This window comes from Panthera onca, chromosome B1 (genome assembly GCF_046562875.1).
Source record: "Panthera onca isolate mPanOnc1 chromosome B1, mPanOnc1 haplotype 2, whole genome shotgun sequence".
NCBI lineage: Eukaryota > Metazoa > Chordata > Mammalia > Carnivora > Felidae > Panthera > Panthera onca.
In genome coordinates, this window is record NC_138342.1 from 19,938,689 (window position 1) to 20,227,046 (window position 288,358).

A 288,358-nucleotide genomic window follows, 5' to 3' on the forward strand; every position below is an offset into this window, starting at 1 on the left:
CTGGACGTCCAAGATGGCTCATTCATACGGTGAGGAGTTGACACTCGTGTCAGCTGCGAGCACATCAGGGTCATCAACCAGTTTGTACACATGGCCTCTCCAGCATGGCTGTCTCAGGATACTTGGCCTTCTTATGTGGTGCTAGTTTCCCCTAGAACCAACATCCCCAAAGAACCAGGCAACAGCTGAACCCCCCCCCCTCCCCCGCCGAAAGAACCATGGCCCCATCTGAGCCAGTTCTGGATGTTACAGCATCACTCCTGCTGCCCTCTAATGGCTACAAGGAGGTCGCTAAAGTCACCCCAGATACGAGGGGAGGAAACACAGTGCCACCTCTCAACAGAGGAATGACAAAGAATTTGCAGGTATGTTTCAAAAACTGCCACACAACACATTAAATTCTCTAAGATCAAATACAAAAGGCAGAATCTAGGATTGTGTGCATATTGCGATTGAAGTGAGACACAAGGAATAGGCACGTGGAAAACACTGGAAATATGTGCAAAAATTATTCCATATTATTCTGTTGTTAAGGATGATTTTCTCCATCTATTTTATAGTAAGAAGGAAAGACAAGAAAACAACATATGCGACCTATTTCTAAGTGATTTTATATTTTTGCTTTCTAGCCTCTCCCATTTTTCTCATAGTTTACACTTGGGGTCACCATGAACAGTGAGGGTGAGAGGGGGCACTGACAGGGTGACTGGTCGGACAGGGAGGCAGCACTGACTGTGGTGGGAACTGACTGAGCAGTGGTTGACTTGCCTTTATATGACACTTCCAGAACTACCCAATTTAGGGCCAGGAAGGAGTGCACCCACAGCTGTTATCTTCTTGGACACAGGCTCAAGAGCTCCCAAGGTAGGTTAATGCGTTCCATTACAATGAAATTCTGTCTCCCTCACGAAATAACTAACAGGAGAAATAAATCAAATAATGAAACTGAAAAATGGTACAAACCTGTGCTTGCTTTCCGTCACCCAACCAGTGCAGAGTCAAAGGCCACCTGTATGTTATACACCACAGCACATCTTGCTCCCCACATTCTGATATCCAGAGAGCTTTCTTGATCTGTTTTTGCTCACACAGCAGGGCCTAAACCACAGTATAGGTGAACTGAACTGTGTACTCCAAAAATTTGTATGTTGAAGCCATAACTCCCAGTGTGACAGTATTCAGAGACAGGGCCTATAATGAAATAATTAAGGTTCGATGAGGTCATCAGGGTGGGGCCCTAGTCCCACAGGACTGATGTCCTTATAAGAAGAGAAGACACAAGACAGCTCACTCTTTCAGTGCACACACAGAGGGAAGGCCATTTGAAGACACAGAGGGAAGGTGGCCATTTGCAAGCCAGGAAGAGGGGCCTCAGGAGTAATCCAACCTTCCCCTTGATCTTGGGACTTTCCAGCCCCCAGAACTATGTGACAATAAAATATCTGTTGTTTAGATCACCCAGTCTGTAGTGCTTTGTTATGGCGGCCAGAGCAGACGAATACTAGGCCCTTCAAGTTGGCTTCTGGAGTCCTTTTGATATGTCCCCATCATTAATTGAGTACTTTCTGGTACAACGTGATGTTTTAGGTCATCTAATGTCCTCAGTGCCTGTGGAAGGCAGAATAATGCCACCTGTCCCAAAGATGTCCATATCTTAATTCTCCAAACCATGGATATCTTACCTTGAAGGCAATAAGCCCAATATGTATGCCACCATATACAATTGCTTTCCAGGAGAACGAAGAACGAATTTTGAAGCACACACATTTGTAATTTTTCCTGATGAGAGAAATACTGAAGATGAACTCAACTGAAACTTAAGAAAATGAGGAGCTCTTTCAAGGATAAGGGTGGTGCAGTTCTTGCCCCCTCTGCACAGGACAGGTAAGTGGAAATGGTCCAGGATGGACTTGGGTGGGTAGTAAGGAGAAATGGAGGCCTACACAATTGGAACAAGCCGGGCATGCACTGAAAACTATTCTTTGAGGGAAAACCGAGAACACATAAACCAATTCCCAGCAGTTCCAATGTGTCTGCCACAAAAGGCACAGATCTAGGAGCTCAGGGGAAGACGAAAATGCTTGAGACACAGTTCCTGTCCTCAAGGAACTGATAATCTAGGGATAGATTCTCATCTCCATGTGCAACCAGAGACATCACCTAGTATATACAAGGACATTATTCTGGTATTGGCGAGTAAACCAGGTGACTCATTTAGTAATCCAAGTGATGCACCGATTTAAAAGATAGAAAGCAGAAAGACACGGCAGTGAGAAACAGGATCGGAAAAGATCACCCCACATGGAGCTTTATTTATCACAGCAGAAAGAAGGCTGGTACAAAAGAAACTACAGAATATGACAGATCGAGGTCTTGTGAAACCACTTGGCTTTTGTGATCATCCCACCTATGTTTGCTGACCTTATAGTGTTCGCAGGAGCGTGGCAACTGAAGAACTCAAGAACACGAATGCCTGAAGCCACGTGGCAAGAACTCAAGCCACGAATGCGTGGCTGAAGCTGCTGTCTTGACATTACCATAAGATAGTGAAGAAATTACCTGGACAATTTCACAAGGATTCTGCTAGTGTGTCCTCTTCTAAGCTTCTTGTTGTTGACTTATTCCATATGAAACCCACCAGAGGTCTTCATGCTCAATGTCCTCTTTAAGTCATGAGTGCCATATGCCTTTTGCACCTTTGTAACTTATTGATAATTGAAATTTTTAAGAACTCTTAGGTCCACATAAGAAATGTGTTTGTGTAGTGGCTAAAGCTCAGGTTTTAGAGCGATCGTCCCCGTACAAGGCCTTAGAAGCTTTACAGGCTATGTGAGCTTCATTGAGTTACTAAACTTTTCTGGACCTCAGTTTCTTTTCTGTAAAATGGGAATGACAGTATAACAAACACACTCATGGTAAGTGGGGTCTGTACCTGGCTGACTCCGGGTCAGATTCCTTTGCAGGATGCTCAGGCCCTTACAGAGAGACTGACTGAATCCAGTGAAGATTCACCTTGACTAAGCTATCAGTCTTTTGGCAGGCCCTAGAGCTGGGTGAGAAAATCCTTTCTTCCTTGTAGTGGAGCGAGGCAGAGTCAGCCTTGCCTAAACTCTAACACGTGGTAACATCTGGGGCCTTTCTAATGGCAGCTGAGTGAAGCTCATCCAAGCCACAAGGCAGCCAAAAGAGTACATGTCCGGGAAACTGACCTGCTGGGACTCCAAGATGGGTCTGGGGCCCATCAGAGCTATAAACTTTTGTTTGTACTTTGCTTTCCTGTCATTATTGCCTCACCTACACTAGGCCTCATTAAAAGTGACATCCTGATTTCTGATCCCCTGTGGAAACCGAATGGAAGTGGCTGCCTACTTTGGGGATTTGGTGGACACAAGAAGGGGAGCCCTCGCTTCCTTAAGGTCAGCTGGCAGCGGCAGTGGTGTCACCAGCAGAGGGTCACGGGGGGGTAAAGGCACTGAATGGTGGCATGATGAAGAGGTCTGAATGGCAAAATCCGAGAGTCTGTGCCCAAGCACATGGGAGAAGGCAGCCCAAGGACTGAAATAGGCGGAAAATGCTGTGATGAAATGGAGGAACATTTTCTGCAACTAAGTAGGCAGGGTCATGGAAATAGTCCCTTGGGTCACCAGCCCAACACCTCCCTTTGATAGAATACACACATACCTCTACCCAGTCAGTGGTGATGCTCACTGTATTTAACCACTGTGCTACTGTATTGACAAGGACCAGTTCAAAAGGATGTAGCTGGCCCTGGTGCTGAAGCTTCCAACTGTAGAAGAAAGTCGCCGGTGACTTGGAAAGGCTATAGAACACTTTTACAAAAGAGACAAGGGGGTAATTGGGTTGTCCATGATTTTCCCAACAAACCACAGATTCATTCCTGAGGCCAGTAGAATTTTCAACACCAATGCTTCTGAATTCTGAATTTTGATACTGCCGGTCTTTCTAGAGAAAGAGGGAATCAGATTTTCTGGATGTCCTGCTGTGTCAGGAATTAACCCTCTAGTTGCAGGGCACCAGGGAAGTCGGTGAAGCCCCAGAGAGGGAATGGGTAGCTGCCGGTAATAAGAGGAAAATAGAGGACTTAGGTCAATGTCTATTTACCAAGTAGCATGAAAATACTCCAAAGTTTTGAAAACCAGGGCAGCTGGGTACTGATGCACACCAGTCTTACACACACGAAATCCATATACAACGGACGTGTCCCCACCCTGATGTCGTTTCGTGACAGCATTTAGATAGCAAGCTGAGGCTCTGCCCCCCACCCCCCCCGACTTTAGCTGGGGATGGGATAGGTGAGCAACCATGCTTCAATTTAGGCCGCTTCCCGTGCTCGGACATGGGAGGGACATACCTTGCTGCACAGGCAGGGAAGCTACATGAGCGAGACCCTGGGCTACTGCCCCTTCCCCTTGAGTTTCCAAAGAGAAGCAGGTCCACATGCCCCAATTCCCATTTTAGGGCTGTACTCTGCCTTGCCTAAAAATAAAAGGTTGACTTATTTTTAACTTTAGCTCTTCTGCTTCTGGGCCTGCATGAATGCGAGTTGATTCGTAGCTGGCAAAATGAAACTATTTCCATGACCACAGAAACCCACTCAAGGTCCCGACAAATCCAACCCACACCCTCCTGCTCCCAATCAATAAGGCTGACTCAGTTTCCTGCTGACTCACAGCAGCCCTGGCCCTATCAGTCAGCTGGTTCCACAGGTTACAAGTGGCACGAAGCAGAACACAAGGTCCCTGGGAATCAGAACATCACACAGGGCCACTACGAGAGACTCAGAAGGAGTCCTCGGGCTGCCTGCACTGTCCTCATGGCTTAGACCTCCTTGCTAGGTCGAGCATTTCCAGGGTGCACCCTGGAATGAGAGCTTGAACAAGAGTGGCAAGTGCCAGGCCAGCTGGAAGCACAGGGCTGAGATTGCTGCTGAGCCAAAGGCCTCCCAACTCCTCATCCGTTACTCGAAATCAAATACCTTGGGATTTTCATGCAACCTAATGGTCAGCTATTTAGAAAAACTGGATTCTAGATGAAATCCCCAGTCACTCTGGAAGAACATCAACTCTATTGCTGGTGATGTGGAAGGGCTCTAACGTGCTTTACATAAAGGGGAAAAGGGATAATTAGGTTGTCCATGATTTTCCCAATAAACCACGGATTCCTTACTGCGGTGACTGATAGAATTCTCAACACTAATCTCTTTTAATTCTGGGTTTTGATGCTGGGGTTCTTTCGAGAGAGCAGAAAGAATCAGATCTTCTTAAAGGAATATATTCCTGGCTTAAGATCAACCTTTTTACATCCACTCTAGTGAATCTCCTTGCACAATTAACGACACTCATTCCTGCTGACAAAAAGGGTTGATAATCTTCTAATAAAAACATCCAATGGCAAGATGATGGAACAAAATACTTTATCTTCTCATAATTCTTAATTTTAGTAAAATCCGCGGGCTCTGGGAGGAAGACTTACAAATGACAAGTAAATGGTTAGTTCCTCTTGGAGGCAGCAGCCAAGGAATTTCGGCGACAATCTGTAACCATATGAGAGAAACACACCTTCAAAGGCACACTAAACTCCTGTCTCTCCATCCTCAAGATGACGTTTTTGAGTAACCCCAAACAACTGTGAAACTGATGGTTAATTATATGTGTCAGCTTGGCGGGACCAGAGTGGCCAAATACGTGGTCCCAACATTATTCTGGATGTTTCTGTGACAGTGTTTGTGGATGGGACTAACATTGAAACCAGTGGACCTTGAGTAAAGCAGGTCACCTTCCCTAAAGTAGGTGGGCCTCATCCACCAAAGACACCCCTCCAAGCAAGAGGGACTTCATCAGCAGGTGGTATTTAGACTTGGACCACAGCATTGGCTCTTCCCTGGTCTCCAGCCTGCAGTCCCATCCCACAAATTTTGTCACCCCTGTAATCACATGAGCCAATTACTTAAAATAAATTTCCTTCTATGTGTATACATATCCCATTGGTTCTTGTCTGGGGAATCCTAACTAATACCAATGTGTTTTCCTATTTCCCTAATTTGATTCCCTTCTTCTAGTCTTTTCACGATCATGGCTGAACAGTGGAATCACCAAGGGAGTTTTGAGAGACTCAGATGCCCGTGTCCCCTGACCACAGAGCCTGATTTGATTGGCAAGGGCTGTAGCCTGGGCACCAAGGTTTTAAAAGCCACCCAGATGATTCAAAAGTGCAACCATGGTTGAAAAACATTTTTCTATAGTCCGTTGGTCAAAAAATCTAAGTACGAACTGGGCTAAAGTCTTCAACTATCCTATTCTTAACCAGCTGAATGGATCCTTTTGCTACAAATCACATGTGTATCTGGCTGTAGAGCAGGGTCACAATGTCCGGGGAATGGATGTTTTTCTCATCAACCTACTTGTGAGAGCTCTTTAGGTCGCCAAGTGTGAACCACGTTACTCTGTGTTAACACAAATTCCTGCCTCCAAGAAGAAAAAAGTGCTTTAAAATTTCATCTCAAAGTTTGACATTAATTTTTTAATGCTGGCAAGTGGAGGGTTAATTTGCATCCATTTTATTCACAAGGAAACTGGGGCAAAACCAGACAGTTTCTTTGCACAGAATTCTTCCTAACACCATAACTGTCCAATGAAGGAATAAATTGCCTTTTGAGAATTTCTTCCCACAGTGAATCTCATGAAGTCATGGAACCATGTCTACGGCTATATTTGCACATGAGCAAAAATGACACACACACAAGGTTATCCATTAAAACCAGGTTTATGAAAGTAAAAGACTGGAAACAACCTAAATGTCTACCACGAGGGACTGGTTAAAAAATTATGGTGCATCCTAAAATGACATGCTATGCAGTCATAAAAGGGAATGAGGCAGTTCTTCATGCTCTGATATGGAACGATCCAGTTGTGTGTTGGAGGTAGCTTGGACCAGTTCGTAAGGGCGGATTATTAGCCTGTGTTCCTAATTCTGCAGTCAGTGACCTCACACAGCTTGACATTGGCTATGGCGGCAGTTATGTCATGGGAATCTGTACATGCTACCCCATCAAAGCCCTCTTTACCCCATAAGCACTGGTGCTAAACATTTATTAGCATATCACTGAAAAGATCTCCACCACCTACTGTCAAGTAAATAAAGCAAGCGGGAGCACAATGTGCCTCGTGTGCTAGCAACTGTATAACAACGGGGGACACTACACGTTAAAAACCTCTGATTCTTCAATATGTAAGTACAGAATTACCATATGACCCAGCAATTCTACTCCCAGGTATATACCCAAGAGGAATGAAGACATACGTCCATACAGAAACTTGTACACAAGTATTTGTAGCAGCACTAATCATAATAGCCAGTAGATAAAAACAACCCAGGGGCGCCCGGGTGGCTCAGTCAGTTAAGCGTCTGACTTCGGCTCAGGTCATGATCTCACAGCTTGTGGGTTCGAGCCCCTCGTCGGACTCTGTACCGACAGCCCAGAGCCCGGAGCCTGCTTTGGATTCTGTGTCTCCCTCTCTCTCTGCCCCTCCCCCAGCTCACACTCTGTCTCTCTCTCTCAAAAAAAATAAATAAACATTTAAAAAAAAATTAAAAAAAAAAACCAACCCAAATGTCCATCAACGGATGAATGAATAAATAACTGTGGTATGTGTGTACAATAGAATGCTATTTAGCCGTAAAAAGGAATAAAGAACAGATACATGCCAAAACCTCGAAAACATTATGCTAAGTGAAAAAAAGCCCAAAAGAAAAGGTCATATATTCTGTGTGTGATTCCTTGTATATGATGTATCACACACGGAGGCAAATCCATAGCGATGGAAAGCACTTTAGTGGTTACCAAGGAATGCAGGTAGGGGAAAATGGGGACTAATTGTTACTTAACGGTGATTTTTTGTGGTCTTTTTTTCTGGGTTGATGAAAAAGTTTGGAAACTAGAGAGAGGTGGTGGCTGTACAACATTATGAATACGCTAGATGCCAGTGAATTGTGCACTTTAAAATAGCTATATGTGAACTTCAATTTTTGAAGAAACCAAAAAGACCTCTGGGAGACTGCACATAGAAACAGGTAAACTCATCGTCTCTGGGGAGGAGAACTGGGTATCTGGGAAACAGGGCGCAAGGGTGAGTTTGCCTTGTATGCCTTTTTGTACTTTATTCATTTATTTTTTTAATTTTTTTTAACATTTATTTATTTTTGAGACAGAGAGAGACAGGGCATGAACGGGGGAGGGTCAGAGAGAGAGAGAGTCACAGAATCTGAAACAGGCTCCAGGCTCTGAGCTGTCAGCACAGAGCCCGACGCAGGGCTCGAACTCACGGACCGTGAGATCATGACCTGAGCCGAAGTCGGACGCTTAACCGACTGAGCCACCCAGGCGCCCCATGCCTTTTTGTACTTTAAAATGTCGAAGCCTGCGGCCAAGAGAGGCTATGAAGATGCAGCGGATATATGCACACCCTCTACAAAGTGCAAGATAAATAAGTAAAGCATAAGTTAGTGGCAGATCACAGTTAGCTCAGAATCTACAAACTAAGGTCCTATCTCAGTTCTCCAAACACTAGCTTCCCAGGCGCCCGTTGGTTGGGTTAAATCTCCCATATTCCAGCAGGTGGGAGTATCTTTTCCGGAGGGCAACTGGACCTCTGGATTTACTCTGCCCTGTGAATGGAGGACGCAGCAGAATGCTCGGGAGGCCTCGTAATGGGGTAGGTGAGGTGGATCTGGGAAACGGCCATATGTCCTTGGGTCAGGCACATGATGTCTGTGAGCCTCAGTTTTCTCCTCTGTAGAATGGGGATGATCAGACCTGCCTTTCAGAATTGATATGGCAGTGGTATAACTACGATAAAATATGGGCATGTCTAGTATGTGACAGGCACTCGACGCCATCAATATTCTTTCCCAGGAAGAGGGCAGTGCTGCAGGATTCTGCCTGCTCAGGAGAATCTACCTGGGGGCTTATCACGAAAATTTGCTCCGCCTTCTTTGGGCAACGAGTCCAGCTGCTAGCACGACCTTTCTCCAGTATCTGTGAGCCCTCCATTTCTTTTGCCTTTACAAATCAAGACTATCGTTGAAGTAGAGAGTGAATAAAAAAGCGAAAGAAGTAGGCTCCACAGAGCAAACTAGAGCTGAGATTTATTGAGTGCTTACCTTGGGCCTCGTATTTTACGTGTATTATTTGTAACACTTACAACAGCCCTAGAAGCGATATATTTCAATTTTCATTTTACAGGGCACAGAGAGTTAAGTCACCTGCTCATGGTCACCTAGTGCTAACAAAGTTCCGAGCAGAGACTGGAGCCCAGGCGTGCCTGATTTTCTGCTTTATCACACCCCGCTATGGAACCCAACTTTCAAATTCCCAAAGTCAACACTCCTGCTCTGTGTGTGGGCTTAGAACAATCAGAGAATGCAGACGAAAGCTGGAAGGGGCGCAAAAGAGTATGGAGCCTAACCCCCACTTGACAAGGGCCTCTGCTTAGACATCCCTGCTTTGGTGATGGGGAGCTCACCACCTCATGTGACAGCCCCTTCCATTTTTAGACAACCCTAATTACTAGGAAGACTCATAATGTACTATTTGCCTCTCAGGTTCGCCTGCTATTTTCATTACAACTTCACACACCCTGATGAGGCCATCATTAAGACGCCCTCAACTGAAATCCGGAACCCCATTACCTCCTGGACTCACAATAAGGCCCCTAACACCATTGCCAAATAAAGCTTCTCCAGAACATCAGCATTGCAGACAAAGTCATGAAAGGGATGTTGATTGCTGCTTCAAATGAGTCTGGGATAGGTGATTATCTCTTCCTGAGAAAAGATTATTCTGGGTGGGATGTATTGTCACTCGGGACAGAGGTATACTGTATATTGCAGGAGTTTAAAATAATCAGAGTCGTGTGTATGCGACGCAATTCCTTGGTTAATTAAAATGCCGGGAAAAGCAACGAAAGCTGATTTTTGTGTTTCTCCTTTTCCTGGTTTTCAGCTTCTCTGGCAGTTTTCTGTGAGTTGAAGGGCAGTCAATTTTAGATGATCAAAAATGAGCTAATGTCGCTCGCTTCCTGCACCATGAGCTTACTGTAAGATCGAACAACCAGCAATGGAGATGAAAAACGGACAGGGATTAGAACGGGGGTATCCGAGGTCTTCCGGGTGTGTGAGCCGCGCTCGTCGGATTCTCCGCGGGGGGAACACAATATGTTTACGTGATTGTGTGAACCGCAGGAAGCGAAAAGATGCCAGGGTCAGAAGAGTGATGGGGCCCCTCTGGGATTTCAGGTGGCAAACAGGATTGAGAATCTTAACTTTAATGAAGACAACGAAAATCACATAATTAACACACACTGTTAGCACCTCATTAGTCTCCCGGGGATTAAGTTATGCTAAAAATAATCAACACGTTTTGCTTGGATAAGGTGCTCTTGCACGTGGCCACGAAGTCAGCCTTGGCCAGAGCAGAGTGAGACCATCCCTCTAGCTTTTCTCCAAATGCTCAAGAGCAGGCTTTGCCTTCATTCCGCAGGATGGATGATTACAAACACATGTGGAGCTACGGAGTGGGAATAAGTGTATTATTGAGTCTCTCTGACTCTGAGCCAGACTCCAAAATTGCACGCAACCCTATTTCGCCACACGGCCTGCCTCCTGCGTCAAGGCTGTCTCCTAAATAAACGTGACGGGGGTGGGGGTGGGGGTGAGGGCCGGGCGCTGGTGCTGGCTAGGAGGCAAGTCATGAGACAGGCAAGGTTTGTTCAGCCCCTTCCCTTCCCCTCCTCATGGAATTCAAAGCCATTAACAGCTCCCCTCGTATGTTTACACACACCCTTCCACCTAATCTGAGTTTGACCACCCGAATGCTTTGACCAATGGCATTTGGTGCTGCTCCAGGAATTCTGAGCTCAGGGAAGCTGTGGCCATGCCCTGAGCACCTGAGGCTCAGACATCCAGCTTCGTGGCAGCCCCAGCTGCCCAGTGACGGCAACTGCGAGAAGGAACCCAAGTTTCTAGTGGGCAGCCTCTATTCACGCTCAAGGTAACCAGCAGCAGTGAATTCCACGGACCGAGACGAACCCTTCTCATCTGACCTTCTCGCTGTCTTTAGAAAAATCCTACATTACAGAACTTCCTTAGTGCCGTAAAGAACTAAAGATAAATACCTGGACCCGTGTGGCAGACAGGGCTAGCTGCCTACCTAGTACGCATCCTCCCTTCCTTCTTAATAAGGAAAACTCAATTTTGTTAGGGTAGCAACACGTTCGGCTAAGAGCACGTGCTCTGCCAAATTCTGAAGCGTCGAGGGATGCCCCGGGGCCACGAGACAAAAGCCAAAGAAGCCTGGGAAGTAGGAGGCTGCTACTCCTCCCCTTTCTTCTTCCTGCCTGAAATCAGAGTCAACATCCAGATGTGCAAAAGCCACGGCGCAGCCACGCGGCAACAGGCGTGAGGTCAGAAGTCTACACGCGGGAAAGCCCTGCGCCCTGACGGCATAACGGAGCCACCCTGCCGGCTCTAGACTTTGTGTTCTATGTGACAAACATCTAAGTGTTTCAACAACTTTTTATCATATTTTCCGTTAGTTGCAGCCAAAAGCCCTCCTTGGCAGTCACTCTTGGGTTGAGCTAATTGCAAATTGCAGTCTGAGTTCTGGTGCCCAGAGGAGATAAGGGAAAAAACATTTTTTGCTGAACACCGCCTGCATAAAAGGCCACTTCCTTGCAGGGTACGGCTGTGCTAGTTTGGGCTCCAAATAAAAGGAACCCCTGGCTTGCGCTAATTTACGTAACAAATCACACAGAGTGGGAAATCCAGAGGTAAAAAAGACACAGGTGCAGAACCATCATAGCCTCAGGGACCCAGATTATTCCATCCCTCCGCTTGGCCTTCCTTGGGGAACCCTGTGTGCCAGTTAAACTAGACTAATCAGAAACCTTCCCTGCTGAGCCCCTGCATCTTGTGGGGTAGAGCTGGATACCTGAACAAAAGGAAAGGAAACGCAGGGATCGATCAGCCCAGGGAACCAAAGTGGGCTCTACACACATGTTGCATCATCTGTGAATGCAGAAAACCCCAAAGTACAAAATGACGACGATGATTCTACCAGCTTACTGCCAACGTTGGTTTCAACACTGTCTGGCTGCTACTTAAAAAAGGAGGGCTTGTTTTCTTGTCCATTCAGCTAACATTTATGGTTCCAACTGAATGGTCTAATTCATTCATCCTATTTGACTGGTCTCATAACAGGAAGCAATTAAAGTTTCCCAAGGGACCAAACAGTCTACTTGTAAAAACGGAATATTTGAAGAAAAAAAAAAACACAATTCCTCCCTTCTTTTCCTCTCAACTGAGTCACCTTCACTCTACTAGAGCGTGCTAAAGTCAACCCAAACTCTGTTTAAGTGGAAAGAAAAAGATTCCAAAGTCTGTTTAATAACAAAGCAAAATCGTGGTTGCTTATTGGAAATAGTCTTTTTTTTTTTTTTTTTTTTTTTTTTTTTTTAATTTTTTTCAGTGTGGAGCTAATGTTCTTAGGAATTTCAAGAACCGGTGCCTCACTGGGAATGGATGTGAAAAGTGATGACAGGATCACATGATGTATAGGCAGCTTCGCAAGAGTTAATTCCTCCCCAGAATGCTAATCTGCTAACGCATAAAGCCCCATGGTATTCAGCGGAGAACCAGGGGAGAACAAGTTGTACCAGGAACCGCCTGCCAGACGGACAGAGCCAGGACAGGACAGAGAGGCACCTGTGTTTTCCTTTGGGGAACCCTGTCTTTCCCTCTCTCCCCGTGTGGTTCTGGTGTGCTGGCCCAACTCCTGGCTAGAGGGATGGGTCTATGACACAATCTCGTATTCCGTCCTCAGTAGTTGGTCCTGATGGGCAAACATGACCCAAATAGGTTCTGTGAGACTCAACCTGGGACTCTGTTGGAATTATCAGGGGTTGCAGAGCTACTGGAATGCAAGCTCTTGGGGTTTTTAGTTACATGAACAAATAAAACCCCAATTACTGAATTTGACATGAGTTGCATTTGTGCAATGTAAGGAGATCCAGTTAATACAAGAAACACATAGTGCCGGTCTCTTGAGTCTTAAAGAGGAGACAGTCACCCATGACTATATAAAAAAATTAATTTTAGGGGCGCCTGGGTGGCGCAGTCGGTTAAGCGTCCGACTTCAGCCAGGTCACGATCTCGCGGTCCGTGAGTTCGAGCCCTGCGTCAGGCTCTGGGCTGATGGCTCGGAGCCTGGAGCCTGTTTCCGATTCTGTGCCTCCCTCTCTCTCTGCCCCTCCCCCGTTCATGCTCTGTCTCTCTCTGTCCCAAAAATAAATAAAAAACATTGAAAAAAAATTAAAAAAAAAATTAATTTTATATTCACAACCGTCTCCTAACTCCACCCTAATATCTTCGTCTATTCCCTAGCTCAGTGCAGAAAATGAGACGTCCTCAAAAACAAGTGATAAAATTACATAATGTGGTTACCATATGCCACACACTCTCTTATTACTTTTACATCCATATCTCCTTTAATCCTCACACAATTCCTGTCTCTGTTCTTACGTGTGAGAACCCCAGGGTTCAGAGTGGGCAGATGCTGGGAGGGGTGCCAACTCAGTCAGCATGAGGTCAAGAGCAGTGCTCTCACCTCTCCTAAGGTCTCAGGGAGAGCGGGTCCAGCTAGCCTCAGTTGTTTTTATGCCTCAACAAGACACCCAGCCCCGCAATGAAGTCTTCTCTTTTTACTCTAGAATGCCGGCTCATTAGAGGTCTGATCTCAAACGCTGCAAGACTGAATTTTAAGGACCAACAACGTATCATACAAAGTTCCATTTGAATGACTCTGCCTGGAAAGACTTTGAACTTGAGGCGATCCTTACACCAATGAGGTCAGCCCAACAGCTGCCAAGCTTGTTATCAGGCCATTTGCAAACGTTTCTGCTTTCCAAATTTATTAAAGTATAACTTACAAGCAATAAAATGCATGATCTTTGGCAAATGTAAACCCTCACGTAAGCATCCCATATTCAATATTCTGTATATAGAACACCTCATCACCCTAGAGAAACTTCTCAAGTCCCTCTGCAGCCAAGGCTAACACACTCATATCCAATGCCCCTGTACCCTAACCCCTTCACGATTCTGACTTTTACGATAATAGATTAGTTGAGCTGTTCCAGGACTTCATGTGAACAGAATCATACAGTATGCACTATTTTGTGTCTGGCTTCTGTCACTCAGGGTTAAATAGTGTTGAGGTCCACCCACATTGTTGTATGTGCCGACAGCTTCTTATTTCTGAACAACATTCAACTGTGGAAATATAACACAAATGATCTATTCACCTGCTGATGAACATTTGTGATGTTTCCAGTAGAACTTACAATTAAAGCTCTTACATATACTCTTGTGTCTTTGTATAGGCATCCATTTTTGTTTCCCTTGAGTAAATATCTAGGGGAAAAAATCAGATCACATGTTAAATATGTATTTAACCCTATATGAAACTTGCAGTTTTCCAAAGTGGTTGTACTGTTTTATACTCCCACCAAAATGTAAGTTTTAGTTAATCTACGTCCTCACTAACGTTTACATTGTCAGTCTTTTTATTTTTAGCAGGCACACTGATCAAGGGGCATTCGATCGTGATTTTGTTTTGCATTTTCATGATGACCAATAAAGACACTTATATTTATATATCTTCTTTTGTGAAGCCACTGGTTAAATTCTTTGATCTGTTTTTAAAATTGGGTCATCTTTCTTCTTCTTCTTATGTTCTGAGAGTTCTTTATATATTCTGGATACAAATCCTTTGGTAGATCTAGGTATTAGGAATATTTTCTCCCAGGCTGTGATTTGTTTTTTCAGTTTCACAGGGGTGTCATTTTTACTTAAGATGAAGTCCGTTTGTCCATTTCTTCTCTTATGGCTTCTGCTTGTCGTCCTTCTATTAAGCAATCGTTACCCTCTTGAGGGTCACAAAGATTTACCTCCTATTCTAAAGTCTTACAATAGTCAGGTAGTATTAGTCTGTGAACTTTTTTTTTCAGAATTATTTTAGCAATTCTAGATCCTTTGCTTTTCTTTTTTTTTTTTTCTTTTTTTTTTTTTTTAACGTTTATTGATTTTTGAGACAGAGAGAGACAGAGCATGAACAGGGATGGGTCAGAGAGAGAGAGGGAGACACAGAATATGAAACAGGCTCCAGGTTCTGAGCTGTCAGCACAGAGCCCGATGCGGGGCTCGAACCCACAGACTGTGAGATCATGACCTGAGCCGAAGTCGGACGCTTAACTGACTGAGCCACCCAGGCGCCCCATAGATCCTTTGCTTTTCTACGTACGATGTGAAGCCACTTCTTCAATTTCTACAAATAAGTCTGCTGAGATTTTGACTAGAATTACAGTCAGATAATGGACATCTTGACAATACTGAATCTTATCATTCGTGAATATGGAATACCCGCTTTTACATCTACGTTAATATCTCTCAGAAACATTTTGCATTTGTGTGCATTTTGTACATGTTAAGTACAGAGGTCTTAAATTCTTTCCCAAATTTATCGCTAAGTATTTTCTTCTTTGGTGCTGTTATAAATAGTATCTATTCTATTTTCAATTGTTTGTTGCTAGTATATAAAGTTCCAACTGATTTTTATTTTCTGACTTTGTATTATATGACCTTAAGTTCTCTTGTTATTCATAGTAGTGTTTTTTTTTTTTTTTTTTTTTTTCAACGTTTTTTATTTATTTTTGGGACAGAGAGAGACAGAGCATGAACGGGGGAGGGGCAGAGAGAGAGGGAGACACAGAATCGGAAACAGGCTCCAGGCTCCGAGCCATCAGCCCAGAGCCTGACGCGGGGCTCGAACTCACGGACCGCGAGATCGTGACCTGGCTGAAGTCGGACGCTTAACCGACTGCGCCACCCAGGCGCCCCAGTAGTGTTTTTTTTAATAGCCCTTCGACTTTCCTATGTAGATAGTCGTGACGTTTGTATGTTTACTTTCTTCTCTCTCAATATCCATGCTTTTTATTATGTTTTTTTCTTGTCATATTGCCCTGGCTAGACTTCTACTACAATGTTGAATGGAGGTGGAGAAAGCAAATATCCTTGCCTTGTTCCCTATCTAAGTGGAAAGCGGTCAAGATTTCTCCAGTAAGTATGCTAGTACCTGTAAGTTTTTCATAGCTGCCTTTAATAAAATCGAGGAAGGTCCCCTCTATTTCTAGTTTGCTAACAGTTTTTTATCACGAAAATAAAATATTTTTCTTTATTCTGTTAATGTGGTGAATTGCATCCGTGAGTCTTCAAATGTTAAACCAATCTTGCATTTCTGAGATAAATTGTACTTGGCCATGATATATTTTCCACATATATTTTCTGGATTTCTTTTGCTATTATTTTTCTCAGGCCCATGAGGGATATTGGTCTATCAAGATTTTGGTTTCAGGGTTATGCGAGCCTCATAAAATGAAGTGAGAAGAATTTTCTCCTTTCTTCTCTGCAAGAGTTTGTGTAAGTTTGGTGTAACTTCTCAAATATTTGATAAGCGTTTGGTAGAATTCACCAGTGAATCCATGTGGACTATACTTTTCTTTGTGGGAAAAAAATTTTTAATTAGGAAATAGACTTTAAATATATGGGGCTATATTGCATTTATAACCATAAATTTGTTCAAAATATTTCCTTATCCTTTTGTAGGCTATAGGACATGAAGTGATATGCCTTTTTTATTTCTTGCAATGGTAATTCAGATTTCTCTCTCTTTTAATTAGTCTTGCTAGAGCTTTATCAATTGTATAATCTTCAAAGAAGCTACCTTTGGCTTTTTTAACTTTCTGTAATGTTTATCTGTTCTGAATTCCATTGATTTACGTTCCTATTTCTTTCCTTCTATATACATTGGGTTTAATTTGCTGCTACTTTTATAGCTTCATAACATTTAAACCTTTGTATTTTTCTAGGCATTTAAAATTATACATTTTCCTCTCAAAACTGCTTTGGCTACATCCCACAAATTTTGGTATGTTCCTTTCATTATGACTCACTCAGAAATATTTTCTAATTTCTCTTATGGGTTCTTTGACTCACAGATTATTTAGTGTGCATGATTTAATTTCCATGCATTTGGGGATTTTCTAGATCTCTCAGTGTTACTGATTTCCATTTCTTACTTCATTGCAACCAGATAACATAGTCTGTAAAGCTTTAACCTTTTCAAATTTAATGAAACAAGACAGACTAGGACACGGTCTATCTTGGTGAACATTTCGTGTAAACTTGAAAAGAACACTTATTCTGAATTCTTGGGAAAATATCATTTCAGTCATGTTGGTTGATAATGTTCAGATAATCTAAATACTATTTCTTCTATCAACTAGTAAGAGAGTATGTTAAAAATATACAACTATGATTGTGGATTTATTTCTCTCTTTAGCTTTGTAAGTTTTTGCCTAATGTATTTCAAGGCTTTGCTATTAGAGAGATAAACACTGAGGATTATTGTCTTTCTGATAAATGTGCCTTTATCATCATGAGCTGTTCAATTTCTGTGACCATGGCAACAGTCTTTGCCTTGACATCTACGTATCTGCTATTAAGACAACCATGCTCATTTTATGCTTACTGTTCACATGGTATATCTTTTTTCCATCCTTTTACTGCCAACCTATCTGTGTCTTTATATTTCATATGTAACTCTTGTAGGCAGCAAATAATCCTAATGAACTACTTCTTAATTTTTTTTAATTAAAAAAATTTTAATGTTTATTTGTTTTAGAGAGAGAGGGGGCCACAGAGTGTGAGGGGGGCGGTGGGGTAGAGAGAGAGAGGGAGACACAGAATCTGAAGCACGCTCCAGGCTATGAGCTGTCAGCACAGAGCCTGATGTGGGGCTCAAACTCACGAACGGTGAGATCATGACCCGAGTCGAAGTCAGATGCTTAAGCGACTGAGTCACCCAGGTGCCCCTTAACTACTTTCTAAAAAATGAGAGGTATCACGTGGAAATCTGAATCTCTGGCGTCTCTTGAGGAGTGGAAGATCTGGCGGTAATGGGCTGCATTCCAATATGGCAGCACATGGCTGGGCTGCCCCTGCCCCCAACAGACTTGGCATCTTGCGTTCTGCCCACGCACCGGGGGCTGGATTGCTATTTTTCAACGAGCTGCAAATATTTCTTCAGATAAAGATCTCCACTACAATATGAAGACACGAGGTAAATAAGAAGGCTGTGTGTTTAAAGGCAAAAAGGAAAGGGCATGCACTTGGCCTATTTTATTCATTGTATAACCTGTCTGGCCCCCACAGGAATTTTCAATTCCTGTTACAGTAAATATTCAAGTTCCGTTTGAGATGATCTAACTTTGAGGGTTAGAATTAAGAAAAGGGAGGCTGGTTTCAGGCTATGCATAGCCATTTTCTTTTACAAATAGCTGCTCTCAGCTGCAAAAGCAATTTCAAGTCTATACTAGTGATTATATAATGAATATATGCTCACAAATGAAAAGACAACTTTATTTGGATAGATAAAACCCAACTAGAACAATGCTCTGATTATTAAGCATGTCTCCATAAGTAAAATAAAATAGCTGAACCAATAGTTAGATCCCATCTCTTTTGCCTTGGCTTTTGGGGGAAATAGGCCAATGAGAGATAAACTCCTATATTTGATGTACGTTTTGTGGAGAAAGACCAACGTGAAAACCTTCTTACACCATGATGGACAAAAGTTGAGGGAAACACTCAAAAAGTTCCATGTCTTGGTCCCTGGTTGGAGCCACCAGTAGATCCTCTCACCTCTCCATTGTGAGCAGAATGTCATTAAGACCCGACTTTATCTTTCCTGTTCTTTCCAGAGAGGGCAAGGTGGTGCCCTGTACATCTGGGCCAGGGCCCAGAAGCACTATGAGGAGGTTCATGACTTTATTAGATTGCTCCAAAATTAATTCAATTTATTAACTACTCTAACTGTCTCAATCTTCCAGATGCTGCTGCCCCCATCAGTGGGCCTGGTGGGCGACAGTGATTTGGAAGCTCTGATGGGGGTTCCAACCCACTCCCTTTGGAACCATCACTTAAGAAGGGCCAGAACCATATTGGATTTGTTTTCTGAATGAATCACATGGCTGCTTCCCTATTTTCGTTCCCGGGCCTTGATTCTAAGGCTTTTTGAATCCTGTTAGCATGTAGATTTTCTAATTTCTCTTCTAGGACAGAAGCTGAGTCAGAGGACCTCTCTTTTCTCTATAGCTGCTTCCAGCAACAATTTTCCATAACCCTAGCAGTAGAGAATATTCTATCGCCTTTGTCTCTAGATTTCACTCTCTACATGTCGCGACGTTTGTGCTTTTTGCATAAGTTCCTGAGGAGTTTTTCTGCCCATCTTTTCTGTTAGTTTGGTCATTCTAGGGTCTTGAGTGAGGACAGTATTGCTTCTTCAGGGTGAGGTTGCAGGGTGTGTGTGTGTGTGTGTGTGTGTGTGTGTGTGTGTGTGTGTGACAGCATGGGAAAAGTGAAGAGATGGTGAATGGAGCCTCAAAACTGGTGAGGTACAAGGTCAAGAGCCTGACAGCTCAGCCACCCGGTCATAAGTCCCTCCTCTGTACCTATAGGTATGACACTGGACAAGTCAGTTAACTCCTGTGAGTCTATTTCCTTATCTGTAAAATATGTGAGTGACCATATCCTCCCTATAGGAGTATGCTTTGGTCTCTCATATATAGGTCTCTCCGAATAGACTACAGGATGCTTGAAGGAAGGCTCTGATTTCTAAAAGTTCCTAGTCATGATGCCCACCGAAGGGTCTGGCATCTAACCGTATCAGTTGGGCATGAATTTGGCTGCAAATAACAGAATCTCACTAACAGGAGAACGTATTTGAGGTTTCTTTTCTCCTAGAACAAGAAGACTAGAGTTGCACGGGTATTGGTTAAGGTGCTCAGTGGGGCACTGGGTTTCATTTAGTTTTTTTCTTTTTTTCACCACGTTTTCAATGAGGTTTCTGAGGACCTAGATTCTTTCCATCTTTCCCCTCTGTTGGCTTCTGTTCTCACTCTTGCCGACACGCAGTCCCAACGTGGCTGCCGCGTCGTTAGACGTCGCACCCACGTTCAAGGCAAGAGCAAGAGGAAAGAGGCGGCACCAACCATTTCTGCCCCTTTTAAAATTCTGCCTTCCCCAAAGCGACATCAGGTTCTGGATCTCACTGCCGGATTACTGGGTCCCATGAGTGCCCCTGGGTGAAAGCAAGTGTCTGACTTTCCAGCTTCTACAGTGGGGGGGGTGGGGGGAGGAAGCAAGAAGAGGGAGGGGCAGGTGTGGCCGTTGCGCTTGGCAAGTTTTTTTTTAAAGTATGACGAGAAAGTAAGCTGAAAATGCTTCCCTTTTCCCAAGAGGAATACACTGTGCGATTATTTTGAGGAAGGAGGCACCACGCCCGAAGAGCTTTTTGGTTATTCACGCAGCTATCTTGTTTTCAGACGGTAGGTAAAGCAGGAATGACCTGTTTCCTCTCGCAGATACGGGCAGGAAGGGGAACCGGAGGCAGGGTCAGGGCGAGTGCAGAGCTTCCCCTGGAAGGGTCTCACTCTGGTGCTTTCCTGAGAGTAACTTCCTTCGCACACCCTAGCCTTCTGGTCGGAAAAGGCACCGCTGTCGTGTCCTGTCATTGGTCATTCTTGTCACATGGCCAGCCAAGTGTAATTAGTTGAGAAGGTCCTGGTTCTGACTGGCTTTCATTACCTTCTGATTCGCACACATTGTCCTGACCTGTGAGCGGAAGGGTGAACAGGAAGGGTGACGCGTTCACAGGGAAGAGGAAACTTGCCAGAATGCTCCACGGACCCAGGATGCAATCTCCCTTCTTCACTGAGGAGCGGGGCTATTTGTTATGCCCAGAATTCGTGATCCCCAAAGACCACCAGGGAGCCAAGTCCGATGCAAAAGCAAAAGAGCCCTTATTCGAGCTAGCTCGAGCTCAATCCCCTACCTGCACCGACGCAGCGGTGAGATACCGGGGAGAGAGAGCAAGTTTCAAAAGCACAAAGGTTTTATAGGAGTCTAGGGGCAGTTGGTGAGGTAATGGCTGTGGCCTCAGCTGATTGGCTGGGGAAGGGTCGTGGCCTCGGCCGATTGGCTGGGGAAGGGTCGGAGTCCTGTTACGCAGGTCGCTGGGCTGTTTTGATCAGGAAGGTTGAACAGGTGAGCGGGAGGTTACTCAAGGGGAGGAGGCGTGGTCTAGGTGAAGGACACAGAACAAGATGGAGTCGGCCGGTGGCGTAGGCCCGCCCTTTCACTATTCACGGGGACGCAAAGGTGCACACAAATTGTTTAACAAGTGCCCGGCACACAAGAGCCACTTTAATAAATGCTAGATGCTATTAGTTTATTGCTATCACTAAGAATGATGCTTCTTTGCCCAACCTTACTAACAAGGACCTCCTTGCCCCTGTATTACCCTGATGTGTTTGGACAAAATGACCCAGATCCAAACTTAGACCCTGTCGTTCCCTGACTCCGTTTCCCTCCCTCTGGGGTGTCTGGGCCAACCTGAGGCGGCAAGACACAGTTGGGAGTCTTCTCAGGCGTGTCTAAAGTACTCGGGTTGGGTTAAACTATCATCACACAGAATCTGGCCTTTTAGGGACGCCACCTGGAGACCCTAATCACTGCTTCGAAAAGTTTTCTCCTCGTGGGAACCGCTTTATTTCCTGGTGGAATTTTGTTCTATGCGTTTTCTGAACACAATGAAAAGGAAACTATAATCGGTGTCCCTGCACAAAAGAAGTTCAAAGTTCTCTAGCAGAGATCTCTTCTACACAGACAGGAGTACCTCGGACTGCATTTTCTAATACTGCTGCTTTTACAACACTCCCTTGATTTTTTCAGTTGTTGTATTAGACATTAACCGACGTGAAAAGAAAGAGAGGTCAGCAGTTCAGCGTCTGGCTGCAAGGCAGTCACTGATGCGAGGAGACAGCCATGGGGGGCCGGCTCACCTGTTGTCTCTTTCTTTCATCTCTCAGCCTGCGAGGTAGTAAAGTGTAACGATTAAGGAGGCAGGCTTTAGGGATCAGAGTCTTGAGTTGAGCTCTCGACTTTGCCAGTTTCTAGGCTCTGCAACCTCAGGCCCCTTCCGGATTCTTTCCGCACCTCATTTTCCTTATCTACCAAGTGGGCAAGCTAACGCCCATCCCACACCACGAATACAAACGTTACATAAAATACCGTATGAGAAAGTGTTCCGCAAAGTGTTCAGTTGCCAGTTCGGAAAACCCAACCCAGACAACTTGAGCAAAATGAGAACGTATTGACTGACGTAAAAAAAACAGAGCTTCAGGTACGGCTAGATCCAGGGGTGCAAACTCTGCCCCTGAGTCACGATTTCACTCACCTTTTATTCCACTTCCCTCCACATTGGCCCAGTCTTCAGCTGGGTTCTCCCCCAGTGGGGGCCAGGGGGTGGCTAGAACTCCAGTCTTTCTAAAAGTCCCGGCAGAAGTGGCATTACATTTCACTGGCTCTGCATGAATTATCCTGGAACCAATGCAATGTTTTGATGAGTCACAAACCCACCTCTGGAGTGAGGGATGAAGTCAATTCCACCTGCATGGAATGAAAATGCAGAAAACTGAGGTGCTGTTGCCAAAGGAAGGATGCGGGCGAACAGAAAATCCCAGAGCTGGCTGCCCGCCAGAATGACCACCTTGAAAAAACAAGCAAACAAACAGTTCTAGGAAGCTGGCAATTGATTCACTCAGCCTCGGGTGGGGCCCAGAATCTAAGATTTTGAACAAGCTTTCCGGCTGCCAGGACTAGTATTTGGGTCTCTAGGGGCCCTGCCCGTCCCTTCGCAGCCTCACTCCTCACTCTGTACTGGATGGATCTGTCGACACCACTGTTCCCTCCCAGACTACAAACCCCCAGAGGGCAGGGGCTCCTGCAGGTTTGGGCACCCAGCATGGAGTGAGCACCCACAGAACATTTGTTGAAGGAAAGAAGGCTGGAGGGCGGACAAGCAGGCAGACAGGACTGCCTTCTCCCATGTGGGCTTTTCTGGGAGAGAAAAGCTGCTATTTCAGGAAAGTGCTGCTGTGATTGAGAAAAGATGATGGCAGCAAAGGAAGGAAGGCCACTGGGGGAGGGGGGGATGTGGAAAAGGCTCGTGGTGCCCTGGGCCGCATACTCTCCAAAGACTCCTCGAGAACTTTAATAATAAAGCGACAACAGTGATGATGATTGCTGAGGAGTTTGATTGTGTGCCAGCCGCCGGGTTGACATCATATCCCCATTTTACAGATGATGAAAGGGAGGCCCCGGGGGAGCTGGTCCCGGAGCAAAGTCAGGATGTGACACAGCGGGGCCTGGGCAGCCGGAGTGCACGCCCCTCCCCCCCCCCCCCTCCTGCCTCTCACCTCTCAAAGGCTCTGGGACGAAAACACCACGTGTATCTGCAAGGGGCCCATTCCCTTCTTGGTAGCATCCAGCAAAAATAAGTCAACAGCTGAGGAAATCAGGGAAGAGCTAAAGGCCGCTCAAGAAAGAGACCATTGTACATCTCTCCAAACAGGCTGCTTTCTGTCTACTTCTTATCCCCCTGCTGCCAGCTGAAGGTCACTGGCTCCGTCTGGGCGCCACTCAGTGGAGTCACAGGAAGGAACAACAGGCCAGGGAGCCCGGGGGCTGGGGAGGGCGGAGGTGGAGACGGAGGCGGGTGGAGTCAGAGGAGGAGGTGAGGCAATCGGACGACGGGGGACCTGGCCTACATTCCGTCGCGAAGTCAGTCCAATGGCCTTCTTTCCTTCCCCGCCGTGACCACTCCCCTGGGCCGGCTTCCCCTCGCTGCCCGCAAACAGCCCGGCCTCAGGAGCCAGCCTGCATTCCTGCGAACGCTGGGTGCAGCTCCCCGCTTCTCAGGAGGAAAGCTCTCTTGGAAGAGCGGGAAAGGTGGGTGCCAAGTTGGAGTTCGTTTCCTTCTTCCCAGAGCGCGTTTGTTTAAGAGTCTGAAACTGGGGCGGGGCATGGGGGGGGCGCTTCTTGGGAAAGCGACTGATCATCTAATGACAGAACCTGGCTGCTGGGGAGGGGACGAGCGGGGAGGTGGGGAAGGGGTGAGGGAGGCCTCCGGGGAGAAAGGAGCTGTTGTCCTTTGCACCGCGGAGGCCAGTCCCAGTGGACTTTAGGGTCAGGAGTGATCCCGAGTGAGGAAGGCCGCCTCTCCCAGGACCTCCTCCTGCAGAACCACCTGCTAGGTTGGCGGAGGCACAGAGGGGGGGCTCCTGGCCGGTTCAGGCTCACGTCCAGGGCTCCTTCTGAGAGTGGGCCGAGGGACGGGAACACGGGGAAGAGGTCAGAAGGGCCACCGTCTTCCCAGATCCAGACCCAGGAAGGAGGCACAGGCCTGGTGGCTTCCTTTGACCTCTTTCTCCAATGACCTGTCTTCCCTTCCAGACCAGGCACATAGCAGGGCCCCCCGAAACCACTTGGTCCTTCACAGCTCGATCTCAGGGGGACACGGTGTGTGTGTAAGAAAGGGGAGCCTCCCAGGGACCGGCCTCAGGACGTAGAAGTCCAGGTTGAGAACCAAGGAGTCCCGGCTCACCTGAGGTGGAGGAAGATATGTTTTTTCTCTCAAGAGAAAAGAATCTCCTTAAAATGTTAATTATTACCCAGCCAATTCTGAAAAAAAGCTTCATCGACACACCCCGCGCCCATCTGTTTTTGTTCTGTTTTTAAGGAAGAGTTTTCCAACTGGCAGAGCCGTCCTGGGGGGCAGGACGGCCAGCGGGGCTGGGGGAGCCCCATCATTGCTGATGGTGGACAGCTTGAGGCTGAGGCCTGGGACGGTCCCCCACTTCCGCTCCTGCTCCCTGGGGCTCCAGGGCGGTAACCCCTTACCAGGCCGTGTCTGAGGTGGTGGTTCCCTGGACCTCACTTTCTGGGTTTCTCCTACCTTCCTGCCACTCCTCCTGGGAGCGCTTCCCGGGCATCATGTCCTCCTGTCACGGCTTCAATAGCATCTCTCACCTGATTGTCCTGAAACTTCTTCTTCTTTTTTTTTTTTAATGTTTACTTATTTTTGAGAGAGGGAGGGAGAGAGAGAGAGAGAGAGAGAGAGCGAGCATGATGAGCAGGGGAGGGAGAGAGAGAGGAAGAGAGAGAATCCCAAGCAGGCTCCACGCTGTCAGTACAGATCCCGACAAGGAACTCGGTGCCACAAACTGTGAGATCATGACCTGAGTTGAAACTGAGAGCTGGATGCCGAACCTAGTGAGCCACCCAGGTGCCCCTGTCCCGAAACTTCTATCAGCAGCTTCCCTCTGGTCGCTACGAGTCGCCATATACTAGGAACTTTCTACCAACCAGGCTCTATGCTAAGTGCCTTCGACTTGAGAGCCATTCGGTGTAGTGGCTAAACCTTGGCTTGGACCACACACTTTTAAATCTTGCCCTCAGCTATTCATTGTGTAACTTCGGGCGAGACACTTGCTTCTCTGTGCCTCAGTTTCCTGCCCTTTGGAATGGGGATAACAGTGACACCTACCCCATAGGGTTCCTGGAAGACTTATACGAATTAACATATCCAAAGTGCTTTTTAACAGCGCTTCTGCGTGTTCGATAAATGTTAACGATTCGAACTGTCTCCCTGAAGTCTCAGCCAGCCCCTGAGGTATGTATTATTATCCCCATTTGCAGATAAAAACAAAAAACAAAAAACAAAAAACACACTGAGGCTCAGGAAAGAGCTGGAGCCCCACCAGTTTTCAGTCCGGCAGTTACTCTTCCTAACTCTGCAATAAAAATAACTAAACCCTCAGAGAGTAAGTGGCAGAGGCAGGCTTCACCATACTAGATTGCCTTTCTGTAACGGTTACGGGAAGAAAAAAATCCTCAACCCCAGAGTTTGCTTTTAAAATGGTACCTGCTGTGGGGTGGGAGAAGACCCTTGAAAGTGCCACTGACCTGATCCCTGAGGATGCGCTTAAAAACATGAAACTGGCCTGCCGTATAATACCTCATTTAATCCTCGCCGTGATCCGTGGTGACATCACCCTATTTTACAGGTAGCTAAGACAGAGCCAGTAACTCCCCCACAATATCGCCATGAGCAAACGTTAGAACTGGGATTTGAACCTGTGTTTGACTCTCAAGCTCTGGCTGGGTCCCAGAATCTCTGATGGAGCTTTACAAAAATAATAATCCATGCCCGCTGAATCAGAAGCTCTCGGGCAAGGCCTGGGCACGTGACTTTTATGAACCGGAATGTGACGTGCAGTCGACACGGAAAACCCCTCCCAGTGACGCTGCCTTTTCCAAGTGCCAGACCCGTGTTTCCAAATGTCTACCAAACACCCCACGTGCGTCACCGACCAGACTCTCACCCCCCGGGGGCTCCGCTGAACTCACCCTCCCTGCTGTCCTCTCGGGGCCTCTGTCCATGGGCCCAGCCCAGTCTCCCCTGCTGGCTACTCAGTCATCGCGCCGGCTCGTGCCCCCCTCTCCCCCCCCACTGTCCGTGCTATCCAAGATGTCTCTCAAGTCCATACCCCTCCAGCATTGCTGCCTCCACCTTGGTGAAGGCCTTCACTGGTTCCCATCGGGGTTGCTGCAACTGGGCAACTCCTCTCCCTCCATCTGTCTCTACTTCTCCCACACAAAATCTCCCCCCGTCCCTTAGACATGCCGTGTCCCTTCACAGGCTGTGAACAGGTCAGGGTGTGCCTCCTGCCTGAAAGGAGTCTCCAGTCTGGTTCAGCTCAAAAACGGCTTGTCTTGGGAGACCAAGCTCAAATGTCATCTCCTCTGGGGAAGCGTTCCTGGCGTTCCCCTGGCAGGATGGGTACTACTTTCTCTGTCCTTCCCCAGCCCAGAGCTCATCCATCTCCAATCACAGGATGGTGTTAGAATGACTTGATGACATGCCTGTCCCTCGGTGAAGTCCTCATTCAACAATCACATATTAAATGTCTCCTACAGCCAGGTGTGGGCCCAGGTGCTGGGGCTGATGAGGAGGAAAACCGAGTTTCTGTCTTCAAGTCTGCTGTGCCCGGCAGAGAAGAGGGGGCAGGACACTTCGGAGAGGGCACGGCTAGTCTAAGGGCCGAGAATGAGGGGTAGCAAGTCTTAACTGGTCTGTACAGGAGGATGCTCAGCCAGGGTGGCAGGGGGTGGGGTGGCGTGATGGGGGGGGGGGGGGAGGTCGGGAAGGGTCATCCTTATGTGCCCTGAGACTCTCCCCCCATTGCCCCATGACTTCCTCCAAGTGATGCAGACAGGACTTGAGAGGGCCATGATCACCCCGGCGGCTCGAAAAGATCCCCATGAGTTGCTTGAGACTGTGTCAAAGCCATCTTTACAAGCACAGCACCTGACCCAGGTCCCGGAGCATAGCAGGCCCAGAAAGGCACGGGGCCAAGGCAGGAATGCGCGCTGGGCGAGGAAGCCCCTGGGGTCGGGGGTCCTCACGTTGCCAGGGACTAAGGCTCGCTCTGCTCCACCCCTGGGGGCGCCCGCAGGTGCCCGACTCCGGCCATGCTGGCGCCGGCGCTGCTGTGTGCCTACCTGCTGCTGGCGGCCCGCGCCTCGCGCGCCTGGTCCGACCCGGACCCGGAGGAGCCCGGCTCCAGCACGGCGGCGCAGATCCGCGACATGCACGAGAAAGTGACGGCGATCTGGCAGGAGATGACGCAGCGGCAGGCGGCGGGCGACCGCCCGGACGCCGCGCTCCACGCCGCCTGCCGGGTGCAGCCGTCGGCCACGCTGGACGCGGCGCAGCCCCGGGTGAGCGGCCTCGTGCTCTTCCGGCAGCAGGTGCCCGGCGCCCGGCTCGAGGCCTTCTTCGACCTGGAGGGCTTCCCGGCCGAGCCCAACAACTCCAGCCGCGCCATCCACGTGCACCAGTTCGGGGACCTGAGCCAGGGCTGCGACTCCACCGGCGCGCACTACAACCCGCGGGCCGTGCCGCACCCGCAGCACCCGGGCGACTTCGGCAACTTCGCCGTGCGCGACGGCCGCCTCTGGAAGTACCGCGGCGGCCTGGCCGCCTCGCTCTTCGGCCCGCACTCGATCGTGGGCCGCGCCGTGGTGGTCCACGCGGGCGAGGACGACCTGGGCCGCGGCGGCAACGCGGCCAGCGTGGAGAACGGCAACGCGGGACCCCGGCTCGCCTGCTGCGTGGTGGGCGTGTGCGGGCCGCTGCCCTGGGCGCGCCAGGCGCAGGAGCACGCCGAGCGCCGGAAGCGGCGGCGGGACAGCGAGTGCAAGGCCGTCTGAGCGCGCCCCTCGCCCGGGGCGGGGCCGGCGGAGACCCCCTGCGGGCCCCGCCGCTCCTCCGCGCGTCAGGCACCTGCCCCCTGCCGGCCTTGACTTTCTCTCCCCAGCTCCCAGAGACACCTTCTCGCCCCGGGTCCCAGTTCTGCGCGGCTGAGGTCTCCCCGAAAATCCCCTGCACCCTGAGGCCTCCAACCACGTATGCGGTGACACCCCTCCGCATCCAGAGGGCAGGCCGTGCCCTCTGAGACCCCCATCTCGAGCTCTGAGGAGCCCTGGACGTATTGAAATAACCCACCTACCCTCCCGGATCCCCCACCCCCACCCCAGGTTCCTTTCTACCCTCATTCCAGGAGCCCTGAACCAATCCTGCTATGCCCTAAGGACTCAACTCCTCCCACCCCTTAGAGTCCTTCTAGGAGCTCTGAGACCCTTCCTGAGGTCACCTAGCCCCTCACCCCAACCGCCGACCCCCGACCTCTCACACACCATGCCAGCACATGCAGCCTGCAGTTAGGCGCCCGGTCCCCGTGTCCTCGGCTGTTGCTCGCCCGCTGCCACCCACAGAGAGGCCGATTGGCAGTCTTCGTGTTGCATATTAAAACTCAGCAATTCAGTCTTGCACTGGGGCCTTGGTTACTTTTGTTTGTTTGTTTGAGGTTCTGCTCCTAGGCTCAGCTACTATTTGGAAACAGCAAAGATATCTCCCAAAAACAGGCAGGATTTCTCCTTATCCTCCTCTCTCTACATCTGCTGACCACGACGTGGGGTCTCTGGTTATCTTGTCCTTCCGTGTGGCTCCCAAGATGGAGGGCACCAGGATCACTCAGGAAAGTGAGAAAAGAAAAAAACAAAAACAAAACAAAACAAAAAAACCCAAAAGACCCTGGGCATCCTGGGCTGGAATCCAAAGGGAAAGATGGACAGCTATTTGCAACAAGCTTCCTGGTGGCTCTGATGCTGGGGCCGCCAGCGTGACACAAGGCTAATGCCACTTCACTGGGCCCTGTGTCTCCTCACATGTGCCTCTGAGGGCAGCCTGAGGTCCCAGATGGTGGGGAGAGGGCCAGTGAAGCAGTGTGACAGAGCAGTTTACAGGGCGGTTGGTTTTGGGATCTGAAGTTGCTGGCCTTCTCCGCAGTCAGGATAAGGACAAGGCTTCTCTTGACTTCTTGACACAGAGGCGGTTGGAACAATGAAGCCCATGGGCAGGCTGATATTGACTAAGACTTGGATGTTCAGCCTGTCTTTTTGAAAATTATAATCTCTACACAGACTAGATTAGAATGCGTAGCCACCTTCATTTGTGGAATAAAAGCACCCAACAACTTTTTACGCTTCTTGGGCAGACCCGCTTTCTAGCTGCGACTTCCATTCCTCCCAGACTCGAGGCAGTGAGTCAAACGGAACCTTCGCCAGAAACCCATCCCCGGTGGCTATTTTTACCGCTTACTAGGACTAACTTGTTATTTACAAATCTTTCCTTGAACCCAAGTGACAACTGGAGAGAAAGGGTTTTGCCTGGTGACTTTGCTCCACCAACTGGTTCTCACTGGTTTGAAGCGTTTGCTTGAACTGTGCAGATCAGCGTTGAAAGGGGACTAGCAAACTGCTTCTTTAAATATCCTGATCCCAACAGATGTGTTTGCCTATCCCCACAGTTAAAAGTGGTGAAAACGAGGCAGGAAGCACATAGGACACACAGTGGAGAGGAATGAACACCCCACGGATGGATGCCCAACACCCCATCTTCCACTCGCCGCCCCGATTATCGGTTAAATTCAGGATCATCAAGGGAGGTTTGGATTTCTTTTTTAGAAGGAGGCTGGTGCTTCTCATCACTTACCTTATGTCGTAGTCCATTTGGGCTGTCATAGAAAAGTCCAGACTGGGTGGCCTATAAACAACAGAACTTCATTTCTCACAGTTCTGGAGACTGGAAGTCCAAGGTCATGGCACCAGCATGGTCAGGTGAAAGCCCTCTTTGGGGTTCACACCCAGTGCCTTTCACTCTGTCCTCACATGGAGGAAGGAGTTAGGGATCTCTCTGAGCCTCTTTTATAAGGCTCCCCCCGTCATGACTTTGGGACACCTTTGGGAAAAGGTGTCACCTTCTGTTACCATCATCTTTGGGGGTTAGGATTTCAATGTATGAATTGGCGGGGGGGGGGGGGGGCACAAACATTCAGATCATAGTATCTTCTGTTTTTAGTTTCTCTCTTCATGACCCTCAACCCTCCAAGACTAAAGAGGTAACCTAGCAGACCCATTCCATGTTCTTTCGGTCCATCGGTGGGAATTGGATTGATAAGCTCTTCCATGGGGCTCCAGAGGCAAAAAACAAAGAAAGGAAATAATAGAAGGGTGAAGTGGCCTGTTTGGAACCCCCGCTCCGCCACACTTTTAGAAGCTGTGTGACCTGAGTTAAGTCACTTCACCTCTCTGGGCCTGGGTTTTCTCATCTGTAAAATAAGATCATTATATTGTATTGTTGTGAGAATTAAATCAAGTGTTATTTGTGAGAGCTGTATAAAGGGAGGACCTAAGTATCTAATAAATGTCTACTTAATAATGATGGCTAATGTCAGAAAAATAGCTACGTACCAACAGATTGAACTACCTTGTGTCCTAGTGAATGCCGGCAACTAGAAAGATTCAAGTACAGGAAACGTTGCTTCCACTTAGGTTTGAAAGAAAGTTTCTGCATCCGGTGAAGAGGCTGGCTTGCTGAACTTTGATCCTCGCTCCTGGGGGAGGGCAGGTAGAGTTCTGGGACGGAGGAAGATTGTGAGTGGTACAGGCAGGCATCTGGTTTTGGGCACAGAACTTGATGCGTGTGGCCAGACCCACCCACTGGACCCCACTTGGCCCCTGGAAGCTATTTTTACCCCTCTCATCTTACAGATCTGTTTTGTTAATCTCCTTATATTTGCTGTTTTGACTTCCCAGCCAGCTTGCTAATCAGTTTGCCTGTTTGACTCACAGGGTTTGCATTTGTCACTGAGACTTAAACACACACTTGTTTTGATTTCTTTTTGTAAAATTAGAAGCGTTTGATGTAATGACTCTACCTAGACACAGCTGGTAAAGTGAGAATAATGCTCGAGTTTGCACAGTTTAAACACAATGTAGACAATAATTAGAAATGCTATCTTTAGATGTTTAGGATAAGCTTTTTCTCAGAATTGCAGTGAATTTTTTTCCGAGTGGGGCTTTTCAGTGCATATATATATATATATATATATACAGAAATACTAAAAACGTAAGAAAATAGAGCAAATCAGTGAGTGCTTTGGTCAACTTGAAAGACTGCAGGAAATAAACTAACTGATTTTAGATCTGGCATTTTTGACGGAATGCATAAAATCTTTACATTCTCCATAATTTTCATGAGTACCATTCGATCTAATAATTTTAGGTGACAGATTGCAACTGATAAGTTGTTACAATATGTTCAGAAGGAACGCTCAGTCTATATGCCTGGCCTGTAGCGAGGGTGGAGAGGGAGAATGGTGCAAATAATAAAGATAATCATCTGTATCAGGAAAATTACTGCATGTTTATTTCAGGTAACAAAAAAAATATATAGTTATGTTACATGATGGTCATAGAATCCAATAACACAAAGTCTGCAAATGAATAGAAGTTACTTCTGTCTTTAAGTTAAACTACAAAATAGCAGCTGGTTTTCTCTTTTTCTTTCTTTCTTTCTTTCTTTCTTTCTTTCATTCATTCTTTCTCTTTTCTTCCTTCTTTCTCATTCCTTCCTTCTTTCTTTCCTTCCTTCTCTTTCTTTTTCTTTCTTTTCTCCTTCCTTTTTCTTTCTTTCTCTTTCTTTCTTCCTTTCTTTTTCTTTCTTTCTTTCCCCTTCCTTCCTTCCTTCCTTCCTTCCTTTCCTTTCTTTCTCTTTTCTTTCTTTCACCAATTGTTTTAAATTTAATAGGCTATCACTGGCCTTGGCTAAGATCCAAAATATATTCCTGGGTTTACATAGATTCCAGAAAGTCTAACCTGTCAGTATTGTACAAACTTTCCCTATAAAAAAAAAATCCCATTCAAGAGGTGATATGAAATGTAGGGCAGCACATCTGTATCTATCATCTTAAATTGCCTTCATGCTGTATCAACTTGTTTTGTTTTGTTTTCGTGAGCAATCATAATATCGAGAGACAGGCCCTTCTTATTTTTCTGCTTCTCATTTCTAATTAGATTCACTACTGAGCTCTCTACTGCATCTCGGAATTTCAAATTTTTCTCTGTTCAGAAAGACATCTGGAAAAAAGGAATATATTAAAGTAGTGAGTTAAGTAAGGGGAATCTTTTGGCTCTTTGACATCCTAACTGAGCTGTGTGCTGGTACCCTCAGTATTATGAAGAGAGATTGTTCCAAATGGAGGCGTCCAGAATGAAAGCGGAGGGCAGAGCAAAGAGAGGGCTTTTTCAAGGAGAAGTCGAATACCAAGCCATCCCAAGGGCTACAGGAAAGTGATGGAACCAGGAGAAAAGCGTGGCAAAGGCGTGCTGGAATTTTAAAGAAACAGGGACGAAAACACCAATGGGCAAGTAGCTGGTCTTTGAAATTCCTTGAGGAAGAGATTGAATCTTTTATGTCACATGGTGAATAGGGGCACAAATGCCCCAGTGGGAATAACACATCCCCAAGTTCACCCCAACATGTCAACGACCGATGCCAGGACCTTTTTTTAGAATTCCACGTCGTCGGGGCGCCTGGGTGGCGCAGTCGGTTAAGCGTCCGACTTCAGCCAGGTCACGATCTCGCGGTCCGTGAGTTCGAGCCCCGCATCAGGCTCTGGGCTGATGGCTCGGAGCCTGGAGCCTGTTTCCGATTCTGTGTCTCCCTCTCTCTCTGCCCCTCCCCCGTTCATGCTCTGTCTCTCTCTGTCCCAAAAATAAATAAAAAAACGTTGAAAAAAAAAATTAAAAAAAAAAAAAAAAAAAAAAGGGGGGCGCCTGGGTGGCGCAGTCGGTTAAGCGTCCGACTTCAGCCAGGTCACGATCTCGCGGTCCGTGAGTTCGAGCCCCGCGTCAGGCTCTGGGCTGATGGCTCAGAGCCTGGAGCCTGTTTCCGATTCTGTGTCTCCCTCTCTCTCTGTCCCTCCCCCGTTCATGCTCTGTCTCTCTCTGTCCCACAAATAAATAAAAAAAAAAACGTTGAAAAAAAAAAAAAATTTTAGAATTCCACGTCGTCACAATGGTGTGTGTTTGGGATCGAGGACACAAGAGGACCCATAGGGGAAAATGAATTTAGCGTAAGATTGCCAACTGAGAGGAGGCCCCGGCAGGGACTGAGCTGAATGCCAGTAGGAGCCTCCTAGCTAGAGAGGCTTCTGGAATAGCCACATGAGGTGAAGACGACAGAGGGGGAGGGGAAAGTGGACAGAGGAGGCATGGAAAAAGGAGTTAAGGAAGAGAAATGCCTGATTTTAAAAAGCCAATCCGTTTCCAGGGGCCTTAATTACAAGAAGGACAAACGCTCGTATGTAAAAATCCACACCTAAAGGCTCTCAGGTACAGAGCCGTCACAAGAAATGCAGTATGTGCAAACAAGCTCTCATTAAGAGGCCTGTCAGCTCTGTTTCATTTATCCAGACTGCTCTGCATTCTGCTGGCAACCGAGCTGGAAAAATAATGGAAGGACAGACATACTCGAAGAGATAAACAAAGGTGGGAACGTTCCAGCTACAAAACAGAATAGATGATAAAGAAGCCAGGGAGGAGCAGAGAGAAGATGGCATTTTTCTTAACAACCAACCAACCACTGCCCCTCCCCCCACCTCCAAACCCATGAGTAACGCAACATTCTGGCTTTTAAAGGGAAGAAAATGAAACAAAATCAGACACGGACTTCAGAGACAATGCTGTCGGTGGTTTATTTTAAATCCATTTCTAACTTTCCTGTACTTCTTCAGACCTGATTTTGTTTTGGTGTTCACCCTTTTAGAGTGTGCGTGTCCAGGGTCGGGCCCTCCCTAGTTCCCATGGTGATCTTACGGAACCTAAACCCTTCGCAGGAATATTCCATCTCCCTTGCCAGGCGTCGGTGTAGACAGAGGCATGCGATAATTCTGACCGATGAAATGTGCCAAGAACTAGATTTCTTGCTCTTGCTCTTAAACACACACACATACACACACACTCACACACACGGAGAAACTTCCTTCTGCCTTTGGACACAAATGTGAGAACAGGTGACTGATGCTGGAGCTGTGGCAGCCATCTTGGCAGTTTGAGGGAGTAGCTGACACTGAGGTTCGGCAGAGCAGGAAGATGGGAACCCAGATACTCGATGACTTCTTGAATACACCAGCCCAGGAATGCCCTACTTCTGAACTTCGTGTTACGCAACGTAATTCATTTCTCTATTAAGTTTCTTAAAGTGTGAGTTGTAGCTGAGAGGACTCTGACACAGGGTTACCTGGTGGACGAGAGAGAATGCTGTATGCTTTCATGACGACTCTCACAAAGACAGAAGACAACCATAAATAACTGCTGAAACCTCCTCTTTAATGTCTGTGGAACAGGAGAACCATGTCCGGCTAGGACAGCAGGGGTGGGGGAGTGTCATATGTGTGTATGGGGCATTGTCAAGGTTACACATGCGACAGGATCGACTCATCGGCTCCAATTCCATCCACCGACACAAAACCCTCGGCACACACAGTGTGGCTTATCACTCCCTCTGACCTCCGTACCCCAAACCCCCCTCTCTCTGGGACTCAGCGTTTCCCTGCCCCTGACGGAATGGGACAGAGTTTGTTATAAGCCCTGCTTTCCAGAAGGTGACTGAATGGGCCCTAAAGATGTGCACCTGGCCGACCGTGTGTCAAAACCAGAGCTTCCGAGGGGAGAGATCTTTCTTTTTAATATTATTGTATTAAACCTGGCTGTGTTTTCCTTTGGTGGCTCTGGCGGACGATGCGGTCGCGCTGAACATTTGCAGATAGTTAAGGCCTCGTGCAGCAGGAAAATTATTTCTGTGGCTGCTGGCCTGTGCAAGGTCTGCAGCTGCAGAAGCGACCTCCCTGGAGAGGGAGTTGAGGGGGTGGGTCTGGAGAGCGGGGAGGCGCTGAAGCGCAGACGGATGAAAGGGGCATCGGGGCCTGACGGGCAGGGGCAGGTGGTGTGTCCAGATCCCAGCTCCTGTGTCCAGGGGCAACAGAGCACCGACTCGGCCGTGCCACCTCTCCCACTGCTGGGGTGACCTCTAAGCGAGCGGGAAGAAAGCAGCGGGAGGTCCGCCCAGGCTCCCACGCTGGACCTTCTTGCCTACACTCCGCCCTCCTGCAGGGTAAGGCAGCACACGGCACAGCAGAGTAACGCCGCAGATGAGACGTGGCAGGGAGGTATCAGGGTGGGCCGGCCCTCCCCGCCCCTTCCCCCCCCCCGCCCCCCTCCCCCCCCCCGCCCCCCTCCCCCCCCCCCCCCCCCCCGCCGGAATCACAAGCGTGCTATTGACAGCTGATACTTCGGAGGAATTTTCAACTTTCCCAGCTGGGGAGCCTCTCTTTTTCCTGCAGGAGAGCCTCTCCAAGGAGTGATTCTGGTTCTCAGGGGGTGTTTGGAGCTTTGGGATCTGGTATCGGGCCTTTCTGGGGAAATGAACGGAGTTCAGCTGAAAGAAAGGTCTCTCATTCCACGAGCCTCTAATTTCCAGATGCCACCTGCAAGAGCTCATTTGATCGCTAAGGAAAGAACCAGGAGGGATGAGATCTCCCCTGTTCCCACGCTTGGTGCTTGGCTCCACAGTCCCCCTGAAACGGGCTGTCATGAAGTTATCTTGTTTTCCTCCCTCTCTCTCCACCCTAGGGCCACCCGCTCTGTGTCTTGTCTTTAAAATCCCAGTACGTGGCAGCACAGAGGAAGCGAGGTGAAGGGTTCAAGGTTTCAGGTGGCACAGGAAACTGCTTATCTTGCCCTAACCCTACACGGCCATAAAACCCTATAGGCAGCGCAGGTTGAGTGGAGAGAACCAGCATTTCCAGGTTCTGGCTCTTATCTCATCTCAGAAACAAAAAATCAAAACACCCCTGGAGTCCCCTTCCTTGCCTTATCCCCCCCCCCCCCCCCGCTCCCCCTCCCCCCCCCTCCCCCCCCAGCCCCACTCCATCAGTCCAGGTCGATTAATCCTTCAGAATTACAGGCTGGAAAACTCAGCTCTAGCAGTCAGCAAACAGGGCCCAACAGGGGCTGTGGATTTCAAACCGGAAGCCCAGCCTTCTGAGCCTGCTTAAGCCCCTTTCCACCTGCCAGTCGGGGCCGTGACAGACCGGGCTGCGGGCAGGGAGCCAAGGACACCCATGCTGGGAGGCCTTACGGGGCCCTGACATGATGAGGCGGAGCCGTGGGCCCTCTGGACCCATTACGCTCAATTACACCTTTCTCTCCAGCCGCCTAAGCATTACAAAGACAGGGGCCTGATTAAAAACCCCATCCCTTTCAAGCTCTTCCCATAATCTTGATCGACAACATTAAATGCTAATAGAAAAACATCTTATCTCTAATAAAACAAACGCCTGACAGAAAGACGGATGCCAAAACCCAGCCGCGTGGGGGACACGATTCTGCGCCCGGCCGTGTTCACCGCAGCGCGTCTGCGGCACGAAGAGAGGACACCTGGAAGCTTGAGGACCGGCATTTAATAAATCGCACTGTGCTGGCATCATCAGCATGTTCAGTTTGCAACAGGACCTGTGTCCCTTCTCACTTGCAGACTTGGAAGTGTTTTAGGAGAGAGTCGCCTCCGAAAGCTGCTCTGATGCTTGATTCTTTACCGTCCCCCGTGCCTCTGACGTGACATCGCGGGGATCCCTTTCCCCTTCATGTTTTCACGGGGCTCCTCCTGCCTGCACCCTCCAGGGTCTCCTTGTTGTCCTCCGCGGCGGAGGCTTCGGCCGCTGCCTGGCTGGACTCAGTGGGGCCCTGGCAAGATTTGGGGGCCTCCCCCCTGGAGGTCAGGCCCAGCGTGGCTGTCCCCATCTCGTTCCTCTGAGCCTCCCCGGGACCTGCTCTTCTGGCCCCTTCTGGTTCTGCCTCTGCCTGTGCCTCTGTCAGTTTCGTGATTTCCCTTCCAAGCCTGTTCATTTCTTCTTCCTCAGAGGGTACCTGCGGTAATGAAGGATGAAAGGGGTTGCATTGGTTCCCGTGGCTCTGGTTTGCCGGGGAGCTGATGGCGGGCCTTCCCGCGTCCTCGGGTGCTGTCAGTGCCTCGGTGGCGGCACGACTTTCATCTCGTTCTTGCGTCTGGATCTCCCCTGAAACAGACCCGGGACAGCATCACACCTCTGGCAGGAAGTCAGCCCTCACTCCCTCTCTCCTCTCAACCCCAGGCCCACGTCACAGGGGCTCTCAGATAGAACATGCTGCTGGCGGGGGCCATGGGACTCACATAAAAAAAGAAAGCAGCCGCTCTGTGTCATTCACGGAGGGAAAGGGAGCCCTTGGCCACGTCCATAACCATCATTTCCGTGTGCCGTTAAATATCTAAATCGAGGCAGGTTTTATAGATGCTGCGGCTCAGGAAAGACCTGGGACCTTTAGTAATGACAAGAGGTGCTGGCTGCCTTCAGGGCAGGAAAGAGAACAGTTGGGAGGGATTTCACCCTTTCCCCATCAGCACCTCATTCTTCGATGCAGACAGCTGATGTTTCCTCAGTTTCAATAACATGCTATGTGTAAAAGAAGCTTTAAGCTCCCTACGCCTCCTAACTAAATTGTTCCACCAAACTTCTCTAAATAACAGAGATTGTCGAATTCAACTGGAGGGGGATGGATGGCAGAGAACGGGGTCCTGAGAACTGGTACCCAGCCCCATTTTCCTACTCATCGCTTTGTGATCAGGAGGACCCATCTGGTCTCCTTTCCTCAGACACAAAATGGGGGGGGCGGGACTCTGACGTCCCTTCCAGACTGCAGGACTGAGACCCACTAGGGGAGCAGCTTCTTAGCACCTGATCATGTGCGCTCAACGCCAGACTCTGAGGCCCCCAGAAGTCAAGATTTTCTTAGCTCTCAGACCAAACAGTGGTGAAACGTATGCAAGAGCCTCACAGGGCTGATTTCAGGGGCAAGGGGCCTGGGGGGAACACTTCCTGGTACCCATAAGGGGACCCGAGGGGAGTCTTACTGCGATTGGGCTGGCATCAGACACATGCAAATATTTTCAGGCTGACAGCTGGCATTTGGGGAAACTGGGGGACAAATGAGGGCAGTTAGAGGGAGTGACCTTTTTTTTTTGTAAGTTTATTTATTTTGAGAGTGAGTAGGGGAGGGGCAGAGGGGGGGGGGGGATCGGAGAGAATCCCAAGCAGGCTCCACGCTGTCAGCTCGGAGGCCAACTCAGGGCTCCAACTCATGAACTGTGAGATCATGACCTGAGCCGAAATCAAGAGTCCAACACTCAACCGACTGAGCCACCCAGGCGCCCTGAGAGTTGAGCTGTTCTGACCATGCGCTTTCCTGCTTAGAACCTTTCACTGGAGGCTTGCTGCTTTTAGGATAAATTTTCATTCCTTTCACTTAGGTCTTTGGCAGGATCCTAACTGATGAGCTCTTGCTTCAGTCCATAGCCTCACTTCCCATGGTTCTTTCACTGCTGTCCATTTTATGCAGGGACCTTTGGTTTCTCCCTCTCTAAAGTGAATCGTACCGGCTAATGACTTTTAGGTGATTTTCTGTGCTGGGCTGAGTGCTCAGTGTTTTACATGTTTATCTTATTCTAGAATATAAGCAGGAGCCTCACCTGACCTGTTCACAGTGCCTGGCACATTCTAAGCACTCAAGAATGTTTATAAACAGTCCCTCACAGGGGCGCCTGGGTGGCTCAGTCGGTTAAGCGTCCGACTTCAGCTCAGGTCACGATCTCGCGGTCCGTGAGTTCGAGCCCCACGTCGGGCTCTGGGCTGATGGCTCGGAGCCTGGAGCCTGCTTCGGATTCTGTGTCTCCCTCTCTCTCTGCCCCTCCCCCGTTCATGCTCTGTCTCTGTCTCAAAAATAAATAAACGTTAAAAAAAAAAATAAACAGTCCCTCACTTTCCTTTTTTTCTTTTGATGGAAGTATAACTTACATAAAAGAGTGCAAATCATTATGTCTACAGTTCAACGAATTCTTACACTGTGAATGCACCCACGGAAGCAGCGGCCGGGACAAGAAGCAAAATATTACCAACCTCAGTGCCCCTCATCTCCCCCAGCTGTGTCTGCGCCTCCGAGGGAGCTTTGTACTTTTTACTTTTTTACCCCTAACTTGTTACTTATGTATAATTAGCTCATAAAAAAATCACCTGAAGTATAAAATCTTACCTGATTAATTTTTAAACTTTGTCAATTTTTTTTTTTTAATTAGCATTTATTTACCTTTGAGAGAGAGACAGAGACAGAGGGTGAGCAGGGGAGGGACAGAGAGACAGGGAGACACAGAATCTGAAGCAGCTCCAGGTTCCGAGCTGTCACCACAGAGCCTGATGCGGGGCTCGAGTCCATGAACCGTGAGATCATGACCTGAGCCGAAGTTGGGCGCTTAACCGACTGAGCCACCCAGGGGCTTCAAACTTTGCCAGTGTTCTATAGTGGGTACTCACCAGATGGCTGATTAAATGTTTGAATCCGGGGACATATATATGAATAAATGAGTATATTAGTACATATATGTAAATGTCACACATAAATAAATGAGAGCAACCACTGAATTTATGGTATTTGTTTAGGCTGTACTCAGGTTGCTACCCTAAAAGTTCCTAAAATGGCACTCTCAGAAAAAAAGATCTCTAACTCACGCAAACGTTTAGTGGCATCTGAGGTAGCTCAGGGAGGCAATAACATAATTTCCATACTAACGAAAAGAAAATTTTTATGGTTGTTGTACGGGGGTTAAGGGAAACACCGAGTCAAAACGAGCAAGTTTCCAGCATCGTGCAAGGAGCTGTATTCAAAAGGAGTAAATTATGGTCCTTTCTGCAGTTAAATTTTTCACCAACGTGAGATGAATAAACTCCGTCTGGAAATTACTCTTATGAAATTACTCCTTCCAAGACACTTAATAGTATATTCTGGTGCCCCTGAAAAATTAATTAACCTTACCCGTAACAACCTAACCCCTAAACCATTCGTGGTGTTTTTACTGTGGGTCAGGTTAATCTTCTCTACCTTAATTTACATCTAAGTGAGGGTGGTCTAAATTACACGGGGGCCTTTTGGTCGCCGGTACTTTGCCTCATGCCATTTCTTTAGATGACATTCTGCTCATGTCCAAACGCATGAATCTTTTTTAAAATGGCAAACCTCTGAGATTACCAGGGAGAACTTTTCAACCTTTTTTTTTGGCTGGGGGTTGGGGGGAAGCGACATTGCTGTCATCCTTAGAGGTCAAAACACAGCGGCAAGAGGGGGATGGGCGAGGCTGTGGTTCTCCCGTTTGGTCTGGTCAGGGATTTTGTTTGTTTGTTTGTTTTTCCTGAGAATGTCTGGATTTTCAGAGCCTCAGGACCATGAAAACATAGGCGGCAGGCACTGCCCAGGATTAGATTATAGGTCAACAGCAAGATTTTTCAATCCTCTCCTCCCTTGTTATCCAAAAGATGTCTAAAAAGTATGCGCAAGTCATCGTCAGGAGACAAAGAAAAGTTCCCGAAAATGCCACAAACGCTGATCTATATAACTAGGACCTCCGCTCCTTGCTGGAGGTGCAAAACCTGCCCTTAAGTCTGGGTTTATGGAATGTTGACTCCTAAACTGTGCCGAGTTTTGGTTTCCCCTTGAGAACAGACATGTTGCACTGCCATTTCCATGAAAGAAGGATTTTTGAACTAGCTCGGCATGGGAAGATATTATTAGAAAATAATAGTAATTACTCTGTGCTGTTTTAGCACACAGAATTAGTATCATTAATCCTTACTAATAACAAACACGTGTCAATAATGGTGACGCAATCGACCGGTAGAATTGCTTCATGGCATAAATAGTAAGGAAAGAAAAAATGTTTTCTCAAAAAGATGAAGAAATAGTAGCTCTTTGTAGAAAGGCTGTTAGGCTCCTAAAACCGTGTCACCCTTGCACATTGGCCCGAAGGGGACATTCGTCTTCTTTTGTTAACTGATCTCTGACGGGCTTTGTCCTCCCAAGTGTGGGCTTCTTTCGGTTGGAATTAATCAGAGATGCGGTGGGGATGAGACCTTCCCAGACGCTGACAGCCGCTACGTAAATGCTTCCTTGTTCCTACCGCACTGGTGAAGGACGGGGTTGGAACAATGAGAGGTAATGATGGAATTCTGGAAGCTATCATTTTGAATCAGGCCATTACTTATGCTACCCTTGTGAAAATCAAGCCGGTCTCATGTTCCATTTCAATTTCGCAGGCCTGGGCCCACCCACCCAGGGGCTAAACAAGCTCAGAGCAGATAGAGGGTTTCGGATCCAGTGTGGCACGGGGTGACCATCAGCCAAGCCATGTTCCAGACTGCACCGGACCATGGTGTGTTACGGGCCAGATCTGGAAACAGCCACGTGCTGCTGGCTGGAAAGACCCGGCCTTGCCTTCTGGCCAATATGAAACCCACCCGAGTTGGCGATTCTCTCCAAGAATTCTCCCTGCGTACGCTTGGGGATCCTCTTTGTTGAAATCCCAGACCTGTCCAATTCTTCCCATTCCATGCACTATTATAAGTGATTGAGACAAGCTTCAAAATACAGCTGTACCCAGTGAGCCTTGCCGAGCCCAGCTCAGATTAGCAGAACTGCTGGTCTGACCCAAAGACTCGTGATTAATAATACATAGTAGTTCCTTTCAGCCCTAGGTTTTGGGGTGGCTTGTTACACAATGGTAACAACTGTTTCAAACTGGTTAGTACAGCTCCATAAAAGCAGTTTTCAAGTCAGATAATCATCAGGTCAGAAAGACAGGGTAGGCCAGTTTGCCGGGTTACGATTTCAAGCGGGAGACAGTGGGGAGCCACCGAAGATTTCAGAGCAGGGTGTGCAGGTGTAGGAGAGCAGTGCTCCAGAAGCTTTACCCTACAGCACAAGGGAGGAGGATGGGAGTGAAGTAGGGAGGGTCCAGAAGACAGGGAAACCGGATGGAAGCCCTGCGGAGGAAGAAAAGAGGGTTGAGCCAAGCCAGAGGTGGGAGGAATGGAGGTGGGAGAAGGTCTGAAGAAGAGTGGCCACAGACCAGATGCGATGAGGAAGGAAAGCTGACAAGGGTCAATGAGGACTCCAAAGGTAGCTGCAGAGCCGAGAGGGTGGCAAAAAAAGGGAGGAAGCGTGGAGAGTTGGTGACGGCATACTTGAGAAGCCCACAGAATACTTAGGTGGTAAAGTCTGCACTTTGGCAAATAAGGGACTGTAACTCTGCAGATGGGACCCGGCTGGAAAACTATTTCGAGAATATTTTCATAGCGCTGATGGTTGCAGACATGACTCAGAGCGAGAGGAGACGGAGAGAAAATACCGGAATCGGGGAGAGACCCTTGGCTCCTGCAAGCTGGGTATGTGAGTTACGTGCTACTGTGCCACAAGTTAACTCAAAACATAGCAGCTGGAGACTCAGGAGCCTGGGAGCAATTGATCGGGGTGGCTCTCATTAGCGGTCTCTCATGAAGCTGTCACCAAAATGTTAACTGGGGTTGTTGTCATCTGAACGCTTGACTGGGGCTGCGGATTCTGCTTCACGGCTGGTGGCTGGGAGGCCTCAGTTCCCGACCGCGTGAACAGCACGTAGGACTGCTTGGGTATCCTCAGCACATGGCAGCCGGCTTCCTCCAGGGAGGATGACTCAAGACAGAGACAGAAAGGAAGACCCCGTATGTCTTTTATGACCCAGCCTAGGAAGTCACATAAGGTTACTTGTGCCCTTGTATTCTATCAGTCACCCAGATTAACCCTGATACGATGTGGAGGGGAATATGCGAGGGCATGAATACCAGGAAGTGAGGATCACTGGGGGCCATCCTGGAAGCTGGCGATCACACTAGGGATAAAAAAGAAGACAGACAAAACTTGGAAAGATAGGAAGGATAGATGGTTTAGCTGGGGAAACAAGACTGCCACATGGGAAGATAGCTGTATCTCACATTGTGAGATGGGCACCCTCAACGGTACCTTCAAAACTCTCTGCCTCCGGAAAGTGTGTCTGGTAGAGGAGAAGCTTTTATTCTCCATTTAAATGATTCCCAGGACACTTAACCTGTGCCAGACAATGGGCCAAGATTTCCCTGAGGTTGGCACCATCATCTCACCATTCTATGGGTAAGGAGACGTGCAGAGGTTAGAAGTCCCACTTCTCAGAGCCAACACAATATGGGGTTGGAATATGAGCCCGACCTGTTCATATCCTGAGCCCTTTCTCTTAACCTTGAAGCCACTGTTCTGAGTCCAGAGGCCTGCATTCTTTGGCCGGAAGCTCCAAACAAGACAGACCCACAGAAACGACAACAGGAAATGCAAGGAATGACCCCACGGGGCCACAGAAGCTGTAGGAAGGGGAAGAACTGATGCCCACTGAGCCCCTCCTCTGTGATCAGGTAGAGACAGAGAAATCAAGGTGTGCTTACTGACCGTCCTTGGAATTCGTTTTGTTCTCAGCAGGCTGCTCGATGAACTTCAGCAGGGGAGACCTTGATCTCTGTATGGTGGGAACAGCGGGGTCGCCGAACAGTATGGTGTCCTTGCCCCCTGTCGTGGAAAAGGGGAAAATGGACACAGGATGTCACCAGTGTGGTTATAGTTACATTCACCCCACACAATGGGCTGGCCGTTTGGGTGAACAAGGCACTTTCTTTAATCACAGGCCACGCCGTGGAAGGGGAATGGCTGACCGGCCCCTTCTGTGGCGTGACGACCAGGCAGGGAGGTGCAGGGTCAGCTGTCTAGCGTCCTGAGAGTCTGCTGGGACACGGCTGCCAAGAAATGCCACCGTTTGTTATGTTGGCCACAAACCGAATGGCTTTGGTCTGGGTTAGGTGAGAGCACAGATAACCACTGCGGGGTGTTCGGGAGTGCAGGCTCTGGGACTGCTACACGGTTTGTGTTCTGGACCCCGCCACTTGCCAGATGGCTGACTTCACACAAGGGACTTAAGCCTCGGAGCCTTCCTCTGTAAAAGGAGGAAGCACAGCACGCACCTCGCCGGGTAGTTGTGATGAAATGAACGGACTCGTGTGAAGCACTTAAGCATTTCATTAGCGCTCAGTGAACGTCACATCTTGAAATTATTACTTTGCAGTGTAGACAGCTACATACACTCTAAACCCTTACACTAGGGGCGCCTGGGGGGGCTCAGTCGATTAAACGTTCGACTTTGGCTCAGGTCATGGTCTCACGGTTTGTGGGTTCAAGCCGCAAGTCGGGCTCTGTGCTGACGGCTCAGAGCCCAGAGCCTGCTTCGGATTCTGTGTCTCCCTCTCTCTCTGCCCCTCCCCCCCCCCCCACTTTGTCTCGCTCCGTCTCTCAAAAATAAATAAGTGTAAGCAAAAGTTTTTTTAATTAAAAAAAATAAACACACTCTACTTGCTATATACACTATATTTGATTTATTTCAATTTGATCATGTAGGCTGAGTACTAACTCTGTCATGTGGAAGATAGTATCAGGTCCCCCAAATTATCACAGCTAAACTTTCACTTACAACATTTAGTCCCATACTGGCCAAACTCTTTCATCTATTAGGAACTTGTAGTATGAACACCCTAAGCGGATAGAGAAAGTTTGAGGAATGAAGAAGACCATTACAACTCTATTGTTGAGGCCATGGCAAGTTCTGGAAGTTAGGAGCAGGGAAGTGTGGCTTTGGACACAGTGCGGCTCATGGACACAGGCACACAGACACAAAACACGTGGACATAAAGGGACACTGCCCAGGGGTCAGGAGGGCACGCCAAGCAGAATCTGATCCCAGACTTCTGTCCACGAGGCCTTGTGATTCTGAGGGTGGGAACTGCAGTGCCCAAAATGAAAACCCCAGGGCTATGGATCCAGCCTTAGCAGTCCAACTTTGAGCAAGACCTTTTCTTTCTTTCTTTCTTTTTTTTTTGGACAGTGCTAATTTTATGCTACTTTATTATTATTTTTTAAATATATGAAATTTATTGTCAGATTGGTTTCCATACAACACCCAGTGCTCATCCCAACAGGTGCCCTCCTCCATGCCCATCCCCCACCCTCCCCTCCCTCCCACCCCCCATCAGCCCTCAGTTTGTTCTCAGTTTTTAAGAGTCTCTTATGCTTTGGCTCTCTCCCACTCTAACCTCTTTTTTTTTTTTTTCCTTCCCCTCCCCCATGGGTTCCTGTTAAGTCTCTCAGGATCCACATAAGAGTGAAAGAGTGAAGACATATAGTAGCTGTCTTTCTCTGTATGGCTTATTTCACTTAGCATCACACTCTAAGCAAGACCTTTTCTAACTCCAAGCTACTCAGTCTCTCTGGGGCTCACATCAGGGGCCCTAAAGCTCTGTGATTTTACTCTGCTTCAGGTTCAGCAGATATAGAATGGTATGTCTATAAAGACGTTCCCTCCGTTAGAGAACCAGCTGAACCTTGGACTGCACCCCTGAGCCCTCAGTTTGTTTACAATACTGGCTTCCCAGTAGGGAACTTCATTTCCAAGACTGTAGTAGAGAGTCCGGCATATGGGAGGTGCTTAATAAATAGCTGATAAGTGTCTGGATAAATGGGTGATGGGTTCTTGGGACTTCTGATGTCTTGGTGGGCACAGGTGCCTGCTGCTGCCTCGGGCAGATGGCGTATGTTGTTAGCAGCCACAGCACTCTGGTGTCTGCGGAGGGTCATCCCAGGAGAACAGAAATCTGATAGAAGCTGATCCTGAAGCTCCCCACCAGCACAGCTAGTGTCTGATGTGGAAAAAGCTCCAGAATCTTCAGGGACACAGTCTGGAGAAGTGTCCCAAAGAGAACTGTAGATGTACAGGTTGGGATATTATTAAGAGGCCCTCAGATGAAACAAACACCATCAGGTCTCCCTTTGTGCTGCAAAGATCCGATCTGGGAACACTTTGAGGGATTAGTGGTTACTATGAACCCACAGCAGATGCCTCAGGGTGAACTTCTTTTGCTTCTCTCCATCAAGGCAACACTTACTGTCTTCAAGTTAGGAGCAGGACTGCGTTTCTTGAGCTTTCTCTAGCAGGTAGACCCGTTCTTGCAGGAAGAGACACACTCTGCCACTCTGTGTCCCAACCAGTCTTCCAAGTCCCCTCTGCCCTGGCGGCCGAAGAATCAGAATTACCGACTGAGCTGGGAGCTGGGTGCAGCTGAGTGACTAAGGTGGCCTGAGGGCCACCTCCTCCTGGCATGAGGAATTCTCTAGGGTGCAATGTCTCTGTGGCCCTCTCCAGCCACAGAACATCATCCTTTCCACAGTGGCTCCTCAAAAATGCTGGAGCCAGCACCATGAAACCTCTCCAAGAGTCTGAGCAACAAGCATTAGCAAAGGGAAACTGAAGCCATCACTCTCCATGGCCAACCAAGCTGGGGGTTGGGGAGAAGATAGATACTTCCTGAAATTCCTGCCTGGAGAGATCATTTCCTGATCTGGAGGTAAAATGCCGAGACTTTGTCATTCCTGCAGCCTTTGAAGGATTCAAAGGCTTATCAGAAGGCAGTCCTAGCGTTTCTAAGTCTGGATTCCATCTATGCTGATGAATGTGAGCTCTAATCTGATGGTCTGCTGTCTCATTGTTTCATTTTGATGCCTCTACCTGGAGGAGGAGGGGTGAGGCCAGATGACCCACAAGGAGTCAGACCACAGGCGGTGTGGAAGGCCACAGAGGCACCTCCGTTTGCTGGGCGTGTGAATGTCTGGGAGCGCTCTTGATTCCCTGAAACACAACATCCCTCTCTCCCTTCTCCAAAGTGTGCCAAGTACTTTCAAAATGCACACTTTCCTCCTCAGGCTGATGCTTAGAGTGGAGAAGAGGGAAGTAAAATGAAAAACTCAAGGAGCCAGGCTCTGCTCTTGCCAGGTTTTTTTCTGGCTTTCAGTGTTTCTCTTCAGAGCAGGAGCTCGTCCAGGAAACCTCCCCTCAGAGCCCCCAAGCACCCCCCCTCTCCCTGCAGAGGCCAGCAAAGGGCTGGAGGGCTGAGGCTGGGGGGTGTCATTCCCTCCTGGGGGACCAGGTCAGCATCCCTTCCTTCTCGCAGGAGCCCCATGCCTTTCTGCCTCGTAGGAACCGATTAAATAGTCTGGAGTGCCCTCTCCTATCCAGATGATTTCTCCATGCAGGCTGTGCTGTTGTCGAACTTGCCTTCCCAGCAAGATCCCAAACCTTCCCCAGTTCTATCAAACGACATCAAGAACTACATATTGTGGGCGCAGAGAGTGAGGAGGGAGGAGAAGACACTCAGAGCAAACTCATTGCACGCTCAAAGCCCAGCGGTGATCCTGGCGTGGAGTGAGGCGGAATTCACCACAGTCCTTCGGAGTCTCAGGGCAGACTCTTCTGGCTCTGAACGCCTCTTCTCCAATCCACTTTGCTTTGAAATCCAGTCCCCGGGTGATCTGACTCACCCCATTCTTCTCTTCTCTGAACTGCAGGTCCCCAGGACAGGTGGAAACACCTGAGTTCCAATACCCGCCTCGGTGGCTGTAGGTACCCTTGTAATTCCTGAGCCTTTGTTGCCTCATCAAAAATGGAGGGGGTTGGACTAGATCAGGAAAGGGAAATGTTTTCTCTCCCATGGCAACTCGAACCAAGAGGTGGCTTCCTGGGAAGCCAGTGGGGATGTCTATTCTGAAGGCCACATGTGAGATCAGTATGGAAGAGTCATGTGATTGATTAGCAATGTCTGCCGCTGATGTGGGAATGGGTGTGTTCTAATATACACCAAGGATTTGCCATCCTTGAACCCTTTGCTCTCAGCTGTCCTTCCAGATCTGACATTTGATGACTCTTCACATCGTTCACTCACACACACTAACACCTTTGTCACTCAGCACTTAGTTATATATCACTTCGTGCTTTCTTCTCATTGCCACATGTGTATGCATCTTGCTGCCCTAATGGGACTATGGGTTCTTGGAAGGGGGCAAGGGGCGTGTCCAGAATGCCCCGTACAGAACTGAATTCACAAAGGTGCTGCTCAAAAAGGTATCAACATGCTGATGGGCTGATATATTGGAGAAGACACTGATCCTTTCAAGATGCTAGCAAGTAAGAGAGAGCTAGCAATTCTCTGAAACTACGGGGGCTCAGTCCCCTCCAGGTGGCTGAAACACTGATATGGCTTCACCCTGGGGAGGGGAAGAGGAGGGAGAGGAGGAAAAAGTGGAAGCGGAAGAGGTGGAGAAGAAGAAAGGAAGAGAAGGAGGTGGGGGGGTGGGAAGAGGAGAGAAGGAGAGAGGAAGGAGGAGAGTGACCCTTGCTCCACCATTTGGTGTGTTAAAAGCACACCGTCAACAATGAGCGATAGCAGGGCCTGATTGGATTCATATTGCAAGAGGCCCTTCCCTTGTATTTCTCACCAGCCTTTAGAAATGATCCCAAGCCATGCCTCATTGTAACATCCTTCACAAGTGTACCAGAGCAGCTCTTTCCCTTACATTAAACTGTATCAGATCTGGGGAATCCCCACTGTTTTTTGGTTGTTTTTTTTTTTTTCCCTGTCCTCTCACTTTGTGTCTATGTGGGGGCCGGATACTAGAACCAACACGGCCATGGCATAAAATCCATTTAGCTGGGTCCCTGAAAGCTAATTTTACCGTTCAATATTTGCTTTGTACTAATTGAATTCTCTATTTCAATTGACTGCTCTAATCAGAAAAGTGCAATGATACATAGAGAATGCATTCCTATTTATTTACATGCAGGGGTGTTATTAACGCACTGCTGATACCAGACCCAAACACAGATATTTTAAATAGAACATACTCCCGAATCCTACTGAAACATTGTAGCTCAGGCCTTCAGGCAGCAAAAAAGAGGAAAGAAAGAATTGTTAGTGCATAATACAGCCATTCTAACCCAGACCAAACATCACCAGAGAGAGAGAGAGAGAGAGAGAGAGAGAGGGAGAGAGAAAATTCTCGGCATTCCTTTACTTATTCAACTTCCATCTTTTTACATAAATCGTAGAAATAAAACATTGTGAAATTTCACTAAATCACTTGGAGAAAAAAAAAAAAGTCAAAACTCCAGTACAGGCACAGAAATAGCAATCTGACTGCACAAAATAAACGATAAATTTGCCTGTGTTGAAATTCAATGCAATGAAAGAAAGGCCTTCAGAGAAGATAAGGTTTTAACTGCATCAAAAGGTTCTTGTGCAAAATGGATCATTCAAATCCCCAGAATGGCACTTGCCACTAATTAGTTCTGTTAGGTCTTTTGACATCAAGTTCAAGGAATCTCTGCTAAAAATTCCAATTTATGAAACGCACTTGCAGACAAACTAAGGCAGCTATTCAGGTTTACATTAGGAAAACGTGTTGTCCACGTCCCTATGGCAATTTTCATTTCTCACACGTTACCGGGAAGCAACTGATATGATTCAAGGGTACAGGAGGCTGGTTTGTGCAGAAAGGTTAAGTAACTAAAAATATGTGTACAATGTTGCTTCTAGGGAAAGAGTGGGTGGTGGAAAATGATAAATACAAGTTTCTGGAGAGTTTAAAGCAAAGGGGAATAGCTGACGGGGGTCTCACAAAGGGGGTATTTTATCAAGACAAAGAGGATAAATATAGCTAATTAAAGTGAGGCATCAGAGTTTCCTCACACAGAGTACAATTGTGGGAAAAAATCTCCAAAGGAAATTCTGATTTTCTTTTTTCTTTTTTTATTTTTTTAAATGTTCATTTATTTTTGAGACAGAGAGAGACAGAGTGCAAGTGGGGGAGGGGCAGAGAGAGAGGGAGACACAGAATCTGAAACAGGCTCCAGGCTCTGAGCTGTCAGCACAGAGCCTGACGCGGGGCTCAAACCCACAGAGCGCAAGATCATGACCTGAGCCGAAGTCAGACGCTTAACCGACTGAGCCACCCAGGTGCCCCAGAAAATTCTGATTTTCAAGCTGCACAAACAAATAGGATAGGGGAAGAGAAGGGAAGAAGGCGGAACTAACTGTTAGCTCTTATATGCATTTTTAGGAATGATAAATAGAATAAATTTTTGTCAGTTCTTATATTCAGTTTTAGATTGATGATTAAATTGTACAAACCTTTGTACATTCTTATATTCCTTTTAGGGATCATACTTAAAACGAACAAATCTTGGGGCATCTGGGTGGCTCAGGTGGTTAAGCATCCGACTCTTGACTTCTGCTCGGGTCATGCCCTCACAGTTCGTGCGATCGAGCGCCATATTGGGCTCTGCGCTGACAGCGTGGAGCCTGCTTGGGATTCTCTCTCTCCCTCTCTCTCTCTGCCCCTCCTCTGCTTGCTCTCATGTGTGCTCTCTCTCTCTCTCTCAAAATAAATAAACCTAAAAACATAGAATAAAATGAACAAATCTTTATAAGATACCTATGGGTAAAAAAAAAGAAAAGAAACAATTTACTACACTCACAAAGGTGAAAAATAAAGCATACACAGACACATACAATGCCAATTTCTGAATTTAGGTCAGCGAAACTTGATAGGTCCATAGATGGGAATTTGTATATTTATTGAGTTTTCCCGATTGTTTTCCAAAATTGATGGCTTCTAAGTTTAAAGTGCTTGTAGATTTCTCCACAACGATCTTCATATAAAAGGACATTTAAAAAGTAGAATCTTCTTTGCAAATTATGTGAGGGCTTCCTTAAAAAAAAAAAGGAGAGAAAAGAATTTTCATGAAGATCTGCTTACCTGGAAGACTCCACAAACCAGAAACTTCCAGAGTTCTTAACTTTTTCTCCAATTCAGCCACCCGATTCCCTAGGATTCTGGAAAATGAGAGAAAATGGCAACAGACAGATTAATGAGTGTCTTAGCTCTCAGGGCTGTGAGCAAGCTACTTGGGAAAACGCCCTCGTGCCTAGATAGAAAATGTTTTGATATTTAAGGTATATGCAAAAAAAGTGTGTGTGTGTGTGTGTGTGTGTGTGTGTGTGTGTAAAGAATATATATTATATTCATATACATTCTATTGAAAGTACATATGAAAACATATAAAAACAAGTAATTAAAAAAATACTAAAATGTTGCCATTCGAGTCCTCTCCCACGTCAATTATTCCATCATTGCCCAAATATTTGACACAATTTCTATACGGGAATTTCTCATTGCTAGAGATTACAATTCATTTTGAATACCCTTAGTAGTATCACAGCTGATTCTCTGAGAGTGGATCTGAGTTCTGGAAATAACCAACTCTAACAAATAAGGTGGGTGAACATGCTTGGTAAAGTTGCTTTGAGTCAATAAAACAGTAAGATCTGCCTTCTTATACCAAACCTACGTCTTACTGACGTCCCCACCCTTATTACCTAGCGTAATGCCTGGTTGACGGTAGGTGTTCGATAAACATATTTGATTACACAAAATGCCTTCCTTTTTTCAAGGCCTGTAATTATCTGTGGAAGGAATTAAGAAATAGGCATTGCAAAAGAACTCCTAGCAATTGCAGAATCACTAGAATAATTAATTATATTGCTTTCCAAGGTGACCCTTCTGGCTCATTGTGACATATAGGTTCTAGAACGTAGATCTAAAAAGTTATGCTGTTTACTTGGAGGCCAAACTTGGTCCACATGCATGGAAGGACATAAATGTGGGCATATATTTCCCATGTTTCACTCTACGTGACATTAAATATAGTTGGGAAATGATTCCATAGTCATCGAAAACTTCAATCACTTTCCATTGGCCTGGAGATTGAAAAACCAGTCTTTATATTATTGGGGGGATTTTCTTGACCCTGCTGTGCTAAAATGATGCGGAAATCACCTTCAAGGTAAAGTTTCGATTCCTTTCAGCAGGAGAAATCAGAATGCCAGAATTGTTCTCCTACCTCTCTTTATATTCCGGAGATAGCTGCACACACCCACATACATACAGAGGCATGAATATGTATATATCTGCACGTATATATATGGCTTTGGATCCATCTTTATTTTACCTGAATTGACTTGCAGCATCTTAATTAATATTCTCTTTGAGTTCACAGAAAACTCTGACGTTACTATATGTGGTTTTCTTCATCTAGGTACCTGGAGCTTTTCTTCTTTTCCTTAAGTCTTAAATTCTGCGAGGTCTTTATCAATTACTTTCCATTTTCACCCTATTTGTTGGGTCTATTCTGCTTTCGTGTCACCGACCCTTCAATAAACACCATTCTTCGTAATCTCGCTTTCAATATTTTGCTCAGACCTTCTGATCCAAGCTCCCTTTTCACCAGTTGATGGGTTTGAGATGCAATCACGGCAGAGTTCAAGTTGATGCCTGTTTCTTAACGAGATCAGATCATCTGTGTGTGGCTGCCTCTTGGAAACAGAAGATAAGGCTTAACTCTTCTGTGTATACTGAAGGATGCCATCAGAACAACGTCTGAAGGCGTGGTGAAGAGACATTTGGTTCTTTTTTTACTGATGTTCCCGGATAACACAGACCTGTCTCCCAGAAATGGGCTGAGGCGAATTTGCCGGTGTCCCCTACTTTGAGGGACCCTGCTTGTTTGTCAGCAGTGACTGTTCTCTTTGGCCTGACATAGGCATCTGATACAGAGCTGGAGGTGATAAAATGGACCAAGTGGAAATTGTACTGGTAGCAATGGTAGCAATAACATCATCAATAACAATAGCAACCACACCACTGTTAACATGAACAGCAGAACTAATCTTTCCCGAGTCCTGGGTATGAGTCAGAGCCCGTGCTGAACACTTATTAAACTTACGTGATCTCATCTGACCTGACAAAAACCCTGCGGGCTACACTGTATTATTATCTTCTTTTTACACATGGACCCTAAGGAACTTGCTCAAGGACACGCAGTTTATCTTCAAGGTGTATCTTTTGCCCACCCCCAGAGCTCTCTTCCAGCCCATCCCACTCGATTACTCCCACTGGGAAACAGAGGCGCAGAAGTTCGTTAACGTGCCTGAAAGCACAAGCAGGACTCGGCTGGTGATGAATCTGGATTTGAAGTCACAACTCGGTTTGTTGCCGAAGTGCAGGCTCTTAACCAACCCATAACAATGGCACTTTAAAACAAGCACTCTTGCGTCTGGAACTAGTACTCTTTAAAAACTGTTCACGGGGCACCTGGGTGGCTCAGTTGGTTAAGCATCTGACTCTTGGTGTCAGCTCAGGTCATGATCTCATGGATGGTGAGATCAAGCCCTGCATCAGGCTCTGTGCTAACAGTGCGGAGCCTACTTGGGGTTCTCCATCTCCCATTCTCTCTACCCATCCCCCACTCCCTCTCTTCCACCCTCTCTCTCAAAAATAAATAAATAAACATTAAAAAAACAAGTCTTAAACACTGTTCGTAATTGAAATATGGATGCAGCCGGGCTGACCCGAACAATAGAACCCAAGATTCCTCAAATGACAAAAAAGGCTTTTCCTTGTTGGCTTCCCATTTAACAAATATGGCAGGGCGTCCACTGAATGTGGTGTGGTGCAGGGAGACAGGCGGCGGTATGCAGAGACGAAGACAGCAAAGTAGGAACAGGGTCCCTTGAATTCAATTGGACCGATTCAATGCACAATTATTGAGGCGGTAGGGGATGATGAAGGGAAGCAGCCTGGGTCCCTGTATTTGAGGGACTAAAAGTCTGGTGGGAGACAGACGTGTACACACAGAGACACACGTACAGAGCCTGTGGAAGGTCTGAATCACATTTATCAATCACTTATCCTCTTCTATACTCCTCTAAGCACTGCACAGATATTATCTCCCTTAGCCCTTTGCAACAACCAGTGAGGCAGCCCTTAGTAAGTTTAGTTTGTATGTGAGGGAACTGAGATTCAAAGAGGTCAGCTAACTTGTCCAGGGTGACACAGCTGGTAAGTGGAAGGTCCAGAATCAGAACCTGGCCCCGAACGTACACAAGCACTTACGGAGAACTGCAGACAAGAAGTGGAGTCAAGGAAAGATGGATCCAGAGTGGTTTTTAGGGACTCGGCTCATGAACGATCTTGTTGCCGTGTTGAGAATGGTGAGACTTTTATACACTGGCAACAGGGAAAGATTGGAAGGTTTTAAGCAGAGAAGCAGCATAATGGAGTTTAGGGAAAGTATTCTTGATGTGGAGTTGAGAATGAACTGCACCAAGTACGAGCAGGAACAGAAAGACCAGTCAGAAGGGTGGTGCCCAAGTCAGAGATGGTGGGGGCCCAAAACGAGCCACTGGGGATGTGGGAAGTCAACCAAAAGGAGTAATAACATGGAGGCGGGTGAGGAATTTGAAGTGCCGACAGGATATCCATGTAGACAGCTGGCCACGTGGGAGAAGGAAAGTCTGGGAGTGCAGAGAGGAGCACGTAGGCTGGGGAGTAGGTCTGCTCACCAGCAGAGTGTGAGAAGCCAGAGGAATAGGAGTCTCGAGTACCTCCCACATGAGGGAAGAAGGGACTCGAGAGGCACAGGTAGACCGGGAAGAGGAGAACCAGGCAAGGTGGGACCTGCAAGCCAAGAGGAGAGAGTGTTCCAGGTGGGACGGTGTGGTCAATATTGTCTCATTCTACAAAGCGGTCACACTGGCTGAAAAAGTCCACCGAGAACATGTGCCTGGCCCTTGAGAGAGATGTTTTAGGGTGATGGAGAGGGTGAAACCCAGAATCCAAGTGACAGGGTTGAGAGAAGCAGGCTAGGAGAAACTTTAGGCGGTGAATACAGATGACTCTTCAAGTAGTTTAGCAGGGAATGGGAGGAGACAGCTAGGGCAGTAGCTCGAGGCATAAACAGGTTTGAGAGAGGTGTTTTTGTTTTTCGGTTTTTTGTTTTTTTTTTTTTTTTTGTAGGATGGGGGAGATTTTAAAATAAGGTTTTTATTTAGCTATGGTTTGTTGTAGGGGGGATTTCAGCATATGTTTGCCTAGTGGCCCAGGAAATTCCCCAAGATGCCAGGCCTCTAGACAGATTTTCAATAGTAGTTTCTGATAGTGACAACCTCAGAGGAGATCGGCAAAGACAGAACTAACTCAGGAGCTGACCACCACAGTACATCTGCTCTTGCTCTGCAGACAACACGGGGAGCAGAAATTCCAGAGTGAGGGCCCCCGGGGAGAGCCTGGTCCAAAGAGGAAGAAGGGACTATGGCTCTACACACGCCTGGCAATGACCCTGCCCCCACCTCCACCTCAGGGAGCCTCCTTTTGAATCTCCGCTCTGATCCATGAGAGCGCACCCTGCTGTCAATATCTTGAACTTCCAAGCTACTTGCCACTGGCCAGGGAAGGGGAGGCGCAGTGAAAACAGTGTTAGCACCGCAGGAAGGGTAGTGAGAGACCAGCGTGTCCCTATTTATTCACCGCCACCACCACCAGCAGCACCCAACCACCGGCAAAGCATTGCCTGAAAAACTGAATGTGGCGTTCAGGAAAATAGGACTTCAACACCTGCCCCTTCCACGACTGCTTTGCTACCTGTTGTTAGGTCACACGAACCTCATCCCTTCTTTGGCAAGCGTCAGACAACTGCCGGCTCTTTGGTGATAAGCACCTCAAGCCAAATTGGATTCATCAGTTCTTCAAGATGGCTCCCACTGGGCCTTCTCCAAGTGGGGAGGAAACTGTCGGGCAGCGGAAGGCCAGTAGGGGGAGCACACGCTTACAGAACAGAATATTCTCACAATGCTCCACCAACACAAAACTATTTTATTACTTTAGTCACAAAGGGCCCACTCAACGGGGATAACAGCAAGCAGACCAAGTTCAAATTCTATTCGTAGTTCCCACTCCATTTGTTGTCTAATTAGTTCCTTTACATGCTCCCAAATAAAACATTTATTGAAAGTATGAAACTTAAGACCTCCTAAGTATTAAAAATGGCACATTAGGTACTTTATGTGCTGATATGAAGCAATCTTCAAGATCTATTGTTATGGGGGAAAAAAGGCAAGGGGCAAAACTGAAAAAAAAATGTTTTTTGGTGAATACTAGCTACCATTTGTAAAAAGAAAGAAAAGAAGGACGGAAAGAAAGAACAGAAAAGAAAGAATATCTCTATATAAATATACATGAGTATTTATATGCGTCTATGTAAATACATTATACACTTACTTACATATGCATCCTTGGAAAGGATACGTAAGATATAAGAAATGGTGGTTTCTTCCAGGAAAGGAGTTGGGTGGCTGAGTGATAGTAGTAACCAATAGACACATTGTTATTTAACCTTTTAAAATTTGCACCACGAGATGGCACAAAATTATTAAACAATAGTTGAAAATGAAAAGGTGCATTACAACAAAATCAAACCTGGCAAAAGGAACATGTCTGTTTCTCAACAGAGGGTGAGAGCCCACGGAGCCTGGGGGGTGTGCTGGCTGTGCGGGTTATGGCAGGAACGTGTTAGGGAATCAGTCTGTCCCAACAGGTAGGAGTGTCAGGCTGATGGCTTGGGGTCCCTGAGTTTGGCAGGCAGCCGGACTCTGCTTTAAAAGTCCAGCCTTTTCCTGAAACCACTATCACACTATATGTTAACGAACTAGAATTTAAATAAAAACTTGCAACAAACAAGCAAAAAAAATAAAAGTCCAGCTTTTAAGTGGAGGCTTGTGATGTGTTCAGCTGGAGGGCAGGTATGAGAGCGCTGGGGCTGGAGGTTGTGCAGGAGGAACTGGGGTCTGAGGCTGGAGGATAGATGGGAAGGTCTTCCCAAGGAGCAAGTGATAGTCTGGTGGGGACAAAGCAGGGGGGAAGGGGTGACGTGTGCACTGAAGGCCCATGGCAAGGACTTGAAATACATACTGAAAGCATGAAAACCATGAAGAGTATTAAGGGAGTAGGAACAGGGGTGCCTGGGTGGCTCAGTCAGCTGGGCGTCCGACCTCAGCTTAGGTCACGATCTCACAGTTTATGAGTTCGAGCCCCGTGTCGGGCTCTGGGCTGACAGCTCAGAGCCTGGAGCCTGCTTCGGATTCTGTGTCTCCCTCGCTCTCTGCCCCTCCCCCACTCATGCTCTGTCTCTCTCTCTTTCTCTGTCAAAAATGAATAAACATAAAAAAAAAAAAAAAAAAAAAGAAGTCCTGGCAGAGGCCTGGGGTGGAAGGGAGGAACACGGAGCGAATCGAGGGGAAGAGGCAGTGGAGAAAAAGTCAGAGGAATTGAGAGAGCAGTGCAAGACCGGAACTGGGATGCAGAGAAACTGGAAAAGAAACAGACTCAGAAAGTGGGGCTTGGCGGGGACTGGAAACCCTGCTGTGGAAAATTTGGGAAGAAGTCTTGGGAGGTGTTGAAGCGTAGGTGGTCTTTCTTTCCCTTGCACGGCAGCCCCTCCCCCCTAGGCGGTGTGTGCTAAGATCCAGAACCCTGACACCCCCTCCTCTCCCTCCAGAATGACCCCCCCCCAGCTGAATCTGCATTTCTAAACAAGTGCCTCCAGGTAATTCTGACAGAGGTGCCCCCCCCGCCCCCCCCCCACACACACTTTGAGGGGGTGGCTGTTGAAGAACTAAAAGTGTCCTTATTCACAAGGACGCTAGGTAAGTGGAATTTGAGGGGAGCTGCAGAGTGCGGAAAGGCTTTGGGGGTTCAGGGAGCTCTGTGTGGTTTCTCGGTGAAGAGGCAGGGGCCAGGGGAGGGGCAGACGCTGAACAGGTGGGAGGAGGAGTGCACAGGAGACGACGGTGTGGACCAACAGGAGGGCGGGCCAGTGTGTTTCCCAGAGATGGGGGAGAGGGTGGAAGGCACTGGTTCCATCCGAGAGTAAGTCTTGGGCTTCATGGTGAGTAAGTCTTGGGCTTCATGGTGAGTAGCATCTATTTTCTCGGTCAAAGAGAAGCCGAGGCTGCCTGCTGAGAATAGTCTAGGGTTTAGAAGACCTGACAAGTTTTGAAAGAGCCCCAGTGGCTGCTTTATAGGAGTCAGTGAGGACAAAGAAGGCTCATGTGGAACACTGGTGGCTGCAGGGGATTCTTCCGGAATAAAATAGACCTGGTACCTACTCTGGGGAGATTTCCATTTCTTCTCCCTCCCCTGAGAAGTATCTGAATTTTAGCACCTGACTGTTTCATTCCTTGGTTAAGATTTCTTTTAAAAGAATTTTAAAAACTTCTTCTGTCAATAAATTACCCTTGTCATCCCTCTGAGATTGCCCAGACTCCCTCCACTGCTCTCTGCCTTCTTTTATATATATCTTCATCTCCTGCGTGATCTTCCCTTCACTCCTTGCTTCCCTCTCTCTTTTTTTTTTTTCTATTTTGTTTTTACAATGCTCTCAATCATTTTCCGGTTGCCTCTCTCCCTGTGCCCCCCGCCCTCGCCAGGACCCTGATTCCCTCATCTCTCTGAAGCCTGCTCACTCGTTCCACGCCTTCATTTTGGTTCTGTGAGTAGGTTTTATAAGCAGGACCCGCTACGTGAAAGATGGAAACACAGGCCTCTTCGTTAGACAATGATGAAGGATTTCAAGAGGGCGACAGGGGGGCCCTGGACCAAGTGTGGGGCCTTTCTTGAGCATGGCCGCCCGCCCTTGGAACCAGCTCTGTTTGCCACGTTTGTTGCTTTAACTTATTGTATATTCACCATCGTCTGAACACCTCCAATTCCTCATGCGTCTCTAATTGCTATTTTAACTTGCTTGATGTTGCCCCTCGTAGTCAATACGTTTGTAAAAACCAACACACTCTGTTTTGACTGTAGTTCTGTCCCACCACCGTTTTTGCTTATCTGGAAGAGTGATGCAACACTCCCTTCTGGGCCCGGCTGGCTGCCTGTGGAAATTGACGCTTGATGTTCCTCTCTGTCCGAACCCCTCAAAGTCATGCTGGAGGCTAAGACGGCACTGAGGAGGTGCCTCCCCTGAAGGAAACCTTGCAGGAGAGGTAGGTTACATTCCCCAGGCAATGGCACTACCCAAATCACCCGTGTAATATGCATTTCTCAGTGAGTGGCTCAGAGTAAGTGTTCAATATGTAATGACAGGTAGTATTTCCTCACCCAAATCTGGTGAATGGCCAAGATGTTGTCATAATGCAGATGGACCATTCCAGTTTAGTTAAGTTTCCTTAACGTGAGGGCTCCCCCGCTTCCCCCAAAGGCCTGCAGACCCACCCGGCCGCCACCCACTGCTGGTAGGTAGCCAGTGTCCCACCTCTCTCCCGCCCACCGCCCACCCAAGGGTTTATCTACATACTTGCTGGTCTGCCTCTGGTGCTGGATGACCATGTTTTTCTCGTGGATTGTCTCTAGTAGGGCCGTTGCCAGAGATTTCAGATCAGAAATGGACTGTGGAGTAGCTGGGAGACTGCACCCGTGATCCTCAGACAACAGATCCTGAACTAGGTGGGATTAAAGTTTACAACTCAGTGTTACGTCCTTCTGAAACGCTGGAATGCAAACCAATGTCCATTCTTCCTGGATAACAAAGCTGGGATACGTTCCCAGCTCCTAAATGCTACGATGTTGTACTGAAGAATCCGCATCAAGTGTCAAAAGTAAAACAAAATAAAATTCAGCATGAGGGGTAAACGGCAAGTAAAAGGAGGAAGTTCTCGTGGACTTTTACCAACAATGTTTTAAAAGGATAATAATAATCTTTTGTATTTGTCCAGTCTTTTGCCCTTTCAAAACATTTTCATACTAACTCATTTGAGGCTGAAAATTAAAAAAAAAAAAGAAAAAAACTCACCTGGGAAGTATTATGTATTCCCATTTCACAGACAGGAATGCAAGGTGGTAATGGGTTAAAAATATTAGCTAAAGGTCACACAGCCTCGCAAATGGTAATGACTCTCTGGTCCTGAGCTCCTCGCTTTGTGGCAAAGTTTCCTACGATGTGGTATGCTCGGTGGGTGGGAAGATCATATAGGGCATTACTTAAAATACAAAATATATTTTGTGCATGCATGTTTTTAGGAACTAAGAGTCACCACAAAAGAGATACCACTTGGACTTGCTTACCAGACAGAAACAAATAAATCTCACTGTCTACCTTTGAGCATCACTTCCTATATGCTTGTATGTAGGTACACAAATTCATACATTTTTCTTTGAAAATGGGAAAAAGCTCTTCTTTTTGCACTTAAGCCTATTCCCCATCATTAATATTTTTTAAAACATAAAATAGAGTGGCTGCTTGGTAGCCCATATATAAAATATAGAGTAACTTCTTTAATTACTGTTGGACATTTATGTTATTTCCCATGTGGGTTTTTTTTTTTTTTGGTTTTGTTTTTATTTTAAGTAATGCAGGAAGAGCTTTCTTCAAGGAATAAGTTTTTCATACATCTGTCATTATTTCTTGCTGCTCAAAGGGGATGAGTTCAAGGCTTTTCGATATCGGTGGCCAAAGGGTTATCTAGAAAGGCTGTGCCAAGTTTACTGCTTGGCCATGGCTGGCATTCCCCACATCAGTGCAAGGCTGGATCTCACCATTCAAACATGTTTGGCTGTCAGGGGTACCCAGGGCTAACCTCACATGAGCCACTCCATATTTCTGCGGAGTATTGTGGTTTTCTGTTTAAAAACAATTCTAGGGTGTCCTTTTTTCAGTCAAGTGGAAAAACAAAAGTTGCTTGGACAAGTGCCTTGGTTATTAGGTGGGCTGGAGATTCAGCACTTTTTTCTTTCTTTTTTTTTTCCCCAGCCACTGTAGCTCTGATTAAGACTGCCGCCTGATTGTTCTGGTCTGCACGGCCGGCAGCCCGAGAGTGGGCCAGTCGAGCGTGTTCAACCTGAGGCTCACGTTGAGAACTGAATTCCCAAATATTAAGTGTCAGAAGCAAGCTCTCTGCTATTTATTCCCCTGGACTGTTCCTGGAAGATCATTATTTTTCATCAGAATCGACAAGGAGGAGGAACAAAATTGCAATCAATAAAAGCTTCTTTGAAAAAGGCACATGTTCCATGATAAAATGATTTCAGCAGCTATGAGACTTTTCTATTCTGGTCACAGAGGCCAGGAAAAGGAGAAACTCGATGAGGCTGGAACATGTACTCAGTGATGCTAAACTGGTGATGAGAGGGTAGGGGGAAGCATTCTTGAAAGAAGAGCACAGTGGAGGGGAACAGATGCAAATGGGGTCCCGTCATTAGAAAAACATCAAATGTAGAGGTTCTCAAAGCAGGATCCCGGAACAGGCATCAGCATCACCTGGGAACACTTAAGAAATGCATATTTTCTGCACCCCCCCCCCCCGACCTACTAAATCAAAAACTCTGTGTGTGGAGGGGACAGTAATCTGTGATTTCACAAGCCTTCCAGGCAATGCTGATGCAGAGGCAGGTTTGGGAAGGCTGTTTTAAGAACCGCTTGGTTCCCAACCCATAAACCGAGATGTAGACCCACACCCCCAGCACCGGATTGTCATCAGGGGTCGAACCATACCTTGCTTTGCAGACAAGACTCCAGTTAGCGCACTGCTGCTAGACTTACTCTGGCCTTTTGAGTTTTTCCGTCTCTCGAGAGCATTCTAAAGCAGCATTGGGAGAAAATACAAATCTCTATCAAAAAAGCCAAATAATAGAAAAATACCTCCTTATAGTAGACGCATCCTCCCATCTGGCACGCAAGAACCCTGGCAAACTCCAGATGCGGACCCAACTTTTAAAATTCTGAGTCCCTGCCAAAGAGTTATGAAATGTATGGATCTGGTAAAGAGGGTTTTTGTTTTTTTTTTTAAGTTGGTGCCCAGCAGAATGACAGTAATTACCTTCTCCTATATATAAAAGGCACTCCGTGCATATTTGTTAAATTAAATCAAATCTGAAGCAAGAATTCCATCTAATGTGTGAAGTCACTAGTTATGGAAACCCCTTCTGAATAGACATGAGATGGAGAACAGGTTTACTTCCATATACCAATGCCAAAAGATCGTTATTAGTATTTGGAAGGCTTCCGTGGCTGGGCTGGAAGAAGACATGGTCAAAGAATGACATCGGTCACGGACACAAGATTAGGAAGTGTGAACGTGAACCAGAGTGCCATTCTGACAACAGACCCTCACGTTAAAATTGATATGCACTGTCTAGCCAATGCTTAGCACGTAGAAGAACCGAATGAAGGCTGTTAAATGAATGCATACACACATTTTTTAAATGTATGTATTAATTATACAACTTTAAAAGCTGTATTCTTCTTTGGCTCCATGCGTATATATAGACTGACGTAAAGTGTGGCCCCCACAGAATGGAAGAGGACGAACAGTGTAGAGACTTCTGAGGCAAAAAGCTAACGTCAAAAGCCAGCAAAACGAGAAGGTTCTCCCAAGCATCTAGACTGCTGTAAAACTTCACCCTCAGGAAGAGAAATCAATCTATTTTCAAAGCAGAGAAGCCCAGGAGACGTTTCTAATTATAACGCTCACAACGAACATCTGCAGAAATAGATATTATCAAACTAATGGTGCCGGAATTAGTCTAAACAACAGTGGGAGAATTTAAACATTCTGTCCTTTTAGTGTGACGTGAACATTGTCTCTCGGATCGTGATTTCCCAATCTCTGTTTCTTTCTCGCTCAGAAACCATTTTCTTAGGGATGATTATGCGACAAATAGCGTCTGATGGCAGCATACAGCACAGAAAAGCTGGGGAAAAAAAGCTAATTCTACGTGCACTGAGGCCGTAACGTGGCCGTGTCCAGATTCGGGTGGTCTCTGTGTGCCCTGTCCCAGTAACGGCAACAGAAGGGACTCTTGCAAGAGCTGTTCCTGTTGTGTTTGTCGTTTGGGGTATAATTCTTCCTGGTTACCTCAGTTAAAGCTCTTATTCTGTCTGGGAGGGCAGGCAAGTACTCAAACGTCTTTGGCACATAAAAGGGAATTAAAATAGAATGGCATTTAGATGCGCGATAATGAATCATCACTAGTGTCACCATGACTTTCTACCTTGTACTTGGCAATGTTTGATTTCAAGAGGTTGACCTCTTCATGAAGTTGCTTTAGTCTCTCTTGAAGGTACCTAGAAAAGAAAACATTCAACTAGGGAGTGTTTGGGGACAAGATAAAAAAAATACACTCAAGTAGGAGAGAGGAAAAAAAAGAAAAGGACACATCCCAAGAGCCATCTTTTACATATAATGCCTTCTCCCCACCAAAAGGAGGAGAAAAATGCATCTTTGTGACCTCTTCTTAAATGGATGCGATCAAGGTCAAATAGGCCCAAATCACAGAAACCCCACTTTAGAACAGCCTTCTGCAGAGATCCCCTACGGGATATCAACACAGTTTCCACATAATTCTCATTAAGATGATTCCACTGGGAAGGCAGGCAGGAAGAGGCGACACAAGACATAACATGAAGTTAGACACACACGCGCACACGCACAAACACACACGCACACACACGCGCGCGCATTGAAACTTGCCTCGGGGAAGAGAAACAGCTACGGGAATTTCTCAATTTATTTTCTTATTCGTTTCCCCCTCCTTGATAGCAATACCGAGCAGCTCTTGCTGGCTCCCTACCCCTCCTGCCCAACTGGGGAGTGGGGAGGGCAGGGGGAGAGAGAGGAGAGAGAGAAGGGGGTTCGCATGTAGGTATATAGGTATGTGGTGCTTCCTTTCTGACTTTCAGAACTCATCCATGACACTGACGTCACCATTTTAGCGCTGAGACTTCCCTTCCATTGTAAGGCAATTCCCTCAAAGGTCACTAGGGCTGCAGATGGCCCCCAGAGCGCCCGCCGGGGCACGGCCACTTGCCTGTTCTCCATGCAGAGGGCATCCACGTCGATGAGACGGTTCTCGTGCCCGCCCAGGATACGGTTTAGCTCCTGGTTGAGCCTCTCCACTTTGTCCTGGTAGGAAGACCGCTCCTCTTTCACATCCTGAAGCTCATCCACAGAGGCCTGTAGGTCATGCTCCAGAGACTCAATCTGAAACCAAGGGAGTGTCCTTACTTACGATGGTCTTCAGATGTCACTTCATGGCCAGAGATGGAGCCTTCTGCTTGGCTGGCTGACTTTTACAGAGCGTATTCGTGCCCCCACCCGCGTGTTGTAAAACCGCAAGCACCCCACGGAATAAAAGCTTAAGGGAAGGGACAGACTTCCTGCCCGACACTCATGATGTCTGAGATAGGATGAGTGCCACCTGGAAGCAGAACCCACCCCCTCCTAGCGGCAGCTCGCCCCCAAGCCGGAGGCTCCGAGGGGGCAAATCCAGACGCTGAGAAGGGCAGCCGGTGTCTTACACACGCATACTTTTTCAAGCTTCTCGAGACGCAGAAATCTTGTCCTGTTCTTCGAAACCAACGAGCAAAAGAAGGAAAGGAAGTCTAGCCTCTCTTCCTCGTTCCCTAAATAGGGCTCTGTACCCTTTGAGATTCTACCTGAAAAGCATCGCTCGGCATTTCAGGAGACTTGCAGATTAAGGTCAGGGGGGTCACGTTTTGTCCCTGTCCATACTGAGTGTGAGTGTGTGTGTGTGTGTGGGGGGGGGGTGGGTTTCTTTCGTTCAGAACAATGGCTTCCAAAGTAGGAGGGCACACGTGCAGGAAGCCCGGACCCCAAGAGGGAGGCTTGGAACTCGCAGAGCACAGAGGAAGTAAAAGCACGCATCACACCCTCTTCCGCCTCTGACTAGCATCCCAGGCACGTCACCCTCTCTGAGGAACAGGGGACAGAGTCCGACCGTACAAACACATCCCCCACTCGTAACAGATGTTAGCAATAACCTGCTCCTTGGCTCTCTCCAGCTGCTGAACCAAGTCTTCACGCTCGTGAGCTGCGAAGTGTCGCACGCCAATTTCTTCGTCTCCGAGCCTCTGTTTGGCAATTGTCATTCTCAAGAGCTGCATTTTCCATTGGTAGCAAAGGAAAGGAGAGAGAGAGAGAGAGGGAGAGAGAGAGAGAGAGAGAGAGAGAATGGGTGTATGTGTGTTAAAATGAATAGAACCAAACAAATACTCAAGCATATTAGGCAGAAAATTTTGGAAGGTAAGACTTTTCAAGATATACTAAGGAAGGGCACAAGGCAAAGAAACTTCTTGACAGTATCATGAATTTACAAAACCAAATATAATATATATTATACTTTGTACGCACATGCATGTGCATGCATACACAGTATAAGTCTAACAGGAACACAGTCCTGGGCATTTGAAGGTGAATGTCCTTTACAGCACTGCCACAGTGAGGAAAAAACTCTGGGTCAGAGATCAAAGATTAAAAAATGGTAACACAAGGTTAAGAAGGGTCTGGTGAGTCGGGCATACTCCCATGCTCTGAACACTGAGGCTACATCATCAAGGGCCTTAAGAATGCCCCCACTAATGACCCAGTAACCCTGCTTCTGAAAACCTGGGCTAACAGCAATCCCAGACATGCTTTAGGAAAAGAGAAAAAGTAGATGGCACTGTCCTTCACAGAAAGAGCTAAAAAATGAGAAACAGAGTCTAACAAGAGTGGAATGGCTAGCAATCAATCAATGGGCTAGTTTGCAGCTGTTTGACACAAGGGTGATGAACTGTGTAATAACGCAGAACATGCTTATGATAGCATGCTAAGCGGGGAACCAAAAGCAGACGACTAACTTCCATTTGCAGTATAATTGAAATTACACTCAGAACCCAGGCACAAAAGAAAAAATGACCAAATACATCAACATTTTTAAATGTGCACGTTTAGGTAATGGTGAAGCTTGCATGGTCTCTGTTTGGATCTCTGTTTTCTAACTTTTCAAGTAAGCACACACAACTTTCATAACAGGCTTTTCTTTAAAAATCCCTATAGATAAAATTCCAGTCTTCAAAATGTCTTTTTCCGAAGGGTCCCTGGAGAAACTAGAGCTGCCCCGGACTCTGGAACCTAGCTCTACGCACAGCCGCGAACCTTCTTGTAGAGCCGCGATGGGAACTGTGACCCCAGGATGATCCCACGGTGCCAGAACATCCCTTAAGTGCCTATCTCAGTGCCAAACAGGTTGCCATTAGAGTGAATTTTTCAAGTTATGGCACTTCTTCCGGATGCTTCTTCTAAAAAGGTTGTAAGCCTGACTCCCCCACCTCCCTGTAGGGTGTGAGTGGATGGGCTTCGTAGATGGATGAGATCCTGGAGACAGGTTTTCACAACCCAGCCATTAGGGTCTGCTTGGGGCATGCTCTTCCTTGTTCCAGCATGGATCTTAAGGGCTTCAGTGCTGGTAAAGAAATGGATTTTCAAGTCTCTAAAGGATTTGGGGGCAGGTGAGAGATAGAAAGTTAAAAGCCAAGGTAGAATATTAACAAGACTGAAACAAGATATACCAGCAGTGAACGCTGAAAGTAATGATGCCCAGAGAAAAGCAAAGAGCATTTTCAGGTGACATCTATTTGGGGTCCTCATTTGAAAACCACTCAATTGAATGTGACAGACATTTATTGTGCACCTACTACGAGCCAAAGCATCACTGATACTGAGCAGACAATGTTCCAGGAAGTCTGCACACAGAGCTGGCGGAGGACGTATGGCACGTAGGTATCCAGATGGCTGTGCTTAATGGAACCCGCTTCCGGTTGATCCTCATTACTCGAGGATTCTGTATTTGTGACTTTGCCTACTGCCAATGTGTTTGTAATCTCAAAATCAACATGCATGGTGCTTTTGCATCATGGGCAGACATGTGCAGAGAAGTACAGAGGTGCAGAAAGTGTGAATCATCCAACAGGCGCATTCCCAGTTGAGGTAGAACAAGGCAATGGGTGTTGCCTTATTTCAGTTCTGGTACCGTGAATAAATACCCCTTTCGTGGTCTATTTAGTGCCATGACTGTTCATCCTTTCGTGTTTTTCGTTGGTGTTTTGCTACGTAAAATACCTAGTGCTGAAGTGTTATCTACTGTTCCTAGATAGGCTGTGAGGTGCCTTACAGAGAATACGTGTCGGGCATGAGTTACAGCACGACGGGCCCTGAGTTCAATGTCACAGAACCAACACTATAAATTAAATAAGGTGGCTTTAACCAGAATCACACATAAAGCAAAGTTATGTGTTAATTGATAAAAACGTTGTGGCCAGAGGCTCCAAGGAACCTGGTCTTGGGCTTCTCCTAGGAGCGATGGTTCAGTATTTGCTAATTCACTGTTCGTAGAGAATTTAGAGAGCAGAACTACAGCAAATAATGAGAATCGTCTGTATTAGGGGAAGCAGGAGTTTGTGGCAGAACTGGTTAATTCAGCTGAAAGCTGACACGTGAAACCATCTTTTACATCACACAGCTTCTCGGTTCAGAACTTTCGGAACCCCAAGAGGGCATACAGAAAGACAAACAGCTAACCAAATGAGAAACATTTCTCGGAGCAAAGGGTCTAGGAGCAAGAAGGCTTGTGCCTTTTTTTGGCACGAGGCAACAGGCGGCCTTTGACCCGGCTTTGAACGGAGGGCACTTCTCTTGATCTGTGAAAAGCCAGACTGACAGCCTGAACTTTAAGTAATAAAACACTACGGTGGTTTTCCATTCGCAGTACGCTTCACTGAACACCTAATTTAGAATCACGCAATTATGTTTGCTTAATGCCAATTAATTATTAAACATGTTTATTGAGGTCTGACAGCCATATAAGAGAGTCATCTTTTATATGCCGGATGCCTGTTAAGCCTCAATAAATATGTTAACAATCATTTGGTGTTTAATATGCATACAATATTGTCTATTAAACTGCAGGGCTGGACTGGTTGAAACATTTGTTTTTTTTTTTTTAAAGTGAGGTCCAAACTGGTAATAGCTGGATCATTAGTTGGTCTGAAACTCAAGTGCAAGCAGCCCAAGCGCAAGTCAAGTCAAGTGCAAGTCACGTCAAGTGCAAGGGGCCAAGGAGGGGGTTGCGACAGGGATGCCGAAGGCAGAGTTCACCCGCCTTCCAGGGCTCCAGCCTCGCAGGCTCTGGAGCCTGTCTTGGCTGGGGTCTGTGTCCTGGCTCCACAGTCTGCTAGCTGTGCAACCTTGGCACACGCCGGAACTTCCCTGGGCTGCAGTATCTGGCACTGAAACAACACAAGGGTAATGGTATAGCTTCCCTGGAGGGTTGCTGTAAGCATGCAGTGAGAAGGAATGGGGTTGCTTTAAGTGAACATTTCACTTAGGGGCTCAAGCATACGTCCTTGGCGAAAAGATGGGGGAAAGAAAAAAAAAAAAGAGGAGGAAGAGAGGATGAGAGAGAGAGAAAGTTTTTTTAAGTTGGGTGACTACCCACTTCCTGCGTTCAATGCCCCGGACAGAGGGGTGTGGGGGCGTGGCTGGTAACACATTCAGGCACGATCGCATTGTTCATACGAATGCATCATGCCGTGTTCGGGAACATAAATGCCATGTGCCCTGAACTTGATGGACAATTTCAGGGACCATCGTGGGGGCGGTGGGGTGGGGGGTGGGGGAGGACCTGTGGCTAGACACAAGTTTTTGCCGCTCACATGCTGACTTCAGAACGTAATCCTAAGAGAAGATGGGTTTCTCTGTGATCCTTAGCACAGCCCCCGGAACAACAGAAGTGTGCAAGAAGTGTTAGCTGCTATTACGATTATTGTTACGAGTGTCATCATTGTTGTCCTCCACGTAAGTTTCCCCCCACACTCGCCCGCTGGGGAAGTCCAATCTTTCCTTCAAGCCGGAGGAAGCAGGGCTCCAGGGCCAACCTTATCTGCAGACTGCAGGCGATGATGTTGATTTCCCACCTTGGAAATGGCTATTGCTACAACTGCTCCGGGCGCTTAATTCCCCCAAACAGGGCGGGCAAAACTCAGCCTCCCTGAGCCAGCCCCAGAAGTGGATCATTGCCCCGTGAGGCACTTGCCCGCCACCAATAGATGCATTCATTTGCTGATTTAGATGGAAATAAACGTTTATGAATGAATTACGGGTGTGAGTCGTCAGCTTATGGATGAGGAACGGCTGCAGCTGGGATGTGGCTGGGGGACTGGGGGACGTGGCCACAAAACCATGCGGCTAAATGACTCTTGGGTGCCCTTCCCCCACCCTGCCCCCTGAGTCGCTTCGTCCGCCGAGGCCCCCTGCAAACTCTGGTCCTCCTTCCCCCAGTCGGAATGACTCACTCCTTTCCACCATCTCTTCTCAGGCTTCTGCCGTCATGGCCCGCCATATCCTCTCCTCACCTGGCTTCCACCTGCCCGAATCCGTTTTCCCCATGAGACAGGAAGAGGAAGCCAGAGGCAGGAGTGGCTGCTGTTCCCCGGGTGTCACCTGTTCAGACCCTGATGCTGCTATTGCCTGTCATGCATCCTGGGAAAGTCACCCAGCCCTTGCTGGGCCCCAGGGGACATCCGTCCTTTTGGAAATGGGGATTGTCTTAGGGCATCCAGGCTGCTGTAACAGACTGCCATGCACTGGTGGCTTATAAGCAACAGACATTGATTTCTTGCGGTTCTAGAGACCACGAGTCCTAGATCAAGGTGGTGGCAGGCTTGGTGTCTGCTTCCTGGTTCCCAGAGGGCCATCTTCTTGCTGTGTCCTCACATGGTGGTGGCGATGACAGAGCTGCCGGGGCCTCTTTTATAAGGACACTGATCCCAGGCATGAGGGCTCCACCCTCATGACCCAATAATGTTGCAAAGGCCCCACCTCCCAATACCATCCCGTTGGGGGTTAGAATCTCAACACATAAATTTAGGAGGGGGAGGGGACACAATATTCCACCCCTGACCCCTTAAAATTCACAGTCTTCTCACATACATAATACATTCATTCCATGTCAACAGCCCCCAAAGTCTTAACCGATTCTGGCATGAACTCTAAAGTCCAAAGCCTCACTGAAATAGCGTCTAAATCAGATATGGGTGAGACTCTAGGTATGATTTGACCTGAGGTAAACTCCTCCAGCTCTGAACCCATGAAACCAGACAAGCTGTGTGCTTCCACCATACAAAGGAGGGACAGGCACAGGATAGACATTCCCATTCCAAAAAGGAGAACTAGGAAAGAAGAAAGAGGTGACAGGTCCCAGGTGACCTAACAGAGCAAACAATGTTAAACCTTAAGGCTCAAGGATAATCCTCTCTGGCTTGATGCTCTGCCTTTGGACTCGCTGGGATGGCAATGTCACTTCTGTGACCCCATGACTTGGCAGGACAGCCCCACAGTGGCTCTCTGCTGGCCTTGCAGTTCTGGGAGGCCCCATCCTCTATAACCAGGTGTAGGCTGCCATGACCTCCAGGCCCATGCACACCAGGCAGACTTGGTGACCTCAGATGTGCCTTCATGGTCATTCTTCCACTGTCATGAAAAATAGCACCTGGCTTCTGTCTGAGACAGTTGATCAGGACAAATCTCCTAATCAAATGGTCACCTGGCCACACGCTTGATGATTTTTTTTTTTTTTTTTTTTTTTGCAATACAGATAGCCTGAGGACTATCCATATCCTTAAGTTCTGGTTCCTTTTTGCTTAACAATTCCATCTTCAAATCATTTCTCTCTTCTTGTAATTTATAAGCAATCAGGAGGAACCAAGCCATGTCTCCAACACTTTGCTTAGAGATCTCCTCAGCTAAATACCAAATTTTATTGCTCGCAAGTTCTACCTTTCAAAAAACAATGGATTCGAACACAGTTCAGCCAAGTTCTTGGCTACTTCATAACAAAGAAGGCCCTCCCCCCCCCCCCCCCCCCCCCCCCAGTTTCCGATACATCATCCATGACCTTCACTGTCTACATTTCCACCAATATTCTGCTCAGGATTACTTCGGTATTCTCCAAGAAGATGTAGGCTTTCTCTGCAGCTCGCCTCTTTTCTTCCTGAGCCCTCACCAGAATCGCCCGTGATGGTCCATTCACAGCAACGTACGCTTTATCTAACACGCAACTTTGAACTCTCCCAGCCCTACCAATTACACAGTTCCAAATTCACTTCCACATTTCTAGGTATTCGTTATAGCGACATCCTACTTCTTGGTACCAATTCCTGCCTTGGTCTGTTTGGGATGCTATAAAAGGATGCCATCGTCTGGGTGGCTTCTGAACAACAGAAATGCATTTCTCATCGTTCTGGAGGCTAGGAAGTCCAAGCTCAAGGCTCTAGAGGATTTAGTTTCTGGTGGGAGCCTGCTTCCTCATTCACAGACAACCATCTTCTTGCTGTATCCACACGAGGCAGAAGAGGCAAAAGAGCTCTTTGGGGTCTATGTATATCAGCGTCTCCCAGTTAACCAGCACCCAACTTGAGCACCCAAAAACGTGCTAGAAGCTCTTCTTACCCATATCGTCAGTGGCTTTTCATTGCACTGGAATCCATGCCCAAGTTTTCAGCGGGGCTGATGAGGCACAACATGAGGACGTGAGCTGCTCCCATCTGCCTCCTGATTCCATCTCCAGCGGCTTGCGTTTTCTCTGTTCTCTGGCCTCGCCGGCTTCCTTTCAATGCCGCAGACACACAGGCTTGTGCCTGCCTCTGGGCCTCTGCACCTCCTCTTGGTCTGTCCAGAACCCACTCCTTTCAACTCTTTCAGGTCTCAGATCAAAGGTCACTCCCCTCTGTGAAGTCTTCCATGGATACCACTGCTGGAGCCGTTCACCCCTACATGGCTCTCCTTCACACCACCCTGCCCCACTGTCTTTATGGTACTTACCAGAAATGATCTCGTCAGTCTCTTGCACCCTCCCTACCGTCAGCTCCACCCCAGCGGGAGCCTCCCTTATCACACGCAATGGAATACCCAGCACCCATAGCGGCGTCTGGCTTAACCGTAGGGGTCCTTGAATACTTCTTAAACACAGGAAGCCTCTCGTTCCACGCTTGTCACAACTCCAGGAGACAGATACTGTCCTGTCCTCTACAGGAGAGATTCCCCTGCCACCCGAGGGAGGCTGACACAGGCCGTGAAGTCGAGGAGTCCATGCTCGGTTTCCTGGGCTCCAGTGCTCCCTCTCCGAAGGTCTTAGTCTCCTAAGACTTACAGCAAACACACATGCAGCTCTTCCCACACTCCAAGCCCCGGCCTAGGTGCTGACACACACGAACCCAGGTAATTCCAGCAAGCACCCGGGGAGGTACTGTGACATCCCCATCTTCAGATAAGGTGAAGCGACCTGCCCACGTTGCCAACCTTGTAAATGGCAGGGCTGGGAGGTCGACCCTGGCTGGCAGTCTAGGGTTCTGGAGTTTATGCGGTGCTGGCTCTCTCCACGGCGACTATGGCAGCCGTTGCACAGCATTCCCCCGACGGAGCGAGTTCTGTGTTCACCGTTTGTATAACTTCTCATATGTGATTCTCCTAAGAGGTCTAATGGCCTCCCTGCCACGACTTTATCATCCCAAGCTTGTTCCTGCTTCCGGGTTCTGCACCTCGTCCCTCGGTTACCTGACCACCTCCCCCCACACGCCCTGCAGCTTCAGGGCAAAGGGCACGTGAACAGATACGCCTTCCCCGACCACCCGATATAAACGGTGCTCCCCCCACCAACCCGTCTTTTCCCCGGGCTGCACTCCACAGTGCTCTGAGTAATTTTCTCCTGTAGCGCTAAAACACCCTCCGACATCTCATGCTGTGCTTCATCAAATATAAAACTCCATCAACGTTGAAGACCCACCATGACGTGTCTCGAAAAAGAATAAAAATCGGCAATCGTAACAACATGATACCACTGACTGTAGGTCAGAGATGTTCAAATGTGAAAAACTCCATCTCCGGATCTGTGAAATACCAATTTATTTATTTATTTGGTTACTGTTCATCTCCCCTTACTAGAGTGGAAGCCCTGTGAAGGCAGGGACTCACTATTTCCTGCCCTATCCAGAGAGCACGTGGTTGGGTCCTCAATAACGACGTGGTGAAACGATTTGAACCGAACCATCCGCTGTACTGCTGACATCTCCACTGTACCGATGAGAATAACCGTGACACAGAGAAGTCAAGCGACTGGCCCAAGATCACACAGTCAGGAAGCCCCCGAATCACCTTCGGACAGTTCGGTACACACTGACCGCGGAGCCACAATCTTTATAGGGTCCCACCGAGCAGTTTTAAGGCTGCTTCAATTTCTTGGTAGTTTAGTGTAGTTTGGATACGGTGGGCTGTAAAATGAGATCGCTTTCAGAGCCTGCTCTCTACTAAAAAGTAACTACAAGCACATGGTCTATGGGATGACTGTTCAAAACCACCGGTCTCATGGGCCACCCAAGCTACACGCTTAAATAAGGCAGCATGGACTCAAATACAGTCTCTGAGACCAAATGTGTCTAATTCATCTGACAGCAAAACATTAGGGAATCCTGAACATTAGGGAATCAGCTGCTGGCTGAACTGAGCGTTGCCTCTAGTTCACTATCAAGATCCCAGTTAGAGCAGGATACGGTGGGGCTGAAGCAGGTGAGGGGCTCTCATCCTTCATTTTAATTCTTTGTAATTAATTTCTATAATGCCCCAAGGTAAGAGCTTTTCATTAGTGCGCTCTCTTCATTTGGGTTTCCTACAGACTAGGACATCTCTCTGCTCCTCTGAAGCATAAAGAGGAACTGTTTACAAAGAGCTCTCTGATTCCTCATCCTGGACCATTACAAACAGCCACAGCTGAGCACTCATTTGTTGTTATCTTTTTTTTTTTTTTGAAACAAAGTATACTTTAATTAGTCACCTGCATGCTCATTGGTCTGTCTTTATTGGCTCGTGGCTTTGACTTAATTGGTTTGCGCTCCGAATCCATCCACAAGTCCCACATCAATAGAGGTATGTTCACAGAAGGGCTCCATCGTTTTATGGTGCCAACGCCAGATAAAACAGAGGTGCTTAAAGACCGTCAGCTGGTGTAACATAAAGCTCATTATTAAGGGCAAAACCTCGTGTCTATGCAATATGACAAACAGCTACGTTTAAAGTGGCCGGCAGGGGCCCAGGAAATGTGGACGTGGAACACTGCTGGGAGCAGATGTCCACCTGAACTTCCCTGCTTTTGGACACTTGCATTTTGTGACTATTCTTCTGCACCCAGGTGCCATAATCTGTAAAATGAAGAAAAATAAAAGCAAGTGGACAAGAAAACCAAGTGCTCAATGGGAACCTGAGTTCCTGTTCCTGGCACATTCTGTTAGGTGGTTACCCTGCAAGGGACACACAAAATGCAAGGAAGCTTCCAGAAGCTCTGTACCAAAGCAGTAATGCTTGGTGCTGGCAAAGTCTGGGGTGGCCACAAGGAGTGCTGAGTTTGGGGGATCCACCCTGCAGGTGCCACGCTCTTTACCACAGTTTCTGTCTCTATTGGGAGGCACGTACCCAGTGCGCTGGAAACAGTTGATCAACAGAAAGAAAGACCTTGAGCTTCCTGGTGGCATACCCGCACAAAAAAACTGTAAGCCAATCTGGCCCCAGGTCATGCCAAAATACCAGCAACACTTAACCCTTTATGGAACACTTACTGGGTGCCACACCCTTACAAACAGGTGCGTGTACGCACACACGTTAAATCTCATCGTCCTGCTTTCTTCCCAGCACTAACCACTGTCTGATGATCTTAGGTATTTTATTTTCTTACCGTGTGTCTCCCCAACTAGAATATACACTCTTTGAGAATGAGCACCTTGTCTTTCTTATTCCTGGATGTACCCACGGCTGCTGGAGCATTAAGCGGGGTGTAGCCATTCCCCAACCATGCACTGATGAAATACCTGATAAAACCTAACAACAAATCTAGGAGAGGTGTGGTTACTCCCATTTTCCAGATGAGGCAACTGAGGCCAGGGGAGAAAGCCAACTTGCTCGCGCCCATAAAACAGTAACTGGTGGAGCCAGAATATAAACCTGGGGCCTCCTGATTTCCAAAGTTGGACCCCTTGGGCTGTATTTCCTGACGCCACTTGACAGGGGCAAGGCTGCAGCTGGCCTTTCCAGGAGTGCCAATCTTTCCAACTCCCAGGTCAGTGCCTTCACTTCGGTGGCCTCCTGGTTTGTCATGGAAGTTGGCAAGGCACTATCAGCCCGGCTTCCTCTTTTAGAGAGCTGGTCTACCAGCTGACTTCTGGCTATGGGATCCAAATGCACTCTGCTAGTTTTCCTGACTGCCTCTTACCATTCCTTAAATTTCTCGGAGAACCCCTTCCTCCTCCCGGTCCCCTCTGCCTGAATCCACTCTTTTCTTAGTGGCCAGAAGATTCGGAGCAGGCAGACCTCTGAGGTAAGAAGGAAAGCTACGGCTCTCTCTCAGCAGGCTGCTTTTTGAGACTGGAGGCCCCGGCCTCATCCGGGTCTTTCCTCATCATTGGTCCTTATGCCTCACAGACTGACTCATTGAGAGCCCGGGGCAATCTACCACCCATGAAAAGCTTTTCCCAGGGTGATCTGTAAAAGTGTGAGTCCTTGCTTCCCCACGTGCCTCCTCTTTCCTCATTAACCTTTCAGAACTAGAATTATCAGGGAAATGGAGGGTGCCCACTAGGCTTCCCTTTTCACACCTCTCTTCAAGCTCGGATGAGGGGTTTGCATCCCTCCAGGAGCCCCGAGAAATTCTTGGGCACAGTTCAGAGAGATGGCAGGTGGTATTTGATCATGGGACCCCCCCCACCCTATCACGGAAACCCCCACCCTCCCCACCCCATGGGAGGGCTAAGCTGCTTATAAGCCAGGGTGGCAACAAATCTTTCAAGAGGCTGTTTGAAAATGCTTTATGGCACATAGGGTTACAAGGCTCTAGCTGAACAAATGGAAAAATTAGTCTACCTTAAAATATCCAAGGCAAGTAATTTCCTATCACCTTGTTTCTTAAATGTACTTAACATCTAGAATCTGGGCTTCCCAAAATACGGATAAGGATCATCAGTTAAAATGGCAACTTGGAGATAAAAATCCTGTACGTTAACAGTTGCTCATAAAATGATGCCATCGGCCCTTCTGTTTGGAATGAGGGGGCGGGGGGAGGAGTCAGGAGCCCAACAACAGCAGTTATTGAGTGTTCTTGATTTTGACAGGCTTGAGCCAACCTCTGAGCAGGAATCTCACCCTGAGCCCACGATGGCTCAGCCTCAGACCCTCTGCTCTCTCCACAAGGGCTTCCCAAGGTCTCATACCTGGGGTTTGCTTTGCTTTTGCTTTTATTTGGATGAAGCGGTTTGCTTTTCTCCAAATTTCTAAACTATTCTCACCCCACAAATAGAGTTACTGATGACGACCAGGGCTTGTTTTCTCAGTCTGCATATTTTCTTGTATGCTTTTTCCTTTACATCTCCCTTTTCCTCTTCCTTGAATGTTTTTGCTCTCCTTTTCATTCCCTTCATTTGTTTTATTCCTTCACTCATTCATTTATCCCACTCCATGTCTTCAATAAAGATTTATTAAATAATGTTCACATATCAGGAACTAAGAGTGCCAATTCTTAGCAATACTGCAGTATACCACTCAGGAATTCAGCCTGCAAAGAGCTTACTCTTGGGGGTGAGGGTGCCACACAAGTGTAAGCAGAGGGGAAAGAGCAGAGCAGTGTGGGCCCCTAAGAGTTGAAGAAGGCTCCATTTGACCTAAGACTTAAACGATGAGCAGGAGTTTGTGAGCAGAGTAAAAGGGAAGAGAATCCCAGACAGAGCAAACAGCAGGTGCAAAGGCCCTGAGGCACAAGGCAGTACAGCTCAACAAAGGGGCTGAAATTAGTGCTGCTGAGCTGAAGCATGAGGTGACTAGTGGCGAGAGATGTGGCTGGAGAAATCAGTAGGGGCCAAATACCGGAGGGCCTAGCCTGCCATGGCAAGGAGGTTGGACTGGATTTGGAAGGCAATGGAAAGGTTGAAGCAGCTAGTGACATGATGAATTAGAAAAAAATAAATGAAGGGCTAACCATTCTACACCACACACCTAGGAACAGGGGCCTCTGAGTTTCCCAAGATGCCTGGTGTCATTATCGAATGAGTAATCTGGCTTTCATGTTGACAACTGGGGGTGGCGGTGGGGGTGGGGGGAGGGTGGCTATGATTCACGGGGATCTGAAACAAATCAGCCCTATAACTTTAGATGCAAATGAGAATAAATGGAACCTCTGGGGCTCACTGAAGCTGGTGTTTTTTTCGAGGAGGAGAGGCTGGATACTGAGACAGGGGGTCTGCTGAACATTATGACATCTTTCCTGTACCTTTTGGCAGGCGAATTACTTCATAGGCCATGAATATGAGTCACTAGATTCCAAACCTTGAGCAAGAAAACAAAGTCTGATAAATGTGTCCAGCTACTGGAATAAAGACCCAGAGCGCAAACAAATCACGAAGTTCAGACTGCGCCAACGCAAAAGGAGGCCCGGACCTGTGCCTAGTGGTGCACATGCATATGCACATCCCCAGGCTGAGTCCTGCACCTACTCACACGTGCACGCATACACAGTCACGTTCACACGCACCCTCTTTTCCCTTGAAATACCAGTTGCAAACATCGATCCCTAAAAATACCACGTGTCTAAAAGGTGACAGAATTAAAAGTGACCAAAACAAGAAGCAGAAGGTATATTTAGGAAAGTTGGGGGGTGGGGGGAGCTAATGTAAGGGCGGGGGAAAGAAATAAAGTAAGAAAAAAAAAATCAATCAGGAAGGGCTATAAATCCAAAAATACCATCTTCAAAATGTTTTAGTATTCCGTGGATCTATTATGTCTCCAAAATTCCTGTAGTATTTTCATGGGTTTAAAGGAAACTGTTAAACACATCTCATTTTATTCTCCAGAAAACCCTGTCCTCCTGTTACCACTTGAGGAAGTGACTAAGAAGGTCTGGCCCTTAATTATGGACCGAACACCTAGGTTACAGAACTTAAATCCTTTTAGTGGTGAATAAAGCCATACCAGAGGCCTGATTAGCTTGTCCAGTGTTAATTAGAACCCTTCTTTAGGCATTCTCTCCCACCCCCAATTTCATGACCCAGAATAGTAAAGCCTAATTTTTCAAATACATATGTTAAATCCAAGAGGTTTCAAAAAACACTTAAAGGCAGGTTAAGTGGAGAAGACACTACAGAGGAAGACTTGCCACTTGGCCCTCAGACTGAGCCTCTCAAGCCAGCAGGAGCATAAAACCCTCTCTGTTTTGTTATGAAGAAGTCTCTGGAAAACTCAAGACACTTTGTGCATTTTTTTTTTTTTTTTTTTTACCAGCCAGCGTCTTTCAAAATGGCGCCTTCCAATAACCAACAGCTCCCAGAAACGGTGAATGCCTCCACCATTTGTCAAGGAAATTTGGTAACATTTAAGAGGCATTTCCCAAGAAAGGACCTCCTCCCTGCCATGCAGTTTTCTTGCGTGAAACTCCAGTGGCCATCTCTATCAGGAGAGCTGCTTCTGGCAAGGAGCTGAACATCAATCTATCGTGGCCAAACAGAAAATTATTTGGGGGGACAGAATTAAACTTTGATAGTTTCTCTTCCTTTCTCTCAATTGTACTTCTGTTCATAGCTTCAGCTGGGAGAGAGAGCGCACACATTCAGTTTGGAGTTTATGAGTTCATATTTTATAATTAACGTTGCCAACAGGGGAGTTTGATTAATACCACGCAGCGGATTTTGAGCAATGTTCCATACAAATTGCCAAATTTAGCAATAAAATAAATTGGTTATGTGAACATAATTAGTAGGATGACTGCTTAAAATTCAAAACTGAATGTGAATAATTCCAAATCATCTGAGCCACAAATCCATTATTTGTATAGAAGGGGGAAAGTATAGCGTTTGGGGTTTTATTTTGCCCTCAACCGCGATGTTATTCACCACCAAGCTGAACATAATGAAACTTCTATAATGGGTTGTGGCAATATTTTAGAGCAACCCAGAAGCACGCACATACGCGTGCGTGCACACACAAAGGCAATGTAATAAAGATAAGAAATGCTAAACTGTGAATTTTCATTGCAAATGTAAAAATCTATAACAAATTTTTCAGCAAATGCTGCATTACATTTTTCTGATGTGTTCTACATAAACCTCTAGTGTACAATTACACGGCAGAGCTTTTTCCCTTTAAATATTCACGGTACCTTATTGTCACCCTGGACTTCTGCAAGCCTTTGCTGAAGTTCTTTAATTTCTTCTCCCAGATGTGTATTTCGGTCCTGAGAATCTCTCAGTAGCTGTGCAAGATTAGCCTGGAAATATCAACATATTATGAAATACGTTCAGAAACACAGGAGTGGATAAAATGTGGGGCTCTGCAAGGCTCACTGAGGCTGGCGTCTGGGCCCAGCACAACCACACAAAGCCCATTAGAGTAAACGCATGCACGAATGTAGCAAGGGTGCAAATCACGCCTCTACAGCTGCATGGAGGCAAACGACGTTGGCCGTGAACCTCGGCGCGGGGACGTGCTCGGTCTCCAGGAGAGCTTCACAGACGAGCAACGGGGGGAGTCTGCCACATTCGACTTTTTAGAAAACAATTTTAAGAGCTCTGCACTAAAAATCTTGCAATGGCCATAGAGGTCAGTTCTAAATGTTGAGCCAACGATACAGGAAAAGCTTTATTTCCTTGTTTAGGTAGTTTTCTTCCCCTTCAAAGAGAACTGGTTTAAAGAGCTTTTCTGTGCTACCTCAGGGTCTAGAATTTCGGTCACAAAATGAGGCAGCCAGAGAGGGGACGAGGGGTGAGCGACCACTTCCGGAATCGGGGTCCAGAGGCAATCCACCAGTCTCCTGGGCTGGTTTTGTCACCTCCTTATTCTCCTCTTCTAGTCCTGCAGTACCAGCATGAGGATGTCACCCCCTCCCTAGGATGTGTCTCCAGCTCAGACTCAAATCCCTCTGGCCCATGTGGATGGCTCTCCATTCACCAGCCTCCCGCTCTCAAGCCAGCTTCCCGTCACACCATCACTGCCTGCTTTCCCGGAGCACGTGAGCACCTCTTACCGGGCCCACCCCCCTTTCACGGGTGGCCCGAACCTGGAGATGCCGTCACGTGGCTGCTCGTCCTACAGCACGGTTTGTATTTTGCTGGGTGCAACTTGCTCTGATTCTCGCCTTGCTCATAGCTTCTTACCTAAGCTCAGCAAGGAGACCTCAGGCTATTTTGAACGAGAGATTTTGTTCTCCGCTTCCTCAGCATCCAGGGAGGGCTCGTGTTCCAGCAAATGTTTTAAGTACTCACGATGAGTAAATGAATAAAGTAAGGAGGGAAAGAAGCAAGCAATGAGAACATGACTCCTGGAAAGGAATCACTCAGCAACAGTCGTACAGGGGCTTCTAAAGATTATCTAGAAGATTCCTTTCATATTATAGCTGATGAAACCCACATCCAGAGACATTAGGGGACAAGTACAACTGCAGTGGCCAAATCTCCAAAAAGCTCAGTGCTAATACTTTGGAGGGGCGTCTGGCTGGCTCAGTCAGTACATGCAACTTGATCTCAGGGTGGGGAGTTCAAGACCCACATTGGGTATGGAGTCTACTTAAAAAAGAAAGAAAGTGGGGTGGGGGGAGAGAGAGAGAGAGAGAAAAGGGAAAAGGAAAAAGGGAAAGAAAGAAAGAAAGAAAGAAAGAAAGAAAGAAAGAAAGAGGAAGGAAGGAAGGAAGGAAGGAAGGAAGGAAGGAAGGAAGGTTGCTTTAAAAAAATGTTAATACTCTTGAGAATACTCAATTACATCACGTACTTTTATAAGAAGGGAATGAAGGTGAGAGAATAGGAAGATTAAGCCCTGGCTTGGCTCACCCCTGACCCCGCACTCTAGCTCATCTCCCATGTCCCATCTGTTGGGGTATCAGGTTGTCTCTACCCTCAGGGTCTCCCCCACTCCAATTCAGCTCCCACCAAGTTTCCCTCCTCGCTGTTCCCCAAGCGTATCAGGCATGCTCCCATCCCTGCACCGTTGCTCTGTACTCTCTGATGGGAATGCTCTCCCTCCAGGACACCTCTTGGTTCCCTCCCTCTCTCACCTTCTTCAGGCCTTTGTTCAAAAGCCACCTGGACCACTCGATCTAACAGTGCAACCTGCCTGCCTCCACCCTGATCTTCCAAGCCCCTTCTCCTACACTAATTTTTTCATTCATAGCCCATGCTACCTTTTAACACACCATGTAATTTAGTTCAGGGATTGCTGCCGACTACTTATTTCCTGCCTCTTTCTCCCTACAAAAATAGAAGTTCCATGAAGGGCAGGGAACTTGGTCCTCTCGATGGATCTACCCCGAGCACGTAGTAGGTGCTCCATAAATATTTTCTAAATGAGAGACAATATGCTGAGTCTGGAGTTTGTGGTCTCAGCCTAGCAGGGAATTTGGAATAACAACAATACGTACCAACACTGAAGCCAGTGCTAAGCACAGAGTCCTACGTGAAAACTGGACTCATCCCCACTGGCTGGATTTAACCAAGTCCGTGTGGCTCAACAACGCGATCTAATTTTCAACCGCATGTGTGCAAAGTTCGTATTTTATACTAACTATATTCTGATTTCCCCAGCTCGCTGTTCTTACCAGGAAAATTAATTCCCATCTTACAGGTAAAAAAGCAAAAAGACAAGAGATACTACGGCCAATTGACTATTCTGGGAAATTTGCGGAAACCGGATGGATTAAGCTGAATCCCACCTTCTGCCACCTACTGGGCTGGGTGGCCGTGTGGGAATTCTTCAACCTCTGGGGTTTCCCTGTCTGGAAATGCGGCTAACCACACATGCTTCATGTGATCCCTAAGCTGAATAATGAACATAGGACACCTACCGCAGTGCTTGGTAAAGTAGGTGCTGGTTAAAGGGTGGTTAGCTCCCCTTGACTGTGCCTGTCCAGTGGCTCCAACTCCACCGCTGGGCGGACAGTTGGGTAGACGTGGCCGAATGCATCCTTGGACACAACTGGCTCCTTTGCGATCCTGCCCCTTCACCGTTCCCTGTTCGTCCATTTACTTATACAGCAAGTCTTTATTGAGCACCTAGCATGCATCACGCACTGTTTTGGACTCTGGGGATACAGCACCGAGCAGGAGCGACAAAACCGCTTGCTCTTGTAAACGTACGTTTGAATAGATGATGTTAAATTAATTATATTATCTTGCAATGAAATACATAATGAGCCAGGGGTTGCATGATGAGTGCTATGGAGAAAAATGAGGTAGGCAGACGGAACAAACTGTGTCTGAGGAAAGGGCCACATTTAAATCAAGACTAAAAGAGCAAAAAGATTAAGTGTGAGCCTTGTGGGTGGGAAGGGAAAAGTCTCAGATAGGGGGGAATGGCACTGGCTTCCCTCTCTCCCTCTCCCGTCACATCAAAGATCTCCATTAAAAATTTTTTTTTTAATGTTTAGTTTTGAGAAAGACAGAGTGAGAGCGACTGGGGGAGGGACAGAGGGAGAGAGGGACACACAGAATCCGAAGCAGGCTCCAGGTTCTGAGCTGTCAGCACGGAGCCCGACGCCGGGCTCGAACTCACGAACCGTGAGATCATGACCTGAGCTGAAGTTGCATGCTTAAATCGACTGAGCCACCCAGGTGCCCCAAAGATTTCCATTTTGCCGGGCAGTTCAAGGCCGCAAGAGCAGGCTGACCCCAGGGTGAAGTGATGATTCAGTTGTTGCTTTTCCTTTCCCCGCCCCTCCCCTCCGGCCGCAGCTCTCCTTCCTTAGCGAAGCTATCCCCGAGGGGGCCGCCCCCACTTCCCCTCCACGGAACCCCAGAACGGCTTCCAGACATTAGCTCAGCAAGCATGATCCCTCCGCCACAGGCAGGGGAGCCGCCCGAGGAGGGGCGGGGAAGTGGCGTCTCACACCCCCTCTGCAGGAGACACAGCAAAATTCACCTTCCCGGGACCTGCCTCCTCTTAGGCGGCGGAAGAGGTTCTCAGGAGAGAAATGCTTGTAAGAGGACCGGTGGGGGAGATCAGGACGCCAACTGTTATCACGACGAACAGGTTGTAATGTATGGAATGGTTGAATCACCACTGTATATCCGAAAGTAATGTCACAGTCCGTGTTAATTATACTGGCGTTAAAAGTTTTAAAAATTAAAATTAAAATTAAAGTGCCAGTGGAAACTTAATAAAAGGCTACCCCCACCCCTCCAAAAATAAATAAATAAATAAATAAATAAATAAATAAATAAATAAAACCCAAACAACAAAACAAACAAAAAAAACCCCCTTTCCTTTTTGGATCAACAGTGGCTTGAGAGCCCCCGGTAGTGGGCAGCCTGGTGTTCACTCCGAAGCCTGATGTAGCAGCTACACGGGTACAAGTCCATCTGTCAGTGGTGAACGGCCTGCTCTCAGCCTCCAACCTGACCCAGACCAGAACTTTTGTAAAGTACGATAATCCATTACCAGAAAAATGAACTTAAGAAGAGGAAAGGATAAAACCCCAAGTGTTCGTTAGATTCAACGGACATAAAATCATGCTGTCAAATTGCCATGAGTTTCTGAACACTTCATCTCTGTGCTTATCCCGCCCCCTGGCATGGTCCCTGGGCCTCACTTTGGAAAGCACTGAGCTTAACAAGCTCTCCTTAGCACAGGGCAGGGACCCCGGACCCCCGTCAGAGGTTCCAGTGCCACATGAAGCAGAGGACAGGGCTGCTTTAGCAAATAGTGACTTGCAGAACCGGTGATGGGACAGTTATTTGCTCTGTAGGCAGCCGAAAAGCAATCTACTAAAGCGAAGTCAGGCATTTCTATGGTAGCTGCAGAATTAGGAGCACACAGCCTCCAAGCTAGGTTTTTAAGTTTTAATTTATTTTTTTATTTTTGAGAGAGAGAGAGACAGAGAGAGAAAGCAGGGGAGAGGGGCAGAGGGAGAGGGGGAGGAAGGGAGAGAGACAGAGAGAGCGAGAGTGAGAGCGAGAAAGTCTCAGGCAATCTCTGTGCCCACCATGGAGCCTGACGCTGCTCAATCTCACAACCCTGGGATCTTGACCTGATCGGAAATCAAGAGTCGGAAGCTCAAGTGACTGAGCCACCCAGGCGCCCCCAAGCTAGGTTCTAGTAAATCTCCCCCAGCTTTGAAACTGACCTCTCTGGGAGGGCCAGGTGGGGGAGGCACCCTGCTTCAAAGCAGGGAGACTGTAATTTCACATTTCACAGGCTGAGTTTCCTGTCAACACATTTCTTTTTTCCTGTTCAGTCTGTTTAGTCCTTCTGCCTCTTCAACTCCAAAACAGTAACTTTGGGAACCAGAACATGACTGTTCTGATATGGTACCTAGTCCCTTGCCGTATACCTTAAAGGGGGGTGGGCGAAATAAAGAGAGAAAAGAAAAGAAAGTAGTACATTTCATCAAAGCACTCAAAATAGAGGAGAAAAGTTCACACAATTCTTTTGACCAAAAATAACACCCATGACTCACACACACTCACTATAACAATCCATCAAGCTAACACGTGGCTCCTGCTTATAATTTATCAGCTATGCAGAGCATTCTGTCTCTGTGTTATTGAGAAGGACTCTGTGACCATCAGTTTGCAACAGCAGCACTATAGAAAGGAAATGTCAGAGAAAGCGTGGCAGACAGGCTAACACTGGGAAGGAAAACCAAACAGAAATTATTTCCTCTAAGTCTCTGGGGCAGGAGGTAGCTTAAACAGCAAAACATAAAAAGGTTTAAAGAGAAGCCTCTTTTAAATATTCAGATCTAGCCAGGGCCGATGTGAAAGGTTGACATTTTAGCTCTGATAATAGGGGAATGAATACAGTGGAATGTATCATAGGACCCATATATCGCAATCACTCTTTCTGGCTGGAAGTTCAGTAAAATTGTGATGGGGAAGAGAGGAGAGGGAGATTTGATGAGGACATAGCTGGAACATTCTGACACACCTTCATCAACGAACAATTCAACCCCCGATTATAAGCGATGTCTGCAGAAGCGTGCTTCCAAAGCCAATCCTTGGTGTGGGCACCATGGCGCTCATGGAAATTCTCTCTGCACAGAGGTGAGGCCCACAGATCCCGATAGTTATGTGAAGGCAAAGATCTGGAAGTTGAGAGAGCAGTGTGGATCTCATACCCCAACCTTTCCGCCTTTGGGGGCAGAAATTCTCACCGAGGCAGAGTCCCGTGGGCAGGGGGCGTCATTTTTCCGGCTTTCTTCAAGTCCCACTGTATCCTAAGCTCTAGCTTAGCTTAGTGCCTCTGCCACTAGGTCTCAATTCCCCTCTACGTGCCATAAAATATGTCAGAAAAGTTCATTCTAGATGCCATACAGTTTTGTGTTTTTTTTAAACTTACCAGAAGTGATGGGAGGGAGATTTTTTAAAAAGTAAATGATATATAACTTGGCAATGACAATTACTGTTAAGGACTCTTGCTTTCAATGATCAAGTGATCGACACTCATGCACAAGGAAGGTTTCCAGGATACTAGTTGTAAGAAACAGCCCCGGATCTTTTCTATGGGAGGGAAAAAAAAGGATCCACTACATACCATTCTCCTTGACGTAAAAAAAGATGGATATGAAGGGGATCAGAATATGCCATTACAAAATATTCCACTTTGCCATAAGGATATTTTGAGCTGAAGGCAATTGAGAGTCCACAGATAGAGACAGTTTCCTTCCGTCCTCCCCATGTCTGCCTAAATGCAGGGCATAAATTTCCCTTTGTGAAGTATTCCATCTTCTTCCATACCAGGAAGAAGCAAGAGACTCATCACCAGAGAGCAGCCCCTGACACCGATGAGTCTGCATAAACAAACCTTACTAAAATAACCCTTAGCTTCTATTAGTTTCCTTGTACATTTCCTAGTCACTTTCCCACAGTTTATCATCCCTTGAAGCCCAGACGTCCTTTCTTTTATTAAAACGGTATATAAGCCCCGAGTCAACGACTTCTTTGAGTCTCACTTCATCTGTGAACTTTCCCATTCATATAAATATTCACAAAATTGTATACTTTTGTTCTTCTGTCTTTTGTCGATTAAATTTGCAGGCCCTTGTGTACTGAACCTAACAGGACAGAGGAAAAGCAACGCAAAATAAAGTGATAAAAAGCTTAAGGTTAACTTTCTAAACTTGCACTAGCCCAGACGCTGGGGAGAGCAGAAAAAGGGGAGGAGCCACATGTTTCCAAGGAAGTCCTTAAATGATTCAGATCAGCAACAAGGGGGCAGGGGCAACATTCCAGGAACAATCTCTCACACAATCCTCAATCTCGGTAATTTATTAGCTATACAGTGTTGCAGTAACCTAGCCATGGAAAAGTTAGTCTCCATCATAGTGTAGAAATGATGTATACCAAAAACTCTGAAAACTTACTTCTCAGTTGACTGACATATCAAAATGACAATTTAAAAGCGGGAGGGAAAAAAAATTAAGTAAAAGTCAGAGAAGTAAAACCTTGACCTATGCACTTCCCGGAGAACAGTAAGGAAAAGAGAGGGTGAGTGGGAAAGAGACAGAGACCAGACTTAGAACAGGCTGCTCGACAAGGTGTTAAAAAGTCCGAGGCTCTGGACTCCTTACACCCACACCTTTGATAGGGGAAAGTGCTAGGTTAAACAAGAAAGTTAAAAAAAAAAAAAAAAAAGTTTGATGAAACATCAAGTATACTTGAGCGGTGTGATTGACAGCAAATTTAATGGCAATTTCTACTCTGCTGCTTTGGTCTATGGCGGCTCCTGTGTTAATAGTAACAGACTGAAGCTCGCTTTGCTGAGCAAGGAACCCCCTATTCATAGCAACTGCCAAGATGACAACCTCTGCTACAGTGACAGTTTTCTTATTTACAAAAAAAAAAAAAAAAAAAAAAAACTACCCAGCCAAAGCTCACTCCATACATAGTTTTTGGCTGTGCAAGGGGCCCTCAGCAGCCTACTCGGACCTCATCATCTCAAAGCACACACTTGCGAAGGAACCCATTTCCAGGCCCACAGGCAAACACACTCTTCAATAGATCTGGGAGGCTGCTGTTACGATGAACGTTTGCTTCATCTTGGCCATTAGGATTCTGTGCCTGCCACTTAGTGTCCCCCGCCCCCCTTAGTAACTCTCAAGTTGTCTGGACTTGTCGAGCCTACATTTCCTCATCTGTAAACTGGGGGATGGGGGTGGGGTGCTCTCACCTTCCTCCCAAACCCCTCGCAAGGATTCACAGAACCGATAGCAAGATGCACTGGTGCTCAGAACAGAGTTGCTGTCACGGAGATGTGGGAGGGCTCCCACAGGCTGGGCCTGCACTTCTTCCCAGTGTCCCTGGTGGGACAGGAAAGTCGTGCTGTTCAAAGAGTCATGAAAAGAAACATCTCAAAGCACTCAAGATCTTTGAAGGAAGTTTTAGGTTCTGAGCATCAAACCAGGGCGCGTATACAAAGTTGCTCTGATTTGCAGTCACCGGGGAAGAAAAAAAGGTTGACCAAGAAGACTTTTCTACTGAAATAAAAGGCTCCCTCCCATCCCCCAAAGGGCCCCTGCATGCTCTGATTTCTCCAGAGTCAGCATTCTGGCACATGTCACCGTCTAAAGAAGCCATCACTCTACAAGGGAAGAAAGCAGAGACTCCCCCTTAAGCCAGGAGGAATTATCTCCCGTGATGTGTCAGCTCAAAATCAAAACAGGGGAAAACAAAGATGCGTTTGATTGTTTACTCAAGGAGGAGTTTGAATGGGGAAAATGTGCTGCTGTGACCCCAAAGAGTCCCATCTTCTAAGAATATTAACCCAAGATAATTTAAATTCCCTTTGTCTCCTTTGGAGGAACTGCTTGCTTAACAGAAGAAAAAGATTTCAAAGGTTGTTTGAGATCTTCTGGTGATCTCTCAGTGCAGTGCAGAGATGTACCCTGTGTGCGGGTGTGCTGGGGGCACCAAGAACAAATTTTCATTTCGACATCCCAGGAGAAGCGATTAGGCCATCGCTGTTGTCACGATTTCTTCACAGCTTCTGGAATGGATGGCTCGACATTGGAAATTGAGTTGTTTTAAAAAGGAGTCTAAGTTCTAAGGCTTTCTTTAGCCTCGACAACTATATTTCTAGAACTACAAACACGAAAGTTCTGGTCTGTCCTCTGTGGAGGAGACGAAGCAGGAAAGTTATCTATGGCCAGACACTGGTTGCCACAAGAAAGAACACTGGCTTCCCAGGTAGAAATTCCTAGCTGCTTCTGGTTCTCCACCACTTCTAAGGAGAGGGCTTTGATTAAAGCACCTGAATGTCTGGACTTCCAAAATGGGTTGGATTAAATGTTGACTATGCTTCCTCCCCACTCAGTCTAAGAGTCGAATCTAGAACAAAGAAACCTGAACGAGAGCACTGAACTATGAGTTAGCTGACGTGGATTTTAGTTCTGCTCTGTTAACTGGTTGTGTGACCTTGGACGAGTCACAGGAAACATGAAAACATTCACCAAGCACTCACTAAGTACCAGGCAATGAGCATTACAAGCATTATCATACCAATGCCTCATAAGAGCTTTGTGAATACGCCTCGTCATGATGTTCACCTTGGAGAGGAGGAATTTGAGTCTCAGAAAGGTCAGGCAGCTCCCCTGTACTCCCCCAGGCTGCAAGTGGAAGGAAGGGTGAAATTCGAATCAGTATGACTGGACACCAGAACCCAGCCTCTTACCACCTACTGCTACCCAACGATGCGACCTTGCGACTTTGCGGAAGACCTAACTTGCCCGTGTGACTTCAGGAGAGAGTTGGGAGATCACGTGTGTACAAACGCGTGTGCCTCTACGGTCTCTGAAGAGCACAAAGCACTACAAAGGCTGGGGATGTGGCATTGGTTCCACCTACATTCGAGAAGAACCCTCAAATACGTTTATAGTCAGCTCAAGATGCGATAGCAAAGTGCCACAGTCTGGGTGGCTTGCAAATAACAGAAATTTAGTTTTGCAGAGTTCCACAGGCTGACAAGCTGATGCTGGGGTGCCAGCATGGTCAGGTTCTGGTGAGGGCCCGCTTCGGTTGTGACTCCTTATTGTATCCTCGCAGCGCGGGGAGCAGAGCAGAGAGAGCGAGCTTTGTCATGACTCCCGTAAGGGCACTAATCCCGTTTGTGACGCCTCCACCTCCAGGACCTCATCTCATCCCAACTACCTTTCAGGGGCTCCAGCTTCTAATACCGTCACACTGGGGAGGAGCATTTCAATATATGAAAGCGGGGGGATACAAACATCCAGTCCGTAACAGAATGATCAAGCCATCTGTCCCTCTGAGTTGAGCAATCAATGGGGGAAGGGGGCAGTAAGTAGAGACCAGAGAGATTCTTCCTCCTAAATCAAGAAACAAGGCTGATGGGCAATGAGATGCTCAGTGTGGCCTCTCCTCCTTTTCCAAGAGGTGGATCTCTTGACCTCCATGTCCCATCCATTAACCCGACAGCTCGTTCTTGTTCCAGTGCCTTCTGCTTATATAAGATGTACTTGCTTTGCAGGGAGAGGGGTAAATACGTCACCCACTGGTTTGCCTTTGGGATAAGCATGTAATGTGATATAGGAGGCATTAGGTCAGAGTGCATGCTTCTAACCCCTTCTTCCCAGAGGAAAAAGTTAAGGAAATCATTGTGCTTCTCCCTTCCAATCCTGTCACATGTATGCCAAAGCTGTTTGCTTCTGGCTAAATGGAAAGTTTCATTGTCACCAGTGACTAAGCATTTAATGGTGCATTTTCTTCCCCACAAGGAGCTAAGGAAGAAGGCATCTTAACACCAACTCCCCAAAGACCAGTCACATGCTTTCATAAATAAAATAACCAAAAGTAAATAAAATTGACAAAATATATTTTGAATGGGTAAAATTCTTTATTTTTCCAAATAATGGAACTATTCTCCATCACCCCCCCCCCCCCACCAATATTTATCAAAACGTTTCCTGGCAATACTAAGCCAGAATTCTCTCTTGCATCGGGTTCTACATTTCTCCCCATCGCACCAGTGGCCATTGACATCCAATATATTTTAATTATTTTCTGTATTGTTTGTTCATAGCATCTGTACTAGAATTAGGGTGATGATATTACTTATTGTCTAAACCAAGAGATTTTGGAGAGAGGAAAGGAGCACTAATAGAGATTATGCCAGGATAAACTGGAAACATTCTTGGAAAAACGAAGGTATGGTCACTCTAACTACAATGCAAGTTCTATAAGCTCAGGGAGTTGGCTCTGACTTTTTCACACCTGTGTCTCCACTGTCTAAATTAGCACAAGACACCCATGAGATGCTCAATAAATAGGTACTGAGTCACGGTGGCTCTGAGCACCTGCTCTGAGTAAACTGCAGGGGTTCAAACTCTGCTCCAACACCAGTTAATTACCAACCCCTCTGAGGTCCTACGAGCCAGGAACCTCCTCTGTGGCCCGAGCTACTTCAAGCTGTCAAAGGCAAACAAAAGGGTCCCGACAAGGGCAGTGGTAGACAGATTCGACACACTAATATACAATTGATTAAAAAAGAGGATAAGGCGGAGGAAAGGATGATAAATATTTATTGGTGCTCACCCAGTGCCAGGCACCATGGTGAGGACTCTGCCTGCACTCTCTCATTTGTTCCTTACAGCCACACTGTATGGTGGGCACCATGTGGATTCCCGTTTTATGGATGAGAAAGCTGAGAATTGGACACTGAAAGGAACCTTCCCGAGGCCACACAATTAGTTTCGTGGGTGTTACGGCCGGCTTCCTGGCAGCCCTTCTATCCTGGGTGATTAATCTAAGCCAATTAACATATGATACTCTCAGGGCAACTGGGCGGCTCAGTCCGTTGAGCGTCCGACTCTTGGTTTCAGCTCAGGCCCTGGTCTCACGGTTCGTCAACTCGAGCCCTGCATCGGGCTCTGTGCTGACAGTGTGGAGCCTGCTTGGGATTCTGTTTCTCCCTCTCTCTCTGCCCCTCCCCTGCTCGCATTCTCTGTCTCTCTCTCTCAAAAAATAAATTAAAAAAAAATTAAACAAACTAACGAACAACAAAAAAAAAAACATACGAGACTCTCCTAGTGAATGTTAGTAGACCAGAAATGGTAGCATGTCCTACACTCGCCCAGTCAGACTGGAGAGAAGGACTTCTATTCCATGCCTGGGGTTTCTACCTCTCTTGCTTAGGGAAACCTGCCTGAGAAGAAAGCTGATACTCAGGTCAAGAGAAAGCTGATGTTAAAATCGGCACAGTGGTAGAGTGATCAGATAAAAAACACAGGAGCCCTGTTCGATTTGAATTTTAGATAAATGATGAATAATGTTTGGTATAAATTTGTCCCAAATACCGCATCGGTCACACTTTTATACTAAAAAAGTACCAATTGTCTATCTGAAATTCAAATTTCCCAGGTGTCCTGTATTTTTATTTGTATTTTTGTTTGCTAAGTGTGGCACAATGGAGAGAAGGTGTCCACGCGATGGAGAAGAAACAGCACGTGCTACCTCTGAGCTTCTGGTTATGTGAGGTCATCGATTTCTTCACTGAACACTTTGGAATTTCCGTCACCTGTGCCCCAACGCATTCTAGCCCATGCAGCAAGTCAGAGGTTCTCAGCCAGGCGGGAAGGACGCAGAGCCAGTCACACCATCACACAAATCCTAAAGGGACAGAAACTGAACGCCATATGCAAATCTAAAAAAGCCAGTGCTTAGGACCTGAACTGGTTTTTTTTCAGAGCCGTAAGAATGCAGCTTGACAGACTTACTGGAATTCATCAGATTCTCCTCAGTCAATGTAAATTTTGTATTATAAAGTCACGGAACGCGAATTCACTTAAACTGTAAAACCCCTTCATGAATACTAACAAACTCCTAAAATTTCAACAAAGATAACTGTTCGTAGACACCAAAAACACAAACACATCTAGCAATTCCAGACTGAGGATCCCAATTTTAAACCGTTCATGACAAATCTCCTTGTAATTTTGTTTGGGGAAAAAAAGTCAATTAGCTCCATAGCAAAATCTGCCTTTAGATCAAACCTGGAGCATTGCAGAATAATCAAATTAAAGTAGGAAGAGAGTATAGGAATGAGCAGAACCAAATAACCAAATGGGTAACCATAGGACTGAGCTGGTGTTTAAGGGTAAATACCCCGTATGTGTGCGTGTGCGTGTGCGTGTGTGTGTGTGTGTGTGCGCGCGCGCGCGCGAGCGCGCGCGCGCACGCATGCGCCTTGGGCATACTATTTACTCAGCATCAAAAATCTCACGGGGGGTGGGGGGGCGCGCCTTGGTGGCTCAGTCGGTTGAGCCTCCGACTTCAGCTCAGGTCATGATCTCGCGGTCTGTGAGTTCGAGCCCTGAGTCGGGCTCTGTGCTGACAGCTCGGGGCCTGGAGCCCGCTTCGGATTCTGTGTCCCCCTCTCTCTCTGTCCCTCCCCCCCTCTTGCTCTGTCTCTCTCTGTCAAAAATAAATAAACATTAAAAAAAATTAAAAAAAAAAAATCTCAGGGAAATGGACCCAACACATTTATATGTGATGCCAGGTATGTCACCAATGAACAAAACAGGATGTTTGGGAAACAACAACATATATATATATATATATATATATATATATATATATATATATATATATATGTTATACACCCATGTATATACACCCATATATATATATGGGTGTATACAACTGGATTAAAAGAAATGTGATTTATAATATTCCTGAACATAATGTTATGAAAATCCTTTTTTTAAAAAAATTTTTTAATGTTTATTTTTGAGAGAGAGACAGAGTGTGAGCGAGGGAGGGGCAGAGACAGAGGGAGACAGAATCTGAAGCAGACTCCAGGCTCTGCACCATCAGCACAGAGCCCAACGCGGGGCTTGAACCTACAAACCGCGAGATCCTGACCCAAGCCGAAGTCGGACGCTTAACCGACTGAGCCACCCAGGCGCCCCTAATGTTATGAATATTTTAACTGTCCCCAAATTAATCTATAAATTTAACAAAGCCCCAATCAAAATACCCATAGGTCTGTTTATTTGGGTGGGATCAGAGGAAGGTGTGATAAAATGTAAGTTTCATCTGGAAAAAGTAACAAATAAGAAAGTTGTGAAAAGCAAAAGCAAAGGGAAGGAGACTAACCGAAGCAGATGTCTCAAGTATTATAAAGCCAAAACAACTAGAGCAGTGTGGTACAACCCCGGAACTACCCAGGAAGCTCAAGAGAACAGAACAGAAAGTTCATAAACAGATCCACAAATATCTAAGGATTTGTTCAGTGACAAAAGTAAGCACCTAAAATTTGTGGGGGGCGGGGGAATGGATTCATCAGTAAAGAACATTGACTACCATTTAGGAGAAAAGAACATAAATGGCGTGGGAGTTTTGCTGGTAAGGAAGCTCTCTACACATTTTGGGATTCCCTGATCCCCCAGTCATTGTAAGGCGTCAGTGTGAATAATCCAAGAGTTACCAAGCTTCAGGAATAAGTCTTACCTGTTTCCTTTTTTCAGGGGGAAGTGATGGATCTCCATCCTACAAAGAAACAAATATTACATTTTACTTAAAAACAATATATGTGCTTGGATTCAAAAAACCAAACGAAACTATGAACTAAATTCAGACCCACCCGCTCCTGCCCTCTGCAGTCAATAGTGTCCTGAGCCAAATTCAAATATACTTTAAGAAAAAAGTATAAACGGAACCAGTTATTTTGGAAAAACCTCTAGGAAATCAGTTCCAACGAAACATATATACTTTCTTTTTTTTTAATGTTTTTATTACTTTTATTTTTCACAGAGAGAGAGAGAGAGAAAGAGCATAATCGGGGGACAGGCAGAGAGAGAGAGAGAGAGAGAGAGACAAAGAACACGAAGCAGGCTCTAGGCTCTGAGCTGTCAGCACAGAGCCCAACATGGGGCTCAAACTCATGACCTGTGAGATCACGACCTGAGCCAAAGTCAGACATTCAACCGATTAAGCCATCCAGCCATCCCTATACTTTCTAAAACTATGTGACACAAACAAATAAACTGGATTTATCACAATTATTTTTGAACAGAGCCAAAACTAAGATAATATTTCATTTGGGTTGAGTTGAATTCGTCTTTTAAATAGTTAGATCCAAAGGAATAATAGTGGACCCACACATGCTTGAGTTTGCTCTACTGGCAGAACACTTTTAGCGGGTAGGGAAGAAGGGATATGCTCAAAATAAGCAAGAATTAACTGAGCTCTTCCAGTCCACAGGCTTTCTGTCTTAAAAGGACCTGATTCCTCTCCCTCTTGGGCCATCTGGGAATAAAGAGAATTCAGGTTCAGGTGAATGTGTAAATGTTCAGTAAACTCTTCTATCTGATGCTGCCCGTGTGTAAGTCGACATTATTTTAACCTGCAGAATCTTTCTATTCTATTTCTGTTCCAGGATAACGATCCCAGTGCAGACAGCTAAACGTTAGCAACAGCGTTAGCACCACAAAACAGAGACCGTATCTGTGAGAGAAAAAAGTAGGAAGCAAAATAGGACTCTGTAGTTGGTATCTTCCATTTCAGTGTGATCTGTATTCTTAAAAATCCTGCCACATGAAGACCCAGAGAGAATCTAAATGCTCAGGATAAAGGAAAGGTTAAAGAAATTATGGGAAACTTACTCTGCAACTGTTTTTTAAAAATGAATTTAATCTGTACGTGTGGCCTAGAGAGATGTCCCAAATAAAGTACTGAGTGAAAAGAGCAAATGTTGGAACAATATTCACACAACGCTGTTTAACAGCGCTCTGCAATGATGGAAATGTCCCAGATCTAACTGTCCAATACAGTGGCCACCATGGAAATCTATACCAACATAATCCAATATGGCAGCCATCAGCCAGCCACCTATGGTGACTGGGCCCATGAAGTGTGATGACTGAGCCTGATGAAGGGAGTTTTCAATTCTATTGGATTCTAATTAATGTGAAATGAGATTTAAATAATTACATGTTACTAGCGGCTTCTAGTGCAGATTTATAATATGCATCCTATTTTAAAAGCCCCATAAAAGGGTGCCTGGCTGGCTCAGTCGGTAGAGCATGCAACTATTGATCTCCAGTTGGTGAGTTTAAGCCTTACTTTGGGTATAGAGATTACTGAAGAAAAAAAAAAAACAAAGATAAAAAGTCCAATACAAATAAATTAATAAGTAAGCACATATAAACACACATAAACACATAGGTATATATGCCTATTTCACGGGTGCCAAAGCAGGTGGCCTGGAACCACATGTACGTCAGCTAGCGACTAGGGCTGGGCTGTGGAGGAAATGGGTGACAACTTTCACATCTTAATATTTCCACTTTGGAACTATTTGAATGCAATCCTTTTTTTTCCCCCCTTTTTTAAATTTTTATTTATTTTTATTTATTTTTTATTTATTTATTTTTTACGTTTTATTTTATTTTTGAGACAGAGAGAGCATGAACAGAGGAGGGTCAGAGAGAGAGGGAGACACAGAATCTGAAACAGGCTCCAGGCTCTGGGCTGTTAGCACAGAGCCCGATGCGGGGCTCGAACTCACGGACTGAGAGATCATGACCTAAGCCGAAGTCAGTTGCCCAACCGACTGAGCCACCCAGGCGCCCCATTCTCCTCTTTTTTAAAGAAATGGCATGTCAAAACCCCCGCTTTATTTATTTTTTAAAATTTTAATTCCAGTGTAACCCACTTTGTGTCATAAGGGGACAAGGACGTCACCGTGACGTAACACGTACGATCAACTCTCGGTATTTCTTCTTCAGGGATTGGTGGCGCTCTCGAAGCTGATTGGCCATGAGTTTGTACTGGTCCCTTTCTTGCTGGCATGTGTCCAGCTCCTTGGAGAGGATCAGCAGAGCTTCCTTTTTACTCTCCAGCTTTCTTTTACACACTAGGTACTGCAAAACAAACAAATCCAAGCCGTTGGTCAAAAACATCAATGGACCTCCGTTTGCCACACGCCGTATTTAATAGACCCCATGGGGCTGGTTTTGTTTTGTCGCCTTTTTTATTTTTAGAGGTCATATGCCCAGAGACATCAGTGAATGACACGTGCACCTAAAGATGGCTACGGTACACGATGTATTCCTCTCGTGACAGAACCAAAAAGCCTTATATGTTTGTGAACTTTGGCAAACTGGGGTAAATAGATAAAATAATTTAACCGACATATAACGGAAAAAAGCAAAATATTTTTTAAAAAAATGACACAGATAGATAGTTGGAACCAAATTTTGTTTTAAAAGGATGTATATATCCAGATAAGATTATGTAAAATCGTATTAAAATGTAATGGAATGATATACACAGAAAGACTATTCAATACAAATTTTGAAAAAAATGTTATTAACAACTCTTGGTAACAAAAGTATTTGCATGTGTTTTTAAAGATTTTATTCTTTATGCTTTTCTGTGTTCTCTAGAATAAGCCCTTACGACTATTCTATAATTAAAAAAATACAAAAATGGCTATTAAAAATAACTTAATTGAACTATATATCACTGCAATAGATTTCACTTGTCCATTCAGCCCAGCAGACATTTTCTCACCTGAGAACATTTGTTCACTAACTCCACCAAGATATGTACAACTCCCATGGTTCCAATGCAGGCACCCACCCCCAGAGACCCACTCCCCAGAGACCCACTCCCCAGAGACCCACTCTGTGAGCTAAGTATTTTAGCCACACTTTGAATTACCCCCAAACAGTTGAGTGTACCTAGCTGAAACTCTTCTTCAGAGATACAGGATATCTTTGTCCCTCCTTCTCCCCATCACCACGCCCCCCCCCCCCCCCCCCGCCCCGCCCCGCCCCTGACCATGAACTACCCTCACCTGATAATCATCCACCACCTGGGCCACTGTGAGCCCGACTGGGACTCTTTTACTTTTATTGGATATATTACACCGTCTGGCGTTATTCACATATGTGAAATGTGGCATTAAATACCTTTTGAATTTGCCCCGTAAAAGACCAAATTCAGAGCATTCATGAAAACAATTTATAGTTTCATTATACACTCTGACATGAGCACTTTGTCATTATGGACGCTCACACAAAGCAGAGAATCAGCGCTCCCGTACCATTGGAGTCAATGCTCTTTTATGGACAAAAAGCATTACTCATATATAGTGCTTGCCTGGAACTGACTTTGTTAAGTTCAATTTCAAATAAATGAAAGGGGAAAAAGAGAGTTTTGTGCATTAGCACAATTTTTTTTTCCTTAAAAAAAAAAAAAAGTAATTGCTTAGCTTTAAAAACAAAGGGGAAAGAAAAGCCATTCTGAGACGGATTTGCGTTCTAAGGGAGGACACTTCCACCTTGGGTGAATCTTATTCCTGGCAGTAATGAGGTTGGAATCCTGCCTTAAAACATCCTGGATTTTTAAGACTTTGACATCGCCTTCATGGAAGCAAAATGGTTGTATTGCCACTGTGATTTTTCAAGAGTAAAATCCCCAGTGAGTAAATATCAGAGGAGAGTGGCTCAAAAACCCTAAACGGCAACATCCTAAAAGAGGTATTGAGATTTCACAGGAAAAATCCCATTTACACACAATTTAGCCGATCTGCCCTTGTGCCTCCGGTTCTGCAGCCGAGATCAGAGGCCTGGGTTGTCAGTGCTGTTAGTCCTGGTGGCGGGAAGATGGCCACCCTTGTCCCTTCAATTGATCAGATCCAAATCTGAGGCCCCAAAGATACTTAGTCTCCCAACTTTGGGGAAGAAAACCCCAGTTTGCATGGAGACGCCGTAAGGTGCTGTAGGCAAGATTGGCTGTAACAGCCGGTCTACTGAAGGAGAACAGGGAAGGGCCACCACCTAAGGGCAAAGTGGAAATTCAAGTTTCCTGACCTCGAACTGCAGTCTGATGGGATCAGAGAGAGAAGCTGTTTCTCTCCCAAGGCAAGGTCCAAATCAGGCCTTGGAAGCTGTGAGTAAGAGGACTCCCTTCCCTTGGGTCTAAGGTGCCCGGCAGGAAACAGGCACAGAGGCCTTTGCCAAGGCCCCGTGACCTGGGATTTGATGAGTGCAGTCCTGCAGTTCTAGTCCCTTCAGGGCATGGAAAACAGGACAGTTATTCCTTCACCAAAGGGGAAGAAAGCAAACTCATTCTGTACGGAACCTAGAGCCCCAGCAACAAAAGGGTGGTCTCGAGGAAGCCACTGCTGGACTGCTCTTCCTTCTGCTATGGTCTAGAACAGCCAACTGCAAAAACTGCATTGTGTCACTTATTTTTATCAGTAGAACCCTCAGGCTGAAGCCTCATTGCTGCAGCAGCTCAAAGCGGTACTGCCCTGGCGAAGATGGGGACACCTCCCCCACAGCGCCCTGACCCCGGTGTGGCAGCACCAAGAAGGAACACTAGAAAACGCTGCTCTACGTCCCCCTGGGATGCTCATGAAAATGCGGGTTCCCGGCCCCAGCTCAGGGAACCCACTGACTTGGAATCTGGAACCGGCTCAGGAATCTGCATCGTTAGCACACGGCACGGGTGATTCTGACTTCATCTACACTTGGAAAACACAGGCTCCGGGGACCTCCAGCCTCGTGGCATCTTGGAAGTTAGAACCCCAACTACAGTAGTCTGGAGAACCTGAGAAGCCAGCGGCAGCCCACGGGTCCAAGGGCGAGGCAGGCTCTCAGGACTGTTCCAGGGATATCTGAGCCACTTTGTGTAGAAGAGAAGGGTTCAGAATAAGTTCAAGCATGGACTATGTTTTACTGCATCTGATCAAAGAGCTTACATATATTATTAAAATAACAATAGAGGGGCGCCTGGGTGGCTCAGCTGGTGAAGCGTCCGACTTCGGCTCAGGTCATGATCCTGCCGTTCCTGAGTTCGGGCCCCGCATCCAGCTCTGTGCTGACAGCTCAGAGCCTGCAGACCGCTTAGGATTCTGTCTCCCTCTCTCTCTCTGACCCCCCTGCCACTTGCGCTCTCTCTCAAAAATAAATAAACACTTAAGAAAAAATAACAACAGAAAACTCTGGAAGGGTTATGTGTGTGGAGGGGATGACACTGGGGAATGGGATGGAATTTCTTGTACTCGTTCTAAAATGGTGATAGTTTAGTCCCTATGGCAGCTGTTAACATGACTCATTTCATATCCCTCCAATTGGAAACAAACAACAACAACAACAAAAACTGCAAGGAAAGGAAAAGGTCCCCAAGAGCCTCCTTGTTGGCAGCTGTGAACAACCAGCAAGTGCATGACTCCAGCCCCAGCCCCGGTGGCGGGGTCGGGGGGGGGGGAGGGCAGAGGGAAGGTGGGGGGCAAAAATAGAACAGAAAGCCAGACAAGCCAAGTTACCGTACTTGAGACATTTCAGCTCCTAAAGGAGGATGATGGAGGAGGTGGACAGCAGAAAATCACCAGGCAGAGCCAGAAGGCCTCCATCCAGAAGCAGGTCTAGTGAGGAGCTAATCATGAACTTTGGGGACCCTGGGAGAGCCACAGAACAAACACACACTGCCTGGTCCTCGGTTTCCTCCCTTGGAAAATGAGAGGGGTTCCCAGGTGCCCTGTAACTTGAGCAACCCACGATTTTAACACTACCATCCAATAGCACTGGGGGTAAAGGGTGTCTGAGAAAACACTGGGGGTGAGGGGCTCCCGTCCAGGAAGTACGACTCACTTCAAGCACCCAGAAATCTCTTCTTCTGCCTTATCTAGGATGGAGCTGGCTCAACGATTTCCAGAGACGGGCCAGGACAGTGGCAGTTCCAGAATCTCTAGGTAGCAGAGGCTAAGGACACTACCTGGTTGCAAAGGGTGCTGGGCTGAAGCTGTGTTTGCAATAACGATGTACGATAAAACGAGAAAAGGCCAATGTCTGTGTGGTCGACGTTAGTGTCTCCCTCTGACATGTCCAGTTCTCCTTTCCTTCCAGGCACATGGCAGGACTGTCCCTCGTCATGCTCTGGAGTGAGACAGAGCCATGTAACTTGCTTTATCCAGTAAAGTGGGCCTGGAAGGGGCACGAGGGACTCCCAGGGTGAAAGCACTGAAGAGCCAAGGGAAGAATCCCCAAGCCTTCTCCTCCCCTGACACAACACATATTGCTATGGAGACGTCACAAGAACAAAAGAGCCTGCAGTGTGGTACCCACATGGCAGACAACTGCCCTGATGAGTCATCTGGGTCCACGGAGAAATTTACATGATCCAGAAGTAAGACTTTGCGGTTGTTAAGGTACAGAGATTTGGGGGAGGTGTTTGTTACCGCAGCATAACTTAGCCCATCCTGGCTCTTACAGCCCATGTCAAAGAACAGGAGCACAGGGAGCCTGGTGGAGATTATATTTGTGCACCCCACCCCCCACTGTGCTGCTGCTGAATCACCACAACGATGAAGACACACAAGTATTATTATCATCACTATTAACAAAAACCAAAGTTTTTGTGACAAATGCTTTCCATGTATGTGTGCCTTCCGTGAGGTTACTCTGCTATCATCACATTCATTTTCTAACGAGGAAATGAACTTGAAATGAAAGAGTTCATGTAATGTGCCCAGGGATGGACAGAGTCAGAATTTGAACTTAGATCTTTGTAGGGCCAACCCCTTGAAACCCCAAATCCTGAAAAACTAAGCATTCTGTGAAAAAGAAAGAAAGAGAGAAAAAGAAAGAAAGAAAGAAAGAAAGAGAAAGAAAGAAAGAAAGAAAGAAAGAAAGAAAGAAAGAAAGAAAAAGAAAGAAAGAGAGAGAGAAAGAAAGAAAGAAGAGAGAAAGAAAGAAAGAAAGAAAGAAAGAAAGAAAGAAAGAAAGAAAGAAAAATCCTCAGAATATTCATGGAGTTGGTCACTACGTTGAGTCAGTATTCCCAGCACAAGGAGCTATGGGAGGGCAATTCTGAATTTGGCTACATTTTAGACCTAGAACAAATGAGTGAAACCTTTATCTCTTCGCCCACTCCCCTCTAGATCTAGGGGGCCTGCCTCTTCTTTCCTCAGATTCTAGGCCTGAAGGAAGAAGGAAAAAAAAACAAAAACCCAAACCAAGAGGATCCACAAGCATCTCTCCCCTGTGCTTTTTGGGAGGGAGCCAAGTGGAAGCAATGAGTTTTCTATCCACTTACAAGAAATGGGATAAACTAAGGGTGTCAGAAAAGAACCAGAGGGCTGTTTCCTCCAAAGAGGCTTGGTCGGAACAGTCTTGTGTAAGCTGTAGCTGGTCTCAGCCACTCATTCAACAAATATTTTCTAGGTGCCTTCTCTGTGGGAGGCACTGAGCCAAACACCGGTCTCCCCAAGGGATAAATGGTCCTGTTGATTTTGAAAATGAAAAACATGATACCTGGATAACAAATCTTATTTCCACAATCCCTTATGGGTTTTTCTGAATCCCCCGACGTTCGGAAAACTGAGAACATGTTCACATCCCATTAGTGACCTCAGCTGATGTGAGGGTGTTTATTCTTTTTTTTTAGTTTTATTTATTTTGAGAGGGAGAGAGAGAGCACATGTATACAAGAGGTGGGGGGGTGAGGGGGGGGGGAGAGGGAGAGAGAGAGAGAGAGAGAGAATCCAAAGCAGGCTCCACACTGTCAGCGTGGGACCTGATGTGGGGCTCAAACTCATGAACCGTGAGATCATGACCTGAGCCAAAATTAAGAGTTGGACACTCAATTGACTGAGCCACCCACGTGCCCTAGATGTGAAGGTGTTTATGGTCTCTATGCCACTAAATGTCAATATTCATACATTTGCTGAAGACAAATCAATGTGTTTGATTATTGACTAGTCACTGCCCTGGAGTTTGCTGGGGCCAATACACAATGTACCATATGCTTAAGGCATTTCCTCTCAGATTCCAATAACTTCAGGAACTGAAACGCCTCTGGGGCCCAAGGAGTTTAGACACAGGGAACCTGACTTTTATTTGAAAGTCACCCTTGCAAATCTCTACATAGTCTTGATGACATGTGTGTGACTAAAGTCCAATCTTTCTTGGACAATAATTGCCCCAAACGTAAGCATTTATTGGATATTGACTTCCTCACATAGGCCAGGAAAAACTAAAAGTACATTACATGCAGAAAATCTTCAAGCTGCCTTAAATGCTATGTGTCTATTCCCACAGCCTCCTAGTTTCTTTGTTATTTAGAATTAGCATTGAATGCTGGAGCTGGGATAAACCTCACAGGTAACCCAAGCGACTTGCCCGACTGCAAAGAACAAGGTTTCTGGCCTAATAGTGTTTTCCAAGTGGTGGGTCACGACACATTAGTCTGGGTAGTGAAATTAATTCACCTGCAATGTCACTTTCTTTAAAAAGAAAAAAAAAAGATGCAGAACAGAAGATATCCGTGTGCATCCCATGAAGGTAAGCATTGTTTCCCCAAGCTTTTCTTTTGGAGCATGTGTGTAGGAATAAACACACGTATCTGCGTATCTTCACACATTTAGTGTGGACTGCCACTCTAAAAGCCTATAAACCACTATTCTGTAAAAAGCCACCCTGCACATGTGTTCATTCATTCGATGGATGTTTCACGAAGGCCTCCAAGGGAGGCAAGAGTGGGATGGAGGTTGGCTTTATGGGCAGGGGAGGAAAGCTACATACAGGAGATGGCACTTGATGCATTTGGAGAGTTGAGTGGGCATCATGGTGCCCAAATAAAGGCCATTATGTCATGGAGATAATTCGTTCTTTGGGACTGAGGCACAACCCTGATTAGTTAATACCTGCTCTGCCCCCCTCACTGGGCTTCAAACGGAAGGTGCCATGCTAAAATTGGACTTTGTACACTTTTTCAAAATTCAAGGTACTACGTACATGGCACTTAAAGCGAACGAAACACTTTCACAGACATTCTCTCATTTGATGGTCAACATTGTGTGACAAGTGGGACAAAAACTGTTTTCCTCATTTTAAAAAAGAGCTGAGATTGTCTTCCCCAGGGTAACAGAACTAACTACTGTCAGCTCAAACCAGGACTCTGAAGTACAAATTCCAGGCTCTTTTTAGTATGCTATATTGGTCCCAAATACATTAGTAGTAGGTCCACACATTACCTCTCTTAGATCTAACCATATTTAAAAAAAATGTCTATTTATTTTTGAGAGAGAGACAGAGACAGAGAGAGAGCAGGGGAGAGGCAGCAGAGAGAGAGAGAGGGAGACAGAGAATCTTCTACACTGACAGTGAAGAGCCCAGTGTGGGGCTCGAACTCTTGAACTGTGAGATCTTCACCTGAGTTAAAACAGGAGTCGGTCCCTCAACCGACTGAGCCTCCCAGGCGTCCCAGGGTCTAACTACATTTTTAACCAAACGCTCTCAGAGATGACTGTGTACTCAGAGTGGTGCATTTTGACTCATAGTGTGTTGAGGCCTCGTTTGGAAGACAGGTGGCCCTCCTGGGACCCTTTTCAATCATATTCCACGGGGAAGGACTGAGGCGCAAGAGGCCACCTAGCCATCTGCTTGGTCACCAACCAACTCCATCACGGAGAGTTCTGGCCGCCTGTGTACTGATGAACACACTGGGCTCTTCGCCGGCTGAGTCACGTGGATGAGACGCATAGTTTTTCAAAGGGCACTTGCACACGGTTACGTAAGCTGTGACTCAGGCCCCGGACCCTCTTCTCTTCATTCACTCAAAACCTTACCCCCCTCAACCAAGGGGATCGCCTTCAGTCCAATGGGCTTTCCCGTCATCTCTTGCTGGTTTCATCCAAGTTGGTGTCACCAGCTCAGCCTCTCACCTGCGTTCACTCTCGTCTCTAACTCTGTGTCTCCATCTGAACATCTGAGAGGCAGCTTCAACTGAACCCTCACTATCCCCTTGAACTTGCCCTGCCCTGAATCTTCCCCATTGGGAAGTGGTACAAATCATGTTTGGTTTTCCATTAAACCTTGGAGTCCTCCTTGCTTCTTCTCTTTTGCTCGCAGCCCTCATTTACTTCATCAGCTAATGCCACGAGCTCTACCTTCACAGGGTATATTGAATCAGGTACTGCTCACCCACTTCCCCCACTCTCACTCTTGTTCCAGCCACCATCATCTTTAAGTTTATTTATTTTCAGAGAGAGAGAGAGAGAGAGAGAGAGAGCGAGCACAAGTTGGGGAAGGGAATAGAGAGGAGAAAGAGAGAATCCCAAGCAGACTCTGCACTGTCAGCACGGAGCCCCATGTGGGGCTCGAACTCATGAGCCAGGAGATCATGACCTGAGCCAAAATCAAGAGCCAGACACTTAACCGACCGAGTCACCCAGGCGCCCCCGCCATCATCTCTTGATTAGACCGTGGCCCCAGCCTCTTGCTTCACACTGTCTGCTTCTACCCACCTACAGTCCCTGCTCCGTGTCATAATGAGAATGATGCTTCTTAACGGAAAGCAGATGGGGACATGTAGTGACTCAAAGTCCCCCACGGCCTCCCATCACATTTAAAACAAAACCCAAAGTCCTCCCACTTACCCTTGCTCACTGCTCTCCAACCTCACTGGCCTCCTTGCTGGTCTATGACCACATCAAGCCCACTCCAACCTCAGGGCCTTGGCATTGCTGCTTCCTCTGCTTGGATTGCAGACTTGTTCCCTGGCTTCCTTCAGATCTGTTGTTAACGTCTCCTTCTCAGGAAGTTCATCCCTGTCTGTAAATACCCAGACTCTCAATCCTCTTACACGGTGTTACTTTCCTTCATTGCACTTAATACTTGATCTTGAGTTATGTAACTGATGACTATTGGTTAATTTTCAACATCTCCCTCTCCATGGCCACGAGTGCTTTGCTTTTTCATTCTAGGTGCCCCACATTCAGAATGATGCACGGTATATAGCTGGTGCTCAATACATACATATAACGAATGAGAAAATGTCATGCATTATCTTACTATATCTCACTATAGCCTCAACGGTCTGTGTGACACGTGTGGTTTTATCCCCATTTTATGGATTCTCAAACTCGCAGCTGGTAAAGACCGCAAGAATCACCTAAACCAGACTCCTAATCATACAGGTGTGGAAACTGGAACCCAGACCGTGCTCTGACTTACCCAGGGCTGACTAGTAGGACCCAGAGCTGGACCTAAGCTGAGGGTTCCTCTCAGCCCAGTGCGTTTCTCTCCACACACCAAATTAAGGCACGCATCCCTGGCGAGACATAAGTGCCTATAAACGTAGAATGGTGCCTGGTACTTTTTATAGCAATAAAAATTATTAATAAAATAAAAGACAGAGTAATAGATGATAATAAGTAGCCTGATCATCATTCATTAATAGTCACGAACTATAGTATGCTAAATGCTATAAAGACATACAAAGTTCCCAGAAACACAGGAAAGGCAGCTTAAAGCAATGGTTGAGACCATGGCAGAAAGAACTGGGACACTGCAGTCAGATCTTGACTTTACCGCTCACTAGCTATGTGATCAATTACTTAGCCTCTCCGTGCCTCAGTCTCTCCATCCGTTCAGTGCGTATGATTATAGTATCTTCATAGGGCTAGTGTGAGAATTAAAAGAACTAATTAGTATGTGTGAAACATTTACAATAGTAAGTGCCGTATGTGCATTGCTATTCTATTTTTCATCACAAGGAGAGGATCACAGCTCGGCAAAGAAGGTGCTCAGAGAGTCAGAGGAAGATGTGAATGTTTGAGACGGATCCCAAAGGACAGGTGGAAGGATTGTTTTGCTGGGAGGGTAGCTGAGGTTGTGACAGGTAGTGGTGATGGGAAAACCATACTCCTGGCAGGGAAACGGTCCCAGCAAAGCTCAGAGGTGAGATGCCGGAAGACAGGCTGTCCGCATGGCAAGCAGCATGCTGGGCTGTCTTGGGCGGAGGGGTGGGAACGAAAGCTACCTAAGATAAAGCTGGAAAGAGAGACAGATGGGTGGTCAGGTCAGAAAGGGCCTGGAAGTGGTGTTGAGGAGTTCAGATTCGATTCTTCCAGCAAGCAGGAGCCCCGAGGGTCTCTGAATAGGGGAGTGACATTAAGAATCCTTTGAGGAAGACAATTTCGGCCTGACATCAATGTGGTGTAAATTACCTTTGACTATACAGCTTGGGTAAAATTTGCTGCCAAGCTCGCAGGGGGAGGGGAAGGCAGCTGGGGTTCAGGGCTCAGCTTTGCAGACACACCTTTGGATCCTGCAGTTTGATCTGATCTGTCAGGCCGACAAAGAACACACTGGCTTTGCTGTTTCTTAATGTGGATTCTGTTATCACCTTGTCTAACGCAGTTCTGTTAGGCGGGGTGCTACCCAGGCAACGGGCTGCAGGCAGGGGGTTAGCCTCAGCCACGGCAGCTGCTATCAGAATCTTATCAGTGGGCGGATGGGTCACGTGGCTGCCCAACCGCAGGTCAAAGGGCGGAGACGAGCGGGGCAAACCTCACGAAACCGGCCGCTCTGGCCAGGGGATACACACTTGGTTCTCCCTGTCTTCCATCGTTGCTCCCCAGTCAAGGCGTAGTTCTGCCTGTTAAGTTCATGTGTGGCGTGGGGGCCACGCCCCCTCTTCACGTGTGGCGTGGGGGATATTTGTTCTCTTCTCGGCCCAAGAAAAGGAGGGTTTGGGTTTGTTTTCAGTAAAGGAGAAGGAGAAAACAAATTAGTATTTTTTGAACGCCTACTATGTGTCAGGCACTGTTAGGAGTAATAACGATGAGAAGTGTAGACTTTTATTTCATTAACAATAGTAATTAGTGACATAGTGACCACTATTTAGTGAACATTTTGTTCCAAACTGTACGCAATGATCAACTTGAAACATTATATTCAATCCATACAGCTGCTCTATGACATAGGTTGTAGGATTAGCCCCATTTTAGGCAGGAGAACACTGAAGCCCAATGAGGTCAATTTATCCTTCATTCCTAAAGTAGTAGTCAGTAGCAAAGCCAGACTGTTCTCTGCGTTGGGTTCTAAGCAACAGGACCCTTTAGCTGTAAGTGACAGTAACTGATACTCTAACGCAGGAATGTACTGGAAGAATATTGGCACTCATAGAATTGGCAGAAGGACAGAGAAGTCGACTTGGAAACAAGTAAGCAGCGAGATGACTCTGGTGGCTGCAGGCAGGATGAGGAACCACCAGGTCTCAGTGCAGGAAAGATGAGGTTACAGGCCACCGATCAGGCAGAACGGGGTAAAGTTTCAGCTTCTTTATCTCTCACCTCAAGGGGTGGCCTAAAGCAGATCATGTGCCATCCTTTGCCTGGGGGAGCACAGGACACCCGCATTATAGTCTTGTGCTCTGTCCCTGCAGATTATATCCAGGGGTAATGCCCTCCCACCCGGGGTGTTGGTGCAAAGAGAAATGAATGCTGGGGAGTGAGAAAACAACGACTGTTCACCACACTAACCTGGGTAGATCCATTCTATTGAGCTTATTCCTCAACTTTGCTAAGGTCCTCCTTCTGGTGGCTTGTGAATAAAGGTTGAAAAAGAAACAGTGCACATTTAATAACAATTCCTTTTATTCTGATTAACCTCTGAGACTCTATCAATCACACCCAGAAACACATATACAGTGGTGAAGTCTACACGCTGCCGTGGGGTATACACCTACCACCTGGAGAAAGGAGAAAACCACACACCAAGTACACGGGGTAATCAGTGAACGTGAATGCAATAAACGGTAAAATATGCCCGGTTTTCGGCACGTATGCTAGACCTCGTGAAACACTTTTATTATCCTCTCCAAGATAGACTTCTTTTGAACTGCATTTCAATTGTATTTTTAAAGCACAACTCACAAGTCATTTGTCGATGTCAATCCCTACCTGCATACAAACGCCATGTAGGTAGCCTTGTGCTCTCATCCTAAGAACCGAGACCTACAGTTTTCACCACTGAGCGGCTTTTATCTACCCACTTACTGTTATCTGCAATAAAGCAAATCATAATTTGCTATAAGGAAGATCATAATAATTAAACGACTATCTGAAATACCACATTACTGTTTAGATGGCTTTACAGCTAGACAAATGCGATGAGAGATAAAGGTGGCCAGGCTGTCAGGGAGGGAGCCTCTCTCCACCGAGTGACTCTCTCCCTCGAACAGTGACTCGTGGTCCTTGGCGATTTTTACGGATGGGGTCAGGCTAGCTCTCGTTAGCCACTGCGAGAATATTACCTGCTAATCCCCAAAGGCTTCACAACATGCTGATAAACTCGTGTGGCTGAAGGGTTCGTGTTCCGGAATAATTTAGAAACTTCTCAACTGTAGGCTCCCTCTTTTCTGAGAGGGATTTCCCCCTCTGGTCCTCCTCTACTTCTTGCTTTCTCACTGCCCTCTTCTTACCCTATTCTCTGTCCTCCACCCAGGAATACCTCCTTTCTCACCCAATATGTGGCTTCGGGCAAACAGTATCCGACAATCGACATAACTTCAACTTCCAATAAGCCACTCCCTCCATTCTCAGAAGCCCTACTCTGCCCTGCCCAGTGATGTCTGGTCGGGACCATCACGACAGCCTCCTCTTGCCTCCTTACCTGTCTGGTCCAGGTACTAATCCCTTTGAAAACCATACATCAGGTCCTGCCACTCACTCACCTTTAAAAATATCCCTGTTACGGAGATTGGCAAACAAGAGCTCTGCGGTACCTGGCTGCAGTCCGCTTCGGACTCCTCCTGCCCTTTTCCTGACTCCTGGTAACCATGTGACGTTCCAGGTACACCTGAAGTAGGGCATCACAGCCACCAGCCCACCCATCTGCCTCCCCACCGACTGAGGCCTCCCTGCAGCCAAGGTCCAACTCATTCACCTTTGCGTCTCCAGAGCCAAGCTCCTGACCAAGAGCTGAGTGCTCAATACACTTTATATTTGAGATGTAAATGAATTTTGATTCCTGCTAAGCTGAAATATATTTACCTATTTGTAATATATTGTTTAGGAAGCTAATCAATTATTATTTATTATTAAGCTTAACTCTCGAAAGTCCATTTTTAGCATCATTTAGAAAAAGAAATCTGGTGGGGCGCCAGGGTGGCTTAGTCAGTTAAGCATCCAACTTTAGCTCAGGTCATGGTCTCCCGGATTGTGGGTTCGAACCCTGTGTCAGGCTCTGTGCTGACAGCTCAGAGCCTGGAGTCTGCTTCAGATTCTGTGTCTCCCTGTCTCTCTGCCCCTCCCCTACTTGCACTCTCTCTCTCTCTCTCTCTCTCAAAAATAAAAAATAAACATTAAAAAATTTTTAGAGAAAGAAATCTGGTTGCAAAAACTTGATATGTATGGAGAGGTCACAAGACAGTTCCTATAGAATTGTCATAATGGCATTTGTAATTTCACCTCATTTTTATTCCTTAAAACGAGAGCTTCCCCATATCACAGGGGCATAAACTTCCTTTACACCTTCATTCTCTGAAATCTTGCAGACTGACCACTCCAGATATACAGGACTGTCACTTAGGGACACACTGAACCTTGCCAGGCAGAGTTTGGGCATCTGTGGAGTAAGATGCTAAGTGGGGCCAACCCCACGTGGACAGTCATCTCACGGAGGTCCTCCAGCCTGCGGCCATCGTGACCACACCACACTGACTCACCCGTGGGAGCAGCCTTTGCCAGCCACGATCACACCCCAGTCTCCTAAGCACGTCCACAGCCCTGTTCCAAATCTGTGCTCGCCTCTGTAATTTTTAGATAACATTTCAGCAATTTCAGGTTGGTAACAATGATTCTAATGCCATTCTCTAAAATGACTTCTTTTTTTTTTTTTTTTTTATGATCTAGCTTTCTCTGAGTCACCATGGCGGCTTCCCCCTCTTCAGTATTACTTTCGACAGGCAAACTTTGATGATTTGAATGCCCCAGGGGATGTGCTGGAAATTTAAGTTAAGTGAGATTTCAGGTAATTGGAAGAGTTTATAATGTGAACTATGGTAGCTGGGGGGTATGTGAAATTCACTGACAGTCTTGGTTAAGTGAAGTTAGGAATAACGAGGGTTTGCCTGAATATCTATTTCAATCCTTCCCTCCTGTTATTCCTTCCTTACTCCCTGTCCCCACCTTCTCAGTCTCTGTACCATCTGAGTGCACCCCTGATCTTTTCAGGCCAATAAAGATTAGGAGGAAATGCAAGGAAAAAAGACTGCTTTCCTTCTAGTTGGCCATAAATGGGCTAGGAAATCCCTCTCATTTGCTGAAGACGGCATATATTTTTAAAGACCATTGTTTGCCTAGAGCAACTCTGCTCTCTCCCCAGCGCTAAGCTGATCTGACCTTGCCTCCGGCCGAGATGCTGATGGCAAGGCGTGCAATTCAGGTTTGTTTCACAGAGATCCAGGATTCGGGATGGGGCACTAAAATCGCCCACGCATCTGAGGTTCACCCTTTTCCATCCAGGCTGCCAGGGGCCTGGGGTACGTAGCTGTAGCCGACAGCCCACATCACAAACGCTCACATATACAATGACATATTAAAACATGTAACAGTCACACATGGAATGGAATGAGAGATTCACTAGGCTTTTCATTATGGGATAATAATTCAATTCCATTGCAGAAAGCTTTTCTTGTGGGCTGGGTAGCAATAAAAAGCCAACAAAGCATGGACAACATTTTGGTCAAACTGTCTTTGAAAGCTATAAAATTGCCGTGGCTCATCTTCCCCCTGTCTCAAAAAGAAATCATAAAAAATAAAAACAAAAAAAAAACCAACCCTGGGGCACTTGGGTGGCTCCATCAGTTAAGCTTCCCACTTTAGCTCAGGTCATGATCCCATGGTTCATGAGTTCGAGCCCCGCGTGGGGGTCTGTGCTAATGGCTCGGAGACTGAAGCCTGCTTCGGATTCTGTGTCTCCCTCTCTCTCTGCCCCTCCCCTGCTCACACTCTGTCTCTCCCTCTCAAAAATAAACATTAAAAAAAATAATAAGAAAAAAAACCCCTAAAATCCTTACTACTGTTGAGCCACAGTGACCGCTGTATATCTATCTGCCCCTGACTTCTCAGATCTGCCCTCAAACACCATGAGGCAGTGCCTCCACTTCCCAGATGAGGCTCAAGTCGTTTGCAGAACTCCAACTGATTCCAGGACTATCCTTTAACAAAAAGGAATTTGGGAGGCACAGAGACAAAGGCACTATTGATAGACACGACATGGCACCTGGGATTTAGAGTGAAATTATGTGGCTTCCATGGCCATCACCTACCACTCACCCCCTCTGTATCTCAGTTTCCTCTTATATAAATGCTGGGTGAATGACCATCACCATAGTGGACTCTACTCAGTGCCCAAAGGTGACTCAGTATTTCCCATATATAAGTCATTAATCCTTATCACAACCCCAAAAAGTAGACATTCTCCCCTTTTACAGATGAAGAAACTGAGGACCTAGGAGATTTTTCTTTTTTTAAGTCACACAACTTGTGGGGCATCTGGGTGGCTCAGTCTGTTAAGCATCCAACTCTTGATGTCAGCTCATGTCAGGATCTCACATCTTGTGGGTTCAAGTCCCGTGTCGGGCTCTGTGCTGAGAGCATGGAGCCTGCTTGGGATTTTCTCTCTCCCTCTCTCTCTGCCCCTGCCCAACTCGTGCTGTCTCTGTTTCTCTCAAAATAAATACATAAACTTAAGAACAAAGTCACGCAACTTGCCAGTGGCAACGGTGGGATTTATTTTTTTTAATGTTTATTTATTTTGAGAAAGAGAGAGAGAGAGAGAGCAGGGCAGGGGCAGAGAGAGAGGGAGAGAGAATCCCAAGCAGACTCCGCGATCTCAGCGCAGAGCCCAATGCAGGGCTCAAACCCATGAAACGTGAGAACACGACATGAGCTGAAATCAAGAGTTGGACGCTTAACTGACTGAGCTACCCAGGCACCCTGGAAATGGTGGGATTTAAACCCAGGCCTGCCCCACCTCTCTCGCAGGAGAGTCATAGGGGCTCTATAAGACAATGCATTTTTTTTTTTAAAGCACTCAATAAATTCTAAAGGCACCAATCTTATTAATAATCACAATAATCCAAAGAACTGCATTCATCCTATTCAAAGAAAGAAAACCAATCTCCATTCCTAAGTTTGTCAGCAGACCTTGCCTTTGTGAAAAACATCATCTCCCTGCTGGGATGAAGTGTTCCAGAAGAGGGTCAGAGTGCTCCAGATGAAGACTCAACTCAAGATGGAGCGTTTGTGGGACTATTCCCTGGCTTCCATCTCTTCCAACTAGAGTCAGGTGCAGATACTCCAAGGCGAGGAGGTGTTCCGTCCCTGTCTGCCCCCGAAAGGCAGTCATCTGCAGACTAGAGATCTTGAAATCAGACATGCAAATCCATCACTATTTTAATTATCCAAGGAAGTAGAGCTCTTACCACCATCTGCCAAGATGCCAGCCAATCGTGATCATCACGGCTCCCCCCAGCGGTTCTCTCTGCGTGAGAATCACGGAGTCATCATTAAAGGGCCGCTTGGGCCCCAATTTCCGCCTACAAGATGAAGGTGTCCCCAGCTGAAGCTTGTGAGTGGGAGCTGTTTTTGCCTTCTCTCTATGCCTAGCTCATATTTTCCTGAGCACTGTTAATTTGCTCCTGAGCTTGTCATTATCAGTTTCTTACCACCACCTCCAGGCAGTACTGATTAGTGAGAAATGTTCCTCAACAAGAACTGTCAGTTCAGAATTCGGCCCCACGGCAACAAGTTAGGTGGAGATTCATTCTGGACCATGGGTGAATGTGCAGTTCTGCTGATTCAAATCGCAGGCTTATTCAGAGGGCAGACTAAACTATAAACACTAATTAAGGTGAGGGCTCTGTCCAGGTCTGTTTCCCTGGCTGGTAATGGTGCAACTGGGTCGATTATGCTAGCAAAGGGCTCCTACGGATGATCTCAATTTAGTATGGCTTTCAGGGAGGATGGCAAAGTCCCCATTGTCTCCACATCACCAACAAGCCAACAGCCAACACTGGGCATAATTTTATGGCTTCTCTTGACAGCCCATTTGTCTACCACAATCACGGTTCATCAGAAGAGCATTGAAATGACAGTAACATGGGTTGCTTCAGTTTGTTCCTCTGCCAAGTACAGACACAAGACCTGGTGCTTAAAGGATTCCTTTGGAGAAGACATCACTGATGCAGGCAGCATCAAGGCGTGGGCATTTCTCTTTCAGTAAGGAAAGTCACTGATAATCAAGGTCACTACAGACAGCAGTGTCAATAGGACTGACTAAATATGTGACCAGGCTAACCATTCCAAAAGGAGATGAAATTTTAGAGGCAGAGAGACCTAAAAGCTCATGGAAGGCAGTGGATATCCCAAGTACGTTTTGGGGGGAGGGGGTCAGACTTTCTTGGATTCCAGTCCCTGCCCTGCACCTGTAGCTGAATGACCTTGAGCAAGTTAATCCATCTCTTGCTGAGCCAAAGACCCCTTACTTGTAAAAGGGGGACCATGACAGTGTGTCCTTCGTAGGGTCTGCGACATAAAGGAGGTAATGGGACAAGGTATTTAGTCCAGTCACTGGCATGAAGCTGGCATTTGCTAAGAGGTTATTTTTTTTATCTTTATAATCATCATCATCATCCTCCTCATCATCAATCATCATCATCATGTTCATGCTATATCATTAGGACTGCTGCTGTCTGTACTGTGTAGGAGGGTGCAAAGGCCAAAGTAGTTAAAACAAGTCTTTGGGAAAGACCTATCGAGCCTGATGGGCCTAGACCCCAGATATGGCCATGGAGGCATCAGACAAAACACTAAGGGCAGACCCTCCTCCACCACTGACTGTGTGCCAAGTACTGTTCTGGGCACTTCACACACATTAGTTCATTTGGTCCTCACAATGAGGCCCTAGGAGGTAGGAGTGACTATGATCCCCTACATCTCCTATAAAGTGCTGGCCAAGAAGAGGGAAGCAGAAGTGTTCCAGGAGACTTCTGGGAAGTTTCCTTAAAGGAAGGAGCATATTCTTCTTCATGTTTTCTTCCTCCTGCAAAATATTCATCCCGAAAATGGAAAGCTCCACTGTTGGAACGGTGGATAAAAGAAACGGAAGGTGCCTGGGTCCCTGAAAAACTGTAAGCTGCCATATCAGCCTTAAACGGTCTTCCTCTAAAGTCACTGTACTTGAGAGAGAAATACAGATAACTCTATCTTATCCAAACCACTGCTGTTTCTGGTATTACGTTAAAACTAATCCTAAATAATATGCCAACACACCCAAGCAACTGATACTGAGGAAATTTGGCACCTTTTAATGTAAGATATGTAACTGAGTTCATAAGAGAGCCCTATGTCACCCCTGACAGGTGTCACTGGATATCCATGATACAAAACTGTGTAAGTACTACACTGAGGTTTTCATAGAGTTTAAATGAAAGAATACTTCCTTCTTGGCTTGATAATTCAAAATACACACCTCCTAAAAATGAGCACCACACTAGAATGTTTTTTCATTCGTTCACTCACTCATCCATTTGGTGAGGCTATAGTAGACCAGGGGAAACACAGACTTTGGAATAAAAAGAACCCGAGTTCAAATCCCAGCTCTTGTATTGCCAGCATATTCTCTTATGTTTACTTATCAACTCTTAGCCATATTGATCACAGCAAATGAAATGGTGGTAACTCTAGCTGCCTCTCAAGGCTGTTGTGAGGTATAAATGAAATGCATATATAAAGCATTCAGGACTGGGCACATTAAATAGCACCCAATAAACATATCCTTTTTCCTTCAAATATGTGCCTGCACCAAACCTTAGATGAACCTTATATGTATGGCACACAGGGCTTAATAAATGGACACATTTGTAAGAATAACTTCACTGGGGCGCCTGGGTGGCTCAATCAGTTAAACATCTGACTCCTGATCTCAGCTTAGGTCGTGATCTTAAGATGCAGAGTTCAAGCCCCGCATTGGGCTCCCTGCTGGGTGTGGAGCCTACTTAAAAGCAAAACAGAATGAAAAGAATAACTTTACTGCAGTTAATAATAATAATGATACTGAGAGAGTAGTAGCAATCACAGCAGTGGTCGTAGCAACAGCGGCAGTAAAATAATCAAAAGCTAAACAGAGAGGGTGAAAATAAGGAAGGTCCCCAAATGTGTGCGGTTAATACCTACATGATCAAAACTTAACTGTTCAGCACTAGGTCGGAGACTGTTTCTGGAGAAGTGTGGAATTTTTCTCATGAATCCTCAGGAATGTTTCCAGTAATCAAAACAGTTATTTTCCTTGCTCACCAAGCAATCTTATCATCTTAAAAGAACGTCTCTCTAAAACCCAGGTGTTTGAATTGTCCAATGAATTCCTCTCCTTTTTCAAAAATGAATTTTTAAAAAGAAGTTGATGGACAGGATGAACGAACACCCTAGAATCTGCTCTCCCGTACAAACCTTTACACCGAGTGGGAAGATGCCAGATACCCTTGCCCCAGCGCACAGGGGTAGTTATTAGGTCGTTCAGCCTAACTCATGTGCATTCACAGAAACTAAGTAAGCAAGGGAAGATATAAGCCGGCTGTGCAAAAAACCACGGGAAAACCTTAAAGTCACTGTCCCTGCAGCCTATTCTAGAGTTTAACAGAACTCTGATGTCAGACATCTGGGTGTTCCGACAGTGGGAAACAATGCAGTTAAGAATTTCTAAGACATAGGCTCAAAGTCCAGCAAATGTATAGTTTGTCGACACGGTGTAATCCCGTGCTGCCACAGAGACTGATGTCGATGGAGATGAGTTAGTGACGTGGAAACTGTTCACGACTTATTGCTGAGCAAGAAAAAGAACACCTTATAAAACAGCATACACTGACAGAATTCAAAAAAATGCTTAATGGGTGCAGGAGGGGTGGGTGGGTAGAGTCGACTAGGAAAGGCATGCAGAGCCTTCTGGGGAGCTGAGAATGTTCTATATCTTGACCTGGGTGGTGCACGTGCAAAAATGCGTTGAGCATTCACCGTGTGCATTCACTGTAGGTGCGTAGCATGTGATATAAACTCATTTTTAGAAATAAAGGCCTGGAAAAGTATCTGAATGATTAAACACTAAAATATTAACAGTAGTCATCTCTGGGTACTAGAATTATAGTCATTTTCTTTTAAACATACGTATATTTTCTAGGGACAGTTGGTTGAGCGTCTGACTCTTGATTTTGGCTCAGGTCATGATCTCATGGTTCATGGGATCGAGTCCTGCATTAGGCTCTGTGCTGACAGCACGGAGCCTACTTGGGATTCTCTCTCTCCCTTTCCCCTGCTCTCTCTCTCTCTCCCTGAAAATAAAAATAAATAAACTTTAAAAAATGAATAAACATACGTATATTTTCTAAATTTGGGGGCCGCTTAAGTTTATTCAGATATTTAAAGTCAAATCCATCATGATCCAAAGTTTTACCATCTCTAGGTAATACCTTCAGTCACTCACCTCTCTTCACCACCCTTTCTCCATTCACAGATTCAGGCCGACAAGGGTAGGGCCCCCACAGCTGCCCAAGGAAACTCTCTGTGATGGGGGCAGGTAGGATCCAGGGGAGGTGGGTCCGTGGCATTATTAGATTCTAGTACTTCTGCGGAGCCCCTGCTCAGACAGCACTGGGTCACCTGGAGCGCCTGCCTGCAGCCTCCACAGCAGAGGTGGCATCCTGACCATCCTCCAGTTATGGCCACATCTGCAGGCGTCCCCGACGCCACTTTTGCTCAACTTCCAGCCTCTACTGAAGTCTGGCCGGGAATTTGGAACCCGACCCCAGAAGTCTCTATCTCAGCTCAAGTTCTTGGGCTCAGATCTAGGTCAGCTGGCACGAGCATGCAGAGGATAGGAACCCAAGCCTTCCGGTGGGAGAAACATCTGACTTGAAGTTAAAAGGCCTGCCTCCACATACTTGCTTCTTGCCAAGTGACCATCAATAAGGATTCTGAATTTCCATTTCTTCACACTATCCCCTGCTCATTCTAACTGACGAGGTGGTTATGAGGATAAAGGAATGGAGAAGAAGGTGACAGCATCCCATTGGCTTCTGCACCCTGACTTTTAGCAAGGTGCCTGAGGCTGGGTTAATCCTCTTAAGCATCAGTAGAAGAAAGACAGATGTAAGGTACTGTTTTTATGTATTATGTCCTGTGATGAGGTGACCGCAGAGGCCAAAGCAATTGCATAGCTTCTTTGCATGAGAGTCAAAGGTGGGTGCAAACAACCTTGGCACAAACCCTTCTAGTCCAGGGCGAAGGCAGAGACTGGGTACGACGCACGATAACACAGGTCAGAGCCCGTTACAGAAAGTAGCTCTTTATAACCAAATGATTTCCCACCCACAGCTTCTGCCTCTTGTCAAGCAATATATCTGATACGATAAAATTTCAGTTTGGAAGAAAAGAAAGGAAAGAAGGGGAGGTTGGGATGGAGAGAGACAGAAAGAGAGAGAAAACGACTTCTAGTGAATTCATAAATCCCTTGGAGCTTATTAAAAGGAGATCTGACTTACTACCTTTAACAGATCACAGTCTGTATTTGGAAAGTCAGAAGGTCTGTGAGATCAAATGGATACAAGGGGACTTTGGGGAGAGAAACACACGAGAATGTTGTTCTGACAAGCAAACAAATGGATGTCCTTGTTTTAATTCAGCAGGTTTTCAATGCAAGTGTTAACTGAGAGCCGGATAGGCTTGTCATCTCTTTCAGATTTGTCTACAAGCAGGACTTTGTGCTGGGTATAATGGCAGATTCAAAAAACATCCACCCTTTCCCACTCTGAGTAACTCCAGGCTGGAGACAAGGCACGTACGTAAATAATTCCGACCTGGTCACAGAGGTGCACCTGGATGCTATGCGATCGCAGGAGGCCAAAGACCTTCCAGTTGGAGGTTAAGGTGGTTATGACTGAGCCTCGAAGGAGGAGTGAGAAGAAGTAAGAGAACCAGGGTTCCTGCCAGAGGGCACAGCCTGAGCAAACCCCAGGTGGGTGGAAACGCTGGCTTCCTGCAAACACTCAGCGTGCTTCTGTTTACCGAGAACACAGGACATGTGAAACGGAGATGTGCAAAGTAAGGCCAGATCATTTCGTTTGGATGAAAGTAAGAAAGGCCTTAAACGACAATAAAGTCTGAGACAAAGTGAGAGCCAGCAGGAGCTATGGAGGCTTTTGACCAAGGAAGGGTCAGATCTCAGTTTTGCTTCCAGGCACTTGACCAGGCAGTGAGGGAGAGGGCGGGAGGGCAGAAATGGGTGTAGGAGGCAGGGAGGCATGTTCTCCAGGGAGGAGGTTACTGTTAGTTCTTTGTGAGCAAGTGCTGTGTCCTGAGAACTGATGTCAGCCTACTAAGAGGCTTATTCAGGACCCCACCAAACGTGGGAAGGAGTTAGCAATGGCTCCGAAGACCAGAGCACCATTTCCTAAAGCACAGACTTACGTGACCCAGCTGAGCTTAGGAGCTCTTAGGAGCTCACTACCTTGTGTAGGAGTTGAGATCCACACACAGAGAAGGTCCCTATATTTCTCTGGGAGCATTTTAGTGCTATATGAGTGGCTTGGAGTCTAAGCTATGTAACGCAACAGGCTGAAGAGTTCACTTCAAGCTTGGGTGGTCATGGACGATTTTATGAGGGATGCGGGCTTCTATTCCATTTTGGAGGCCTAGTAAAGGCTGTGGTCTGGGAAGAAGTAGAAGGCCCACCCAGATGAGATCAGGATGTGGGAATGAGGTAGGAACCAGAATGCAGGATGGATCAGTTTGTCTGGAACACTCAGTTTCTGAGGGGACCAATGAGACATAAAGTTGGAAAGCTCAAGGCCAGTTTGAGGGGAGCCTTTGAATACCAGATAATGGGGAGCCAAGAAGGTTTCTGAGTAAGAAGACTTAGTGAAAAGTGCTTTTCTTCTTAAGGTGGCATAATAGATTAGTTGTACAGAGGATAGACTGTCTTGAAGAAGATCTGATATCCGGGGCATAAATGACATGTCACAATAAAACAGCATAAGGTGATAGAAACAGAGTAGATTATTGAACAAACTTATACAGAAAATGAAAATGGGAAGACTTCAAAACAAAAACCAACCAAGGTTTACGTTCCTTGGGAACCAGTTATCCCCTCCCACGGGCACCATGTCACCTGATGGGTCACAGAGAGATGCAGACTCTCCACTAAGCAAAGATCTCCACCATGAGGTACCCAAAGCCCCAGTGTGGTTTTATTAGTGGAAAACCAGGCGGTGAGTAAGAAATGTCATTCACTCTGGTCATTTTCATTCAGGGACTAGCCAAAGTCCTCTTCTAATCTTCAGCCAATGTATTTTATTCAATGTGAAAGTCACTAAATTAATTTTTTAACATAATAAGAGTAGAAATTGTCAATTTTAGAAGCGCATATGCGAATTTCCCTGCACAGGAGAGAACATGAATCCTATTAGTTAAAAATAGCAGTTGTGCTCACTTTCCCCCACATGCTAATTTTAATAAACTTACTCTGAAATTAGCCTGCCACTATGCAGATAGCTGCTCATCCAAAATGCTCCCAGTAAGCACTAAGCTCGCCTTGCAAGAGTTCAAGTACTCCCAGGAAACTCTGAACAATGCAGAGTTCTAAATGGAACTCATCTCTTCTCACCAGACTTGGCCACTCCCAATCCTCTATCATGCCCAGCCCGGCCTCTCTCTAGCCACCCATCACGGGTCATCTTGGACCCATTCCATTTCATCTTCCCAATCCAGTTGGCTATGAAATCCTGTCGGGGTCATTAAAAACAAAATCTTTCTCTTAGCCATCCCTTCTCCTCTATTCCCACGGACGCTGTTATCTCCTTACCACTTCATTTATTCAAACATCCAGATTCATATATCCTACAATTACTTAATTCCTATAAAGGGCAAAGCACAGTGCAAAGAGAGCTAAGGCCACAAATTAACAACACATGGTCCCTGCTCTCAAGGAGTTCAAGATCATTTGGGTTCAGCGGAGAGACAGACATGTTATAGGTTAGTTAGACAACCACGTAAGTGGCATGGCTTCGGTGCCAAAGGAGTAATCGGAAATGCTGATGGTGACAGAAAACACTAGATTGCTAGTCCCTCATCTTGTCTGTCCCCGATTCCTGGCAAAGTTACCAAATTTGTCTGCACATCCCCGCTGCCTGGCATAGTGCCTCGCAGACTCTGTTAGAGGCTCAGTGATCACTGAGTTCGGTGGAAACAGATCTATCCCAGATAGTTTCATCGACTTGTACCCCAGCTAAAAAAGTGTCCAGCACCTCTCCATTACCAGCTATGTTAGAGCACGCCCTCTGTCTTGCTTTTGAGGTCATTCACCATCTGGTCCACCCTGGCTCTTCCAACCTCATGTCTGCTATACCTCAACCCACTACTTCCAGCCTTTCCTCAAAGGTCAGAAGCATTTCCTCAAAGGTCAACTGCCAGCCCAGTGTTCATGCCTGCTTCTATCATGATCACCCATGGCCTCTTCAACCAAAGGGGAGGGACCCAGTTCAAGTTCCACTGCCTCTAGGAAGCTTTTTCCCACCTCTCAAGCCTGACCAACTGTCTATATATGTGCCTGCTATTCTGTACTGGTTTTTTCATTTAATACTATTATTAATATGAATAATACTTTGAACTATTAACTGATGTCCTATCTACCCACCTTGCCTCCATTTCCTATAATTCCTACCCTGTTTCTCCCTACACATCCCTCTGCCTTTTTAAGAAACCAGACATTCTGCCTTTGTGTTCCAAGGAAGGGAGCATCCAGCAAAACACAGGTAACAAAGCGATTGGCTCTTCAGTGTTGGAAGTCTGGTCCTTGAGACATCAGGGCATGGAACAGTCTCCCCAGGAGCTCCCTCCCCCATGGCTTCCCAAAAGACTAGAAAGATCTCCAAAGTTGAGGAAAGGGCAGAATCAGAGGGCAAAGAAAGAGAGTTTGGCTATCAGTGAGTCTCTAAGAATGAGCACAGAGCCTCTGCCTAATCCGCCTGGGTGAGGGCAGTGGAGGGGGAACCCCGGGACCAGGGTGGGGAGCATGGCTAGTCGTGCTGGAAACCTGATGAAGTGGGATGTGAAGAGGTAAGGAATAAAGCTCTCCAGAGCAATGTCTATCTCAAATATCCATCTCTCCCCTTTAAAAAAATTAGATTTCGGGGTACCCAGGTGGTTCAGTCAGTTACACGTCCAACTTCAGCTTGGGTCATGATCTCGCGGTTCATGAGTTCAAGCCCTGCGCCTGACTCTGTGCTGACAGCTCAGAGCCCGGAGCCTGCTTCAGAGTCTGTGTCTCCCTCTCTCTCTCTGTGCCCTTCCCCCCCACTCACGCTCTGTCTCTCTCTGTCTCTCAAAAATAAATATTAAAAAAAGATTTTGAAAACATTCGATTTCTTGAGGCACAATTCACACAGAGAAAGGTTCATCTTTTTTGGGTGTACCGCTCTATGAATTTCACTACACCTGTACAGTCACATAGCCATCACCACGGCTGAGGCACAGAATACGTCCGTCACTCCACAAAGTTCCCTTGTGCCCTCCCGCCGTCAATCTGCTCACCCTGTTCCCAAGCTCTGGCAACCACTGATCTGTTTCCTGTCCTTCTAGCTGCGCCTCCCCAGAAATTTCGTATTAATGGAATCTTACAGTAGGTACGCTTGGCTCGAGCCTCTGGTTTCCATCACTTGCCAATTTTTTTTGCTTTTTTTAGTATAGTTGGCACACAATGTTACGCTAGCTTCAGGTGTACCAAATGTTGTGGAGGCTCATTCATGTTTCTGCATGGATCAGTAACCTGTCCCCTCGTAACGCTGAGCAGGATTTCATTACATGGACGCACGACAGTTATCCGCTCGTCAGTTCACGGACACTAGGGCTGTTTCCATTCTCAGTGATTATAAAAAAAAAAAAAAAGGGCTATAAACATTCACATACAGGCTTTGGTGTTGACGTGCGTCCTCACTTCTCTTGGGTAAACACCCAGGGGCAGGGCGGCTGGGTTGTTCGGTTAAGCGTCTGTTTGACTGTATGAGAAATTGCACAACTGTTTTCAAAAGTGGCCGTAACCACTTTCTATTCCTCCAGCAACGCATGGGGCTTCCAGCGCTCTGCATCCTTGGCGGCATTCGGTTTATCCACTTTTATCTGTTTGTTTTTCCCTCCTGACAGGTTGTGTTGTGGAGCCTTATTGCGGTCTCAATGTACATTTCTCTAATGACTGACACTGTTTAGTATATATTCATGTGCTTATTTTCCATCCAAATCTCTTTTTTTAAATTTTTTAAAGTTTATTTTATTTATTTTGAAAGAGACAGAGATAGTGGGGGGGGGGGGGGCAGAGAGAAAGGGAGAGGGAGAGAATCCCAAGCAGGCTCTGAGCCCCATGAGGGGCTCGAACTCATGAAACCATGAGATCATGATCTGAGCTGAAACCAACAGTTGGATGCTTAACCGACTGAGCCACCCAGGTGCCCCACCATCCAAATCTCTTGAGTGTAGAATCTATTTAACTCTTTTGCCATTTTCTTTTTTTAAAAAAGTTTATTTGTTTACTTTGAGAGAGAGAATCCCACACTGCCAGCATGGAGCCCGATGCGAGGCTCAAACTAATGAACCATGAACTTGACTTGAGCCAAAATCTAGAGTCTGATGCTTAACTGACTGAGCCACCCAGGCACCCCTCTTTTGCCATTTTAAAAATTAGGCTGCTTGTTTTCTTATTATTCAGTTGTGAGAGTCCTTTATATATTCTAGATATAAGACTTCTGTTCTGCACACATTTTCTCCCAGTCTGTGGCTTATCTTTTCATTTTCCTAAAGGAGTTTTTCAAAGAGCAGAAGTTTTAAGTTTTGATAAAATACAATTTATTCTTTTTTCCTTTTGTGGTTATGTTTTTCATGTCCTATGTACCCTTTTTACTCTTGAACCTCCCAAACTGTGAAAAACCATCTCAGTGGTGATAAGAGAACCTTCCCAAGTACAAGCTGGGCACAGATAAGGTTCCATTCCCTAGCCTCCCTAGCCTCCATGGCTAGGTGTGGTCACGTGACTATACTCAGACTAATGGGATGTGAGCAGAAGTCATCCCTAATTTTAAAAAGCCCCTCACCCTGGACTCCCCCTGCCCTTTTTCCCTCCATTCTCATGGGTTGGGACAAAAACATGGCAACAACCAGCTTCATACATACAGTTGGGGACCACCCCCTAAGACACACTGGAGTAAGAAGGTGTAAAAAAATCTGAGTTCTTAGATGACTCACGGAGCAGGGCCTCCCAGACTGGACCACCACACTGTAACATGAAAGAGACCAACATATCCACCTTATTTAAAACAATATATTTTGAGGGTAGGTATCTTTGTTAAAGTAGCTTAAACTTAACCCAAAAAATTCACCCTTCTTTCTGGGGAAGTAGACAATAACCTCAAGGGTCTTGGACCCACCCGGTGTCATGTGGTGTATGTATGCAGACAACTGCACAATAGTTTCCAAAAGTTTCCGTCAGCTCAGGAGTGATTTGGGGGCAGCGGAATATGAATCCCTTGCCTTTACCCTGGGCAAGAGAGCAAGGTCCCCCTTGCTCAGCAAGGTCCTCTGAGCAAGGCTCAGAGCCGCGAAGGAGAAAATATATCAACTTGTTCTTCGTTCACCCAAAGTAGCACGGGTGGGGTACAAGCCATTGCTGAGAGGGGGACAAGGAGAGACACAACCATGACCTATGACTAGATACTAGATGAAACATGAGGAGATTGCGACTATATGAAAGTAGCCCAGACGGGATGCGTAACCCCTACCCCGTCACCCCTGCCAGCGGCTGAGAACCACTTAAGCCCCCTACAACTTAAACACAGGCTGGGGGAAAGGGAGACACAGGACTCCAACCCAAAGTACATTTCCATCACCCTTACAATGGGAATGTGTAATCAAAATTCACATGCTGTAGCAAAATATAGACGTTTTCATTTCATGAATGCCTAAGTTTCTGTCCTGAGGTTCATGCTCATTGTACTAACGTTCACTAAACACCACCTGCCAGGCAGAGGGCCAAGGACTAGCAAGCCCCTCACACACCTACGGGGTACGTACTCATTACCCATCTGAAGATTAGGAAAACGAGGCTCAGAGAAGCTGCACAGTGCAGGGACTTTTCCGGTCCATTCTGCTTCGGGCAAATAGCCCCTGCTGCCTGCCTGCTCTCAGGCCACGTGGCCTCCTGAGCAGGACCCGCTCTCAGGCCACATGGCCTTCCTGGGCAGGGCCCACAACCAGATTATCACACTCCTGAGCCACTGTCTTCCAGGCCAGGTGAGTGATCTAGGTGGGTTCAAATGGAGGGACGCCTGCGGTTATATGGGACGTACTACATAAGGGTTGCTGTCTTCCTCTCTGAACTTGAAAAGGACGGGAGGCTGAGACTTAAGACAAACAGCAAGGAGACTCATGGATAGAGAGAAAGTGCCCATTTGAGTGTGGGATCCAGCTGGGGCCCAAACCACTCCTCTCTTGGAATTACTAGACAGGTCAGCTGTATTGGTTTGTTGCAGCCACTGTCACAAACGGCCATAAACTGGTCAGCTTGAAACAACAGAAATTAATTCTCTTGTACTCCTGGGGGTTGAAAGTCCAAAATTAACGTGTCAGCAGGGCCATGCTCCCTAATAAGGCTCCAGGGGAGGACTGTTCCTTGCCTCTTCCTAGCTTCTGGTAGTTTCCAGTAATCTCTGGAACTCCTTAGCTGCATAACTCCTGGTCTCTGCCTCTGTCATCACATGGCCTTCTTTCCTCTGTGACTTCACCCAGTGTCTTCTCCCTGTGCATCCCTACATCCAAATTTTCCTCTCCTTGTAAGGACACTAGTCATTGGATTAAGAACCCACTCTAATGACTTTGCCTTAACTTTGATCTTCAAAGATCCTATTTCCAAACAAGGTTGCGTTCACAGCTTTGGGAGGTTAAGATTTGAACATATGTTTTTGGGAAGCACAATTCAACCCACAACATCAGCCGATAAATTCCCTGAGCTAAACCGCTTTGGGTTGGGTTTTTGATCATTTGCACCCAGAGAGAAGTAGAGCCAAGATTCACCCACAGAGCTCAGTCAACAACGCAGACCCAAAGCCACACCATTAACCATAGGGCCTATTCAATCTCTGTATTTCAATGTCAGTGGCTCTATTCTGGGTAGAGGTGCAGGGTTACACAACACACTCAAAGAATACGACGCTGACTGCTATCTAATTAACTAACCAAAATTCAAATGGTGAAAATAGTGAAATTGAACTAGGCATGGGTTATCATAAGGCAGCGGGCCAAGAGGTGGCCAGCATTTTTATTTTAGAAATAAAAAATTACTGACTATCTGCATGGCTGCATTTCAAGACCTCTCCGAGAGAGAGAGAGAGAGAGAGAGAGAGAGAGAGAGAGAGAGAGATATCTTTTGGAAGATCACTTCAGGTGGTGCTAGGAAGAACATTTCCCCCTCCCCAGACATTTAATTTCTAAAAGAGAACATCAGCCAGGCTTCTTTCACATGCATGGCCATGTTTACTTTGGGGCCTACGAGTGGGCTGCAACTTCAGCTAGTTATACTAAAAATATGAAAATAAAACTGATCTCTGTAGGATCATTTTAAGTGAAGACGGCTTGGTAGAGGCGAGCCGCGGAAGCAGACCGATGGAAAGGCAGCACAGGGCTCTGGGCAGGAAGGGCAATGGAGTGCGTGTCCAGGGCGGGAGGCAGAAACCAGGTCCTCTGCAGAAATCGATGTGAGCCGTCAAAAGGCCCACTCAGCTCAGGTCAGATATCTGGTGACTGTCTTCCCCAGTTCTTCTGGCTGGATTCCAAAATCACTTTGAAACACCACCAGCCACTGACCACTTTCTCCCATGGATCCTATTGGCTACGTAGCAGGCATCTCCACGCCAGGCCCAGTCCGCACCTGGCCAGCTAAACTTGAGTGGGGCAGGGGAATCCCCTGGGTAGCTCAGTGTCTGAGAAGAGTAGATTTTAGGCTATATCCCTGGGCATTTTCATGCCATCGGTGTATCAGTTTCTTGTGGCTGCCATAACCAGTTACCGCAAACTGGGTGGCTTAAAACACAGAAATGTATTCTCTCACAGCTGTGGAGACCAGATGTCCACAGTCAAGAGGTGTCAGAAGAACTGATTCCTTCTGGAGGCTCTAAGGGAGAATCTGTTCCATGCCTCTTCCAGCTTCTGGTGGCAGCTGGCAAACCTTGACATTCCAGGACTTTCGATGTGCAACTCTGATCTCGATCTCCATCTTCATATGGCCTCCCTCTCTGTGCCTTCCCATTGTCTTCTCCCTTGTATCTCTGTGTCTGAAATCTATCTTTACTTTCTTTTATAAGGACACCAGTCATTAGATTCAGGGCTCACCCTAAATCCAGGATGATTTCATCTCACAGTCTTTAACGTAATTACATCTGCAAAGACCCGATCTCAAAATAAGGTCCCATTCACAGCTACTGGGGGGTTAAGACTTAGAAGGATCCACGGTGCAGAGGGGAAAATGCACAACGGATCTGGGGAGAGACTTTAAAACTTGCATTTTTCCCAAAAATGCAGAGTGACTCTTTGCGCTCTTTGTTCCCCAAATGACTGGGGTGCAGGTGATCTGTAGATCGTACTCTGAGGAACACTGATTTAGTCGCTGGGGATTCAAAGGTGAATAAAACATGGTCCTCTCTCTTGGAGAACCTGCTGTCTAGCTGAAGATACACAGAGATGAACCAATGATTAACATACAAAGTATGGCCTAATGATTCCAAGCTCTGGAGTCAGACCAGGGTTCAAATTCTGCCCGCTCCAGCTGTGAGGCTCTGGCAAGCTCCTTAACCTATCTGAGCCACAGTGTCCTTACTTGCAAAATGAGAAATAATTCCTACTTTATAACATTATGAGAATGAGGCTATGTAAAATATTTAACACTGATGAAGGACTCAAGAAACAGCCATGTGGTATTAGGAGAGGGGCAAGCATAGCTCCTTGCTGTGTGCCTTCCACGCCCTAGAGCCTTTACTGAGTGTTTGTGTAAGGCACGAATGCACTACCCTGAAGAAATCCAGCTGGGATAGGCAAGGCAACTCCTAAAAGGCACATGTCAGGATCTTGATTTATTCTATAAGCATTTTTTGAGCACCCGCTGTGTATGGAGCTCGGTGTGTAGGCCCCTGGATCAAAGCCAAGTAAAACACACATCCCGGTGGGGAGACCACCAGGCCACAGTAGTGTGGTCAGTGCAAGGCAGAAGGAAGGCCACCTCGGGGAGGCATATTCGGATGCAATGAAGCACTTCCTTCCTCTGGTTTTCCACCCTTTGGCATTCTCTTCATGTTTATCGCGTAACTCTCCCAAACTGTAGCATAGGTTCCAGAAATTCTTTGAGAGCAGAAGGGGTTGTCTGCCTTCTTTGCCGCTGAATCCCAAGCACCTAGCGAGATACCTGGCTGCTAATAGACCTTCGATACATATTTGTTGGAGTAGAGAACATTCTGCTGCCATTTCAGAGCCTAACCCTGGACTCTTATGAAGAGGCACCCCCAGCCTCCTTGACTACTGGGTATGATTCTTGATTCTTGAAAGTTCCCTAGAGGATCTGTCCCTTGACATTAGAGGAGATGGGAGGGCGCAGGCCGCAAAACAATGCATCCGAACACTGTCTAGTTAGGAGTTTTCAGCTACTAGACCAAGAGTAAACAAACTAAACCAGGGAGAACTTATGACATCTTATTCCTGTTCAGAAATACAACGCTTTGCACACAACAGACGTTAAGTACTGTTATCCGCCTGACCTGGAGGCCCTGGAAATGATTACAGGAGAAAGTATAAGGGCTTCCCTTCTAACATCCCACAGGGGAAGGAAGAGAGCAAATCACTACACCGTGCATTATGTGCACAGGAGTAAAGTCAAAGAGGCCCCAAGTTGGCTTTGGGCAAAGGGATGGTTCTCCCGACGGAGAGAATGGAAAACTGGGGGGAGGGGGGTGCTCAGCAAGGCTAGGTAGCACCGGGAACTGCCATCACATATGGCGGTAAGTCAGGACGAGCGACCTACCTGTGACAGGGAGACATCAGCCCTCACTGTCACCTGCAGAAGCCGCACAGCCCCTCCCAGGCCAAAAAACTCAGGCTGGGCTGAAGAGGCAATAGCTCAGGAGACTAAAAGCCAACCCCGGGGTGGTTGTGACAAAGGGGTTTGGGGGGAAGAGGGCTGGTGTTTTCTGCTTGCAGGAATCGAGTGCCTTCCGCACCTGTCGTTCGCTCCTTTGATAAATGGCTCTCCACCTTACCCAGAGTAGGCCCGCAAGACACACTGTTGACAGAAGTAAGTGACTGAATGAAGGCTACGGAGGACCCCGAACTCCCCCCACCCAAACCTCCACCGCAGGTAATTCCACCTGGCCCGGGGGGGGGGAACCCCAGGGCCCGGATCTCCCCCCCCCTCCCCGGCACCACCTTTCCGCTTCAGCGCGGGCCGTCCAATCGCTGGGCTCCACAACGGTGGTGACCGGGAAGGCAGGTGGGGCTTGGCTCCTCTCCTGCCGGGTCCCCCGCGCTCCGCTCTCCAATCCAGGGCCGAGCCCCGCGGGAGGGGGAAGGCCCCTCCCCTGAAGCCGGCACCAGATGGCGTGGAAGCGGCGCCCGGCCCGCCCGGGAGGCGCGCGACGAGCGGCGCACCTGGCGGGGGCGGAGAGCAGCGCGTCCCCCGCCCCCCGCGCGTCCCCGCGCCGCGCTCGGCCACCCAGGGGGGCGCGGGCCGGGGGAGGGGGGACGTGCTGCGGGCGCGGGGCGGGGACGCGCGGCCCGGCCCTTCCCGCCTGGCCGGCGCCTCGGCCTCACCTCGCTCACCAGCCCCTGCCAGTCGCTCTCGGTCCGGTCGCCGTTCATGGCCTCCTCCTGCGGGCGCGGGCCGGCCTCGTGGACGCCGCCCGCCTCCGCCTCCGCCTCCCGCCGCGCCGCCGCCGCCGCCACCCGCGCCCCGCGCGGCCCCGAGAGGGCCGGGCGCCTCCGAGCCGCCGCGCCGCCGCCTGCGGCCGCCCGCGCTGTTGACTCAACGTCCGCCTCCGCGGGAGGAAGGGGAGGAGGAGCCGCGGCCTCCCGGCCCGCAGCCAGGGCCCCGCCGGCCCCGGCCCGCCCCGCGCCGCCGGGCCTCCCGATCCCCCCACCCCCCACCTCCGCGCCCGGACTCCTGACCCCCCCACCCCCCACCTCCGCGCCGGGACTCCTGACCCCTGCCCCGGCCCCCGGCCCCCGACCCCTGACCACCACTCCGGGACCCCTGACGCCTGCGCCAGCCCCGGCCCCCCGACCCTCGACCCTCGTGCGGGACCTCGAAGGGAAGGGACAGACGGCAGCCGGCGGTCTCAACCTGCAGGTGACTGCTGTGTCCCGGATGCCTTGCTCTCCCTGGGCCGGAGGCGGGCTCAACAGACACCTGCGTGTCCCCTGCAGGAACCAACCCCCCTCCCCCCCTCAACTGTCTAACCAGCCCCTGACCCACTTCCAGAAAGTAAGCGTCACCGGGACAGGGTGGTGGCCTTGTTCTCTAATGAATGTTAGGTGTAGGGCCTGGCACATAGTAGGTGCTCTACAAATCTGTGTTGGTCACATGAATGAGCGAAACTCCTGTTATTATATAGTTAACATTGTTTTCAAAGCTTCCAGTGTTTACTTATATTTATTTTTCAAATTCTCAGCTGTCATAAATAGGAAGCAAACGAAAATATTGAAAATAAAACACTATTGAATTCTAAATAGGACTAAAAGCTCTGAGCACGATGCTGCACATGTGTCAGGAGAGGTGTTTAAGACCTACTGGCATCATGGGGCGCCTGGGTGGCTCTGTCACTTAAGCCTCAGACTCAGTTTTTGGCTCAGGTCGTGATCTCTCACAGTTGGTGGGTTCGAGCCCCACGAGGGGCTCTGTGCTGACAGTGCAGAGCCTGCTTGGGATTCTCTCTTTCTCCCTCTCTCTCTGCCTGCAGTCACTTTCTCTCGTTCTCTCTCAAAATAAATAAGCTTAAAAAAAAGAAAAACAAAACCCTACTGGCATCAAACGAGACTTTCCCCTGAGAGGAAGGACCGAAGAGAGTTATAGAGGGCAGGGAATCTTCAACATATGAATCATTATTATTCAAGATGGTTTCCCGAGGTCTCCTAAACTCTCACGGACCACCACCAATGGTGAGCTTTCCAGTCGCGGAAGCGCGACCTGTGCAAATGATCAGGTACATTGAGAAGGAGTTGTGAACCTATTGCACGATTGTGGAAGCCTGACTGCCAACATTGCTTTATGATTTCTAGCCCCCTGTGGATCCTGGATCAACCCCGTGAGCTGGCTGTCTTCTTCATTTATCAGATGTGGCTACCGAGATCTGAAACGTGGAGACACGGAGACTCAGCTAGGACTTCTGGCTCCCAGAGGGCCTCTTCAGCATCTTGGAAGCCTGAAAAAGTACCACACCTGGGAGATGGAAATACTGCATTTTATTGTCGGCCTTGTTTTGTTGGCACGGTACACTGTTCAGAAAACGGCATTAATAATTCCCTGCCGGTGTCCCAGCCACTGTCTATAACTTTGACTCCAGGCTCAGTTACGTGACCTGCTTTAGCTACTGCTGTGTTTGCAACTGTGCACACAAAGAAGCTCGTGAAGAAGCGCTTGTGTAGTGGGGCTCCTTGCTTAAGCTCTTGGGAACCTGTGATCGCTACCGTGGAAACGAGCCCGGAAGAGCTTGCTGGATGATGGACTCACGACCAACAACCGGCCAGCTGCCACAGCTGTGCAGGAAGCCAGTGACCCCCAGGTGCCACAGATGAGAGGTTCACGCAGGAGCCCAGCTGAAACCGGTGGACAAACTACCCAGCTGAGCCTTGCCCAATTTGCTGACCCACAGACCACATGGTGAAACACATGGCTGTTGTGTTTGAAGCCACTAGGGTTTGGGGTGGTTTGCAACCCATGCATCAGCAGATAACTGACGTGGATGGCGATACTCCTGACGAGGAGCCTGGATGGTCTGAACTCTCCCTGGTGGCCCCGTAGAAGGCAACAGCCTCTGGCATCAGGACCTGTTGGGCCTTCATCTAGAGAAGATTCTGCAATAGAATCTGGCAGGCCAGGGGCTATGACAAGGAGCCAGTCTGCCAGGTCGCACATTTATCCAGTGCCTTTTATGTACAAATACCGTACACATCCCGGGAATGTTCAACGACATTGTAGACCATGGGCCCTGTCCTGGAGGGTTTGCAAGCCTTACCATCAAGGCTTTGCAAGCAGATGTTCTAGGGAACAAGAAGAGAAAATAGAGGCTGGAATGCAGCCTAAGGCTTCCGGTTTTCTGACCATGCTGGGACCACCTAATCCACTCTCTTTTTAATCCAAAGGGATAGAAAGAAGGTTCATCCCTGAGCTGAATGTCTAGGGTTAACTCGGTGCCAGACACTTGTTCCTAACAGCCTTGATCAATGCCTTACGCTACGAATCAAGGTACCGTCTGCCAATATATTGCCCTCTGGCAAACCATCTGGTTTCATCCGACCTGTCGATGAAACAAACTGTAGGAAGAGCAGGCATAACGTGGTCCATCTGCCTTCCGCAGCTTCCTGGTCTGTGCATTCAGGTAGGAAAGCAGCCCTTCCTTTCCAGTTACCATGTATAGCTGAGGTTCACGGTACCCCTGCTGCTTTGGAGACTCAGCTAGTATTTCAGGTGGCAGGATAATCAGTGAGCAGTTGGGAGCCCAGGGATCTTCACAGGAGAGACCATGTACCTTTAAGACAAGTCTCCGTGTGACTCTGTTTCCCCTATGTGCTTTCCTTCCCTGCAGAAAGTCAGCCAGTTATTGAGGTATTGAGGTATTGGGGAGGAAAATCAAAGAGTGGCAAGCCTCTACCGTCCCCAGCGTGTGGAGAAGCTTCCGACCCAGTTGAAATGGCATCTACAGTTGCCTGGCTTTTCCTTAGAGGTTTTATGCCCCAAGTGCCAGCTCGAACCTGCTTAGCTTGTGAGATGTGATGAAATCACCAACCAAGGCAATGTAGCTGCAAGCGATTCTTTTTTATCTCTTTTCATTTATGTAGCCTGACATTGAGTAATAATAATAATTAAATGCAGTTTAAGCTGTTAGGCACCTATTCCAGAAGGCCTCTAGATACCTCATCAACAGCAGCCCAGGCTGACAAAAACAAAGCTAATTATATTGTGGTTAACTTTTTTCAAAGAAAAAAATAAGACCGCTCACCAACTATCCTCATATCTGATAAAAAGCGGTACATTAAATGTTCCGCCCCACAGTCCATTTGCACGGGACCAATTTATAACCAGGTGCCCTTGTCTTAAATCTGCCACCCTGGCACTAAGTAATGAAATGATGGCTTTAGCCTCTATTTCCACACCCACCCCTAACGCTCTGAAAAGTCTCCAGGGTCTCAATTTTTCCATATTTATTCATAGCCCCAGGGCCAGTTGTATTTATTTATTTGTATGTACATGGAGTGTTAGAAGAGCATGCTTTGGATGCTTTTGAGTGATGCTTCTCACTTTCAAAAGTTTGAGAGGGATTTCGATGTGGCAATCCAGAATAGCTTCATCTGAGAAACGGAGCCAGCAGATTCTGATGCAAACAAAACAAAAAAATCTCTGGAGAGACCTGGAAAGAAAGGACGACTGGAACTTATTGTTAGAAACCTAGCCTCTTGTCACAGCGTCTCTACTGACTTGCAAGATGACTTTGGCCAAGTCCCAACAGCCCCAGACACATGGGAAGGCCCTAAAGCTTTTGATCCAACTTTTCCAGACAATATTTCCAATTCAAATTCTGGCTGCCCAAGCAAAAATGTCAGTGTTCTCATTAAAGGAAACTTAGCAGCAAATCTCCAGTTGAGATCTTTGGCTCAGCTTTTCTCCGAACTACACAACTGGGGCAACATTCATGACCACTCCTTTCCCCCAGTTGCTCTTCTCTGGCCTGAGTTAGGAAACCCAGTCTGATGAGCCTGGGAAGAAAATGATTCAGAACGATAGTGATTTACGGTGACCTATTTGACATATACATATATATATATGCATTATATATTTATATCATTTTTAAAAATTAACTCCATATGAGCCAGGGTCCCCGATTCTCACCTTTGTCAAAGGAGGGCCGTTTAGACAGATCCTGCCAGGAGTCCCCCTGGCCTGGTTGCTAAGTGCATTCCTTTGTTCTTGATTTTCGTGGGAGAGGACAGAGGTCTGCAGGTCTACAGCAGTCAGGCCTCCGACGGAGCCTTGAGACCTGAGGTCCCCTGGGCCACTGGCCTCAATTCTGTAAAAGATAAGCCTCCTCTCTTCCCCCTACCTGGGGATGCTCTGCAAAGCCCCTCATCCATCATTTCCCTACCAGGGCCGGGAGCCAGACAACAGACAGACCTGGACTCTGTCCGGGGGTTCCTGACTCAGAGCATCCTCTGTCTGTTAGCCTCCTGAGCTCCTGGGCCCTCTCTCTGCCACCACTAAGCCCTGCTCCCCCGGCAGCAAACAATCAGATGCTCCTGCTCCCCTCCCCCTTCCAGCCCCGCTGGCTGCCAATCAGCCGGGCAGCAGGGGGTGGAAGGAAGTTCCACTCCCCGCTGAACCACCGCTGAGGTGCTCAAATGACTGAGTGGGGCTGATGATGGCCTGGCAGGCCGGGACCCCGCAATTGCCTTCCTGGAGGGGCGCGGGCGCGGGGAGTGATTGGCTGGGGCGCTGCGGGGCAGGGGGTGGGGATGAGCCGAGGCAGAGGGGCAGCTCCTGCGAGGGAGGAGTTCTGAGAAGGGGGACTGAGAAGTCGGTCCAGGGAAGGGGCCAAGGAGGGCTGGAGGAGGAAAGGGAGGCAAGGAGGAACAAAGGGAGATGCAGGGGCTCTTGATGAGAGGCCAGAAAATCAGGAAGGTAGGGGAGAGAAGGGCGGAAAACCGTGGGGCAGGGCTGAGTAGGGAGAAAAACGCCCCAGGCTGGTGGGGGAAGTGGTGTGAGAGGTGGCCCAAGGAAGGAGTTAAACAGAAAAGATACAGGGAGAGGCACTCTGCTCTCAGATTATTCAAATTTGTTTTACTTATTGATAACGTAGTTCATTTCTTCTGCGTGGGGGGGGATATGATTCAGCACAAATTTGATGTAAATTTATGGAAATATAAATGCAGAGAGGCTGCGGGCCTGAGCCACGGGCGGGTTGGCTGCGTGGCCCTCAGCACACTGGAGGTTAGCGCTCTCCGGACTTGGGGATCTGAAAATAGAAACGTCTGATTTGGGGGCCACTGGCCTCTCCTGCAGGCCAAGACAGGCACTGACCTTGTCGCTCTGCAAGGCTTATTTAAAAAAAAAAAAAAAAAAGAAAGAAAAAAAAAGTCTGATGATGGTCTAAAATAGGATCACCTACATTGTCCTCGGGTCTGATTTTTCCTCTTAGGGTTGGGGGGGGGGGAGGGGGGACAGTTTTTACCCAGTAGAGATGGGCAGGCTTATTTCAATGAAAAGGGACACCAAAGGAAGAGAACTAACATTATCTAGAACCTACTGTGTGTACAGAATTCACTAGTGAAGTGACAACAATGTTGTTTTTCCTTACCCACTCTGGAAAAGTAATGGGACTTGGGGGAGGGGGGAAAAACCCACAAAGGAAACAATTTGACAGGGTGAAAAGGTGGCCTTCCCTATAAATGGCGGGAGCCAGTAAAATATTTATTGCCCATTAGGCTGTCCTTCAGAACCCTGGATGTTGATTTTTATCTTTTCCCTTCATACGGGGTCATGACATTTGTCTAATGATGTGCCTTCTCCCAGTTGGTAGCAGCCTCTCCAGCCTGGCCATGACCGTGACCGCAAAGAGAACCCTTTCCAGTGTGAGAATAGCTTCTCTGAGCCCGGCCTTCCTCTGCAACTTGCAGTGGCGGTGAGACAAGGAGATTCAAGACCCCAAGATACAAGGCCAACCAAAGGGTTTTACTGCCGTGTCATTCCCGTCAGAGACAGATAGTACCAGCCCTGCTTCCTGCTTTCCACCAAAGCTGTGATTCTTTTCAGAGTCCAAACGATTGAGCTGCTGCACTTCCCTGGTCTGGGGGCAGACAAAGAGGTGTTTGCCTGCAGTCCCACAGCCATGGTGTGTGGGTGTACTTGAGCAAATGTTTCCGAGAATGGCAGAGATCTGCTCACTTTTATTACATCCGCGGGGCAGAAGCTGTCAGCCCTTGGTGACACTGATTATAATGCTTTGACCTCATTCAGTCACCAAAGGGCAGATTTCTCTTTGTTCTCTAGCAGAAACACAACTTGGCAAGGAGACACGATTTCTAAAGCGAGACTGTCAACAAGGGTATTTATGAGCTTACCACGTCCCTGCTATTCCATTGAGTAGCTTACCTTTGGGGGAAAAGGCACATGCATGCACACATGTGACACGACAGTTGCCATTTATTAACCTGTTTGTTCCCATGAGACAGGAAAAGCAATCTTAAGGTAGTATAAGAGATCTGAGGAGGGTCTTCTAACAGCCAGGTTAAGACCCTGTCTTCTGTCCTCAAGGCTCTTAGTCTAGTGGCCAAGTCCCCCAAGCAGCTGAACACTGCAGAACCATGGAGGAATGTTCCAGAATTGTCCTTCACGGCTATGTTATGTCACATGGTCACCCTTTTCAGGAATCGGGAATGAATCGTGAAAACTAGATCCATTTGGTACACTTAAAAAGGGTTAATACAGCAAATTTTATGTTCTATATATTCTACCATAATAAAAAAAAAAAAGGTGAAAGAAAAAAGACTAAAAACACACAAAAAAGAAAAACTAGGTCCATTTGGAAAGCTGTGAGAGGGCAGGATCAAAGACTACAAAAATACAGAAAACATGAGTGGGTGAGTTGACTCACCAAATCCCAGATCATTTTGAAAAAGATAAAGCGATGACTCCTTTTCAAGGTGAAGGAAGTAGTAATTGGACAAAAGCAGGAGAACGGAAGCAGTGAGTGTGGGAGCTGGAACACTTTCATCATTCTGTGAACTGGTGTCCTCATCTATACAATGAGCAGATTGAGCCAGATGACCTTGAGGGTCTATAGTTCTATGAGATGAAGCAGAATTTTACATTTGGGTGGAACTCTGTCCAAAAGGTTAGTGAAGGTGCTGTTAAGCATCATCCCAGACAGCACCATAGAGTGTTAGAGATATGAGGAATCTCAGAGATCTGGACCCTTTATTTTACAGGGGAAGAAATAGAGACCCAAAGTGATAAAGCACCTTGTCCAAGGTAACAGAGCTTGTCAGGGACAGAGCTGTGCCCGCAGCCCAGCTTCCGGTTCCAATGCTCCAACTTCTTCACGATGCTTTGAAGTTGAGAATATTTGAAGTTCACGAAGACTGAAATTCTGGTCATCTATTGCCTTGCAACAAAACAGCCCAAACCCGGTGGTTCCAACATTGATTTATTATTGTCTCCTGGGGTTTTGTGGGTGGACTGGGCTCATCTGGGTCGTTCTCATGTGGAGTCTCCTGTGTGGAGGTCAGATGGAGGCTGGGACTGTGGTTCCCTGAAGGCTCAACGGGATTGGACGTCCAAGACAGCTCATTAACATGGCCGGCAGTCGATGTTGGCAGTCAATGCTGCCTGTCAACCGAGAACTCAGCTGGAGCTGGCAAGTTGAACACCTACTCCTGTCTCTCCATGTTGGGCTTTTCATTACATGGAAGCCAGGTTCCCAGAAGGAGCTTCTCAAGAGCAGGTGCTTCAAGGAAGAACTATGTCTTAGTTCATCTAGGAGGCTATAATGGAATACCATAAACTGAGTAGCTTAAAAACCACAGACATTTATTTCTCACACTTCTGGAAGCTGGGAAGTCCAAGGCCATGGTGCAGACAGACTCAGTGTCTGGAGAGGGCCACCTCTTAGATGGCCATCTTTTCACTGTTATCTTAATGCCGTGGGGCATTGGGTCTCTGGGGTCTCTTGTATAAGAACATTAATCCCAGTCATTAGGGCTGAGTGTTCATGGTCTAATCACCTTCCAAATGGCCCCACCTCCTAATACCATCACCTTGGGGTGACTTTTGAGGAGACAGAAGCATCCAGACCATAGCAAAGTGGAAACTGCTGGTCCTCTAAAAGGCCAGTCCTGGAACTGGCAGAGAATCACTTCCCCCACAATCTTTTGGTCAAAGGAGTCACAAATCAGCCCAGTTTCAAGAGAGGAGAGTCATAGACCTCACCTCTAGATAAAGACGGGATGGAGCCATCCATGTGCCTAATGGGACAAAAGGATTCCAAAGAATTCCATCGTCTTTGGAAACAAACTACCACAGGAGCAATTCTGATTTTTATCACAAATGATCCTTTGATGCCCTCTTTGAAAAAACAATACTGGGCACACATCAACCAAGCTTGACGTTTTTCTTTTTACCTTAATGGAAATGAAATCAATTGAGTTCAGGCACCTCAGTATAAATTTTTTGTTTTGTTTTGTTTAGATTCTATCAGTTCAGGAATCCCATAAGCCAAACCATGGCATAGGAGAGTCCCTAAGGAAATGCTCTCATGATGAAGGTGTGAGTACATCTTGTGCGGAAAGGGCAGTGGAACCTATGAAGACAGGTACTAAAACATTGAAAGATTCCATTTCCCTTCATTATGAAGAGCAGGGAAGTAGCAAAGAATAAAGTAAAATTCCTTGAGAGGCACCTGGGTGGCTCAGTGAGTTCAGCATCCATCTCTTTGTTTCAGCTCAGCATCTACCTCTTTGAACCATGATCCCACGGTTTGCGAGTTCAAGCCCCGCATCAGGCTTGACTGTGCTGACTGTGTGAAGCCAGCTTGGGATCCTCTCCCTCTCTCTCTTTGCCCCTCCCCTGCCCATGCTCTCTTCCACTCTCTCAAAATAAATAAACAAACATTTTTTAAAACCTTTAGAAAAATAAAAATAAATTCCTTGAGGACAGGGACTGGACCACATTCGTCTCTGTATTTCTAGTGCCCAGAACAGAACACAGCACATAGTAGGTGCTAAGTGAACGTTCCTTGAGTTCTACTTAAATGCCATCCTTCTCAATAATAATGTAAACTAGCATTTATCGAGCATTTGCCACATGCCAGGCACTTTGCTGAAGACTTGATGTGTGTCACTTCACCTAACGTTCACAAAACCATGTAATATCTGTAATTATCCTCGACCTGATATGCAGCAGGTAAAAGCCAGGGAGGTTCCTGAAATTGTAAAATACTTTCATGCAGGTGGGTAAATAACAGATGCCTTGTGCCCCTGGGATGAACCTCATACCTTACACCTCTCCCTCACCTGATAGCCCAGCCCAGCAGGGACCCAGGTGGGCACTTCCAGGGAGCTGTTATTGTGTTCTGAGAGCCCTGTGTGGTTCCCCACAGTGGCTCGATCCCCGTGGGTTTTCCCAGCCAGAGTTGACCATGGGTAGACAGAGCCCGGGTGGCGCTAAGTGCTTGGCGCCCATCTAGCTGTCCAAGGCTGTAACGAGTCTTCAAGAGTGAACGCGTCCGCAGTGGCTTTCCCGTGGCTGCCTGTGTGAGTGGCAGCCTCTGTATTGTACCTTCTGGGTTGTTGGATGTTTTGACTATCATTCCCGATGATGTACATTTGAAAGAAGAGGAAGCTGAGAATTTTAAAGAGTTTTTAAATGATTGACCAAGGTCACATAGCTAGTAAGGGTGGATCCAGGACCTTCTCTGAGCTCCGCACACTCTGCTATGGCGCTTTGCTACTATATTAGCCAGGGATGCTGTAACCAAGGACCACAGAACGGGTGGTCTTAACGACAGAAATTTACTGCCTCACAGTTGTAGAGGCTGGAGGTATGAAGTCAAAATTGACCGTGAAGGATCTGTTCCAGACTTCTCTCTGGGGCTTGTAGGTGACCAGCTTCTCTCTGTGTCTCCTTCTACACGTATCTGTCACTACGTCCAAGTTTCTCCTTTCTTTTTTTTTTTTTTTTTTTTTTTTTTCAACGTTTTTTATTTATTTTTGGGACAGAGAGAGACAGAGCATAAACGGGGGAGGGTCAGAGAGAGAGGGAGACAGAATCGGAAACAGGCTCCAGGCTCTGAGCCATCAGCCCAGAGCCTGACGCGGGGCTCGAACTCACGGACCGTGAGATCGTGACCTGGCTGAAGTCGGACGCTTAACCGACTGCGCCACCCAGGCGCCCCCAAGTTTCTCCTTTCAACAGGACACCAGTCATATTGGATTAGGGACCCACCCTGCTCCAGAATGACCTCATTTTAACTAATTACTTCAGCAATGACCCTATTTCCAAATAAGGTCCCGTTCTGAGATACTGACGGTTAGGACTCCCGCATATGCTTTGGGGGACGGGGTGCAGTTCAGCTCATAACAACTATTTTTGTTGTTGTTGAGACTTCCCCCATGTCTTCCCCCATGTTCTTTCCCCCATGTTCTTCCCTCATGTAGAACAAAGTTAATTAGGTGTCTACATAAATTATCTGGAGAAAGTTCATGATGTATAGGTCTACCAGCTCTCCCGTTAATGCTTAACCAGCCCCGAGGCTTTCCCCCCCTTACTTCAGTCAGAAGTGGGTTGAATCGGTGCCACTTGGCAACGTTTGCCCTTGCTCAGTGCCGCCCGTATCTTTCCATTGTGCCAATCCATTTTAGCATCTAGTTGAAAGATCTGAGAAGAAATGGTTTTTTTACTGATTTTTATTATTTTTTGTGCGACTTCAGCGTCCTTAAGTTCACTGCTGGTTCTGTCGCCACTACGTGGCATGTGAAGTCAACTCTTGTCCTTCAACAGTTGGGTGAACTCTACAGCTCAAGAGATTCCGGAACCGCTGTTCACGTACGATGAATTCCTTCTCAGTCTCAAGGAGATACTGCCAGGGCCTTTCCCAGGAAGTGTGGTGGGAAGCATTGTCTTTGAACTTTTCTCTCACTGAGAGCTTCAGCCATATTCTGTGTATACGAGATGGGTGTCCAGTGTTCTTGCATACCCCTTCGAAATAGACAGTAACCTTGGTCTCAGATGCGGTGTCCTCGGACTTGGAAACTCATTGGACCAAAAATGTCTACAACTTATTTTTCCCCTTAGATTTTCTTTTTTTTATTGATTTTCCATTTTTAGCACAAGATTGATCACCAGCAAAATACCAATTTACATACAGATTCTGCTAAACTCAGCATCCTATATACTTGGGACTTTTTCATCCATAAACCAATTTTTTAAAGAGAGAGATTCTATTATCCGAAGTGTCCCCGATGACACTCAAGATAGCCTATAGGGAACACAGTCAGGAGGCCCGCAGCCCGGTGGGGTGAGCTCAGCTGATTTGTGAGCATAATAACTGTGAAGTCAAGGTTGTAGGTTGCTCCCAATATGGGCAGGTTCATCTTTTGCTTACTTCTACGGCCACAAGCCTATCCTGTAAACTTTGGTCAGCTGTCTGACAAGTACATTCAGTAAAATTCAATAAATACTCTTTGAGTAGCGACTGTGTGCCAGGCACTGTTTGGGTACTGGGAACAGAGCCAGAAACAGGGACAGGAGCCTTGTCCCCATAATATCTCCAGTGGAGTGGTGCAGCAGGTATCAGTTATGCAAATGATTATTTCATCACCAACGTGATAAGCACCACGAAAGAAAAATACAGGGTCACTATAAGAGTACATTGTAGGGGAATCCATGTTAAGTGTCATTTAACATCAAAGACTTGGTGAACTAGCCAAGAGGACAAGCTGAGAAGCCGGGCCACCCGGGTAGAAAGAACTGCACGAAAACAAAGAAACTTCACGGAGACTAGCTGAACCCGAGCACAGAGAGAGGGAAAGAGTGTGACAGGAGATCAGGCTAGAAGGAGGCCCAGAGCCTTAGCCACATTCTGGAAGCGGGAATTTATCATACAAGTACCGGCAGCCTTTGAAGGGTATATTAGGATTAAAGCTGAGCTTGAGTAATCAAGAGCCAAATATACAGGGACTCAAATAGGAAGGAATTTAATTTCTCCTTCCCGTGGCAGGCTGGCCGGGCAGAAAGGGCATGACGGGGGTAGCTGGTTTCTGGCAGGTCTGGTTCCTCAGCTGCAAATACTTGAAGGTCTGGAGAAGTTTCATGACTGAGAGTTTGAATCATCCGAAGGCTTCTTCAATCGTCTGTCCGGCACCTGGGCTTCAAGAACTCAAAGACCAGGACTTCGAAAAAAATTTTTTTTATGTGAGTATAGTTGACAATGTCACATTAGTTTCAGGGGTGCAACAGAGTGATCCAACTTCTCTGTGCATTCCCCTCCGCTCACCCCAAGCGTACTTACCCTCTGTCACTATCCAACACTCTCACGATATCATTGACTATAGTCCCTATGCTGTGCCTTTTAGCCCCATGCTTTGTGCATTTCGTAACGGAAGCCTGTGTCTCCCGCTCCCCTTCACCCATTTTGCCCATCCCCCCCACTCCCCTCTCCTCTGGTGACCATCTGTTTATTCTCTTTACTTATTGGTCCGATGCCACCCTCTGTTTGTTTCTTCATTTGTTTTGTTTTTTACATTCTATACACGAGTGAAATTATATGGTGTTTCTCTTTCTCAAAGACCAGGACTCTGTTCAAGTTTTTTTTTTTTTTTTTTTTTTTTTTTAATGTTTATTCATTTTTGACAGAGGGACAGGCAGAGCACGAGTGGGGGAGGGGCAGGGAGAGAGGGACACAGGATCTGAAGCACACTCCGGGCTGACAGCAGAGATCCGGATGCCAGGCTCAAACTCACGAACTGCGAGATCATGACCTGAGCCAAAGTTGGACGCTTAACCAACTGAGGCACCCAGGCGCCCCTTAAGTTTTTATTTTAACTCCAGTCAGTTAACATACGGTGTTATATTAGTTTCAGGGGTACAATGTAGTGATTCCACGCTTCCAAATATCGCCCATGGACGACCAGGACTTTTGGCTGGAGTGCCTGTCCGTGGTCACGACACATTGCTTACCTTCTCCACAGCATAGTGACCTCAGGAGAGGCCAACTTCTCCCCTGGCCGCTCAGCTCCTCATGCTCCCGTTCTAGAAATGAGGCAGAGGCTGCTCTGTCTTTTATGACCCAGCCTCGGAAGTGACACGTGATGGTCACTTCCGTGGCATTCTTTTGGTTACAGGGAAATGGCAAGCCCATTTGGACCGTAGAGACAGGGACACAGACCCACAGATGTGAGACTTCGGGGCCAGCTTTGGAAAATACAACGTGCCACATTCAGGAAGGTCATTCCCGATACAGCAGGACTGACACTCAGTTGCTTTTATGCCCAGGCCCCTCTTCTTTTCACTCTGCCATGCTGACGAGTCAACAGCATCATTCGCATGAAGAAACGATCTTATGTTATTAAAAAGCAAAGTTGAAACAGAAGGCACGAAGCCGCATCCACTCTCAACTGAACATTCTCTGTATTACAAATGCAGCATAAATATATGTTTTCCCTTGCTCTCACAGAGCAAACAGCTGCATTTATTTGCGTCCAAAACCATGGAAAGGTTCCAAACTATAAGCAAAAGGAAGGAACTCAGGAAAACTACTCAAACTTCTATAAGTATAAATCTTCATAAAAATAGTTTTAAGGTTGATTAAAGCAGGTGCTGAAATCTTCTCCAAGCCTCAAGTATTCCACTCGCAGACAATCCCCTTCCCCCATAATGATGTCATTCTCTAGGTACTACTTATATGTTTGGCTAAGCAGTCAAATGCGGATTAAATTTCCTTATGTTAACTTGATCCACCACACCCTCCCCTCTTCAACACACCCAAATTCAAGCTTGTTCACACTTGTGCTCTCTCTCTCTCTCTCTCCCTGTCTCTCTCTCTCACCGCACACTCACAGTCACACACATATGCACACACAGACTATCCTCTATCTCCCCGAAGTTCTTTAGAGTTCCCTAGATTCTTTTCAGGGCAGCTATGTTTTCCTTAGGTGAGACTTGACTTGGACAAAAATCAGGGCACGCACACCTGTGCACATCCATGAGCTGTAAGTGAATTCTTTCCTTTTGCATCACAAATAAAAATATAGTCTGGAAGAAAGATGGGACAAAAGAACCTTTATAAAACCGCTCACCCCTATTCCCCGCTTTATCATATTCTATCTCTGGTCTGGGAGTCCAAAAATGTCAGGAAATGCATCGTTCCCCACGATTTAGCATTAGCAAGAGAGCTCTTTGAAAGGATTCTATCGCACCTTTGTGTCTTTGCACATAAACCAGATCTTCTCTAAAAACTCAGTTCAAATTTGATTTGCAATGAAAACCCCTCACGTTGTGGTAAGGATTTTAAGAGATAAAGGGGAAACGCCACTCAGTGCTTGCTGTGTCCAAAGCAACATGCTAGGTGCTTTCCTGGAGATATGTGCATTGGATGTTTTGGCATCAAAGAGGTCAAGATTAGGAGTGTGTGCCTAGACGGAGTAGATGCCCAGGAAGGAGGAGGCAGTGGTGGAGGCAGAACCAAAGGAAGTGGGTACAGGTTGATTGTGAAGGATGCCTAGGAATGCCAACAGAGTGGATGGTGCACTCGGCGGAAGAAGGCTTGGCATTGACCTCCTGTATTTCTCCTACTTTCTGAATGGCCATCATACCGCCTATGCACCTTCCCACCCCGGAGCCTTAGCAATTCTTGTGTCTTCCATTTTGAACGCCCTTCCAAGACTGCGAGACAATAAGTTGCTTTTGTTTTCAGCCCCCAAGTTTGCGGTACATTGTTGTGGCAGCCTGACCTAGCAAACTAGCAGACAGGTGTCCCGTGGTCTGCATCGAATAGAGCCATTTTCCTGTCATCCCCTAATGTATCTGGGAGCTGCCTTGAGTCCAGAAAGGAAGGCAGGCGGGGGGCAAGAGGGGCAGGCCGCACTCCACAGAACAGGCTGGGAAGTACACACCCCCCTTTTATTTTCGTTGACATCTGTGATCCACTGAAGTGATTTGAATTATTGCTCAACTCCATCTGCCAGGTTGCTACCGTGCACTTAGCTGGTCCGTCTGCCTACATGAAGAATAAGCACCCTGATTAGCACAGTACTCTACCTCTATCCAGGGGTGTTTTTCTGAAAGGCTGAGGGTGGGGAAAACTAGTCCCGACGCCCATGGTTTTCAGTCCCATGGTCTGGGGAAGCTGTTGGGGCCCATTCAGAGGTGGCCTAAATGTGCTGCTCTGTGACTTCTCTGCTCTCCAAAGTGATTGCCAAGATGCCCTGCTCTGCTGATTCTCAAAAGCAGTCCCGAATCCGCTGGACTTCTTCTCGTGTGAGCTCCCAGGGAGTGGAAATCGGCCCACGACAGCTCATGAATGATGATCTCAAGGATTCTTCTGAGGGAGACAGAGATTTCTGAGTAGGTTAGGAAATTTTTACAAAATCTCTTCTCCCTCCTCATCATTAGCACCACCACGACTATCATTTCCATAATCATCTTTATAATTATTTCAAGTGGAAAGAGAGCGGGGTACCTGCTTAATGAAAAACAGAGAGGTGATTGAATGGCCTTTCTCGGGAATGCACATCATCACCTGTGATCAGAGAGCGTCTGAGGGCCGTGGACGCTGGCAAACTTGTCCAAACTACACTTGTTCTCTCCCCTTCTTATACCCTTCGCTCTGGTCGGATTGAACTCCCCCTTCCTGCCGGTGAGGACTGTATGATCACCTACCTCTGTGCCTCTGCTCGCGTTAGCCTGCGACACCCACTCCCATCGCAGAAGCCTCCACCTGTCCCCTCTGCCAAGCGTACAAAAAGCCCTTCTGAACCTCTCCTGGATACTTTGTCATTTTCCGCCTCATACGCTCCTCCACGGAGGCTTTCTGTCACATTTTCTGCATCCCCCGGAACCCCAGCCACCAAGCATGTGCTTTGGACGTGTTCAATAAATATCTGTTGAAAGAATGAGAAGCCAGAAGTTTAATTCACTAACTCATTCTTTTAATAGACATGGATCAGGAGGAAAGGTGCCCAGGGCAACAATACCAAGTATGGCTATTATTCTGCAAACACCTTTTCTCTTTTTCCTGGACGGACAGGTGGGTGACACCTGCCTATTTTGCCGCTAGGGGAGACCCTATCACTGAGGTCTGGCCAGTGGAAAGGGAGCAGAAATGACGCTCCCTGGTCTGTGAAACCTCCATGCCTGACCCTCCATTCTCTTTCCCCTTCTGCCAGCTTGGTGCTGGTTAGCACGGTATCCTTGGGCACTACATCTGGCAGATGACGAAGCCACAGGATAGAAGGAGCCATGATCCTTGAACCATCGTATGGAGAGAAGCCACCTACCAATCAGAAACGCCATTTAGGATTTTATGTAAGAAACCAATGTCTACCATGTTGGAGCCATTACACAGTGAGGGGTTTATTTGTTATAGTAGCTATGATTGCCTTAACCAATATCATAGGTGTTAGGGTTTCTCCGAAAAAGCGAAAAAACCGTAATTCTTGGTTTTCTTAGGCAATTGGCTTTTTTCCACTTTGGGCACAAACATACCCTCTTTTAAGTTTGGTTGCCAAGGTATTTCAAACCATTCCACTTCCACAAATGAAGGGGAGCATAAGAGTTTTGGTTCTTTCCAGAAGCTGTCTGAGATATTCCTCCAGTTCCAACAGCCAATGCAGAGGGGGCATCCTGCTACCCTGGATGGGGAGAGTTTATGGAGATGGGTTAAGGATCATGATAAAAAAAAAAACCTTCCGTCTTAGCGATCATAGCCCCCCGTTCTTCTTGGTGTTGACGTAGAGAACAAACTTGTAGTGTTCTGAGCTGTTTGGGGAAGGGAGGGATTCTCTGGCTGAAGCAGGTACCACCTGAGACTATCGGACCTCATGGAAGTCTCTTGCTCTTCAAAGAGCTCTCACTGGTGCTGCCTGTTTGGTGTGATTATCCCAGGAAACATGCTGAATGGTGCCCTGTTGCCTTCTGGGATAGAGTCTGAACTCTTTGGTCCGGACTGTAAGGCCCTCCATGATCTGACCCCGGTTTTTCTTTCCAATCAAACAAACATTTGTTCACTGTGTTGTAAACTTTGTCATCCTTCCCATCTTTCCCTGGGTTCTTCCACCGCCATGTTATGTATATAGATTTGAATTTTACATAATTTTAATTATATATTTGTATATATAATAATTGTTTCTGTCTACTCATATAAGGCCTATATATTATACACACAGAGAGACATATACGTAGTCAAGACAGGCTAGGTTACCCTACAGTGACAAATGAAGCCTACACTCCCAGTGCCTTTTCGTACAAAAGATTTCTCTTTGGCCATGCTATACATCCATTCTGGGGGTTGAATGTGTGTTTCGGTCAGAGGAGGTGTCTCTCCTCGATACTGCCATTCAGGAACCCAGGGTGATAGACTTTCCACCATCTGTAGCTGCAAAATCCGGGATGCAAAGCCTTCTCATGTGCTGCAGCAGGAGGGGAAGGGCCAATTAAGTCCAGGACTACTTTCACATGCATCCCACTGGCCCAAACTTGTCGTTGGACCCTGACAAAGAGCTGGCAAGTGGGGGAAGCAAATGTACTATTTGGTGAGCACGATCATCTTTGCCCTTCTTCCAGGAAGCCTCCCTGGTTCTTTCCAGCTGCAAATGATGTCTCCTGCCTCTGGATTCTGACGGTGCTCTGTGTGCCCTTCCTTTGCAATAGGTATTTTCCACATTGTATGAAGATTACACACACACACGTGCGCGCACACACACCCATATCTATCTATCTATCTATCTATCTATCTATCTATATCTATCATCTATCGAGAGAAATCACTTATTGCATGTGAGACGCTTGCCCATTTCAATTTTTATCAACTCGTTTAAATCCTCATAATAACCCTATGAGGTACCTCCTCTTATTGTCTCCAACTTACGGGTGAGGAAATTGAGGCACAGAAAGGCTAAGTATCCTAACAGGATTCTAGCCAGGCTTCTAACACGGCCAATTTACTTCCACAGTATCGGCTCTGAACTACTCTACTATATTATGGCTTGTCTTTTTAACTTCCTTATTAGCCGAGAGTAAGATATAAAACTGATTCATTTCTTTATTTCCCATAATGCCAAGTACAGGTTTAGGCACATAACATGTTTTCTGAAACGTATTGCACACAACGCGTCCCTTTTCTAATTAAGATCTTCAACAGATCTGATCTTTTAATAATTCTTTCTGTGTTGCTGCATGGCTCCTGAGGTATCAGAAAACATTTCAGGAGATGTGATTGTTTCTCCTTAAAAAGCTACAGTTCTTCAAGAAGATAGACGGGGGTCTTTGGGGACATCTAGGGGATAGCAAGACAGAAGGCAGCGGAAGTTAAGGTAAGACACTCAGGAAAGACTCAAGCCACTTTATTTATATTGTGTTTGATTTTGTGCTTAAGAGACTGTTAAATTGCATTGGGGAAGTGTGGCTGCTAAGTCTGTTTGGTCTTCACTTGAGTCCCCAAACTCTGTAAATAAATCCAGATCCCCAGAGAGGACTTTCTCCTGCTTAAATGTAGATTCCTAGTAAGCTATAATCCCCTTCCATTGGCCGTGAGCCTTCTACAGACTAAATTTAGAAAACTTAAATTACAACCTAGCAATGTGGCTCCCCAAATGAAATGTATAGGGCAGAGTACCCAAAAACACCAGGGAAAATGGTAGTCACAGGGAAGTGTCAGGGACCTGGTGGTCAGTCTTACATGTCTGCAATCAGAAAGGCAAAGGTCCTATTCATGTAGAAAGAAATGGCATAGTGGGAACCAATTTAGAACCATCAGAACAATGACCTGGGAGACGAGCCTCATTCTAATTATGACTCCGTGTTCCAACCAGGCATGAAAGAAGTCACAGTAAACCTATTTCTGAGAAAGGCATTGCCCGATGTGGCGATGTCCGCTATCTTATGTGGGGTGAGGGCCAGTGAGTCAGGGAGGAAACATACCAGAAAATGATCTTCGATGACTAACACAGAAGGGGCTGTTCTCATGTTGCCCTGATGGAAAAATTGGTGGGATTGCAGGAATTAATAAGAACTATCAGCCCTGCTTGGATATTCTGTCCTAAAATGGTGACATGTATGTATTTAAATGGGAGGGGCTGGGTAGCACAAGAAGTCTGTCCTGAGAAGATAAGGGGACAAAGTGGTACTTTATCATTAACCAACCCACAGGATTGCTCTGCACTATCCAGTGAGTGGTAACAATGCCCAAATCATCTTAAAATGCAGTGCAGATCTTGGCCCAAAGTATTTTCTGGAATTAAAAAAAAAAAAAATCTGATGTTTCCCTAGCAACCTAATAGAGATCTCTGATTTAAAAGACAAATGTAGGGGCGCCTGGATGGCTCAGTCGGTTAAGCGTCCAACTTCGGCTCAGGTCATGATCTCACAGTTCACGAGTTCAAGCCCCGCATCAGGCTCTGTGCTGACTCTCAGAGCCTGGAGCCTGTTTCAGATTCTGTGTCTCCCTCTCCCTCTGCCCCTCCCCTGCTCATTCTCTGTCTCTCCCTGTCTCTCAAAAATAAACGCTAAAAAAAAAAAAAAAGTTAAAAAAAAAAAAGACAAATGCAGGGACACCTGGGTGGCTCAGTCGTTTAAGCGTTCCACTTGGGCTTAGGTCATGATCTCACAGTTCATGAGTTTGAGCCCCACATCAGGCTCTGTGCTGACAGCTTGGAGCCTGGAGCCTGCTTCAGATTCTGTGTCTCCTTCTCTCTCTCTGCTTGCACTCTGTCTCTCTGTCTCTCTCTCTCTCTCTCAAAAATAAAAATAAACATTAAAAATAAAATAAAAATAAAAGGCCAATGTTATTGGATGTTAAGATTTGAAGGAAAATGTTTCCATGAGGATAGACATGATTCTTGTAGAAAAGTAAGCCTCATGTATCAGTTAGGGTTCTTGGTATATTAATTTATCAACAAATATCTATTGAGTCCTAAAATAGGCCAGAGATTGTTCCAAACACTGGAAATGCGGTGGTGAACAAGACAAAGTCCTTTTCCTTATAGATTTATATTCTGGAGGCAGAGACAGATAATAAACAGTAGACAGAAAAACTAATAATTGTGTAATTTCTTACTGAGATAATTACTATGAAGAAAACTAAGCGGTGTCTTAGTCTGTTCAAGCTACTATAACAAAACACCATAATATGGAGTAGCAAAATACCATTGCCGGAGTGGCTCATAAACAAAAGAAATTTATTTCTTACAGTTCTGGAGGCTGGGAAGTCCAAGATCAAGGTGCTTGGTGATTCGATGTCTGGTGAGAGCCCACCTGCTGGTTTGTAACAGCAGCCTTCTTGGCTGTGCCCTTACTCTCTGGAAGAACAAGAGAGCTCTGTGGGATCTCTTTTATAAGGGGCTAATCCCATTTGTGAGAGCTCTGCCTTCATGACCCAATCACCTTCCAGAGGTCTCACCTCCCCATCATAATGGAGAACAGCTTTCAACATATGAATTTGGGGAGGACACATTTTGTCTATAGATAGCACAGAGCAAGGAAAATATTTTCAGTTATTTATTGCCTTGTAACAAACTATCCCCAAATTTAGTGGTCTTAAAGGATTTATTATTTTTCGTGATTCTGTGGGTCAGAAATTTGGGGATGGTTCAGCCAGCTCATTTGACCCATTGGGGTCAACCGCTTGGCCACATTCACTGGCCGAATGAGCTGAGAGAACCAAGAATTCATTAATGTATTTGGTGCCTCCATGGCCCTCCATGTGTTCTCTTTCTCTCTTTACATGGTGCCTCATCATTCAGTAGTCTAGCTTGATCTTCTTTATAGTATGGCAGCCAGCCTGCCCAGAGAAAACAGCCTGGAAGTTTCCAGGCTTGCTAAAGACTGGTCCTGGAACTGGCACACTGCCACTTCCTCTGTGTTCTGTTGGCCAAAGCAGGTCACAAGACCAGCCCCTATTCAAGGGCGGGCAAAAAGACTCCATCTCCCGATGGGCAGAATTGATGGCAGCCATCGTCAGAAACTGTCTACAACCGAGAGTGACTGGAATTAGGGAGCGGGCTGTGTTAGATGCAATGGTCTTAGGAAATGACATTTAAACAGAGACTGGAATGAGGAGAGAGGTTGAACCATGACAAAGATGGGTGTGTGGGGGGGGGGGGGAGGTGCACTCTAGACAGACCCCTAGAACCATGGGGACAAAGGCCTAGATATGGAATATACATAGTGTGTCTTGTCTGAAGGTTAACAAAGAGGTCAAAGATTCTGGGGATGTGTCTAAAGAAGAATGAACAATAGAGTAAACAGGCAGTTAATGGGAACAGGGATACAGTCAGATTACCAGGGGCCTTGAAAGTCATGGTTAGGTCTTTATACGTCACTCCAAATGTGATGAGAAGCTCTTGTAGAAGGGTAACATGAAATGGCTCAGGTGTCAGAAGGATCACACTGGCGGCTGCTGTGTGAAAAGTGAATGAGAGGAAAGAAGCAGTTTAGGTGGAAGGAGGGGGACCAGCTGGGAGACCCCTTCGGTCATCCAGGTGAGAGACAATGGTGGCTTAGAGCGGAGTAGCAGCAAGGGGCATGCAAGAAGATGTTAGATTCTGGATATATTTTGAAGTTAGTCCCAGAAGACTTGCTGCTAGACTGGATATCGAAGTGAGAGGAAAAGCAGAATTAAGGCTGAGTTCAAGATTTTTGACCCGGCCAACTGCATCAACAATGCTACCATTTGCTGGGATGGAAAAGATACAAGAGGAGCAGGTTTGGGGGTAGGGTGGTAAAAATAGAGAATTATGTTGGACACTGGCGCTCATCCCCTCTTCTCTACTCAAAGACTTGCTCTATGCAAGTATTTTCTTCCTCCACTGGAATATAAATTTCTCCCCATCAATGATGTGCACTCCCATTGTGTAAAAACATGCTTTAGATATTTTAAGCCCAGAGTGACTATTTATAAATCAAAATATAGATTTTAGTTAAGCTGGTGGATATATGAGTCTTGATTTCAGGGGAGAGGGGTAAAAGTGCAAGTTTAAGAGTCATCGATGTACAGTTGGTATTTAGAATCCTGAGACTGAATGGGACCTGGGACTCTCAACTTGCAGAGGTCAGGAAGAAGAGAGACCCGCATAAGAGACAGAAAAGAGTTTGACCAGTGCGAGAAGAAACACGAAAGGCTGTCATGTCCTGGAGGCCGGGGAAAAGATGTTTCAAGAATAAGGCGGTGCTCACCAAGTTGCTGGTATTGTTGGTCAAGTAGGATGAGGGTGCATTGACTTTGGCCAGTGCAGAAGTCTTGGGCAACCTTGACAAGCGCAAGTTCAGTGCAGTAGAGAGGAGAAGAGAACTGATGAAAAAGCAGAGGCAGCTGAGATAGACAACTCTTGCAAAGACTTTTGCTTAAAAGGGCAGGAGAGAAATGGGTCAGCAGGGGCTTCAGGTAAGGGAGATTTTCAGTTTTTTTTAAAAGATGAGCAATATCAGAGCATGTTTTTACACAATGGGAATGCACATCATTGATGGGGAGAAATTTATATTCCAGTGGAGGAAGAAAATACTTGCATAGAGCAAGTCTTTGAGTAGAGAGGAGGGGATGAGCGCCAGTGCCCAAGAGGAAGGGTTGCCCTGAGACAGAAGAGTAGGTGGATAGAAATGCAAATGGATTGGTTGATATTGTGGTTGAAATATGAGAAAGTTCTGTAACTGTTTTGGTTTCTCCATGAAAGGAGAAAGAAGGTCATCAGCTAAAGGTTAGGTAGGGATATTAAAGACTTACAGAGAGAGGAGAATGCTTTAAAAATAGAGTTGAAGAATTTATTCTTTAGGGAATGAGGCAGAATTCTGAGCCCACACGAGGTATGTGGTTATACATTTATAAATTTAGAGTAAACTATTGCTGTGTGTTTTTCTCAAGCCATTTGTACCTGGTTATATGGAGCACATGGGGAATAGGGTTTATCCAAGAGTTTGGTTTTTGCCAAGTGGGTAAGAGGGAGAGAATGAGATGCATTTAAAAGAAATGCTTGAGGAGTATTAAAAATTTATTTCACATGCACTTACATAGTGGCTCCTACATACCAGACACATGTAAGCACCTGTATATTAAATATTAATATTAAATATTAACCCATTTAATCTTTATAACAACCCTATTAGAAAGATAGATACTATTGTTTGCACCCCCATCCCCCATTTTATAGATGATGAATTGAGACACAGAAGATTGAGTCTCTATGTATCTATGTATCTAAGGACACATAGCTAATAAGTGACAGAGCCAGGATTTGACCTTGGCAGTCTGAGTCTGAGCCTGTGCTGCTAACCTCTGCAATGCTTCTCCAGAGGGGCTATAGGGATGGGTAAGGAGGGATGTAGAAACAGAAAGCAAGTGATGGACAGTGAAGACTTTGTAGGGTCAAGGGAACTGAAGGGTCTGGTTGGAGTTAGAATAATAGAAAGAATGAGCTGGAAAGATGGGAGGATGTAATTAGAAAGTGGGATGCTTTTTGAAATAGAGATTTTGGAGAAGGTGGAGTTATTGATCATGTAGGAGTCTAGAACATGATTCTGGGAATGGGTAGCTGAGATGAGATGAGAAAAAAGACAAATGGAGGATAGGAACCGAGAGGCCAGAGTGTTGGGATGAGCCATCTACACAGGTACTGAAGCCTCCAAGAATGCTGACAAGGAGTGCTGGAACAAAAACACCATGGCCAACCTAGTTCTCCTCTTCCCTGAATAAGGAGACATGTCTTGGAGGCTGGTAGATACGCACAATAGGAAAGGAGTGGGTCTGTGCTCTCCCACTGAGCTGGATCGTGTGCAGGATGGGGAGGCAGGGGTGGGATAGGAGGTAGTGGTCTAGAAGGAGAATTGAGGGCAATGCCCTGCGCCTCCAGGAGAAAGCCAGTGATGATTGGAGAGGGCTTTAGGGAAACCACATTCACAGGGAAAGGCAGGCTGTAACAAGAGAAGCAGCTGGGGACAGTGGGGATTTTGTTGCTGATCAAACATGAGTTTTAGAGGTGCACTGGAAGAACCTGAGGGTTGGGAAGGGTGGGCAGCATGAGCAACACTAAGAAATACCCAGGGCTGTGTGGGCATCAGATGAGTCAGGAATGGTCTGGGAGGCTGGCACTTTTGGGGGGTGTCTGAGGTAATGAGATTGGTCCTGATGGTCTCCCAGGGGAAGAAGATAAGCAGGTCTAATTATAACCCCCTGCTTGGGCCTGGTCCCCGAGATAATTTCTGGGATGCAGTGGGCAGTGTCCATGGCAGGAGCGGTGTCATCAGGGGCACGGGTGGGTGTTTTTAAAGTCCCATTATCAGTGGTGCCGAGGCCAAGGAGAGGAGCCTTGCCGAGTACAAAAGAAACAGACCTTGGCTACATTAAGCAAAGGGGAACTTATTCAAGGAATATGAAGAGACCCACAGAGTTTACAAAAATCGGGGGAACTTGATGAGGAAATGGACGGGAATAAAGAGAACCCTGGGTGGCAGGACAGGGAGTACTGTGGTATCCAGTTTTGTTGCAGGAACAGTCTAATGAACAAACTGTGGGGATGGCGAATGTTCTCCAAGCATTTACTCATGCATAGAGGCACCCGCTCAAGACTGAGTCCCGGGAGAGGAACTCGTGATCTACGGTGGATCAGCAGCTCTATTAGTGACCATAAACCAGGCAATGGTGCAGTGACATTAAAAACCCACATCTCAGTGGCTTAACCAACAATGACGCATTTCTTGCTCAGTTCTTGTAAGTAAGCAGGAGGCTCTACTCCACTTGGCCACGCAAAGACTCGGGCCGTTAGAGGTTGTACTTGTTGCCCTACCTCAATACATGGCTTCAGAGCTTTCTGAAGAAGAGGCAGCAAAAAACTGGAAAGTCACATCCTGGGTTTTAAATGCTCTGGAAAGGAAGTGACACACATCACTTCTGCTCACACCTATTGGTCAGAATTAGTCATGTGACTGCCTAACTGTAAGGGGGCAGGGTCATAGGGGGGAGTACATGGCACTCAGTGAACAGTAAATGTCTCTGTCACAGGCTGTTTTGAAGCAGAAAGAGGGAGGTTAGTTAGCACATCCAAGGTCTTCCAGACCCCAAATTCAAACTATTTCCTAAATACTACACTGCCTTCTTAAGGAGTCTATGTGGAGGAGGGGAGGTGCGTGTAAGGGGGTGTTTAATATTTCTGTATGTGCCTTCATATTCCTTTCTAAAAATACCTAACATAGTGTTGGAGTACAGAGAACATGCTTGAAATTTGTTGCTGGCTGATGGATTGATTGATATGAAGTTTAATCATGGTGAAACAGACACAGTCCATGTGAACCAAGATCCTCAAATAGTGTAAATTCAATTCAGCCAACCTCTGAGAGAGGGTCTGCGCGGTACGTCAATGACTGGCATTACAGAGAGATGACAGAGAGCCAGAATCCGGAGGAATCTTAAGAGTTCAGAAATCTTAAGAAAGAATATTATTTATTTTTCCTTTGGCTATTAAGAAAGTCTTAATTTCTCTGGAGGAAAGAGACAACATTAAGGACTAAAAATATAGTTTATAGAAATTAAATCTATTGCCAAGGTAGAAGAACCATCACCTGACTCTAATAAACAACTTCTGAGGTCCTGTATGTGATGACTTCGGTTTTCTGCCGTATGTGATTTGAGCGGATGATGATAATTATGAATGTGATGATCGTTATGTGGGGTCAGTATGAGTACGTGGTCCCTTCCAACCACTGGCAAATTATCAGAGCTCAAGTGTAGGTCCACTCTTCCTTCAAACTACAGACCCATATTCCTACTACCCTGCTACCCTGCTATGACGTTCCCTCTCCCGTAGACCCTCATCCCTCCCTTAAAATGACAACTTTCCATATGTTTTCTATGAGCACCAAGTGCTGCAGTGGGAGAGACATGTGCAGCTCCCCCTGGGACATTGGTCCTCACCCTTTGGAGGGCTTCAAATCCCCTGGACATCTTGTGTCAACATGATTACTGGGCTCCGCTCCCAAAGTTTGTGACTCAATAGGTCTAGGGTGGGGGCTTACAATGTGCATTTCTGAGAATTCATAATTCCTGGGGGCCCTGAGTTGAATAGTGTCGCCCCACCCCCACGGTCACGTCCACCCAGAACCTCAGAAAATAACTTCATTCGCCATTAGAGTCTTTGCAAATACGATGAGTTAAGATGAGGTCCTACTAGATTAGGATGGGCCCTCAATTCGGTGTTACTGGTGTTCTCAGAACACCAGTGTTCTTCTGAGAAGAGGAGAGACACAGAGACACATGGGGAGAAGTCATGGTGAGGACGGAGGCGGAAAATGTGGTGGCACATCAACAAGCCACAGGACACCAAGGATTGCCAGCAACCACCAGAAACTAGGGAGAGACAAGGAAGGATTCTTCCTTGGAGCCTTCCGAATGGGCACAGTCCTGCCAAAGCCTCCATTTCAGACTTCTGTTTTGTAAGCCACCTCAGTCGGTGGTAATCCATCATGGCAGCCCTGGAAAACCAATGCACCGGTGGTGCTGAGAATTACTATTCTAGAAGAAGGGGGAAAAGGCCATTTGAGGATCACTCTTCTAGAAAAAAAAGAGGGAAAGTGTCAAGTACCTTTCCACAGGAAAATATAGGATTTGAGTGATAAAATATTTTTGAGAAAAGGGAAGTACGAACATGTTTTTTTGTTTGTTTTTCTTTTGTGTTCTGTACCACACGTGCTATTGGGGGGTTGTGCCAAAGCATCTCCTACCACTTTTAGGGAATTGCCACTTGAATGGTCATTCCGGGAGACTTTACTCTGAAGTCGGACCCTGTCTGTCCCTGACCTAATACAGGCTGAAGTGGGCACGAGCCCCTGCTTGGCCAATGACCTTCTCTTCTTGGACTGCGGATTGTAAGCAGGAGGTGTAGACACACACACAGAGCACCTACTCTTCCCGGCACAGTGACCAAACACCCTACGAGGCGGGTGTCAGGGCTTGGTTGTCAGTCCCGCTCCCCAGCCGGCTCTCCAGCCTCCTAGAGCTCCTGTGAGTCCCCAGTATCCTTCCCATAAATCCTCTTTGTTAAATTATCAAGTCAGTTGCCGTTGCCTGCAACCAAAGAACCGAAACGAATACGGAGTATCTGTTGTCTTTTTTACTTTGCTTTCTCTATCCTTCCAACCTAACATTTTTTTCTATTGAAACATCTTGGTTCTCCCCACCCCCCTCCATGTCAAAAGTAATGCAAATGTTGCAAAAAAGACAGAGTGCTTTCTGAAGTTTTTTTTTTTTTTTTCATCTTTCTGCGTGGCTTTCCATTGGTTAAAATGTCATCGTATATCCTCTAATAGACAATGAGAGGATAAAATATCGCCTAGCTGATGGGCTTTCCCCTACGGAGGGAACACATATATTAAATGTCTGTCTAAAAAGACCACAGCACTGTAAATATTCAGTCACTTTATCCCAGCAAGGGGTGGGAGAGCTTCCTGTCTGTCGTTTTACTGAGCAAGTTAACATGAACTCCAGCTTCGTCATTACCTAAAGGTTTGTCTTAAAAATCTCATTAGGGGCACCTGGGTGGCTCAGTCGGATAAGCGTCCGACTTCGGCTCAGGTCATGATCTCACGGTTTGTGAGTTCGAGCCCCGCGTCGGGCTCCGTGCTGACAGCTCGGAGCCCGGAGCCTGCTTCGGACTCTGTGTCTCCTTCTCTCTCTGCCCCTCCCCCGCTCAAGCTCTGTCTCTGTCTCAAAAATAAAGAAACATTAAAAAATTTTTGAATCTCATTAAAAAATCTCATGTATGTTAACTCCAGATGCACTCTTAGAGTACAGGACTTGGGTTTTTAATGCAGAAATATTTGTGGTGTCTGAGTATTCATCTGCACTCATAGCTTTTCCTCCCTGAACTGTGAATTGTTTCCTCTTTGTGATACCGTTTGCTTCCTCCACCTAAGCCATCTTGTAAGGCTTTTCTAAAGTTGGCTTCCATAGCTCTGGCCTGGAAATCAGGTGCTTGTGCAGGACAGTAATATATATTTTTGCAACCGTCGGATACATTTAGTGCATTGAAATAACTCCAGCCAGGTTTTCACTCCTTCCCTTTGCTTAAACTCCGTTGCCCTGACCTGCACTAAACCACAGGTGTCCCAATCCAACTGGACTGCCCCGAGCCGTCCCCAAACCCATCCTTTCCTCCCCAGAAATCCAAGCCAAGCTTTTCCAAATCTCCCCAGCAACCTTTCTACAGCACAAAAAAACATTCAGAATTTGCCATCACCCATCTTGTGTGTTTTATATAACAAATACAAAATGCTGCGTTTTAAAAATTAAAACTCCAGTAATGCACCTTCCAAGGTTCAATTCGAGTTTAGAAAATTCATTATAATGAAAAGAGAAGAAGGAGGATTTTTTTTTTGTTTATTGCTGATAGTTAGTGGCATTGATAGATCATGGCAGAACCATCCGCAATATGGCCAAATAATTTCACTGGAGAGGATTTTATATAGCTACAGCTAAAATTCAATGAACTGATTCAGAAGACTCAGTATAAAATATAACAGTGACTTCGAGTGCCAAATCAATTTGGGGGCTTGAAGGGATGGGAGAGTTCTTCGTTCCCTCCCCCTTCACGGACGTGACTTTAACTGGAACTGTAAATTCAGAGGCCTCGGAGTGGCCAGGCAGTGGGTTACAGCGGGTGATTTAAGGGACCTCTCATGAAAAATCAGCAAGTGGTTGGGAACACCAATGCTTAAAGGAGTGTATGTCTCTGAAGTATGACCGCAAGAAAAAGTTAGAAGGATATTCCTGAGGACAAATCAGGGATTTGTACTCAGTTGACTAGGGTTTGAGGTTTGCAGTTTGGATCAGTTCAAGACACTATTTTCCACCTCTGTTTCCTCGCTTGTGAAATCCTGGGATTGGACCAGAGGAATGGTTTCCAAAGTTTTGCTTTGTTTTCTCTTTAAAAAAAGATTTTTTTAAATGTTTGTTTATTTTTGAGAGAAAGAAAGACAAGAGGGCAAGCAGGGAAGGAGCCGAAGAGAGACAGAGAATTTGAAGCAGCATCCAGGCAGGCTCTGAGCTGTCAGCACAGAGCCCGATGAGGGGCTGGAATTCATGAGCTGTGAGATCATGGTCATGACTGGAGCCGAAGTCGGACGCTTAACCAGCTGGGCCACCCAGGTGGCCCTGTTTTGTCTTTTCAATGATAGAAGGCTTTTTTAAGTAATGAATTTATCTTACTGTGCTGAATGTCCGGTTTGCCCCTCCAGCCCCACATTCCCGCTGCCATAACTGTAACGTGCACCGCCCCCCTCAAGGCTCACATGTTGAATCTACTCCCCAGTGTGATGGTGTTAGGAGGTGACGTCTTTGGGAGGTGAGAACGTCGTGAGGGTTGAACCCGCAGGAATGGGGTCAGCATCCTGATAAAGAAACCCTTGTTCCTCTCCTACGACGTGAGGACACAGTGAGAAGATGGCCATCTGAGAGCCAAGAATCGAGCTGTCACCAGATACCGAATCTGCCAGCCCCCCTGATCTTGGACTCACCAGCCTCCCGAACCACGAACAATAAATATTTGCCGTTTAAGCCACCTGTCTGTAGATATTTTTGTTTAGCAGCCTGTATGGATTACAACGCCAGCCTTCCTCACCCTGCCCTGAGCTCCAGGAGGCTGAGGAGACCCGCTTGCTTCCACTGGGGTTCAGCCAGTAGGAGGAGCCACCCCCGGGGCTGGTGGTAGGGAAAAGGAATCCAAGTGTTTATTTCCCCGGATTATTTCCCTCACTGCTGGGCTGCAGGACAGCGGTGGCTGTACTCTTGCCAGGTGTCCCTCCCTTTTAACTGCCTCTCCCTTCCTCTCCCTCTGGGTTCCAGAAGCATCCTCTGACCTTACCCTTTCCGATGTGGGTCGCAACCGCTGTTGTTCAAGTCAAGTCCTTAATCATCCCTCACGGGCGGGCTTCCTTTAACCCCCACCCACACTTTTGTAAATCATCTCTTGATTAAATTCTCCTCAATTGTCCGTGGGAACGTGGCATCTCTGTCCTGCCGGGGCGATGCTGGCATGGCCCTGACACTCCTCAGACCCACCAGGCGTCAGAGGGAAAAAACAAGAATATTCAGGAACACGTGCCCCTCTATCGCAATCGACAGCACAAAGCTCGTGAGCATGAACTCAGGAACCAAAGTGTCCAGCCTGGAATCTAGTCTTTCCCACTTGCAGGCATGGATATATCTGTCTTCGTTGTCCTTGCGTGTAAAGGCAGGTTCTCACCTTACTTCATAGGAGGCTTGTGAAGATTTAATTAATTAATACACACAAAGTGCTTAGAACGGTGCCTGGCGGGGAGTAAGTGCTATGTAAGCGTTAAGTTATTATTATCTACGTCATTTGATTATTTTCATACACTGGCGGCCAAGCCGTAAAAAACCTTCAAGATGGTCCCCAAACCAAGTGGACTTAGAGGCGGGAATTCGGCTGACGGGTATGAGCACAAAGTCAGAGGGGGAGAAGAATCTCAGGCTCTGGAATAAGACAACGATTCGAATCTTAGCTCTGTCACGAGCCAGCTCCGCGATCTTGGCAAGGGCTTACCTTCTCTGATCCTTAGTTTTCTCATCTACAGGATGGGGATAATGATAGTGTCTACCTCTTAGGGTTGTGCTGGGGCTTAACACGAATCATCTCTCTATCCTTCATTTACTCGTTCATTCATTTACTCAGTAAACAGCTTTTGTTCCACCAAGCAAGCTGAGTGCATTAAGGTAGCAAACTTGTTTCCCGGCTTGGGGGTGGGGGTGGGGGTGCTCTAAGGCACACGCACTGGTCCTTCAAGGCCTCTGAAGACAGGACCAGGCCCAACAGAGGTGAGCTGACGTAAGTCTCACTTCTAAGTTGGATGCTGACCAGGCTCGTCAAATTCAGCCTTCAGATTCCCTCGACACCCCGGCTCAACATCTGTGTACCCTTGGGGAACCGCTTCTGGAGGAAAAGCGGCTGTTCCCCTGCTGAGGAGGTGGGAGGGGGCCGAGGGTAGGAGTGTGCGGGAAAACGGCTGCCCTCGGTGGGTGCCCCCACACGTGTGGGGACCGCTTGCACCTGGGCTGTTCCCAGGACTGTGGACAGCAAGTGGCAGAAGAGACACACGCCTGCTCATTTCGATGCGCCCCATGCTCCACAGAGGTTTCGGGGCAAGCTGTCCCGGACGTTTCCATTCAGAAGGACGCAGCCCCACTCATTTTTGGAAGCTTTTAAACTTCAGGGTAGACAGCGTGGCCCTTGGGGATGTGCTTTCATGCATTAGGAGTTGATTTTAAACAGCAAATATGCCACCGTCAGTCATAGAGGGAAATAATAATACCACTTCAAAAGAGCAGAGCCCAAAAGAAAGGGTATTATTAATGGGAAAAAATTTTAAAGTCATATTAAAGAGCCTCAAGTCTAGTGGAAAAAGCCAGGAAATGGGAACAAAATTAGCATTATTATAGCTTTTCATGGTAACTTACTCTGGGTTTTTATGGTGGCTTAAAAAGGGAGAAAACTAGGGAAAGCCTAGCTGATAACAATTTATCCGACCAAATACATTTCCCATCCAAAATGCACCTGCGATAGTGACTGTATTTAAAATGTTTTCTTTTTATATCGGTTTTGTGGCCATTTATCCCTCACAGTGTTACTGGAGAAAGCAGCATTTTGTGTGGAACAGTAAATAGTAAAGCTCTTTGAGACCTTTCAGGAAGAGGTGCCGTTAAAGGACCCAGGAATTATGATTATTAATTTGCATCTTAATAATCCACATCTTCACAAAAGCCCACACTGCAGATGCGTCCTCCAAAACTGCACAGAGGGTCAGCGCTATACGTGAATGTGGCTCCTCTGCTCCTAGAGGACGAGAAGCTTCCATGAAGGGCAAGGCCTCTCCTCTGTCCCTTTGCAGTCGGCTTCTGGTGGGTTCTCATTTCCCTCTGTTCCAGTCGCCCCAGCTCAACTAGAGCTCACCCTCCCCTCTCTCAGGGCCTCCGCCTTCCTTTTTGTTTTTAAATGTTTATTTTTGAGAGACAGAGAGAGAGAGAGAGAGCAGGGGAGGTACAGAGGATCTGAAGCCGGCCCTGTGCTGACAGCGGAGAGCTGTGGGGCTCGAACTCACCAACCGTGAGATCATGACCTGAGCCGAAGTCGGACATTCAACCGACTGAGCCACTTAGGATCTCCAGGGCCTCCTTCTTCTCTCTTGGACATAGGAGCACAGATTTCCGGTGCCCCAAACAATTTTTCTCCATTTGGCTTTGGGACGCTCAGAACACCCCTCTCCTGAAAGTATTACGCAGCCTGAGTATACACATTCACGTGTGGAGCGTGTAAACGGACATGCCTTGAACACCCGGCCTTGTTTATACCTATGCGTGTTCTATTGTTAACCCTTTGGGGCCACCTGGGTTTGCAGTAGGTGAGGATTCAATGACTTCTAAAGATATCTTTTATTCTGTAGAAAACCATATTCACTGACACCTGTCAGTCCACGTCTGTCCAGAAGCACAGAGTGCACACCACCAATTGTGAACATGATGTGATCCGTGCCCTTGGGGCGATCATGATGTGTCCGGGGAAGTTCATGGGTCGTAACCAAGGTACCACTCTGCTGGGGGTGGGGACAGTGCGGGGAGGCTGTGCGTGGAAAAACACGTAACTTAAAAGTTACCATCCTGGGGCACCCGGGGGGCTCAGTTGGTTAAGCATCTGACTCTTAGGTTTCAGCTCGGGTCATAATCTCATGGTCACGAGATCGAGCCCACCAGGAGGCTCTGGGCTGACAGCGTGGAACCTGCTTGGGATCCCCTCTCTCCCTCTCTCTCTGCCCCCTCCCACGTGTGCTCCCTCTTTCTCAAAATAAACAAATAAACTGAAAAGAAACCTTTCACTGTGACCATTCAAACTTAAAACAAAACATTTACCATCTTAACGAGAGGGAGACACAGAATCTGAAACAGGCTCCAGGCTCTGAGCTGTCAGCACGGAGCCCGACGCGGGGCTCGAACCCACGGACCGCGAGATCATGACCTGAGCCGAAGTCGGCCGCTTAACCGACTCAGCCACCCAGGCGCCCCAAGACTTTATTTTTTAAAGCACTTTCAGGTTCACAATAAAAGTCAGGGGATGACACAGAGATTTCCACGTACCCCCGCCCTTGCACACGCACACCTCCCCCGCTCATCCACACCCCCCAGCAGAGTGGTACCTTGGTTACAACTGACCAACTTCCCCTGACACATCATAATGGCCCCCAAGGGCACAGATCACACCGTGTTCACAATTGGTGGTGCGCACTCTGTGGGTCTGGACAGACGTAGAATGACGTGTATCCATTAAGGTGGTTTTCTGCAGAATGTTCTCACTGCCCCCCAATCCCTGTTTGTTTCACCTCTTCATTCCCCACCCCCCCCCCGACCCCACCCCCTCCAGCGCTGTTCATCTTGTAAAACTGAAACTCTACATCCCTCCCCACCTCCCCTCCCCCCAACCCCAGCAACCACCGTTGTTCTTTCTTTCTATGAATCTGACTTTTTTGGATCCCTCCTATAAGTGGAACCATGGAGTGTTTGTCTTTCTGGAAATGACTTTTTATCAGAAGTTTGGATTTGAGAATTTCCGCTGTGCTGCTCTGTGAGAACCACCTGCCCCTCCGGGAAAAGGCTCAGTGACAGAAGTCATGCCCTTTCCCATCGTCGCCCACTGTCCACCGTCTGTTTGGTCTGGAGGGGACTGGCCAGTGGGTGATGGCTGGGGAAGGGACAAAGAGCCCTTCATAGGGTCTGGTGGGGAGCACAGCGGGTGCCGTGGGGCACAGCTCACTCCAGCGTCCTCTCCCGCTGTCTGGATTCCTAAAGGCGGACCCAGTTATCAGCAGCCCTGGAAGGCCCCAGGGCTCCGCGGTGGCCAGGGCAACTCCCTCCAGGCCCGAGAGGCCATGAGACCGACTTCCTCGGGTGGGAAGAAAAGCAGTGGCATACCTAGGTTTCATTTGAAAGCAACTTTTTGAAGAAACAAAGATAAAATTATTCTCGAACTTCAAACACCCCCTCCCCACACACACACTGCTTCCCTCCACCTCCCCACAAAACAGAGGAAAACAATCTTTGCTTTAATCTTCCCCCAAGAAGGTGGCAGGAAGCTTAATATACACTCCAGAGGTGGTTCTGAAAAGATTTTAGCACACAACTGTCAGACTATTAAGAGGCAAAACCACAAACCTCAGGGTTTTCATGTAGCTCCTAGCAAATTAATTGGATGTACGCTGAGTCATTTCTCCCTTTGCTGAGGTAGAAGCTGAAATAGTTCTGGGGAGATGACGGAAAACCTAGTTAACCCAACTCGACCCCATAACAAGGATTTCTCTGAACTTGCCCCAGGCCTGATGGTCCCAACGCACCCTCTTGGTGACCCTCTATTAACATATGTAAAGACTTTCAAAGTGACTTCTAAAGCTGTCCTGTTTTGTTTAAAGTCTGCAGACAGCCTCCTGACTCCATTTTCCAGCCCGAACTTGCGGATTTACAAGCACTGCCAGCCTGTGAGGACTGAGTCAGATCTAGGCAATCGCAGGCTATTAGTGTGAATTATTTGAGCGACCGTTACCTCAGTTACGCCAGGCCTTCACCTCCACTGTTTGGCCCACAGAACATCGTGTTTCTAGGGGCGAGATGGATGGACAGCCAATAAGAGGGTTGTTTAGTATGTGTGATCAAGAGATCCAGGATGGATACAGAAAAGACCAAGGTCAGCTGCCTTGGTGGAAAGTCATGATCCTTTGCCCAGTTTCCGGACCAGAGCCGCATCTCAGACCCAGAACCTCACTGACTGAACGAGCAGCCAAGTCCTCGTGAAGACAGAGCTTACAATCACAGAATAGATGCCAGTCCTTCCTGAAAGCATCTACGTCCGTTAATGCAGGTAACTTGGGGAAAGGAGAACCCAGAGATTTCAAGGGCTTTTGGGCACAAGGTCTAAATTGACCCTGATACCCAGAGTCATAAATCAACACTATTAGAGAAGGCATATGATGTCGGTAATAAACGGAATCTTGGGGCAGGTCTGTTCCACAGTGGGTCCACTGGGCAATTTCTCTGGTCAAATGTATATAATGTGAATGGACGTATTTAGCAATTGTCAGAGACTTCACATTGGCTTCTTGATCTATAAACACCAAGTGGAAGCTCCTGAAATTTCAGCAACCCCTCACCCCTGCCACGACATGATGGTAAAGAATATATACATATTTGACATAAATTTTTATAAACATAAATATCAACCTATTTGCCTGTCTGTCTGTCTAATCCTGTGAGAGGGGAATGGCTAAGATTAGTGCCATCTTCAAAGGCCTAGGTGTAGGTGATGTAGGTGATGGTCCCTATCATCCCTCGGTTCACTTCCCCAGTCTAGCCCCTGCAACAATCAGACAGATCTAGGTGGATGAAAAGGGACCATCACAAACTTGACAAGGCAATAGCCTCAATTTCAGCTAATATACCATATATGATATATTTACTAGAGCAAACTTACATGACCTTGGGAATATGGTAGGTGGCTGTTATTACAGTGGATGTGGTTTTTTCCACACCCATCAAGATGGACGGTCAGAAGCAGTGTGCTTTTGCACAAGATGGACGATGGCATAATCACAATTTTGCTCTGGAATTATACTCACGGTTTGCCCCCAGACTATCCTGCTTTCTGTCCTCATATAGTCCGAAGGGACCTGGGCTATGTGGACGACCTCAAGAACAACCCATTGGTTTGTTGCCTCAGTGATATCATACAAATTGGGCCCAATGAACAAGAAGAATGCTACCGGAAATGGGAGATAAGACCCATAAAGGATCTGGGGTCTGTCACATTGGCGAACTTTACAGATGTTCAGTGGTTCGAGGCAGGATGGGACCTCCCACCGCTAAGAAGGAAACGCAAACTTGTTAGGTGTTTGGGTCCCGGAGGCAGCGCGTTTCACACTTGAGAAAAGTGATGCGATCCAATTCATCAGGTGCGCTGGAAAGCTTCTAGCTTTGAGCGGGGCCCAGAGCACAGAAGGGTTCTGAAGAAGGACTATGCCGTAGCCTGAGCATCCTTGTTGTTCATGCTATGTGACCAAGAAGTCCCATGTCACTAGAGGTATTTGTGCAAGAGAAAGATCTTTGTGGAATCGCTCGTCCTGATGGTAGGGACATGACACAAACCCCTAGAGTTTAGGAAGGAGGCCATGAAGGCAACCACAGAGAACTATAGGCCATTCAAAACACAGCCGCTGGCATATAACTGGGCTTTGGTGGAAACTGAGTCGTGACCACGGGACATCAAGGGACTATATGACTGGAACTGCCTGTCCTAACTGGGAGGTGTCAACCAAGCAATAAAATGAGCAGACCTAGTGACCATCCACGGCAAGACAGCAACGGACCTTGGGGATCAGACACAAGTGAGGTCAGAGGGTACACGCTTCACAAACGAGTAGCCCAGATCTCATCTCACCTACCAGTGTTTCACCGATTCTTCTCCCGCAGCGCCCAGGTCGAACCTTGTGGGAAGTTACCTACAACTCTCTGAAAGAGGAGGAATTAGCCCAAGCCCAGGCCACTGCTTCTCTGACTTGATAGGTACACGTGAGCCTAAAACGGACCCCTGCTGCAAGACAGCTCCACTTGGCAGTGGCCCTGAAAATGGCGAGAGGAAATCTTCCTTTGGGCAACGTAGCCACTCATCCATTTTTGCACGGAACAGTTAAGAGAGGGAGTCCAGGGAATGCATCTTTTCTTTCCTTTTTTTTTTTTTTAATTTTTTTCAATGTGTATTTCTGAGACAGAAAGAGACAGAGCATGAGCGGGGGAGGGGCAGAGAGAGAGGGAGACACAGAATCTGGAGGGGCTCCAGGCTCTGAGCTGTCAGCACAGAGACCGACGCGGGGCTCGAACTCACGAACCACAAGATCATGACCCGAGCAGAAGTCGGTCGCTCAACCGACTGAGCCACCCAGGCGCCCCAAAGAGGGAGTCAAGGGAATGCATCCTTTCATGGGCAATGGTGAGTGCCTTAGATCACGGCTGGCCAACTCTGGCACGGGTTGGGGGTGGGGGGGGGGGACCAAACCCAGCCCCGTGCCTGTTTTATAACAAAGTTTTCTTGGAACACGGCCACACCCATTCATTTTCATGTTGTTTGTTAGCACCTCTGTACTACAAGGGTAGAGTTGAGTGCGACAGAGACCATATGTATGGTCTGCAAAGTCTAAAATACATACTATCTGGCCCTTTAGAGAAAAGGTCGGCTGACTCCCGACTTAGGCAGTTGAGAAGAGGATTGGAAGGAGCAGGATTGGAAGGCAGGGAACAGGAGGGTCTGGGGAGGAAGCATGTGAATGGAGCCCGGAGAGCGGACATAAAGTGCAGTATCTTCGAACAGTTCCTTAAATATATGGTGGACATTAAACAACCCCGGGGACCAATGGCTCAGCCATCAGACTGCCAAACTCTGTCCTTGGTCAGACATCTAGGGATATTGTAATACCTTCAACAGCCCCTTAAAAAAATCCTATAAGAAGATTCAAGTCGAATCAAGTACGTGCTCTGACCACAGTGGAGACAATTTGAAATCAATAGCAGAAATATCTCTGGAAAATTCCCAAACGTTGGAAACTAAATTACACACTTCTAAATAGCATGGGTCAGAGAAGAAATTAACAATTACGTCAGAGAAGATTCTGAAGGGAAGGGAACTGAAAACACAACATAGGATTTGTGACACGTGACTAAAGCAGCTCTCGGGAAGAGACTTCTAGCACTAAGCACAGACGTCAGACAGAAGACAGGTCTCAGATCAACGGTATCAGCTTCTACCTTAGGGAACTTGAGAAACAAGAGCCGATTAAACTCAGAGTAACCCAGGACTCCTCCTTCCCCAAAGGGATACATACTGTGTGATTCCATTTACAGAAAACTCTAGAATAGGCAAACTCATCTGAAGTGACAAAAAGCAGATCAGTAGTGACTTGGGGGTGGGGAAAAAGGAAGACTAAGGGGAAATCGTGAAGGGACACAAGGAAACTTTTGGGGGCCGTAGATCTGCTTGCTACCTTGATTGTGGTGCTTGGTTTCATGGGTGTGCATACCTGTGAAAATTTATCAAATTGTGCACTGTAAATATACACAGTTTATGCATATGAACTATGCCTCAACAAAACTGTTGAAAAAATTATCAGAGAAAAAAAGCCCTCTTTTGGTTGAGCTTGGAGCTGTGAATATGTAAGCCTGGGGCTCCTGGCAGCCAGAGGAGAAATCTTGCTTGAGAGTGAAGCCAACCCCGAAGAGAGTAGAACCGAAAGAAGGCCAGAGAAAGATGGATTCCGGCGATCTGTTGAGCACCTGGATCCAGCTGCACCTGAAGCTACCCCTGGAATCTTTGTTCATTGAGACAGTACGTGTGTGTGTGTGCATGTGTGTGTGTGTGTGTGAGACTAACTCAGTCTGAGCTGAATTTACTCTGTTGCAACTGACGAGTCCACACAAAACCGTCCACGGCCAGCCAGAGAGGCCCTTCCTAATGGACGCACATCTTAGGAGGGATTTGTCTGGGGTTTGGGAGTGACCGGTGCTGCCTGTCTTAAGGCTGGAAGGCCTCACCCGTCCTCCTGCGGTCCCTGAACCCAGAGGCCCCCGGAGAGGCTTCCGTGCCTGTTCGCTGGGCTGTTTCACGGAGAGTCACGGTCAGTTGTGCCTCTGCTCCGGAGGAGTATTTTTAGCGACAAATAGAGTGGTTTGCAAATAAACAAACGCCTGGAACAAATCCTGAAGAGGACAGCGACCGCGTGCAGCCCACTGCCAAACTAGGTCAGCCTCAGGCACAACTACTTCTGACAGTCTGTTCCCGAAGGTGACCCCCAGGTGCCGGCTCTTTGGCCCGCCAGTCAGCCATCTGTGGTTTGCGACTCGGACCTGGGAGACGCCTGGGACGCCGTCCACGGCGGGGGGTGTACTCCCAGCCACCCCAGAACCCAGGGGGATGAAAATCCCTTGAATTCCACCAAGGGTCCCCACGCTGCTTTGCTCTGTCAACAATTCCAGCAGGTGTCATGTGTTTTTAAGTGGCAGATGTGTGGGGTCCAGAGGGCCGAGCGACCACGTTGGAGCCAGGCAGACCCGAGAAGACCTCCCCGCTCCTCGGCTACACCGGGAGATGAGTGGCGTCTCTACCTCTTCCTGGCTGACTCATCCTAAGGACTCAGTGCCGTAATTCCCCAGGACTTAGGACGCGCTCGAGCACTGTGACTTTCCCTTTCCTCCTCACTAGATTCTGAGCGTCTCTTGCGTGTGCGTGAGGGGGGATCGTGTCCAGCTCGTTGTAGGCCACCACACCGATGCCTGCACATAGCAAGTGCTCAATAAATGCGTGCTGAATGAGTGTATGACTGAATCACATCTCGTAGCGGCCGCATGGCCTCCAGCGGTGCAGTTCTGTGGGGCTCAGGGCCTCCCTGATCCTGAGGGTGTCTACGTCAGCGGTTCCACCCAAAGCTGCCGCGAAGCTTCTCTGAGTCTATGGGGACCTCCATTTGTGCTCCCCCCACCGAGGCCTCCTTGGGGTCAGAGCTGATACCTCAAAACAGAGACATCGGGGAGTACCTCGGGAGGTAGGTGTACTCTGATCACAGCACTCCCCTGCTTGGAACCTTCCAGTAGCTTTCCCTGGCACTTAGAAGAAACTTCAGACTCCTCAGCAGGATCTTCAGAGCCCTCGTGATCGGACCTCATCTCGCAAATGCCGTCGCCTTCAGCTCTGCCTGCTTCAGCGTTTCTCAGATGCAGTTCTGTCTCCTGCTCTTTCCTCAGTCTAGAATGTTCTGCCGCTGGCTTTGTGTGAAGCTGGCTCCTGCTCTCACTCAGGGCTCAGCTCAGCTACCGCCTCCTCAGAGAGGCCTCCCTGGTGCCCACTGCCCAAGGGGGACCCTCCCTCCATCTCTGACCTCATTAAATATGCCACCCTCTGAAATTATCTGGTTCCCTTTTGTGCACTTCTTTTTTTAATGTTTATTTATTTTTGAGAGAGACAGAGAGAGACAGAGCGTGAGTGGGGGAGGGGCAGAGAGAGAGGGAGACACAGAATCCGAGGCAGGCTCCAGGCTCTGAGCCATCAGCACAGAGCCCGATGCGGGGCTCCAACACAGGAACCGTGAGATCATGACCTGAGCCAAAGTCGCACCCTTAACTGTGGGCCACCCGGGCGCCCCTCCTTTTGTGCCCTTCTTTCCTGTCCCTCTCTCCCAAACACAAATGCTTGTCCATTTTACGAGGGGAGGGAAGAGATCCAGTGACAATCCCCCAAGCCCTCTCTGTTCAGCCTGGGCTTCCCTTGGGCTTTTCGTATAACGCTTGGGTTATACGAGCAATAAATTACCTTTTCCCTAAAGTCATTTTAGGGTTTTGCAACAGTACCTGGTACGCGAAGGGATCCTGACGGACATGTCTGGGCCCCTCGGGGTCATGCCAGGGCTCACTGAGCCATCAAAGCAACAGGGGGAGTGGGGTGCAGCCGCCTGGCTGGGGCGGTCTGCTGGGCCTGTGTGGAGAGACCTGCGTGTGGAAGGTGTGAGTCTAAGAAGGGGGAGGGGAAGGCTGGGGGAGGGGGGTCATCAGGACACAGTTACCCAAACTGTGCCATCATCTGGCCCACACTGGTCCCGTGTCCCGCCCAAAAGGATGTCACCGGAAGCATCGCCAACCGTGTTACGCGATTCCCATGGGCGCTGGGCCGTGGGGGGATTGGGAAGTGATGCCTCATTGTGGGGACATCTGGCCTCCAAAGAAATATCCTCGGATCACCCCCGAGCAGAGGCCCTGTGCTTCCCGTGACTCCTCTGCAGGCTTCAGTTGACTGAGGACCTTGACCAGAAAAATCTCATTCTTGATCATAGAAACCTCAAGACAGGCACGCAAGATCCACGGGACAGATATCTGTGCCTTCTGCCTGCAGAGCATTCATTATTTCCTTGGTCTTTGGGGGAACTCTTGTGCTCCTGTCTTGCTCTCATGACGCCAGGGGGTAGACACGTGACTTAGTACCTGTACGTAGATACCGGGTCAACGATGTGCATCGGCCCACACCAGACTGAGGCGATCCCTCTGCACAAGACTTTTGCCATAACTACCAGGGAAGAGGTAGACCTTCTTCTTCCACCGAGAAGGTCCAGCTGGCAGGACAGTGATCCTCTTTGCCATCTTGTGGGGAGATCCTGCCTGCGAATGATACCGAGTGTAGTCAAAAGCAGAGTGATGAGACGGAAAACATCAGTTTTTACACTCTGATCCAACCATTCCTGAAACCACACGCATTCATTTCATAAACCAAAACTCTCTCCCCTCCCCCACTCACTCTCTCTCTCTGTCTGCATTTAAGCCCATTTGCATTGAGTTTCTGCCATTTGTGGCCAAATAAATTCTGAACGATATCATCTATTAATCAAAAAACATCTAGGGGCGCCCGGGTGGCTCAGTCGGTTGAGCGTCCGACTTCAGCTCAGGTCACGATCTCGCGGTCCGTGAGTTCGAGCCCCGCGTCGGGCTCTGGGCTGATGGCTCAGAGCCTGTGGCCTGCTTCCGATTCTGTGTCTCCCTCTCTCTCTGCCCCTCCCCCATTCATGCTCTGTCTCTCTCTGTCTCAAAAATAAATAAACATTAAACAAATTTTTTTTTTAAAAATAAAAAAAAAACCATCTGTAGCAACTACTTGATATTGAAAAAAATAAAAAAAGATGATATGAACCCAGATGAAATACTTGTGTGTGTTGAAAGGGCACACAACACTGGAGTGTGGCTCATGTGCCAGTCTCATCATCCCCAAGGGGTAGAAAATAGCTGAACCACTCCTGATAATACCTGTCCCTAAGGTATCATCGACCTGGGGATGACTCTTAGGGAGGGTCTGCCTCTCAGCAATATTGACCAAGTGGTAATATGCATACGAAAGCCTTTTGGAATGCTAAAGCCCAATGCAAACACAGCAACAAATTATGTTCTAAATAGGTTCTGTCCAACACAGTAGCCACTAGCCACATGAAGCTATCACGCGCTCAAAAGAGGGCGAGTTTAGATTGAAATGTGGCAGAAGTGTAAAATGCACACCAGCTTTCAAAGGCTCAGTATTTTTTTAAATAACGTGGCTCTCACATCAGCAATTTCTGTAATGATTTCCTGCTGAAAGGATGATATTTGTGATATATTGGGTTAAATATAATACATTACCAAAATTAATTTTACCTATTATTTTCCCCTTATTTCAAGTCGATACTAGAAAAATTTGAATCGCACATACGACTCGAATTTGGGCTCATGCCATACATTCATTGGACACCACTAGTCTGCATGGTGAGGGATGGCGTGTTGGTGTGGGAGGTCAGTGAGGTCGAGAGCAGTCTGGAAAATCAGACAAACCTCACATCAGGCAATTGGGTTGGGGGTGGGATGCCATTTCGAAATGACCTCTTTTGGTTGCCTCGAATTTGCCCTGTGAATAAAATGGACTGTCTCCCCGTTTCCCATCACACATGCCCCCCACTCTCCACCCACTGCCCTCCACTGGCTTAAATGGGTTCAGCCTTCTATGCGCTGTTCACCATGGAAATACTGGCAATCTTTCTGTAAGGTTCTGTTCTCACTGGTTTCCTTCCCTGAAATGCCGCACATCCTGAAGGGAGGTCCCCTGGCTTCTCCGATGTAGGCATGTCTTCAGGATTTCTCGATAGGGTGACTTTTGTGGTCTCCTGGCCCAACATCCATGCTCCTCCTTCCGAAAATCATGAGTTTTGTCCTTAGCCTGGGTTACCCCCCCAGAAAAGATCCTGAGACAAGGATTTGGGTGCAGGTGATTTGGGGGAAAAGGGATGCCAAAAAGCACCGTGTGGGAGTAGGGGAGGAGACAAGGAAAAGATGGGTGCCCCTAAAGGATAGATTGATAAGACCACTGTAGGCAACAGGGTTCAGTCCCTTGGGGGACACTTAGAGAAAGGGTGTGGAGCACATCTCAATAGTCCCACTGGGGGTGAGTGAGCTGGGATATTTGGTCATTAACTTTTCTTTCTTGAAGATGAGCATCAGTCTTGAGAAACTAACTCTCTGGTATGTCCAGCTTGTTGATTACACTACTGAGGACGGAGAATACCCTCAGGCAGAAAGCTACAAGGCAGCTTAAGGAGAGTATACAGGAAACGTCTGTCAGTGACCTTCAGGAAAGGCTGAAACGAGCAAAATGGGCAGAGCACAGAAGATGGGTGCTACAAAGAAGACAGAGATGAGAGATGGAGGGAAGGGAGGTCTTAGGTGATATTTCTGATCTGCTGGATCAAGACTTACCTGAAGCCTATCTCTAGACTTCTTATTTACCTGTACCTAGAAATTTCACATACCGTTTAATCTGGTTTGAGTTTTCTGTTATTTATAACATAATTACTCCTAACTCATTTCTTTCCTAGCTTTGTTCCTATAACTGGGAATGCTGCCTGTGGCTTCAAAACCAGGAAACAGTGCTGACGGGTAAGTCACGCTATCTCGTCCTTCCTGACACAAGAATGCAATGGTAAGAGAATGAGAGCTACATGAGTTGGTGGCCAAGTTCTTTTTGTGATCCAGTGGCCATTCCAGTGAAGGGGATCTTACAAGGGAACACGTTCAGCTCTCTCTAAACACAGCCCCTGTTCCAAACCAAGTTCTATGTCCAATGCACTGATGCTTATTCCAGAAAACTAAATTCGTACCGAAAATCTTCCCGTGGAAACACAAAGGTTTACATTTTTCTTTGACACGCCACAGATACTTACAGAGCAATAAATAAAAAATAAGGACGTTATTTTTCTATGCAATATAAGATAATTATTTCCACAAATAATTTATGAAAAACAACCAAGGAGGAACGCAAGCGGGAAAAGAAAGGAAGACATTTCTCCTGACATTCACATCATTTCACAAAGCTTCATGGATTCGGGAGGACACCCAGGCTCCAGGTAGATTCAGTGTAATATCTGACACTCCCCGAAAGCCTGCCTCTCTAGTATCCACTTCCAGACCCACCAGCTTGGGTCATTTGGGACGGCTCTGTTTTGCATTTGGGGGTGAGAGGGGAGGCGGGCAGAGATACGTACACTTCCGTACCTGACATGGCCACAAGAGGGAGCTCCCAATGGTTGGCTGTACCTGAAAAGGAATTGTAGTCCAGGCCACCGAAACTGACAAAGAAAACTTGATTTAAAAGGTGTCTTGTGATAAACCTCAGCATTTTCTTGCTAACATGCCAAGAACAATCACTGAACACTTTCAGTCTGTTCTATGCATCCTCCTGGGATCTGAGCGGCACTGTCCTATTAAATCTAGGTCATTTGATTTCGGGCATCCTTTTATCTTGGGAGCTGCTCCTACATTTTACAAGGTGAATTTTGGAGCAACAATATTAAAGATTCAGAAAGTGGGTAAGGTTAACACAGAGCCCTTGGGCCCGGTAAATTGACAATCGAGCCAGAATAACTATTTACCATTCTAAAGCTCTGATCTTCACTTCACAATTATTTCTGAAGAATGACACTATCACCTCCCTTCCCCACACTCGTCTGCGTCTTTTCAACTCCTATCTGAATTGATTCTCTCTCTTTCTCTCGTTCTCTCTCTCTTTTTTATTATTACCATTTTGCCAGGGACTTTGGATCATTACAAGATTGCGGGTAATGACAGAGTATAATTAAGCTTAAAACAGATTTTTCTTTTAGGAGGAGAGAAGAATCCGCTCGAGCTGAGACTCCAGATTGCCTCGGCTGTAATTTGCGTTGCTGTCACAAAGGGGTCCTTTTTCCGCGTGGTGCGCCGCCGTGATGATGAGCGAGGAGCCCAAGTTGAGGGGTGGGTGCCTCTCCCGGCACTCTCTCTGGAGCCGGCAGAATGGACGCCTAAATAGCTGAGTATAGCTCCAGGCTGATTACAGGCCACATCCTGCTATTGTGCCTCATCAGTTGTCATTGTGGAGGCTGCAGTTGCGCTGGGATATTTCTCTTTGTCGCCTGCTCCACGCGCATTTCTAGGACAGGAGTGAGCCCGAGGCCCAAGGTGGGGAGAATGGGGAGAATTGTTCTTCCCGGGGTGTCAGTGCCTTGCCCCGGGTAGGGCCGGGCAGAACTGGCCCTGGCCACATGCCTGGAGTCTTGGCATCGGTACGACTCCCAGGCTAATGGATAACCTTGAATGAAGAAGGCTGAAGTCACACTCACTGGCTGTGCAAACTTAAGCAACCAGCTTAACTTCTCTGACCTCAGTTTTCTCATCTGTACAATGGGACTAATAACGCTTACCTATTCCCAAGGCAGAGTTGAGGACCAATGAAATGAAATACGAAGAGCCTGGAGATAGTTACACATATACACATACATGTATATTGACACACATATGTATACACACATCTATATATACATACACATGTGTAATACAGTAGCTTATGTGTGTGTATAGTTTCTTAGAAGCCAGGAGATAACATCTGGACTTGACCGTTACTAAATAACAATAAACTTGCATCCAGTGCTCACTATGGGCCAGGCACTGTTCTGAGCACGTTGCGGGTGTTAAAGCAGTGACGGTCCATAGTGGCCCTACCAGCATTCGGCAGAACAGCTCTTCACCCTCTTTGGGACTGTCCCGACCTCGAATGATCGTCAAGGGACTTGCAGGGCCCCCAGCATCTCTACTCACAGAGCACAGCCAGTGCACCCTCACTTAGGACTTTGGACTCTCCTGCACTTTTAAAAACGCCCAGCTGGGAACCAGGTGGGTGGTGTGGACAGAAGCTGGCCACATTGTGGCCGTGGAGTGCTTGGAACGAAGCTCGTCCAAACTGAGACGTGCCATAGGTTTCATAATAACACCCACCGGACCCTGAAGCCTCGGCATGAAAGAAAACCCTGAAGCATCTCATGAACGTTTTTAAATATTGATTACACGATGAAGTGATGACACCTTGAATGCATTGTGTTAACGAAGATCTTTAGATTCATTTCACCTGTTTCTTTTTCCCTTTTTTTTTTTTGAGAGAGAGCATGCACGAGTGGGGGAGGGGAGAGAGAGAGGGAGAGAGAGAGAATCCCAAGCAGGCTCCACCTCCAGCGCAGAGCTCGATGCAGGGGTCCATCTCGCCACCGTGAGATCACGACCTGAGCCGAAATCAAGAGTCGGACGCTTAACTGACTGAGCCACAGCAGGCGCCCCGCTTTTTACTTTCTGTAACGTGGCTATGGGAAAATGTCAAAGTCCACCTGAAGCTTGCATCTGTGGTTTCTGTTATATTCCTCTCTGGAAGGTGCTGGTGGACAGTGGGGTATTGTCGGAGAGTTTGAAGCCTACTGGTGTCGGAGCTGCTGTGGCCAACACAGCTAGACCCGCCCCGCTGATACCTACGTCTGTTCCTTCCGTACTAACAAAACCCTGACTTGTGTTTTGGACGGCCTTGTGTCAGAACGCCTTTTCCTTGGCTTCCCACGGAAGCCAGTTCTTGCCAAAAGGGTACACGTGGGAGTCTACTCGATGGGCCCTCTGGGAAAGCCATCGTTAATGTGAGAAAAAATGGGGACTTGGCTGGCATGCGCCTATTGGCCGTGGCTCTTCCCCCGCTTTTCCTACCTGGAATGCAGACGCAATGTCTGGAGATAGAGCAACCTCCTTGGGACCGGAAGGGTTTACAGCCACGCTCTCCGGATGGCTGGGTGGAGGAAAGAGACTGTTGCTTGAGCAGTGTCACCAGCCCGCCCTGCCCACCCGCCGACTCCCCATGAGTGAGCAGAAGGAACACCCCTTTGGGCTCAGGCCCCCGCGGTTGGGTTTCTGTTACGCGAGTTGAATATGGGCCCGACTGGTCATCATCATTACATTTTGGAGTCAGTGCAGTGGATATTTAGTGCCCTTTCAGTCTGTCCCAGACACAGGAGCATCCTTGCTGTGTTGGGGGAAATGCCAACAGTGAGAGTTGGGCCTCCCCAGCGCAGAACTCAGAAAACACCAATGCCGGGGCCCTCCCAGCACGAGGCTCTGCCGATCCGACTGACGGAAGGGAGAGTTCACTTCGGAGAAACCCGAGAAGGGGATCATGTGGGGCACCCAACAGCCTTTTAATGCGCACCTCGTCTCGTTGGCCAGCCCACGTCGGCGGTGTCCATGGCCTTTGACCCAGAGGACTGAAGCATGAGCCTGCGACTTGGTGACCGTCCCGTGACTCCACCGTCTCCTGTTAAATTCCAGTCCCCAAGGAAAGACCGTGGGCCCGTAGCTCCTCAGCAGGAGGGGCCCATCTGAGATTAGGCACATCCTTACATTAAGCCCCCGTGACCCGGGCAAAATGCAAGAGAGCCCCTGTGCTCTCCACCCATCTCATTTTCAGAGGCCACCCCGGGGCTGGGCTTTGGGGGTTGAAATTACCGATGAGGAAAGTAGACAGAGACCAGACCTCTGCAGGGAAACATAACGAGTGAGGGGTTGCTCAAATAGGAGTTTCCCGACTCAGACGAAGTATGCTTTCCAGCTCAGGCGTCGGCCTCAGCCTGAGGCCATGTACGTAGAGTCAGAGAGCCTAGATTCAAATCACTGTACCAACACTTCCTTGCTTAGGCAGGTCACCTAACCTCTGAGACCTTTTGGTTTCCTCCTCAGGGCTGGCTTTGTGCTCATGAGACCGGTGTGGTCACATAGGATCCCCCCTGACTTAGAGGGTCCTGGGACTTAGTTTCATGCTTTGCTCTTGCCATTTTGAAATTCTCAACTTTTGACCAAGGGGCCCTGCACGTGCCCCTTGAAAACTCATTCTGCCCCCGGGCCTCGCACTTTATGTAGCCAGTCCCGCTCCTCTATAAAATGGGAATAATATTTACCCCAGGGGTTTGTGGCGAGAATTAACTGAGAAAACAGCTCTTACGAGCTCAGCCCAGTGTCTGGAAATAGTATGTTCCCAGCAAATGACAGCTGTTATCTGTCAGTGCAGGTGCATTTTCTGGCTCGTCTTCCCCGGCAGGCTAAGCTCCCTCTGCCTCACTCACCTCCACATATTCGGAACCCGTGTGGGGGCAAATCTGACACCCACTGCGGCATCGAGGTGGTTGGAAATCTTAGGCACCAAGAACTCCCAGAAGTGGGATTTTGTTTCCACTCTTTCCAAATATAAAGGCACATTGAACTTCTCTATGACTTTGACGCTGCAGACGGAATTTCCTAGAGGACTTGGTGACGAATCCAGGCCATGTGATCAGCCAGAAATACCACAGGCTCACAGAAGCCCTGGGCTGCCTGCCCCTGCTGAGTGACTGACACCTGTCTGCACCGGACAGCACTGAGGTTTGGAGATCAGACAGAGCTCTCCTGAACGCCCCTTAAAGGCCCCAGGGCCTCACCTCTTAGCCCAGCTGCTTCCTTGCAGACCCTGAACAGCTTTACACGTGTGCGACCGGGCATGTTGTATGGGATCCGCCCCGCACCTCCATCCTCCTGTGTTGCGGGGGGGGGCAGACATCCTGATGCCATCCTACAGGATCCCCGCCAGAGGCTATGCAACCCAGACGTGGGCAGCAGTGAATGCCTGCAAGGCCACCCTTGGCTAATGAGGCATGAGAGTCAAAGCATAAATGCTTGCCTTTCATCCCCTTGACGGGCGGCTCTGAAATACACTTCATGGGGCCACTTGGAAGGACCTAGTGGGATGGGGCACAGCCCCCTGAGCATCAGCAAACTTGTTTCCTCCCCCTGTTCCTCACTCCTGCCCCCTGATAGCAACCCCATGCAAGGAAGGTTTTGTCTGAGGCCCTGGGAAGCCAGGGGAGCCCAGACTGAGACAGTATCCCCCTGACCCTCCTGAAATTCGTTTATTCATAACAACCTACCTCTACATGTAGTTAGAGCAATCTAATGCTCTAACTGTTTAAAAAAAATTTTTTTTAATGTTTATTCATTTTGAGAGAGAGAGAGAGACAGAGAGAGAGCATGAGCAGGGGAGGAGCAGAGAGAGAGAGGGAGACACAGAATCCAAAGCAGGCTCTAGGCTCTGAGCTGTCAGCACAGAGCCCGATGTGGGGCTCGAACCCACCAACCATGAGATCATAACCTGAGACAAAGTCGGACGCTTAACCAGCTGTGCCACCCAGGCGCCCCTGCCCTAATTGTATTTTAACGGCGAAATTAAAGGAAGTGATCTATATAAAAAATTAAGTATCTTTCACTTTGTATACGTTCAGGCAAAGTCTTACCAGAAGACCCAAGGGGCAGTGTAGATACGGCACCTTTATGTAGATTTACCATGACTGAAAACCCGTAGAAGCAGGGTCAGGGGACTCGGCTCTCTGAGTCAGCCCTGCCATTAACCTCCCGTGTCACTCAGGTCCTTTTCTCTGGGCGGCTGTTGTCTCAAGGATAAAATGTGTCATTGAACTGTAGGCTCACTAAGGACCCGTCCTGCTCTATTTCTCTACGGTTTTCTGATCTGACCTTTTCTGGACACTTGTCTTCTTGTTCTGGCCGCTCCCCCCCACCCCCTTCCCAGCTGTTAGACTGGCCATCGGCAGATGAAATAGTAAACTTGGCATTGAGCATCCGTTCCTGCCAGGCACTGACGGAAAGGACAAGGTCTTGTCATCATGGAGTGGGTATCCGGGGAGGAGGTGGGGGAGGGAAAGAGACAGCAAGGAGACAACTGAACGTAGCATGTGCCAGACCAGTAAGAGCAACGGAGAGGTGTGGAACAGGCACGGGGTTGAGAAATATGGGTGGTAGGAAGCTGGGGAGGGTTGCAAAATAAACACATCCCTTCTGACCTGCATCGGGTAGCGTCATCTATAAAGGGCAGCGGTTTCTGAACTGGCTCCCGCTTGGAATGCCTGCTGCTTCCATTACTCAACGGCTCGTGGCCGGAAACAATTAGTTATTTTATCATCCTGCATTGTTTCTGCCGGCCAGGAGTTCGGGGAAGGGCTCTGCCAGGTGGTTTTGAACCGCAGGAGTTGGAGGCTGAGGCAGCTGGGGGCCGCGGGGCATCTCTCTGTACTGTAGGCTCAGGGCTTCTCCGGGGAGTTTCTGTCCATGGGAGACTCTGAGATCCCTCACGGCACAGAGGCCTCAGTGCGGTCAGACCGCTAACACAATGACACCGAGCTGCAGGTGAGTGTCCCCAAGCAAACCAGACCGAAGTGGAGACACCTTTTGTTTTGTTTTTAATCTTTATTTATTTTTGAGACAGAGACAGAGACAGAGAGCGAGTGGGGGAGGAACAGAGAGAGAGGGAGACCCAGAATCCGAAGCAGGCTCCAGGCTCTGAGCTGTCAGCACAGAGCAGGACGTGGGGCCCGAACTCAGGAACCGTGAGATCACGACCTGAGCCAAAGTCGGAAGTTTAACTGACTGAGCCGCCCAGGCTCCCCATGGAGACACCTTTTGTGATGCTCATTCCCTAGGGAGGCCCCACAATTCTTGTCTCCTAATGTTTACACCCTGAGGAATCTCCCCCCAACCCCCCACTCGAGGTTGGCAAGAGCTATGATCAGATTCCAACCAACAGAATATGACAAGGCAAGGGGCTGTCATTCCCATGATTATGTTAACACTGTATGGTAGAGTGTAGGACATTTTCAGATGCAGTGAAGGTCCTTAACCAGTTGCCTTTGAGTTAATCCAAAGGGAGGTGATCCTGAACGGCCCTGACCAAACCATGTGAATCACTTAAGAGAAGGCCTAGACCATCCCTGATGTGAGAGGCCCTGAGACACAGAGACGCTCTGTCCATTGCTTGCCGTTACGGGCTGATCTGTGTCCCCTACTCATACAAATTCATGTGTTGGAGTCCTAACCGCTAATACCTCAGAATGTCACTGTTTGGAGACAGGGCCTTTAAAGAGGTGATTTATGATAAAAGGAGACCATCAGAGTGGTCCCTAAATCGATTTAACCGTTGGTCTTATAAAAAGAGGAAATAAGGACACCCAGCGAGATGCCAGGAGCACCTGTGCAGCGAGAGGACCATCGGGGGACACAAGGCAAGGGAAAGAGAATGGCCAAACCTCAGAAGAAACCAAAGCTATCAACACCTCGATCTCAGCTTCCCAGCTTTTAAAACTGTGAGAAAATGCATTTCTGTCGGATACGCTACCTGGTGTGTGGTGTTCTGTTACGGCAGCCTTAGCAGATGCAAATACTTGCCTTGGAGAAGCCGGCTGCCGTAAACGCTACCGGCACAAGGAGATGAATTCTGCCAAGAACCTGAGGAGGCGTGGAAGTGCCTCCTTCCCTAGCTGAGCCTCCGGATGAGACCGCCACCCAGCCGTCACCCTGATTCCATTCCGGAGAGACCCTGAGCCGAGAATTCTGCCGGGCCGTGCGCCCGGACTTCTGATCCACAAAACCTGTGAGGTAGTAATAAGTGTTGTGGGAAGCCACTAAGTTTGTGGTCATCCATTACGCAACATGGAATCCAAACCCACCTTTTATGATCCAGCCTTGAAAGTCACAGCACACTCTCTGTTGTCTTTTATTTGGGTGCCAGGGAGCCATAAGCCCACCCGGGTTCAAATACTGGGACTGGAGGTATGGCTTGCTGTGGCCAAGTTTGGAAAATACACCCTGTGGCACCTGCGTAATTGAATTTTAGTTCGTGGCTCATGCGTTGAAACCGTGGCTTGCTTTCCGCACCTCTGCCATCTTACTTTACACTACACGTCTTCTCCAGAGGGTCCTCACAGGGGCTTCTACTGAGGCTGCTTGAACCCCGCTGAATGATGTCTGTCTGTCCCTTCAAGGAGACACGACACCAACTGGTATCGGAATTCCTGTGTATATCGTACAACAGGCTTTTCCAAACACGCTGCCCGCGCTTGATGACTTGATGACATTTTCTCGTGATGCTTGATAGATAGAAACAGTTTCTCATCGGTGTAGATTTTCCTTCACTCCACCTTGGCTGCTCCTAGCGGCTGGATCCATTGGCACAGCCCGGGAAAGCTCGAGCAGAGCGAGCTGACTGGAAGGGGGCGCCCTGGCACCGAGTGCGGTGGTCTCCAGAGTAGGCTTTCCATGAGCTAGCCCCCCCCCCCCCCGTCTCAGGTGCTCCCGGTGAGAAAGGGCCTTGGAGGACATTCAGGCCAACCAGACATCTGGGGCTCAGTTCCCTTCTACAACATCCCCACCTAGTGGACCTGCCAGGGTGCTTCTCCAGTGGGGATAATAATAACTTCCAGTTGCCCCAGGGAAGGAAAGGGCAAGTTCTAGCCCCAAGAAAGAGGCCATTCATCAGCTTGAGTCTCTAAGCTGCTTTCCTTGACCTCTTTAGCAAGACAATAGCCTGGACGGCCAGACACGGTCAGAAGAAAAGGATTTTCTAAATTCCTCCGGTGTCATTATGATGTTAGAGTTTGGCTGACTAGATCCTAGAGTGTCATCTAGAGACAGAGGAGAAAGAAGCCATGGTCTGAGTCCCGGGCAATGAGAAATCCATTCCTTGTACTTGGGGAGATTATGGGAGGAAGAGGAGAGAGGCAGGGGAAGTGGAGGAGCTGGCCAAGGTCCTGGGGGCTGGGGTGTGCTGCGGAGGTCAAAGGGAGGGCCAGGGACTCCGCAGAGCCATGATACATTGCCCCATGCATCCAAGCAGAGGCTGACAGGATCTAGGAGAAGCCCACCCAGTGGCCTCTTCCAAAATGGCGCCAGGTGCCAGACAGTGAGTCTGACAGAGCAGTACTTCCAGCCCCAGGAGATCTCAGTGTTTATGTGCCCTAGTGAGGAGACCAGGGAACACTGAGAGGGCTGGCAGAGTGGCCTGCGGGGGGTGGGGTGGGGGGAAGAGGCCACTGCAGGTAGGCACCCGAGACTGGGGCAAATGGCCAAGACCCAGTGACAGGCCTGGCAACACCATCTGATGTATACCGACCACTCAGTGAATGTGAGGCTTTACTCTGAGCCCTGTTTGTTATCTCATTTAATCTTTGAATTCGTCTTGTGAGGTAGGTACTCTTGTGATCTGAATTTTGCTGATGAGGAAACCACTCAGCAAGATTAGATAGACTCGGTCAGAACTTAGTAGTCCCAAGGCCAGGGAGCAAACCAGGGCAGGGCAGAGGCTGGGGAGTATCTAGAAAATTCTGCATGCATGTGAGGACCCTTCCTGAACCCAACTCCCACTGTCACAAAGACCCTAAAAGTTTTCCTGAAGGGGAAGCCAAGAGGGAAGAAATCTGGAACACTGTATTTTACTTGCCACAGCCTGAGTGATCTAACGAGACTATTTGAATTGTTGGATTACATCGAAGTTACGGGATTGGCCTACATTTAGTTTACTCATTACCCACCCAGTGGGGTGCGGTCCATAAAAAAATATTAGGTCAATTAGAGACAAACTGCAGAAGCTTAATGTTTTGCATGTTTGAGTGGAATGCAAGTGAATGTATGACTTGAATTCATTTCTTAGCCTGGATTATATCTAAGGACCTATTTAGTCCAAACTTAAGGGTCAGAAAGTCCTGGGTTTAAATTCCAGCTGAGCTACTCACTTGCTGTTCGACTCTGAACAACCTAACCCTCTAGGGCTTCATCTTCACAGGTAAAATGATGACCACAAACATATATGGTTTAAAGCAAAGACCAGGAAACATTTTCTATTAAGAGGCCAGAGGATGACTTTGCAGGTCATAGAATGTCTATGGCAACTATTCACTTCTGCTCCTAATGCACAAAAGCAGCCACAGACAACACATAACATGGCTGTGTTCTAATAAAACTGTATTTACAAAAACAGAGTGCCAGATTTGACCCAAGAGGCTTAGTGCACTGACCCCTGGGTTAGAGTATAGGCTGCACGATAGCAAGCAGATCCCCAAATACAGTGTCTTCATTGAGACAAAAGCTTTTTTCTCACCTCCGTTAGCCGTCTGGAGGTGAGCCACCTTCGGGATCCGGGTGCTTTCCATCCTTTGCTCCTCCCATACCTAAGGAATATTTCAGGAGTGGCAAGGACAAGGCTGGAGGGGCTGGAGCTGAGCAAGCAAGGGGAATAGGGTAGGCGACGAAGTCGGAGAGGTTGTGTGTGTAGGTGTGTGAGAGAGAGACACAGACAGACAGGGGCAGCGAGAGTAGCTTAGGGTCTTGTAGGCTGCTATTGGGGCGTGATGATGGCATCCCGGACTTTTCTTGGAGCCACCTGATCTGAACTACATTTTAACAGGATCCCTTCAGCACTTTGTGGAGAACAGACTGGGGGTAGTCAAGGAGGCAGTAGGAGACCAGTGAGGTCGTTGAATTATTGAGGCAAGAGACCATGGTGACAACGAATGGTTACATTCTGAACATATTTTTTTTTCATGTTTATTTTATTTTTAAGAGAGAGAGAGAGAGAGAGTGTGCAAGCAGGGGAGGGGCAGAGAGAGGGGGAGACACAGAATTGAAGCAGGCTCCAGCCTCTGAGCCGTCAGCACAGAGTCCAACGTGGGGTTCGAACTCACGAAGGGTGAGATCATGACCTGAGCCGAAGTCGGACGCTTAACCGACTGAGCCACCTAGGCGCCCTCTGAACATATTTTTTAAATGGAAATGTGCTTCTTTTTTCCCTCTGGGAAGATTCATGAGTTTTTCAGCTTATCCAAAAGTGACCCTCCCAAAACTTACAAATCACTGGGTAGACCTGACACGTTTGGGATCTGGCCACAGGCCTCAGGGGACCATTTAGTTTCCTCGCCTCCTGTAGCACACGGGTCCACGTGAGCAAGCACCGCATCTGTTTTGTTAGACTCCGAGTCCCTAGTGCTTACTTGGCACAATGCCTGACACATAGCGGGCTCTTAACAAATATCTGTCGAATGAATGAATGAATGAGTGAATGAATGAATTTCCCCTAACAAAATGCACACAAATGCAAGAAAGCACATTGTGTGCCAACGAAGCAAGTATTTGTGTCACCTTCCGTGCTGATGCGCGGCTTTGCTTCGGGAGCCACCTCCGTGGGGGACAGAGGGAGCAACAGGGCCAAGATGGCAGTGTTCGCACAGCTGGCTCAGGCCGAGTTCAAGGGGCCACAGCTTCACAGGCCTTCCGGTTGTGCTTTAATAAATCACAAAGCCATAGGCTTTTACAGTCCTTCGGTACTTGGGACCAAGATGGTCAACGCTGCAAATTCCAAGGGGCTACCAGGTTCAAAATCTTCTACTTCAAAGACCCAGCGGAAGCAGGACATTGCCAGGGCTACAACTCTTGGGCAAGACATGCTGCGACGGTTAATTTTATGTGTCACAGGGAACCCAGATGTATGGTTAGACATTATTTCTGGATGTGTCTGCGAGGGTGCTTCTGAATGACATTTGCATGTGATTCAGTAGACTGAGCAAGGCACTTGCCCTCCCCCATGTTGAGGGGCGCTCATCGCATTCATTAAGGGCCTAAATAGAACAAAAGAGCGAGCAAGGGAGAAGTCACTCTCTCTGCCTGATGGTCTTGGAGCTGGGACTCTCCTCTTCCGTAGCCTTCAGACTCAGACTAGAATTTGGACCACTGGCTTTCCTGATTCTCCCCAGATCTTTGGATTACGGACCTGGGGAGTCCTCAGCCTCCAGAATTGCATGAACCAATTTCCTATAATAAATCTATCATCTCTCTCTCTCTCTTTTGCCAGTTGCTTCCGTTTCTCTGGAGAACCATGGCTAATACATATGCCATTTCTGGAACGTGGCTTCCCACCTAAAACACAGTGATGTTAGAAGAGGCCTCTAAAGGACTTCGGGCCCACAGGCACCATGTGTCTGGACCCGGGCCTGGTCTCGCGTGTCCTGGACAGAAAGTGAGTAGCTGGCTGGTGGTGGGGGACAAGGGGTCCCGATCGGCGGCTACTGATGGCTAAGCAACATAGAGAACATGGAGGCCAAAAAACCCACCAGGTCTGGGGCGCCCTCACTGCAGTGAATCACAGAGGACCTGTCCAGCCTCTCATAGTACCCGCCCAGCAAAACAGACGGCCTCGCCCCTCTTGTGTTTGCACCCCTCTACTACATACATATGCTTCACCTTGAATGGTCTTACGGAAAAAACGTGGGCTTGGGAGTCAAACGCGTCTGGATCAGCACCTGGCACCCACAAAGCTGTGTTGTGTTGTGTTGTTTTGTTTTGTTTTTGCGTTTGTGAATTAGAGAGGGAGGGCAGCGCAGCGGGTGAGCATACACTCTCCAGTGCCGGATGGTCCCAGGTTTGAAGCCAGGCTCTTCCACCTACTGGCTGTGTGACTCCCGACGAGTTCCTTAACCTCTCTGTGCCTCTGTTGCTTCATCTGTGAAAGAGGGATAATGATCGGACCTACCCTGCAGAATCGGAGAGGATAAGATGAAAACAAACCAAATAGGCATAAAGCCCTCAGAAAGTACCTGGCACTCAGCATAGTGCCGCCTGAAGGTTAGATATGATTAGTATTTTCGGTGTAACCTTGGCCAAGTCACATGAGCTGAGTCCCAGCTTCTTCATCTGTAAGAGGATGATAACATTGGCCCTGCCCATTGGTCATGAGGGTTAGATGTAACAATGCATAAGTGATGTAACCTATGCAGGCATAGAAACTAAAGTGACAATGGGGGTCATTCTCCCCAACCGCACTTTGTGCGGACAGTACAGTTCAGTGGTTAAAAGTGTGGGTTCTGGGTTGGGGTGGCCAGATTTGGCCAATAAAAATACAGGATGCTCTGTTAAATTTGAATTTCAGGAAAACAAAGGGTAAGTTTTTTTAGCACATGTTCCAAGCAATATTTGAAACATTCTTCTTTTTTAATTTTTTTTTAACTTTTATTTATTTTTGAGATAGAGAGAGACAGAGCATGAACAGGGGAGGAGCAGAGAGAGAGGGAGACACAGAATCTGAAACAGACTCCAGGCTCTGAGCTGTCAGCACAGAGCCTGACGCGGGGCTCGAACTCACGGACCGTGAGATCATGACCTGAGCTGAAGTCGGACGCTTAACCGACCGAGCCACCCAGGCGCCCCAATATTTGAAACATTCTTATACTTAAAAAAAATGCTTGTTGTTTATCTGAAATTCTAATTTAACTGGGCAGCCTGCATTTGGAACCCCATTCTGAAGGCAAACTTCATTGTGTTCCTATCCCAAGTCTTATTTGCTGTGTAAAGTTGAGCAAGTGCCCTACCCGCTCTCGACCATAGTTTCCTGACTTTGCCGGACTTTAGCTGTGCATCCCAGAGAAGCCCTCAGCCTCTCTGTGCCTCCATTTTTTCATCTGTAAAATGGGGAGATGAATGTGCCTGCCTCATAGAAGAATAACGAGAGGAGGGAGTTAAGTCACATGACACTGCCCAGCATGCAACAGATGCTGGCCATCACGCCATCAGTATTATTTCAGTGAAAACGAATTGAGAACTCTTTTAGGGTAGGCGACACGCTGGGTGTTGGGGAAATAGTGGTGACCCACACAGACCCAGTCTCTAAATTGAAGCCTTTCTCCTGCCATGGCCTCCACGACTTTAACGGTTATAGAAATTTCCTATCTTGGGGTGCCTGGGTGGCTCAGTCGGTTAAGCCGCTGACTTCGGCTCACGTCGTGATCTCGCACTCCGTGAGTTCGAGCCCTACATTGGGCTCTGTGCTGACAGCTCGGAGCCTGAAGCCTGCTTTGGATTCTGTGTCTCCTTCTCTCTCTGCCCCTCTGCCTCTCATGCTCTCTCTGTCTCAAAAATAAATAAACATTCAAAAAAAATCTAAAAAATAATTTCCTATCTTTAATTTCCTAATAGCCACCAAGCGTTGGTTTGAATTCACTTATGATTCCCTTGCAAATGTCCACTTTTCCGTTCCCCTGGGCCATCATGACTATAAATCATTGTCTTGTGATTCCATGCTTAGAAAGAGCCAGGGCTAGAACCTGCTCATTGGAGGGTTTTACTGGGTTATTTATTGTGACAGAAAATGCAAATGGGTTGGCAGTAAACATAAGGGGAAAAAAGCCACCTCAGCAGTACAGGCAGAACGTAAATGCAGATGGAAACGGTGGGGAGACAGTGGCATTTTTAGTAAGTAGAGCAGATACTCCACTTTGCTGAAGATATGAAATGCCAGAAAATTCTCCTGACTGCCTATGTTACTGAAAGACACTTCAAGTTGACCTGCTTCTTCTTTCGGGACCCCAGAATGACATTACGTTTCGCTGTATTTGGTGCAAAACAGGCTGATGGCAAAAAGGCCGATGGAGTGGCAAATCACACCCTAGAAGGGGATCGTAGGGGAGAATAGAGCTTTGCTGAACTCCATCAACTTCCAGCACCTGCAGTCAGGATCCTCTCTTGGGGCTGACAAGTTTCCCTTCTCTACTGGTCTATCTCCTACCAGAAAGATCTTTTCCAAGTGGCTGAAAATACATTCCCCTGGTCTCTATGGACGACTTACAAAGAGAGTAAGAAAACAGGGGAGCCCTTGTCACCCAGCTCTGCTCATGAATACAGACACATAGCCACGTCCCGAGTTGTCGATGTTAGCAGGGAGAAGACTTCTTTCCTACTCTGGATGTTTCCTGCCACGGAGAGGGAGCCCCAGGAACACAGTCATTCTGGCACCAACTCGCACGTTTCCTTCTCTCCGCCTGAGACCAGGCGGGATGTCCTAATGGGACTGGTGAGCCAGAAGGAGACACCAGCGTGCTGAAGTGACCCTCATCCTCTCCCTCCTGCTCAGCCTGCAAAGAGCAAACGTGTCCCTTGCTCCTCCATTCCATGCACCTGTGGCCAGGGATGTGTGTCTGTTTCAGGGTTCAGTGTTAGCAAATCCACCTGCCTGCACAGAACGAGTCCCAGTCTCCAATGTAAACCTCATCGACAGTAAAGGCGCTATTCTGGCATTTTATGATTTTTCAATGGGGACAGTTTCCAGACAGAGAAGAGGTCTATTCGAGCTGATGTAACAGAATACCAGAGACTGGGTGGCTTAACAATATTTATTGTTCATGGTTCTGGAGGCTGGGAGTCCAAGATCAAGGTGCTGGCAGGTTCGGTGTCTGGTGGGACCCTCGTCCTAGCTCGCAGGTGGCCAACCTTCTCCTACATCCTCACACGGCTGAGAACCAAGAAGGAGGCCATATGTCTCCCCCTCTTTTACAGGGGCTCCTAATCTCATTCATGAGGGCTTCGGCCTCATAACCTAATCACCTCCCAAAGGCTCCACCTCCAGATACCCTCACGCTGGGGATTAGGCTGCAACATAGGAATTCTGGGAGAAACAAACATTCAGCCCACAGCAGCTAGGGACAGAGTCATGTCCGGTCCTGGGAGTTCACAAAGCTATCTCTGAGGTATCGTGAATGGTCTTCAGTCATCAACATCCTCCTCTAGGTCGGCCACGACCCACAAAACACAGGCCAAAGCCTCACTGTCACTAAGAAAACTTCCTGGGAGTGGTTAAGGAGGTGAAGGCAATTACATTCTTCTTCCGTATTCCATTCCTAGTCAAGACTCTGCTCAGATGCCTTCCACCTAGAAGGCTGTAGAAATGGCACCTGCCCCTTAAACAGTGTGTGAAGGGGGAGAAAGGGTGTTGTGTGTGTGTGGTAGGGGGGTACGGTGGGGATGTGTGTGGGGGAAGAGAGTGCACTGGGGTACGGTGTAGTGTGGGGTATGTGTTTATAGCAAGGGGTGCATTGGGGGGTGCGTTGTGTGGGGGGTACGGGGGGAGTGTGTGGTGTGTGTATACGTGTATGTGTAGCTTGTGCTTATGATGTGAGTCATGGGGGGTGGTGGTATATATGTATGTTGGTTCCTAAACTTTCTCAGATCGAGGGTTCATCAGCACTCGCGTTGCTACAAGCCATTAAAAATGGGGTATGGGTCATCAACCACCCAACAAATTATTCCCAAACTAAGCAGCTTAAAGCAACAAACACTCGTGATCTCAGCCTCTACGGGTCGGGAATCCATGAGGGCCTTCGCGGCACAGGGTTTCTCATGAAGATGTAGTCAGGACGGTGGCCGGGTCTGTAGTCATCTGAAGGCCTGACTGGGGTTGACGTATCTACCTCCATGGTGGTTCGCTCACGTGGTGCTGGCTGTTGGCAAGGGGCCTCAGGTCCTTCCGTGTGGGCCTCTTAACAGGCTTCTTGAACGTCCTCACAACATGATGCTGGCCTCCCACGGGGAGCTAAGAGAGAGCGAGAAGGAAGCTTCACTGCCTTCTAAGACCTATTCTTGGAAGTTACACACCGACACTTCTGCCACATTCTATTCCTTGGAAATAAGTCCGTAAGTACGGCGTGCATTCACGGGAGGGAAGTCAGTCTCCACCTCCCAAAGGGGGGTGCACCAAAGAATTTGTGAACCTGGGTAACACGGTGCAGAAAAAGAGAAGCAAAGGCAGAAGAATCTTAAAATCTATTGGATGCACTATGGCCGGAATAAAATATATTAATGTTTGAGCATTTAGACCTTTTTTCCCTCCACCCTCTTCCCGGGAAAACCCATGTGGAGAGATGGGACGGAGGCCAGGCAGCGGATGGAGTGGCGGCATATGGGAGGGGTTTTGGAAGACTGGAGAATCAGGGGGGGCCGCCATGGAATGTGAGCTGCTAGAAAACATCTCCACTGGGGGAGACCGGCCTGAAGCAGCAGCATGGGGAGGGTGATGACCAGGCTTTCCTCTTCGTTCAGGGAAACGAGGAGAGACCAGAACTACTTGTAATTACTCCCTGGTTTGGGGGTTGCTTCATTAAATTCTACATTGCGGTGAGACTGGACCACCTGGGTCTTCTTACTTTCTCAAGCTACATTCACATTCTCCGAGCATTTCCACCGCTACTGTAAAAGGGTGAGGAAGCACGATGTTTAAAGCTGCTTAAGTGCTTCTGCATCTTTCTTAAGACGTTTGTATTCTCGGGACCTAGCACAGCACTGTTCACATAGTGTCACGACTCCAATTTTCTCCTGAGGCCCCAACCTTCCTTTCACATGCCCTTCAGCACACAGCACCCTTGAAAGCAAACAGGGAGATGACAGAACTAACTGGGTTGGCGACACAAACTGGGATCTGTCACCCCTACCATTGGCGATGCCAATCGGGGCTCTGGGTCACTTCTGGGGATGACGCACGGGCTGGGGTGGGGCATGGAGAACTGGGCCGGCTTCTTGCAAGATGAAAGAACTTGGCTGTATTTTTTCTCTTGGTTTCTAGTAGACATCTGGGGACATACGCAGGAGAATGCTCTCCAGGGCTCACCTATAGATTTCCGAAAGTGCTGGGAATTTCGGGGTAGCACTTAAATTACTGTACGCCTCTTCCTGTGTTGCCTTGGCTTGTCGTCTGGCTGGAGGCAGAAGCTGAGATTTAGCAAGAGGCCGCCTGGAGCAGAGGCCAAGAGGTGGGGCTCACCTAAGGCCCTTAGTCTCAGCTCTGCTACCCAATTTGCTGGAAAAAGTCATTTGTGCCAATTAGGCCCTGGTTAGTAAGGGGTTGTCCTGTCTGGGAGGCAGGTAGAGAAGCCAATTGTAAGAACAGGTGATCAATGAAAGTGACACATTGCTCACGCCTCCAATTCTTCTTAGACAGTTAGTCCTCAATTAGCTCTCTGAGAAATAGAGAAAGTGAGTGTACTTGCCTTGCTAATGACCACATGGTCAGGACTGAGCAATTTACACAGCATTTTAGTTCCAAGATTAAATGCACTGAAATATTGGGATTAATGAGCTTCTGACTTGCAGGTTTGGAAAAATTCAGTTCTTTTCTGTACTTCTCCACAAACACAAAACAATGATTCAGTGGTCAAGCAATAGTGAAAAGGCCATTCTCCTCTCTATCCTGGTCAGGGGTACTTGCTCCAGCCTGAAGCAGCCCTTCCTCCTATGAATTTATTATCTGTATTCACAGTACATATTTCACTGGAATGCACTGGGCCTAGGTCAATGGCTTTTTATGGTTAGATATCTATCAGGTAGATATCTGATCACCTGGGTATCCATTTTCTTTGGTTGGTGCTTGTGATGGACACACTCTAAGGTGACTCCCAACCCCATGAGTCCTTTACAATCTCCTTCCTTTGAGGAGTGACTGCAGGACCTATGAACTGCTTCCACCTAATAGAATAGGGCAAAGGTGATGGGATCTCACACCTATTGCTCCTGATGACCTTACAGAAGCTCACAGTTATGTCATGAGAGGATCTATGGGGAAGACCACTGGCATGGAGCTGTGTGTGACTCCCTAGGAGTTGAAAGAGGTCCCCAAGTCGAGAGCCTGAAAAAATATGGGGTCCAGAGACCCGAATGAGCCTGAAAGGAGATGCTTCCCCGGTTGAGCCTCCAGATGAGAACACAGTCTGGCTGACACCTCGAGGGCAGCCTCCTGAGACCTGAGCAGGGGATCGAGTTCAGCTGTGCCAGGACTCCTGACCCATGGGGACTGTAAGCTAATGACCATGTTCTGTTTTAAGCCACTATATTTGTGGTCATTTGTTGCATAGCAATAGAAAATTAATGCAACCCACATGCCATACCAGTAGTTAAATAATTGGTAATCACTACTAACTGTTTCTTTCATTGCGCAATTAGCCACACACTGCTTTGTGATGCAGAAACACTAGCCCCGGTGTTGTCACTATAGCTTCCCATGATGATCACTTTTCCTCTTAACTAGCTTTAAGTTCCCTAAGGGCAAGAACTCTGCCCTTGTACTTTTTAAAAAGCCCCACAGTGTATCAAAGTAATTGACCCACAATAAGTACACAGTCATATGTGATTTGAGGTTTTGACCCTTCATTTGTCCAATGAAACCAAATGGGACTAAAGACATAGACACATGGGGCAAACTTTCACTGCTCACTTGCTGTGTACTGGGTTAGAGCCCAGACATGCAGAGAACAAGACAAAAGTCTTGCCCCCAATTTGTTCATGGTTCCACCCAATCAATGGGATCCCATCTTGTCACCATGCAGAATCAGAGGATGCCCAAAGATCCCCAGAGTTCTTTGTCAATCTGTCAAGATTATGATCGTGCAGATCAGGTAGAGGTGTAGCTGTGAAGTCCTTCAGTGACTTTTTAGTGACTTTTGAGTTTGCAAGTAGAAGCAAAAGTCCCCCTGCAGTACCCATCTTCCATTTAAACGGGGAGTTAGCCACAAAGATAAATGGGCATACTCCACCCTTCCACAATAGCCCATCATGCCCTCAAATCTGTGACTCAAGTGGGCATATCCATATTCAAGCAGACCAGAGATCAAAGCCATATTAGGCATGAGCTACTTTTTATTCATAGACTTACAGAATATATCGACTTAGGAGGCATGTTGTTTGTTACCTGTATTTACCAAAAAGAGTTAAATATATATTTAGCCTTAAAATGCATCCATTGTAGCTTGCATACTGCAAAATATGCTTTCATATACATATAAACTATTCTTATTTTACCTAAGTTATGCATCTAAGATACATAAAAATGGTACCGAATGGCATATTGGCTTATTTTATCACAGTTCTTATACATTCCTGATAGTCAAAGGGATTGATTGGGAATGCATAGTCTCCTACCGGAAAAAAAAAGGTAGATTCTGAAACAAGTAATGGAATAATGTAAGGATAAGAGTGCCTCGCTAGGTTTAGATCTCAGTAGCTTTACAATTCAATTCTTATTTCGATTAGCATTACAACTGGCTCTCTTCATTAAAAATTGGCTGTTAATTTGCCTGGTAGTCCCACCCTCTACTTGCCTGGCTGAGGCAAAGAAAATCGTGATGACCTTTTTCCTTCCATCTTATTTCTACTTTCCCCAAAGAGTTTCCTCCACAGCCATCTGCCCTGCTTTTCTGCCCATTCCCTTTGGATTGTCCCAAGTCCGGACCACCTTACTCACTGCGTCAACAATTAGACTTCTGCACTCCACTCCAGGGCTCTCTCTTTAACAGAATCTTTGGCCAGTGCCTAATGAAAGAACTCTTCCAAAACTACGAGTGAGAGGCTGATACCTCTGTAGAAGAATCAGGAAGCCTGCTAAAGGCATATGCAAATAGACTCCCCTCCTGCAGACCTTCATCTCTCTTTCATTCTACCCCCGGTCAGAGAAATTTCCATCGTGAGTGTTCCTGGCAACCAAACCTCCAGCATCCCACGCTGATTTCTTTCCTAAAAATACACAGCCTCTCACTCCACGGGGAAGAAAAATGCAACACCGGCATTTCCAGCATGCTCCCCGAAGGCTGATTATGACCCGGAGCAATTCATCATCACTCGTGCCTTTGAGTTTTTAGTTTTTCCCTCATAGAATTCTTCTTGTGTATCTTGTGGACATTGTGACAAGAACCAAATGCGTCTCGACCTCAACATCCCCACCGGAGCTGTGGAGGGAGGGGAAGAGAGGGTAGAGAAGCAGCCGTGCCAGCTAGAAACCCTCTTTAGAAGGGACAATTATCGGAAACTTCTGGAAGACTTTCAAGAGTGGGGCCTTGCATGTAATAGCAGTTCCGTAGCGTTGAATTGTTAAATGGACCAGTTGATTAAATGGTGTCTATTCAGCATTATTCTCCTTCTGGCTATGCATATTTTGCTATATTTTTAAAATGTTATCTCAAGGTGCTGCTATATTCTGAATCACGATAAAAAGTCTTTATTTGGAAGGCATTGACAGACTATCACAAAGAAAACACAAAGCCTGCTGTTGAGGGGGAAATCTCCGCCTCAGCCACTCACTACTGGATAACCTTGAGCAGGCAACGGACTTCGATTTTTGCACCTACTTCCTTCCCTCTGAAATGAGCATCCTGCCCGCCAATGAGCTGAAGAACTATTTATTAAACAAATGAGCTGGACACAGATGTACACTGAAAACATATAAAGCTTTGCTGAAATGCAGGGCGGTCTTATTATCCACTGCCCGAGGACACAGAGCCATTCGCACCTAAGGCTTGTTTTTAGTCTTCATGAGAGATCTGTTCCTGATCCCAGGCTTTAAGGCTGTGTGGCGTGGCCACTTGGCCACCTGGAGGGACTCAGCCTAGCCACAGAGACTGTAAAGAAGAAACAAGCTGACAAGATGGGAACCAATGGGGGATGGGAAGGCATGGACAAGAACAGCCCCGCCTAGAACGATCTTCACAGGGGACGGTCCCACGTATCTCTCTGCTTTGGGTTTCTGGTGTTGTTGGTTTGTTTTTCTCGTCTTACGTTATTACTGGGGGGAAAAAAAAGCTTCTTGCAGAAATTGTTTAAAACTCAAGGGATGCCTGGGAGGGAGCAGTGGGATTAATGAAGCAAAGCTTCCACCGACTTGCGCCAAGAACATCTATGCTCCTTCAGCAAGTCGGCCAGAACAAATAGCTACTCCCTCAGCACGGAGACTCTTGTAGGCTGCAGACTCTGATCTGGTCTCATTTTGTCAGAAGGAAAAGAAAAGAGAAGCTGGTTGTGGCTGCGGGGATTGCCCACCCTCTCGCCTTCACCCAGCCCCCACTTCCCTCAACCTGCCTTCCACCCGCCAGCGTCTCACCTGGACTCAGCAAGAGCCCCTCTCCCCGGCCCTTTGGCTGGGAAGCTGGTGCCCTGCTCGGGAGAGGCAGCCCTGGGAAGAGGTGTCCCGACTGCCTTCTCCACAAGCGGCGGCAATCGGGAGCGTCATCTCGACCTGGCACAAACGCGGGGACTGTCTGAATGTCCCCTACGTTGTTTGCCAAGTGGCTGTGTTTCCGCCCGGGCTTGTCGGAAGGTTCCATGTGCCAGAAAGAATTGTTTGCCCCTCCTCACCGCCGGAGAAATGCCAGAGCTGCCCCACTTTCGGCCTCCGATGTGGGGATCGGGGCATCTGTAGTCAATTCGAGTAAAGCAGGAAGGCAAAAGAACGCATGCGGAAGAGTGACTTCGCACTTAAAAAGAAATGAAAACAAACCACTTTTCTCCTGTGGGGTTGGTGCTTAGTAGGAAAGTTTCAAGCAGCAATCTACCGTGTGCGGCTGACCTCCTTCGTTAAAACCCCCGGTGTCCTAGGCTGAAAGCCCTCAGCCTGCAGTCCCAGAATGGACCCAGGAGTGCTGTTGCAACACCGATGCTATTTATTGCCTTCATCTGCATTGCTTAAACACCAGAAACAACAACGCATTCACATTTGTGGCAAAACATCTACCTACTCGTGACTTGGCAAACGATCGTGAAAAAATAACACTGCAGTACAGTATGATTGTGCTGATTTCAGGGCGACAAGAGACGTAGTCGAGTTGCTCTTTCAGAGCCACTCCCCAAATCCACTTCACATCCTCTGAAGAGAACCAAGCTAACCGGGCAGCGCATGCTCTGGGAACCTTCCACAAAACCAGAGCCCATGGGCTTCCCAGTAATCCACACCAGAGAAGCCCATTTTGACATCGGTGCTCTGGCCCCCTGGGTGCAGACCTGGTGTGTGGGGCTCCGTGTGTCTGGCTGCAAAGCCAGTCCCTGCTGATCGGCCTGAGACCCTCAGCCTACTGGGGATGAGACCCTGCCAGTACATGGCCCCACGTCAACGTCTGAGCCCCAGGGGGCTTTTCTGTGCTACGCTCCCGGGACAGGAAGGGGCATTAGCGTCATGAGCACCCTGGGTGCTGCCATCTGGTGCCTCAGCCCCTCTAGGGGGGGCTGTACTTGCAGCAGCAACATTAGCAAATCAACAAAGCGGGACATCGTATGAGTAGGGAGGTAGGCAGGTGGGCAGCTGGTAGGTTGGTACTCAATGACTTCTAAGAGTAAGTTGCCCAGAGGGCAAAGCCATGCACAGATCAAAGGGCCACCTCTAGGTTTTCAAAGTCCATCGAGACTTGAGAAAAGTCCTCTTTTGATTCCATAAAATCTTGCTTCAGAAATTCTACCAAATGCTCATCAGGCGGAAATACCTGTTCTATTGCTTTGAAGGATGGGATGAAAAGCACCATTCAGTCTTTGGCCTGTCTGCTGGTTACCCACAAACTCAAAAGAATGGGTTCAGGGAAGCAGCTGGGTCAGGGAGAGCATCTAACAAGCGGTATTGCTCTGGCCGCCCCGGGGGCCGGCTTTGAACCACAAGGAAGAGGGGAAATGCCTTTGTCTCACTCATGGGCCTACAGCCCGCGCTGGGCCTAGATATGCATCAGCAGAGTATTCTCTTTGTGGTAAAGGAAGCAACGTCCAACATTATTTTGTTAACACACCCATGATGTGCGTCTACGTGAGCCAATGAAATAGCCAACGTTCTGCTATTAAGGGGGATTCAGGAAACTGAAATGGCTCAAAATAGCATTGCTGAGTGTTACCAGATTTTTAAAGGAATCATCAGCAAATCTTTTCAGCTGACTTTGGCTTTAAGAGTTCTTATCAAAAGGTTTGCTAAAATGGAATGAGAAGGGCCCATAGTTTGGTCTTTGTTTGTTTGTTTATTTCATTATAAGAGCTATCCCATCTTATCCAACTTTCTCCTTCCTCATTTAAAAAAAAAAAAAAAAAAGCACATTACTGTCCTAGATGGTTAAGAGCTAATGCTGTACTCTTTTCTCAGTGACAACAGGCTTTAAGATGTCTTTTTAAATGGGAGAACGGACACGTCATGCAATTAGCCAATAAATGCAATCCCTGATTAAAATGTGAGTTCTAAAATTTTGAAAACTTCTAACTATTCCCCCAGTGCGGTTTTAACTTCAGAGCTCTGAACTTGGCTTCTTTTTGTATTTGCTTCTTGGTCGCTCTCCTGTGAGAGCCAGGGCTACATGTCTTTTAAATTTACCAATCACACCTTCACAAACTTAAGTCAACGACTATATGTTCAAAAATCTTTGTTTTCCCTTTGAAACTGGATGCAAAAAAGAAATCTCTCCTGTCGGTGGAGACAGCCGTGAAGGAACGAGGCGCTTGCACATAAATCTCCTTAAATTTTGTGAATAGCTGCTTTTCCTTATCCCACTGGTATATCTGGGAGAACGTATAGTCACTCCCCAGGGCCAGGTAGTGGTTATCTTTAAAAGAAAAGGGCTGCAGGGTCATGGCCCCCCGGGATGGAAGAGCCTGGATCTCCACGAACCGCTTACTATTCCACTTCATGACCCTGGAGTCCCCGATGAAGCGGGTGAGGGAAAGGTAGAGGGCATTCTGCATTCTAAAGCTTTTCACGGCCAGTACGTCCTCCATGTTGGGGATATCACTGTGGGGGACAAACTTCTTAGAGCTTTTATTCCACTGGAGGATGATGGGGACCTGGGAGCGGCTGGACAGAATCAGATGCGATTTCCCGTCTATGTCCACAAACTCCGCATCCGTGTCCCTGAACCACTCGTGCAGAGACTGGTAGGAGTAGAATCCTTTGCTGTTCCATTTATACACTGTGGACAGCCCAGCTTTCGAGCTGTCTGCGATGACGAAGAACGTCTCGTCCTCGATCTGAAACAACTCGATGTCGTTGGGCTTGGAAATGCGGGAGACTTCGATGTCTTGGAATTTGACAAACTTGGTCCAGCTCTCGTCGTATTTGTAAATGTGGGAGCCGCCGAAGAGCTGGGCCACCACCACGAAAACCTGGTCGTCAATGAGGATGGCCTTGCAGCCCACAATGGACTGACCTGTGCCCCGAGAGAAACGAGAGGGGATTAGGGCACCGCGGTTAAAAACGCTCCTCCACAGCGAAAATGGGACCCTTGTGAACTGTAAAATGGGGAGAGATGTAAAGAAATGGAAGGAATGGAAAACCGGACAGCCGATGTGGAGAACGGTGTGGCGGTTTCTCAAAAAACTGAACACAGAATTACCATGTGACCCAGCAATTTCACTTCCGGGTCCAGAGCGAGGTCTCTAAGAGATTTGCACAACCGTGTTCATAGCCGCATTATTCACAACAGCCAAAAGCCAGAAGCAACCCAAGCATCCACTGATGGATGAATGGATAACCAAATTGTAATACATACACACAATAGAACACTGTTCCACCTTAAAAAGGAAGGAAATTCTGACACATGACACATGACAATATGGATGAACGTTGAGGGCATTATCCTAAGTGAAATAAAGACAGCCACAAAAAGATAAATAACCTATGATTCTACTTATATGAGATCCCTAAAGTAGTCAGACTCATAGAGACAGAAAATAGGATGGTGGTGGCCAGGGGCTAAGAGGGGAGAGAGGGGAGTTAGTGTTTAATGGACACAGAGTTTTAGTTTTTTCAAGATGGAAAGAGTTCCAGAGATTGTCTAACCAGCATGGTGAACGGCACTTAATGCTACTGAATGGTACACGTAAAAGTGGTTAAGATAGTAAGTTTTATGTTAATGCATATTTTCCCACAGTTAAAAAATTTTTTTTAATTTTTTTTAACGTTTATTTATTTTTGAGACAGAGAGAGACAGAGCATGCACGGGGGAGGGTCAGAGAGAGAGGGAGACACAGAATCTGAAACAGACTCCAGGCTCTGAGCTGGCAGCACAGAGCCTGACGCGGGGCTCAAACTCATGGACCGCGAGATCATGACCTGAGCCGAAGTCAGACGCTTAACCAACTGAGCCACCCAGGCGCTTCCAGGTAAAAAATTTTTTTAAACTTAAAAAAATATATATGTGTCTCCACAGAAATAAGTGCTGATCACCTGGTGTCTTTCGAGGCAGGAGCACAATTCAGGAAAACCACAAACACCAAATGAACTGTCTTCATGCTATTCAAAAACGTATTCCCCAACTCCAGAGCAGGATGAAACAAATGGGGAGTTGGGGAGGGAGGATAAAAAGGTAGGAGTCAGGTCTCAGAGACACGAGGAAAGGACTGTCACGAGGGCTCTTTGAAGACACTTGGCCTCTTCTGATTTCTAGAGCCAAAGGAAGCTGAATGCTGGTGGAACAGGGTTAAACCCTGCGGCTCTAAGCAGGTGGCCCAGGATGTGAAATGCAGCACATGTAAGCTTTCTGACCTTGTGCCCGTTGACTCTCTGTGCTCAGGCTCCTTGTCTGTAAAATGAGGATGCTATTACCCCTGACCCGACGGGGTTAGTAAAGACTAAATGAGAAATTCATGGTTGGTGTTGTTAGAACAGAGCACCCATAAACAGGAAGTGGTCAATGATTAGTAGCTATCGTTACTGGATTGTTGAATCAATGGTCTCGATAATCCAAAGATGTAACCCCTTTAAAGTTGCCCATAGCAGGCACTGCAAAAACACCTGTAGAATGATCACTGACCTGTAGAATGATCTAGCTCAGGCAGCACAAAGCCAGAACTTTGCTGCAAAAGGGGACCTCTCCTGTCCGGACCACCTCCTACCACCTTCTCCTCCCCCCAGACCCCTGAGCCTTCTCCCAAGCTCCTCCCTCCAGCCAGCAAGCAATAGGACCACTCACACCCATCTAGGTCATCTGATTAAAAGTCATTTCTTTCCCCTAATTTTCTAGGCAATTTGGGCCAAAGTGAATTTGGTCTGTAAATTACAAGGACAGTTATCCAATTTCTGTCCTTAGTATCAACTTTGGGGGCAGACGGTGGGTGGGTTTTTGAGTGATATTTACTTTTCCTGGTCCCTTTCCTTCGTTTCAAACTAATTATTCCTTTTTCCCCCTGAGTATAAAAGTTTTCAATGTTCATCAAAGCAAATCTTGAAAATAACAGGTAACCATTAAAAAGTGTGTACTATTGAGCAGGCACTATACTAAGTATTTTACATGTATTTATTCATCTCATGCTTACAACAACCTTAAGAGATCAGTATTATCATCATCATCATCCCCATTTTATAAGGGGAAAAGTGAGGCACAGAGAACTTAAGTAACTTATACCAGGCCACACAGTGAGTATGTGATAGAGCCGGGGACCTAAATCCAGGTGGTCTGGCTCGAGTCTACACTCAACTACCAACATACCAAAAAGCACAAAGAGGAAAACCAACATCACTCGTACCGCAAATGCTGAAATAACACTTCGTATCTTGATAAATTTCTTTAATCGTTAATCTATGCACACACCCAAATTCAAAATTTAAAAATAAATTTCGGCTCCGGGGCACCTGGGTGGCTGAGTCGGTTGAGCAACTGACTCTTGATTTCAGCTCAGGTCATGACCTCACAGTTGATGGGTTTGAGTCCCGCGTCAGGCTCTGCACTTGCAGGGCAGAACCTGCTTGGATTCTCTCTCTCTCCCTCTCTCTCTGCCCCTCCCCAACTCACACTCCCTCTCTCTCTCACTCAAAATACATAAATAAACTTAAAAACATAAATGTGGGTTCAAACATTTTTTTTAATTAAAACTAAAGATAAATTTGGGCTTATAGGATACGTGGGCTTTTTATAGTCAACTTTTTTTTCACTCGACCGCTATGATGTAAACGTTTTCCCCTGTTATTGCACCTTCTAGAACTTGAAGCTTTAATATTATATGGTATTCCATCGCATGGGTGTATCCTATTTTTAACAAATCCCCTATTGTTGGACATTGCAGTTATTTCTAGTTTTTCATTATTGTACGTAACATGCTTCCTTGTAGTCTTTTTTGAAAACCATCTGGCGGTATTCTTAAATACAGGCATTGCCATGCTAAATGTTGGGCACACTTTTAAGGCTTCTGGATTTAAACTACTGAACTGCTCTTCGGAAGCCGCCTGACTCCACCCTGACAACACCAACAGAGTGCATACTCCTGCTCCCCTTCCTGAGTGGCCTTCCTATGGAGGTCCCTGCGACCCAGAAGTGTCCCACAGGCCTGCCAGTCTGTCTCAGCTGAGGGGCGCTGTGAGAGAGACAGAAAGAATTCCTTTCTTGGAGATGTTCCGGAACACCTCTGTCCAGGCGAACACTTTTAGCCTATAGTACTGTGAGTAGAGGCAGAAATCACCGTGCGTGTGTGTGTGTATGTGTGTGTGTGTGTGTGTTAGCGTAGGGGAGAGAGTACAGCCTAGAAATCAAAAGGCGAACAAAATAAACCAAAGACAGGAGAGCTGAGAAGAGATGTAGAGAGAAAAAGGAGACGTAAAGTGTGAAATCTTGGGGTGAGCGTCACAGTGGGTTTCCTTCTCCTCCCAGCAGCAGCAGATCCATGGCTGGAGCCGTCCCTCCCGCGCATGCTCATCACGGCTGGAAAGGGGGACGCAGGTGCCCCTCCCAGTCCTCAGGGCCCCCGTCTGGCTAGGCATGGATTGAGGAGACCGTGCCCAGCCCTCGCAGACTCTGGGATCACTCCGTGATCAAACAAGATGACAAATGACACGCATGGCCCGTGAGGGGAAAACGGGCCCGTGTTTCCCTTGGTCTTGTTCAAGGCAAGCGGCTGCAGGGTGGTGGGGAGGAAGCATTCCAGAGGCCACAGCAAGTATATTTGTGATGTGCCCGGCGCATGAGCACTTAGGGCTCTCCTTCACGCCAGGCCGCGCTCAGGGAACCACACTCCTTCCTGCACCGAGGGATCCAGGCTGTTTCTGGAATCACCCTCTTCCCCTGCTCCCTCGGTCATTCTACGCTGGCCCCTCCTTTCCTATGCTGATGAAAGTTATGGAGAAGTTTTAGCTGAAGTGAAAGAATTAGGCTCTGGAAGGGGGGAGGAGGGCTGCCCCTTTTTTTATCCCCAGGTGACAAAACTAATATTCGCTGAGGACCTACTACGTGCCCGTCTCCCCGGGGCCCCAGTCAATTCTCATAGGTCCAATCCGACGATGATCCCATTTTACAGATGAAAGGGGCTCTTGGAACGAAACTAACTTTGCCAAGGTCACTAGCTGGAAAGATCTGGAGCCAGTTTCATCGAAAACCTGCCTGATGTTGGAGCTCACAAGTTTAACTACCTCACTGTTATAACCCGTTTCTCAGGCTTGGCTGTGAAGAGGATGTAGGTGGGCTTTGTGGGGCTGCCCACCGCTCAGAAGATTGAGAACGAGGGGTTGAGGAGTCCCCAGAAACCAAAAAGGCCCCACCTTGGCTCTCACCCTGGCCACACCCACTCCGACCTCACTGAATGCTTCCCACCCGCCGCTGCCCCAACCCACGCCCCGGCCCAGGCCATCAGCACCTGCTCGGATTCTGCAACAGCTTCTCAACCAGTCCCTCTGCTTCTACCTTCGTCCCCTGTCCCTGCCACAGGCTACTCACAGCCCAGCCCCCTGTGCCGGGCACCTGCCTCATCCTGGGCAGCCCTGCCAACCTCTGCACGAAGCTGTCCACTCAGATTAAAAACCCAAGTCCTTCCTCTAACCTGTTAGGTTCCTCTAACCTCTCCTTGTCTGCGGCAGCTTTCCCTCTGGATCATTTTGTCCAGGCCAGAATGGCCCCCTGGATGACCCCAACAGGAAAGGTACCCTCCTGCCTCCGGACCTTTGCACTTGCTGTGGCCTCTGGAATGCTTCCTCCCCACACTGTCCACATGGACCGACCCCTCATGTCCCACCCATCTTCTCCACGAGGCTTTTACCAGTCTAAAACGTCAACCCTCCCATGGCCGGTTCTTCAAAACTTCCATCCCCACCTTCCTTTCCCTTCTCAGTGTGTTGCCATCTGCTGTGTTATCTGCATCATAATTATTTGTCTTTCTTTTTGTCTCTCGCTCCCATTACAGTACAAACCCGTTGGGGGTGGAGGTATTCATCTGGCCTGTTCACTGCTGTGGCCCCAGCACCTACATCATGCCTAGCTTAGAGTAAGTGCTCAAGAAATCATTGTGGAGAAAGGAATGAATGAATGAATGAACGGATAACTTGACGATTGTTGGGATGCAACCAGCTGCAGACTGTCAGAAGGGCAAGTGGAGGGCCGTGCTGTCCCTTCCTACCCAGGTCAACCTGAGAGAGGAAAGTGGGTCAGATGCATCAGTGACAGGCCCTGAGCTCTGCCCCCAAAGTCATTCAACATGCCTGAGCCCTGCTCTCTTTGTCTGCAAAGGTGTGAGAAGGAAGCCGGCACTGAGAGCTGCTTGCTCTGTCCTGGCACTCTTTGTATCCGCACAAACATCCATATAAAGTACATGTGTTGCCCATTTTACAGATGAGGAAACTGAGCCTCAGAAGCCACAGCCACTTCTTAGTACCTGGCGGGGTCAGGAGTACAAGCCACGTGCATCTGTTTTCAAAACCTGAGCTCCTTATCATCTGTCCGCTGCCTCTCTATTGAAAGGGGCTTTCTCTATTGAAAGGGGCTTTCCAATGAGATACACCAGCGCCTGGCACCTCACGGGCCCGCGATCAGCCTTGGCAACAAGCCCTGGTGTGGAACCCCCTGCACAAAGCACAGGGGCCAGCTCTCATCCCTCACGTATCCTCCAAGTCTGCAAAAAGAGGGAAGCAAAAAGCATGTGGATAGCAGCCCCCACCCCTCCACCGCCTTTTTGCCTCGAACATGGACTCTGGGTTCCTCGGTTCACCTGCAGCGCTCTGTGCTGAGTGTGCACTTGAAGCCAGAGGGGCTGTTCTCGGGATTGTGAACTCAGCACTAGGAAGCCAGGTGGCCCAACAGCAGAGGCTCATCTGACGTGGCATCTTCTGAGCTTACGGAGGTGCTCGCGTGTCTCACAGACCTCTCAGTGCTGCAGAAATTAGGCTCATTAGCGTCTCTGTTCTTGGAGGGGGGAAACGGCACTCTCTCCGCCTCCCTACACCCCCTGCACCTGCTGCAAAACCGCGCTGCACCCGAGAGATTCCTAGGAGTCTCCTAATCTGGAATTTCTACCTGATACGCTTCTCTGGCTGCAGCAGCAAAACACTGCTCTAACTCCAAATCGGGAACTACTAAGGGCAAGCCTCTCACAGGGTAACAGGCCACCGTGGTGCTGTTTATAAAGTCAGTGTTATTATCAGATTGCACCTGATAAACAAGACATCTCAAAAAGATGATTTTGACTTTACTCACTATTTACAAAGCAAGTAGCCCGTTTTTAGCAGCACTAAGACAATGGGTTCCTGACAGCGTTGAAAGAGGCATCAACTAGGTCTCAACCCAAAGGCATGAATTTAGACAGCCATTTATTCTTACTGTGTTTGTATTTGTGAGAAGGAAGCAGTGGCCACCAGGATCTGGCAAGTGTGGGCATGCGTGTGCATGCGCGCATGTGCACGTGTACGCGTGAGAACGTGCGTGTTAGCATATTCGTTAACAATCAGCTTAACCAAAGTCGAAGGTATCACTGGGCTGCTGAAAAGCCGTTGAAGTCTTAGGCTGCCACAAGTGATCAGGATTAAGGGATTGTCTGGTGACTTCTCACCACGACCGGAAAATGCCTCTCGCAACACGCGACCCATCACCTCTCCCTTTGGAAAGAATCAGCAACAATAAAGAAGACCACCACCCTAAGTTTCTCTTCTCACCAATAACTGACCAAGTCGAGAAAGAATCAGAGAGACGAGGGGGGGCTGGAATGTGTCCCCCGACTCTCACCAAGTCAGAGAGCCCAGCTTTTCCTTCCTGGGGAGGACAGAATGCTTCTTCGCCCACCAGCCACAATGAAACGAGGGCGATACACTGACCAAAGCCACAACATACCTGTGATATTGTCATAGCTCCGGAAGTTCATTTCGATATGGTCCCACTCCAGCACCATGCAGTTCTCCATGCTGGGCTGAGCGATGGCCACGTACACGTCGTTCTTGGAGTTGAATGTATCCACTGAAACCGACTGGTAGGGCAAAGTCTGATGAACGACAAAATCTGGGAATGGGTAGTTAAAAAAAAAAAAGTCTCTATGAGATCCCTTGTGGGAATTATCATCCACCATCACCCTTCTACCCTTTCCCATCGTTGGACGTGAAGAGGACCAAGAAGGAGGGAGGACCGGAGAGAAGCAACACACACATCACAGCATGCTTCATTCTGGGAGATTCCAGAAGGCTTCTCTGCCTTGTACAGGATGATGAATGCACAGCTTCTACATTCTCTTCTCTGAGACAAATAGCTCACCGTTTGGCTACAGGATCTCAAAGTTTTACACAAATTTCGGTGAGACCTGGCTTTCAAAACCACAAAAGACACCCCCCCCCCCCCCCATAGCAACATTCCAGAAATGACCATGCAAATTACTCCGGGAAGAGAGCTGCAGTGGTCACACCGGTTTGGGAAATGCTGTCTTTCTAAGCCTTCTTGGACCGGCCTGGTAGCAAAAAACCTGTTTCATTTTGTTTGTGTGGAGTTTTTCAAGCTTACCTGCCAAGGCGATTGTGTATAACCCTGTTATATTCCCACGCTCTGCCTTACTCCTGGGAGGAAACACCCCCACTCCAGGTTCAAAACCAAAAGTAAACTCCCCAGGGCCTCCTGGGTGGCTCAGTCCGTTAAGTGTCTGACTTCTGCTCAGTCATGATCTCATGGTTCATGAGTTCGAGCCCCGCAGTGGGTTGTGCTGACAGCTCAGAGCCTGAAGCCTGCTTCAGATTCTGTGTCTCCCTCTCTCTATGCCCCTCCCCTGCTCATGCTCTGTTGTTCTCTCTCAAAAATAAAACAAACATTAAAAAAAAATTTTTAAAGTAAACTGCCGGAAGGGCACACTGCAGTTTCGGAAACCACACCAAAGGCTCTGATACAGTGTCAGAAATTTACAAAGCCCACAGTGCAGGGAAGTTAACCAGTGTGTTCACCAGTTACTGGACTCGGTGCCATAAGAAGTGGCCGTGCCTGAGATCTGGACAGTGTTCTGCAGCTCAACGAGCAATTATTACAGATCTGTTAGATTTTGAGGCCACACGGAACTGTCCTATTTGACCACGTGTTCTATTCTTACGTTTCGCGCTAACACTCCTCATCCCTTTTGCTCCCCTGAGCTACCACTGACTCATTGTGTTATCTTGGTAAGGATGTACACGTTTCCCAAGGAACGGGGTGAGTTTGCCCCAGGACACAAGGACAGTGAGTGTGTGGGGAAGCCAGAGAAGAAACGAAGAAGAAATTTAAAAGCAAACAAACAAACACCAAAACACTAATAAAGTTTAAGGTAAGTGATTTCTTCTGCTAGAGATGTGAGATGTTTCAATGTGAGCTGCTTCTTGGCAGGCTAAATGCACCCTGGTAAAAAGATGGTGGGCGTCTGGCTAAGGGAAGTCTTTCCTGTGAGAAAACCCTGGTGTTGACCATCTCCCCACCCATCCTTAGCCCCGCCTGCTCAAGCCCCAACTCTGCTGCAAAGCCTTCCCGGTGCCAATATCCAGGACTCTTTCCTAACTCACTGGATTCATAATCAGGCACTGCCGTAAAATCTTATTCTTCACGATGACTGAATCTCCAGCATAGCGACTTCGGCGTTGGATTTGGAGAAATAGGGAAGATCTTACAGCCCCGGGCCATTTTACAAGGCCAGCCGCTGAAGCTCAGAGAGGGTATGCGCCTGGCCGTGGCCACACGGCCAGTGTCCTGTGCCTCCTGAGCCAAGGGCTTTGTGAGGTCAGGCCTGGGTCCGACCCTCCAGGGAACCTCCCACGGCACAAGCCTACGGCAGCCACTTCAGAAATAACTCTGACTCGGAAGCCTCTTGAAAGAGGTCAAGTGAGAAAGGCTGTAAGGGGGTAGGCCACTCAACAGTGAGCAAAGGCAGGAAGTGCAGACGGGGCAGAGGCAGGAGAGGAAGGGAGAGACGCTGAGCTGAGCGAGTGCTGAGGTGGGAAGACGGGAGCAGGGCTGAGAAGAGCAGGTAACAGGGGCGGGGGAGACGGGGGCAGGGCTGAGGGAGTGAGGGCAGCAGGAGGCACAGGGATGAGTGATTGGAGTCAGACCCCCTGAATGCACTTCCCGCATTTGAGACTCTGGGCTGTGCGCTTGCCCCTACAAGGCCTCAGTTTCCTTATGTGCAATATGGGGGCAGAGATTCTTACCTGCCAAGCTTGATGGCAGGGACACACTGATAGTGTCGGTAGAAAGGCCCATCTCAGGGCTCGGCACATAGTAGGCGCTTCATCAACACGGAATCGAGGTCTGAGAGAGGGCAGTCTACCTCCTCTGTCCTAGCCCCCACTGGGCTGTAGCTTGAGGAAGTGTCCATTTTAATGGTGTCTCAGATAACACGGCAGAGCTGTGACTCCACGGCCTTGCTGAGTGACCTTGGAGAAGTTATTTAACCTCCTCATTGTACGTTATCATTCATACTCACTTAGAGTTGTGCGTACCACAAAGTGAGTGCGCAACACCTATTAACTTTTGGAGGTGTCCCCATCCCCATTCTGAGTGTACGGGAGGTGCATAATCAATGCTTCCCTGGCTTAGAAGTGTGGGAGGGCTGGCCTTGCCCGCCCCATGGCCTGCTCTGAAAGCTGTGTGGGGAAGAAGTCGGGGGTCATCGTGTGATGCACACAGGTGCAGGGAGAAGGGGGAGAATCGGAAAGGAGGCCGCCTTTGCACCCTGGCGGCAAGAAGCGGCCGACGGAGAGTGGGGACAAGTGTCGGCCGTGGACGCCCTCATCCGGAGTGGAGCATCCGGACGAACTGAGGCTTTAGGTTCTTGCCTGACTTTGCAGCTCTGTGACCTGGAGCAAGAAACCTGAGCCTCAGGGTCCGCATCAGTAAAAGGAGGGTAACGCCTATTTCATGAAGTTGCTGTAGAGACTAAGAGAGCCTAAGTGTGAGCACAGAGCCTCCTACAGAGTGAGCCCTGGGGAGTTTTACATAGTAGCTCCGTGTTCGAGCCTCATAGTCTGTGTAACAGTGACCCTGGAACCCGTAGGCAGAATGACAATGGCTGCTAGCCCCACCCCTTTGTCAACCCCCCCCCCCCCCACCCCGCCCCAGACAGCAGCGTCGCTGCAGCAAACAGTAAAGGCACACAAAACTCAACCTGTAGATGACTGGAAAAAGGGAAGTGGCAGCAGTTACCATCTGCTCCAGAAAAGGGCTCCAAGAATACCGCGCCATTCTCTCCATTACGAGGCAGACACATCCAGCTTCTCGGCCACCTTCTGCTAACGTAAGCCCCGAAGGCTCCAAACACTCCTGCCCTGCCCGTAACCCGCGTCCCCCACCTGCACCCCCGAGTCTCAGAAACACCAGCATTCACTGGAAAACGCAGGCTGTTTAAAGGGCAGACCCCAAAGTTTCCGTTTTTCATTAAAAAAATCCCAGAGAGAAAGAGAGCTGCCAAAATTAGACAGCATTTTACAAATCTAGCTTTTTAACGGTTCTATTTTCATTTGTTTTCCCAAAACATTGGTTTCATAATATTTTCTATATGCTGACTATCTGGCACCACACAGACTGTTAAATCATTGCAATTACAAATCTAATTCTTAATAGGAGAGTCCTTCTCCCCCTTACCTACGCGACACCCCCCCCCCCAAAAAAAAGGAGGAGGAGGCAGAAGAGAAGGAGGAAGGAAAAGGAAGAAATGTCTGAAAGAAAATGATTGATGACTATGTGTAGGGGTGGAGGGCGGGCTCGAGGAATTTAAAGATCTTCTCCCATCCCCATTTTAATTCGTCTTTCATGAATGGCAAAAGCACATTCTTTATGCAAAGCTCTCCAACAATACACATACTGATATGACATCAATTTGCTGGTGTTAAAGTCTTAATGGCATTCTCTGCAAAAAGTGCTGCCACTCCCATTCACATTGGATTGAGTTCATGATGTCAGTGGGATTCTCACAATTTAGGCCTTGCTCCCACTGGAATCAACAGATTTTTACATAGCTATTTATAGCCCTTGCAGAAAATAAATTATACATGATGCTGATCCTATTGGGAGAGAAACTGCACATTAATGCATTATTTCTCTTTGCTTTTCATCAGCCCAGAAATAGGGAAGCTAACAGGACAATTAGGATGCAAAATTCACTCCAAGGAATTTAGTGAATTATCCTCCTAACATGGGGAATCATGAATAGGTAACAGGGATTTTTGAGGCGGTTAAAAATAGACTTGAAGCAGAGGGTTATGGAAAGACTGTGATTAATCTAGAAGCTGAAACAGTCCGGCGGTGGTTCTGCCATGTTCATTACACCCAGGTGCCAGAACACAATGGTAACAGTATCTTCCTCTCCTTCCTCCACCTGAAGAATTTACTCCTTTCCTGAAAATCTGAGCTAAGAGAAAAAGCAATGCCCTCAGACAATGTGCTTCTTCCCTAAAATGCAGTGAGGATGCCGTAATAGTACCAGGACTCTCAGATTTGGTTTTCCATCTGCCATCATCCTTGCACATTTCCCTTCCAGCCTTGAATAAAGCACCAAAGAATGAGCCTTGATATGAGCAGGAGATAGGAACCAAAAAAACCCAAACAAAACAAAACAAAACACCTCAGAATGTATTGACTTAGTTCTTACAAGGCACAAGGCAGGGACTACACCTGGGGGTGGACACAACTTGGTTCCGCCATTTTTTCTTGATGGAGAAAACTATGAGCAAAAGCTAATTTGTTCGTGAGTCTCAAAGGGATAAGACAGCAGCAAAGACAGAATCATCACTTCCCTGTTACCAGGGAGGACTGCCGACTATCTAAATCTTAGTAGGAAGCTTTTTAGCAAAGGCAAATATATATATGAAAGAGGATGCCCTAAAATGTGTTAGGGGGCTCATGCTGCATCATGGGTTCTGGGTTTAGGACCAAGGCTGGTTCCAAGCCCCGTCTATTCCTATGACAATTCTCAGAGCCCAGATCATTTCCATAACCGTCCCCAAGGCTCTAAGGTCAGAAATGATGTTTTCTCATATAAATTATTCCCTGTCCCCAGATCCTCGATACCCATGTCATTCCTCCCAGAGACTGGCAGAGTTTTCAGGCAGGTGTGAAGAGAACAATGGGAAAGCTGCTCACTTCACCTGGGGGTTCAGAGAACTCGCCAGAAAAACTGGAGAAGAGGCGAAAAGGAGCCCCGGCGAGCTGTAGTTTGGCATTTCACACCAAATGGCCTTGAATGCCACCTTTTGGTGCAAATGTCATTGACTATGACCTCTGATTTATTGCATTGCTCTGCAATATAATAAATAACCTGCTAGTGGCCTCAGCTGGCAAAGGGCACCTGCCAATTACACAGCTGAATAGGCTCCTGTTCAACGACGGAAGACAAGGGCATCCCACAAGACTTGCGGTTTCCTTTCAAAAACACGTGAACTTGTAAAGTTCCTTATTTACAGAGATATCTGGGAACAGTTTTTACTTTATGAGTTCTTGTTTGTTTATTTGTTTGGAGGGCAGCAGTAGGGCTGGCCTAAATGTCACATTTTGTTCTTGGAGGGTTTTTTTGCCTCTGAGTTTCCGTAACTATTTTCTGAGTTCTCATTCCTGCTGTTCCCACTGACATGCCTCGAGGCTTTGTAGATATCAACTCTCAGCCTAAATGTTTATTTTTGTAAGTTTGGTAAGCAGGTTTCATACTGTGGATTGATCTGTTTTCCTTTAAAATCTGGCTTCAGAAGCTGGAGAAAACTCCACCTAAGCCTTTCATACGGAGGCACTCACCTGCTCTCTACAAGGTGTGACACTGGAGGCAATTTAGTATTTTAATTTTATCTCATAACCTGTAAAATGTATAAATGGAAACCCCGAGGCAGGTCCTGGAAAAATGCAAAATCAAACTTCCTTTACATTTTTCCTCAGTGTGAGTTTTTTCTTTAGATAACTACTTGTTCACTTCTATTTCCATTTTGCCATTGGTTATAACTCAGCCAGTTACCTCTTTTTTACAGGGAACTACGAAAGCAATGTATGGACTTTAAAGTCTCATATTTATTAGCTGCACGTTCAGTAAACTTCCTATTATTCAATCAAGGGAACAGTGAAAACAGTCAATCAAGACAGCAGGAATGTGGCCCTCTCTGCACGGACTTTCCGTGAAACCTCATTTGCAAATGTTCTTATGCCCAACTTGCCAGTTCATACTTTGGCCCTTAAAAAAAAAAAAAACAAACCTTCAGAGAAATTCGAATTTTGTAAAGAATCACAATTCAAGCCAGGGCACTTAACAAAAAATCCTCCTGAACCGTTGAGATGTTTTCCTGACCACATCAGTTCATTTCCTTTAGAACGCTTAAATGTCACCTAAAATAATTTGGATAGAAAACGTTTACACCCACTTTTCTCTGGTTCCTGCGGATGATAGAAACGAAACGCAAAGGGATTCCTCTCAGTAAGAGTCTTTCACGAGAGCGGTTCTGAATACCTGTGGTTGTGCACTCGTAGTCGAAGCTCGGCACATCATTTAGCGTTTTTTCCTGATATTCGGGGGGACCGATGCACAGGACGTCAGACACCGTGGAATTCGTCATCTTCAACCACAGATACAACCACTTGGCTTTGCAGTCACATTCAAATTTATTGCCCCTTAAATCTCTAAAAACCAAAACAAAACACAAACACATACCTGGAGTAATGGACATGCCTGAAATGTTTCAGCAGGAATACGATGATGTAACATCCTGATCTATTTCATACCCCCCCCCAAAAAAAAGAGAAATTAAAAGAATGTTGTATTTAATGCATCCTATTTCTTGTGCGCATCACTGACTTTACTTAATGATCTTCAGTGCCCATGATTTTAACTGTAGCTTACAGAGAGCTCTCGGAGCTGACATACCACTATTTCTCCAAACTCTCCTGAAACGGTCACCATGCCAGGCTGGAAATGGGGGAGGGTAGACAGAAGAACGTTCCCCCCTCCCCCCCACAGATGCAGACTCTCACAAAGGCAGGACATTACAGGAAGATAGCGTTCACCAACACAATCGAAACATTAAGATCTGGTGGAACAATGTCCGGTAAGAAGTGCCAAACACTAGAAGATACAGCAGAGGGATACGCTACCTTGAAAAAGGAAACCTCACACCCGGCGAGCTTAATTTGCCATTGACCTAACGCTACTGAGTGTATGCCAACATGGCAAGACCTAACACAATACCAACTATATATTGTTTCCCGCCATGCGCTCTTTGTCACTGATTTCTTTTTTTTAAATGTTTATTTATTTATTTTGAGAGAGAGAGAGAGAGATGGAGACAGAGACAGAGGGAAAATGCATGGGGGAGGGACAGAGAGACAGAGGAAGAGAGAATCCCAAGCGGACTCCACGCTCCTTTCAGGGGCTTGAGCTCATGACCACATGCAGGACGTGAGCCTCTGTGAAGAGTCAAATGCTCAACTGATGGAGCCACCTGGGTGCCCCTGTCACGAGTTTCTGACTGCAACATAAAAGAAATGCAGTGAGGGGGAGGGAGAGGGGGCATTAAAGACCTGATTAACTTGGACACAATGACACGTGATTAACTTGGACACAAGCATTTTCCTTACTTACAGTTCAATCAGAGAGTCTAAATCACTGAAGACATCCCTTGGGAGTGCTTTTATGTGGTTATTGGCCAGAGAACTAGAAGAAGAAAATCATATGTTAATGTGGTTATTATCCTCAGGCCCTGTCACTCCAAAGCCCCTTAAACAAAGCTAATGCTTTAAAACAGAGCTCTCTCTACACCTCTTCAGCACAACATGGCTCAACTTCTGGCTTTGCTCATTGATACTGAGATAAAGAAATAAGTTTTGTGACACAAAGACAGCACGATAGATGCTGGAGTACAATGTACTTTTTGCTTTGTTTTTAAAAGAAGCTCTTTATATACATTTGTTAAACGTTGGATGGCGTCTTATATTTCTCAGAATAAAAGCCAAAGTCCCTTTGATGTCATGCAAGACTATTGTCTAGTTACCCCCACTCCCACTTAACTATGAGACTGGATCTCTCACTACTCGGAACACCCACGCTGGCCCCTTTGCTATTCAAATGGATTAGGCACTCTCCCACCCCGAGGCCCCTGAACTTGTGATTCATCTGCCTGAACGATCTTCCTGTGGGTACCCACACAGATCACGCCATCATCTCTTTTAGGTCTGTCCTCACTGATCACCACTTCCCTGACCTCTACCAGCTCCCTTCCCTGCTCGGTTGACCTTCACCGCACGACTGTCGCTTCGCATACCACCTATTTTAATTCTCTGTTTATTGGCTGTGTATTCTCCCCAGACATAAGCAACACGAGGGCAGAGATTGTGTTTGTCCACATCTGTATCACTGGCATCCAAGCAGTGCCTGGCACATAGTAGGTACTCAGGAAGCCTTTACTGAGTGAGTGAATGAATGAATGAAGCACTGAGGTGAGAATGATCAAAGAAAAGATGTACAGTCCTGTCCAAGGAGTTTCCTTGCAGTCCACCTACGCAAATTCTATTACTTGTGAGCCTAAGAAAGGATTCAGTAAATACTCTTTTGCACAAAGACTCTCAGCTCTAACCCCATGAAAATATAAAATTTCAATGGACTACAGTGTTTAGGGAGCAACCGATTGTGATCGGTTTCTTTTCTCATTAGCGAAGGTTGACCAGAAAGCGTTTTGCATTGCTCTTAGTTTTGAAGATCTAAAATGTCCTAGTCTGTTCCTCATCTCCAGGAAGAACGACTAGCATCAACGCATTTTCTGATGATTCAGGATCATGCAGTGCCCTGTCATCATCCTGTCGAAGATGAATGTCCGTGGTGCTGGGCTGTTGACGTAGAAAGATGCTGGGTGTTGAAAAGATGTACATCGAGCCTGCGCTTCTCCCCAGGGCATCATGCTCTAACGTGAGTCAGCCAAGAGACTGATGCCTACTTTTGTTTTCTTTTATTCACGTGAGTGCAAACAGCAAGACATATAAATGATAAACACGTACGCGAGTCAGCACCGACCTCTTTAAAACATATATATGAAATTAGCCTTGTGTGCATCACAGTGACCCAGCGGCTCGCAGAGAAAGCTTCGAGCCCATGTGTAACCCAAACATTCTCGCTGCAATATACCAAGAGAATATGGGGAAACCTGAACATTTCACAATTATGTCCCTTCCTGCCTACGCAACCACAAATGGATTAGAATGCAATTTCATGTATTATTTTACCTTTCTTTCCTACATGATTTAGGGGTACATTTCTAAAGATGTTGGAAAATAGGCTGAATAGGTAATCAGGCTGAACATTGTCGGGCAGTAGCTTTCTGAAATTAAAAGAAAAAAAAAAGGTGCTTGTTTTGCTTTTTTACTGGCTGATGGTCACTTTTTCTGGAAAGCCCCAAAAATTCTTTTAGCTAATTAAAGGTGAATTATTTAGCTAGACATTTTTAGCTAATTGAAATGTACTGTACCCAAGTGATAAGAATATATGGAAAGTTCGAAGCCCAAAAATGTAGAATGTTTAGCAATCTTTCCAAGCATTCAATTTCAGAAAGCCAAATTATTTAGATGGACTATCCACTCCACTCACACTAAGTGCATACCATCTCCCTTTCCATTTCATTTTGCCTACAAATTTATGGCACTTACTTCATTTCTGAAACTACTTAACAGCAACCTGTCCCCTGGGCTTTGCAGGGCTGCTGGAAAATAAATGTCCTAGATCTTAGTTACAGATTGGTACTGCTTCTTCAATACTTTGAAACCTGATCTATGTTTCTTGAGAACAAGAATGTGAGTCTGTAGGTGCTGGAAAAACTCATAAAAAGATACAAACCAGATACTTAAGCAAATTCCACCTAGTGACTTCCTTGAGCATAGGAGTGAGCTTTGGAGAAGCGGTGTGCAAACCTCCTTGCTTAGAAGTTGACAAAAACTGGGGGCAGGTGGGAGGACTGGTCCGTTCTTTCAACAATGTATTAAATGCTTTAACTCCTACCTACGTCTCCCACCTACGGAGTCAGCTTTAGAAGTCACCTGACTTGCCCAGAAGCAGAGTATATGTGGAAAATCCAGCTCAGTAAGGAACCCATTGATCGACCAGGGAATCACACGGGATGTGCTGCTAGCTTTCAGCCCTGTGCTAGACGCTGGGGGAAGAGCAGGGCTAATGAAAGTTCTGCGTGGGCCCTGTCCTCAGGGAGCTTTCGATGCAGCTGGGGAGATAAAACTGACATCACGAAACAGTACCAACCAGTACGGCCAGGGCTACTTACAGGGTTGGGTGTGTGCAACCAAGAGGGAGGTTACAGAGGGGAGATCAAGAACGGCTCCATGGGGGAGAGAGAACTTAATCTGGACTTTGATGGAAGAGCAGATTACAGGAGGTCTAAGGTAGAAAATACAACATCCTAGGCAATGGACAGGATGTGAGCAAAAGCCCAGGAATGGGATGGGTTGGGTGCACACCGGGGTCCACGGAGAGATCAGTGTTCTGAGGATATTTAAGGACATGAGGTTGGAGAGCTGGGGAGTGCCAGGCTCCATAGGCTTGACTGTAGAATGGCAGCATGCACTGGGACGGGCACCTGAATGCATCAGAAGTACGCCGGACCCAAGCAAAGGGCTCTTCGTCACACAGAATAGAAGGTGCCTCTCAACACACATGCACACATTATATACGCATGTGGTTGCGTGCACAAATAACCAGTGCGTGCGCACAGTTACGTGCACACGCAGCATGTACACCCATCTACCCGCATAGAAGTCCGTGCATCTCTGAGCAAACCTGTGCCAAGATCTGCAAATACACGTGCACAATTGCTGCATGGTCACGCCTGTTTTCAGACCAAGGACCCGTAGTCAATGGGTCAAAGGAAAGCTGACACCTGGGCTAACTCAGTCACGTGGCTTTTTGCTTACGTTCATGGTCTGGCCAGAGCTTCTGCTCGAAAGCAAAGCCTCTCATTCCTGACTTCTGGGAACCAGATCGATCTGGTCACGGCTGTTCCTCTCCAGACACCCACAGCTGTCTTCTTAGCAGACCCTGTCTGGCCACTCAAACTGCCAAGGGTACTCAGCAGTCCATGGAGAAAATGGAGACTTCTTAATGAGTGGAGGGGGGCCGTGCTGTTGCTGTTGACCATGATAATGACGGCAGCTCCAAGCACACCTTGCACATTTACTACGGCTAATGGGCTGGATGCTTTGCAAGCGAGCATTAACCCACTCTATGCAGCAATCCTGTGGGGTCAGTATAATCACCCCCACCTCCAGGATGAAGAAACTGTGGTCCACAAAGGCTAGGCAACGTTAATAAATGGTGGCCTTGAGATTTGGACCCAAGTCTATGTGACTCCAAATCCATGACCTTAACCTCTACAGGAATGTGGGGATTTGGCACCTGGGTTCCATCTGAAAACAAAACAAAACAACAGCAACAACAACAAAATGAGGCTTTTACAGAAAGAAGGAAAACCTGGGGCAATAATGACACCATGAGACTGACACTCTCCAGGATCGGTGGTGCCGATCCAGACGTTTGGACCTCCTGTACTCCTCCCTTATCTGCTTACTTTAGGAGCTTTATTTAACTCAGACAGGGCTTCTGCTTGGTAGGATTCCAGAATCAAGTGCTCATTGAGCCTGCTGACTGACACCTTTGCCTGTATCAGGGCTTGATGTAAATGATTATCTCTTTCGATGTGTGTCAGTCAGGGTTGCACCTGCTGAAGGCACTATCACCCCTGCCCAACACCCCTCTTCAGAATCTTCCTATTCTCCCAATTTTCTTTTTATCACAGAGATGAGACATGTTATCTTACTCAATCACAAAGTATCTATCATGCACACAGGACCTGATTCCTGGCTAATAAATGGTTCTTACCAAGAAAATGACTATTTTTACATTTTCATGAACACAGCTGCAATTTTTTTCCAGTTTTCTAAATATGCCAAGTATGTGTACTTGCCTCATTCTGATATGGCAATTCAAATCAATTTGTGTTTAACTTTTTTTCCTCCAGAAAGCTATTAAAGAAGCCAGAGAGCTTAGCTTAAGCTGCAGATTAATCCAACATAAAAGAAAAAGCTATTTGCATTCAAATTAGAGGAACCACAAAAACGTCTCTATTCCATTTCATCCAAATTTTGATCCTGCATTCAACATTCTTCAATGAGTTAACTGAAGCCTCAGTTCCCAAATCTGTAAAATGGAGATTCACAAAGATAACGAAGAGAAGGCTCACTAGGCACGCAGGCACACAGCAGGTGTGTTATACGTGATAGTGTCCTTCCTACCTTCTTCATCACTGGACAGAGGGCCCTCGCGGCTCCTCGTTTCACATGCTGTCATGTGGCCCATAACGGCAATTCAGGGTAACGGAAAAGATAATTAAGCTGAGTGCATGAGTAATCACACTGGACTGCTGTCTGATCAACAATACAAAACACTTCCGGCAACCTGGAACTTAGTTTCCTTGAGAGAATGTTACAATATGGACAAAACAGTCAAGAAAGAGCAAGCATCTCGCAACACGTTTCATAGGACTTACAGGTGAGTCAGGTCACGAAGGCCACGAAAGGCATTTCTTGAAATGGTTTCTATCTTGTTCCCTTCAATGAACCTAAAGAGAACGGCAGTATCATTCCACCGAATTTTCTCCACTTAATCTCTCTAAACGATATTCAAAATGAATTCTTTTTTAAGTGGAGTACGTTCACTTTTATTATTTTTTCAATGTTTATTTATTCTAGAGTGAGAAAGAATGTGTGAGTGGGGAAGGGGGAGGGGCAGAGAGAGAGAGGGAGACACAGAATCTGAAGCAGGCTCCAGGCTAGCAGCACAGAGCTGGACGTGGGGCTCGAACTCGTGAACCAAGAGAGCGTGACCTGAGCCGAAGTGGGATGCGTAACTGACTGCGCCACCCAGCTGCCCCCAAAACAAATTCTAAAAGCACTCATGAATTTAAAACATTCATCTCTGAAAAACACAAATAAATAAATAAAAGTAAATAAAACATTCATGTTTTATAAATAAATAAGTAAATAAATAAATAAATACATAAATACATAAAACAATCCTTCTCTGAAGGATTAGGTCAGCTACACCAGATTCCAAGTGGGAGCCAGGTTTGTGTGCAAGAATGCGTCCACACAAGTGTGTGTCCTACACTCATTCCAGAAGCAGCATGGAAGTCCTCACATTCAGAGCTGGCAACACGGCTGGGGGGTGGGGGGAGACATCTTGGGGGGAAAGACGAGAAAAAAGCCCAATACAAAGGCAAGAAATTCTTAAATCTCTGCAAGGCTGGAAAGCTTCCAGACATTCTCCCCACTCAAACCGTCTTAGAGTTTACAGCGCCTGGCTATTAACACTCTTGTTAATATCGCTGTCTCTTGAGGGGAGCCCATTGTTTTACGTCTCTGCTTTAAAATTTTTGCTGGGGGAGAATTCCAGTAAGCTCGGCTTCGGGCAAACTCACTCGAGTTCAGCATGTCCCATACAGCCTAATCTCTGAACAAATGGGTAACAAGGCAGGAATTCTCTCAAGATCTCTAAGCCACTAGGAAATAGGAAATATAATGAAGTTGAGGATGGGCCAAACTTCTTGCTCTGTGCTAAAATGGCTTAGGGCTTGCACACAGGCCCTTGCAATAAATAATAACCCTGACTGTGCTTTGAAGTCTTCATGGGAAATACATAAAGCGAATGCACTGTGACTATTCCCTAGGACCACAGAGAACTAAATTTCAGTTTATGGCATCCCATTACATCAAATGTAAGAGGGTCTTTGATGAGATGGTCCAAGGGAGAGGCTTTGCAACACGATGCCATTAGTTGGTAAAATAGTTCTTGATTCTTATACTGACCTTTATTTGATGTCTTATTTGTTTTAAATAGGGGTCTCTTCAGTACGAGAATTCGGTATAGGCTGATAAGCGGACTTCCCCCTCAGTAACCTTGGCAGTAAGATGAACTGCTCACAAGAGAAAACTGATAGCTTTACATGTGCTACCCCCATCAGCTGTTCAAGTGCTTTGACAGAACGTAGTTAGGCTTAGCACTTCAGTCATAACCCGCTTTCCATATTCTGTATACTATCAGGCTGCTATGAAAGTTTACATATCATGTGTATTCTGGAGAAAGAATTCCTTGAGAGACACCTTTCCTAAGGACATAAAATCAGCAGAGTTTTCTTAGACCCACGATGCGCTTAGAATTCAAACATCTACCTGTTAACCTCAGATAAGAAAGCGGAGACCAGCCTTTAAAAATCCCTCTGAATGCTAAATAAGGAAATCCCATCTGATAGCAGGACTAATATTATTACAAAGTTACAAAAGGCAAGGATGAAAGCATTTAAAAGGTGAAAAGACATGAAAGGGGGGAAAGGCAAATCAGAAAAGAAACCGGGAAACAAAATCGCAACAAGGGCAAAGCTCTCTGCTAGGGGGAACAGCCTGCATGTCCAAAAAGAAAACAAAACCTCTTCTTTTAAAGAAGAAAAAAATACAATTAGACTCTCATCAGCAGCTCATGGGAGATACTGCGAAAGGGAAATAGGATAGCCAAATTCAAAACGTGAAGTTATATCCCCACATAGGGAGACTTTATTTAAAAATAAGTAACCCTCAGAAGCCTTCAGCTTTATTTCTGGCCGATCAGCAAATCCATGCCTAGTTATGAGAGGTAAAAATATCCAACGCAATTTCCAATTGTGCTTACTCCATGCCAAATTAAATGTCAGCAGAGAATGAGTGAATATCTTTCCTCCTTTGTTTGCTTTCACCCGCTTTGTCTCCAACCTCCTCCTGTCCCAGCATGTTTATACACAAGTAAACTATAAAAGGTCAGGGCTGAAAAGAGAATGGGGTGTCCTCCATTTTGTCCGCCCCTAAGCTCTCTAAGAGATGCTGTTCCTGCTCGGACAGCAATAGAACGATTCAATGGACACATACCCAACGCTCAGCAAACAGACAAAGCCCAAAACTTACAGGTATTCGAGATGAAACAGTCCAGCAAAAGCATCATCCCGGATGGCTGTAAATGAGTTAGAATTCAGCAATCTGAAAACACAGGACAGATTTCAATGCAGAGATATACACCTGGAACCACACAGTGAAGCCCCTTTCTGTTTTCTTTCGCTACATTCTGATCCACGGCAAAAACGGGCTCTTTGCAGCCCAAGCCTGGCTCCGTAGGTGCACAGCCCGACTCGCAGATGCTGGTAGGCAATTGCAGCAAGTGGAGTCCTTTTGGCTAGATTTTTGGGTCACCCCACTGCTCCACCCCCCCCCCCCCGTGGGTCTCAGTAAATTCTCTCAAAACATGCCAACGCTCAGCACAACTAAACGGCCAGCCAATGCTTTGCCATGCCCGAGCCACCATGGAATCAGAGATCTAAAAGGACCTAACCCAACTCTGTTTTCAGAGAAATGTGTGCCCAGAGAAGTGACTTGACCAAAGTCACACAGCTGAGACCACAAAAATTAAAACTGAAAAAACTAAAACTCCTTTCTACTATATTATACATTCCCATGAGAAATGATAAAAAAAAAAAAAAAAAGTTTAAGAAATCTTCAGAAGTCTCTTTATCAGCACATAGTTTCCTATTAGTCACCATGTAAGCTTCTTTGGTAAAAGTTCACAGAATCTATATTGTCACCACTTGAGTCTATTTGGTGAAATGCCCGAAATTGTGTCTCCCGCATATGGAAAGTATATTTTAATAGAACCACAATTTCCAAGAAGTGACAGCTTTTAAAATGTTAAGTACGAGGTCAGACGCAGGTCCATAATATTTCAAGAACAGAACTATCCACGTTAAGTTTATTTAGGATGAGAAGTGATCCATCCCTCACATGTTTTCTGGAATACGTTGCTTGATTTTAACATCCTCTCAAATTTAAGAAACAGAATAAACAGAATGAGCTATGTGCTCATGACTTTGCCTATCACTGACTTGCTTTTGAAAACTGCTTTTTGGACATTTCTTTTCATCAGCAAACAATAACGGGACCGGGATGCCAGGCATGACATGAGCTCTCGCCAAGAGTGGCTGGATACAGAGCAGTTACGAGTGTGGGTTAGAAAGCGGCTGGGATTTTGGACAAGTTACTTAACTCCTCTGAGCCTTAATTTTCTCGTCTGTCAAATGGGGAGCTAAAAATACTCTCTTTGTAGGGCTGATCAGATGATCAGATAACATTTTCCATATAAATGGACAGTATGCTGCCTGATAGTTTATATCCTCAGTCAATGAAAAATACTTCTATGTCCAGAGCCAACAGCGAGAGTGTAAAAAGCAGGTTTTCTTTTAAAGTGAGATGTTTGGAAAATGCTTCATTTAGGTGAAATTTGGGTCATCATTCAATGTCATCACGTCTCCTGTTGCCAAACACGGGCGTTGGGATCTATGATAAAGTCCTAAAGGAAAACATGGGCAAAAGAAGGAGACACTGAGCAAAGAGCCTGAGATTCAGTCAGGTGGGGACACCACAGGGGAAGCTAACACTGAGAGTTTATTGGGGGTATTTAAGGAAGGACTGACACCAAACGGGCAGGGATGGTTCCTCCCAGGTCTATACCTCTGGGGGCCCCACTTTCAGAGAGAACATCCCATACTCACAGCAGCTGCAGGGAAGGCAGGTGGGAAAACATTCGGTCCTTGATTTCGGAAAACGTTCCATTTACCAGGCTCCTGCGGGCAAAAGAGAAGCAAAACAAGGCCTAGGTCTCTTTCAGAAGTGATCGCTGGATGGGCAACCGGCCATATTCTCCACCTGTATTTCAAACTCCTCCACTCAAAAATGAGGCTTAAAATCGTCAACGAGGGGGGGCTTCTCAGGGGTAGAAACGAGAAGAGTCAAGCCATTTTCCAACGAACTGGATCAATATGAAAACTAGTCTGAATAATAGAAGCCTTTACCATCAGTCTAGCTCCTTCCACAGACATTATCTCAGCAAGTTTAAATCAATCCCCTCCCTTCCTTCTCTTAACTACAGGAGGCCCTGGCTGAAAATGGATAATTACTTCACCTCTGCCCAGGATTCTGTTTGTGTAGACACAGCATTAATGTTGGCCGGGGAAACTCCGGGGAAGGTTTAAGCATTCCCCTTGGGAACACATCTCTGAGAGACACTCAGAGCACCTCTGGTTAAATGCACTGTGAAAGCCTTGGGGAAAAACCCAAGAGACACCTGAACTGGAATGTGCAGTAGGAGGCAATGCCATCTGCCAGATATAATGGTCAAGGCGGGGGCAAGCGGCTCGACTGTTTGTGCCACGAGGTCCCCTATCCTTTCTGGCCACAGCAGGACCTCAATACATTATTTCAACATTACTTCAGTTAACATGCAGAGCAATTAAGCAGCTGCCCTTCTAAAGGATTTAACAAGGGGAATTCTAATTTCTGGAATCCTCCCTGTCACTCGACTTAGCAACATTAGGAATCAAAAAGGCTCTCGGTTCCTGCTGGCCAGACCCTCCCAAGTTTCTGTAAATGCAAATGGGAATCCCTTCAGCCCTGCACCTTGCCTGGGGTGGGAGGCAGGGGAGTGTAGTAAGAAGGACATGAAGAACTTCACCCCTGGGACTTCCTGCCTCTGTGTTTAGGTGGGCATCACCCCAGCACCTTGGCCTGGAAGGAGGAAGTTCTTTCCGCAGGAAGCCTTTCTCAGCAGTAAAGATATAGCCCAATAGCCCCTTCCACTGTCAATGGGACCTGGCTGTGGGGCTTGCCGGGCTGTGTGAGGGCAGGTTGGAGGCATCACTCAGCAGGTGAAGAAATAAGGTGGGGCCCTTCCAGTTAATTCCTCCATCGCTGAAAAAGCGGCCAACTTAATGTGTGCTAGGGAGAGGGGGCAAGAAGCCCTTGTGAACTCAGGGCAAGAAATCTTCCGGCACTTGGCCACTGGCCTGAGTGCCCTAGGCTCTGCCCAGCGCAGTGCTCCCCTCTACCAGGCCTCATGAGGTGGCCCCCACTTCCTGAGGCTGCATGCCTTTGCTCAGGTCCCTCCGGACCTGCGGTGTGGACTGGTCGGGAGGAGGCCACGGTGTAAACCACCGCCCCAGGCGCGAGGTGGGACAGTGAGGCCTCAACGCTCCCCTGTTTACACTCACTCCAGTCAGGCTCGGGGGCACATTCCTGCCCCTACACAACCACCCCTCCCCCCTCCACATGCTCTCAAACTTTAACGCACCCCAGAATCACCCGGGACGCCACATGCAGACTCCAAGTGGAGCCAAGGCTCCACTCCTGAGACCCTGCTTCATTGAACGCGGGCCCGGAAATCTGCATTGGCACGAGCTGCCCCAGGTGGGTCTGATGCAGCTGGCCCGCGGGCCACACTTTAAGAAACACTGCCACAGGGGGCTGGGCTGGGCTGGGCTCCCAGGCTCTGGGTCTCCGGCTCCCTCCACCCTCCCCTGGGCCCGAGACTCCACCCACGTCCCACAGCGCGCCCCCACCCAAGCGCGGAGAAAGAGGCCGGGAAGCGGGGTCGGGGTCGCGCTGTCCCAGCGCCGGAGGCAACTGCCCGGCGGCGGCGGGCGCAGGGTGGGGCGGGGACTGGAGGGGTCCCACTCACTCACAGGGAGCTGATGTCGCCCGGCACGATCCTGGGCACCCAGGAAGAGCCCACGCAGATGATGGACTCCTTGGTACAGCTGCAAGTGGCGGGGCAGCGCGCCAGCCGCCTCACCTGCGCGCCCGGCGGGATCAGGCACGCGGCGCTCAGCAGCAGCAGCAGCCCCGGCGCCCCGCCGCCGCCGCCGCCGCCGCCGCCGCCCCGCCGCAGCGCCATGCCGGGTCCCCGCCGCCCGCTCCCCGCCCCGGCGCCCACCGCCGCCGCCGCGCCGCGCGCTCGGACCCTGCGCCGCTGCAGACGCGGGCGCCGCTCGCTGCTCCGCCGCCGCCGCTGCTGGCGAGGACGAGGGCGCCGCGGGTGTGGGAGGCCGAGCCGCAGCCGAGCAGCATGCTGGCCGCCACCCCCACTCGCGCCCCCCCACCCGAGCCCGGGCTCGCTGGGCGGCCGCCGCCGCTGCGCCCGCCGCACTCGCGCCCGCCTGACATCAGCACTCGCGCCCGCAGCCCGCTCTGGCCAATGAATAATGCGGGGCGGGTGCCCGCCCCCGCCGCGCCCCGCCCGGACCCTCCCGACCCTCCCCGGGAGCCGCGGGCCCGGGGAAAAGTTGGGTGACCTTGGGGGAGGGGCCGCCCTGGCCGGAGACGGCCCCCCCCTCCTCCCCCGGGGGCCCGACTGAGGGGCTGGGGCTCATATTCCCCCCCCCCCACCCCCCGCTGCTGTCCCTCCTAGGGCTCCAAATGATTTGGGGGAGGCACTGGGCTTCTTTCAGCTGGGACAAAGTGTGAGGCCAAAAAAAAAAAAAAAAAAACTAGGACCTGGGGAACTGGCTTCATTGCTGGGTGCTTTGAAGAGCACAGAATTTTGAGCAGCCTTTATTAATTTTTAAGAGAAGAAATGAAGTGAATGCTACCATGGAGTTCGGCAGGGATGATTTTGCTCTTCTTTCGCGGCGGGGCACTGGGGTCGGGCGCGCGTTCCCGCAGCATCGGGGGGGGGGGGGGGGGGGGACTGAAGCCCGCCACCTTTCCCTGGGGAAGGCACCTAGAGCAGAAAAGCTGCTACAGCAGTGCACGCCCCTTGCTGCTCGGCGGCCTGCCTCCTGCTTGCTACACAGATACATGCCTCCCAAAGTTTTCCCTCGCTCAGCGTGCTCACTGGCACCGCACCCACCCCAATTAAAGGACGGAGATGAGTAGAGATTGGGGGCCTGACACATCCTAGGCACTGTGCATTTCATCCCCTAACTGTTTGAGGCTGGTCCCATTCATATCCCCAATTCACTGATGAGGAAACTGAGACCCGGGAAACATCAGTAAATGGCTGGTGGTGGAGTAAATGGCTGGGCAGGGATGGGATTCAGAGCCAGGATGGGGACTGGAACCCAGGCTCTACTGAGCCCCTCTTCTACTCAGCACGTTTGATACGCTGAGCTTGAATCTTACCACAAGGTGATGTGACCTGGGGAGATAAAATGGCTAAAGCAGAACCAAAATAATGGTGAATCGCCCAAACTGCTCAGGGTAGGGAATCAAGGGCACCATCACCAGGCTACTAACCAAGGAACATAGTTTCGTATGTTCAGATATATCCAGAAAAGGCAGCACCCAATGCAAAAGGTTATTACTGTTGGAATCGTCAGTTATTGATTCCTCAGCAAACATTTTGAGCACAAACTGGGCTGGCCACTGTGGAAGGGGACAAGAGGACAGGCCGTAGGGATCCTCAGGGAGCTTGAAGTCACGCTGGGTGGATAGCCCTAAAGAAGTAACTCCACATGGAACACGGGGGTTACAGACTCACCAAAAGAGGTTCAGGAATTGAAAGCAAGTTTGTTATAGATAACTCCATGGAAGGAGCTGGACATTCCAGTGAAGGGCACTGTCCAGCACCAGCATCCATGTCAATCAGTCTACATTCATCATCGCTGAATTCCCACATCTACTCTGAGAAGTGGGTCTCTCCCACTTACAGATGGGAAAACCGAGTTCAGAGATGTTCTTCTCTTGTTCAAGGTCACACAGGACCCAGCCAGGAGGATCCTCCTCCAGAAAGGGCTGCTGCGTCAGGCCCTCATTGCCATATTGGAAGGCATTAAAGATGCTTTGCTCAGCAAGGCCCAGTGCTAGGGGCCGAGGACACAGACCTCTAGGGAAGGCAACAGGCACATGGACCCACAACCATGGACGTGTGTCGTGCATACCTGAAAGACGTCAGCCCTGGGAGGCACGGACTACTGCTTTATGGAGAGGAGTGGGGAGGCTTTTGTAGTGCAGTGCCTTCCTGCTGCCCCAGGAAAAGAAACTTTGGTACTCAGCTGTGTGGAGTGGAGTGAGGAGGAAGGGTAGAGAAGGTCAACCCTCTGTTCCCAGAACTAGACAGGTTTGGGTTAGCATCCCAGCCTGCCACTCTCCAACTGTAACCGTGGGCAACTTACACTTTCTCTAAGCCTCGATTTCTTCACCTGTAAATTGGGAGCTGGTTGTATCCACTTGGGGGAGTTAATTGTGATCAAGAATGTGAAGCACCCTATGCCACACAGAAGGTCCTGGGTGTTTGTTCAGAGGTCAATGTGATACGGTGGGCAGGGCAAATCTCGGCGAAACCCTGGGACTGGAGGGGAGAGATGGGAGCAAAGAGGGCCGGTAAAAGGAGGTGAATTTTCCTAACTTTCGTGCCTCTGTTTTAATGAACACAGTCTAGCACAGGGGTTCTCAACCAGCGGTGACACTTGGCAATGTCTGGAGACATTTTGGGTTGTCACAGTGGGGTGGGTATGTAATGAGCAGAGGTCAGAGATACTACTAAACATCCTGCAGTGCACAACAAAGAATGATTCAGACCAAAATGCTGCTGGTGCCAAGGTGGAGACACCCTTCCCTAATGTCCTGGAAAGACTCTGGGCATGAGCAAGTCCCGAAATACAGATTCCAGGCCTGCTTCGCCACTCGTAAGCAAGCCTTTTGGTCATGTCGCTCCCGTCTCCAGCCTCTATTTCTTCATCTATAAAATGGGGGCAATGAGACCTTCCCCTCTCCTTCCTAAGTGAATGTGACATATCATCATTATTACTGTCCTTCCTCTCCCCTCACCTGGAAAACTAGAAAGTTCCTGATAGGAAGAGTGCAGAGAGAAGATTCGGGTAGCATAGCTGGCAGGATTGGAATTTGTTTCAGCTCTGTTAGAGACACCAAGTGAGAGCCTGTATAGTATAAGGTGCAGTTTATAAATTAAGATATAAAAAAGGAAATGCAGATGACTTTGGTTTCGTTCCAAGATCTTCAGCAGTTAAATAAAAATCTTAATAGACAATCAGGGAGACACAATCTGCTTCCAGGAAATAGCAAGAGTTTTTCAAAATGTAAAAATCTTTGTTCAGGTGGACACTCACTCCATCCGTGTCTCCACGACGCGCGCAGGCATTCCTACAGCGGCTGAAATGGTGCCGGCTGGAATGTCAGGTGTGGGCCGCTCAGAGCATTGTTCATTCATTCCCCTTCTCATTTGACCACCTGTCAGTTCATTTGGTCAATATTGATTGAGAGCCCACTGGGTGCTGGGTTGGAGTGAGGCATGAAGTGGGAGAAAGGCCAAGAGTGCTTCGTAGGTTTTAGCCTAAGCCAGTAGTGGATGGAGGCGCCATTTCTTGAGGTGAGAAAGCCGAGAAGAGAGTTTGGCCAGGAGAGTGATGTCAGCAGTTTGGTATTGGAGATGTTGACCCCGAAATGTCCAGGAGGCACTCACACGTGGCTGAGCTGGCAGCTCAGTGACCAGTGGGGATGGCAAGGAAATGATGGGGGGCGCAGGGGGGGGGGGTAGCGGTGGATGGGATGGAACGTCGATTCTACCTCAGTAAGCCCTCAGTGTAATGTCAGCTGATTGAATGAATGAATGAGTGAATGAGTGACATTTTGGACATACAGACATTAAAGAGAAAATATCCCTCAGGTACGATCAGCAAGGACCACCGGAAAGCCTACAGGAGAGCGTGAATCTAAGAATATTGCAGTTTGGGGATCTATTTTTAGACCCCAGATAATCTTCAAATCCTAAACCAAACTGTAAATCTTGCAGGAATCTCAGAGACCTCACCACGCTTCTAATCCCTGTCCCCTATTTCCAACCGAACTTCACCCCCACCCCAGCTGGTCTTCTTACCAGACCTGTAAGCTTTAGAAAGGCTTCCCTGATGTCAAACACTTCTGGCTCTGAGGCTTGCTGTGACAACTGAAGGAAAATCATTCATCCAAACCTCAAAAGCACTTGGTTTGAGTGGTTACACATTAGATTCCCTGGAGTAAAAACATTTTTTTAAAGGCTTGTCTATTTTTTTTTTTAATCAAAGAGTCTGCCAATCCCTCCTTCACCACATCACCCCAATATGCCAATCTTGTGGTTGGCTGCTGGTCAAAACGCACATGCCATTTCTGCCTTCCGTCATTTCCCTTCTTCATAAACTCATTGGGTGTTACAAATCCGGAATTCATTCCAAATTTGCGCCCAGATTGGCCTCTTGAATTCAGTCGTGTTCTTGAAGGGCTACCTGTGGGTATCTCATGCTGTTTCCTAAGCCAGCTGAAAGGGCCTCAAGACCCTGGCCGTGGTTTCCGGTGACCCTCACCACCTCCTCTCCACCACCTGGGTACTGACACGTCTGGGATATTGCTCACCCAGCATCAGCTTGCCCCTTCTCATGACAACAGGTCACAATTTTGCATTGAAGGGAATGACTCCTCACCGTTCAACCCATGTGGCTTCCTTGTTGAATGCTTTCACTTCCCTTTGCACATCTCAAGACTAGAGCTTTCCCTAGCATTCCATTCTCCCAACCTCAGTGACTGGCTTGGCGATAAACACGTCCCCCAGCTGAAGCAGTCAGGGCTTTTGCTCGAAATACTGAGAAGTAGTCTTGCTTTCCCACTGGCCTAGGAGTTGTGGTCATGTGAGCCTGAGAACCTGCATATCCTGAGAAAGGCGTCCACCTGGGAGAGAGATTGCGAGGGCATCGTTTGGGCCTTGGATCAAGCCATCCCATTCAGCTCTTCAGTGACGTGGGACCATAAGTCCCCTATCTGCCTAAGTAGTCAAGGTATGGGTTTTGCTCTATTGCAATCAAATGAGTCTTAACTACTCCATTCAGATGTAGGGCAACACGCACCCACTCTTAGATGAAACTGTGAAGCAGGTAAAACTCAGGGTCCCCAGGTGTGGCCCTCAAGGCCCTTTTCCCTCACTCCCAAACTTTGCGGTGTCCCTTTTCTTTCCCTTTTCGAGGAAAATGTTTAGTTTCTGCACTTTGGGGGTCATTTTTTCTTCTTGATCGATACTGCCAGAATTTTGTCTATTTTATTAGTTTTCTCAAGGAACCAAATTACACCTTTGTCAATTTTCACTACTCCATCTTTGTTTTCTTCATCATTACTATATGCTTTTATCTTCATCATCTGTTTTCTTTTTCTCATTGCGAAATGTGCTTTTTTAAAAAAGGTGATCAGTTGAAGTAACTTTATTTTACAAGTCATTCTATTCTACAAGAGTCACTCGTGATGGCTAACTTTACGTGCTAACGTGAATGGGCCATGAGATGCTCAAATAATTGGTGAACTATTATTTCTGGGTATGTCTCTGTGAAGGTGTTTCAGGAAGAAATTAGCATGAGGACTGGTTGACTGAGTAAAGATCACCCTCGCCAAGGCAGGTGGGCATTGTCTAATCAGTTGGGGGCCTGAATGAAACAAAAAGGGGGAGGAAGGGTGAATTCAGACATTGTCTCCTCTGTTTCTCAGGCTTGTGGACTCAAACTGAGATTCATACCAGTGTGCCCATGCCCCCCTCCCCACTCCCCTGTTCCCCACCCCCAAGTCTCCGGCCTTCAGACTATGCTGAATTAAACTAACAGTTTTCCTAGGTCTCCAGCTTCTAGACAGCAGATCATGGGACTCTCCAGCCTCCAACCCTGTGTCAGCCCATTCCTATAATAAATCTTCTCACATGCATCTTATTGGTTCTGTTTCTCTGGAGAATGCTGACTAATACATCTCTTTATTTATATTTACAAGACAAACTGCCTTAAGCTATGTTCCTAGTTCCAGGAGCCTGTGCCCATCTTTCAGTTGGATTGAGCTGATTAGAAGTACCTCTGTGAGTCACAGACAGTGGGTCCGTGAATGAAGTCAATCCCCTAAGACAAGGACAGTTTTCTGTATAACAAACTTTTGCAATCGCAAATTTATAAGTCAATATGATAATTTTATGGGAAATCTCTTTGCTCTTCTTACCAAACAGACTTAGAAATTCTACTTTAAGAGAACAAGCTACCAAATGAGTACAGACTTGACCAAAATGTATAATAATGGGTCTGTAAATATCCTCTAAGCTCTACTGTTATCTATAAACAATAGTTAACTCAATGTTTTGTATTCTCAGAAGATACATCCTTTCAAGACTCCTGCTGTTGAAGCCTGTGGCCTCTGATCTCAACTTAATTTTAATCAAGGCAAAATTAAAGATATTTGGGGCTTATAATTTTTCCACTCTATAGCATCTCAGTTATTCTGTGGTCTTATGCCTCTCTGCTCAACCACCCCTGGCCCACATCAAAATGGGTTCTGAAGGAAGTATCTGAAATGCATCCACAGTCAATCCCAGTGGCCGTTTATTCATTGGACTGCCAATCCCAGGGACCTTTGTGTTTGAACACAGCTCTTGGGCATAAGCTAAACATCAAAGGGGGAAATTTGAGACAGGAGAAATCAGAAAATGGAGGGGTGCCTGGGTGGCTCAGTCGGTTGAGCATCCGACTTCGGCTCAGGTCATGATCTCGCCCTTCGTGAGTTCGAGCCCCGCATCAGGCTTTGTGCTGATGCCTCAGAGCCTGGAGCCTGCTTCGGATTCTGTGTCTGCCTCTCTCTCTGCCCCTCCCCTGCTCATGCTCTGTCTCTCTCTGTCTCTAAAAAATAAATGTTAAAACAAATTTTTTAAATAAATAAAATGTTAAAAAAAAAAAAAAAACAACCTGCTAGTACCTCAGAAGCGTCTTGGTTCTTCCCCAACACTTTCTTTCCATAGCCCCAAGAAACAGAATCCATGCATTGGTCTGAAAGCTGGGAAGACTAGTTTAGTTGGTTGGTGAATATTTACTGTGTGGCTCCCATGGAGCCGGGTACCATGCTAGACTCTGGGAATACAATGGTAGACCAGGCAGCTGTGGTCCAGCTGTGGATACCTGCTCCCATTGGCCTGCCCTGTGCGTGCGGCAAATGGAGGTCAACATCCTGTGCACGCGGATTAGCAGCCCTTCCCGCCCCCCCCCCCCAGGGGATGGGGCAGAATCTCAGGAGCCTAGCCAGGGGGCAAGAGGGTGGTAACTCCAAGCCTTCTTCCCTCCCCTCGTACTCCCCTTACACCAGGAAAAGGCCAGAGCCAGCACTAGGGAAGATGAAAGAGCTTAGACTTTATGTGGCTCCTAAAGACTGCTAATTCAGTAGGAGAGTGGGTGATCCATCACTTAAGGAAGGGAAAAGGGGTGTGCCCACTGGTCTGAATGCTCACACCCAAGAGCCCTTATTTCAGGAAGAGGGCAGTTGTAAACCCTGAGTTTGTCCTCAGTGGGCCATCTTGGTTCATGTCAAACAAAGGCTCGCCTAAAACAAAGTCCTGGAAGGGTTTCTATCTCAAGCATCCCTGTGGGATATTCACCCTCCCCAGCAAGAGAGGGAAAGTGGCTCCGCAGGGTGCAATGATGAGGCCTGAGGTCTATATGGCGGTTTCACAGTTAACAAGGTCTTTTCACGTCCATCAACTCCATTGCAGCCACCTGATAGCCCTGGAACAGAAGACATTTTCAGAGGGAGAAACTGAGGCATCGACAAGGCAACCACTGTCCACGTGTCAAAAACTGCCGTGGACAGAATTGTCCTACTGCATCCCAAGGGGGGGGCAGCTGAGGCCAGGGTTTGGGGTGAGTTGGAAAGCAACATATCAATGCTTTCCAGAAGATTCTAGAAAGCAGAAGCTCTGTCATTCCTCCCCTCTATCTTGCCCAAGTTATCTGAAAACGGATCCTTCTTTTCCCTTATCCACTGTTGGTGGAAATATAAAGTGGTACAGCCATGATGGAAAACAGTATGGAGGTTCCTCAAAAACTTAGAAATAGAACCACCGTAGGATCCAGCAGTCCCACGAGTGGGTACATATTCAGAGGAAATGGAATCAGAATCTCAAAGAAATATCTGCAAGCCCACATTCACTGCAATATTATTCACAATAGCCAACATATGGAAACCACCTAAGTGTCCGCCGATGAAGGCTTATCTCTCATGTTGGACTATTGTCCAAAAGCAGTGTTAAATATGACCATTCCTCAAGCCTTCAAGAGTGGGTCTACCCACCTAGGCATACGTGACCTTGAAGATGAATCTCTCCAAATAATCCCAGAAGAACCAGCTGAGTGCAAAAGGGCGACTGGCAGAATGAAGGTCCTTTGCAAAAGTCCTCTTGCTACAAAGGAGGCCTGACTTGAGGCAAGAATCCCCGGGATCCTTGAGAGAGTTGCTGAAGGATGACAAGGGCAGAGGGAGGAACAGACATAGTCACCCTTGGAGAGCAGGGCTCATCGTGGAGCCTTCAGACCAAAACACAGCCAGCCGAAACACTGCCCCTGGCTGCCCTTCCCCAATCTGCAGTTCCCTGGGGTTCCCTGGGGTTCCCACTCCAAGACAGCACTATTTATGAGAGGAAGAATAGGATTCATCATCAATAATGTCTTGTTTTTGGACTCATTTGGGAAGTCAGAAAATTTTCCACGAGAACGGCAGGCTCTCCGATCGATTTTACTGGAGTACTTTGGATAATGTAATTACAGCTGGTTCTCCCCATAAAAACCAAAGGACCGTCACTGTCCTTTCCGGTATATGGGCAGGGCCACTGGACAAGGCTTCCAAAGGCTGAGATTGGTGCTATCAGCTCAGCTCGGTATTCTGTATTTCCTCACGTGCCACAAATGTTCACGGCTCCTAGAAAATGAGGTCAGTCTTCCAAGCTCTCTTGGGACGCTGGTCTGCACTGGTGTGCTATTCGGAATCTTTGCAAAGCGGAAATTGAGCTGGGGTTGAAAGAAAGTATGAAGACTTTTTGTGGGGAGGAAGGCCTACAAGAGAAAAGACGAGGAATAGGCTGGGGCACGAGAGCTATTAGACAGTGATGCAGACCCCACAAATTTCAGCCAGCCCTGCTGGGCACTCCGAAACAGAGCCGGCCTGTTACAGGAGTCTCTCGTAGGCAGAAGCGGCAAACCCTTGGACCACCGTCTTGCTCAGTCAAATCCAGGCGTCTCCGGAGAGAAGAGTGACCTGCCTTGCAAGCTGAAGAGGATCCCAAAGGACCTGACGGCTGGAAGAGACATCTGAGCCGTGACTCTCCGGGTCCGCTAAAAACAGCGAAAAGGACATTTGGGCTTCGACGGTTGACGTGAACTAAGGGGAATGTGGTACAAAGCAGTTAAAGATCTCTAAGCCTTTCTGGGCCCAAGAGAATATTAGCAGTGATTTCTCCCTGGAAATGTACTACCTGGCGGGAGCTGATATCCCTGCTTAGCGGATCCCATTTTTTCATACTTCGCCGGTTGATTCAGGAAACCTCTATGGAGCACTTTTCAAACTATCTCTGTTGAGCTGCGGGAAGACGGCAAAGTCTAGATGAAGGATTAAGGCTGCAAAGTGTGCTGACACTTAGGCCTGCCCTCAAAGAGCTGGCCCTTAAGCAACAGATAAGTAATTGAAGAAAGGAAAGAAATCATATGAGAATTGTTATTGAAATATGACACTTGGGTTTGATCGGTTAACAAAAACAGAAGAATTCCGTATAAATTGCTCTAGGAGATCTTCAGATCTTTCTGGACCCAAGAGGCTACTCACAGTGATTTCTTCTTAGACTTTCACTGCTTAACAGGAGTTAATAACACAGAGGGCCATAAGTGCACAGAAGAGGGAGTGATTTCTTCTAACTTGCGAGGCTCCCGGGACGGGCCTTCCAGGGCCGCTATCCCTGGAGCTGGGCCGTGACGAAAGGGTAGGATCTGAACAGACAGATACAAAGAGAGGGATGTTCTGCCCGAGAAAATAGAATGAGCAAAGCCATTGGTCACAAACAGCAAGAATAATAGCTAGCACTTTCCTAATGCTTATTCGTACCAAGCACTTCATATAAGTTTACCTCACTTAAGACTTGAAACATCTCCATCAAGGAGGTGTTCGTGTCTCCAATACACAGAAGGAGCATGTGAGGCCCAGAGAGGTTAAGTAATTTTCCTAAAGTTGCAGAGGCAGCGGCAGACTCAGGATTCAGAACCGGGTCATCTGACTTGAAAGCCCATTCCCAATCCTACCCCAGCATGGGCAAATTTGAGGCGAAAGGCACTGTTGGCCATGGAAAACACCCTGCAGGGTGAGGAGGGAAGGAGGAGGGTTCTGAGGGAGAAGAACAAAGGGTCTAGAGCCGGAACACCTTGGAGGACTTGTCCAGGAGCCAGGTGGAAATTTGCACGTGAAATGCTGAGTAGGCAGTGAGGTCAGGAAGCGGGTGGGGAGGGAGACATAGAGCGCTGCTGTGTTAGTTAGGAGGTGGGCACCGGTGGATTTGCCAAGGAGAACAATGGGTCTGCTTGGAAAAATAGCGTGAGCGTGAGACTCCAAAAGTGGGCTAAATGGCTTGTAGGGGGAGAGGAGCAGAATACGTTCTTCTGGGGGTTAAAGCGGGCTAGAGAAACAGAAGAGAGGAGAAAGGATGGAGACGGAGAGACGAGGAAGGTCCTGTTAGCTAGGAGCCCTTCCTCATGACCCTCTGGTCTTTGGAAAAACTACCCCAAACACACAAGCTTCGTGACGCGGGTGGGGTTTTTTGGTGAAAGCCAACAAAAGAGGCTTTCACATCAGGGCCGTGCTGAGTGACACAGAGACTCTGTGCTTAGAGCAGGGACCCAAGGCAGAGGCACCTTGACAACACAAGCCCTGGGAAATTACAGCGATCATGGGCAGCTCTCTGGCCTCTCAGGGGCTGGAGATTCAAGTCCGATTTACCAAACTCTCCATGGAACAGGGAGTCCCTGTCTGAACAAGAATGGGCTGTGGATGGAACTTTGGTCACCCCTTAAGGAGCTATAACTGAGACCAAATCCAGTGAAGGTAGGAGACGGCCAAGGGCAGAATAGAGAGGAGACGGAGGGGACTCTAAACAGAGAGAAGAGCCTGGGGTCTGGCTCTGCCCTGAACCAATTGCTGGGCATTGGAAATCAGCTGACGCCTCTGGGTCTCATGTCCCTGTATGGAAATTCCAGACCCCAAGCCCCCAGAGCTGTTCGCCTTATGATGCTGTGGGCTTTCGGGAAGATTGAGCAGGAAGGTAGAAGCAGTGAAAAGAGCTGCTTGTACTGGGCGGGCTGAAGAAGGTTAAAGGAGACAGCGTCCAGTGCTGAGACTGAGAAGGTCATGGGCTGAGCGCTGCCCCTTTGGTTTGATGAAGGCTGACGCCTTCGGGGAGAGTAAGTAGTAGGTCCAGATGGCCGTTCTCCAGCCTAGGAGATCAAGTGCCCGTGATTCCCTTTTTAATAAGATGTGTCCAGTTGGGAAAGTGTCTGTGTACCAAAGTTGTGGCCCCTGTGGTGCCTGCTTGGAGGGGCTGCCCACATGGCGGGGCGGCACATTCTGTCCTGGCTGCTGACCCACTTCCCAGTGCCAGGTGACAGGAACCCTACTCCTCCAACTCGTGGCTCCAAGGATAATTAGGTTCTGATCAGGCGGCTCTGAGAAATGATGCTCCCCTCCCCTAAATGGATGAAAGGCCTCCGGGAGGCAGGAGGGATGTGATCTCCAGTGGCTGTCGGTGTCCCTTCTGTCACTCTGACTTTGACCTTTCCAACTGGCTCTTCACAGTCCCCTGGCTGCACTGCCTCCGGCCAAAGAGGATGCTGAGAAACTTCACACACAACCTCAACAGCCAGGGGGGGCACATGGAGGGATGCTGGGAAGACACCCTCCTCTCCGATAAACCCCTCCTTCACTCAGGCACTGCAGGGTCCAAGGCAACACCGGACTCCTGCATCACCACTTCTGCCCTTGCAAAGAATAAGAGCCCATCACTCAACTTCATTCAACAGAGGCTCACCCCTCGCTTTGTTCTCATCTTTTCTCACGTACACTGTCTTCACCAAGCCTTCCGCACCTGCACCCGTCTAAAATGGAATCTCCATGACATCCATCAGTTCGTGTACCTTTTGCCTTGTACGTACGTCCCACTACTCACCATAGTATATATTCATTGGCTGCTTTATTTGTTTAATACTGTTTTTCTCATTAGAATGTCACCTCCGTGAAGGCAGAGACCTTACCTGTCTTGTTCTCTGCTGTCTCCAGGAGACCTAAAAAGCTCCTAGCACTGAATAGTCACTCAACAAATACTGGAGATTGAAAGGATGAGCAGATAGCATTGAGACAGTATGTTTCTGGGGCCCAAGGGCAGAGACCTTGGTGTCTGGTTTGCTGTTCTAGTCCTAGTGCTTCGCACAGTCTCTGATGCGTCATCGACTCTCAAATATTTGCTGGATGAATACATGCAAGAAGGAAGGGAGGACCGATGTCCATGCCAGCATCCGGGCAGTGTGACTGGGGAAGTGTACCAGACGGCACGGGGATGGGAGCAGCTGCATGGGTGCTAACGAAGAGGAAAAGCCACAAAGAGAAGCCAGGGAGAACCCCAAATGCTCTAGACCCCCGGAGTCACTTGGATGTCTGGTCCGAGGTGAGGAGGCTCCTGTTGTCCAGTGTGAAAGTTGGGCTGCTATCATCACAGGGAGGGATGCTCCAGCCAAAAAGGGTAGACTCTGTCACTAACTGCCTCTGTGACCTTAATCACTGACCCTCTCTGCGCTCCCTAACTGGTTATTTGAATGAATGGATGAATGGATGATGCTGCAGGGACTTTCAGTAGTTCAAACTTTCAACAGAGCGTGAAGGTAGAGGGGGAATGAGATTGACTCAGAGACATTTGCTAGTGCTAACCATTTACGTTTTCATTTTTTTTTTTAATTTTTTTTTAACGTTTATTTATTTTTGAGACAGAGAGAGACAGAGCGTGAACAGGGGAGGGGCAGAGAGAGAGGGAGACACAGAATCTGAAACAGGCTCCAGGCTCTGAGCTGTCAGCACAGAGCCCGACGCGGGGCTCGAACTCACGGACCGCGAGATCATGACCTGAGACGAAGTCGGCCGCTTAACCGACTGAGCCACCCAGGCGCCCCTACGTTTTCATTTTTCAAAGAGTAGAGGAAATTCTTTCACAAGTTAAGAAACCAGATATGTTTAAAGGCAGCAGGACTGAGCTTGGAAAGAAATATGTGAGTCTGCTTCTCTCTCCCCTTCCTTTCGTTGTGTCATCTTCTCGAGTAAAGTTCCTAGTTCATCCACACTCTCAGCTCAAAGTGTTGGGTTCACATCCTCTGTTTGAATGGAGGATGGATTCCTCTTCTGGGCACAGAGATTAGATCTGGCGGGTCTCGCTTGGCTTCTAGTCAATAAAACCTTGTGGGCTGTTGGGATTGTTGTCTCCAATAACCCAATAAAAACAGGTCCCGTTGCCTGTCATGAAAAAGACACCTGAAAGTCACAGCCGCCACTGACTCATGGGGGGTGCACTGCAGTTGTCTCGTTTGAGCGATGACAGGAATGTTTTGGTAACCTGAAGTCATTCAATTTGGGAACTGGCTCAACTCATCTACCACGTGTGCCTGAATTGTTTGCATCTGTGTTTATTAGAATGATCTACTCATACTTTTATGTGCATGCAACGTTCCCTGTGAACCGTTGACTCTCGTTGATTCTTCTTGACTATTCCACGTCCGTGGTGCTTGTACTAAGTACCTCTCAGCAGCCAGGGGTGGGATGGCAAGGAGCAATTCACCCCATAGGAGCTGAGTGTGCGAAGGAGTGTTTGGGCAATTTTGAGCATGCTGTTACTGGGGAGGGCTTGGGCTAGCCTCCACACCCCAGTCACACTCCCTCACTTAATGAAGCCCTAATGATTCTCAGATCTCAGTCTAAACATGGCTTCTTCAGGGAAGCTTTTCCTGAGCTCCCTAAGTAGGTCAAGTGGCCCTTTCTGTTTCTAATATCTGTGCTTTTCCCCTAGAGAAGTACTATCCAGTAGAAAATGAATGCAAGCCACATATGTAATTTAACTTCTTATTACCTACATATTTAAAAAGTAAATATGAAACTAATGAAATTGACCTTAATAATATATTTTATTCAACCCGAGTGTATTAGTTCCTCAAGGCTGCCATAACAAAGCACCACAAATCAGGCTGCTTAAACAGCAGAAATGTTTGGTCCCAGAGTTGTGGAAGTTAGAAGTTTGAAATCAAGGTATCAGCAGGATTGGTTCCTTCTGGGGTCTGGGAAGGAAGGGTCTGGTCTATGCTACTCTTCAATATTCTGGTGGTTCACTGGAAATCTTTGGCAGTCCTTGGCTTGAAGATGACACTCTTCTTGGGTCTTGACATTGTCTTCCCTATGTACGTATCCCTTTCTCTTCACATGGTGTTCTTTTTATCAGGACACCAGATAACGTCACCCTACTTCGGTATGACCTCATCACAACTAATCACATCTTCAGTGACTGTATTTCCCAATAAAGTCACATTCTGAGTACTGAGGATTAGGACTTCAATGTATAGTTTGGGAGGATATAATTCAACCCATAACATCAAGATATTTGAAGTATTATCATTTCATCATGTAATCAAAATTAAAATTATTGAGATATTTTAATTTTTTCCATATACTATGCCTTTGAAATTCAATGATGAACTTTATAGATAGATAGATACATACATACATATACTTATATGTATATTTTATACTTAAAATAGTTTAAACTCAACCACTAAATTTTCATCAGAAATATTTTATCTGGGGGTGCCTGGCTGGCTCAGTCAGTGGAGCACATAACTCTTGATCTCAGGATTGTAAGCTCAAGCCCCATGTTGGGTGTAGAGTTTCCTTAAAAAATAAAATCTTTAGGGGCGCCTGGGTGGCCCGGTAGGTTAAGCGTCCGACTTCGGCTCAGGTCATGATCTCGCGGTCCGTGAGTTCGAGCCCCGTGTCGGGCTCTGTGCTGACAGCTCAGAGCCTGGAGCCTGTTTCAGATTCTGTGTCTCCCTCTCTCTCTGCCCCTCCCCTGTTCACGCTCTGTCTCTCTCTGTCTCAAAAATAAATAAACGTTAAAAAAAAATTTTTTTAAATAAATAAATAAAATCTTTAAAAAAAGAAAAGAAATATTTTATCTGTATGTAGAGAGTTCATAAAATTTCCAGGGGAAAGTAGATTCACATATCCAAATTTTACAAAGCACACGTAAGAGTTTTGCAATAACTGGATTAAGTATCAAAAGAATCATGTTCCTGGGGCGCCTGGAAGGCTCAGTCGGTTAAGTGTCTGACTTCGGCTCAGGTCATGATCTCACGCCTGTGAGTTCAAGCCCCACGTCGGGCTCTGTGCTGATAGTTTGCAGCCTGGAGGTTGCCTCAGATTCTGTGTCTCCCTCTGTCCCTGCTCCTCCCCCACTCATGCTCTCTCTCTCTCTCTCTCTCTCAAAAATAAATAAACATTAAAAAAAATTAAAAAAGAAAGAATCATGTTCCTTTGGTATCTGCAGAGCACACGCACACAGTGGGTCTTCAGTCTTGAGGGAGGATGTAGTCACTGGTCACAGCTTCCGTTCTGTCCCACTGTGGATGTGAGGGATGTCCCTTACCGACGCTGCCAGTCAAATCTCTGACATTCCATACTTACGGGCTTTTCTTTTCTTTGCTCCGTGAGTCAATAAATTACATTATCTCGGTTTTGCCAATTTGGGTAGAATTTTCTGCCACTTGCTATGAAGAATGCTAACTATCACGGCAAACAAGATCTCATTAATGCCCACGTCAGGAGTCACCATTTCCACCCCACAGAGAAGGAAACAGGCTGGGAGAGCTCGAGTAGCATTCCCAAGTTCCTCAGGCCAGGAAGCAGCAGCAGTTAAGATTCACCCCCGTTTATGTCTGACTCCAACCAGGGTGGCGTTTCTAACCATCCGCACGGCCTCCTGAGTGTAGGACACATACAAACCAAAGGAGGAAAGGCAAGAAAATGGTAAATCAGGCTGCAGAAGGACAACACCAAGGCACGAAGTGGAATGGGGAGGTTTTTACTTCCTGCGCCTCAAAAAAAGGGAAATGAATTACATTCATGTACGTGGAGTGAAAAGAACTAGCCTTGAAATAGGGAGGCTGAGTAAAGGCTCTTAAGAAATGTGCTTTAACGAGTGGGGAAGAATAATTAGGAGTTATTATGTCAATTGCATGCAAATAGGAACTCTTCAAGTAGTCAAGAGTATTGAAAATAATTTGAGGTTTAACACGATTTTGCCATTCTCCCTGGATTTGCTCTTTGACCAACTGGTAGTTTTGTGGTTGCTGATGGCTCCTTATGATGCCCACAGAAAATGGATCCATTTGAAAACTTAGACTGGGGCTCCGTGAAGTTCGTCCTCCCCATTCAATGAATCATTTGGGACATACCAAACATCGGAATGAAGTACGAATAAGGACTCCCCGGGAAAGGAAACAGTTCATCTTGGAGTATAGCAGGCCAGGCACAGAGACACGAGCCCCTTCCCTAGCAGAGACTGGGAGACCCCATTCTCAGAATATCGCATTAGTCCTCACACCCTTCTGCTGGATGGGAAAACCAATGCTCAGAGAGGTTAAGTGACTTGTCCCCGCCACACAGGACATTGGGGGCAAAGCTTGGCTTCACTGTCCTTCATAGGCCCAAAGACCTACATTTAGAGAGCCTGGTGGTTTTTCACTTTGCATTTCTTTCTTGTTTGCCTTTATATCTCCCCTAGTGCTTTGTTATGTCTGTGTGATGCCTTCAGGCCCCACCACCCTGTGTTCTCAGGAGGACTCACGGGAACACTAACGACATAACTGGGAGGTCTCAGATATGCTGACAGATCCCCGACGCGGGAGCTCTGGAACCCTTGAGACGTCAGAAGGCTTCCTGGTGAGAAGTTGGAAGGACACCCAGCTCCCAATTCTGCTCACTGCTCTGTTAACAGAGCGTTCCAGTGGCACGAGTGAAACTAAGCACCTTCTAGGGTTTTTATGAGAATTTTTTTTTTTTCTGGAACATGGCACTTTGGAATGTCCAGTCCCTGTCTCCACTTAGGGTTGAGTGAACTTGAGTATTCTACTCATTCCATGTGAGAATCAGTGTCCTCATCTATAAAGTGATCAAAGAGTCCCGACTTCATTGTGGCTGTTCGGTGAATTGCATCTAGGTAACATACAGGCATTTTTCTTCCTAATTGCCTCCCCGCCCTGTGAAATCTGGATGTGTATCTGTGCTTTATGCATAAAAACAAGATTTTTTTCTTCACCCAAGAATCAGTTTGCACACTGAGATCTACATCATCTCATGCCATCTTTCTATATCAGGCACTGGATCAAAGTTCCAATGCATCTGTTTCCAAAACAAACCATCAGTGTTAACGTTTGCTGCACAGGCTACTTTAGTCTCAGGTCACTTTCTTCAAGTGCCCAAGAAACACAGGGGCGGATTTGAAGACCCCTGAACCACATCCTCATGCATGTTGTATGTTACACGTCCAGTGCCTCTTTGCAAATTCTGGAGTCTGCCCTTTCTGGCTGGAGATTTAACTTCTCAGCCCTGGCATTCCTCCTGGTTTGGTCTGTCTGGGCTTTTCACAGGCAATCACAGGGCTTAAGGAGGTTTTGCTCACTGCTGATTCGGGGCCGTGGGGCATAAACACATGTCTTCTGGCTACTCTGTCCAGTGTAGTCCACAGATCTATGGGAAGGGAGAAGAGTAAGTATCTAATGCTTTGCTGTTATTAAATAGTTATAAATCAGGCATGCACAATTAAAAAAATTAGATGCTAATAATTTGTTATCGAAGTATAGAAGTGGGTTTCCTTGAATCAGAAAAACCACTGTTGTGAAGGATTCATTCATGTATTTAGTAGACATTTATGCAACACCTGATGTGCGGCAGGCTCTGGTCTAGGTCATGGCAATGCAGCAGTGAATGAAGCAGTCCGTGTTCTTACAGGCTCTCTAAGTGTGGGAGACAGAGGATAAACAGGTAAATGCCCCGCAATCAGTATCAGGAAGGGAACACAAGCTGGGTAAGGCTTGGAGCACAGGAATAGAGTGCTGCCTTTCAGCAGGTGGCACTTAACAAGGGCCAGTGGAGGGAGGTTGGGAAGGTCCTACTAAGTGGAGGGGAGAGAAGGCAAAAAGCCTTCATGTGTTCAAGGAGCAGGAAGAAGGTTGAGGTGGATTAGCACAGACAGATCAACGTGGAAATGGTAGGTTTGATGGCTGGGAAGCCAGCAGGGGCTTCCCAGGCCAAGGTAGGAAGCTTCGGTCCATTTTAAGTGCAATGGGAAGCCTCTGGAAGGCAGGGGAATGACAACAGCTGGCAGGTGAAGAATAGGCTCTACCTAGCAAGCAAGGAGGGGAGCAGCCTGCAGAAGGGTTTATGGGAGGCGTGACAAGGGCTCGGACAAGTCATGCTACCAAGAGGCTTGTGATCTGGAACCTGTGCTTTAGAGGGTTATGAAAAATGTCCAGCCTCAACATTTTATATTCGCACCTTGTCTAACCAATCTTGGGAAGCGCTTGTAATATAGATAAGTAGATATGACACATGCACACATAAACACTCAATAATGGCAAGAGGCAGTACGTGTGAACAGAAGCATGGTAGAGAGAGTGACACACATTTAAACATTTACTGGGTGCTTCCTATGGACAGATCTTAACCTGAGCACTTTATGTCATCCTATGTCTAAGCATCCTATGTCATTTATGAACTTCATTTCAACCCTCTAGCAGATGCAAGTGCAGCAAATGAGGACCGGCTAGTAAGCAAGAGACCCAGGAATAAACCCAGGCCTATCTGACCCTGAACTATGGCATAGCTGGTCAGCTGAACGGACTTTCATTTGGAGATGCCCTCCAAGGTCCCATTCAGGTCTAGGCTTTGTGACTTTATGGTGTTGTCCCAGCCATCAGGGGGGACTGAGGCCCTATAGAGAGGCCTCTGAACACCCCTAGGAGAAGGAACTGTGCCTTTCTTACCTGTAACTCCCATTGGCCGGCATAGTACCTGGCTCATTGTAAATCCTCAACGATGTCTGTTCAGTGAGGAAATGAATGAATGAACAAATGAATGAACTCAAGTCATTCACTCTTTTCCAAACCAAAAGTGGTGCTGCCTCTTTGTATCACATTGCTCAGGCATGGAATTAGCAGGTAACTTGCCTGGAGGGGTGCAGTAGCCTGGTCAAATTTTCATTCATTTATTCATACATGGATGTGATAAATATTTAACAAATACATGCCATGTATAAATTTTTGTTGAGTCAAGGTGTTCTCCCCTTTCCAAATGATAAAAAGCCAAGATGACAAGCAGAACACCAAACACCGAATATAGCACTTAAAAACCTTGATTCCAGAATTCCAGTTCAGATGCTTACCACCTGAATGAACTTGATCTACTGAGACTCAGCTGCTTCAGCTGCAAAATGTGGCTAATCATATTCCCTTCATGAGGTCATGAGAACCAAGTGAAAAGGGCATCCCCTCAGCATAGATTCTATACAGTTAAGTTATATTGTTATGACTGCCATAACTACTGTCATTGTTAGTCTGTTAGCCCTCATTTTTAAAAGAATCTGGCTCCTTAGTTTTGGCCTTTGTCTTTCTCTTCCCCCCGCCCCCCACCCCCGCCTCGAATGGAGACAGTAGAAAGGAAAGGAATGTCAAACCACGAGCTCTGCCATTATTTAGATTAGAAAACACCTTGCAAACACATGAGCTATTATTTTACTAAATACCCTTTCCCACTTAATTTGTCTGAATTAACCCTGTTTAATTTAATAAAGACACTCCAGTAATAGCATAAGACATTTTATAGCTTTTTAAAAAACGTTTTATTTTCGACAGAGAGAGAGTGAGCACACAAGTGGGGGAGGGGCAGAACTGGGGAAAGAGAGAGAGAGAGAGAGAGAGAGAGAGAGAGAGAATATCCGGTAGGCTCCACACTGAGCATGGATGCAGGGCTCGATCCCACAGCCCTGGGATCATGACCTGAGCCGAAATCAAGAGACGGATGCTCAACCACCTGAGCCACCCAGGTGCCCCACGACATTTTATAGCTTTAATAAATGTCACCAAGGTAATGCTAACCACCCACCAAAGTGAAATGATTATGCCAGAGTGTTGAAAAGGGGCATTTGTTGAATTCAGTGCAATCACCTGTTGACTATAGGTATTGGATTGAATACTATTTGTAGATGTAAATCAAACTCTAACACAAGAAAACGGCAACATCATTTACTGCAAACAGTGGCTTGTAACTCTTAGGATTGCATGAAGTCACTGCCATTATGTGCTTGGCCTTTGACTGTCCCAGAGCCTTCATGTCAAAGAGGCACAGGGAGAAATGAGTGGAGAGGAAAGACCACAGTTTCACATTTGTGCTCGGTTTGCGCAGTGCATCAGCTGGAGATATAATAACGTTGGAGGTTTTATTTTGCTATTTGAGGTAGAAGGTAAAAAACTGGTCAGTTTTTTATTGCTTCTGTAAGAAATTACCGCAAACTTAGTGACTTCAAACACATAAACTTAATATGTTACAGTTCTCGAGGTTGGAAACGTAAAATTAATCTTGCTGGGCAAAAGTCAGGGTGCTGCTGGGACCCCATTCCCTTCTGGAGGCTCTAGGGGAGGATCCTCCCCCTGCCTTCTCCAGCTCCGAGAGGTTGCCTGCATCCCGTGGCTCATGGCCACTCCCACCATCTTTAAAGCCATGGCTCCAGCCACTGCTCTATCATCCCATCTCCTTTCCAATCTCGACCCTCCTCCCTCCAGCTTATGAGGCCCCTTGTGATTACACCAGATAATCCAGGATAACTTAACCATGTCTAGAAAGTCCCTTTTGTAAAATAAAAGTTTCTGGGAATAGGGACGTGGACATCTTTGGGGGACCATTTTCCTGTCTGCCACAGGGGGAGAAATTAAAAAAAAAAAAAAAAAAAAAAAAAAAAAAAATATATATATATATATATATATATATATATATATATATATATGGAGGAATGATCCCAAATCTTTGAGGAAATAAGTAGAATGTCACCTGACCTTCTAGAGCCTTTTTCCTGAAGTGTGCTGCCATGACAGGATCCAGATCCTGGGCAGCCAAGTCTTCAATCCATTCCTCGTGCTTCCCTGGTTCTATCCCTTCGAGGCAATTCCTCAGGTCTCTGTGAGGGAGCTGCTGGCTGAGTGGAGCTGATGAGAGGGACTGAGAGGGAGGGAAGGGGAGAGGAAGGAGAGAAGCTGAGGCATTTCTCCCCTCCCTGTTCACCTCAAGTAGCGTCCCCTAGTCTGTACCACTGTTACAGCTTCTTGTTGGTGACCTTGACCTCAGACCTCCACCTCCTCCTTACCGGCAATCATGGCTTCCTGCTGAGGCTAATCCCTCACTTACCTCTAGGTCTCCTTTTGGCTTCTCTCATCTGTGAGCAAATTCCTGCATCGGATTCACTCTCTGTAAATACCCACAGGGGTTTCTACTTGCCTAGTTGGACCCTGACTGATACAGGTGGGGAGAAATTATTTTAAGTAGACTTTAGAGGAAAACAGACACTTATTTCCATGATAATATCACTACTCAGATACGTTGTGAAATTTCTTTCTCTTAGAGAATTGTCTTAAAACCACCCTTTCAAGCCAAAAAAAAAAAACCACCAGACCAGTGTATTAACTTTCTGGAGCTATCGTAACAAATTACCACGAACATGGAGGCTTCAAACAAAATCAATGTATTCTCCTCGTTCTGTAGGCCAGAAATCCGCAGTCAAGATATCGGGAGGGCTGTATTCTCTCCGAAGGCTCTCAGAGGGAACGCTTCGTTTTCTTTTTTTTTTTTTTTTTTTTTTTTTTTTTTTATTTTAAATTTTTTTTTTTTTCAACGTTTTTTATTTATTTTTGGGACCAAGAGAGACAGAGCATGAATGGGGGAGGGGCAGAGAGAGAGGGAGACACAGAATCGGAAACAGGCTCCAGGCTCCGAGCCATCAGCCCAGAGCCCGATGCGGGGCTCGAACTCACGGACCGCGAGATCGTGACCTGGCTGAAGTCGGACGCTTAACCGACTGCGCCACCCAGGCGCCCCGGAACGCTTCGTTTTCTGCTGCAGCTTCTGCTGGCTCCTGGACTCATGCCTGTGACACTCACATCTCTACCTCTGTCCTCACACGGCCTTCTCTTGGCTGTCCTTAATCTCCCTCTGTCACATTCTCAGAAGACACTTGTCATTGGATTCATGGCCCACCCAAAAAATAAAAGATGATCTCATCCTGAGACCCTGAATTACCTCTGCAAAGACCCTTTTCCTAAATAAACGCACACGCCCAGAATTCCTCAGAATGGGACGTGCGCATGGACCTTTTGTTGGGGGGGGGCGGGGGGCATCGTTTAACCCACTACAACTTGTTCCATTGCTCTGTGGCCAGTTAGGAAGATCTCTTACACACATATACACGCGTGCACATGCACACGCATTCACACTCATTGCTCTATCATCAGCTTTTTTCACCCAACTTAGCTCTCAATGTTTTTTGCTGTTTCCAAAAATTGAATCAACTCTTAAAAGAGTTGAGGAATATCGGGATGACATAGCAGCATAAATAGAGAAGACAAATGATTTGCTGATATCACAGACGTTGGTCAACGGAAAAGGTATGCTTTGACGTCCGTCTTTCGCCATGGCTGACTCCTCCATTCAAGCAGGAAAGGGATTTGAGTCTCTTTACTTCTAAAGTATGCTTAGTCCACTTTGTACTCCCTCTCTGCCCTCACTCAGCAGTTGCTTTTTCTGTTTTTAATCTGAATATATGTTTTCTCATTTATTCTTAGTGCTCATTTGTCTGCCAAGTTAAATACAGGTAAGACAGCTATTGGCCGTGTGATTATTTTTAATGGTACAGGGAGGTCCTTCATAAAGGCGGGATCTTCTGAAGGCTTCATTTATATCATTGTCCATGTCCTGATTCAAGTCGAGAAACAACAAACAGTGACGTAAATGAAGACTTTAGATGACTTACTGAGATAATACTCTAGTTACTGGTTCAGAGCAAATAGAATCCTTAACTAAAATATAGCTGCACTGACTAATGCTCACCAAGAATAAACTGGAAAAGAGCATTAGATGTAGAAATAGAACGAGTAATTGCCCTGAATTAAAAAGAGAGAGAGAGATGTGCTTTGCAGATGAGTCAAATTCCATATAATTTTTAATGTAAGGGAGAAGCAAAGTCCTATGTGGACTATTTGTAGAGTCTTCAGAGAGCCAAGGGGAGGGGACAATGGAGCTTTAAGTGTGCTTCTTAGTGACTGGTTCAACAGCACGCCTCTCCCCTCTCCCCTCTCCCCTCTCCCCTCTCCCCTCTCCCCTCTCCCCTCCCCATGTGCGGGTACTGGGGAAGGCTTGTCTCATAACATAAAGATACTAGAGGAAGGTTTTGTACAGTATTAATTAAAATGTAAAGAGGAAAGAGCCCCTAAAATCCTTTTCTTTTCCTTTTTAAAACTGCGAGTGGCCGAATGTGTCACCGACCATACAAGGATATGGATTATTCTCACAAAACACTAATCTGACACATATTTTATGAAACTCATAATAGACTTTCTATTGATGAATTAAAGCCACCAGTCACTGTGCTGAGGCCATTATATACATCTCCAATATTTACGACAACTCTGCCCTTTTATAGATAAGGAAATTAGGTCTCAGAAAAGCAAAGACTTTACCCAAGGCCACAAATGGAATTACCTCAATTCCAAAATGCCATTGACTGTGGGACTCACCATTGATTTCGTAACTGCTTCACAGGGACCAACAAAAAAGACACTTCATTAACTGTACAGCTCGGTGGTAAGATCAATTGTGCTTTCGAAAACATTAAAATTTGAAGGAAAAAAACAGAGCATCTGAAACCCACAGAAATGTGGCAGAACATCAGCCTCAAGGAAGGGCTTCGGAATCAAGGTCTCTGTGGACCCGAGATCCAGGTCGTCTCCACGAATGCCTGCTTACTGTCTGCTGTGTAGCTCAGGGCCAATAGCCAGCACCACACTGTAAAACAAAACCACAGCTTTAGTCCTCCGTGTCTCTGGTTAGCTTTTCTGTAAGCTGCATCAGCAAGGGCTTTTTGTTTTTAAACCTAACATCAGGCAGCATTGACTCATCGGCATCTCCCCCATCCACTTCTTCAGTCTGCAAATATTGTGAGTCAGAGCCCATCCCTCCAGGGCCCTGCACGGGCTCTGGCTCAACAGCGAAGAGCAGAACTCTGTCCTCATGGAGCTTCCGTGTGGGCTGGAGGAGGTGGGAAGATGGGAAGCAGGGACATTGGTAAGTAAGTAATCACCCAAACCAGTGAGAGGCACTGCTGGGGTGTGTGCTGTTCAGGGAGAGTCCTCAGTGCTCTGGAAGCCTCTCTAAGGGAATTTGATCTACTGGGGAGGAGATGGCATTCCTGAACTGAGGTCCAGGAAGTGAGGAGGAGTTACCTCTGCTAAAAGGGGAAGGAAGAGCATGCTTCATAGAGGGCAGAGTATGTGCAAAGGCCCTGTGGTGAGAGCAGAAGGGATACAGGGAGAGGAAGCAGGCCAGCGTCACGGGAGTGTGGGGAGTGAGGAGGCTGGTGAGGTGGCAGGTGCATCCAGGAGGGTTTCAAGAGCCACTAGGCCATTGTCCAAAGCACTAGAAGACCATGCCCCCGGAGCCCATCTCCTTGGGTTAAAGTCCCTATTTTATCACTTATTAGCTGTGTTACTTAATCTCTCTGTTTGCTCATGTGAAGTATGAGGATATTAACGAGGATTACATTAATTAATGCTGGTGTATGTAACACCTTTTAGGACGGTGCTTGGTATATATCCAGTGATGTACATATATATTTGCTGTATCATTCTAAGAGCAAGAGGGAGACAATGCAGCCTTGTAGCAAGAAGGTGACATTCTCAGGTTTGGATTTCAAAAAGGTCACATTTACCTCCTTGTAAAAAAAATGGATTGTAGGAAGGGAAGAAGCTTCAGGTTGGCCAGGTAGAATTGTTGCAACAGTCCAGGTGATACTTGGAGAACGATGGTGGGGCGGAGATGGACAGAAGTAGACAGAATGCAGAGACAAGAGACAAAATCAACAGGATGTGGAGAGTGAGAGGAAGGGCTCATCCTGGTCAACACCACCATTTTTACCCTGTGACAGCCAAGGACCTGTGACTAGAAGACTCAGAGGCAAAAGCAAGAAAGAATTCTGAGAAAGCCAGGAAATAAAAAACACAACAGGTATTTTTTTTTTTAATTTTTTTTAACGTTTATTTATTTTTGAGACAGAGAGAGACAGAGCATGAACGGGGGAGGGGCAGAGAGAGAGGGAGACACAGAATCGGAAGCAGGCTCCAGGCTCTGAGCTGTCAGCCCAGAGCCCGACGCGGGGCTCGAACTCACGGACCGCGAGATCGTGACCTGAGCCGAAGTCGGACGCTCAACCGACTGAGCCACCCAGGCGCCCCCAAAACACAACAGGTATTTAAAAGAAACACCTGCAAAACTACCAAGGTTACCAACTTTGCATTCATCTATTCGTGGTAGAATAACAGCTGTTTTTCGGACAAGATTATCATTTTCACATCTGCAGAAACCAGCATTATGCAAGTCAGGGATAAAGGCATTTTGCTAGGTAAACCACAACTGCCAGGAAATGCTGAAGGATTCATTTCTTTTGGGTACTAGAACTAGACAGGGTGATCCTCTTCTTTTGTTTTGTTTTGACTTGTTGTTATTTTATGTCAGGATGCAGCATTTCCTATTTTTCCACCCATGGGCCATGATGGGTGCACGTTATTATGCCCAGTGGGGTTGTGCAAAGAGGCCGTGTTGCTTCTGTACCTCCTGTCCCACTTCCTCCTGCCACCTCCAGTGCTGAGGGACCTTCTGTGCTGCACGTCCTTCTTCAGTCTTTTCTGGATCCTCCTGCCATTTGGGAGGTCCCCAAGAAGCTCCCTGGGCTCTTATCTGCCACTGGACTTTGTACACGCAAGGGGCTTTGAGCAACAGAAATTCAGGGCCATGAGGAGGAAGGTGGTTGGAAAGCTTCTGGCAGGATTCAGCCTTCTAGTGAGGTAATATAGTGGCTTGAATAGTGTCCCCCCCCCAATTCATGTCCACCTAGACTCTCAGAATGTGACTTTATTTGGAAACGGGGTCTTTTCTTAAAAACTGAGAACAAACTGAGGGTTGATGGGGGGTGGGAGGGAGGGGACGGTGGGTGATGGGTATTGAGGAGGGCACCTGTTGGGATGAGCACTGGGTGTTGTATGGGAACCAATTTGACAATAAATTTCATAGAAAAATAAGTAAGTAAATAAATAAATAAATATTAAAATAAATGGATAAAAATTAAAAGAAAAGAAAAAGGAAATGGGGTCTTTGCAGGCATGATTAGATAAGGATCCCAAGAAGAAATCATCCCGGATTTGGGGTGGGCCCTAAATCCAATGACTGGCGTCCTTGTAAGAAGAGGAGAGATACAGTGGAGAAGGAGATATCAAGATGGAGGCAGAGATTGGAGACATGGGTCTACAAGCCAGGGAAGGCCAGGAGGGAGGCCAGAAGCTAGAAGAAGCAAGGGAGAATTCTCCCCCCTCTAGGACTTTGGAGGCAGCATGGCCCTGCCAGCACCTTAATTTTACGTTTCTGGCTTCGAAAACTGTGAGAGGATAAATTGTTGTTTAAGCCACCAAGGTTGCGGTAGTTTGTTACGGCCGTAGGTAGAGAAACACAGGAGGCGTGTTGGTGCAGGGGATGCAGAGGGGCTCAGAAGAAAGGCAGAGGATTGGGGTGGTGGTCTCAGACAGGACCCCCCTCTCCCCCCCGCTCCTCCTCGCCCCATCCCAACAGGTTAACTTCCAGGACCAACCAAAGGCGGGGTGTGACTTCAGAATCAGAAAATCGTTGAACAATGACGTACAACTTAGATGGCATGGCAAAAATTACGGTCTACCAGCGCCCTTTCTCCCTTCCTTCCTCTTAATGATAGAACCGCCCCCTGCCAACAGTTACCACCCAATCTGTACCTTCTTCCTCAACTGCAGTGTCAGATGAGAGACAGAAGTAAATTTGAGTCTTGTGTGAGGTTCTGTGTCTTTGCAATGAGTAGTTTGGCTTTACCCTAAAAAATTGTGGGGGAGCCCACAGGAAGAAGTTGTAATGAGAGGTCCCCAAAGGTGGGTATTTAGGGTAAGACAGTGGAGCACAAGTCAGAAAAAGACATTTCTCAAGCTTTGCCCCCAGGGGGGCCTGGGCCCAGAATGTTAATTGCCACTATAGACCATGAGCCTATAATGTAGGGTCAAAACTTCATCCGGGCTTGGCCCCTGATTCTGAGAAAACCAGTGGGTAATGGGGGTCATGGAGGTTAATTGCCAGCTTTTACTAAACAATCACACTGTTGGCATTTGAAATCCCTTTGTCACCAGGCTACTGCTTGTTTAAAGCCCTCAGTAATAATGACAGTGCTGTTTGGAGACAGGCTCCAAAATGTGCAATCAGCTCTCTTTCCTGAGCTTAACCAGGGTTGAACACCTGGATTCCCCAGGTAACTGTGACAGTGTCCCCAAATGGGCAAAGTCCAAATACACAGGCTGAGTGGTCTTTCCCCCCCTCTCTGTCTCCTAGGCCTTGAGCTCTCCTTAACACCCCTCTGCCTGCTAACTTGGAGCTCTTAGAAGAGTGTCCCCTTCACACGACATTTGCAATGCAGTTATCTACCTGCTTCCCAATGACAGCAGTGCCTTGGGTAATAAATTCTCCTCTCTCCGACATGCCTGAGAAGGCAGCCTCTTCCGCTGATGGAAAAATTAACCTATAAACTGAGGGCCTTATTACCAGACACAGCTTGCAGCCCTACAAGCCAACCCCCAACCCTCCCCTTTTTCCTTATTGTATAAAGAATGCCACAGTAATATATTGAACTGTTTTCGTGGGCATCCACATCAGCTTTGCAAATGGTCACTTAGTAAAGGAAGGCGAAAACGCACGCAGGGCGGTCAGGGTAGAGGGTGTGCCAGCCTGCCCCTGCTCAACCAATTTCCGGTGTCGAAAAGTGTCCCCTCCGTTTGGGGGAGGGGCTGTCGCAGATAGTCACAGAAAAATCTACACTTTGGGCTCGGCCACCAACGGCACTCCCACCTCTGTCGCAAATCCAAAGGTGGTATTTCGTGAATTTTCGCTCTTCCCACTGTCACCGTGGGGAAGACTGACAGAGAAAAGTCGAGAACGAGCCCGAGGCTAGAAACTCAGGGTCTCCGGAGTGGCCTATGCTGCCCAGATGCCTTCCGGGGAGGACGAGAGGTTTTGTTTTCCCAGGAGAAGGCTGACCGACACCAGGCGTGAAGGGACGCTGAGATTGCTCCCCCCAATACCTATTTTCACTGCCTTCCTCCTCAGGAGCCCTTGCATTCTTGAGTGCAAGTGCCAACTGTATTCAGAGTATTTGTTCCCATTTGTCTCAAAAGACGGCAGATCCAGGAATTGCATCTTTGTTTATCCTGGCCTCTGTAGTCCCACTCCTTCACACCTCTCTAACCACCCCCGCCCACCACCACCACCTTGGGCCAAACCTCGGGGAGTCTTGGCCGGCCTCTCTCCTCATGAGTTTTCTGAAACAGAACGAATGCTTCCACAATTCTGCTTGCAAATCCAAATTGACTGTCCACTGCCTAATTCTCAGGATGGTACCCAAATCCTTCTGACTCCAATTGGCTTCGCCCCTTAACCTTTCCATCCTACCCCACCACGCACCATCAAAGCTCTGCCATATCAACCCCCCCCCCCCTTTCTGGTCCTTAAATTTACTCCGTCAGGCTTCCCTACATGTACACATCTTCTTTCTGCCAGGCTCCTTCTCTGCTCTACCTGGCAAACTCCTATTCATCCTTCAGGACCCGGTAGTTTAAATATCACCTCCTCTTTAGGACTTCCCTGACACCTCCAGGAAGACTGTTCCCTTTCCTGTCTGGTTTCTTGCTTTGCTTTGCGCAAAACATTGTGATTAAGAGCTTTTATCACATTGTATCATAATTGTTGCATGGCGAGAGATTTTGTGATTATGTTACACAGGGAAGCTGCCTAAAACAGGTTATTTTCAATTTTTCACTATAAGTAATCCCAAGATGGTTATATCTCTGCTTATTTACTTTGGACATATTGAGAAATATGAATGAAAATCATACACTTTTTTTTTGAAAATCATAAAAATTTTCAAGGCCCTCGATACATGTCACAAAATTGTTTTCCAAAAATGTAAAAATTTACCCTCCTACCAGCAATGATGAAAGATCCCTTTTCTCACCACACTCAGCAGAATTTTATTTAGAAAACAAAACAGGGGCGCCTGGGTGGCTCAGTCGGTTAAGCGTCTGACTTCAGCTCAGGTCACGATCTCATGACTCAGGGGTTCAAGTCCCAGGTCAGTCTCTGTGCTGACAGCTCAGAGCTTGGAGCCTTTTTCTGATTCTGTGTTTCCCTCTTTCTCTGTCCCTCCCCTGCTTGCTCTCACGTACGTGGTCTCTCTCTGTCCGTCTGTCTCTCTCAAAAATAAATAAACCTTAAAAAATACAAATCTGTCATATTTCTTTGTGTGAATTTTCAATTCTAGTTCATTTGGGGTTAATTTTAATATTGTGTATGGAGTTTAACTTGTACAACGTCTTTCTTTTCATCATACGTTTCATGCTTTAGAAAGTCCATTTCCATCCCTGAATCCTATAAACAACTTGAAATGTCTTCTAGACTTTCTGGTTTCTTGGGGGGTAAGGGGAAAGTTTAATTCTCCAATCAGTAATTCTGATCAAACGTATGAAGTGAAATCTGCATTTTCCCCTGATAATTAAATAGTTGTTCCAATACGTTTATTTAGCAATTTTTTCTTTACTCTTTTATTATATTTATCAAATAAAAATCTTATGCTAGAGTTTTTTCTGGGCTAAATCTTCTGCTCCATTCATCCATTTGTCTGGATAGATTTTAGAGGCTGGATTTTTATTATCACATTATGTTTTCTGGAAATTAGATTTCTCAAACCTCATAATTTCCCATCTACTCAACTATATTATAGGGCTATTCTCCTTGCCTGGTAGCCTTTATTTCATATCTTTCTATTTGAGTGTGGCTTCCTTGGGAAGCCCTCTTAACCCTCATCTAATAAAGCTCCCCTCCCCAGGGCTTACCTAATAAAACACTTTATTACAATTCACAGCGTAGAATACCTTAACTCTTTGTTCTCTTGCCTGCTTATTCCATTAGACCATCAGCTCCTTGAGGGAAACTTTTTGCCCCTTTATTTTGTATCCCTATTACCTAGTAAGTATAATGCCTTTCTCAAAGTAGGTGCTCAATAAACATTTGTTGATTTGAATTGAGCTAAATTGAGTTGAGTTGAATGGAAGCCAATCATATTGAATTGGATTGCTAATAGTGTATAGATGGAGCTGGGTCCCAGATGTCATTGTTTAGCAAACTGGCTTCCCTTTCTGTATCAGTTAGGCTCCAGCCAGGTAAAAAGAAACCACTCTAAGTATTTGAGACAGGAGGCAGTTACTGCTAGAATCACTGGGGGCAGAGAGGAGTAAGAAATATCCTGGCTTGGGGCGCCTGGGTGGCTCAGTCGGTTGAGCGTCCGACTTCAGCTCAGGTCACTATCTCGCGGTCCGTGGGTTCGAGCCCCGTGTCGGGCTCTGGGCTGATGGCTCAGAGCCTGGAGCCTGCTTCCGATTCTGTGTCTCCCTCTCTCTCTGCCCCTCCCCCGTTCATGCTCTGTCTCTCTCTGTCTCAAAAATGAATAAATGTTAAAAAAAAAAAAATTTTTTTTAAATAAAAAAGAAATATCCTGGCTTCTGCCTTCTTTCTACCCTGCCAGTTCCCACCATTGGGAGTCACTAGCCAAACACAGCCAAGGTCAATTATATTGGAACCTGGGGAGCACAGCCTGTAAGGGCGACTCCCTCCATACAGAGCAGAACAGGAGAGGGAATGAATTCAAGAACAATAAGACCCATACATTTTTTTCTTTTTTGTTTGTGGTTTGACAATATTATTAATTTCTAAATGGAGCAGCTAGGGAAATGAGATAAGGAAAGTCAACAAGTGAAAAATCAACCCACAATGGAAGGCAAATTAACAGACTGCAGTGACTCCTTCTAATAGACTGTCCTCTCCAGTGGTCTAGGAGTCAGTATGGATGGCTAAGTGCTTGGGGAGCAGGAGTGGCAAGGGGGAGGCCATGATAAGTTAAGCATGGCTGCAGTCTCATTAAAGATCCAAGGGTGACGTTGGCCATCAATTTTCTTTTTCCCAGAATCTTTCTCTGATCTGATGCTTTGTGAAGATGGATGGCTGAAATGCAGGGAGAGGACAGAAAGGAAGTCTAGGGATCCCGGTATACTCCCGAGCTGCTGGGTCTCAAACTGGGCCAGATGTCCACAAGAAAGAGAAAAGAAAGCAACAAATATATTGCAAGATGACTACGGAATGCTGGGATCTTGGCTTCCACAGTCTAAACGAAGATCCAGAGAAAGTATGGAAGAGACTTTTAAGAGCTTTGCTTTGGGAATTGGAAAAGCCACTTTCAATTCTAAACTCAGATGCTGAGTTGACTGTGTAAATTTGGACAAATTACCCAAACTCCCTGTGACTCAGTTTCCTCATTTGCAGAATGGGAAAATGAATAACACCTGTCTCCAAGGGCTACCGTGAGAATTAAATAAGATTATACGTGTAAAGCGCTTCACCGTATAGTAAACATTCGGGAAATGTCGGCCGCCACTTTGGTGGTGTTTTTTCATTACTGGGCGTGTCTTAATAGAGCTGACCCATGGCTTTGTGTGTGCTGTGCTGTATTGTCTGCTTGAAATGTCTTTCTCCTTGGTCTCTTCTCCCTCCTTGGTCTCCTCCCACCCCTCCTTCAAGACCCAAATCAAATGTTACCTCCTCCAGAAAGTCCTTCTTCCCTGATCCCCACAGGTCTGAGTTGGCTGACCCTTCTCTGTGTTCCCATGGCATCCTGTTCTTACACTTACCATATATCACTTCCCACATTGTATTGTTTTTGACAGATTGCTTAGTGGGCCATGAGAAACTAAGACTACAACTAGGTCTTTTCATTCTATCTCTTTAGTCCCTAGTCCCTGGACCAAGACATAACAGGTGCTGAAAAAATGCCTGTTGGATAAGGGAATTATAATTTCAAGAGTCCCTGGAAAACTCCTCTTACTTCCAGAAGTGCCTCTCTCACTTCCTAAAATTCTACTGTCAGAGCTTCTCCTTCTAGCTAAGACTCTGGTCTTATTTAAATCCTACATATCTCCCACCATCCCCTGCCACCTGCCACCAGAAAATAGGTGCGCAACTAATATTTGAAGAATCTAATTGATTGAGGAGTTGGGAAAAAATGCAGACATCAGCAAATCAGAGAGGAGAGGATGGGGTGGGGCAGAATAGAAGGTACCTTCTCAGTAGGGATCTCTCACCAAAACAGAAGCCCAGCTCCTCCCACTCAAGGCAAAGTTCAAGGAAAGGGAAGGTTTCTTCTGGGTCCTCTGATTTTCCTTGGGTCCCATTTTCCCCTGTGGCCCTTCCAGACCTCCTACTTCATCTCCTCAGGAAAGCTCCTGGTGTCTTGGTCTGTTCCGTGCCTTTGAGAGGATAGACTTTACTGAGAAGCAATACTTAACTCACAAGAATGGGGATTTGAAGGAAGGAAGGGCAGGTACCCATGCCAGGAACTCTACATGCAATTTGCTACTGCCTCTAATAATGCAGAAAGGTAAATGCTATCAGCTCCGTTTTACAGATGGGGCAAATGAGGCTCAGAGAGATGATCGCCTTGCCCAAAGCCAGGCAGCAAGTAAGTTGTGGAGCAAACACACCACAGCACCAAACATCTAAGAGGCCTTCCGTGAATGCATGTATTTTATTTGCTAAATCTGGCCACCCTACTGTATTTCAGTGGTGGGTTCAAAGTACTTCCCTTGCTGCCCTAAGTTCATCATGGGAAAAGTTTTCTGGCCTTTTTCTTCTTCGTATTGCTGCTCTATAGAAGTTGGGTATACCCAACTTTGCATTTCTATTTCTAAGTTCCCTGATTTACGTGTTATCTCTTGGTGATTTTTTTATACCTTCCTCTTCAAAGTTTTAAAAGGGTTATCAAGCACTGGGCTAGCTGGATGTGTGGTGATGTGTGTTGTATTGATATAGAATAGAGAAGAAACACTGTTGAAATGTCTTTTTTGTTTTTGTTTTTGTTTTAATACACACACTCACTCAACAGGAGATGGGTGGTGGGTGATATGCTAAGAAGAAATGACATCATGTTTAGACCAAAGACTGGGAAACGCAGCCTTGCTGGGTGACAGCCAGTCAAGACAGCCCTACCTAATGGATAGTACAAGCGTTGTTTGGGGACATTTACTACAGAATACGATGGGGTAAAGGCACCAAAGGTGAACAAAATATCATCCTTCATAGGCAGAAACACAGGCAGTGACAGAAAATAAATTGCTGGCGAAGTGTCTCTTAAAGAAAAATAGGCTTAAATGTCTGCCTGATGTGAGTACTAGAGGCTGCTAGGATTTTTATCAACCGTAGGGATGGAGCTCAGCAAAAGAAGTTTGTTTTATTTTTTCTTTTGGAGGGGGCGACGTGATGTAGAAAAAGCTGGTTGTGTTTGGAGAAACATTAAAATGCCTAGCTTCTTTGGCAGTAAGCATTTTTCATTTTTCTTTCTTTCTTTCTTTCTTTCTTTCTTTCTTTCTTTCTTTTTTCTTTCTTTCTTCTTTCTTCTTTCTTTCTTCTTTCTTCTTTCTTTCTTTCTTCTTCTTTTTTCTTTCTTTTTTCTTCTTTCTCTTTCTTTTTCTTCTTTCTTTCTGCTTTCTTCTTTCTTTCTTCTTTCTTTCTTTCTTTCTTCTTTCTTTCTTTCTTCTTTCTTTCTTTCTTTCTTTCTTCTTTCTTTCTTTCTTTCCTCTTTCTTCTTTCTTTCTTTCTTTCTTCTTTTTTTCTTCTTCTTTCTTTCTTCTTTCTTTCTTCTTTCTTTCTTTCTTCTTAACTTCTTTCTGCTTTCCTCTTTCTTTCTTTCTTTCTTTCTTTCTTTCTTCCATATAATTAACCTCAAATAAATAGTTTGGGAGCAATATTGGATAACATGATGGTAGTAGAGTACAACACTGAAGACCACAAAATTTTGTAGCTGAAAGAGCTAGAGTTGCATCCTGACTCCAGTGACTATTAGCTGGTTAAGTTACTTAACCTCTCTGTATATTAGTCAGGATAGGATAGGCTGTGCTGCAGTAACAAAAAATGCCCCATAGCTCCAATTTGATTTCTGGCTTGTGTGCCAGTCTGATGCAGGTTGAACACCAATTCTCTGTGGCTCTGCTCCAAGCAGGGATTCAAGGGTTCAGGCTCCCCCCATCTTTTGACAGTTTCACCTTAAACACGTGGCCTCTGAGGTTGCTGTGGGAGGGGAAGAGAGGGTGACAGGTAATGCGGGAGATTCCAGGGCCAGGCCTGGAAAGGATACGTATGACTTCTGCCCATACTCCATTTGCCAGACCCAGTAGAGTGGCCCCACCTAACTGCCACAGAGTCTAGAAAAGGCAGTCCCCCAGTATAAAAACCAGGAATTACTCCCACCACACTGTGTGAACATCTATGTAAGGCAGAATATAATAGAACCTGCTGACGTGGCTGCTGTGTAAGTCGTGGCTCGTGCCAACATAGCTACTGCTATTTGAATGTAAGCCGATACAGGTATAGCTAATGTGTCCAAAAATTAGGTTTGGGTTGTAGTCAGAGTCATGGAAAACCTAGAATGGTGGTTACCAGGGGCTGGGGGCAGGGAAGAATGGGCAGTTACAGTTTACCGGGCACAGGGTTTCTGTTGGCAAGGTGAAAGATCTCTATAGAGGGTTGTGATGGTTTCACAACTATGTGGGTGTACCTAAGGCCATTGACCTGTACACACACAGGTGGTTAAAATAGTACATTTTCTGTTATGTAGATTTTACCATAATTTTTTAAATAAATAATTTTGTTAAAAATGAGCTCTGGGTTAACTCCAAGGTCTGGGTTCAGCTGGCTCCAGACAGAGCAAGGGCTGTGGAATTCGTGTCCGATGGCAGTCAGGTTGATTCTGGGCCTCAGCTTCCAAGGACATGAAGGAAGTTTGATCTGATCCTCTCGTGTTGTGCTTTATCTTTGGAAGCATGGTGTTTAAAGTTGTCGAAGTCTATCTAGAATGCAGTCACTTAGCATGAGGAGTAAAGCAGTGATGATCCCAGTCACTTTTCCCGGCACCCGCCTCCCCCATGCTTGCTGGCTCTCCTGTCCCTGGGTCTTGCCCCGGTCTCAGTCGCCTCAGGTCTTAACCCTGGGTCTGTACCGTCCAGCCGGAGTTCCTGGCCCTGGTGCGCAGTCAGATTCGTCTGGGGAACTTTAAAGCCTACGGATACCCAGGCTGAAGCTCATTTCAATTAAATCAGCCTCTCCAGGGTGGGGCCTGGGCACCAGTGCTGTTTGAAAAGCTCCCCACTGATTTTCCTGTGCATCCAAGCTGAGAACCGCTGACTACAATCTGTTCTGGCCTCTTCCCAGCTGCCTTTCTGCAACTGCTGAAAGCAGGGCCCTGAGGACAGACTCAGGCTTAAGCCCTATTTCAGCCCCTCCTGTGTGGCCTCAGGCACATTGCATAACCTCTCTGGTCCCTAGTCTTCATATCTATACAATAGGGGTGATGGGAACAGTGAAGTGCCTGACACAAGGTTTCAGTGCTTACTATACAATGATATATATTATTATGAACCTTTCTTGTTACTGTTACCTCCTGAGAAGGATAGACTGCCAATTTCCCCATACAAATTCCTTTTTTTTTTCTTGTGTACCCATAGTCCCTGGCTATAGAATCTATTTTCTATAAATTATTCAATTTATTTAAACTAAAAAAAAAAAAACCATCAGTTCACCCTTTTTCCTACCCTCACCCCCCCAACCTCTGGCAACCACCAATCTGTCCTCTGTATCCATGAGTTTGGCTTTTTGTTTTTAAATTCCACACATAAGAGAGATCACACAGTAGTTGCCTTTTTGCTTGACTTGTTTCACTTGCATAACTCCCTCAAGGTCCACCCACCTTGTCACAAATGGCCAGGTGCCTTCTTTTTCATGGCTGAGTCATGTTCCACTGTATGTACGTAAGTACCACAATTTCGTAATCCATTCAGCCTTTGATGCACATTTAGGTTGTTTCCATATCTTGGCTTCTGTAAATAATGATTCCATGAACACAGAGGTGCATATATCTTTTTGAGTTAGTTTCCATTTTCTTCAGATAAATACCCAGAAGTGGAGTTACTAGATGGTATGGGATTTCTATTTTTTTTTTATTTAGGGGGAACCTCCATACAGATTTCCACAGTGGCTTCACCCATTTACGTTCCCACCAACAGTGCACAAGGGTTCCCTTTTCTCCATATCCTCACCAACACTTGTTATTTCCTGTCTTTTTGATAAAAGTCATTCTAACAGGTATGAGGGGATATCTCATCGTGGTTTTGATTTGCATTTCCCTGATGAGTGACATCAGGCGTCTTTTCGTGTGCCCCTTGGCCATCTGGATGCCTTCTTTAAAAAAATAGCTATTCAGGTTGCTCAGTCAGGTAAGCGTCCGACTTCGGCTCAGGCCACGATCTTATGGTTTGTGGGTTCAAGCCCCACAACAGGCTCTGTGCTGGCAGCTCAGAGCCCGGAGCCTGCTTCGGATTCTGTGTCTTCCTGTCTCTCTGGCCCTCCCCCACTCATGCTCTGTCCGTCTCTCTCAAAAATAAACATTAAAAAAATTTAATAAAAACAATTATAAAAAACAACTATTCAGTATTCTGCTCATTTTTTAATCGGGTTGTTTGGTTTTTTGCTATTGAGTTGTATGAGTTCTTTATAGATCTTGGATAATATCTTCTTATCAGATATATGATTTGCAAATATTTTCTGCCATTCAGTAGGTTACCTTTTCATTTTGTGGATGGTTTCCATTGCTGTGCAGAAGCTTTTTAGTTTGATGTAGGAATGTTTTAACTTGCAGCGTGTTGCCTGCCCCACCGAGATCCCTCAGATTCTGTCAAAGACCATGAAGGGGCCATCTCTCTTTGTCCCTTAACATGGTCCCTCCCTTGGCCAGTCACCTGCTACTCTCTTACAGCACTCTTTTCCCTTAGAACATTCTAAATCTTATTAAGCAAAACCAAACATGAATATAAATAATCAAATCCAGATTTCTTCCTCCTACACCTGCCAAGAAGTGCGACAGAAATGTTCTTATGGGGGGTGGCCCTTTAACCACGGCTTACAGGAATTTGTTCAGGCTGGTTTGAAGCTTAGGAGTATGGCGCGGTAAGGAGTTGGTGCCAGTCTGAGTTAAACTAGGTTTAGTCCTTAATCTCCTAAACAAACCCAATTCAGACAGGCTGAGGCACGAGGCATGCTAGCTAGAGCCAGGCCATTGGGACAGGTGGGAAAGTCAAGGCAGCTAAGGAACAGAGGGACAGAGACTAGGAACTTGCTCTAGGCGCTAGCCTGGGAAGGGAGTGACCTTGTACTTGGTCAAAACAGGAGGTGAGAACTGCTCCCAGAGATTGTAACGGGTATGAGTTTTATCCTTGCTTTATTTACATAAAGCATATTATTTACATAATTATGCATCAAATTAAATACAAGTCAAGCCTCCACCTACCAAGTTCTTTTCCTGGGAAAGATCCTTCGGGGGTTAGGTGGGGGGGAGACAAGAGTTCGTAACTAATCCAGAACATCTCCAGAGGGCCCTTTTGGTGGCCAGGTCTCTCTGGACATTGTTGACAAGCCGGAGATTCTGAGGACCTCCAGGTGGGAGCCTCCCAGAAAACCACGCTCAGGGCACCTCCTTCGAGGTCTAACCACACCAAAGGAACTGAGGTGAGGCCCCGCCACCCCGGCCGCTCTCCCAATCACATGCCCTTCCAAGTCTTTGAGAACTTTGTTCCCAGCTCTTGCGACTTGGAGGTCTCCCGCTTCCCCGCTCATGCCTCAGTTTGCTCATCAATGAAATGAAAATAATACCAATTGTGCCCCCCTCAGAGGATCAGATTGCTGCAAAGAATGGAGGAGTTAATACGAGGCTCTTGGCACGGTGCCCAGCACAAAGTCCTGCGTGCCTGTTAGCTTTTGTTAATGCTGCTACTCCTCAGAGTCCCCCCTCCCCCCCCCCCCCCCCCCCCCCCCCCCCCCGCCACCCTCAACACCACCCAAGCTTCCTGTTGATGCTGCTACCCCTCCCCCCACCGCCAACGCCACCCAAGCCTCCGCATCCCATTGTAGCCTCTGGGCTCCTTATCTAAGCTTTCAAAATCAGGGGTCCCTTCCTTCCGCCCCGAGCATAACACAATGCTCAGTTTCAAGACTCCAAGTTTCCAAGCTCTGCTTGCCTCTTGAGGGGAAAGAAAAGACCAAAAAAAAAAAAAAAAAAAAAATGCCTTTCATTTTTACCAACTCATCTGCCATTCCAAGGACATATAAAAACCTAATATTTCAATATCTTCAGCAGCTGGGAGCCTAAGGAAGAGGAAGATCCAGTTCCCCAAGAAGGAAGGCGGACCGTATCTTCACTTTTTCATTTTGTATTAAGCACCTACTGTGTACCAGTAAGACAGCAACCCCCCCCCCCCCCCCAGGAGGCCACAGTTTAGGGCTGTGTTCTCAACCCTGGCTGCACATTAGGATCCCCTGGGGAGCTTGTAAAAGCGTCCATGCCTCCAGACCTGTTAAATCAGAATCTCTTGGGGTGGGGGTGGAGCTCAAGTGGCAGTATTTTTTAAAGTTCCCCAGAGGAGTCCAACGTGTAGCTAAGGGGAGAGCCAGTGATCTAGTAAGAGTGGCAGGTAAAAGATTATTCCGATCCGGTGTTGTTACAACAGGCAAGTGATACATAGTGCCACTATGATACCTCGGTAAAGCCGTTGAAAACAGGCAAGTATGAGGTTAAACAGGCAAGTATGAGGTTACCCGCACCCAGGGAGGACAGGCTGATTCCACCCAGGGACTGGGGTAGAATTCAGCAAAGCCTCCCAAAGGCGGGAAGTTTCCTCCTGCTTAGATAGCAGAAATAGACATGCTGAGATAATGAGGGGAAAAGTGTGCACTTAATTCTCATTTTGAAAGCAACAGCCCCCTGTGTTATTGACAGTATAGGACACACTGCATAATTAAGTCCGTTAATGAGTATTAATAAAATTGGCGCATTTTTTTCATTTAGATTAACACTTCTCAAGCCTCGAGGTGGTTTAGTTGGAGCCTACTGGGAACTCTGAGGGAAGAAGCCTGATGTGTGAGCAAAAAAAAGAAAGTCCTGGACCAGAAAAAGCTCAGTGGCAGCTTTGACTCACCTTTCTCTCATCCTGGGTCTGAGGCGTCCCCAGTCCTCCTCGGTCTCTGCGGTGAAGAGAGTCCAGACATGGCCCTGGTAATTCCCCTTCTCCTGGGGTGCTTTTGTGCCATTCATCACGTTAAGAGGTGGGACCCTGGGGACGCCTGGGCGGCTCAGTTGGTTAGGTGTCCAACTTCGGCTCAGGTCGTGATCTCATGATGTGTGAATTCGAGCCCCGCGTCCTCTCTGTGCTGACAGCTCAGAGCCTGGAGCCTGCTTCGCATTCGGTGTCTCCCTCTCTCTTTGCCCCTCCCCCATTTGTTCTCTCTCTCACTCTCTCTCTCTCTCTCCTCCAAAAAAATCATTAAAAAAAGAGGTGGGGCCCATATTCTCTCCCCTGGGATCTGGACTGGACTGTGACTTGTTTTGATCAATAGAAGGTTGTAGAATTAATTTTGAACTGCCATGCCCAGGCCTGAAGGGTTGGCAGGGGCTTCTTTGTCTCTCTGGAGCCCAGAGGTCATGCTAGGAGGAAATTCAGGCTACCCAACTGCATGGTCACAGGTTATGCATGAAGAGAGGCCTTGGAGGATGCTCTGGACTGAATTGCATGCCCCCTGAAATTCTTGTTGAAGCCCTAATCCCCAACGTGACTGTATTTGGAGATAGGTCTTTTCTGGAAATCAGTAAGATCAAATGAGACCATAAAGGTAGAGCCCTGATCTGAGAGTACTATCTTCCTTATAAGAAGAGAGACCAGAGCTCTCTTCCCACCCCAGCAACGAGGCATCTGTCTATACACCAGCAAGACAACCCTCACGAGAAACCAAACACTGCCAGAAACTTTCCAGACTCCAGAGCTGTGGGGAAATAAATTTCTGTTGTTGAAGTCACTCAGCCTGTGCTGTTTTGTTATGGCAGCCTGAGTAGAAACACACAAAATGCGAGGCCAACCTGGAAGTTCCAGGTCTAGCCAACCTCCTAAGTGAAGGGAGGCACATGAAAAAACCCAACTGAGACCAGCAGAAAGTTGCCCACCTGAGCTCTGGCCAACTACTTGACCTACAGAATCATGAATTTAATAATTCAGGAATCACAAATCAGGAATACAATAAATCAGGAATACAGAATCATGAGGAAATTAATAAATCATTGTTCTAAGCCACTAAGCCTTGGACTCTTTTGTTATACGGCAACAGCAACTGAAAAAAAAATTCTCCCACGGCATCTTTCCTTTCCATTGAGTAGCTTCACAGTCTAAGGGAACCATGCCTCTTGTGTCCCAATTATTAGTTGGGCAGCTATTAGCAGCCTCCCAATAAGAGCTTTTAATCTCAGGGTCATGGAATTCAAGAAGGTCCATGAACTTGGATAAGAAAAAAAAAATAACATCTTTATTTTCATTAACCTTTAACTGAAACTTAGCATCGACTTTCACTATGAGTGAGACAACCAGTTACAGCCATATAAGAATACTTGTGGGGGCGCCTGGGTGGCTCGGTCGGTTAAGCGTCCGACTTCGGCTCAGGTCATGATCTCCCGGTCCGTGAGTTCGAGCCCCGCGTCGGGCTCTGTGCTGACAGCTCAGAGCCTGGAGCCTGTTTCAGATTCTGTGTCTCCCTCTCTCTCTGCCCCTCCCCTGTTCGTGCTCTGTCTCCCTCTGTCTCAAAAATAAATAAACGTTAAAAAAAAAATTAAAAAAAAAAGAATACTTGTGACTTTGTCACTAATAGAAATCACAGATAAATTTTTTCATATCATGTTACAATTGTTATCAAATATCCTAGAATATCTTTCAGGCTTATCACTGCCCACTGCTAGACATTGCTATTTAAGGCATTCATAAAGGAGTGCACATATCATAATAAATTTGTTCATTAACACTTCGATAGCTGTACTTCAATGTAATTTATTTCTGCTGCATCCGAGTGTTTTGTTTGATGCATTTAGAAGCATCATCCCGCAATGGTATCTGTAGGCTTCACCAGGCTGCTGAAGGGGTCCATTGCCCTAGAAAGGAATAAGAAGCCCTGAACCAGAGGTAGATAGGAGCCAAAGTTCTGTGCTCTACAAATTTCCCACCAGGTTTCACTGAAAGCAAGTGTCAGACTAAGTCCTGCCACCTGCACAGACATTTATCAGCAAGCTGGCACTCAAGCAGTTCCTACAATGTATTCTGGAAGCAAGATCAAGTTCTGGCTCCCTCTGTCTTTTTCGGAGTTCCTATGGCATCTCATCTGAAAGGTTCATTCAAGGCAAATATTCTAGTGGCACGATTCAACCAACTAGCAGCTGGACACTATAATCATGTCTTAGGAACTCTTCCAAAAATCAAAATCAAAATAGTGTGAATGCGAATAATATAACAGCTAGCACGTAGTTGAGAACTGCTTCTTATACTAAGCGCTCAACATAAATTATCTCATTTAAATCCTCACAACTACCAGATGAGGTAAGCATATTATTATACCCAGGTCGTAGATGAGAAAACTGAGGCTCACAGAGGTTAGTAACTTGCTCAAGGTCACACAGCTAGCTCCTAAGCAGCTGAGCTAAATGTGGAGCACAGCAGTTAAGTCAAGGTTGGCAGGCAGAACTCCGGTATCAGATTTCTTAAGGCTGCGCGATCACAATGTGTAGCCAGGGTTGAGAACTCATGTATTGTTGGATTCCCTGGACACTTAAACTCCGCTCGTGCAAGAGTGGGAGTCCCCGTACAAAATTCAAGCCCATCCACACATCTTGACTACTTCGTATTTCACCAATGAGAAACAATTTCTAGCATCCATTATGTTGATTAACAAAGCCTCTGACATTGACCCAAGATAAAGATTGCTGAAAACTTGTGGTGGCCACCTCCAGAGGTTAGACTGACTTGAAATGCTAACCACCCAGCCCTGGAACACTCTGATTAGAATGTTCTAAATGTTAACTGTCTATAAAGCATGATTCAAAACGAACTCACATTTACATCTTATACTATCTCTGTTAAAATATTTTAGATTAACTTATAGACAACACAATGCTTCACCATTACCTCTACTCCCTTCTCATGTTGACAAACCTAACAAATCTTCCCGCTTGTCCTACAGTCAACAGCTGGAGTTTGGCTAATCAGCTAATTTGTAATATTAGTAGATCTTTTGAACCACCAAATTTTCAACATGGAATTTCAAGATCAGGTGCTATTTCCCTGTCCTTGAGATCAGAACAAGATCACCTCAAGCTATCCTGTCCCCCACTTTATACTTTATCACCACTATTCTGTCAGGATCTGAGACATTATCCTCTTTGCAAGCTATTAAGTTAGCCTGACGTGGTTTCATGGATGTTGGCAGAAGACACGAGACTCTTGGGTCAGAGACAAAAGGATTCATTATTCACAGCCTCGCAAGTAGTGGGGCACAATGTTGGCACTGGTATTCGTATCTCCCAAGTCCCATTGGGATGACCCAGAGGGGCCTAGTGGGATGCATTACATATAATGGATTTGCACTCCAGCAGAAGAGCGTGGGGAAATTTATAGCTTCTATAGTGAGCAGTAAGCAAACCTGCTCTATGTATGATGGGAAACAAGATTGCTCACCACAAACACAAGCCTGAGAAATGGCCTAGTAGAGAGGGTCTCACATTCTTGGCATACCGAGCAATGAAGAGCAGGACACTCAGCACCCATATTGGATTGCTTCTTCCAACACCCGTTGCTTTGTTTTATTTTCATCTCAGCACCTAGCTTCTTGATATTTTCTCATTAGTTAGTTCCTACCCACTTGTAATGCAGAAGCAGCTCCACGAGGGCAAGGACGTGTCCATCTTTTCGTTGCTAATTCCCCAACACCAAGGATAACACCTGGCTTGGCCCACACAAGGTGCTCAGTGAATGTTTGTTGAATGAGTAGGACTGGCTTCAACTTCCAACATGGGCTCACTGCTCAGGCTCACCCACCCCAAACCCAGTTCAGTCCCCTCTCAATGTCCTTCCACCTGTACGTCTTCCTCTTTTTTTCCCACGGTCTTCCCCTTTGGCCTCATGAATTATTATTATTATTGCTATCATTATCCCCTTCTTCCCTACCATTATTATTTAGTTGCCATGGTTTAAGGATCTTGTTAACATGTATATATCCCAGGTGGTGAGAAAAGGAGATGAGGCCAGGGAAATAGGAAAGGGTAGTACTGACCGTCTCCAGATATCTGCATTGCTACTTACTAGCTGCATGGCCTTAGGCAAGCAGTTTAACCTCTCGGTGCCTTAGTTTTACTATCTGCAAAATGGGAGTATGCCCATACCTCTCTCATAGTGTTATTCTGAGAATCAAACGGGCTATTCTATGGAAGGTATGAAGAACGGAGCTTTTTAGTTATTTATGGCACACCTACTACACACCCTCCTGGATGTTTTAGATGCATTCTTGGAGGCCCCCTTGGGAGTGCCTTCCTTGAGGGCAGAGGTCTGGATTTCTGGTTCTCCTGCTTCCCAAGCTGCTCTTCACTCTGCGGGGAGAACACCTGACTACTGGGAGAGGGAAGTCATGGAAAGCATGTTGAGCAGATATCCCCAGATAAAGTCAAATCTGTCACAGAATTGGGAGTCGGTGCTCACACATGACTTTAATTATGGTCAAAAAGAAGGGCCTCGTTGAGCCAAATGGCTGAGAAACGGTTACCCCACATTTCAATACTGGTAAGAGAAGCAAAAGTTATAGTGGGTCATCTTACTTAGAGTTGGTTTTCTTGGTCGAGGAAGACAAATATTTCTAACTAGCTCTGGACTGGCTTGAACTAGTTTTTCTCCCCCAGTACTATTTTATTGATAGCAAGAAGCCACCTGTTTGTAGAACTTCACAAAACACCTTAACATACATCATCCCCTTTAACTTTTACAGTCCTTGGGGGTAGGCATTTTCACCAGCCTCATCATTATCCCACTTCATAGAGGAGGAAACTGAGGCACAGAGGGTTGCAGATAACAGAGCTGGGATTTCAGCCCCGTCCTACCCCTGAAGTAGAATAAATGCATTTCCAAAGATGACCTTGCCCTAATCTCCAGGATCTGTTAATATGTTTCCTTGCATGACCAACGGGACTTCAGAGCTGTGAATAAGTTAAGGATCCTAAGATGGGAAGATTAGGCTGGATCCTCTGGGTGGGCCCTCTCACGCGGGTCCTTAAAAAGAGGAAACCAGAATCATAGATAGGAAGATGCAGGGGCCACAAGCCACAGAATGCAGAACTCTCTAGAAGCTGGAAATGGCAAAGAGGTAGATTCGCCCATGGAGTTCCCAGAAGGAACACAGCTCTGCCAGTACCTTGATTTTAGCCTGGCTAGATTCACTGAGGACTTAGGGCCAGCCGAACTATGAAATGAGAAGTCGGTGTTGTTTTCAGCTAAGTTTGGGGTAATTTGTTACAGCAGCAACAGGAAACTAATACATCCCCCGAGTGGCTGCCAGGGCACCATGATGTTGTCAGCGTGTTAAGTGAATTTATACTTGATGGGAACAGGGTACAGGCACGTAGGATCCAGAAGGGGCCTCCATCTACCTTGTCCTGTCGGCTCCTGGAATTACCTCCTAGGAAATCAGTAGAGGCAGGACGCGCGGTGGTTAGGACGTGCCTCTGGAGCTCACGGCCTGTGAGCCACTAGACCAATTATTTAGCCTCCTTCCAGCTGTTTCCTTTTCTGTGGACGAGAATGAAAACAGTACGGACTTCAAGGGCCAGGAGAATTAACAAACGCTTGGAACGGCGCCTGGCACTGGGCCGTCAGTTATCACCATTAAAGAACTTCTAGTCCTTTAAAAAGCTTGTTAAAATTCAAACGTGGTAGAATGGATGGTGAGGGTGGGGGGAGAGGGGGGAGATCGCTGACTGAGCCTCTTGTCTGGTCACCTACCCAGTAGGTGGGGGATCTGGGATCCAGACCTGGGCTGTGCCAGGCCCCGTCTCAGGGACTGCAGATACACTATCTGATACATTCTCCTGACAACCAAGAGGTGAAGCTCAAAGGATTAAATGCCCAAAGTTATGCAGTAAAGACGAGGCCGAATTCAAACGCAAATCTGTCAGATTCCAAAGCTCTATCCAGAACCACCTCTCACACCACAGCAAGAACAGACAGAAATTGGAAGGAAATTGACAAGTTAGTGTATTTTCTGAGCCTCAGCTCTCTCGTCTGTATGATGGAGACAAAGTGAAGAATAACCAGAACTGCTGGAAAAAATCAGAACACATAATACCCAGGAGCTTCCTTTGCAAGCCAAAATGCACTGTTCCGATGAGAGGGGCAAGTGTGGTTACTGGGAAAGTCAGCTGGGGTGGGACTGATGACAGGGAGGGGTGGGGTGGCCAAATGTAGAGAGAGTGGCTGGGAGGGTGGGGGGGAAAGAGTGAACACTAGACCGAGGCACTTTACTCAAGAGCCGCTATTTTGAAAGGTGGTTCTGGGCCGGGCACTGGGCCAAGTGCTGGACATTCAGTCCTCAGGCCAGCCCCGCTCCCCCTGGAGTCGCCGATTCTTTTTTTCTTAGAGATAGAAGGAGTGGAGGTTTGGGGGGAAGTGTGCAAGCCACTAATACATCAGCAACCACCACTGAAATGCTGAGTGGAGAATGTTCTGGCCTGGAGTGTGTTGGCTGAAGGATTTTCCAGCAAGCAGTGGCCAGGCCATTTGGGGTCAGTAAGCAACCTGGTCTAAAAGCATAGGTTTTGTGGCGGACGAGAGGTCCCTGTGCCCCATGATCCCAAGCAGGGCGACCACCTTTCCTGTTTTGCTAGGGACCGAGGGGTCTTCTGGGACCCCTCAGGCTTTCAATGCTAGAACTGGGAAAGACCGAGACAGAGCAAGTTAGTCTCCTTATTCCCAGGACTTTGGCCCTCCTTTCACCAAACCACCATTGGGAATTCTCCCCAGCTTGACCTGGAATAGCATGGATTTCAAGCCCTCGAGTTTGGATTTCCTGCCTGAAGCAGAGACTGCCAGCATTTCCAAACCAATAGCAAACACGGCCCATTTGCCGAGCTCTTTACGGCGTGCAAAGTGCTTTCTCACACACTAACATGTTTAGTCTTTAGAACGATTTCCAGGCTAAGGAAAATAAAAAAGATAGCTGTATGAGGAATGCTTTGGGCTATAAGGGACAGAAAACGTAACTAGAGTACCTTAAGCAAATGGGTTGGATTGTTTCCCCAAACGGGAAGTCCAGAGGTAGGAAGCTACTGGATTTGATTCAGGAGCACAATGATGTCAAGATGGTTGCCTGTAATTCTACTGGCCTTCCCTCATGGCTGTAAGACGGCTGCCACTGCTCCAGGCATCCTGCTGCGTTCTAGGCAGGAAGAAGAAGGGTGAAGGAACGATACCAGCAGAATTCTGGTTATGTTTCTTTGCCGGAAAAGTGTCATGCAGGCACTCCTCGCTGCACGGCAGGTAGAGAAACCAAGTATTTAACCTTCTAACCTCTCTAGTAGAGGAAAGTAATGGATAAAAGATTTGGGAATGGTGTTGAATGAGTCACCTGCTGGTGACTGCTATCATACGAGTAGAGGCTACAGGCTGGAAGAGACTAGAATGACTTAGGATCTCAAGTCCTCAACACTTGGTTGTACATTAGAATCACCTGAAGATCTTTGAAAATAATGATGCCAGGCCTTACCCTAGACTACTTAAATCAGAATCTCAGGGAACGCATTCTGGCATTGTTATCTTTAAAAACTACCCGGCAGATTAAAATGCATGTAGCCGGCTTCTCAGAGCTGTTCTGTCCAACACGGTAGCCACGAGCCCCATGCGGCTATCGACATTGACATTGAGATGAATTAAAATTGGGTAAAATTAAAAATTTACTTTCTCAGTTGCACTGGCCGCATCGCAAGCAGTCATCAACCACACGGGGCCGGCGGCCACAGTATCGGAGAGCACAGGGATAGAACATTCCCGTCACCGCAGATAGTGCTGTTCCGGAGGAACCTAAGAGTGAGAGCCTGTTCAGCATTTCAAGGCTTCTTAAGTCTGGCCTGACTGAAGTGGGGCAGGGCAGAGAGGTCTGACCTGGAAGCAGTGGAGAAGAGGTGTTTAAGGGCATGAAGCACGGGGCCACACAGCCCAGGTCCGGATCCCAGATCCCCCACCTACTGGGTAGGTGACCAGACAAGTCACTTACCTCCTCTTTCTACATGTGTAAACTGGGAATGCCGTCTCCTGGGCTCGCGATGAGAACGCTAAGCTGCTTCATGTAATGGTGCCGTGGCCCCTGCTATCTGCTGTATGTATCTGCAGCCCACGTTGTCTAGGAGGGCGCCAGGTATCTGAAGCCCCCCCAGAGGGGCCCTCGCTGGCCACCTGTGCCATGTTACCCGTCAACACCACCGGAATCGCACCTAAGCTTCCTGACTGGGGCCCCGACGCTGGCATTTCCTGCCACCCAGGAATCTCCTGACACCCAGCTGGATGGCCCACCCTGGTCCCTGCCTGTAGGGCGAGTGAGGGAATGAACGAATGGATGAACCCTGCTCACATCCTTGCTTTCATTCACAGAGTGTAAGGAGGCCCTTTGCCATGTAACTAGCTCCTGGGTGTGGTGGCTGCAAGAGAGTGTGGGGGCAGGAGAGGCAGGCTGTGTGGTCCTGGGCAGGCCACTGGGCCTCTCTGAGCTTGTGGCCCCTGATCTATAGAATCAAGGGCTGGAGGGAAGAGGGAGTACAGCGTCTGAAGGGCGTGAGATCTCTGCAGCACAGTTTTCCCTTCTTGGGGAAAATTACAGCTTCCTAACCAGGGTGGCTGTACCTTGGTCTTCTTCCAGGGCTTCTGATCTCCCCAAGGTGAGATGGGTTTCCTTTCTCAGCTCCCCAAGCTGCCACCCGAGCCTCCCCTGTCCCTTCCCTACCTCCAGGCTGTGTTCACAATGTCTAGGAATGGGGTCCTGGGGTAGGAAGATGTCATTTACTGCACCAGAAATGAACACGATGCCCCCTCCCTGCCACATGAGGGTTCTCAGAAAGTGGGGGCGGGGGTGGGGGAGGGGGGCAGCGGCGAGGCTCCTTGAACAGTCCGCCTCCCAGGGAAGGAAGGGCATTTTCAGATGCAACAACCTTGAGCCTCAGCACATCTGCTCCTGGCGTGCGCACTCCTCAGCGCGGCAGACACGCCACGATGGGTCCCAGTCATTAACTGGCTGTCAGGTTCTTCAGATGATGGAGCTAAAAATAGCGCGCTATAGATAGAACCTTCTCCCACGCAGGCAGGCACAGACTGCAAATGGAAGTGGGGAACAGGAGCTGCGCGGCTCCCTCTCCCCTAAAGGGAGGTGTGTGCCCATCTCCAGCCCCCTGCCGCCCTCATGGGCAATGCCCTGCCTCCCTCAGCCGCGCCCCCCCCCCCCCTCACTTGCGACCCGCAGATGCGCCCCACTGTCCCTAACGATCACTGCTGGCCCTGCGCTGCGGCGGGGTTCATTTGTATGCAGCACCCTGGATAAAAGTGATAAGGCCCCAAACCCTCCAAGGAGACCGCGCAGATGAAACCCCGCGCTGCTCGCTCCGGAGGCGAGCTATTTATAGAATCCAAATATCAGCATTTTCCACCCATTTACACAAAGCAATTTCAGCCTTTTCAGATGAGAAAAGAGCAGCCCGGGCCGTCATTCATTCCGGTGCCGGAATCACATTTGGGGCCAGGAAGCCCTGATTTTATAGGAAACCTCGAGGCGGGCTCGGATTAAAGATCAATGGCCACATAAAATGTAGGCTGTCATATTCTCGCTGCGAACTGTCCTGGTAATAAAAAATGTTGTTTTAGTAAATAAACTCGGGGAGATGCATTGCCCGGGTGCTGTTTATCCCCCCACCCCTTCCCGGCGCTTCACCCTGAGCCCTGAGAGCAAAGGACTCAGAGACAGAAAGAGACAGGGAGCAGGTCATGGGAGCCCAGCGCTGAGCCTGCCCCCCTGACTCGCTCTCCGCCCGCAGAGCCCATGGGCCTGCCCTGGGTAGGTCTCTCTCTGCTGCTTCCTTAAGAAAAGTGGGAAACGGGTTTGCAAATAATGATGAGGCTGGCAGTGGAGCTGACTGGTTGGCAGAGCAGATCCTGGGACGGACAGACGTGGGGCCGAGGTGGGGTCCTAGCACATTCTAGCTGCTGGCGTCTGGGGAAATTATCCAGTCTGCTGAAGTTCAGTTTCTCATCTGTTAGGTGGGGGCCTGGTGGTCTCCCCTTCCCCCCTCTCTCCCTCTCTCTGTCTCTCTCTCGTTGGGCAAAGATCCTCGTGCATTCAGACCGTCCCCTCCACACATCCGCGTCCCCTCCGACACCACACCCTGATTTGGCAAACCAAGCCGAGAAGGGGGCTGGCAAGGACCTGTCGCTCATCTGTTTGCTCACTGGCTAGACCAGTGGCTCTCAAACTTTAGCGTGTCCTCAAAATCGCCAGGACAGCTCACTGAACCCCAGAGTGCTGAGCCCCACCCCCGGTTTCTGATTCAGTCAGGAGTGAGACGGAGTCTGAGAACTTGACGTTCCTAACCAGTTCCCAGATGATGCCAATGGCTAGAAGAGGACCCGGCAAAGAGCACTGTGGGAAGGAGGGTCCGGCGTATGTGTTGGATGGAGCCACATGGCCGAAGGAGGGAAGTGAGAGCAAAGGAGAGAATACGGTTAAGTATGAGTTTTCAACCCAAAGAAACCAACTGCCAGCTGTGGTCGCGTCGTCTTGTCGAGACTCCTTGATGAAAGGTCAGAACAGACGCTCAGAGGCTTCCTCCTCCCCAGAATTCCTCCCGCCTGCCTCAGCCCCGTCAAGTCCCGAGGCTGAGGGCCCCACCCTTGTTGACTGTTCTCACCCCGTGTATTGTTTCAGTTGGGGACGGCTGCATAGACACCCCAAGGGTTAGTTCTCACAACTCTGTGGGTGGGCTGGTTCCTCGGCTGGCCTCACCTGGGGTCCCATGTGCCCGCAGCTGGCAGATGGCCTGGGGCAGCTGCTCAGCTCTGTCCATGTTCTATTGGCGGAGGGGAAATGGAAGGCAGGAGGTGGAGAGAAGAGTCATTCCTTCCTGTTTTCTTCCTGTTTTCATCCACATCAGCCACAGCTTTCAGGCCTCAAGAAAGGGTCTAGAGGTTGACAGTCTGAAGGCTGGCTTAGTTTTTCAACAGGGTTGCAAAGGACCCAGATTTGTCTTCTTACTCTGCCACCTGTGAGTGTTGTCTTTTCATCTTCATGCCTGTCACCTCACGGTAGCAAGATGGCTGCTGCAGCTCCAGACATCACGGCTACATCAAAGGCAGAAAGCAGAGAGATGGCTATGAGGGGCGATGAGAAAGAACTTCTTCCTTCTCTCTCTCTGTCTCTCTCTCTCTGTCTCTCTCTCTCTTAAAATTTCCTCAACAGACTTTCCCCCCGCATTTCATATACCCAAACTAGGACAATACCTCTAGCCGCATGGGAGGCTGGTTAATGTAATGTCTAGGAAAGGAGGATGAGATTACCATGAAGAGCTGAGGTCAACGGTCATTTCCTACCCAGGGCTCCGTGTACTACCTGAAAAAAAATCAGGGGCCTCTTCTCAGTAGGATGTGGAAGGGGAGCAGCGAAAATGGGGAACACTGCGAAGAAAGCAGTCCCCATCCAGCTCCTTGCCTGGCCTGCCTTCCTTGCCCCCGGCAGATCCACAGGCACTCTGCTGGGCTCCCCTCCAAGTCTCCTGACCCAGGGCTTGCTGCGACCTCTGGGGCCACCCCTGCAACACAGGAAGCGAGCTCCGGCCTTCCCGCTGCAGACGTGCAGGTGGAGACAAGCCTGGGGTCCCGTGCTCCGGCTCCCTGGCCTCTCTCTCTGCCTTGACTTCCACACTCTTGGCTAAGGGCCCTCTTTCTGGCCAGCTAAGGAGACACATCTCTCCCTCCAAGCTCTGTGTTTCCACATACTCCCTTAGACCCCCCTCGGAAGAGAGGCTCAGACCTTAAAAAAAAATACACAGTCCCACCAGGGCCCTGACTCCCCATTCTCCCTGCTGCTGCTCATTCGTGGGCCTGCCTGTGTTCAAGAGAGAAATAAAGGAATTTAGGAAAACGTCTGTCCTCTCAACAGCACCTGGCTTCAGGAGACTGTTCTCTTACTAGCGCAGGCAAGAAGATCCCAGCCCAGGAGCCCAGGGGACACCTCCTCAGGATGGCGTGGCTCCCCACCCCTGCCTCTCCACCATCACCCATCGCTGCGTCACTGTATGGACAGACTGAGGGCTGGGGTTCCCAGGAGGCCTGCTGCCTCCCCTCGGCCATGAGCACCCCGTGCAAATCTAGCACACCCATGCTTATCTGGATATTTCTAAAGCTACTCACTCTGCCAGCGGCCAGCAGGGAAAAGAAGAGCAACGACCTAGGTCCGTGACGTTTTCAGTCTCTGTCTGGTGCCATTTTTCTCCACGACCTCTTGGGGTCAGAAAGGTGGGAAAGGGATTTCCACCTGCTTTGTGTTATATGCTCCTTCTTCTTAACTCCAGCTCAGCTTTTGGTCACTGCTCTCTTCCCAGGGCCTAGAACAGTGCCTGGCACACAGTGGGCGCTCACCGAGTATACTCTGGAAGGCTGAGCGCCTCTGGTCCCCTCCCTCACCCTGTTCCTGGGATGTCCGGCCCATCCTCCCCCACCGCCCCACCCCCACCCTGCCTCTTCCTGGCAAATCCTGCTTATCTGTCATCGTCCTGCACACGTTCACATTTTCCAGGAAGCTGTCCTATCCTCTGCAGCAATTACAATGACTCAAGAGTTTCTTCTTTCTTTCCCTGAGACTCATCCCCACCCCCTCTGCTTAGAAAGGACTTTTTTTTTTTTTTTTTAACTTTGTGTTTGATCAAGTTGCACACGCACCCTACCCCCATTCTGGGTGTTTGTTACTCGCTGAGGAGAATGGGAGACATTTTATTTTGCTTTATATTTATTCCCCCTCCCTCTTACCCCCATTTCCAGGGGCCATCACCATGCTTGGCACATAGTGGGTGAATATTCGTTGAACGACTACTAATGATTATTTTATTGTATATAATATGGATGTAATATTATATTTACCTATAACAGATGTATATTGTATGTTGTAGATGTATATATATGTTATGTGTGTTATATATACTAGTTATATATAATGAGTCTTCCTCTACACATTAACTCATTCCCTCCTCCCAGCAGCCCTGAGGGCTGCACAGTCAGTAGGAGAGAGTAGGAGAGAGAGCTGGGAATACAGCACTGGAGGGTGCTTGGTTTTAAAAGCATATTCTAGGGGCACCTGGGTGGCTCAGTTGGTTAAGCGTCCGACTTCGGCTCAGGTCATGATCTCACGGTTTGTGAGTTCGAGCCCCACGTCAGGCTCTCTGCTGACAGCTCGGAGCCTGGATCCCCTCCAGATTCTGTGTCTCCCTCTCCCTCCGCCCCTCCCCCGCTCATGCTCTGTCTCTGTCTCTCAATAATAAATAAATGTTAAAAAAAAATATTTAAAAGCACATTCCAAGAAAAGGGTGTTGGTCTTTGGGGCATGGTAAATCCGGGAAGGCTTCTTGAAGGCAGGGGTAGATTGCATGGTTATTTAAAGGAGAGGAAGAATGTTTTCTAGGTGGGTGGAGGCAGAGAAGAACAAGGCAGAGTAGGAGGCCCACGGCAAAGCCAGTTGCCCTTTTTCTATTCCTCCCTCATCTGGCCTTAAGTCAGCAAACTCGAAAGAGCAACTGCTTTATTTGGTTCCAGGGAAAGATGGTTCCAACAAACATTATCCGGATATGCTGACTTACTGGCCATCTTCGCTGCTGGAAAAGGCGCCCCGTCTTGGCGTATCAGACCTTTAGTAAGAGTTTACGGTCAGTTACCAAGGTGCATTACTTCCCACATAGGTATTCAGTGAATTGCAGAAACGCCATCCGCCGTAGCTAAAGGGTTCCATCGCCATCTGCATAATTCCCGATGCTGTCAGTCTGCGTGACATGTGTGCACTGGGCCTCTCACGGCCATCTGGCAGTCTCTCTGAAATCACAGCTTCCCCTGCACCCCCCGCCCCGTCCTCCATCAGGAGTGGGGTCCCCGAGCCAAGACTATCGGTAAAGCAAGATCAGGACGTATGGACGCCTGTGTGATGATTTAGCCGCGTCACCTGCTTTCTGACATTTCCATAGCTCTTCCCGGCTTCACCTCTGCGGCCGGCCAGTTGAAAGCCGCAGGAGGCAACAAGCAGAAATTGAATTTTCCACAGTCTGCCCACGCTGGGGAGGCCCATTCCTCAGCTCTAGGGGCAGCTACGTGGGAAGGTTCCAGCACCTGCAACTGTCCCCCAAGCTCTGCCCTCGCCAACTCCCCTGAGAGGAACTGTCCCCACCCGGAAAGGGAAACGTGGCTCCAAGGACAGAGGCGGAGGTAGGACCGTGCTCTTCTCTGTGGCCCCTGAACAGGTGTATGGAGGCCCTCCTCCAATTATCCTGAGAAAGCCCAAGAGAATTTCCCATTTCGTGGACAATTTGGCCACACAGAGGCTCCCCGGGGCGTCATGGCGAGTGTGGCTACGGGAAAGGCACATCCGCATCCACACTTGGCTTAGTTCTCTAAATCCCTTGGACGAAAGAATGTTTGTCCACGGCAAGGTAACACAGGAACCGGGAAAAGAGATTTTCCTCGAGGTCTGCTGGACACCGGACCCACGGGCTAATGTGAGGGCGCGTGAGTGAAGCGAGGGTTCCAGACAACCTGGTTATTTGTTTCCGTCTAAACCCGAAGTCCCCTTTCTCTGACTGAGCGTTTCACTCCACCACCTATCAGGTGGGCCACGAGTGACGGTTTCTCGGTTGCGGTGTGTAAAGGAATTTCCTGGTGGCTGTGGCAGGACCGGTCCAAGCTGCAGGGGTTCTCACTGAGTCGCTTTGAGCGGACCCAGGAAAATACACGTTAAACAAGTACCATGCAGGGTTCTCTTGTAGGTGCTTCTCAGCTGTAGTTTAGGAAGTGGGGTTGCTACCTGCAGTCCCTTCCTACCGCGTGGAATCTCTCCTTGAGGGTTAGGGCAACGGTGCCCACGGGTGGGGGTGGAGGGGGGGTGTTACAGATGTTCTGTGCTGCTTCTTTTCTTTTTTTCTTAAATTTTTAAAAATTGATTTATTTATTTTAAGAGAGAGAGAGGGAGGGAGCGTGAGTGGGGGAGGGGCTGAGAGAGAGGGAGAGAGAGTCCCAAACACTCTCCACACTGACAGTGGGGGGCTCAAACTCACGAACCATGAGATCACGGACCGGAGCCGAAAAACCAAGAGTCAGACGCTTACCTGACGAAGCCACCCAGGCGCCCCGATGCTTCCTCTTTTCTATCCCTTAGACATGGGATACAGTCTCTGCAATTCACTGCTCGGGATGACCCTTGCTTTCCTGCGTTCTCCCTCCCGCTTATTTCTCCCCAAAGGCAGGTGCCTCCCCCGACTCCTTGTCACACGCTGGGTGTCCATGGGGGCAGCAGCAGAAACGACGCCTAGCATGACGGACTTTGTAAATATTTTTGAGCTACTGTGTTGCATATGTATTAAGTCCTAACTTTGCTTCAGGCCCTAAGCTAGCTGCTAATGAGAAGAAAGAAGATAGAGAAATAATTTTAACCGAAATTGATAAATAGCGCTGAGGATAAAGGATGAAGCAGCCAATCTATTGGATTGGCACAGGTTGAAAAAAAGGAAAACACCCAGCTTTGGCAGAGGTGGGGAGAAGTTCTGACGGGGTGTGTAGGACTGCAAATGGGCAGGGCCGTTCTGGAGAGCAATCTGGCAATACGTGACCAGAATAAAAATGTCTATTCCCTTCGATCCTAAAATTCCAGTTCCAGGACACTTTTTCTAAGGAGATAACTGAACGAAGACACAAAGCTCTTCACCTGAGTTGTTCCTCAAACATCTGCTGAGAACCTCCTATACCTGGGCGTGGAGCGAGGCACTGGGCAGCCAGAGTGTGACTCAAACGGGCAGGACGAGGTGAGAGTGTGGATGGTGTAGGTGCGTGTGGGGAGGGGGACGGTTATCAGAGCAAAAGCCCAGCAGCAACCTACAAGGCCATCCGTGGGTGGCCCACACAGCGTTTTGATAGAACAGAATACTGAGGACCCTAAGCATCCATTTAAAATGTTGCTGTGTGTTTGCAGTCGTTGTTGGAGGCTCTCCGTGACATTGTTGAATAAAAAAACATGCAAAACCAGAAAATGTCTCATTACGTCAAGTGACACCCAGATGTCCACGTGACTGTGTACATAGAGAAAGGTGTCGAAAACTTCACTGTCCCATGTCAGAATGTTCAAAGGGTTTGTTTCTGGTTCATGGGGTGTTCTGTATTCCTCTTTCCACCCTTCTGTATCTAGATTTTTTATAAGAGCAGGCACTCAGGATGCAAATACCGTCTTTGTAAACGGAATGAACGAGCGAATAAGTGAACGAGTGAACCAACGAACGAGGGAAAAAGCAAAATAGCATCAAAGCTCAAGCAAAGAGCTAACTGCCTGGGAGGGCCAAATGGCTTTTCATGGAAGCCCTGGTGGGTCCTCGCCCTCGGCCCTGGGAGGACTCTAGCTCCTGGGGGGTAGGCACCAGGGCCGGCAAATGGTAGGTGTGCAACTGTGCAGAGGCTGCCCTTCTATGTCCTCGGGTGACACATCCTCACCCCAGAAAGCCTCACGGGTCTCCTCTCGTCCGACAACTGTTGGACCCCGTGGCTTTCCCGGGCCTCTTCCACCAGGGAGGCTCGGAGAGGCTGAGACTCCGACAACAAGAGAACCCCATCCAGGCCTCATCGGGCTGGAGTCCGCCGGCTGGCCCCGGGTTGCTGTTTCTTATCTGCCGAGGCTCCGTTGAGCTGGCTGAGTGACAAGGCACAGCTGAGGCAGTTAAAGCTCCCCCAGCAACGCATGTGCGGTCAGGATTATTCACAGCGGCTTCGGTCCCCTGCCCAAGACCCCTTTTCCCCAAAGAAACCCTTCCAAGCCCGACGCATGGCTAATAAACCCATACCCAAATTGATCTCCCAGCTGTTCTCCAGAGGAGCTGCCAGGCCCCCTCGTCTGATCCAAGCTGTTTGGCCTTGCAATAAATCGGGGTGATTTTTCATCCGGGGCTTTCATTGGTTTCAGAAATTGTTCTCATTCAACAAAGGCTGTGTGTGTGTGTGTGTGTGTGTGTGTGTGTGTGTTTTAAGATTTTATTTTTTAGCACAGTTTTAGGTTTACAATAAAATTGGGAGGAAGGTGCAGAGATCTCCCATATATCCCCCCTCCCCCTCCACATGCATAACCTCCCCCCTTACCAACATCACTTACCAGAATGGTACATTTTTTTTTATTAAGGACAAACCTACAGTGACACATCATAATCACGCAGAGTCCACAGTTTACCTGAGGGTTCACTCCTGGTGTTGGACATTCAGTGGGTTTAGACAAATGTATAATGACATGTATCCATCATTATACTATCATATAGGATATCTTCACTGCCCTAAAAATCCTCTGTGCTCTGCCTGTTCATCCCTCCCCTCCTCACCTCCACCCCTGGCAACTACTGATCTTTTTATTGTCTCCATAGTTTCAGCAAAGCCTTTTCAGTAGAGACAGTAACACATCTTGGCAACAACATGGGTTTGGAAAACTGGCTTTCTCCTATCACCACATATATTGGCCAAAAAGACGCCCCCCCCCACCCCCCCATCTGCTAACATAGCTTGGTTCTTCCATGCCTGCATGATTTGTTCATGAGAAAGACAAGGGAACGGTGAATGCCCCCTTCTCACAGCTTCCTTTCATCAAATTGAGGCAGAACTTCAAACAACATGGCCCAGATGGAAGAGGGAGGCTGGATATTAAACACCACTGATGAACTCAGTACTAGGCACTTGGGGAAACAGGAGAGGGGTGGTTCTTAAGAAGGAGGTGTCTGGAGGCCCATGAGGACAAGAGCTGCAGACCACAGTAAGGCCAGCAATGGCATAAGCCCTGGAACCAGTAGCCAGAGTGGTGGTGGTGACAGCAGTGGGAGAAGTAACAATTATCATGACAAATATTTGTGCAGGGCTTGGCCTTCCACAAAGCGTGTGCCCATATATAGTCCCATTAGCTTTGGTTGCAAAGACAGATTTTCCCTTAGATGCATAGCAGCATAGCACCCGATGACCATGCATGATTCATCCATCCATTCATTCATTCGCTCACTTATTGAAAAACACTTACCAAGCTCCTCCCTTTTCCCAGGCACTCTGCTAGGTAATTGCCAAATCCAGGGTATGCCACAGAAACAGAGATGATATGACATTTGTATATAAAGAGAGAGCTTTAGGGGCGCCTGGGTGGCTCAGTCAGTTAAGCATCCAACTCTTGGTCTTGGCTCATGTCACGATCTCATGGTTTCGTGAGTTCTAGCCCCGTGTTGCTCTGCGCTAACAGTGTGGGGCCTGCTTGGGATTCTCTCTTTCTGTCCCCCCTCCCCAACTTATGCTGTCTCTGTCTCAAAATAAATAAACTTAAAAAAAATAAAGAGAGAGCTTTTTTTTTAAGGAATCTACTTACAATTACGGAGGCTGGCAAGTCCAAAATCTACAGGGGGGACTAGCAGGCTGGACACCCAGGAAGAGCTAATGTTGCCATTCAAGTCCAAAGACCATCTGCTGGAAGAACTCCCTCTTGCTCAGTGGAGGTGAGTCTTATTCTATTCGGGCCTTCAACTGATTGGACGAGGCTCACCCACTTTATGGAGGACAATCCACTTTACTCACTGTCACCTGATTTTAATGTTAATATCATCCGAAAACATCTGACAGAAGCATCCGAGATAACGTTTGACCAAATATCTAGGCACCATGGCCCAACCAAGTTGACAAATAACATTAAGTATTATAGTAATGAAGGCACTAGGCTGAAAAACTCAGTCCTCAAGAAGATCGTAGACTAAGAGTAGAAGCAGTCGTATGTACTAGAATGGTAGCACAAGATAGGAAGTGATACATGCTATAAAAGAGGCACAGGTAACAGTGCCAGAAATCCAAACTTTGTTTGGCCATGGGTAGAAGGTAGAGGGGCAAGGGGTTCCCAGAAGCTTTCCGGAGTAGGAGGATTTGAGCAGGCTCTTGAAGGATGGGTAGACTTTAGAAGCCTGCACGTAGAGGGAGGGATATGGCACTAGGTAGAGGGAAGAGTATGAACAAAGAAAGAGATTCGAATCTGTTCACTGAGCAGCCAGGAATGGAATACAGGTGTGTAAAGAATTAACAAGCAATGTTGCAATCAACAGAGCAGACAAAGGCATTGAAAGCGTGCTTTCTTGTCCCCTTCCACCTTCCCGTTCCCTGTGGTCTGACTTCTTTCTTTGTTCAGTTATAGTTAACTACGAGTAAAGCAGGCTGCAGGAGGCAAGCAACCGCCGTGTTTGTCCCAGCGTCCACGGAACCGCACCCAGCACTCCACTCTGGGGGACACTCTTCCCCAGGCCCTGGCCCTGCTCTTCAGTTCACGCTCTGCCATTGGCTCTGCGACGGAACATCTGACCCAGTCCTGAACCAATCAGAGCCCCACACTCGCACTGCCAGAGTGATTGGTCAAGAATGGACACGTGACAGCACCGGGGCCAATTACGCGCTGCGAGCGGGTTTTCGCGCTTCCTCTGGCCCTGAATATGACTGAGAGTATGAGTGGGGAGTGAGCAGAGAGGCTCCAGCGGAGGCTGAGCCTGAAGCCCACACGCTGGAGGGCAGAGCCTACAAGAGAGAGAAGATGCGTTCCTGTGCCTCCAAACACAGCCCACAAAACACAGAGGAGGCTTCTGTGAGCTCGACATCCATAAGCGTCTGGCAATGATTAAAAACCCTGATAGGAATGAGCAGCAACTGTTTATTGAACTCTTACTGTGAGTCAAACACTAACGTAGTCTGTCCTTGGGGCCTCCCAGCCTTGAAGGGTAGTTACTGTCATCTCCCATTTTATCGCCGAGAAACCAGTTGCAAGAACTTAAAGAACTTCCTCAAGGACCCCTATCAAAAGGTAGCAGGAAAATCAAGTTGCAAACCCGGGTCTCCCCAGCGGTGAACCCCAAGCTCTCTCCACCTCAGTGGTTCAGAAACCCCTGGGAAGATTCTGAGAGAGTGGAGAAATGTGGGTCACTTGGTCTGGAGGGGTTGCCCGGGCACCCCTAAAGGGTAGCCACCGCACCAGATCGTGTGGGAGGCGGTTCCTATTGCTGGAAAGTCCTCGCAGCCACGTGCACAAAAGCGTGTGACCCCGACCCGCAAACTCCCAGCAGCCCAGGGCAACCCTGACTTTGACTCCACACCGCCATTTGGATCACGCGATTCCAGTTCAGCCCTGATTGCGAGAACTGCCAAATCTTCTAGAGGGTGCAAGGGAGGCGTTGGGGGGGGGGGGGGGCTAGGCCAAAACAGGAGACCCCCTCCTTCTCTATTTAAATTTGGCCTGTCATTTTTAGAAAACAGGCTGCATAGTCCATGAAGTGAGGAAAAGCAGCTGCAGTGAGAAACTCAGGGACGTGGGCTCCTGGCTTGTCACAGCTATGATCCACGTTCTGTTCCACTCCACTTACAGGCACAAATGTCCCTGTGATATTCAGGGAACAGTGTGCACAGCTGGTCCCACCACAGCATACCACAGCCGGGGCCAGGAAAGAGGCTGTCTGAGGCAGGGCAGGAGCCTGACTCCAAGTCTGGGGGCCATTTGGATTTTTAATTGTTGGGCGGTGGGGATGGGAGTGGGGGGGGGGGGCGATGAGGAGGGAGAGAGGTCGGGGTTGTTTGCTTGTTTTGGAGAGTTGGCCAAATGTAATCAGAACTTCTTTTCTGAACATTCTTCTTGCTTTAAAAAAAAAAAAAAATGCCTGGACTGCAATTTTGGTTTTATGGCCTTTCCCATGAGATCAGCTTTTATTTCAAAAGTAAAACCCCAGCACAAAGGGTAAGGAAGCTTGCAAACCTTTTTGAGGATGGCTGTATAGCATGAGTTTTCATTAAAACGCTTCAGTAACTCCTATGTTACCAGGAGAAGGCCTTTTGCACTTACTCTAGAAACTCCAGGTTCTTTCTGATTTTCTGGTCCTATGATTCTCTTGTGCCCAGCACCGTGCCTGGCACATAGTTGGTATTCAGCAATTTTTTTTTCCCCAAAGAACAAGAGCAGAAGAGAATCCTTATTGACCAACTAGCTTTTTTCTTCAGTAGCAAGTTGCTGCAAGGACGTCAGTATTACATGAAATGTGAAATTATTGCCAAACTGAATTTTAATGAAACATTTCACCATGGGGGGAAACTTTAAGTAAAAAAACAAAAACAAAAACAAAAAAAAACAAAAAAAAATCACAAAAGCAAAATTATCCTCCTTGTTGTTACTATTTTAACATGATTCTACAAATAAACAAACCTTAAAATAATGCTCAGAGGGGGAGAAAAGCCCCAGAATAATAGGAATAGTGTTGGAGAGCATGCTATCTATTTCTAAAATGCAATAGAGATATATTTAGGCCCAAGACTCAGCTCTTAAGACCTTTCTCTCACACTGGTCATTACTCAACATTCTTTGGCTACAACCAAAGATGAATCAATCTATCTGTGCTACGTAGCCAGACCACATTTCTTCATCTTGTCCAAAAGGCTGTTGTTAGTGTCTCTGATAAAGATCTCACAAGATCAAGGTCTACCAAGTCTTCAGCATTTCCCAGACCCATATTAACCCCATCCCCAAAAGAGTTTAAAGGGGTTTGGCATGACTTGTTTGTAGTGAACCCATGAGAGTACCTGGTGATCACTTCTTTCTTCTAATCCAGGTATGTCTAAACTGTTGGATATTTTTACGAGGGATTATTATCACACAGTCGGGGGTTTCTACAATATATCCTTTTCTCCTTACAAAAAGAGCTAGAAAAACCCTTTCCATCTCTGGCTCTCTCTCACGACTCCCCTCTTTTGATTCCTCATAGGACTCTGACAGCAGCTCTATGGCCACGTCCACAAGTTTTTCAATGTCCTGGAGTACAATTTAGCTGAGCCTTGGGAATGGCACTAAAGTAGCTCCATATGCTTTCACTATCTTCCTGCTCTTAAGAATCAGTTCGCTTATTCCCTGAACAATTGTTTAAAGGCAAAACTAAGTGTGATCGTGGTCTGTTCTGGGCTTCCACACATGCTCACATTCTCTAGAATAACAGCTGCATCTGCTGACGAGTCTACAACGTGTTGGACGTGATTCTTTCAAAAAACTCAGTGAAGAAGGTACAGCTATTAACCTTGTCATGCAGATGAGGAAACTGAAGCACAGAGAAGGTGAGTTATTTCTCCAAGGTCACACAGCACAATGGCAGAGCTGGTATTCAAACCTATGTCCTTATCCAGTATGCTATACTGACCTGTCCATTCTTTGCCGCTTTTTCTGAACTCAGTTTTAAAAGCTCTTTATGATATGACAGGATTATGGGAGATGATTTTTCAATTTTCTGCTAAAATGTTTTTATCCGATTAGTAGTTTATAAAGCCTGTTTAGGTGACTCCAGTATCACTGATAGGTCCTGCCTTGATGGAAGCCTAGCGAATCAGGCTCCTTTCCTGCCTCCTGCTTCATTCCCCATCGGTCTTTTCAGGAGCCACAGGCCCAGTCTAAGATGGTGGCAGGAACAGAAATCACTTCCGTGGAAGCATCAGCCATAAGGAAAGACTTAATGTTGTGTGTTGAAATGTGTCCCTCTAAAATTCACATGTTGAAGTCCTAATCCCCAGGATGTCAGAAGCTGACTGACCTTATTTGGAACCAGGGTCGTTGCAGAAGTAATTAGTTAAGATGAGGCCATATCCGATATGACTGGTGTGCTAATAAAAAGGAAATTTGGACACAGACACACGTAGGGAAAATGCCATGAGGAGGCATAAAGACAAAGACAGAGATCAGGACGATGTATCAAAAGCCAAGAAAGACCAAAGGTTGCCAGCAAACCACCAGAATCTGGGAGAGAGGCACGGAACAGATTCTCCCTCACAGCCTCCAAAGGTACCAACCGAGCTGACATCTTGATCTTGGACTTCCAGCTTCCAGAACCCTGAGACAATACATTTCCGTTGTTCAAGCCTACTTTGTGGCACTTTGTTACGGCAACCCTAACTAATACACTGAATGTGAAACACTAAAGAGGGACGAAGGACATCCCAGTTAATGAAATCCTCTGACTCTCCACTTAGATGCCCCCGGTCTCAGGAAGCCTTCCCCAAGGCCCCGACAGTGGTCTACAAAAGAGGGGGGCTGGGGGCAGCTCCCTGGCAGAAGAGAAGGCCAGGGGAATGGTGTGGAGGTGGGGGTCACAAAAAGTAAGCCTAGGCCCTTAGTAAATAGCAACTATTCCTACCTTTGCTGTCCCATGAACCAGCCAGTGATATTCTTGGAGCCAGTAGCCCATAGTTGCCTAGGTGGTATGTGGGAGGTGGGGTGGGGGGGGAGTGGAGGGCTTGGAAGATGTTTGGAGCAGGTCCCCAACTTCTCCTGCACTGGTTCCTACTCCCCAAACCTTAGGCAATTTTACAGCTTTGGGGACTCTCCAGGGACTCTCTTTAGAAGGCCATCCTGGGTGTGGGGCTAGTTCCTATAAAAGTAGGTTGATCTCAAAACCTACTTTGGTAGTGTTTGGTAGTGTTTGGAAGCAGTCGCTGATGCTCCCACCAGCTCATCTGTGAGTGGTCTTGCCTGTCTGGGGGCAGTAGACCTCTACAGCCACTCTGCTGTGGACACCCCGTGAGCCTGGGCACATCGGCACAAGGCACAGCCCTTCAGCTCTTACCAAGTCAGCTCGTGCAATGGTTCGCAGCTCCCAGGTCCATCAGGGTCAGGGATGGGACCCAGGCAACTCTGAACACTGGAATCGATGCCCAGGACAGCACAAAGGCCCCTTCTGCTTCCTATCCATGTTAGCTTAGGTCTGGAAAGACTGACTACCTATGGTCCCTATTGTGTGTGCTGTGCTCTTTGCTCCTGGTGTCTTTCTGTGGAGCCTCCATGGTCCAAGCTGATTGCTTGAGTCTCAGCCATCACATCTGTATTCTGCGTGCTTCCCAGAGGCCCCCATTGTGACTGTTACTAAGTGCATGCCTTATTGATATGGGTGCCTCTTTAAAACATGTCCACAAATTCTCTGACCCTCCTACAGAGAAAGATGCAGGTGTATGTCCCCTCCCCCTGAAGGTGGGCCAGCATTTGTGACTCGCTTGTAACCAGTAAAATGCAATGGAAGAGAGACTGCTAACTGAGATCAGAAAGGTCATGCAGATTCCGCCTGGTACTTTCTGGCTGCTGGCTCTGGGTGGGTGGGGGTGGGGGTGGGGGTCATCACTTAGGAAGTCTCAGGCCCCAGAGCCACCATGCTGAAAAGGCCATGCCCAAGGAGCGACAACATTGGTATTGAGACCACTGGATGGGAATCAGAGGGTCCAGTACCAGCCGAGTGGCCGTTCCGGAATGGCACTTTCTCTCTCTAGCCTGTGAAGAGACAGCAGGGCGCACTGCTAGAGTGTGGACCCGAGAGACTGGGGGTCAGGATTCGCGTGCTGCTTCATCCACTCCCTGGCTGTGTGCCTTTCACAGGCAACTTGATCTTTCTGTGCCTCCGTTTTCCCCATCTGTAAGATGGGGATAATAATCGTCCCTACTTCACAGAATTGACGTGAAAATTAAATTGGTTGCTACCTGTGACAGACTGAGAACCTTGTCACACTCAATATTGCCTTGTTCTCTTTACTTCGTGGCAACGATTATTTCCTGGCATTAGTGTGTTTCCTCATTTATAGCTCTTTCTCCACTCGGATGTGAGTGTTCGGGTAATGTGTCACGTGTACAGGTCTCACTGCGGGGTCACCACCACCTGGAAGAATGTGTGGCATATGGTGGGGACTAGAATCAGCTTAGAGCAGGTTTGGCTGTGTGTACCAAATGGATTCATGACAACAGTAGTTTTATTATTTTTAGAAATTTTTAATGTTTACTTATTTTTGAGAGAGAGAGAGAACAAACAGTGGAGGGGCCGAGAGAGGAGACACCAAATCCGAAGCAGGCTCCAGGCTCCGAGCTGTCAGCACAGAGCCCGACGTGGGGCTTCAGCTCACAAGCCAGATAATGACCTGAGCCAAAATAGGGCACTTAACGGACTGAGCCACCCAGGCGCCCCAGGACAATAGTAATTTTTAAAGGTAGCAGTTTATCTGCCTCTTGGGAAGAATGTCTGGAGGTGCCTTGCCCAGGGCAAGTTTTGTGAAGCTGTCAGCTGTCATCAGAGGCCCCAGCTCTTACCTACCTACCCTACCTGGCTTAGTGTATCCACTTCGTGGTTCAAGATAGTTTCTTGAGCTCCAGCCATCGCATCTGAATTCTGTGTTAGGAACAAGGAAGCCCAGAGATGTGTATTGCTTCCCTTTTAAGGAAACTTACCAGAAGTCGCATACAGTAACTCAGCCTACCTCTCATCGACCTGACCTTTCTACGTTTCTACACCTAACTCCAAAGCACGCTGGGAAATAGAATTCATTGGAACGGTGCCATTATTCCCGGTTAGAGTTGGGGTTCTAGGGGAGAGGTGGAAATACTGAAAAGAAGCTAGCGGTCTCTAGCCAGTGCTCAGTAAATCTTAGTTTGACAGATAGATAAATGG

General features: G+C 47.3%; 3 protein-coding genes and 2 long non-coding RNA genes across 8 annotated transcripts; 2 read left to right on the top strand and 3 right to left on the bottom strand.

Moving 5' to 3' along the window:
- Positions 1-22,376: 22,376 nt before the first annotated feature.
- LOC132692660 (uncharacterized) lies at positions 22,377-23,719 on the bottom strand. 2 transcript variants are annotated; one of them, XR_013555332.2, is made up of 2 exons: positions 23,451-23,719; positions 22,377-22,641 (listed from the first exon to the last, which is right to left on the bottom strand). It is a non-coding gene; the product is annotated as an uncharacterized LOC132692660 (long non-coding RNA). The 2 variants fall into 2 exon arrangements; XR_009616506.3 differs by having other exon boundaries at positions 22,377-22,741.
- A 135-nt stretch (positions 23,720-23,854) lies between these two features.
- On the top strand, positions 23,855-28,929 carry SOD3 (superoxide dismutase 3). The gene is made up of 2 exons (XM_060655323.3): positions 23,855-23,982; positions 27,552-28,929. The coding sequence occupies exon 2, from the start codon at positions 27,568-27,570 to the stop codon at positions 28,306-28,308; it is 741 nt and encodes a 246-aa protein (XP_060511306.1). The 5' UTR covers positions 23,855-23,982; positions 27,552-27,567; the 3' UTR covers positions 28,309-28,929.
- Positions 28,930-36,947: 8,018 nt separating this feature from the next.
- CCDC149 (coiled-coil domain containing 149) lies at positions 36,948-129,008 on the bottom strand. 2 transcript variants are annotated; one of them, XM_060655322.3, is made up of 13 exons: positions 128,787-129,008; positions 95,803-95,964; positions 93,551-93,589; positions 79,264-79,371; positions 65,027-65,143; positions 64,054-64,226; positions 63,238-63,310; positions 61,739-61,823; positions 59,546-59,690; positions 51,112-51,188; positions 49,199-49,231; positions 43,873-43,989; positions 36,948-37,577 (listed from the first exon to the last, which is right to left on the bottom strand). In XM_060655322.3, the coding sequence occupies exons 1-13, from the start codon at positions 128,832-128,834 to the stop codon at positions 37,144-37,146; spliced, it is 1,611 nt and encodes a 536-aa protein (XP_060511305.2). In that variant the 5' UTR covers positions 128,835-129,008; the 3' UTR covers positions 36,948-37,143. The 2 variants fall into 2 exon arrangements, with proteins under 2 accessions (XP_060511305.2, XP_078302359.1); XM_078446233.2 differs by lacking the exon at positions 49,199-49,231 and having other exon boundaries at positions 128,787-129,005.
- Positions 129,009-147,803: 18,795 nt separating this feature from the next.
- On the top strand, positions 147,804-158,473 carry LOC132693346 (uncharacterized). Of its 2 annotated transcripts, none has more exons than XR_009616744.3 (3): positions 147,804-148,006; positions 149,143-149,193; positions 158,241-158,473. It is a non-coding gene; the product is annotated as an uncharacterized LOC132693346 (long non-coding RNA). The 2 variants fall into 2 exon arrangements; XR_009616743.1 differs by lacking the exon at positions 158,241-158,473 and adding an exon at positions 153,418-153,614.
- Positions 158,474-195,726: 37,253 nt separating this feature from the next.
- Positions 195,727-223,558, bottom strand: LGI2 (leucine rich repeat LGI family member 2). Its single transcript, XM_060655320.3, has 8 exons — positions 223,068-223,558; positions 221,103-221,174; positions 219,469-219,540; positions 217,026-217,097; positions 212,069-212,140; positions 210,941-211,110; positions 204,352-204,516; positions 195,727-197,478 (listed from the first exon to the last, which is right to left on the bottom strand). The coding sequence occupies exons 1-8, from the start codon at positions 223,277-223,279 to the stop codon at positions 196,661-196,663; spliced, it is 1,653 nt and encodes a 550-aa protein (XP_060511303.2). The 5' UTR covers positions 223,280-223,558; the 3' UTR covers positions 195,727-196,660.
- Between the last annotated feature and the right edge of the window lie 64,800 nt (positions 223,559-288,358).

What these genes read in the sequence shown, in the direction of transcription:
- SOD3 (XM_060655323.3), top strand. Translation starts at nt 27,568, where the DNA reads ATGCTGGCGCCGGCGCTGCTGTGTGCCTACCTGCTGCTGGCGGCCCGC.
- CCDC149 (XM_060655322.3), bottom strand. Translation starts at nt 128,834, where the DNA reads ATGAACGGCGACCGGACCGAGAGCGACTGGCAGGGGCTGGTGAGCGAG. An exon ending in CCCCTGAAAAAAGGAAACAG is followed by an intron (nt 79,372 to 93,550) that starts GTAAGACTTATT and finishes TGATATTTCCAG; the next exon opens with GCTAATCTTGCACAGCTACT. An exon ending in GCCCTCTGCATGGAGAACAG is followed by an intron (nt 63,311 to 64,053) that starts GCAAGTGGCCGT and finishes TTTCTTTTCTAG; the next exon opens with GTACCTTCAAGAGAGACTAA.
- LGI2 (XM_060655320.3), bottom strand. Translation starts at nt 223,279, where the DNA reads ATGGCGCTGCGGCGGGGCGGCGGCGGCGGCGGCGGCGGCGGCGGGGCG. An exon ending in CTGTTTCATCTCGAATACCT is followed by an intron (nt 217,098 to 219,468) that starts GTAAGTTTTGGG and finishes CGTTCTCTTTAG; the next exon opens with GTTCATTGAAGGGAACAAGA. An exon ending in CTACGAGTGCACAACCACAG is followed by an intron (nt 204,517 to 210,940) that starts GTATTCAGAACC and finishes ACCCATTCCCAG; the next exon opens with ATTTTGTCGTTCATCAGACT.